This window comes from Numenius arquata, chromosome 3 (genome assembly GCF_964106895.1).
Source record: "Numenius arquata chromosome 3, bNumArq3.hap1.1, whole genome shotgun sequence".
Lineage (NCBI taxonomy): Eukaryota > Metazoa > Chordata > Aves > Charadriiformes > Scolopacidae > Numenius > Numenius arquata.
In genome coordinates, this window is record NC_133578.1 from 13,454,350 (window position 1) to 13,710,078 (window position 255,729).

The following is a 255,729-nucleotide window of genomic DNA, read 5'->3' on the forward strand; positions in this document are numbered from 1 at the left end:
GAGGCTCAGTGTTTCCTGGTTACAGGTCAGGTCAGAATTATCTGGTGTTTTAGAGAGGCCTCTACTTTCTTCCTGCTCCAGGCATCCCTGGGGAGAATGCAGGCTGTGCCTCAGCACTGCCGGTCCCCCTTCACAGGTCATGACTCGGGCAGTAGTTGGCCTGAGTGATCAGTGAAATTAAACTTAGCTATCTGACAAGCTGTGCACAGCCCTCAGGGTAGTGACATAGGGGGAATGGGCAAGAAGAGTTCAGTAGGGAAGAGATGGTCTTTCAATGGTGGAGTGACCGGGAAGAAGCTACTCCTGTCCAAACTAGCTGTTACGAAATCTCCACAGCTGCCTTGCAGGCATGAGGCAAAGCAGAGCACACCAATACCTGAGGCTCCCTCTTGCTTCAGCCAGGGCACTGAACCCCCTTGCACATCCACCCGGGTGCTACATCCACATGCACCTTTGCTCTGAGCTCTCCTGAAAGTATCAAAGGGAATTCCTGCCTGAAGTGTTTTCTTAGAGCAAAAAGTCGCTTTTTAGAGAAAGAAAACTCAGCTCGGTGGGTGACAACGATTAAAATAAATTATTTGGAAACAAAATTCCCCTATTCCTGCACTTAATCCAGTAACTTTTGGTGCCTGCCTACATGTCAGCAAACTCTGCACAGCCTCCTCTGAAAAGTCTCTGTCTCCTGCTGTCTCTCACAGCCGGCTCTGGCTGTTCTCTCTCTTCTCTGGGTCCTCCACTCTGCAAACCTGCCTCTGCTGCCCTTTTCTGTCCTTCATTCTCCACCTGCCCCACTCTGCCTGCAGGAGGTTTCTCCCAGCTGCTCCTTCCCTGAAAGCAACTTTTGCTGCCCCACACACATCTTCTGGAAAATCCTGCCCTGGCAAAGCAGCAGCACGTCCCTGCTGCCTGGCAGTGTTCATGAGCACTGGCACCTTCCACACCTGCTGGGGAAACGGGCCTCTGCTTTCCTGCGGGGCAAAGGGCTACCCTGTGCTGCTGTAACTGTAGCTGTCCTGCAGCCCAAAGAGGGGGCAGCACTATGGACCCTGGTAATGAACTTCCACCTGAAGAGAGACCATGAGGACGCAAGTCAATTGTATTTTCAGTGCTGCCCCGTCTGTTGGTGAAGAGAGCAGCCAGAGACAGATCCCACCCCATCATTCCTGTGCCTCTGCTTCCTTGCTCCTCTCTCAACTGCTTCTCCCCTTCCCTGTGCGCTTTCTTCTCTGTCTTCCGCACTCTCACACACACACACGCAGAGTTTGCCAAGTAAGCGTGTAGCCTAGGAACCTGCCTCACATGGGCCTTGGCTTCTCTTCAGGCCTTACTGTATATAACTCCTTGCCTTGGGCAAGGACCGCTTTATTCTCAGCTGTCACTACAGCAAGGGTTGTTTGCTCTTTCTACTTGGTTTGAAAGCAGAGTGCAGAAAGTACATAGTAGCTTTTAGTCCCATGTCTGTGACCTGATCACAGACCAACCTGACAGGCCATGGCATCTCTCATTAACAGCACTTTCTCACAGGAGCCCTTCGGCACTACCAGGAGCTCTGTTCCCTGCTCAGTGACTGGCTCTCATATCATCTCATTCTCTCTTTCTTGACAGATCATGTTATAACCTATGATCACAGAAAGTCCTGATCCTCACGTTTCTCTGCTGTCACCTGTGGGCTCCTCCAGAGCCGTGAAGAAAGGGGAACTCCAGCCTCACCATGAGAAGACTGGGTGAGAAGTGCCTGTGACATCTTGGGGAGCAGCCACACCTTGAGAGCTAGTTCTGATTTTTATTTTTAGCAATTATGAAGGACAGAAATAATGTTCTCCATTCAGTGGTGATCCACAGGAGCAACTCTGCCTTTCCTCTCTGGGATTAGATTAGAGATAGTTTCATTAATGCGGGGAAAGTATGCTAATTTGAACCACTCTAAGCAAGGAGTGAATCAAGCTACCAGTGAGTTACCAAGATTGGCTTCCAGACAATACACTGCCTCAGACCTCTCCTCAGATGGAAAATGTCTGTTGATGCCTCACATAGTTAGATGCCTGAGGTGGTTTATCCTTCAGGGAGTAACAAGCCTCTTCATTCCCTTCCTGGTCAAGGTGGCTGGGCTGTAACTTACACGGCCCTGTCTTGCTTAACCAAGACCTCTTCCTGGGTGTTTAACTTCATTGGTTCTTGCCTGGCTTATTATTATGGACTAATGCCCCACCACCCCAGCTCTATGTTGCCCTTACGAATCTCAGGCTAACCCCATATCCCCTGCCCAGTCTTGTTCTTTTTTACATATGGCACTCACTCGTTCCCTTTGGTTACCAAAGGAGGGAGTGGGCAGGGCTCTAGCAGACACTGATGTCTTGTGTGACTGCTGGCAAGTCCATGAGATCTAAATCCTTAAAAGAAATTTGGAGTCTCTCCATTCAGTGTAAGGAGGCTCCTTCCACTTCCAAGGATGATGTAGACACTTAGCCTACATCCTCCTAGCCCAAACTGAAGTTTTAGGATTTAATTCTCCACGTTGCTCTGAAGATGTGATTTAGTTACTTAGGTTCCCTGGGCCTTACAACACTGAACAAAGATCATAGGAACAGCCTTGGAAACCACACCGTCTCTTTGGGGCCTCCGATGAGCTGTCATGGGGGCTGATCATTTTGGGCCTGTTGCTAAGGGATTAGGAGGGTGCATTTGTGAAAGTCTGTGAGGTGCCTCTGTCCCTGCACTGGAAAGGCCTTGGAAATGCTTGGCTACCAGTAACTAAAGCATATGCATCTTCCCTGTGAAGGGTAAATCAGAGCACTAAGGGGCTGCAGTGTAACTCTCAGGGACAAAACCACCACCAGTCAACCTTCTTCTTCCTCCTTGCTGCTTGAGCTTTCCAGGAGACCACATTGTCATGCATGTCATCCTTTCCCACCTCCAGCCTCCTCCTTAACCCCCACACTCTTGTCTGCACCCCATTTGAGGGCAAGAACCTCACTATCTCTTTTAAACCTCCCATCTCCTTAGTGCTGCAGTGTGAGTAAGCTGGGCTGGCAGCAAGCACTTCTGAACATTCATCAGTAGAGTTGAGCAGTGTTACTATGAGGGAATTGCTGAGGGTAGGTAGGATAAACTTCTCCAAAATTCAGATGGGTAGTGTAAGGCCACTGTTGGCTTAGCTAGGGATGGAAAAGATTCTCTGCCCTAAGCCCTGCGACTCATCTAGTTATGCTGCTGTTTCTACCTAAGCTGTTGGTGTTTGGCTTCTGCATTCCCTGGAAGCAGACCTGCTATTGCATCCTGCGAGTCATCACCAGGCTGCTTCAGTAACTCATCTTTCCTTCCATTCACAGGTCTTCTACGCATGGCGACTCAACCCATGTGAGAGCTCTCTTATGTGAGTACCCAGCAGCACACTTTGCTGTCTGTGGTCTGTGGACATTGACTGGCATCTAAGCGACACCCCAGCTCCCTCCTCTCCCCCTAGACGCCACTGTCTTAGAGCCTCCATGTGCATTTGCTATGACATACATCAGTGTTGATGAGAGACAGGAACACTGCCGGGTGGTCTTGAGCTGCCAAAATAATCAGCTCTATGCACAACATGGCTTAAAGGATTTTTCGGTTAGCAGCATGCATCCACTAAAGAACCTAGACACTCATATTTTTTCTGGGGACTTCCACACTCTAGACTCCTGCCACACAGGCAAGACACCTTTGGCCAGTACTGTGGAAAACCGGATGTATCGGAGCGTGGAGAACCTTCACTGGGCAACAGTTGCTGACTCTGGGCTGTATTCTCACTGCCGGAGCCTGGATAATGAGATCATCTTTCGCTATGGAGGCACCAGTCAGTGGACAGAAGGCTGTATAGATGTGGCCCCAGTACAGAGCACATCGGACTCTCTGAGAAACCTTTCTCTCCATGCTAAACAGACATCTCGATCAGCACAGAATGTGCTCCTCCCTCCCTTTGCCAAAGTGCCTCAGTGGCTTTTCCCTTCTGCAGAGGAAAGAGCCCTACACGGGGATGCCAAAAAAGAGCTGAAGGAGAAGCTGAGGCTGCACAGCAGTAAGATGTCAGAGCCCTGCAAGCCAGTGCGTCCACAGGTGGCCCTGCCTGACCTGATGGCCCGGGAGTTTTTTGAATGCCAGATGTGCCGGCAGTATAAGAATGGTTGTGCTGTCAACTGCTGCACGGTTTTGGTGGAACACACTGCTCTCAGGCACAGCCTCACAGGGAGGCAGAGACTGTGTTTTGCACACAGAATCATCAGTCCAGAAGACATCAAGCAGGAGGCTCAGAGGAGGCTTCAGCTCCGAAGGCAGAATAGCTCCCCCAATTTGCCCCTTCAGCATGCTGGGGAAAGCCATGAGATGGCCAAATCCAGAACAGCAGAAACCCTGGAACAATATAGTGGGGAAACAGGTGTCAAAGCCACATTGGGACAGAGCAAGAAAGGCCGCTGCAAAGGGAGGCTCTACATACCCACTTTTGAGGAATTCAAGCAAATGAGAAGTAAGGAGGCATATTCATCTGCCAGCAACGGTGGGAAAACAGAGTGCTTGAATAAGGGTCTGCCTGCAAACCAGACCCTGGAGGAGGAGAACAGTAAGAACCTCTGTTCAGAAGCTCTGGGGACCAACGCTGTGAATGAAGCTGCTGTCACAGCAGAGGAGGATGATGATGTGTTCCATGAAAACCACACCTCTGTTGGCTTTTCCCAATATTCAGCCACATGGGATGGTTTCAGAATGTGCAGCCCTGAGGTGAAGGACAGAAACTTCCAGATCTCCAGCCCGGTTAGATCCCCAGTCCCCATTTGCTCTAGCCCTATTCCACGATCACCTTTGCAGGCAGTAGCAACACACAGAGCTGGGCAGGAGACGTTCAGTGATGAGCAGCAGAAAGGAGAGACAAGACAATTAAATGATGTCCTCCACCTTGCAGGGCAGTCGCTGGCTTCTGAAGCCCAGTCCTCTTGCTGTTCATCGCTGCTGTTAGAAGCCACAGACTTATCCAGCTATGGAGCTAAGCTACAAAAAATGAAGGATGAATTCATAGGTTCAGCCCTGGAACTTATTAAGAAAAGGTAACATGCTCTGTGGGGTCCCCTGAAAGCAGTTCCCTTGTTAATGATCTGGTCTCTCTCCTGATATTTACATTTAACTCCTATTGCATAAATACACTGTTGTCAGAGCCTTTCATCTTAGGCTCTCTGATATCCACATGGACGTGTCTTTAAGCTCTTGAGCTTAAACTCCATCTTTGCATGGGATTAAACATCAAAAAGCATTTTCATCTAGACTTTGCCTTTTTGTACACCTTAATCCTGTCCAGACAGCAGCCATTAGTAATCCTGACACCCAATTTCCCACTCATTTTATTTCTGTAATAAATTGTTGAAAGGTTTTTTTCTTTTTTTTTTAAACTTCTGTGAAAAGTAGAGGACAGCAGAGGGATACAAAGTACTAATGTGATTCCTTTGAAAAAAGATGTAAAGTCTGTCCCCACCACTGCAGGATGTGAATTTAGGTAGTGTGACATGCAGCAACAAGTGCTTTCACTTGCTGCCTGTACATAGTGAACAGGCAAACAAATGAGAGAAGATGGCTGCTATGAGTCTGTAACCACCCTCTGGAGACCAGCACAGGCAGCGAATGAAAGTCTTGCAGATACTGTCCTTCTGCCAACGCAGCGTAAGTAGTGACAGAAAATACTTGCATAAAGCCTTCTTCCCTCTTCTCCAACCAGGGTTTTGCCCTTCTCTGGGTAGGATTTTTGCAAGGACTGCTTTCTCTGTCCTGGTTTTGGACACTGCAGTCCTGTTACCTCCCTCCTGCCAAAGGGATGAGGATCCCTTTCTATGCAAGCAGGTGGACCAACAGGAATCAGCAAAGTTTTGGAAGTGAGGAATTTAGGTCAATTATCTTTGTCTTATCACTAGACAAGGCTGATGGGAGAAGGAGGAGTAAGTGTTGGTGGAGTCATTTGTTTCCATATGCTTGGCTTTCAGGACTGGCTTCACCAAGAATTAATTTGACTTGGTTCCTGGCTGCTTCCGACATCCCCAGATGCGGTGTGTGAAATGCCAGGGCGTCAACCTTGTACAGTGGTTTGGTATTTCTGGAATGCTAGAGCTCTGAGACTGGATGCAGGTTTTAGAGGAGATGATAGTGACTTCTGCACAGGAATGAGTCATCTGAAAGAGCTTCTGTGGAGCTGAAGCTCCCTGCGTAGACAAAGCCAGAATGACAAGCAGAAATACTTCTGCAACTTCATAATCCAAAGGGACGTAGGTGGCGTCAGAGCCCTAAATGCCTCCTTCAGCTGTCCAGCCTTTGTGCTTTTGTTCTAGAGTGTGAAAACCCAATGAAGAAACAGACGAGAAAGTTACGGTGTGCAACCATTTTCATTGAGTAGGCTATTTTTATCATTGTTGTGAAATGAAATATACAGAAGGGCACAAGCCATGAGTAAGAGCATAAGATCTGTCTCCGGGCAAATCAAGGCTTTGACTGGTACCTGGAGCCCGAGGTGCATGCATAGCAAAGTATACAGGAACTGGGTAGTGCATATGATCTCTTTTCCTACTACTCTCCCAGCCTTCAAACACTTTCTGCCTAGGGCCTTTATGGTTTCAGTGTGGTTTCTGTGCTTTTAATATCCTCAGTGTGTTTTGTTTCTGTGAATGTGTTTGGTCTCCGTAGTTGGATTTGTTAAAATATATGAGGTGATTTTATTAACACCAAAATGACAGTTGATCTAAAAATGAGAATGACAGTGATTCCAGTACTAGAGAGGTTGTTTCATGTGAAAACCACTCTGGCCTGTTTATTTTCTATGGTCATAACAGTTAATATTAAAGGTTGTCATTTCTTCAGGATAGCAGGAGGAAGAAAATCTATTGGCAGTGACAAAGTACTGGTTAGTGGGAAACTCCAGTTTTCTTTGTCTGGAAATTTGTCAATTTTCCATCATTTTCACCTGAGACTGTAAAGTGGGCTCAAGCTGATTCTCACGGCAGAGGTGGGAGGCTTTTTGTATGGATGTTTTGGGTCCTAAACGATGATTGCTGACATCCAGACCACTTTTTTTTCTAAGTCTCAAATGAAATGGGCTGAAAGCTGTGGATTTGGTCCCTTTTCCACAGATACTGAGCTCAGTGAGCCTTTGATAGAAATGTTGTGATGGAGCATCACAGAATAAGGTAGCTGAAATTGCCTTCTCTTTCTAGTGTTTCGGTGGAAGTGTTACAGTTTTACAAAGCAGTTTTGTCTGTGAGTTAATTGCCTCCCTAGTAATTCATAGTTAATTACTTAAGACTCATTCAAATGGCTTAATATTTCACCAGTGGAGATTTTTATTTCAGCTTCATAATTATGGTGGCTTTAGTCCCTTCATAGGTTACTGGATACCCTTAACTTCATTTATAGTCCTGGCGGGAAAGGGGTGTTGACGTGTAGGTGGAAATCCTGTACACATTTCAATATATAGTCCACTTTCTGAACTTGTTGAAGCAGCAAATTGTTCAGGATAAGGACGTGCAAGGACCTGGGGTTCCTGTCTATAAATGGGGGACAAGGTGAGAACAAAAACCTGCACAAGGAAGCAAAGGACATGACTAAGAAAGAAGGCTTCCTGAAAAGAGTGATGGGGTGTATTTGGGGTGACACTGGGATGGTGTGTACAATAACAGCTTCCCAGAGCAGAGGACTCCAAGTCTGGAAGGCAGGTGCCGTCAGGGAAGGAGTGGACAAGAATGTTTCCATTAGTCAGAAAGGGTTAGGAACCTGTGGAAAGGGCTGAGAACTGCTGGCTTGTACAATTATACAACCATGAAGAATCCCATAGAGATTGTGAAGAAAAGCAGGTGCGTTTCCAGTTGTACACCATGTACCTAGTGCCTCTGCTACCATGAGATTCAAAGGTGGTGGCCCAGAGGTTTAAAAGGCCATTCAGAAAGAACCTGTCCTCCGTGTGCTGGCCCAAGTGCATCATCTGTCTTAGAGAGAACACGGAAAACTGAGACCAACCTCACACAGAAAACTCCTATCCCAATATGTGATTTGATACCACAGAAGGAGACATGCCAGAGTCCCCACTTCTGCAGCTCTGCATGAGCAGAGGGGAGTGCTTGAGCAGGCACTGGTGTTGGCAGCCCAGGTCTCTGCCACGGGGAGTGGACTGGAGGAAGGAGCAATATCCCTTTTTTGTGGCAATGTCCCCTCTTCCTCCTAAGCCAGGGGCAAAGGTTAAAGGAGCAGGCCTAAGTTTTAGTTCTATGAAACTGTTTGTCTCCTCCCTGTTTTGTCTACATCCCACTGATGACACTGATGGAGCGGTGCACAGTGACTGCTCTGTGGAACAGCACTTACCCCAACACAGCGTGGCCAGTAGATCATGCAGGAGGGATCTAATCACAACGAGAAGTAGAGCAGTCAAACCAGGGATGAAGAAGTCTGCTTTCACACAATATGGGCCCTGCATCATTGCCTTTCTTACCTCTAGCTGACCAACCATGGGGTGGGTTGAATTTCTTAGTCTCCAGTCACACTTCCTTAGCTCGGCTCTCTGGCTGTTATTCCCACTGCAGGTCATGTCTGGAGATTTTTAAAAATATCTCTATTGGGTTATGGAAACCACAATAAGCAATGGCATCTGGTCCACAGACCTTATCAGCAGAGATCTGCTGTCAGCTTCACTTAAAGGAGCAGTAATACTCAGGAGTACTTTCCATGTTTAAGTGGATGATTTTGAAGTGCTGTAAAAATGACATATGAAAGCTCAGCTTCTCTCTGAGACTATGATCTGTATGGTGGGCGGTGGTGTGATCAAGAAGATAATATTCCAGTTCTGAACTCTGCTACTGACCTTGGACACATCCCGTTGCCTCTCTGTGCCTCAGCATGGTCCCTTCTTTCTGCATGTTTCAACCAGAAGCTGTTTGAGCAGGAGCAGCTTTTGGAAATGGTGGTTTTCCAGCAGTGGCGTATCCTCTTCAAGAGCTTTCTTGCTCCTTAACCTCTGCCTTCCCTCCCACAGGTGTGCCCAGCTGAACTGTTCATACTTTACCCAATTCTGTGAAACATCGATGAAATGATCTGGCTGGGAATACATGAGGGAGGATATTTTTTTAAACCCAAATCATTTCACGACTGATTTTAGGTCATGGCCACACAGACAGTTATACTGGACTGGCTGAAAGAGTGGTACCCCAGAGGTGGCTGGGGACAGGAGGGAGAAAGCAGACAGGAACATCTGAAGCCAGACCAGGCCAGGACAGTACCCTAGTGGGACCACAGCCTTGCTGTGTTCCTGCGCTACTCTTAAAGCAAGCCTATAAGGGGGATAATGCCGTACTACGGACTGCTCTGTGACAGCGCTGGTGTTGGTATCCCCATCTTCTTCTGGGAAGAAGAGGCGTGGGCGGTGAAGCGATACATGGCTGGGAGTTAGCACAGCAAAAAGTAAAAGCCAGGAGCCTGCTGTTAGCACTGTGCCATTGCTGCGCAGCCGCAGCTGAACTCTTTTAAAGTTGGTAAATCCTCTGGTAGTGTCAGCTGGGTCCTGGAAGCAAAAACGGAGAAAGATGAAAAAAGCATCAGCTGGAAAGTTGCAAAGCAAATTTTCTGGCCTGACAACAGAGCCAGTTTGTGTTCTGGGAGACTTGCTCCCTCTTCAGCGATTTCAGTGTTGGCTGATGGTTACTTCTTAGAGCCAAGTGTCATTCATTGTAAGGAAAATGCCCATCTGTCTCATGTGTTTGCTTGTAGCTGGCAGTGTTGGAATTGTGACCTACCAGCATAAGTTCACAAGTGAAGCCTTTAAGAAGCAGATTTCTGTGGTGGGAGACTTTTGTTAAGCCTAAAATACATGCATAACCTGAAATATGTTCCAGACACGGGCTTCCTCTATGTGCAAGCATCCATATCCAGTCCTGACAACCTTTCTTTTGAAAGGAATCCAAGCCCATAAAATTTAAGTAAACCCAAAATGAAAAAAAGTTAATGTTCTTCCGAGCAGGCTTCATTATGCATGGAAATAGGGTGTCTTAGAGAGTCTGTTAAAAAAAATGTATCACAAGTAGTATCAAAAAGTACAGCCTGTCAACTACTCTGTCAAGTCAGTGGTTTTACACCAGACTCTGTCTGTCTGGAGAGGTGGTGTTGTCTACAGAGAGGGGAACGTGGGGTTGGAACAGGGTGCCTGGACCAGCCAGGGCAGGCCCTTGTTAGCACCAGACAGCCGTGAATAAGAGCATCCCAGAATTGCCAAGTGAGAACAACAAGACTCTGCCAATCTTTTCAGGAATCTTAAGTGCACCAGAAGGCCTGATCCTGAGTTCACTGAAAGCAGAGGGAATCTATCCAGAGGCTTCAGCAGGCTTGGGATCATATGAGATGAAAAACAGAGAGAAAGCTCCCTTAATCCCCTAATCTCTTCAAAGTATTATGGTTTTTAGCAGGTGATTTTCTTCCAGATGAGCAATATGGTTTCTGTGTTGACAACATCTCTTTAAATAGCAGCAAATATGGATATGGCCTACTTAGAAAGAGGTTTTTCTGGTCCCTGTGGGAGAACCTCGTGTTTTATGGACACAAAAATGCCCTATGAACACCCGAGACTTGATATCCCAGACTGATGCTGGCATGAGTGCAATTACCCGATTTGCACTGCTATAATTGAGTTGTGTTTAGAGCTGCTGAAACACACACGCAGCCATCCATGCCAACCAGTCTAGGTTCCTGCTTGCACTTTCCGTGAACTGCTGTGGCTGGTTGTTTGAACCTGGGCTCGCTGCTCAGTCTCATCTGTGTCAGGAACAGCAGGTGAACTGCATACGTGATGTTCATCAGAGTCTGCTTCTTCCTCTGCAGCTGCAATGCTGAGACTGCTGCCAAATCCCCCTCCAAGGGACAGTGTGATCTGAGGGAAGCTGATACACCACCTCCGGAGGACAGCCAGCAGCCCACAGCGATGTCCATGGCAACAGAGACCTGGGAGGAAAAGCCAAGCAATGAGACATCCAGCGACACTCCACCTGCAGGGAATGTAAGGGAGAGGAGTTCCCATCTAATCTTGGGCATGCATTTAGGATTTTTTTCTTGTCAGAAGCTTTAAAGGAACCCTTCGTTGTAGGAACTGGACAGACTGGGAGGCTGGGATCTGAAATCACATCAACTCCCATGAGAGATTAAACTCTGTTAGAAGCATTTCTAGTGCCTTTTTTATTACAGTTAATGAAACAGGAGTCAGTTGTGTGCCTTTGCCTATCTGCCACTGCATCTTTTGCAGGGAATTCAGCAATAACCCCTTCATGGCTTTCAGTGTGCCACCAGCCCCTCATTGCTGCGCTGCCTAGGAGATCAGACAGGCTCCCTCCTAGTCCCCACTTGGTCAAACTGCTAATGTAGGTAAGGCAAAGAGGCTGGAGTTCCTGACCCTCCAGCACTGAACCGTTCACAGAACAGAGACAAGCTAGCTCAGATCCCTAGAGGACAGGCTCAGCTCCCCTTGAGGCCCTTAGCCAGGGCTGTGCTGTTGACTTCTTCAGGTTATTTGACAGCCATGATCCAGCCGCCACGGAGCCACTGTACTCAGAGCTACACAACAACAAAGGGAGAGGGGTCCTTGCTGTTAGGACTAAGCAAGACAGAGGGACAGGGGGGACAGATTTCCCAATGATCATGTAGCAGAGCTGCATTTACAATCCCACCGCTGATGAGTTTTCTTTTCTCTCCTTTGGCAACTGAAGTCCAGTAGCTGCAAACCAGGTGCTGCTTTGACCACCACCTTGCTCCAAACCCACTTGCCTTTCTTGCAGACCCCCAGTCCTGGCTGCCGTCGATCCAGCTCCGACATCGTCCATGAGAGCACGGATGGTGCCAAGGCCCAGCGGGAGTGCCGGCTGCGGCCACACTTCAGTGACCCTATGCCGACAGACTCTGTGAAGAGGAAGCAGCTGGAGCTGAAGATTGCAGCTGCAGCACGGCAGCACGCACAGAAGCGCCGGCAGGAGCGAGACTATGGTACGTTCTGCACACTCGGAAGGGGCTGGCGGGCCAGACGCTGAGCCCTGCTGTGCTGGTGTGAATATGGAGGAACTACTGACCTGGGGGAGGGAAGCATTCTAGGTTTAACGCAGGTGTGCAAGAAATCAGGATCTACTTTGCTGTGTCTCTGCCCATGCCTGGCAGATGGCAGGGGAAGAGAGAGCCCAAATGAGGTCACAGGTACGGGCAGTGCAGGCATGACAGGCCCCGGGCATCACCTGGGAGCCATTTACTTCTGACTCTCTCCAGTCTCAGCAGCAGTACAGGAGAGGAGACAGCTAACAGCCCTGCTTTCACCAGGTCTAGCCTGCCCCCCCTGGGTTCCTACCACTCATAGCTGTGCCAGCTTGAGCTCCCCAGGTGAGCTCTGTGCTGCTGGCAGTGCCTGTAATGGTTTGTGTCTGTTCTCAGGTCCAGTGGTAGCAAAAGCCAACCTTGGCCATGGTGGCAGCTTTGATGAGACCCGCCGTGCCCCACGTGGCTCCCTCCGCTCCAGACATCATTGGAGCAATGTCAGCAGCCTGAGCACGGACAGCGGGATTGTGGGCGTGAATGATGTCCGGGACGACCTGGATCCCAGTGAGGCCACCCGGACCAAGTCAGCGGATGTGGAGAGGGCAGATAGTGGCATTGGCCAGATGTCAGCCAGAAAGTGGAGGAACAGGGCATCCGAAACGCTGAGCTCCCTGCAGGCCTGGGAAGCCCACCGTCCCTGCACCGACTGTGGAGAAAGGGACCTCCCAGTGGAGACAGACGTGCAGAACTGCAATCAGAGGCGGGCCGACCTCTGTGAGAAGTGCTGCAAGCGCAGGACAGAGCGCAAGGAGTCTGTGCTGGAGTTTGTCAACACAGAGGCCAGCTATGGAGAGGACCTGCGTATCATCAAAGAGGAATTCTACCTCCCCATGCAGGCAGCTGGGCTGCTGAGCCAGGAGCAGCTCCTGGGCATCTTCAGCAACATCCAGGAGCTCATTGACCTCAATGAGAACTTCCTGGAGATACTCCAGGAAGAGATCGATCAGGCCTTTGACCAGGTATGATGCTGTGTGCTCTAAAGGAGCTAGACTGGGCAGACACGAATAGGTTTTATATTAGTGAGGCAGCATAGGTGAAGCAGAGGATCAGGAGGTAGGACACCTGGGTTCTGGTCATCTACTTAGTCCCTTGCTCCTTCAGCTATTGTAAACCAGTCATTTCAGTAGGCCTGTATCAGGTCACAGCTGCTGGCCTCTCTCTGCTGCGGTAATGCAGGCACCAGCATGGTGGTCAGAGAGCAGAGAAACACAAATAAGACTCTAGGTCAGTAGACAATCACTGCAAAGGACATATATAGACAGATCCACACCCTCCTTTCTTCAAGAAACCAAAACCCACTTGTTGCTGTATCAATTTCACCGGGATGTTTTGTTTTCTAGGAAACACATCCCTCCTCTCCCTCACCGAAACTCTGCATGTCAGACTGAGTGATGCATGTCTCAAAAACTGGCAACTTTGACAACCACTCTCATGCACCTGGCACAGTGAAGACAGATGTGCACTGTGGGTGTGATGTCCTCTGTGAATAATTTATTGAGACAATGGCTTCTATAAACAGCCATGGGTTTCCCTATCTCTTCCTCCACATTGCCTTTGCAGTCGGAGCTCAGTATTGCACCAAAAAGCCACCACCAGCCAGAGAACTGCTCCCTCTCTTGCTGCTGAAATGAGTAGCGATTGCAGAGCATGTCAGCATACACCTCAACAAAGCTGAGAGCATTATGTGGCACCAGATTCTTACTATTTTATTAGACATTCAGAGATCACAGAACAGTTTAGCGTGAAATTTACTTTTCATTCAGGCATCGAAATAACCAGTAAGAGCAGAACTTAAGGATACTGCTTCCCAGCCAGACCAGTTGCTGGGATCAACTGCAGAAATTAAGTGCATGCCTGTTACCTGAGTTACATGCCTCACCTGCCCATTTGCTCCTAAACGCTCTCTATTAATTTATGCACTGCTGCGTTAGACTTACGGCAGGCTTGCCAGCAAGAAGGGCCCCAGTACACCCTCGTGACTAGCAGACTCTGGCGTCTGGCCTTTGAGTCCCTGCTCTGGTAGGCTGGCTGAGCCCACAGAAGCAGAGAAGACGGCTCTTTTTGTGTAGAAGAGCAAGCAGTTAGAGCAGCTTTCCTTCCCCTCCCCATGCACTGCTCCTCCTCAGACCTGCAGGGACTGCCTTTCCACCAGGAAGGGAGAGCACAGTTCCACCTTTGGTCTGGTGTTCACCAGCTCCTGCAGCAGGTTGATGCTGATAGGACTGAAGGCAGGCTCCGTGCTTGTGCCTCTCCTGAGCTAACCCAGCAGGGCTGTATTGCGTGCTTGCAGGGTGATGACGACCTGATGACCGTGTGCATCGGCGAAGTATTTCTAGAGTTTGTCAACATGCTGCCAGCCTTTCAGACCTACTGTCTTCAGCAGTCCTCCTCTGTGAATATGCTCAACGCACTGGAGAAGGAGAAAGAGTTGCTCAGGTGAGAAAAAGGGCTGAGCGTACGCTTCCAGTCTTTGGGGACAAGCAGGCACTAGGCTGAGGGTGAAGCCTTTGTCAGCTCAACTAGATCAAAGTTTTGATGGTAATGTTCTTCAGCAATGAGCTGCTCTTTCTTGGGATGAGGACAGTAATTTATTCTCCAAAAGATATTCAGTCCTTGATATCTCCACGGAGGCAGCCAGTTGATCCCCAGCTCTGTATTGTATTTTGTGGTAGCAGTGTTTGCCCACTGCCCACTGCGCTGAACTGCCACCAAATAATGCTAAGCTGAGAGCAGCGCTCAGTCCCTGTGCCAGAGCATAGTTTGGATTTCCACTGGTGTGGAGCATACGTGACTTGAATTTGTTTGCCATTCCTAGTCCTGGCCTATTGCGTAATGTCAGGCGAGTCACTTCTCTTTCCACTGCAACATCTTAAAATGATGACAGTAACAAATTCTTGTTTAGAGTGCTTTGTAATCTAATGATGAAAGGAGCTCCAAATTAATGTAATCTGATATAAACCGATGTATTTGCCTTGGGCCTACGTCAGTGTGTACCAGAGAAAGATCACACCCTCGTTGTTTTACGATTTAATAGAAGACTGCTAGGATGTTACGTGCTAGTGTCCCAGGCACCTCATCACTGTTCTGCAGCTGAGCACAGCTGCAGAAATTGTTGTTAATTTTTGAGAAGACAGAATTCACAAGGCTGTTAAAACCAGAGCGGGGGCTGCAGCGCCCAGCAGCTGTCGCACCACACTGTTATTTGCATTTAGGATTGCGGCATCTGCTGGCAGAACAGCCACCATTTAATTCCCTCTTCTTAAATCCCTGCAGAATATTCCTCAATGTCTCCCAGAATGACAACACAGCACTGCGGCGGATGAACTTGAGGTCCTTCCTGATGGCCCCTTTGCAAAGAGTCACCAAGTACCCACTGCTGCTCAGCAGGATCATCAAGGCCACTACTGAGTACCACCCAGATCACGGCAGCCTGCGGGAGGCCAAGAGCCGCATCGAGTCCCACCTGGAGCACATCAACATGAAAACCAAGCAGGAGGGGAACACATGGACCCTCCGCTCCTTTCGCCAGGACAGCAAGAAGAAGAGGGAAGTCATCAACATCGAGATGAGAGAAACCGCCCTCAAAACCGTAGGTTGGCTGCGGGAGGAAACACGATTTGTGATGGAGGGGTCTCTGCAGCTGGCCCAGCCCCCCGATGGCCAGTGGGTGAAGAAAGGCAGCAAGACCCTGAAGTTCCAGAACATGCAGGTCCTCCTCCTGGTGAACATGAAGCGCGTGTCTGAGTCCAGCCTGGAGTCAGCTGAGCCAGGGCCTGTGAAGGATGCCGTGCTGGTTCTCATCAGGGACAAAAATAACGGGAAGTTTCATTTGCTCAGGGAGCCCTTGAGGCTGAGTAATTGCATCGTCTCCACTGATCCTGACTGTGACGACACTTTTGAACTCATTGAGATCAGGCGGGAGGCGTTTGTGTTCCGGGACAGCGACCGGGCACGGACTCACCACTGGTTCAGGCAGATCAGGCGGTACTCGAGGGAGCTGGGCTCCTGGAAGAAGCGGCGGAACGCGCTGCCCAACATCATGATCAGCACCCCTCACACCAGGCCCTGAGTCCCACTCGGGCAGCACGCAGGGAGACTCCGCTTGACCAGTGCCACGTGCAAGGATCATCAAGAGCCTCGGTGGCTTGAGCTTGCTGTGCTCCATGGACAACACAGGGAGGCAGCTAGCCCATGAAGACTCTTAGCAGCACTGGAAGCAAGCATTCCAGCCTAATTCTGGTCTCCAGCTTCAGGACTCACAGCCTGTTGGTGGCTGATGTACATATGAGATGGGCTTCCCTCGAGGAGCAGATCTCTGGAAGAAAATACTGAGTTTAACTTGTTAATATTGCACTGCGGGAGAATGAAGTATGATGCTTGCCATTGCATGGATCGTGTTGAAAGCCAGTCTTGACAATATGAGAGAGATTTCCACCATTGACTATATTTCATCAGCATTAGGTAAAGTCAGGGTCAAAATTAGGTGCAGTATTATGCAAAAGGGGAGGAAAGTTGGAGAAAATGATGTTTTCCACTGCTACTCCTAAGGACTGTATTTCATTATTCACCTCTGTATATTCAGTCAAAATACTTGTTTAAAAAGAAAGGTCTTTCATCTTTAATCCAAATCAAGTAGGTATCAATTTGCTCAGATACAGCTGCATGCACACAGCATAAAAAAAACAGACAAGAATAAAAGGAGTTCTTGCTCTCTCACACAAACACCCGAAATACGTGTAAAGCCTGTGGAAGAGCAGTACACCCTCACTGAATGTCTGTTATTTAACTGATTTAGAGACTGGAACATAACGCTGCATCTGAAATATCTCAGAAGTGTATGTAAATATAGCTCTGCTACCACTAATAGTGAACTTAAAAGTTTGCGATTATTTAAATGATGTAATCTAGTGTATTTCAAAATCTAATTGAAAGGAACAATTTACATTGTACTGTAGAGTAACATAAAAGGTTTTAATAATTATATTTCAATGACTTTAGGTGGGTATTTTTTTTTCAATATTTGTTTTCTGGAGTAGATACTTCATGTACTGTGGGTGGCATTCAGGTGAACAATGCGCCTACGTCTGTTCTTTGGATCCCCTGAACAGAATTCAGGGACTACTCCTAATAAGGCTGGGAGAACGGTACCAGGCTGCTATCCTTGTTCTCCCCAGACAACAATAGACTGGCACAAAATCTTATGCTCTGGCCCCAGCCCTGCCTGGGTAGGTCAGGCCCCGGCGCAGCAGACGTGAGATCCAAAACCGAGGCCACAAAGCTCTCCCCCATAAGGTCCAGCCTTTCTCGGCTCCACAGCAGGGAAATGACTGGAAGCTGAACAATGGTGAAAAGGCAAACAGGGTTTAACCTTTTCAGCCTGACATTACCACTGACCACGGCCTCGCGATTACAAGAGCAGTGAAATGTCACGCTGTGACTTACACAGCAAAGGCCAGATTACAGCCCTAGAGGCTAAATTAAAGGAGCCTGAATTTTGGTTGGTGGATCTCAGAGGACAGCCTGTAAGTGTTCTGTCAGCCCCCCCAGGGTAAAGACAAAGCCAATCAGTATTATTCCCTCCCAACAAAATATTTGTTAAAGGCATTTATTTTACCGGAGGATTCACACAGGGAAGCGTATTTGTGTATTTCTCCAGAGATCAACCAGCATCGGTGAGTGCACAAAGGAAGCCGGGCAGAGGCTACCCTCACGTAGGTAGCTCTAGTCTTGTGAAGTCACCACTGACCCAACGCCTGAGCCGGCCTCCAAGTCATACCCAGGGCTTTGTCCTCCTGCCACCGCTGCCGGCGCTTGTTACGCAGCTCCGGGCACTGAGGCAGAGAGACGTGTGCGTAATGCCTGTATTTTCTCTTCATCTGCACCATCCAGTGTTTTAGTCCCTCATTTTGTCCTTGAGGAAATGTGAGGTTTTGCGTCATCTGGAGGCTTTACAAACACACCCAAGACGCGAGAGTGGCAGCGCACAGCTGAGCGCTGTAGCGAGCAATAGCTGGGAAAACACTTGCTGGGGCAGCAGCCTGACTCCCTCAAGTGAGCTGCAATTCCCTCCAGCTATTCCTAGTCAGTAGATGATAAATTGTTTGTTCCCCCAAAAACGCACTGAAGAGCCAGTGAAGATCACGAGGAGTTGCTTTTATAGTTTGCTGTTTGTTTTTCAAATAGATGGATGCCTGAGCAGAACAGCTGCTGGAGGAAGGTTTCTCTGACGCTGTCATGACAGATGAGCATCAAACAGCCTTCAAGCCCTGGTCACCAAACGTGCAAAAAGCAACAGCTTGTAGCACCTTTCTTTTCTCTCTCAAGACCAAAATGGCGCAGCTGCCTCCTCTTCGTTACCACCAGTGGCAGTTTTGGTAAGAGAAAGCAAAAGTAGAGTAAGCCTAACAGATGAATTTATCCAAACAGTGAGTGCCTTTCACAGCCACAGAAAGCTGCTGCTTTCTGGAAAGTTTTCAATTACTTTCCAGCAGAGTGCTTTTCTCCACAGCAATTCACGCTCAAAACCAGCCATGGGCTGTTTGTACAGCCATAGCTTTAAATCAAGATACCTTCAGTCACCCTGGCTGTTCAAAAAGGTTAGAGAACAATAAGTATATGTAAAAGCTCTGATATTTAGCATCAATCTTGTGTTTGGGTGATTGTTCAGTTTGTCAGATTCAGGCTTTTTCTAGGTATCACAGGAAACACCTGCCTGCCAGGCTCCTACTAATCATGGCCTATTTCCTCTGAACTGGGCAAACTTTCCCCGAAAGAAGGTCCATAAATAATCGCTGGGTGTTGAGTTACGAGCAGGACGTGTACTCGGTGCTGCAGCCCTGTCCTAAAAAACCTGCGGCCAGGGAACAGAACAAGCTCTTTGATCTGGGACAGCCTGCTACGGGAAGCGACAGCCCGATTGTTGAACCTGTCAAACGAGACAGAGCTTGTGCTTCCAATGGTATTTATCTTTTACGTATCCGGTGTGTGCTCAGCTGCTCTCCCGCCTTTAAATTACAGGTGTTGAAAGGGAGCACGAGCGCAGCACGGTCCCTGCAGCCCCGCGAGCGCTCGTGCTGCAGGGTCAGCCTGCACGGGGAGGGCGAGGAGCGTCAGCACTGACGAGGCAGCAGGTTTCCGTAATCCTCAGGAACCTTTCTGAACTGGATGATCCCTCTCTCCTGGGAAGTTCCAGGTCTTTCACTGTCACATGTACACATCTTACTTGGCAGCCCTGGAGATTAGTTGTGCTGTATTTTTCCATTTCTGATTAACAAACCCGACAAAATGCTATTATAACCCCGGGTACTTTGGAAAAGGGTTGTCTGCAAGCCAAGAAAGCAATTATTTGTTCCAAACTGGCCGTCCTAAGGCTCCGTAATATTTTTATACCTCTCATTGTCATGACGGACAATACTAAGATTACTTTTCAGGACTCCTGCCCGCTGAACTTACTCGGCTGGTACAAGCAGGCCTCTCTGGAGGTACCATGTTAAGGGAAAAAAAGAGAAAGTCAATTACTCCCTTTATTTATCAGAACTCATAAATGACCTTTAACAAGAATTTAGGTTGAGTCATTTACTAGGAAAACAACACCACCAACAAGAGGCAGCCTTCATCATAGAGTCCCTGTGGTTTCAAGCTCACAAAGTAGACACACAGGAAGACACACCACTGCATTAAGAGCCCCCTGTGAGTTCAGGTCCCGAGGAAATAACAAATGGCTACGTTAAAAGTCAGCAGGCTGAGTGCGAAAAGCCTGAAAAAAACACAGGGAGATGAACAGCAATTACTTTAGAGGGCAGAGATGTCTGCTTTAATGAACAGAGATCTCTTCTATGGCGTTCTTGTACATTCCTGGTTGGTCTTAACAGAAGTGAGGATGGGGAAGGGGTGTTCAGTGTAGGTCCCTGCTACATGATCAAGAAGGCATCTGAAAGCAAGCAGCAGCAATAATCTATTGTAGCTGTCACTGGAGACAGAGAGATTGACCTCAGCACATCCCAAATTCTGAAAAAAGCTCCAAGATCATCTCAGATCTCTGTCTTGGAGAACTTCAGTCTTTCAATGCACGTGAATCTATTACGGAGCTAAAGTCCCAGGAAGGTGGGTCTCCAGCAGGAGATTCTGGTGAATCTCGCACTCTCTTGCTTGTCCCTGACATCCTCAGAGGGAAGTTAAAAGTCTTAGTGATCAGGCAGACAAAGGAACTGCCTTATTTCTCACAGAGGCTGCTGCAGAATATCAATATGACTGGAGATAGGTACAAGCAATTAAAAAAAAAAAAAAAGTTTTGACAATAACACTGCACAGTCCAAAAACTGCAGGCAAGCCCCAAGGACATTCATTAGAAAAAAAGACCTCTCACTCAGGAAGCTGAAGGTGGTCCCCTAGGGGAAACCTTTCTACAACACGGATGGAAAAGTTGAGTGATAGGAACTTAGAGTGTCCTCTTCAGCAGAGAGTAGAGAGCCCTCACGAGGAATCTGAACACAGGCAGAGCGTCCTGCAGCGCCGGTGTCTGCCCGGGCTTGACTGGGAGCAGTTACACAGCTGGAAAAAGTTGGACAGCTGGTGTTAGGCTCTAGGTCCATTAGCAGGGATGGATGAAGTGATGATCTGCAACTCTCTGGCTCAAATCCTGCCCCAGTGCCATCTCCACCAGCGCAGGCTTTGCATCCCTGAGAAACAGTCTCAACTGCAGGTGAGAAGACCCCGACTGCACACAGCCCTCCCAGGGAAGGTGTCCTGTGTACGAGCAGGCAAAGGAACGCTTTGTTTCAGCGGCAGTGGAGCCCCAGGTGGTTTTGAACCCTCCTTTCTAGCACAGGAACCTCCCTTGCAGTGCCAGAGTCACATCCTTGGGAGGACCCACATCACATGTTTCTCCGGGTGCCGTGGGGAGGGCCGACAGATGAGAGTGGGAAGCCTGGAGGTCACAAGAAGGTCACAGAGTAGATCCCATGACTGGTGCCTGGGATAACCAAAACGTGCAAAGAGCACAAGGCCTTTATAGCCCTGGACCATTTCACAGGAGCTGAAATCTCGGGCTTTTTCTTCCCTTTAAACTTTCTGCAGACACTGTTGAAGCCTCCAACAGGCTGTGGTGAAGTCAGACTTCACAGAAGCTCATGAGAGCTGCACAGGGCCCCAGTGCAGACCTGGAGGCAGCCCGACACCTCTCCCCACCGGGGTGGGAGCCAGCAGGCTACCCACGGAGCTGGCAGCGCTCTTGCAGAGCTCAGGCTCTTCTATTTTCCCAAGAGAAGCAGGTTAGATGTTTGCACACCCGTAGCATGAACGTGCAGATGAACAAGCACTCAGACAAGGAGTGTATTCCCCTTCTTTCAAGAAAGGGCTGGTTTTAGGAAAAGACATTTAGGAAAAGACCCTGCCTTGGGCCGGGCAACCCTCCAGTGATGCCAAACCAGTGCCAGCCAGAAGCACCACAGTTTGAAGTAACAGTAACAGAGAGACAGAGAAACCTGCAAGGAGACACCCATCTTCAAGTAATTCATGCCTGACCCACAACATACATACAGGACATACATACCATAAAGGACCGTTCCTTTCAAAATTGATCACTTTGTTAATGACACTCCGTGAGTGCAGCAGGCAGGAGGCTCTGAACAGCCCCTCCACACACTGCAGTACAGCGTGGTATCCAGCAACGGACACTAATTAATGAGAGAGGACGGTCATGGGTCAATACCCACGCACAGACCCCAGGAGTCATCCATGTTCACTTTGTGCTCTCATTAATTGCCTTTGTGTGTAACGGCCTTACTGGCTGAAAAACACGAGTGAGGCTCTATAGCACAGAAATCACCGCTTTGCAGTAAAACGAAGGCAAATTTTTTACCCAAAGAGAAAACCCTTGGCGATCTTAACAGAACTGGAAGCAGTTAAATTACTGCAAGAAAATCAGACAGTTCACCACGTAGCGTCACAGCCCAGTGAACGCTTGGAGCTGGCACCGCAGGGAGAAGCAGCCTCCCTCCATGCACCGGCACAGCGTGTGCGGGACCGTGCAGTGAACTGGATTGGTAGCAAACACCGCTGAAAAATAAAGATGGTTTCAGCTACATCAGTTCCTCGATCCAGCTCACTGCACAGAGACCTGCGCTGGCGCTAGAAAAGGGCAGTCGGGAGGTGATAATGTGTCCTTTAGCAAGTGCCAGTGCGAAGAGGGTGCCGGTCTAGGGCTGCAGTTAATCAATTCCAGCAGATGATGGAGCTCAGTTCCACAGCCAGCCCCCAGGTCTCCTCTGCATCCTGTGCCACGCAGCTCTCTCCACCCCTGTTTCCCAAACGGTTTCAGGTCAGCGCGTTCATTGATTCGCAGGAGTGGGACAAGCGGTGCTATAAACGAAGAGCAGTTAATCATTTAAGTGCCCTTTTTACTGAAATAAAGAAAACTCTCAGAAATGACGTCAAGATAGGGGGGGAAAAAAAAAATCCCCAAACCAGTGAGTGAATACGAAGATGATCCAAGAGGGCGCTCCCTGGGACACACTCCAGGCTGAGGCGGCTCAGGGAATAGCTGTGCTGGCTGTTGAGTCAGACTCCCCAGCGCTGCTGCGCTGACTCACTCCCCTGCCGGCTGCCAGCACACGCTGCGCAGCCCATTCGCTGCCAACGGGAGGTATTTGTTCACAGTTCAAGTGCATCTGATTCATCGTGAGCCACCAAGCTTCTGCAGTCCTCCGAGCTCCGACTCTCACTGCCCTTCCCCCTGGCTAACCCTGGGAAAGGGAAGGGCCAGAGGAGAGAGGCCCCCCCACTCAAGTCCTTCCGGGTGTTCCCTTCTTCCCTTTGCTCCCAGCTCTGGGACAGAAACACAATTTACCATTTAGGACCAGAGGAACGTGCAGATTCCCTGTCCAGGCCACAATGTCCTACAGGCTACCTTTGCGAGAGGAAGCCACACAAAGCATGTCCCCGGCTTTCCCTGCCGCAGCCCAGGGAGAAAGTCCGTGGTTTTCCTTTCCCTCACCCAGACCTGGCTGGGGAACGCACTGTGCAGCCCGGCTCTTGCAAATGATGCTTTTCTGGAGGCAGATGCTGGGCTCTCCCAAAACCGAGGAACGGGAAAGAACGAGGTGTTTGCTAAACACCCTCCAGGAACACAAGACTGGAGTGTCTCTTTCTCAGGCACTTGCTTTTCCCAGAACCTCAGACAGAATGATCCCACACTTTGCAGACTTTGTAAGCCCTGAGAAAGAGACTTGCCCTTCCAGTTGTCTCTCCCACAGTATCTGCACCTCTGGCGCAGCGCTGCTGTATCTCCACCAACTCTAGGCCACCACGTAAGACGCAAAAGCTGGCAGATCTAGGATCTACTGAAAAGCTCCATTAGGCACACGGGATCCCGTGTCAGGAAGCAGACCTGTTGCCTGACCAAATGTGACCGGAGCACCTGGGACGCAAGTCAGCGCAAAGCCTTAACAAACCGGAAACCTGCCCCACCACGTGGCCTCCCGTCCCAGTCCCACATGCCAGGAGTCCTCCAGCCCCAGAGACTGAGGCTCAGGAAACCTTTTTCTAATTCCCCTGCTCCCACGCGTTTCCTGTGTGACCTTGCTCTGTCTCAGAGCCTTTGGGTGTTGTTTCACGAGCCTCTGGTTTTGGCAGTAGAACTGGCTTAAGCTTCTTCCTTCCTCCCGCCTCCACAGGGGTAAAGTGAGAAAGAAGCAAACGGTGGCATCGGGCAAGAGGAGAGAACTACTTTGAAAGCTGGTCTCATTGTCATGGGGCTCAGGAAGTTACACCCTCGTTTTCTTCAGCTGTGAAAGAGGGATATTACCATCTGCCTACGTTACGTGACACAAGATACAAAGGATGAGGACAAACGTTACAGATTATGAGATGCTCTGAAGATGAACCTTGCCGCATCTTGGATTTGGTGATGATAAACTCCTCCATACCTAGTGGAATAGGTCAAAATTAAAAGTTAAAGAAAGCCTATGAGATCTGTTTGCAGCTTGACTTCAGCTCCACTCGCCAGCACGTGAGAGCGGCCCATGGAACAGCCAAAGTGAGGAGTTCTATTGCCCGAGCACAGCTGAAGCCTGAACTTATATTATGATTTAGGTAGGTTCCCAGGAAGGGAAGCAAATAACAACAGATAATGAGACAAGAGGCGGAGTTACCAAATGGCCAAAATCAAAGAACAGCTTTTATTGGCCAAAATAACCAAGAAACCATTTTTTTCCAATAAACAAAACAAAAACCTACCTGAAACAGTGGGAAATCTTTGCTAACAAAATGAAACACTAACAAACCCCACATAAACTTGGCTGTTTGTGTTCATCTTCTGGAAATATTCCTCCTCCTAAGTAAGTCTGTTTTTCTCCTTAACCCTCCTGCACCACCAGAAGGAGGAGGAGAATGGCAAAACTCGAAGGCATTTATGACAAGGGAACAAACAACCCGGGAAGTATTTACACAAATGAAAGAGGCTGTTGGTGTTTGCAAACACCTTACATGCAAAGCATCCGAAACTAGTAATTTCCTCTTTTCTGAACATACAAACATTTTACTACATGGACTATAGTTTTGGTGGGTTTTTTTGTTTGTTTTTTTTTTTTTTTTTAATCCCAGGACACGGGTACGGTTGTAGCCTACGTAGGTTGTTAAAACTCAGATGCTCCCTGCAGTTTATCGGTTACCACTGCTCTATTCGGAAACTTTGGTAGTTAAAAAAAAAAACATAAAATAACATTGGTTACACCGAGTTCTCAAGGCAAACGATCGTGTTAAAACTCAGCACTTACTCATGTCAGTAAAACAAATACCAGCTGCTGGAAGCAGATGTTTGAGAACACCTTGCTCCCTCTGGCAAAAGAAATCTTGGAGGAAAGGAAAAAAAAAAACAAAAGAGAGAGAGATGTGTCCAGGTGCCGTACACCAGTTCCAATGGAGAAAGCCTCGGGAATATTTTCACTAGTTTCTCAATTAAGGAGAGACATTAACAGAAGCCATTTAAAAAGATCTGGTTAATAAACAGTTATGCAAATCTGTTCAACTTACTGACGTAAGTGAATATTTAAGAAATAAAAAGGCAAAAAATAATAATCAGTGTCTTAAAAAACAAAAGTATAGATATTTACACGCTGTGTTTTTTAAAACACCACATGTACCCGTGCTGCACTGCAAGCCCTGCTCACGTCTGTAAAGGTGTGTGAGCGGGGAGAGTGGGAACACGTCACTGCCAGCGCAGTGAAGCAACACTACACAACTAAAGGAGAATCTGAGCTCGTGGGAGTCACTGGCTGCTATTGCTGCTGTGCTCGGGAGGGCACCAGGTTTGACAGAGGAATTCCACTGGAGACAGGGAGCCTCCCGCCCTAATCTAGACATGATTTTACAAAACATTTTGAGGCCTAACACCCGTACTACACCTTTTGTAAGAAAATAGAGAGCAGCTTTCAGCTGCAGTTCTTCTAAACTACTGTAGGAAGGCTTCACTAGCACGCCCCCGAAATTGGCAACCATCTGAGGTAATCAATGATGCTGATTAAAACGAGCATCCTTCATTTCTCTCCACCCGCACTAACTGTTGCCTCCTTATTGAGTCCTCTGATCGACAAGTCGTAAACCACTTCCTCGATTTTCTTGACGTCGTATTTCAGGCCATCGTAACGTTTCCTCAGGGAGTCATTCTTCAGGTTGAGGAGACGGAAGCCAGAATCCAGCTCGTTGATAAAGGTTGAGATGCGGAGAGGGCGAGAATAATCGCCTGCTGTGACGCTGTTCACTGCCAGTCTGGCCTACGAGAGGAAGACACAGGGGACATCAGCAGAGGAACCCACCCAAATCACATCACTATTACCATCAGTTACTTTACCAAATGAAGCAGTTTTGTTCCAGGCAGCCAGATTATTTATACTTGGACCTACCTTTTGACTGAAAATCCAGGATTGTTTTCAACAAAGTGACTAGTTTAAATCTTAAATACCAGTGAGGAACAACTCTGGGCTAGACAGGCGGTTTGCTAGAGTTCAGATGGAAGTGCTGCATATCGTAACTTCCAGGAACAACTTGGGAAAGTCAGAAAACACTATTTCAAGTCAGTTTCAATCCAAATATATGCATGAATATCTTCCTTACCAGCTCACTGGCGAGAGTTAACACACCAGAAAGATAGTCTTCAATGTCCAGGTGAAAGCCCCGCTCTCGATCAGCTTCGACTAGGATGAAAAACACAGCGGTAAATCACGTGGCGCTGAACGTGAGCGAAACCAGGGAGCTGAAATGGCATTTGCTTACTGGAGCTAATTTGAAGTATCAAATTTATGAACTATTATTACAAAATAAAAGTCAGTCTTTTCCTGCATGTGATACAATTACTGCCGCTTCTCAGCGTTTCAGTTCAGCGTCTCATACGTCCTCCACGGGACGTGCAATAGGTTATAGTTGATCCAACAGAATAACTGAATATACATTAATATATAGGAGAGAGGTCTGCAGTCCTTTCTTAGAAAAATATTTGCCTGAATTTTTTTTTCAAATCCTTTGCTCTGGGAGGACGGAGTTCTCTTACAACATAAAAATTTGATCTATTTGCTACGCTTTTTAAACATCAAAAGCAAAAAGTGATAAAAATAAGCTCTCATCTTTGTATTATTCTTTTAGTAAATTTAGGCAATTTGAATAAATAGTCTTCATTGATGATGAACTTTTATTAATAAATACTTTTGTTCACATTAGATTTGCCGTTTTCCACCTTCTAAACCAATTTGTTGTTTATATAATGAAATCAAATGCCAGATAGATTTTGGAAACTATTTCTCGAGAAGAATTGAAGTTCTGCCGTTTCCCCGGGCCTCTCAAGGCTACGACATCTAAAAACGTCACAAGCTTTTTTCTCTTCAGTTACAACATTAACTTACTCCCGAGTATTTCTGCAACAGCCTCTCGGGTCACTAACGTTTCTGACTCCAAGTAGACTACAAACGCTGCCAGAAACACCAACCGCTGGAGCACAAACCTCCAGTGCTCATGAAATCTGTCGAAGAAAACACCAAGTCAAGGTATAAATAAGTAACATCTATTACTGGAGAGTTAGGTGACAAGCGTACATTATGTATACATTATGTTTTCCACCTTCACACATAGAACTTTGCAATATTTTTGGCTTATCAAAACGACACCAGCTTAAAGTCATCTCCTTGGTATCCACAGCTTCTCCCCCAGACACTACGCCGGGCGCTGGCTCCTCTCACACCTCCTCGGTTCACAGAGTCTGTCAGGTTGTCTCGCCCACAAGGGCGCCCAGGGCTTTCCCTCCCACCTGCCCTCCGCAGATCTGAGCTGACAAGATTCTTGTTCTTTGCAACGTTCTTGCCAGACACCGTCCCCTTCTGGCAGCAAACAAAACACAAAGGTGACAACTTCATTTAGTACCTGCAGTAGCAAACAGCCATTTTGTGACAGATTGAGAGCTCTGCTCTCAGAAACAAGGGCAGCTCCAATAGAACACCAATTTCTTAAACTTCCATTTTTCTTTTTTAAAAAAGTTTCTAGAAAAAGGATTAAATACTGGATATTTTTAGTGAAAAGTTAAAAATCAAGAGTTTGAGCAGAAGCATTTTTTATCTGTGCTAAAAAGCTTGCACTTCTCAAACAGAAAGAAGCATTGGGCCCAAAAACCTTTAAATCATTCTTCCAAAGTAATGATGCCAAATATGCCCAGGCAATTCCCACACCCATGTCCGGCTGTGTGTGATCCTGCTCACCTGTAATACTGATCAGCGGGAAACTTGGTCTTCAGAGACTCCAGCTGCGTTCTCACGGTGCCAAAGTGTTCACGAGCCTTCTGACATTTCTTTGGTACTGAAAAAGAAACAGCGCAAGATTCAGTATTGACAGAGAACAGGGCTTTGTAAACAGAGAGTTTTCCAGTGCAGACAGTGCTATGGGTGCTCCTTTGCTGTCCGAGACAGCCCACTCACATTCAAATCAGTCTCAGAAATACCCGCTGTCACACCAGGAGTCACACAGATAAGAAATAATCCTGAGTTTTGGGCTGTCTGATCTGCTCTAGTCCTTGGTTTTGAACCTAAGACAAGATGCCCCAGTGTTATTTAAGAATCACTGCTAATCATGAATAATTACTGCTGCTATAAAACTTATGTCATGGATGAAGAACCCACTCTGTAATGGACACTGACAGAAGGAAACGCTGGAAAGGTCACGCAACCTACAGACCAAGAGGCATCGGGGGATACAAACGGAGGGAGGCAGGAATGGAGGAAGAGGGAGTCGATGTGGTGTTTGTCTGTGGAATGAACCCACGAGCAAAGGAGCCTGAGCCCAGCAACAAACAGGCAACGCTGAAGGAGAGATGACAAGCAGAGACGGAGAAAGGCCGAAAAAGTGTTGGGTGTAAGACCTCATCTGAAGTAGCAGAGGGGCAATTTCGATTGAGGGTCTGTAAATGTAGAAGAGCTGGGACTACGACAACAGATACGAGGGGGCAAAGAAGGGAGCCAGCAAGAGCAGCGACGCGGTTCAGGCCCCTTGCCGCAAGCCCACCCACGCAGCAGCGCTCTGGAGCAGCAGGGCTACGGGTGGCACTGCAGGAGGAAGGACACAGCACAGATCAAGCATGAGCTGGTAACCGGGCAGTTTTAGTTTTAGCCGTGTGAACGGAGTAAGAGAAAGGGACGGCCAGCTGGGGTGTAGAGGGGTTATAAAGAGAGAAACAAGACATTCTGGAGAGTGCCCTAATGCAGTGGTTTATTAAAACCAGCAACAACTGGATCACAAGCAACGGAACAGCACTGCACACAGCTGGCCCGAAAGAAAGCCCACAGATCAAGCAGTGCCACCAAAGGACTCGTACAGTCAAAGGAAACCCAACGTTCTCCACTTTAAAATCTCATGATATTTTTTTCTTATTGATCAGAGTTAGGTTAGATGAGGTGAAACATCCCTTCAGGAAATGACATGTCCTGCTTTCAAGTGATGTATTTGAAGAAACTGGGTTTTAACCGACATATGTTATACCTGCCCAATGTATGCTATACCCCTGCAGAGAAATGATCCCTTGTTTACGTACCACCCACTGCCACCTCCTGTTTATCGATACGAGTTACAGCCACCCTGTACCCGCAGCACCGGGGCCGACAGAACTACCCAAACCAGTACTTCTTAACTGCAGCCGCCTCAGGAATCCTGGTCACGACCCAGGGAAGGCAGAAGATCAACACAACAGGCTCTCCTGCATCTTGACGTATAGAAGATAGGATTATTTAAACAAGATCCACAGAAGCTAAATCTGGAAGCTGTGATGAATGATTTTTATCAAACAAGCCCCACCAGGAGTCCCTGGATCACCACTGATGCTTTGCTAAACTTAACACAATGTGTTTCAAGAGCAAAGACATACTAAATAGAGTTTCAGCCTCTGAAGACCCTACTTGTCACTCAGAGTCCTGTCAGCTAACAGCCGGCTGCAGCACACGCTGCCCTGAATAGCTTTCCGAGCGGTTCCCAAACTCCATTTTGGACAGGGAGCAGAGGGAGTGGAAGGAGAGAGATCCTCTAACCCTGTTACAGAGGCTGCCAGCCTGAAGCTCTGCTGGTTTTCCTTCCCTTCCCCACAGCTGAATAAATGCTATGACTGAAAGTGCTTATCCCACGGCCAAAGAGTCTCCTGCTTGCTGCAGAGAGACCACAGAGAAGCTGGCACCGTGAACAGAAGTTACACAGAATCACAGAATGATATAGGGTTGGAAGGGACCTCTGGAGATCATCTAGTCCAACCCCCAGTTGTCTGTGGGCAGGTGGCTGCCCCGCAGTAGAGGAGGTTAGACGAAAAACTCAATGAACACAGGTTTAGCCAAGAGGTATTTTAAGTCCCTGGAGAACAGAAGAAAGGCATCATGCAAGATAATGTTTTAAATACCACTGACTGGTACAGGGAACTGCCCTCCATTGAACTTCCAACTACCCCATAGTTCTGTTAACAGAAATCAGCCACCCCTTACCCTTCTCTTTGGCAGGACAGATTGCTCAGCCTGGTTCTGTTGTCTCCTTGAGTTTCCATCACTCTGCCCCTACTGATGATGCAAGAACAATTACAAAGGATCAACCAGCAGGCTTTGGGAGAAAGAAAGTCACAGAATCACAGAATGATATGGGGTTGGAAGGGACCTCTGGAGATCATCTAGACCAAAACCCCTGCCAAAGCAGGTCCTCCTAGAGCAGGTTACACAGGAACTTGTCCAGGTGGGTTTTGAATGTCTCCAGAGACGGAGACTCCACCATCCCTCTGGGCAGCCTCTTCTAGTGCTCTGCCACCCTCAAAGTGAAGAAGTTTCTCCTCGTGTTTAGACGGAACTTCTTATGATCAAGTCTGTGCCCATTTCCTTTTGTCCTGTCACTGGGCACCACCGAAAAAAGATGCTGTCTCCCAAAAAAGTTGTCTCCCACTTACGCTGGCACAAGGGAGGGGGCACAACAACCACCGCAACTTCTGTGAGCAGCACCAGCTTAAACCATCCATGGCAACAGAGCCGCAGTCACCAAGCATCATGAGTTACCCGTCACCTGTGAACCTGTAGTAATTTTGCTTTTTTATTGATTAGTTATTAATCTATATAGTTTATTTACCATTTAATATTTTTATAGTTCAGTATAGCTTATTAGTAGTGTTAATATATTTATGTATTCCAAGATGTAAGAAAAGATAAGGCTAAAAAACCTTGATGCTACAAAGTCTTGCCAGAACTCCACTGCAACGAATAATCCTCTTTTTCATAGTTCCAAGAGTCATCACTTGTCCCTTTTTAATCTACTGAGGAAGAATCATTCTAGTTTCTTAGTAAAAATATGGGACTGACTCAACAAATGAGACGCTGTAGTAAGCCAAACAGCCATTTAAGTGCACTACACTGCAGAACTACAACCATTAGCAAATAGAACGGTAGTCTAAACATGTGACATCTGACAGGTGCTATTTATCCCCCTAACAATCCTTCTGTTAATTGGCATTATATCATTCTGCTCTAAACCTTTATTCATGGAATCACGGAATTGTCAGAGTTGGAAGGGACCTCTAGAGATCATCTAGTCCAACTCCCCTGCTAAACTTTATTGACTTTCTTTATTATGCTTGGAATTGATGACAAACCTACAGGTCTGTTAGCATGAGTTAACTCCTAACCTATTAAGCATGCATTCATTATCTTTGGTATTACAAGAATTAAGATGAGCTTTTTTTTTTGCCCCTCTCTCTTTTTTTTCTTTTTTCACTTTTAACTATTCCAAATCTCTTCTCAGACTCTGAAAGTTCCAGAACCAGCTCTCTCCCAGAATTAAAAATCAAGCATGAAAAGCAGTGAGCCAGATGCAGGTCTCTACTATTAAACGCCAGAAAGCAACCCCTGAAGTTGATACCCACGCAACACAACTGCCACAACATCCACGGGCTCACTCAGCTTAGAAAAACGAGTGTATGCTTGTGTAAATTACCCAATTAGCGGTTCCAATTTTTAGCACTGCCAGATTTCCTAAGTAGGTGGAAGCTGCACTTGCCAGCAGAGGTCAAACCTCTGGTGTCGCACGTTGCTAAACACGTATCCTCTCAGATGCCAGAGAAATCCCAGGCCTCCAGCTCCAGCACGAGTGTGCCGGTTAATGTCATCAGGCTGATGACAAGCAGTCAGCTCTGCAGGTGAATAAAACAACACCTGCTGAGGTTCCTTCGCCTGTTCACCTTCAGAGGGTGGCCTGCCAGATATCTCCCCTTCCCAAATTCCTCTCAAGGGTTTCCGGGAAACTCAGAATGGATGCTTCTTGTCAGGAAATATTCATTGACTTGAAAAACAGCTTTTTAAGTCACATATTTAAGGGGAAAAAAACCCTCCGCTTATTCCAGTAGTTTCATCAGTAAGTCTAAAAATCGAGGGTGGGAGAACAGAAATTTGATTTGGCATCTAGGTCTGTAGGTCTGTTCTCGTGCCATGGAGGAAACGGGTTGGCCCAGAAACACGACGTCAAACATCTTAAACAAATTTGGACTGAAAGCAAGGAACCAGGCCAGCTACAACCCAAGCCTCAAAAATAGCAGAACAATTCCAGTTGCCACTCAAACATACATCAAGGACAGCTCCTGCTTTATGAGCCTTTGCAAACTCCCTTTAAATTTTGCAACATTAAGCAGATTTTATACATACGTACACGCAAGGTCAATCTCATACAAACCAGACTAAAATCCTCCCCACAGCATCCTGAACGGCCCCCAGAGCGTCCAGTATCACAGCTTTTTAGGGGGCGGGGTAAAGGGGCCAGGAAAGGGATACAGATACAAAGGCCTAACAAGTGATGGTAAAATCAGCAGGATATAAAAATCTACGTGCACGTCACTTAGAAGGAAACCTGTGAGCTAATTCAACAACCCAGGAAGTGAACACCTGCAAAAAGAACACACTTCTGCATAGAGACACTGAAACACCAACCTGGGGATGGGAGAAGGGGACAGAACAGTTTCCCAAGGATGAACAGCAGCTTTTCCACTTATCTGGCTTGAAGTCCCCCAGCTGGCCGCCCCCGCCACAGCAGGGAAAGGGGCGCCGATGACACCGGGGGGTCCTTCCCACGTCCCCCCCCCCCCCAGACGGCCGTTCCCCACTCCCCAGCGAAAACAAACTCACTGTCCTGGAAGCCAGCTCCCTGGTGCACGCCCTGCAGCAGCGTCAGGATCTCCCGGGCCGTCTGCTCCAGCGCCTGCACCACCTTCCGGATCTCCTGCGGGGACAGGCCGCCGTCAGGCAGGCATCGGACCGCGAGCCCCGGACCCCGGGCCCCAGGCCCCCCGCCGCCCCGTCCTGTCCCCAACCCGCCGCCCACCTCGCGGATGTCCTGGTCGGCGGTGAGGACGCCCTGCAGCACGATGAACATGTCGCTCACCGACATGGTGCCTGCTGCCGCCTCCCGCCGCTGGGGCCTTCCGCGCCCGTAGGGGGCCTTCTGTACCGCCAGCGCGGAGGCTGCCCCGAGCGCTGCCTGACCGCGCCTCAGCCGGGCTGCCCCGCGCAGTGCCTGAGCGGCCGGAAGAACCGGGAGATGGCGGAGAGGGCGGCGCGAGCGGGTGCCCACAGGGAGCTACTCGCCCCGGGGGGTATCCGTGACTCAAGGCAGCCTCCCGGTGCGGCGGGGCCTAGCCCCGTGCGGCGGCAGGGCCCCGCTGCCCGGGGACAGCGCCGCGTTGCTAGGCGACGTCGCCCGGGGGTGGGGAAAGAGGGGGAGTACGGCGGCGCCGCACCCCGTTGCTAGGAGACGGCGCCCCGCGGCTCTGCGCCTGCGCGACCTTGCCGCCGCGTGCGAGGGGAGTGACGCGCTTCCGGCGGCGGCGACGGGGCGGCAGCATGGCGGCGGCCGAGGTGCCCGCGCCCGCACCCACGGCGTCGTTGCTGGCCTTGGAGCCGCGGCTGCAGCGTGAGTTCCAGCAGAAGGTGCAGCGGGTCCGCAACAAGCGGGCGGTCAAGGTGAGCGGGGCGCTGAAACGGGGCGGGGGCGGCTGGGCCGGGCCGGGCCGGGCCTGGCCTGGCCTGGCCTGGCCTGGCCTGTGGTGACACGGCTGCCTTGTGCCCCGCAGGAGGAGCTGACGCCGGGCGTGGTGTACGTGGGGCACCTCCCGCGGGGGCTCTGCGAGCCGCAGATGCACGAGTACTTCGGGCAGTTCGGGACGGTGACGCGGCTCCGGCTCTCCAGGAGTAAGAAGGTAACAAACCGCGCCGGGTCCGGCCCTTCGCCCCCGCCCCGCGCTGGGGCACCGGGGCGCGCGCCTCCCCCTTCGCCCCGGTTACTCGTGAAACGCCTGAGACGGATACCGGCTGCCTCAGGCTGAGCCCTGCCGTCTCTCCGAGGCTTCGTCTCGCACAAGCTGCCGATTCGGTGAACGGAGAGAGCTGACGCCTTTCCTGTGGCAGCTGCGTGCGTCGTTGCCGCCTGCCCGGGGCTCCGCCTTTCGTGCCACCGCGTGGGAAACTCCGTTGCAGTTCCATGAGCGGGCAGAGGGGGGCACCGTGCGTACGGGCTTGTCCTAAAAATCGTACTCCAAAAGGAGCGTCGGGCTGATGGCGGGCGAGGCGTTGTCTCCGGGCTGCACACAGGCGGCTTCCGCGACAGTTAAGGGAGCCCCCTTTTTCCATAAGAGAATGCACTCGTGTGAGGGGTGTTGGCAGAATACACTCGTTCAAGGGTACGCTTTCGTTGCTTTTGTGCTTGATAAATTCAACTTCTCGCGCCTGGATTTATCACCGTGTGATAATATTGCTGTATGCGCTTGGTAACAGCAACACGACAGCAACAGGGCAACGAGGATGATTCAAGGATTGGAGCATCTCCCTTATGAAGAAAGGCTGAGAGAGCTGGGACTCTTTAGCCTGGAGAAGAGAAGGCTGAGGGGAGACCTTACCAATGCTTACAAGTATCTGAAGGGTGGGATGAAGGAGGAGGGAGCCAGACTCTTTTCAGTGGTTGCCAGTGAGAGGACGAGGGGCAACGGGCACAAGCTGGAACATGGGAGGTTCCACTCAAATATGAGAAGAAACTTCTTTATGGTGAGGGTGACAGAGCACTGGAACAGGCTGCCCAGGGAGGTTGTGGAGTCCCCTTCTTTGGAGATTTTCAAGACCCGCCTGGATGCAGTCCTGAGTAACATGCTCTGACATGCTCTGGGCAATCCTGCTTCAGCAGGGGATTTGGACTAGATGATCTTTATGGTCCCTCCCAACTCTAAAAAATTCAGTGAAATTCAGTGAAACAATGCAGGACGGTCGCTGTTTCTTTTAACAAATAGGTATCAGCGAGCGGTTGTTTTCTTACGCAGATATATATTTAAGAATAACATCTTACCAATTTAGGACTACATCTGCTGCTTTTAATGATTTCACTGAACTTTGTGAAATTGCTTGTGTTTAGCTGAGAACGGGCTATGACTCCAGAAGCATAAAATAAGTTTAGTTTAGCTCTTCGGGTATCGAGGCATCGTTTCACATTTCTTTCTGTCGTTGCTTGCAGACTGGAGCTAGCAAAGGCTACGGATTTATAGAGTTTGAGTCCGATGACGTGGCTAAGATCGTTGCAGACACAATGAACAACTACCTGTTTTCTGAAAGACTGCTGAAGTGTAAGTCCTTTAACACGCGAAGGAAATTCATAGTTATTTGTGTTACTTTTTTTGACTGTTAGGGAATCCTGTTTTTGTGGGTTTCTTGTGGGTTTGGTTTTTTTTTTTTTAATGAAGTTTTGTCCCCAAAGGATTTTCTGCAGAACTGAGCTTTTCTTCCTGTGTAAAGGATGTCCTCAGCAGCTTTTTGGCTGCTAGTACTGTTTTTTTCCTCTAGGCAGATAATGTTTGTTGTGTAATTATGTAACATGAAATCTCAGGGAGCAGTGGGGTTTGCTGTGGAGACAGTTCCTTTGATGTGGGAATTCGTTGCCGTTTGTAACTGTTGCAGCTGCTCTCTGTTTTGTTAGACGTAAGGGGCTTTTTTGATTAAAAGATTAAGGAAATTAGTGAGTTTCTCAGATATATGATAGTAGTGCTTGTTTTGTAAAGGATTATGAGTATCAACTTTTGAAAAACAAGTTTCTCTGACTTTTTTTTCCTGTGTGAAACTGGAAAAGTATTCTTCTCTTCCATCCATCCATTATCAGCTTTCTTACTTGAAAGTATTCGGTTACTTTCCACCTTCTGTGTTCATAAAACGCGCTGCTGCAGCAGCGGATAATGTTCTAATGAGAACCGAGTAGCGTCATGTGAGTGCGTTTGGTGCGAAGAGTAGCTCTGCTATAACCTGATGTCTTGCGTTTATGATACAGGTCAGTTCATATCTCCAGAAAAGGTCCACGAAAACCTCTTCAGAAACTGTAACAAAAGGTTTCTGAAGCCCTCTCAGCCAGCGGTCAGGCGGTACAATCGGATACGTTCCCTCCTTCAGAAGGCAAAGATGACAAAGCGACTGCTGCGGAAGGAGAAACTTTTACGGAAGAGGCTGGCTGAAAAGGGGCTCAATTACGACTTCCCAGGATTTGTAAGTTTGGCATCGTTTCGATGAGTGTTTTATGCAAAAAGTGTTTTTAAGGTTGTACTAAATGCAAGAAAATGGTGTGTTTTGTGTAGAACTATTAAAAGGGCTGGAGCACCAGGGAGGCTCACCTGCATTAAGAACTGTATAGAAGCTCCTGGAAATTAGTGTAATGCTGTTGCTGGGCTGTAGAGAAGTAAATAAGTAACAGCAAAAGGGAGACGTTCCTTTTCTTCTGTTTGTATAAACTGTAAGCTGTCTTGGGGTTTTCACGTTTGTCTGTAGATCACAGAAGAGCGACAGGAGCTTTGCCCAAGCCCTGAGGGAAGCTTTGGGTGGGGGTAGGTATTTGAAGGCAGGTCCCAAGACCAGAGCTTCCATCCCTAGACCTTGCCTAAGCTAACCAAGCGATTGCTCATTTGCAGGGTGCTTGGGTGAAGTGAGTTGAAGTTTAAGCACTGCTGTTTAACTGCTATTTTTAAAAAATGCACAGTTTTCTTACATTGGGTGGTTTTGTTCAAACCAGATCAACTCTGTGGCACCGCAAATCATTTTATTAATGGAAACCTAATTGCTGTAGCAAAGATTTTCCAGTTATGAAGCAAAGAAATCTATAGACTGTTATAAGACCATTTGCATCTTCACACAAGGAAGTTTGTAGTGATCCACCTGATCTGTCTTGCTTCCTAGGCTGCACAGAAGCTTTCCATAAAGAGCAAAAAAGTTAAAACATCCAAGAAACCAGAACTGAATGTTTCTTTGAGCAGCCAGGTAAGACCAAACAGCCCTGGAAGTGCCCAGCACCATGCTCCACCATTCACACTGGGGTAGATGTTTCAGGTCTGCAGCTGGTTTCTTCACATTAATTTCAACACCTGAAAACTTTGATATTTCTTGCTTGAGAGATTTTTGTGCCAAAAGCAGCTACTTTGAGAGATACATTAACACTCTTGAACAGGGAATGTTGGTTGGATCCTCTCAGTCCTTTCTCCTGGATCAATATTTAGCAGCAAAGGCTTCTGCTCAGCATGTTGTAACTGGCAGTGCTTGGCCCGAGGTGAGTTCAGGCAGCACCAACGTGAGGCAGGAGAAGCACAGGGTGCTGGGGACAGTCACCTGTACGCCACCTACATCTGTGCTTTAAACTGGTACGGAATGGTCTCCTTGCTGGCATCCTTCTGTTGGTCTGCACTTAAGTTCTAATACCAGCCTGTTTTGACAAAAAGGAAGTTGAACCATTAATAAAGTCCCCATTTATTTACTAGACTGTCCCTCCTTCTTCATGCTCTCCAGGCATTATTTTGAAAACTAATGCCAGCTAAAACTAGCAGTGGGATGAAAGGAAAGCTTGGGTCATTAGGACTGAGATTTTTGGGCACTGACAGTCTGAAAAGTCTGTCAGGTATTAATGTTTCTGTTTTGTTTCATCGCTGCTGTGAATTTGGTTTTGTTTTTTTACTGTTACTGGATTTACTTGTGATAATTGGGACAGGGCTGATTGTGAGGAAGACCGTGTAACTCATACATTCAGTCAACTGAGTACTGAGATAACGAAGCTGGGACATTTCAACTCTGCTGTGGGCTTGAATGTGGCATTTCTGTATGCCAGTCTCAAATATGCTCTCCCCCCACCCCCTTTTATACTACAAGATAAAAGTTTAAAAAGCAAATGTGCATAATGGCATGTTAGAAAATGTGAGTTAATTTACATTTGCCTTTCACATACACTTTTTTGAAGATGACGCTTTTGTCTACAGAAGTACTGTCTACAAAAATAGCTAGTTGTAAAAAGAAGACAATTTGCCCTAGAATGTGGAAGTTCTGAAGGAGAGCTGGACTGAGGTGCCTTGAGGTGCCGCAGAGGCAGTGACAGCTTCTCTGGCAGATGCTTTGCAATGAATTGTGTCTTTCTGATCTCTTCAGGATCCTACTCCGGTCTGTACTCCAACAGTGCTCGAGCGCCGAAAGGCTTCCCAGGTGGATGATGATGCAGAGGACAATGAAATAACTCTCAGACTGCCCCCTGCCAGTGTCAAGAATGCTGTGCAGAGACCAAAGAAGCAGCCAAGAGAAAAACCAAATCTGAAGAAACAGAAATAGACTTGAAATGTTGGTGGCTGTACCCATGTTTTTCCTCAACTCAAAAACTGTTGAGGTGGAGCTTCTAGTTGTTCCACTGCCCTGGCTCAGTTCGTCTTGACTAGAGTGTTTCAGTCTTTCCTAGCCAAGGAATCTATTCCTAAATCCTCCTCTTCCTCTTTAGCCATCAGGGGACCTATGGTCTTCTCCGCCTTTGAAGATATTCTTGACTTTGTGCTCACCAGTGCCCGTGCTGGGACACGCCTAGAGCCGTGCCGGAACCTTCAGTTAATTCTGTAACTTGTCTCTAGCGCTCGCTGTTTTGAGAGACAGTGTGAGGCTGTCCATTCAGAACTTACTGATGCGGGCTGTATATTACATTTATAATTAATGATGGGTTATAAAAAAAAACAAAACAACCATTTTTCAACTATGTTGGCTCTTGGTAGTGGTTCTTCTGTTTAACTGAATGTCTGTGTTTCATGCGAGTTCTCACATAGTTACACAAATAGAGAGCGAGGGACTTTTTTCCCCAAGGAAGACAATCCTTGAATTTCATCTCCTGTTTGTGACTGGTCAAGATGTGCCCGTAGTGTGCAGGGCAGAGGTGGAATATACTGCACTGCCTGCGCAAGCCAGGGCCTTTCAACCCTGCTTTCAGCAATCCCTGGGAAACTCACCTTTGCCAGGGTCTGGAGTTGGTTGCAGAGGACTTGGAAAGGAGGGGGATTAGGAAGGTAGTAAGAGACAGAGGAAAATGGCCTTGGTGAACTGTGGAGGGGAGCAAATGGTGACAACTATTACATCCAGCTGTTCCCAGAGTGAGCAAGGCTCTTTGAGAAGATGCACCCAGAGCAGTCTGGGTTGTATTAGGAGTTCTGTTGTCCTTTGGGCCCTGCAGCACCTTATCCCTGTACTTGAGTTTCACTCCCTTCGTGAAACAAGGCAAGGATATCTTTTGTTTCAAGGGGCGATAAGCACATCACAGTATTGTAATAAGCATCTGGGTGGGTGAACCAGGAACGGGAAGGCAGGGTTTTGTCACCAGCAGTATGAGTCCAGAGAATTGATTGTAGCTTTTTGTTGTGCATCAAGATTTATTGTTCTGACATAACCTGTCATAGCTGACTGCAGATAACCAGTCCTGTTCGAAAATGCAGTTTCACTGTGCAATTAGAATTCAGATTTTACTGCAAATCTGAGACCTGCAGAAATTCCACTTTGGGTTTTGTGGCACTTACTTGGCTTTTATCTCTTACTGTCTGAGATAAGACACACTCTACTGCTGCCCTGTTGGCTGTAGGTCAGGCTTGGCAGGAGATTTCAGAGGAAAGCCCAGGTGCTGATAACCAGCTGCTCAGGTGGGTGGCTGGTGCTAATTCCTCGGTTATTTTAAGAGTTGGAGTCCTGGCAGAGGAGAAGAAATTTGAACTATTGGCCTGGCTAATTCTGTCCTGTCTGGCCTGATCACTTGAATAATCATGTGATCGTAATGACATTCTCTCGGTGACTCAAATTAGATCATTCTGCTTTGCCGCTCTAAACTTCAGGGAAGCCACTTGGATGAACGCGTCTTTATATCAAATGCTTGTCATCTGTCTCGGGCATGCTGGGGAGAGCTGTTCACCAGCCCAGTGGTCATCAACAGTCCTTGCCTTCTAGTAGCTGTGTTGCTGTGTACACCTGCAGGGCTGCTTCTCCGTGCATTGTTTGATGTGAAACAGGCAGTGTTTACACCTCAAACCCACGGGAAGTACATCCTTAACTAAGGTTTGAGATAAACGTGATCAGAGTGGTCGGCAGAAATTGCTTACCTGTTAGCAACTGAGATGCAGCTCTGAAAAATCTTTTCTGCCTTGACTTCATATGGCAGAGAGCAGCAGAAGAGAAGTGTCATGGTGGCAGCTTTCTTTGGGAATCCATATTCCTGACTTTTGTGCAAATAAAGGTGGTTGTTGGGTCAAGATGAATTAGAAACGTGGCTGCGCTGTCTGCTGCCTGGAGCTGAGTCTCTTAGGCACGGTCTGACACGGGGGGGCAGCACGCTTCAGTTGTGTGGAGACATGCTGCCCTCTGACAAAGGGAGCACAAGCTTTCCTGACCTCCCAAGTTGATAAAGAAACCTGTCTAGTTCGGAGTGAGTGACTGCATTGGTGCGAGTAACACATTTCTGACATGATTTATGAATACGGGAGAAACCTGGTATGGATCTTAATCCAATATGCCCATTTCTTTGCTGCTGCCACAAATAGTCCTTCCAAGGCTGTCGAGTTAAAGCTGCTCTTAAGAAAGCTGAGTTTATCTAGAGTAACCTATCCAGCACCATTCCACGTTCACCGAAGCTCAAGCAGCTCCCTTCCTGTGCTTCCTGTTCCAACCCCTTGGCCTGCATTTTGAAACTGGAGTTGCTTTTTTCCTACTCTGCTTCTGTTACCGTGCTCCTCTCTGTGCCTGGTGTTCTGCCCCTGCCTGGAAGCCTGTGTCTGCTCGCTGCTTTCTTCCGTGTTTGACTCTGTGGCTTCTTTCTTTTCACGCTACTTGCCCTGCCTGGGTTATCTCGTCCACCTGCATGAGCTTCCAGGAACTTATGCTTCTGCTGGTCTCGAGAAGGTTTGTGCCTTTAAGCTAGCACCCTGGCTGCTGCTGGCTCTCCGTCTTCGCATGGCAGCACGAGCCTTGATGGGAAGACGTTCAAGAAAGCTGTGCTTACAATAAGGTTTGCTTCCTGCTGTAATTTTCCTTTCCCTTCCTTTTGTTTATTGGTCTTCCTTCAATTGAGATCAGCTTAGATGACAAATCTGAAAAGCAAGGAAATAAAAATTCTGTGCTGTTTGAGCGAAGCACGACAACAATACCCAGGCTACGGCAGGGAACTCTCAGCAGAAGGGTAGCTTTTCTTGGTGATAGTTTCTGTTTTTAGGCTGCCTGCGTTATTAATACACTGCTGTCCTGGGAGATGTACATAAGCAGAGATTCAGACACCTGATACTTGCCAAACATAGTTTCCGTAGCAAGTGGACAGACGTGCTGTGTCACGAGTTATGCCTCGGTCCTTGCACTGATTTTTATTTCTCAGCTCTTCAGTCGTTGGTTCATTTTGGACAAACACAAACCTCCTGGCTGCTGATTTTAGGGCAGGCTGAGAGCTGTTTTTACTGGGATGCTGAGAGTGTTGGGGCTTTGGTTTCAAGGCATAACTTGCAAGCTCTCTGCCTTTCTGTAATGAATGACTGTGGAGCTGCTTTACTGAACACCTACATGTGTCGTACCGTTTTCAAGCTTTAGAAACACTTAGGTGCTGGCAATGTCTGCTAATTTACACTCATTTATTCTGATTTCTCTGTTTTGCAGGGAAGGAAGCTGGTTTTGGAGTGCATAGCATTCGCCAGCACATGAAGCAGTGGAAATAAAAGAGGAATGGGGTCAGGGAGAAAAGCAGAATTGGCTGTAAAATAGAGGGGAGAAAGGAATGATGAAGCCAATGCTCACCTCTAGAGGAAAAAAAGCATTGGTGTATTTGGCAGTGTTAGACTGCTTGAAATTAAAGATGCAGTTTGATGGTTTTCTTATTTGTTTTGCCTGTTAGATGTGCTGTGGGATGCCCAGGCTGCCCAGCGCATCGGGAGTGCGCCGCAAGCTATGGACCAAGCGCTAGTGCTTGCTCATGTGCCCTGAGTGTAGGAGGAGAGCAGGCTGGGCAAGCGACACTTGCTCTTGCCAGTAACAAGCCCGTTTGCTTGCATACCTGGCTTTTGAAATGTCTGCAGCCCTGAGGAACAAGGCTAGACCTTGTTTGCAAATAGCTCATGGTGCAAGGGAGGATTTGTGTGTGGCTCTCATGGGTGCATCCTCTCCTTTCCGAGCAAAGCACCAGGGAGGCAGAGGGTTGCTCTAGAAAATTTTCTCTCCCCACTTTCCCTTCAGAGTGCTGGGGTGTTTGGTTCTCACTTTGCCTGTCTGATGCAGCTGGCCAGACCAGGGTAGGGCTGCGTTGTGGGTGTTGCAGGTGAAAGCTGGGCAAGTGTGTAACAGGAGTATGGTGGATGTGATCTCCATTAGGTGTTCTCCAGGAACATCTCCTCTTGGACCAGACTCCTTCATTGTCCAAGATGCTGTTCAAACACATCCTGTTTTCCAGAGTTTACAATCTAACCCACAAAGCCTTGAAACGTCCAACTCCCGGCAGCAGTAATCTGCACCTTCTTGGCCAGAGATACGCAAGGGACCACCCCAAGGTGCTGCTGGAATGGAGGCGATGGGGAGGGCCGTTCTGCATGTCAAGCTGCTGCCTGGCACTGCTAATCCAAGCACATCCCTCCCTGCCCAAGGCCAGCAGCTGTCAGAGCAAGCTGAGGAAACGGTTAACTGCATGAGTGAGAATTGCTAATAGTGAAACATTTTCTCCCATGCAGGGTGCAGCAAGGCCTCCCATCACTTCTCCCGCCCAGCATTAATTAAACATATGGCAGGGACAGCGATGCTGGCTGTCCTGGGAGGCTCGGACTAGTTACACATCTAAGTGTCTGTGGCCAGTAACAATGTGGACCTCCTGTGCTGGGAAAGAATAAGCTACAGAGAAGCTCCTGTAAAAGTCTTGGCTCCGATCAGGGAAGAAAATGCTGGTTTATAATTTTCTTCGAATGCAGTATTGGAGAGAGCAGGCAGGATTGTGAGGATGAATGTTGCGGGGCTTTGAGACAGCAAGATGGGTGTCTGCAGTGAGCCATGGGTGATGGGGTCACCTCCTTTCTGTGGCCACACATTTGACCCTGCACTCGACCCATCACGTGGAGTCTGGGGCCTGGCCTGGATTTGTCACTTGTTGTTTTAAAGACCAGGGAGGAGAAAAACAAATTAAAACTGTTTTTTAGGATAGTGATTCTGGAAAGCCTTGGGTTTCTTTCTGTGTGTTTTTCCAGTGCTGACTGAGAGGAGGGCTTGGTGGGCAGGTACGGACCTGGAAATCGGGCTGCTTGCTCCGCAGCGTGGCATTGCTGCCAGTTTCCCACAAGTGCTTGTGCAAACCCCCAGCTTGCATGTGTTTTGGGTTTCTTTAAAACAAGCAAGGAAGTAGAGTTCTGCCAGGGTGGCTTTGCAAGGCTGAAGGCGTCGCACCGTTTTGAAAGAGAAGGCAGTACCTTGCCTCTCCGTCTGGCTTGCTGGGTATATTCAGAGTTACTGTTTCTCGCCCCGCAGAAGGCAGCGGTGCAGTGGGGAGCGAGCAGGGGTCTGTGCCAGTCGTGCAGCAGCAGCACGGCTGCTTTGTCGCCTGCAGCGCTTTTATTTCTGTTGATGTGAGAGCTGGAAGGGACCCGGTGTGACTTTCAGGTGCTGGGCTGGGTTTGCAGGTCTGACTGTTCAAAGGACTGGGTTCATCAGCCCAGGAGCGACGGGCAGAGGAAATGTAAGACAAATCTATAAGGCTTTTCCTTCAGCTTTCCCCCATAAAGACATAACGTTTGTGGTTTATTAGCTGGGCAATGCTTAAAGTGTGTTATATTGAATTGTATCCTGAAAAAACCAAACTATCCAGGTGTGGAGCTGCTGGAGCTGCCAGAACTTTGTGCCTGTGTTGGCAGGAGCTATGCGAGTGCAAAGGACTAGTTTCAGGGGCGGTGTGAATTCTCCTAAGGCAAACCTGTCCTTTGGTGTAATGTCACATCAGATGAATCACAGCCCAAGTTTTTATCCTGAGAACTACTAGCTCAGCCTTTTTTCCCCCCCATCAGCTCATAATTTTACAGGATGAAATCCTGCTGTGTTAATACATAGTATAGATTCAATCAGTTGGTTGTTAAGAACCATTTGGAATCGGGGATTTGGACAATCGGTTTTGAGTGGGCTGCCGGTGGGTGTTTGTTGCGTTGCTGTTCAATGTCAGCCCTCCCGTTGCATTTTGTAAAAGCTTCCATTAATTTCAGTGGAAATCTGCGTTTGGGGTGAAGGGTGACCTAATCTTTAAAAAGGATCTTAATCCACTTAGCCTCTCTTGCAAAGCTCAGCATTTTTTCCTTGTCAGGAGCAGACTGCATTCCTAACCTTGATGTGTCACTTTCCAGTTGGCTTGATATTTGGGTGAGGATAAAAAGGAAATGTTTTTCAAAGATTAAAAGAATCCATGCTGCTAAGGTATGTGCATGTGTGATGTGCGAGTATAAAAAAAGGAGACGTGAGCATAATTATAAGTGTTTGGATGGTGGAAAAAAGATAAAATAACACAGATAACTATATAAAATAACAGCAGATGACTACAGAGAACAAGCACAGGAAGAGGTAAATCCATTTGAAAAAGTGTAAATGGGGAGTTATGAAGGAAGAGGAAACGGGACTGAAATGTTGTTTCAATGTAAATTTAAGTGCTAGACAAAAATAGGACTCCTGTTGGTTTGACCTGTAAATGTCTCTTCCCAGAGGCCTGGGAGCAGCCAGGAAAAATATGGTCTCTGGTGCAAATACAAGACCTAGTGCCTGTGCCTTGTGAAGGCCAGAGACCTTCTAGGCTACTGCATTAAACCTAGCTTAGGTCAGAAAGGGTGGAAAGCTGTCGCCAGTAGCCTGTGTTCAGTTTTGGGGGGGGGTTCTGCTCAGACTCCAGTCACAAAACAAAGAGTGCCTCAATTAACACTAATTGGTACCTTCCTTGATATTTTGGCCAGGGCAGTGAACTGTCCCCTGCCACCCTGGAGGCAGTCACTCCAGGTCAGAACAAGAGGCCTGTGGGGATGTTGCATGGCTCAGAGGACTTTCGTGCCAACAGGATATCTCGAATCAAACCATCAAATCACGCTGCATGAGGGCTACCTGCTTTCTATGTGATGTTTCTCGCTGGGTGGCCAAGTTTCTGCAAGGAGTGAACGCACGCAGATGTGCCCGTGTGCACACGACGAGCCTTGAAGCCATTTGCTCACTTCCCTTTAATCAAACCCTTCTGCTCTCGCGTTTTCTTTTCTGTTTGGTGACCGAAGCGGAGCTTCATGTGCCTTCACGTGGGAGTTAAGTGGGTCAGCGGCTGCTTTGTTTGTGGCGGCTCTCACGTGGAAAAAGCCCGATGCGAAATGCTGAGGCTTGGCAGGAAAGTGCCAATTAAAGATAGCAGTGCAGGAGCTCATTGTCTGAGCTGAAAGTGCTCGAATCTGGGGTTGTGACAACTGCCATGTGCAAAGGAGAGAACGAGGAATTATTCAATTTAATGTTGATCTGAAGTCAAGTAGTCAGGTTGGGATAGCACATAAAGGAAATGTGGCTTCTAAGTCTGCATGGCAGCGTGCTCGACTCCAGGGAAGCAACCCAGGGACAGCCAGGCTTTGACGCTCCCGCCTCTGCTGTCATGGGCAACTACGTCCTGGGCCGCATCAAAAGAAGCATGGCCAGAAGGTCGAGGGAGGTGATTCTGCCCCTCTGCTCTCGTGAGACCCCGCCTGGAGTACTGTGTCCAGCTTTGGAGCCCTCAACACAGGAAAGACATGGACCTGTTGGAATGGGTCTAGTGGAAATGATCGGAGGGCTGGAGCACCTCTCCTATGGAGACAGGTTGAGAGAGCTGGGGTTGTTCAGCCTGGAGAAGAGAAGGCTCCGGGGAGACCTTACAGCAGCCTTCCAGTACCTGAAGGGGGGCCTACAGGAGAGCCGGAGAGGGACTCTTTGTCAGGAAATATAGTGACAGGACAAGGGGTAATGGTTTTAAATTGGAAGAGGGGAGATTTAGATTAGATACCAGAAAGAAATTCTTTACTGTGAGGGTGGTGAAGCACTGGAACAGGTTGCTCGGGGAAGTTGTGGCTGCCCCATCCCTGGAAGTGTTTAAGGCCAGGCTGGATGGGGCTTTGAGCAACCTGCTCTAGTAGAGGTGTCCCTGCCCATGGCAGGGGGATTGGAACTCGATGATCTTTAAGGTCCCTTCCAACTCTAACCATTCTATGATCATCATACTGACATTCATAAATGAATATATTTCTCCTTGGAGCGCTCGCCCCTCAGATTCCTGAGCAGACATTGTGCAAAAGGGCCCTGAAGGGAAGGGAAGAGCAGGTTGCTCAGGTATAGTCAGTGTTTCTACTGAAGTAGAGCTTCTCTCCCTCCCGATCCATCCCTCTACTTCCCACTAGTTCTGTTTTATTGATGTGTTTTTGTCTGAAAGAGCAGTGCTGGGAAATGACAGCTAGAATATCCATACATTCCCGTATTTTAAAAAAGCTTTCTGGCTTTACTTTGCCCTTCCTTGCAGCTTTCTGTGCCCTCACTGCAGATGTCCATACAGTGATCTCCTGTTTCATCGTGCAACGGACTGTGCTTTTTTAGCACGTGGATAGGCACACACCTCCTACTCGACAAATCAGACCTTTCTCAATGGCAGGGAACAGTGTACTTTGCAGGTGGACCGATGAGAGAGATACGTGCTGCTTCACTGGGAACGGTGTCTTCTCAGGAGATGGATGGTCCTACCTTTCTGCTGCATTAGTCTGTGTTGGAGATCCACGTGTGAGACAGGTAAGTAAACGTAGATCTTTCAGAAATGAGGACATAGTAAGAAGTACCTATTTTTCAGGTATGTTATTTATAAGGGTAACATATAAACCATTGGTAGTGAAGTCCTTGTCAAGCACTCGTGTGTGATGGTACCAGCTCTTCCAGTTTCCTTCATTTGGAGAGTCCTTTCTGCACCCCGGGATGAATCCCCAAGGACTGGTTAGAAATAGCACAGTCATTACCTAACAGTAACTTTGGAAAAGCTGAGGTATCCGTGCAGATTGGATTCCATCCGGGAACCTGGATCTGGTTGCCCTTGGGATATCATGTAGATTCATGCCTTCATGGTGGGTTTCCATTGTGAACTGTCACAGGCAATGGACACACAGGTCTGTCAGAGATGGTGCTAGAACTCATGAAGATCCCTGTGAAAGTTGATGGACTGCACAGCATAATGAAGAGCCTCCTCTGAGCAGAATTCAAGAACACTGAGATGCTGTGAGACTCTAAAAGAAAGCTAAAAAAAAATACCCGTGAGAGGACAGTGTTCTATTAGAGAAAGCAGGATGAAGTGTGTAATATAGTGTGTGATATGGTGCAGTACTATATGCAGTAGCAATTAATTTTAAGAAACCTAAAGGGTAAGAATCAAAGAATTAAAAAGTTTGAAGAAAACCTGCAGGTTACAATGCATTTTAGACTTCTTTTCCTAATGAAAACGAGGCTTATGTGATCAGTCTGTCTGTCTACATTTATCCAGCTGTCAGGCTAACCCCCTCCTCCTTCCTTCTCATCATTTAGGGAGGAGGAAAGACTCTCGCATTTCATGAGAACGGGAGGAGAGAAATAATGATTTCCAGCCTCAGGGAAAGGCAGGAGGGAGCTCGGGCATGGTGTGGTTCCTTTGGCAGCAGCCTGGCAGTCGATCTGCACATGGGTACAGCCCTGGACTAACCGCACCTCGTGCTGCCTGCGTCTCCTTGGAGGGGAGTGTCGCAGGACACACAAAGGAAGGTAGGGCTGCTGAGAGAGCAGGGAGGATTAGAGGGACAAAGAACATGGATCTGTAGGAAACCAGGCATCATTAGTGCTGCTGCCCATGGAACAATTTGGTTATCTTAAAAATACAGGTATTAATTGTTATAAAAGTCCCTGCAGGGAGCCAAGGAAATGGTCATGTAATAACAGAAAAAAAACCAAACAATTAGATAGAGCTGATTAAATGACAGAGAAATGTATTTATGTGCAGCGACTCTACCTGTTTTATAATAAAAATGTAGAGAAAACACATACAGACTGTGTCTGCAGCCTGTTAATTTCACAGTGAAGAAGCTTTGAAGTTTCACGCAGTTGTCACCTGAAGTCTTGCAACAAAAGAGAAAAGAAATCATATTTTCTGTGCAAGTTCTATCTAGGAAGGGGGGAAAAAGTACTTAAAAACCAAGACAACCGCCTCTCTTGGCGTTTCTGTATGAAGCTTAAGACTGCCAAACAGTGACCCTAAAATTGCCAGAAGTAAGAATCTGTGGAAAAAAAAAGGGCAAACAATTATATCAGAAGGTAGTACTGAGAGATTTCCAAGGTAAATGCCTCTTTATTGTAACACTGAAGAGAATGAGTTCACAGCAAATGTGAGATACACCATTATTGATTTCTTACTGAAGCTAAATGGAATATTGGTTATCATAATTTAGCTTACTTAGAACTATTGGATTAATTTCTATCTCATTTTCTTGCTCAAAATGGAATGTGATGGTATTTTAGGTAGCAGAGAGGGAACTATCTAGAGTCTCCAAGAAAACTTTGCCTGTAGTTCAGGAAAGGCTCAAAGAGCTGGGGCTCTTTAGCCTGGAGAAGAGAAGGCTGAGGGGAGACCTTATCTATGTTTACAAGTACCTAAAGGGTGGGTTGAAGGATGATGGAGCTGGACTCTTTTCAGTGGTTTCCAGCGATAGGACGAGGGGCAACGGGCACAAGCCGGAACATAGGAAGTTCCATTTCAATATGAGGAGAAACTTCTTTACGGTGAGGGTGATAGAGCACTGGAACAGGCTGCCCAGGGAGGTCGTGGAGCCCCTTACTCTGGAGATTTTCAAGACTCACCTGGATGCAGTCCTGAGTAATGTGCTCTGGGCAATCCTGCTTTAGCAGGGGAGTTGGGCTAGATGATCTCTAGAGGTCCCTTCCAACTCTGACAATTCCGTGATTCTAACAGATTCAGCAGAACTGGAATGATCTGTGTTTTACTAATGTACTGATGATCCTACCTTGTCATCAGCTGCTGTTAGGAGGCTGCAAAACGAGAGAAGGGCAAACAACTGGAGGCCTGGTTGCAGAACTGCCGCGCCGGGGAGGGAGAGCACCCAGCGCAGGGGCTGGCCCTTCCCCAAGCGCACACGGGTAGTCGTGTGGGGCCTGGACAGCCACAGTGGGTGAACTAGAGCTGTTGTCTCTCTCCCGTGGGTAGTACTTAGCTAGTTAGAGCTCTCAGGAGATTAGCTCATGCCTGGGGGGTGAGAACCAAGGTAATATCTAAAGCTGGTTTGTAATCACCTGTGTTCGGTTTACACAGAGCTGGCATCCCTTAAGCACTAATAGCCCCAGCTTTCTCTTGACATCTGTGCAGCCTGTTCCACTTTTTACATTCGATTTATGTTGATTCTTTCATGCAAACCAGCAGTTACGTATTGCTCTGGTGGTGGGGAAAAAACCAAATTAGCTAATTTAGGCTTCTTTGAAGGGGGCTTGGCAAAAGGTGTTCCTGTGCCAAAATCACGAGCCATGGAGAAAGGGTATTAGTATTTCAAGGAGATATGACTGGAAAGGAACCATATTTTCCACAAAGAGTTCTTCCCTGTGAACTGTTTTGGTGTCTCAGACTACATGCTTGTTGGAAGCCGCAATGTTACACCACCTTATGGAGGTCGACTGCTTTCTGCAGTGCAGAGGACGAGGATAGCTGGGGCTGTTTTGAGGTGAAATGAAGGTTCCCTACAACCACCATAAGAGAAGCAGTCATAAACCTAGGGAAGATGGTCAGATGTGTTGTGGTAAAGAGCCTGTGCAGAGGGAGTTTGTTTCCTATTTTCACTGAAGTTAGTCATACAATAGCATGCTGCAACTCATTCCATTTAGGAGAATTCGTTGCTTTTAAATGCAGCTTTTTTTTATCTAAGTCTGCACAAAACACTGTTTCCCTCAATAGGGAATCGTTAAAATTGTGGCGGGGGTGGGGGGGGCTATGTACAGCCTCAGGCCTCTTTCCACACGGCAGCGCTTGCCCCCCAAGCTCTCCCTGCCCAGTATCAGGAATTCCTCTCAGCACATTTCAGCCTGTCACAAGCTGGGCCCGCTGGCCGGGAGCACTGCGCTGCCCGAAGCCTCCTGCTGAGCTGAATCGGTCGGGACCGGGTTTCGAGCCTCCCCTTGCCCCCGCTACGCCTGGAAATACGCTCTCCTGCCTCCTCACAGCCAGCCGCCCGCCGGGGCCCTCTCAGCCCCAACGGCTCCCGCCGCGCGCGCGGCGTCGCCACGGCGACCGGCCCCGCCCCTAACGGCCGCCGTGGGTTGGGGTGGTGGTGCCGCCCTTGCGCACGCGCACGGCGCACACTGACCTCACCGCCGCCGTGTCGGGGGGCTTCCCCCAGCCCCCCAACCCCACCTACCATAGAGACCGGCTGGCGGCGCGCGTTCTCTGGCCTCCGCCTCGCGCTCTATGGTACGCGCAGAGGTGAGGGGGTGGGGGGGAGTGTGCCTGCGCGCATGCGCGCTGCCGGCCCGGGAGCCTTCTAGAGGCGCGGGGCGGTGCAGCGCCGGCGCGGAGGGGCTGCGGTGGCGCATGCGCGCTGGCTCCCATTCTTCCCGTGGCAGCGGGGCGGGCGCAGCCATGCAGCGCAGCGGGCGCCGCCGCCGGCACTGAGCGCCGTCCGGCCCCCGCCCCGCCGCCGCCCCCGGCAGGTAACGCCCGTCGCCGGTACCGCGCTGGGCGAGGAGGGGGGGGCGCCGCCGCGCCGGGTGGGGAGGGGGTGTGTGTAAGGAGAAGCGCGGCTGGGGGCTTTGTGTGGCGGCGGCGCGGAGTGCGGCCGTGAGGGGAGCGGGGCGGGGCGGGCGCCGTTGGGGCCGTCCCGCCCGCGGCGGCGGGCCGGAGCGCAGCCCCGGGGCGGGCGGCGGTGCGGGTTGTTGGAGGGGAGGGGAGGGAAGGGAAGGGGGAGGGTGGTCCATAACGGTCGCAGCGGGAGCCGGGAGTGCGGGGGCTGCCAGGGCCCAACGGCTGGGGCGGCGGGGGTCAGCGAGGCGCGGGGGCGGCCGGCCCCGGCTCCCAGCGGGCTCCGCTGCGGAGCGGGAGCGGGAGCAGCCCTGCGGGCGGAGGGGCGGCGGTGCTCGGTCCCTCGCAGGGCAGAGGCCTCCCGCGAGGGTCTCCGCTGGTGCCGGCGGGGGGTGAAGCGCGGCTTCAATCAGCAGGGTTGGGTCGCGGTAACGTCTGGGGGCTGCTTTGTTTTTAAAACCATCTTGGGATTCGGGGTGGATTCAGCTCTTTCGTTTGGCTGGCCCTTTTGTGCCCGTGTGGTGCTTTACTTCACCTATTTCTATCAAAATTTTCAGCGCACCTTGGGTGAGGTCTGGAAGTTTGTGCCTGTACAAAGAGGTGGGTTGGTCGTTAGGCAAATCCTGCAAAATTGCTGTGGAGAGATGCTGGGTCTGAGTGAATAAAACGTAGTTATTTGTCAGTGTGTCTGTACGGGCCTGTGTAGGCTACACTTAGGGTATTTTCAATGTACGTATCTTCAGATATCTGTGAGGAAGGGAAAAGCCACCACCTTTCCCAATCCCCCCCTGCACAGCTACTTGAGAAAGGTGGGAAACTGAGGCAGGGGGACAAGCTCAAGGTTGTATGGGAAGCCTGTGGTGGAGTCAAGCAGAGACTTCCCAGGTGTGAGGGTTGTCCTGACCAGTAGATCTCTCTGTCCTGAGAAGACTTGTTTCATAAGTCAGCATTTAGTAAAGGAGACAAGGGTTAAGCAAAGAAGCATGTGCCAAGCCAGTGTTGGTAGGGCAGAGATGTGCTCTCCACTCCAGTGCTTGTGCCAGCATCTCGGGCAAATATGTTGGAGTCCATTTTGCTGCTCATTAGTGCAGACTGTTTCTCTGCATATTTTGAGCAGTTGCATCTCCATCGTGTGCTCCTCTTGATGCCACCTGGGTGCTGTTGAAGACAAACCAAAGTATTGTTGCTGGATACCTGGTGATGCAAATCCACCATTTAGATCAGTAGTTCTCAAATTAGATCTTGCAAAGGCATTAGGAGTGCGAGTGTTTGCTTCTATGTGGGATTCTGAACTGAATTTAAAAGGGGTTTCCTGGATATGAGGTGGATATGTTTAAGAATTTCAAATAGTGGCAAGCTTTTGTTAGAGCAAAGAGCTACACCAAGTGCAGGGTGGAACCACAGTACTGTCGTAGTTAGGTCTACTAACTACGAAGTAGGGTCTTCCTTATCCTGGCAGCACAGCTTGCTGTGTGGAGCAAGCCTTTATGCTGCAGTCCTGGGCTTGGCAAAGTCCAGCTTTTGGTTTTCTCTGTTGAACTCTGTCAGGTAGTGGGCCTGAAGCCTGGAAGAGGGACAGAACAGCGACTATGTCACCATGGGTGATCCTCTCTGTATTTCATAGTCACACTTGTCTCATTTTTTAAAAAAAAGTGTTGCCAACATAAGTGGAGGTGGATTTTTTTTTTTCACACTGATGCCTGCAACATTCTTGTGAAGTCCTCGAAATTGATCAGCTTCAAAAGCTTCTGTTTCAAGAAGAAAAATGACATGAAGTTAAACACTTTGGCCTTGCTTCACTTGGCTGGTAACAGTGCAAGAAGTGAGACAGCAACATGCTTGTGAGATGGAAACGTTTCTCTAGTTCATGTGATGGTCCCTAGAGGGACAATTGGAGGGAGCACCTACAATCAAATGAGCTTGTCTTCCAGTCAACTCAGAAGTTCTGTAGGAATCTTAAATCTGAGCTACAACTCGGGTGTTACGAAAACCAGATATATAAATGGCAAAACTGAAATGATTAATCTGATTCTCCCATATGTTAGTCAGTCCTTCCCTATCCATCAGGCAAATTGTTCAGGGCTGTTGATTGGTAGAAGATGAGAGCTAACAGCAGGTCTGACCGCTTCTGTAATGAGTTACAACATGAGGAGCTAGATCTTGCCTTCAACTTCCTTTGTGTTAGGGGCAGGTGATGCTGTGTTCTAAGAACTGTGAAAGAGGCTGGTCATGAAATGTTCAGATGGGTAAAGTAATGACCTCCTCCCCATTTCAACATACAGGCAGATTTTTGCAAGAGTAATGGGGCTTTGAAGCTTGTGGACTGCCATTAGGGGTAACCTTCTGGCCTCAGATAACTTTGGATCAAGCTCATGTGTCACCCTGAATCTCTCATTATCTCGGGCCTTGCCTAGACTAGGCCTGGAGATCTCGTTGGCGTGTCTCTGGGTCGGGCTGGCTGTTGTCATTGAAGCTTCCCCCTGGATTCTGACACCGCACCTTCAAATGGCACTTGCCAGCACATTAAAAAAAATGCTGGCAAGTGTATAAAGGTCTCTCGGCTGAGTGAGTAAAATAGACTGGTTTTGTCTATTAATTTCTTCAGACTGTGACTTTAGTAAATTGTAAGCAAACAGTCTGACTGCGAGGAAAGGGGGTTGACTTCTTTCCTTGATGAAGGGTTGATGCTTGTGGCAGCCTTGTGCAGAATGGCCTTAGCTTTACCCCACTGTTTAATGGTGTATGCTCCATGTTGCTCTTTGCTCAGTTTCTTCATTTTCATGAACCTTAGTAATGTTGAAGTTTGTATAGCATGTTTCTTTAGGGCTCACTCAGTGTTTTGGACATCATCTATCGGACCAACCTGTTACCAGTTGTCAAAGCTGTCTGAATGCCTGATGTGAGCTAGTTAAGAGTTTTTGCACAGTGGGATACTGAAGGGCTAAACACGCACAAGTCCCTTGGTGTTCTGTGCTGCACTAGTGTCTGGCTCTGTCACAAACAGGAGAGATCACTTTCTCCTGCCTTTGGCAGCACTAGCACTTTTGCACAAAAAAAAAAAAAACAAAACAAAACCCAAACGAATTGGGTGGAATTGTAACTGTTCAAGTTAAAGGAGGGAAGCAAATGCGTTTTGTGGTCTGAGAGGCTGCAGGTGCTCTTCAGGAGACTTGATCTCAATTCATGGTTAGTGTTCGAGTTTATCTGGCTTCCTGTTCTGTCACTTAATCAAATTTTTGCATGTTTGGCTCTGCAAGGAAGCTGTCCATTCTGCATCTAGAAACAATATGCCAGTGGGAGCAGCAAAATGAATTGTTAGAAAAGTGTCATAATCATTAGTTTATTGGAAGTAAATGGGCAGATTTAAAAATCTCTAATTTGTTTTTCCCGCCAGCTAAAATAATAGGCTAAACTGCCTAAGCACTCCAGTCCCTGGTGCAGTGGTTCTGTGTTTCAGCTCTAAGTTGGGGTGCTCTCTTTACACTTGTAGATGCTTTAGATTCCAAAATATTTCAGAAAGCCAAATTGAACGAACAATGATTTGCTGAGACAAAGATCTGATCAAAATGGAGTCAGATTCTGGCCTGTGTTTCAAGGTGATGCTGAGAAGAAGGAAGGAATTGCAGATGTGTCTCTTTGCCTGTTAAATTGCAGTTTCTTAACCCAGCAGTCTCTTAACTGCCACTAGAGTTCAGCCCAATTCATGGTATTGGCAAAAGAAAACCCTTTTCTACTCCTCATTGTCCTATGCTCCTTCCACCCATGGTTTATAAATCTTAAATGCAGTGGTGGCTTTCTGCAATCCCTTGCTGCCTCTGTTGGGGGATTTCTTTGGCCATCCGCTTATGTGTGGTTGCAGATGCCAGGCTGAATAGAATCTGCTTATGCCTGACCACAGAGGGTAACCTTCCTTTACCTCCCTGGAGCTGAACTGGTCCGAGGTGCTTGTGTTCTGCTGGCCCCTGTCAGCAGTTGAAATCCAGCTGCCGCTAAGAGTTCTCCTGTCCTTGGCCAACAGTTTCCGTGAGGGCTGGTAGCCCTGGAGAACAGGGGTAGGCGAAGAGCCCTGTTTTGCCATGCAGACAAGTTCCTGTTTAGAGTCACGGGGAAGAGATGGACATTAGCTGGGAAGCCTGAAGAGAGATCAGGAAAATAAACTTTTTCCAAAACTATTGGCTTACAGACTGCTGCTGTTGCATCCCACAGCAAGTCTCTTACAGGCTTCTGCCCGAGTTCCTGTCTTGTTCGGTGTTGGGAGTCTAATTGTTTTTCACTTCAACAGCGTCTTGGCATGACTTGTTGTCACAAGTATGTGTGTAAGTCATTGTCTGTGGCTGTACTATCTGCTTATCTGCCTGAGGCTCTTCTGTGAGTGAACTTATTTGAGATGTAGACTGTATGGAGTGGTTTTTTTACCTTCTTTACTCCCGCGTCACACACATTTTAAGATTGTCTAAAATGTACATGTATGTTCTGAGAAAATGGTGTGGGGTGCAGAGGGAAGAAATCTTACTGAAAGGTGCTTAGTTGGACACTCGGTGTCCCTTGAGGGTTTGTACCCAAGGTATGATCTCGTGTGTTATTTTTCCATTCCAAGCTGTCATTTTACTACTCGCACTTGTCTCTCGAGTACTTCCTTCCAGGGTAGTTCTGGCTGGGACTTGGTACACAGAAACTTACCTACTACTTCTGCGTTGCTAGCCATTATACATCAGTAGGAATAACAAGGTCCTGGAGGATTAGTTGAGTATGGAATTTATATCAAACCCACTGATCTCTTTAAAACTAGATTATCCTGATCTTTTACCTGGTGGTATGGTATGTGGTGGTATGGGTTTTTTCTTTCCCTAAGGTGTTACCTTGCCCTCTGTTCCCACTGCCACTGGAAACTATTGCTTTGCAGTCACCCTGAGAAAGGCACTGAGTTTCTACCCTATTCCTGCCTGTAAAATAGGAGGTTCTTGGTATTCCCCCACCTTTTTCCTCAACTGATGTACGTGGAGGCGCTTTCCATCTTTGGGACCGGCTAAATTAGTAATCTTAGCCTAAGGGACTTCATCTCTTGCAATACAAATAGAGATTACCAGATTGAGATGTGTGCTGTGAAGCCACTTGTCCTGCTAGCAATCTGGCAAGTGATGGGCCACCCTGCTCTAATTCTCAGTAGTATTCTGCTTCCAAACCTTGCTGAGCATTTTACTCGCATGAGGCTGCAAGTGAAAGTCTCTTTTCCTTTTCCCATGTTTTTCCAGATGATCCAATATTGCTACTGGAGCATAGAGGAGAGGGTTAGGACATGACTGTGGCAAGTTTTGTCCTGCACTCATAGTTGCAGTATGAAGGGGGCTGAATGCCACCTCCATTCTTCTGGGATGCATCACCACAGCCCCTCTGGGGACCTTGTGTACCCTTGGCTCTGACACTTTGCAAGACAGAACTGGAAGTCATGGAGAGCCAGTGCTGTACGGTTTGCTGGCCGGGGTCCCACAGGTGTCAGAGCTGGAGTCTGCAGGCTCTAAGGTAAGGTTAGGTCTCTAGAATGAGGGAGAGAAAGGGTATTTTTGTATGCACAAACCCACAACTTGGGTACTATTCACATTCACTGTGAGGATAGGGTTGGTTCTTCTCCAACCCCTGGCCATTGCTATGGTCCTGTAGGCCCCTAATGAATTGCTTGTAGTGTAATACCTTGGAACCGTGAACTGAGATGCCTACAAGAGAGAGTCACGCAGAGCAGCTCCTAACATTATAGGATTTTGATCTGCATCTTGGCACTCAAACTGTTAGGAAGGAAGGAGACCTTGAAAGCTCATTGTAGACTTGTCCTTGATCTCAGACAAAGTTAAAACCAAACTAATTTCAGAGAGGGGTTGTATTAGAAAAACAAAGGATGTTAAAGCTCATCTAATTTTCTACCCTACTCTTAGGTGTATATATAAGGGTTATTCCCACTCTGCAAAGTGGTTCCATTAGTGTAGGGTATTGGGGTCACATTGAGGTGACCTGCAAGTTGTCTTGATTTGCTGCAGCTTCATTTCTGTTGAGATTTTTTTGAAGATTGATGCCTTGCTGAAATCAGTAGCTCTGTATGAGGTGTTCGGTTACCGAGGCAGCGATGCAAACCTTTAGCAGAGGCATAAGAATTCCTGTTATCTGAAGCTTATCTCTCATCTTACCTGGGGTAGAGTAGTGCAACTTTCACGGCTAGCATCTGTCCTAGAAGGATTGTGTTGGGGGCTAGATGGCCTTAGTTAGCTTAAGCCCTGGAAATCTTTCAGCCATCTTCACTCTAGAAATCTGCCTGTTGTTTTCCTCATGGCGGTGAAGTTGTGTCCTGGTGTAATTGGTTCCTGTCTGTACTTAAAACATGAACCCCTTAATAGACTCCAAGCAAGTCTGAAGAACAGCTGATATTTAGCGGAGTCCTAGGAGGCCTTCAACCAGACGTGGTTCTTCTGAGGGTGAACTGCCCGCAGCGGTAGGCGGTTCACAAATGCTTCCTTAGTGTTAGGAGGAAGAAACCGCCCCCCCCCCCCCCCCCCCCCCCCCCCCGAGACGTGATTACACTTCCATCAGGGAAGCTGCATCCATATGGGCAGTACTTTGCTTGTCAGCAAGGTTGTCCTGGTGAGTACCAGAGGTGTGGTGGCTACTCTCTCTGAAGACAAAGTTACAGTATAGGGGATGTGGAAGGAATCTCTGCATAAAGTGCAGTCAGAAGCACTTAGTACATTGAGATAAGCATGGGGCTGTCCCGTCAGCTAATTAGAAAAGCATGAGTTGTCAGGCTGGAAATCTAAGATACCATCTTTGGATTAAGGGGAGGCTCAACTACAAGGCAACACTAATTACTGATTTAAAACAATCAGAGTGATTGAGTAATATTCCAGGCACTAAAGAAACATTATTGCCTACTTATGGAGACAGGTGAACAAAAGGGAGAGAGCCCATCTGTCAGTTGCTGGGTGGGTGTCTCCTGCAAACTGCCTTTGGCTCCAGAAAAAGGTTGCTTTCTTCTTCAAGTAGGACACTTGATGTTTTACTTGCCACCTCATTCAGGGTTTGAACAACAAGAATGCTTTGAGCTTGGAGACTCCAGCTTGGAGCAAGTACAGCTGCTTTGTCCACTGCTACTTGCACATGGAGGGAGGAACAGGTTTGAGTGCTTAGTGAGTGTCATACTTTGTACAGGCCTGATACCAAATCCCCTCTGGGCAGGGGATAGCTTTACTGGTTGAAACAAAAATAGAGGAGAATGAGTGAACAAAAGGCTAAGAGTTTCCACCCTTCTGCAGAGCTGCAGTTTGACACTGCCTTGCTGTGTCAAGATGGAGATGAGGTCTCCATCTTGTCTTTGCATCATGTCTTTGTCATTTCTAGGTGCTGTTCTAATTGCTCTGAACTTCATGCCCGAGGGGGCCTGGCGGTCAAACCCGATAGTTAAGTATTTGCACTGCCCACCTTCCAGTAGTGGTGAACGACTGCAGCTTTGACGCCTGGTAGCTTTTTATACTTGAAAAGTTGCTGTATTTGACTAGGGTGGAGATCTCTTGAAGGAGGAGAGGAGCTCTTTGTTGTGGAAAGTCAAGGTACATCTGTCTAATATACCTTGAACTAACTTTAAATTGAACTTTGCATGCAGTTAGGTCTGGAGACCTGGGAAGAAGGAGGCTTGTTGGTACAACTGTGTTGCTGTGTTATTTCTACAATTGCTGGGCTACAGCTATCCCCATACAAAAACCAAATAGAATAAGACACCAAACAAGTGTCATTTTTACAAGTGTTTATAAGTTTAGCTTAGTGTCTGGAAGTAGGTACAGAAGTACCTTCAGGAAGGTGACTAGGAAGGCCTGATTATTGAGTGACACTGGCTCTTGCCTACAGTGATCATGAGTGGCAGAAATATTTTGTCTCTCCACAAGCTTGTGTCTTGAATTAGCTGTGTTGGAGCAGTTGACTGGGGACGTTGTGGACTGCACTGGTTTGTTGGGAAATGAAGATGGCAATGAAACGTGACAAAGATGATAAGCTATGGACTACAGCAGAAGAGAGTGGGGCATAATATTTAAAGTCGAAGAGCTCCCAAGGATAGATAAGCCCCCAGGAAAGTAGTATTGCATTCTTTACATGCTTCAGGTTTCCTTCCTGATTGCAAGAGGAAGAAGATTTAAAATTTCCTGTAGAGTTATCCTAAGATAAAGTCTTACTTGAGAATTGCCAATAATGTGGTTTCCCTCAGTCTGGGGTCAGTGGGGTTTTCCTATGCACTTAAAGTTCACTGGCTTATGTACCCAGTTTAATGTTTGCCACAGCGTTTAGGTAACAAGTATTTCCTTATTACTATTTCAATTGACTTATTTTACATGCTGAGCCTGTAGCTTTGCTGTGAATTGTACCAACTTTTAATGATGGTGTGGTGGTGGAATCTAGGCTGAGTAACTTTAGACTGTTCAGTCTTTGTCAGCTTTCTCCTTTAAACTCATCATTTTGAGCTCCAAGCTGGCATTAAATTTAAACCTCTTTAGCGGCTTTCTGCTGGGTAGCTCTTGATGGAAAATTTAGGTGTTACTGACAGAGGCTTTTACTAAACACATAGTTTTGATGGCTTATTAGTGAAAGTGACAGAGTTGGGATGATGGGGAGAATAGTTGTTTGTTTTTCCTCTTGGATTATCCTATCTACATGTTGACATTATGTCAGATATAGCCTAGCCTGTCTCTCCCAGTGCAAACCACAAGCCTAGGAGAAGAATTAGAGAAGACTCTTGCTTTGGAGCCTGTATTCACAACCCTTCTCAAAACTCAGAGGAGCTCCAAACACAGGACCTGTATGGCTGAGTTGTTGGTTTTGAATTCTCCTTGACTGTACTTCTGTGGGAAAAGGCTGTTCTCAAAATCCTAATCCTAAATTTTGTTACATTGGCTATCCAAAAACCATGGCATTTAAATTCTGCAGAAGCTGAAGTGGACCACTGTGGCTTTGTTTTCCAAAGCTTGTTATGTGGGGAGCATCTGCCCAGTTGATTTCAAACTTGATGGGATATAGCAGCCATATGCTTCATTGTCTGGGAGGTTCATTTTTTGTCAGCTTGGGTCTTGGTTTTCTCAGGTGGTATTTTTTCCACTTCCTCCTGTGAGGAAGAGGGGGAGTCAACAGACTTCCTAACATGTGTGGAAAAGCTTTTTTTTTTTTTTTTTTAAAGTTAAAAAAAGTGCAACTTAAACACCTGTTGGCTGGTAGATACAAGCCAGCTTGAGCCTTTCCTCTTGGCTTACTATTACTGTTTTCCCCAGGATTTAAGGGTATTTCTGTCTCTACTCCCCTATATGTGTTTGATGGTGGTGCTGTAATGCATAGTGGATCTTTTTTAGACTACAATCTTCAATTACGACACAATTCTGTTCTTCTACAGTACACCATAATTTTTATCCTATGCCTTCCTGCACACATTTAAAAAATGAGGAACTTGGAGAAAAATTTGATTATATTAGTTTGCTTAAAAGACTGTTTCTGTGCCTGTAGGCACTCTTACATGAAAACCACATAGAAGAAAGACTTGGAACTTTGAATGTTCCTTTCTCGTGGCACAATGGACAGCTAATGGTTTCTTGGATGTGTTGAGACTTGTCTATGTGTGAAGTTAATAAAAAATGGCTATTCTGGGGTAACGAAGTCATTCACACCCTTCTGTAGTCTGAATTTTCAAGTTTAAGCAAGTTCCACATTTCCATTTTCAAAGCAGTTAGGGGACTTTCTTTGCCATGTTCTATCCAGTTTAACAGAAGATTCCCCTTTTGCACGTGTGCAACTTCCGGAGTCCAGAAGCAAACCACACAGATGACTTGAAAGGTTGTAGCTAGAACATGCTGGCTGCTGAGTATCACTCGTCTGCTCCTTCTCCAGTAGCTCTCTGCTAGCAAGGTATCCAGTGAAATGCTGCCCTACTGTGTGAAAACCCTTCTGTTAGGTGCTTAGAGGCTCCTGCGTGTAATACTGGTGCGCCTGCAGCAAGGAGCAAGACCATCCCATGCTAGAGGGCAGGGCAGGGGCCGATATTCAAAGGTACAGACAGGGAGACTTGGAGGAAAACTTCTCTTGTGCTTTTACATTTGCTTGAAGCAGCCGTGGTTTTTTGCCTGAACTGCTGTGGGTAGTAGGAGCCATGTCGTGTACAGTTCTTGTTGAGGACAGGAAAGCTGAGAGCACTGCTTTCAGAGTTGGTGCTCAGCTGAAACGAGTGAGATACGGTAGCTTCAGCAGTAACTAAAGGCATGGCTTTCCTCTAGTTTGGAACCAGCATCTCTTAGAAAGGAAAAAAAAGCAGTTTCTCTGAGGGTATTGGTTGGGGCGTTGTTGACAATTTTAGAATTTGAAGTCAAATCAATCTTGAAGTGACTTGAAGCAAAATGGTGAGAGTTTGGTGTGTTCTTAGATGGTTCAGGTTGGGGTAGTGGCCACAAGAAGTAAGCAGTCTTGTCACTAACGTAAAGCCCTGGGTGCTGTGTGTGCAGTCGCAGCTAAAGCTTCTTTGCTGCTCTGGAGGGTGAGGTCTTGCTGGTGAGGAGGGAGTTTAGTCTACAGGCACACACAGTCTCTTCTGGCTGATGGTAGGATTTGCCAGGCAGTTGGCTGAGGCGTGTCCCTGGATGTACAGAACCAGTTTTGCTCGCAGCCACAGCCTGTGGGGATTTGAACTGGCTGCCTGGAACAGAGGGACCTGCTCTCTGGTGACTCCTCCTGCCCGATGAATAAGTGGCGAAGCCAGTGTGGGCACCTGGGACATGTCTGGCAGGGTTGTAGGGTTAGGGAAGCTCAAGACCACAAGCTTCTGTGCTGCCTCTGGATGCTGTGTTTGGTATTGGTAAGATGTGGCAGTTTGTAAGTCTGGCCAAGGAGGATGGAGGTGAGATAATGAACTGAAATTGTCTGCTGTGTGAGGTGTGCTTTTGTTTCCAGGGTAGGGTTCTTGTTGTCATCTGCTGCCAGATCCGCTTTGCTTTATTAAGACTTTTGTGAAGACTTTATTTGCTCAAACAGAAGGTACTTAGATTTGCTGCCCCAGTGCTTCCAATTAGTGAACTTGTGCCTCCAGCTTCCTTCCAGTTGTTTATTAAACCAGGTGTCTGCTCCACAGCTTCTTCCCTTGCTCTGAGCTTGACCTGCTTTCCTTACGCTGGCGGAAAAAGTAGGGCAGATTTCTAGCTTCAGATATTATTAGACAGGAAACAAAAAGACACTCTGGATTTTTATCACACCCTCCTAAAATAGCTAACCTGTGAGAGGGAGTGCTTCAGGAAGCAGTATGGTGATGCTGGGAGCCCTGGTCTGTGGGAGGGTAGAGGACAGGCCTGGGGTCTGTTCCCTGGCTGCTTGGAGGGATTCATTTGGCTGAAGATGGAGGGACAAATAAAAAAAAAAAGCTGCAGCTGAGTCCCTTTCTCCTGTGGACGGGATAGTTTCTAGGGTTGGGGAACATAACCAAAGCCCAGACGTAGCCAATTTTTTTACACACAAGCCAAAAGCTTACTTCATGGATGATCCTGTGCCTCTGAGTGGCAGCAAAGTTTGGCCCGGCCTTTATGTGGCCTTGGCTCTCATGACACCACAGGCACTGTTGATTGAACTGCGTTTATGTTATTGCACTAGGCCGGTGCTGTTTCCTGGGTATATGTAGTTGGGATGTGACAGGATTCAGCCTAGAAACAGCTTGAACACCTAGTTTTTGAAAACTGCTTGTTTTACATTCCTGGAGCCCAGTGTTAGTGCTGTACCTTGCTGGCCAGCTTATGGCATTGATTGCTGAAGGCCAGCAGTCAAAACAGGATCCAGACCTCTTCCTGCTTTCACTTCTTAAAGCAGATGTGTTTTCCTGGTGACCTGCCTAAGGATTTTGTCTCTACCTTTGTGGGTGGATGGTGACGGTGGTGGTTGCAATAATATTGATTACTAATCAGCTCTTACTTAAGCCCCAGATTTGCTGTCACTAAAGCTTCTAGGGAACTGATGGGTAACTGCTGTTGTAAAGAATAACCAAAGGTTTTTGTCCTGACCTACCTTGTCTGATTCCTTAAAATAGAACAATGCTGCACATATCCAGCTTATCACAGCTTCACAGCTGTATATGAATAACCTATTTTGTGACATGCTTTCAGTCTCTTTTTTTTTTCTCCCGTCTTAATTTAACCTATAATACTGTTCTTTTTCATTTCTTTCAGAATGGACTGCTGAATTGGGAATTATTGCAGACTCAACAGTACAGCACAGCTCGTTGCTTCGTCTATTACTAGTTATTTAAATTGGACTTTTAATATCCTGCCAGCTGCTGTTCACACACACATGGTGCATTGTTGCCATTCTCAGAATTGCATCTTTGAAACCCAGACCCTCAGTAACCTTCATCGAACAAAGAGGCAACCTCCTGCGTACGTTTATAGAGGGATTTTTCGGACCTGCTGCCCTCTAGCTTTCTTGCTGGTGCTGTATTTCTAAGACACTATGGAGCCCAGTATGGAGTACTGCTTAGCGCAGGTGCTGCAGAAGGATGTTGGAAAGAGACTTCAGGTTGGCCAGGAATTGATAGACTACTTCTCAGATAAACAGAAGTCAACTGATCTTGAACATGATCAGACTATGCTGGATAAAATGGTTGATGGACTGGCCACTTCTTGGGTAAATTCCAGCAATTATAAGGTAAGATTTGTCAGATGACATTGAAACTTCTGACTGTAATCACATTCCAAGTGCTACTTGATCTAACTGGAAGTTGTATTGTAGACTTTCTAATATACTGTTCTGTAAGCTGATAATTACGCTGAATCAACCATTCTTGACCCGTTTCTTCGTAGTTGATAGCTAATACGATATTGAGGACAAAAGGCAGTAAGAATTCAGTAAATGGGGTTTTAATACATGGATTTACATCTGGTGTTCATACTTCGTGATATCCTGGTTTCTTTGTGTATCTTGTTAGCTGGTGGCACACTTTGATCATTCCAGTAGTCAGCAATGTTGTTGATTTCCTGCAGTATTGAAACAGTTTATAAAACTGTAAAAAGCATATATAAACAGCAGTATTTTTCACTGTCATTAAATCTTGCTAGGCTTTTTTTCCCCCCATTTTCTGTGGGCATTTAAGTACAATTGATCTGCTGCACTTAGCTCAGGAAAGGTGGTGCGTTTACGTACATGAGTTCTGTTGAATTTGACAGTGTTGCAGTGAATTGGTAGGACATGGAACTCCACTATCTCATTATCCCCATCAAGTTGCTTCATCTTCCTCCAGGTCTTAGTGAAGAAGTCCTGCCATTCCCATCTTCTGTGGAGTGGGGAGGGGTTCTCAGCTGTGGCTTGGAAAACTCCTGTCACGGTCCCTTCACAAGGCACTCTGACAAGTATAGGGTACTTAAGCTGTTGTATGGGGTATAATAGGAGACAGTGTTCCTTTCTGATAAGTCCAGAAAAATCTGAGACCTAAAGTTCTTAGAGAGAGCTGAGCCTGAAGCCAGTTAACGAGAGTTGTACTGGAGTTCTTTCCTGTGGAAGTGAAGGAGACACTAGCTGTATAGGTTGCAAGTGCTCTGGGGATGAATATCCTCAGATCAATTTAGACTATTTTTAACAGAAGTTTTGATTGAGAAGTGATTGTGAGTTTGCAGTGTATTGGTCAATGTGTTCAGCACAACTGCATTTTTTCTCTCTTCACTTCTGTCAATAAGCAGCTGTGGTAGAAGCTGTTTGGTGTGTAGGAACAAAAATAACCCCAACCAAAGCAACAAACCTCCAAGGCCAATACAGTCTCAATAAGGGATCCATTCTGGCTGAGCACATGAAGAAATCTTAGTTTGCTGTCATTAGCAAGTAGTGTACATATATTTTTTTCTGAGAGCATTGCATGTTCTTATTCCCTCTTTTATTGTTAACTGTATTTCTCTTAGACTTCCATGTTTCTCAGTGGAAAGGTAACCCAGTAAACTTGAAATTGTTACAAAACGTGCATGGGTTTTGTGAAGGGATGTGGATGGCAGAGCTATCCAATACTTTGCACTTCCAGCATCACACTTAGCTTGCAGAATTTCTTTAAGAATAACTTGTTCTGTGTGTCTTCCACCCCCCTTCCCAGTCTTTTGTCTGCTAAACTACACACTTAAAATGTTCATTCTCCAATAACAAACTGGTGGCACTTCTGTACTGCAGTGACTCCATTCCAGAACTCATGCTGCTGAGCTGACTGTTCATTAATGTGTGTGTTCTATAGATAGCATTTGCTGTATTTAATAAGTTTTAGTAAGCATAACAGCGGCATGTCTCGGATGTCTGGAGGGTGTTTCTCAATGAATGAGTATAATAGAGGATGTGAAACCTTTGAGTGGGGTAAGCCAACTATCTGCAGGTTAGTGATGCAGTGAGGTCTGCTTCAGGATCCAACCAAGGGTTAGTGCATCGTCATATTCCAATCTCTTCCTTTTAGTGCCTACATCTGTGTTACTGTTGCCTTTCTTCCTGACTGCTTGTGGTGTGGGGGTTCAGAAGCTCAGCTCTGTGTGGGAGAAGGGGGTAGCTAGTGTCATCTGATACACTAATCCATGAACTGTAACAACCCTGGGAGTGAAAGGCCAAGCATCGCTGCCCTAGAATAGCCATCTGGAGAGCTAAATTGCAGTTGTTTGGTCACGGTTGAAAAAGCCATTATATTTGCAGTCTTTTTCTCTGTTCACCTCACTCTCTTCATTTGAAAAAGTATCAGCTTAAAATGAAGATTGAGATCATCTGCGTGATCTGAAATTTCCTGTCACTTCAGAGATAAAACGTGTGCTCTCAGACTTAGACTGGATTTGGAAAACAGACCCATTATCTCAGGAGAGCATCCAGTTGATTCATGGCTCCTGCCTGTCTAGGACTCTTCTAACTAAACACTTGCGTTTATGTGTTATCACTGGGGAAACATCAGTGAACCAAACAGAAGTGAAATCTCTGAGGCAATCTAGTTCAGTCCAGATTAAAAGAAGCCTCAATTGATGGTGAAATTACTATGCATTTAGAGGGAGAGCTCAAGCTGTCTCCCTCATTGGCAAGTTTGAGCTATCCAAGTCATGACAGTCATTGGCATTTTTAGGCTTTGGTGGTTTTTGTACATTGTTTCTATTTTAACCTGACGCTATTTTGTGAAGTTCTTGACCTCAACACTAGGATTGGAGACAATACAATCTTCTCTTTCAAGTGATGCAGCAAAAAAAGCAATGGTGGAGGGGGAAGAGATGCTTCTCTCTTCCTTGATGCTGTCCAAGACTATAAAAGCATCATGTGTGAAACAAACCTAACACACTTCTGATAGCAGTCAGAACTCTTTAAACAAATGGCCTTGTGACCTGGTCACTGACCCCTGCTTCATAACAGGCAGCTCCTTAGGTACAGAAGGCACTTGGATAGTTCGGGATACTTTTCAAGTCAAGGAAACACAAGGGTGGTTGTATGAAGCAAGGCACTGAAGTCCAGTGTAAGGCCATTTGTGTATCTGTGCTTAGCAGGAGCGTGCTTGAACTGAACCCAACAGGCATTGCCTGGCCTGTGTTTTCCAGCAGTCCTTATAGGTAGGTGGAAGACAGCAGAACAGTGCAGAGTGAAAAGATGAATTCTCTTTGAGAGCTCTTACTCTACTCTGGAGCTCAGTTACTTAGAACAAACAGCTGGTGTCTGCATGGGCACTAGGAGTTGTGGGGTATATTAGCCAGGTTGGACTGGGGATGGTATTGGAGGATGCTGCAGACCAAAGAGGAGCCCTGCCTCTGTTCGTTTCTTCATGTGCTTTGTTTGCTCAGTCTCTGTTGTTTCAGGATGGTGGTTCTGCTAGACTCCATTTCTTCCCCTGCTAAGCAAAAAAGAGAGCGTTACTTTGCAGAGCTTTGAATCCCTGAGCAATAACTTAAGGCCTGCACTGAGCTGTCTTGAGACATGAAGCAAAACAGCGCAGCAGTATCAGGGGCTTCAACGTGTCTTTTCAGCTTCACAGTCCTATAGCAAGGGGAGAGAGCTGAAATAATCAGTAGTTCCTTGGTGAACAATCTCGCTTTGAGCTGCTTGCGGCAGTATTTAGTAATGCTGATGTTTAAGTATGCAGGATCTCCTGACTCATCTGTGGCTGTTTTGCCTTTCTCAGTACTCAGACTATGATGTGCCCTTGATGTTTCATTTTGAGGTGTGGCATAAAGGAATATGTCCAGGATGTTAAAGTAGTTTTCTACCAGCCTGATATTCATAGAGGTGAACTAAGGGTGTTTGGCTGTCACCTTCTCTTGCCTGCTTCTCCTCAACAGGGGAGTATGGTACGGTCTCCTCCATCTAGCATTGGGGATGAGGTCTCTTGCACCTTTCTCTTCCCTGTGATGTGCGGTCTGTGCTGTTGGAACTGAGGTTTATGCTGGAAGTAGCCCTTGGTATTGCTGGTTTGTTTTTGACTAGGAGCACCCAAGAGTGAACTCAGTTTAGAGATTTGGAGGTGACAAGAGCCTTCAAGGAGGTCAGGGTCCACCAAATTGAAGAGAGTTGCTACTCAATGTTTTCTCATGTTGCAAAGTGGTAGGAGAGGCCAGTTTGAAGTGAAACTAGGTGGAGGTTTGCAGTAGGGAACTGGATGAAACTTGGCAGGTAGTGATTTTTTTGGCACTGCTTGTCAAAGAGAGTATCTTGCCCCTGCATGGGGTGATCCCTTTGCCCCAGAGCAGCTTGGTTTGTGTAGGGTTCTATGCCCAGCAGCTCACAGAACTGGGCTTTGGCCACGAAAGGGGAGTTAGGAACAGGCATGATTGACAGACCTGGGTGGCTGAGGACACTTCCACTTTTGAAGGCCTCCTGGCTGTGCTGGGAGACCCTGTCTGTCAGGGTGAGAGCTGTGCACGGCTGTGTTCTGAGGTTTGTTTGCATTCATGTGTGCAGGACTGCAGATTTAGCTCCTAGTTGATTTTGTTACTTAGAGACACCATACTCTTTAAAATAAAATGTATGGTGAGATGTTACAGAGAATTTTTTTTATATGGTGAAAAATTGCAGGGAAATTTTATTTCCCCTGACAAAACTCCTAATAGTGTTAGAGAAAGCAGCCTTCCATTCTGATCTGTGTCTGCATATCAAGCATTACAAGAGCATGCTTCACTGAGCTGAAGAGAAATAAAACTTACATACATAAATTAGCTGGCTTTCTTAAACTGTGTATTGAATAATTTTTTTTCGACTTCTCTAATTGAGGGGTAGAACAGATGGTGCAGGCTTAGTTTAAAGTGGCATCTATTAGAGTTACTTAAGCTGATGAATGGTTGTTCACTATAAGCATACGTTTGTTCTCTATACTATGTTTATTTTGGTTGAAGTTCGGTGGAAGAAATCCCGATTTAAGAAATAATTATCATGCATGGTTATGGGTTGATATGATAATTTGGTAAGCATGTTTGAGTATTTAATGCACAAGGGAAAAAAAGACTTCACCATCTGGGGAAGAAAAAAAGAGACTTGTAAAGGGTTTCCAAGCAGCTGCTGCTAGCTGGTGAGTTTTGGGATGCTGAGGGATACATGAGGATCAGTAATATAGACATTAATTTAGCAGTTTCATCCCTGAAACCTCTTTACCATGAGGCTGTAATTGCTAATAAAAATGAATTAGTTTTGATGCCCAAAAGATACGAGAAATGGACTATGGAGGAAGAGGGGTCTTGTGAGTAAAGTCTATTCCTTGCATATGCCCATATTGCAAAAGGTATCTTGGCAAAAGCTGCCTCTGACTCGTCTCGTGGGGAGAAGAGCTATTTTAGAAAGGGCTAACAACTCACTGGGCTTGAACTGCATTTGCAGAGTGTGCCTCGTCTTTGATTTTTAGGCTCCTGTGCTGGCATGCTCATAATTCGTGGGTTTTCCTGCCTTAAACTTATGAAAGAGCAGTTTTGGCTCTGAATATCCATTTCCTCTAGGCGTTGATGTTGTTAATTCCCAGTCCAGCTGATCATTCTTTTTTTTTTTTTTTTTTTCTTCTCCTGCAGCTCTAGTAGCTGCGACTGCCTTTCCAACATTTACCGCTCTGTGTGGTAATTTGATTGGATTATGGTGCAGCTCTTTGGTATCAGCAGGGTGGAGAGTGCAGTAGAGGATGCAGTGCAGAATAGGAGATCTGTAGCAGCTGGACTACATCAAATTTAATACTAACTTCAGTCCTGCTTATTCAGGACAGGAAAAGATGGACTATTGTAGCTTTCCCATGGCTTTTTCTTAACTCTTAAAAGGTAATAATGAGTGGTTATAGCAGGAAGGGTTGTCCTCTTCCAGTGGGGGTGGGAAGAACTGTAGTGGAGTAGTGATACTTAAGTGTTTTATATACAATGTGGATGTGCTGCTGGTTGCATAAAACAAACAAAGTTTGTGAGCCGGAGTGTACCAAACAGTATCTTTCAGTTGTTTCCCAAGGTATTATGAAATTGAATATAAATGGTGAGAACCTATAGGACCTCAAGAGAGTGTGAAGAGTGGAGATCCAATGTTGAAATAAATAAGAGAGAAATTTGTTTCTGTAGTGGCACACACAAGGTCTAATTTGGTATCCTGTTTCTTGGTGGCTGGTAGCGGATTGTGAGAGATGACAAGAAAAATGAGCTAAAAAGTAAACATATCCCTTGCATATCCTTCTGGCTTGTAGAGGTTTGAGCCTGTGATTTAGCTTTCTGACCAAATTTATCTTACATTCCCATAGGATTTTAGTGCTGGGACTGGTTCAGGGCAAGAGTGTTGTTTATGGCTATTTTTTTCTTTAGAGACGTTTTCCCATAAGTGCTTGGTAGTGTGGCCGCCTCAGCATTGGGAAGGCCAAACATGCTGTCGGCTGGGACTGAGAGTCTGGTCAACACACCACAGACTGAACCATTGTGGTTACTAAATTGAGAGGATAAAGCTATGCCTTTAATGCTGGTGTAGTGTTTCAGTTGCAGCACTTCAGTGCTTGTCACTGGGGGTTTATTCAGAGGTCTAACACCTTTCGTCAGCTCTTGGGAAACCTTGGGTCTGTTACTTGACTGCAGGCTGAGGGTCACAGCTGATGCATCAGTGGAAAAGACAGATTATTGGGGATTTATTTCTGTGGGGATAAGGGTGTACTAATGCTATTGTACAGTGCCTTGTTGGACCCTTCTGTGGCATGTGTTGTACAGTTCTAGTTGCCCGTCCGCAAGGAAGGAATTCAAGCTGGAACAGGTGCAGGGGAAGGGCTAGCGTGGTGTTTAGGGGATTGGAGAGCCTCACTGACCAGAGGAGATTAAAAGTTTTGCTTGTTTAGTTTACAGTATGAAGGCTGAGAGGGAATAGGACTGCTGTCTATAAATACATCAGAGGGGTGAACATCAGGGAGGGGAAAGAACTATTAGAGCTAAAGGGCAAGGTTAGTGCAAGAACAAATGGGTATAAACTGCCTGTGAGTAAATTTAGGCTGGATGTGAGATGAAAGTTGCCTGCAGCAAGAACACTGAGGGACTGGAAAACTTGGAGAGGAATAGATAAGGACAAGGCATCTGTTTGGTTTTAGGATAGATCTTGTGAAGATTGAGTAGTTTTTATACAATATAGAATAACGGGATTATGCACAGCGATAGGGAAAGTTCATTTCAGCCCTTTGTATGGCAGAACAGGTATGATACTGTGCCTGAAACTGCTCTAACACTGTGAATAAACACAAATATTTTAAAAATGTACTGGTTTTGGTCCTCAGAAATCCCAGTGACTTACAGAGACTATTCCTGCTGTGCCTGGGGATCATGTGCCTGTTATCTCTGTATAGATAGAATTAGCTCATATGCATGTGTGATCTAGCTCCCCTTGAATTTAGTAGGCAGCAGGGTGAGTAGGGGAGAATCCTTCCTTTCCCTGATGTACTGACCTCCTGCCTGAGGGTTGCCTGAACTGGAAGGTGGTTGCAGTGGGGGGTTTACTGGCATCTTGACTTTTGGAAATCTTGGTGATACGAGAAGAGACTCTAAATGGTTCAGTGGATGACTTTTGTTCTCATGATGCTGAAAGAAATATTAAGCAGCCCCTCGGGTCTCACACCAACACCAGCTTTACCTGCCTCTTAGTTTCTCAGCTAGAAGTACACACACTCTTCCATGTCTTCTTTGTGGGACTATTCCTTGAAGTCTTCTTGAAAGCTTTTCTTGTCTTACTCTTTGAACTTCAGCATGAAAAATCACGTAGTGACAATCCCACTGGCAGTGGGATCTGGTTGCCCTTGACTTTGTCTAGTTTTAATTAAATCATTAACTTCTCTGTAAGCGGGGAAGTTTTATGAAGCCTCATTTCCTCTGGCTTTTTCTCTGTAGATTTTCTGGTGTCTAATGCTGTGGTTTTCCTCATGCTGAAGTCTTTTGCTTAATGGAACCTCTTTTACTTGGTTACTATAATATCTTTGGGATCTCTATTTTCTCTACCACATTTGGTTGAAGTTTGTTGAAATCAGTTTAATTTGGAAATTACGGGGAAGGGGAAGAATATATGAACAAAGAACAATATAACTATCTTCTTTAAAAATCAGACTGAGAAATACCTGTTTTATAGTAATAAAGACACATGATTCTTTCATCCTGGCACATTTTTTTTAACCACCTAATGTGTCCTTAGTATTAAGTGCAGCTATGTTAGTTTTTGGAGGACAAGCCCACTAGACTATCCTACCTGGTGGAGGAATATTGTCTGTTTCTGATATGTAATTCTGGCAGTCCTCCTGTGGCAGCAGTTGCATTTTGGGAATGAAAGGTAAGAATTCCTGTATGATAGGAGGATCAGTTTATACGATCACAGGGTAATTTGGGTTGGAAGGGTCCTCAAGTGCTCTTCTGGTTCCATTCCACTGTATTATTGTTTACAGTCAAGGCCTTAAAACTTGTTTCTTACTTGGTTTTCTAACACAATTTATTAGCATATAAGTGCCAAGTGTCCCAGTGTCAGAAGTGTCTGCGTGAATCGACGCCCACAGAAGTGCTTTTGGGATGTCAGTGCTGACAGTGTAGCCGTTCAGGTTTGTCTTAAAGATAGGCGAGCTGACTCTAAGATGAGCCACCCAAGATACCGGTGACAATCTGGTTGAGGCTCTGCACAGTTGGATTTATCCTGCTGCTTGTCTTGCTCAGAGCTCCAGGCTTCTGGTGGCCGGACTGTGCTATGTGTGAGTTTGTATATACCTTGTGTATTTGTATCCCGTGTGTCATCTGCTCTATGGCCATATCATTAAACGTAGGAGGGAAGGTGTGGAACACACTGGAGACATGTAGTCTCTGATTTTTCTCCAAGTGAATGTTACCTCCCACAAATTGTTCATTACTTTCCTCCTAGATCAGGTCTCTTTTTTTTTTTTTTTTTTTTTTTAACTAGACAAAACCTGCTATGTTCCTCGTTTGGTGTTGCTTTTGTGCCAAATACGAAACTTTAAAACAAAGCAACATTTGAGTATTCAAGAATGAGAGCAAAGAGTCCCAGTTATCAGAGCGTGGAAAGCAAGATAATTTTTTATAGTGTGGCTGGGATTTTAGCCAGAGGAAAGAGTGTGTAGGATTGGGCCCTGAATTAAGTGTGAGAGAGAAAATTTTCATGCTTAGTAATGCTTTTTCATCTCCAAAGGTAGCTCTCTTTTGAGAGAAGTTTGTGGAAACAGTAAGAAATTAGGTGGTAGAGCCCCATCTTGCCATACCAGTCTTGAGGCTGGCTCTGCTCAGATGGGCAGGACGTGCCCCCAAGTGGGAAGGCTGGCAGGGTCTCTTTGGGGACCTGGAAGTGTTGCAAGGTTAACACTGGTGTTACCACCTTGCCAGGCTAAGAGTGTTCATGGCCGTCTACTGGTGGTCGAGAACTTGGTAGTAGCAAACGGAAAACCCAAAGCTGCTTCTCCCCAGTGTGTTTTGAAATTACAGTGTTTGAGTAATATCTGCATTTACTGTGAATTGTACGTTAGAAACCAGCTCTTTTCTGCCAACTGTCTTAGTTCTTTGTGTCTGTTAGAACTATATTCCATTAAAAGACAGTATTTTTGCCTTGTATTGTCGTGACTCCATTTGATTAATATCAAGTGACATAGTCATGATGGGTCTAATTGGAAGTGTTACTGCAAATGGAGGCATCACTGCTTATGCAGTGACGTGGAACAAATGTCTGCTTTTAACAGTTTAGGAGAACTTAACGTCTGACTATTGGGAACTTAAATAAAGGGGATGCTATTTAAAGCTGAATGTTACAGGCTTTTACTGATGCGTACCCACCACCAAAGTTGTCTGATGGAGCCAGACCTGTTAAGAACCCAATTTCTGTAATTTCTTTATAAATATAAACAACTCCAGATTTCACATTGGAATAAAGAAGTGTACCTGAGTTTTGGAGGGAACTGATGGGGTCGGTCCTGTTGTATCAACTTACTTGTCCCACTGCGCTTCAATAAATAACATATCTGCACATGTTCTTAAATCTGTTTAGAGAGCTGTGGACAGAGTGATCTTTGGGCAGACGCTGGTGTACACTCCTAGCTTTTCTTAAGACCCTAAAAAAAGAGCTGTGTACTGTGTTTAAGTCCAAGACATACAGAGGAGCACTGCAGTGTTGTATCCTGGGGAGTGAAGGCTACCACTGATGTCCTGCTGTATGCTCATGGCTGAACTGCCAGGAGGAGTTTTTCTCACAATGATTGGATATTCTATGGAAAGCTGAAAGTGCACACAGTTTTTAAGAGGTACCTGCTCTTGCAGATTGAAATTTTTGTTTTTCTTCTGAGTGGCTGGCTAAAGCTTTTCTCCCAGGCCTGAAGAGGTGGCTTTTGCTGGTAGTCTACTGTCTGCCTCTTCTACCTTCTGTCCCTTTAGGTCTTTGGAAAGTTGTTACCTGTATAACATTGCTGAATTATGAATAAGTATGTGAATAAGTCTTCTTGTGAAAGACTCCACCGGCTCCAGTCCCCATCAAGATCTGAGCTTTCTTGCTGCCTTTAAAGAGCTCTGCTGCTTTCTTTGTGTTGCTTTGGTCTCATTCTCTCCATGCAATTTCATCCGTTTCCTTCTGGAATTTCCTGTTCTAGTAAGCTAGTTTACAATTAATGAGAAGCTTTTTCTCTGCACATGCCCCCCTGCTTGGAAAAAGTGCAGTAGTTCTTGTTTGAAAACTTGCACCTAGAGGTGGTGTGGTGGGAACTGGAACTACAGATGAATGGGAAGGTAGGAGCTGACATCTCAGGCCAAATGACTGTGCTTTGAAGGTAGAGAAAAAGCTCCAACGTGCAGAACTGCTAGAGAGGATGGGGTTGTAAAAAGGATCATTCTAGCCCCAGGTATGAGGGTAAGACAATTTCCTCTACAGCAGTAGTGATATAAATGGGGCAGAGCTGGAATATTTGGGAAAGCTGGAAGGAAAAAGATATGTAATAGCAGAAAGGTGAGCTACTGAGAACCACGTGAGAACTTTTAGGTTCTGGATGGTTAACTTTTTAGGTTAGGATGAATGGGAAAGGGAAAGGGATGGGAAAAGCTGGGTGGGAAAAATGGAATGGGAAAGGCTGGATTTTAGGTCTGCATGAAATACTGCAAGATTAGAGACTTAATAAACTTGAAAAGTACCCTTCAAATTCCTAGGCAGGGGGAAGTTTAAATTGAGTATTAGTTACCACTGAGGTATCTGGGGCTGATGGAAATTGATGGCTATCTCACAGGCAACTTTCAAAGAGTTTTCTGGTGGCCATTTTCAGGAGAAAGTAGTGCATGGGAATCGTAGCAGAAAACTGTGCTGTAGCTGGACAAACACTTAAGAACAAGAGTTGGTTACTTTTCTAGGTGGTAGCTCTGATACAAAACTAAGGCGTGTGAGGGGTGGTTTGCTGACTTTTTTTGTCCGTGAAAAGCAGATTTCTCATGACAGTAGTGAAGTCACCTAGGTCATGTGGGTCTCATGGGTTCACCAGTCCTTTCGGCTTATATAAAGGGGGGAAATGAGATGAAGGGAAAGTTGATTTAGAGAGGAAAGCCAGGGTGAATTGCTGGAATATGCCCTAGATACTCTGTGTGGGTACTCCGGATTTCCACGTGTTACACGTTTTCTGGTTTTAGCTAGAATCCAAATTTATCACAGTTGTTTTGCAGGATTGTGTTTTATGATGATCCCAAGATGGTTGGTCCAACATCAATATAATTCTGTTGGATTAGTCACGAGGGGGTGGCTGGGGTAGTCCTGCTGTTTTCATGCTCCTGGCCAAAGGGGCTCATTTGGTGCAGCTGCAGCCCTCGGACACTGCTGAGCAAAGGCTGTGCTTTGGATATATTTATGCATGGGAAGCTGTGTAAGTGGCCATGTCGCAAATAACTAGTTGTGCAGATGGGGTAATGCTGGCAGTTCAGAAGGTCTCGATAAAGGCCTCTGAGCAGGTGTGTATGAGCCAGGAGCTTGGAGGAGAAGGGACCTGCTGATCTGAGGAAAGATGAGGGTGAGAGACTGCTTTCCCTGTGGGGAGGTGTCCAGTGGTGACTGTCATGTGGCAATCAACTGAGAGGAACAGAGCAGGAGGACAGGTTCTGGTGTGCGTCTTAATTGGATTGAGGTAAGCACAGGCAAAGAGAAGATGCTGAGGGCAGGGCTTTGATGAGATGGTGTTCATCAGAGTGGGAGGTGAGCCAGGAAAAACTTCAGGGAGGTCAAGGAGATGACTTGAGCCTGTTAATCTTCCTTCTGTTTACATCGTGGTTATCAGCAGTTGTGGGTGACTGGCATCTTCAAGCTGGAGGATGGAAATTAAATGTGTCATTGGGGGTCGCTTTCTGGGGATCAGAAGGGCACTTTTGATAAGTGAGAGCAGCAGTTGTGATAAGGGAATGCATGCCAGAAAACAGCTCTGCAGCCAAACTTGGCTGAGCAGCAACTAAAACAAAAATGCTCTAAAAGCTGCTTATTTTAATCAGGAAAGGTGTGGTAGGGTTGGGACAATGGGAAATCTGGTACTTAATTAACAGCCAGATCCTGCTGCCATTAAAGTCAGGCAAACTTAAATTGACCCCACCTGCTGCAATGTGCTGCTTAAAGCGTGCCCATGTGCAGGCTCCCTGGAGATGGGATGTAGTTTTGGATGAACACCACAGCTAGTGTTGGAAAGATCTCTTTTTTTAGTTTTAACTCTTGAAATGCTTGTAATAACATCTATGCCTGTGTTAACTTGTGTGCATGTTAATAAGGATTAATTTACATTTTAATTTTGTTTCTTACGGATTTTTTTTTTTTCCTGGGAGATGTTCCTTTGAGTCTAATGTTTAATAATAGGTAATTGGAATGGTAACTAATCTTGTTTACTCTTCTGCTACAGAAGTCAGAGTATGTGATTGAAACTTACGATTTTCCTGCTTTGGAATCTCTATTTCCATGTGATAGTTTTGGTGGTTTTAAAGTAAAAACATGTTGGTTCTCTTGACATGCTAGTTTCTTACAGTCAATTAAATGTGAATTTGTATCAATTTTTGGCTTCTATAGCAGTTAACTGTGGCATTGTGTGAATGCAGCATCTTTGAAAGATGCTGTTTTGTACAAAGCTTTTTACACAATAGATTATGGAAAAAATTCTTGGGCCATTACTGGCTTTTTGTACCGCTACAGGAGTTGATATTAAAGCAACCCAAGCTCCCTGGTTGTCTGGCTGGAGCGCACCAGTTTCCCACCTGTGATCTCTGGGCTATGTAGAACTCAGATTACTGTTTAGGGAGCTATAAAAGATAACTTGAAGGAAGTGAGGCTCTTGCCTATGGGCTTAACTTTGCTCTCTAGAGATCCACATCCTTACTAGAAAGTATGTAGGTGCCTGTACACTTCCGGAACTTGAAAATTATTGCATGTGAATCTGGGGGTGGCAGGCAAATGAGAAAAATGCTTGTGTCTTTCTGCATTTTACTGTGGTGTATGCAATGGTTATATCTGTAACAAAAAAATAAATTGTTGGTCAGAATTCTTAGTTCTGATCTTCATCCTTTACTTGATTTGAAAATCTTTAACCAGATTAAGCCCTAACGCTTGCTGTTCCAGAAGAAATGCTTTATTCACAGAAAATAATCAGTGCAGGAGGACCTGGTTGGGATTTTGTGAACTGTATTACATAGGATATCAGATTATCTCAGACCTAATGAGCCCCTCCTGCCCCTAGAAGTCTGTTATTGGTGCAAGTAATATAGGGTAAAGAGATCATGGTCTTTGCTGGCTATGTTCTTTAAAATAATGTAGCTTGATGATAGACAGATAATGCTGTTTTCAATCAGGTTTTTTTTTTTCTTCTCTTGTCCTTGCTGTTCCGTTTGCCCTTCCCAGATCAGTGGTGTGAGAAGGGTGTTCCCTCTGCTTCCAGACACTGCTTGTTTTGACATACTGTCTCCTGCTCCTGGTTATTTTGGAGAAAATTTAGAATCTCATTTGACTTTAATAGAATCATTATAGGTATAAATGTCTCTGAGGAGAGCAGCTGACTAACCAACATTACAGGCTGGGCTGTGATTTGGAGTTAAGGCTTCAGTCATGAGGGGGTGTCCTTGTGCAGGACATTTGCTTGGGTCGTTGCTGGGTGATCAGTCATGGGGGTTGTGCCCTCCTATTTGAAAGGGGTACTGTTCTGTAGCAAATAAAAGAGCTGAGAATGAGGTGTATGGAAGAGCCCATCAGCGGATTCTTGGCTGTCCCTGGTCTTGCATTAGGGTCCAGATTCTTAAAAGAATTTGAGGTGCATCCTGTTCCTCTGAATTGAGGGGTGAGGCTTGGCAGGGGGGGAGATAAGGATTGAACCCAAATTAAGGCTGGAGGGGTCCTTTGCCATGCAGCCATCTTCTCTTTGTTGCTGACAGGTTCAGTGTTTGTGGATGACACCCTTAAGCTGCATATGGGTATTGTTTTCATCTTTGTACCTGTCTGTTTTGAATCTCTGCTGTTCAGTGCTTATTTTGGAAACAGTTGCATACCTGTGAGATGGATCTTATTTTTTCCTTTTATCTGGCATCAAAAGATGAAAAGGAAACTTGAAAAGAAGCATAGGCTCTTCATTTGACTTGCACAACTAATTTTCTCCTTAATGCAGTGGGCTCCAACTTTCTGCTGAAAGCAAGTTTGTGCACATGCACCAGGAGTCTGCAAGGGGAGAGTCGGGGGAGATAGATGTTCTGTTCCAGGGGAGCTCTCTGTCTCCTTTTTTTTGATGCTCTTTTATTAGTAATGAGCAATAAGTGATCTGTCTGCACTACGGACCGTTGAGCCTCGCATGTCAGTCTTTATGTAGTCTTCTACATAAAAGAAAACTGGTGGGTCTTGGACTGTGGTGATGGCCTCATGTCTTGTGTAGTGTCTTCAGTAGGGGCTGTATTTGTCTAGAGTATTTGGGTTGGAGCATTTAATGGACTCTGTCAATGCAGATAATGCTATTTGGTGTCTGGTATGCAAAGCCTTCTTTAGAACTAAATTGTGTATAAAACTTCCTGGAAGTCCTGCTTGTTAGGAGGAACCCCCTGTTTCTCCCCTGATCTTGAAAGGTGTGACTTTAAAAATATTTAATGCATGTTTTTCCCTAAGTATACTGTAAATAGTTGATTTGGAGATTCACTGCTCTTCTGATTGGCATAGTTAATGATACACATATCCTGAAAGTCTTTGATGCTAGATCAAAAGGAAATAAAATGTTTTTGGAAGGCTGAGATTAATATAAAATCTTTAAATTCTGCAGCGCTTTTCATGCAAAAGGATCTGGAATTATTTTTCAGACCAACATAATGGCTAAGCCCATAATTGAAGCATGCGGCTTTTACCTGCTTGAACAATAAACTTGGCACAAATGTGTTGCTTTCTGTCAAGGGAATTGGATTACTTTAAATATTGATGTTGTGTTCTTTAGTCACCAGGCATTAATGCAGAAGCTGTATTTAGTTCCTAGTTCACAGATAAAGAAGGCAATCCTGCAGGGAAAATTTGGCAACAGGCTAGTGAATTTTAGTGCTATTTGGCCTCTGAACTAGTCACTGGGTCACCAGTGAAGTGTGTAGCAGGTCTGGAAGCTCAGCGCATTGAGCGGAGCTTCCAAAAGGGGAGTGGGAGAATGGCTTTCCTCCCTGATGCCTCTTACCTCCTGGCTGTGCTGAGGGTAGGCCCTGCTGAGCTGTGTCCCCATTTCAGTTGCGCTGGTCCTGATGGCTGTGCATCCCTGCCTGATGTCCTTCCTCCCCTTAAAAGCAGAAGCTTGGTGTCATTCATACTGGTAGCTGGAACAGTCCTTTACTCTCAGATTCTCCAAACCGTTAGCAGTTCTCCAAACTGTGTTAGCAGTAACACACTCTTTTTGTAACTTAAAAAACCAAAACCCAAGGCTAGACAGGAGGTAAGACTTATGACTCTCTCCTGCTTCCTTTGACTTGACTTTATAAATTTCCTTGCCCACTTGATACTTCTGGAGCTACAGAAATCAGACCTTGCGGGACTTGGATAGAAAGTGGTGCAGGTTATTTGCAGTGTACCCTGCCTCCCTTCTGCTCTCTGAATGGAAAAGAAACTGTGCTGAACATACAAGAATATTTGCCGAACCAGTAGTAGAGATGTTCTTTTTCACTGTCTTCTACTTCATGTGGAGAAGCTCTTCTTTCTTCTCCCCTGTTTGCTTTAGCAGCAGTTGCATTAGGTAGCTTGGCTCCTGGGGCATGTTGCTGTCGCTCCCCCTGCAGTCTGCCCACCACAGCTCTGGCAGCCCAAAGCCTTCACTTACCAGGCTGGTTTGGAGCTTCCTTGGCCTGCTATGATGTGACTGAGCACAAGAGCCCGGTGTGCAGTATTGTCACTTCCCTTTGGAAGGAGAGGTACAGAACCAGTGTTAGGAGAACACTTGTACCAGACATGGTGGGAGGGAGCCCTCCTCTGTCTGAAGCAGGCTGGCAGGCAAGGTGATGTAGTGGAGAGGAAATCCCTGGTTATTTCTCACACTCTTTATTTTCTGCCTTATGTTTCTATGAAGCTGTAAGTCACTCCCAAAAGAATGGAGGCTGCTCCACAAATTCCTGTTGAGGATTCCTCCCTGTGTGGAGGAGAGGCTGGATGGTTTGCTTGCTAGCCTTGTCCCTTTAGATGTAAGAACATGATTAAACTACTGCAGGTGGGTTTTGTGTGTGTAATTACAATTACAAGTTAGAGACCATCTGTCTGGATTGCTGAACTGTGAGCAACTGAGTGGGAACTGGGTTTCTGCTGGTGTAAAGGTTTGCTGGGAAAGCAGGTGCCTTTGCAGGGGTTAGCTCCAGGGGAAAAGGTGTTTTCTCTCTTGCTTGTATATGCAGGTGCTCTACCTAATGCCACATGCAGATCCTTCTCCAGGTTAATGATGCCTTCTTCCCCCAGGTCTCAAGGAGGGTATTTAAAGAAGGGAGAAGTGTATTGGTAGGATTCAGCTGCTGGGTCTGGTCTGTTCACCCAGTTCCTAAATCCATCACAGTGAATTCACTGAGGAACCACAGGAAGGGCTTAGTTGCTGCTGAGCTGGTGGCCTTAGCAGCATTTAATTGCAATTATGCCTCCAGTATTTTGGGCTCTTGGGAAATGACTGGAGGGCAGAGCCTTGCCATTTCCCCCTTCCTGAACATACTGCATAGTCTAGAGGTTTGAAGGAAGAAAACTTCTCTTGCAGATCCCTGTTAGCCACCTAGTACCACTCCCAGTCTGGCCTGTGAAGGAGCTGTGTGGATTTTATTTCATGTGAATGAGAGTGACAGCGAAGAGGAGTTAATACTGAAGAGCCTGCTGTTGACTCTTAGGTTGCAGCAAACCCTTCTCCCTCCTTCGGTTGCTGAGGCTGTGAAACAGAGGTGATAATGACAAAATCCAGGTTTGAAAACCACAGTTCTGCACCACAATCAAGCTTTTCTGTGTAGGCAGGCAGAATTTTTTTTGTGTCCAGCCTATTTGCAGGGTGGCTCATGAGATGACATTTTAGATACCTTGCACACACCAGCAAAGTGTGTTGCTTCTGTCCTGCTTGCGGTGTTTGCAGGCACAAAGGTGACACAGCCCCTTCCTGTAGGAGGTTGTGCCCTGCATTAGAGGAAACAAGGGAGATGGTTCCAGCAGCAGTGCAGAACGGCCCGCTTGGAAGTTTCTTGCCCATTTTGTTCATCTGTGAGTCTGTTTGCAAGGCCTGGGAGCATAGGTTGGGAAAGTCATAGACTGAGTCAGTAGAGATACAAGGCTCGTGCTACATGCAGGAACTGGGCTGTTACAGGCCCAAGTTCAGCTGGCAGCGCTGCCACTGACTGACCATATACAGTGTCCAAGTGTATAATGTCTTTCCCTCCTCCTAAGTGTCTCTTCTGTTCTTTTGGGAAAATAGCGTGCTTGATTGGAAAGCTGTTCTGAATAGCCAGAAGTTTATGAAGACCTATTGTTTGCTGTTGAATAATGAATGTCACAAGTATGGGGAGTTTTATTTGGTCTTGGAGCAGCTCAGCATGATAGAATCCAAATGCCTCCTTGCATCTTGCTTGCAGCAAGGAGGAAGCTCTTTCATGTTCTCTGTGAGCAAGCGCTTCCCTAGTTAGTTCTTCCAAGAAATCTCATGATGTGCATGCTTCATACTGCTCAAAGCTGGGCCCAAAATAAGTTTTGTCAAGGAGAAAATTATGTTTGTGTTTAAGTTGGGGTCATTGGTGTAGAGTTAGTTAAGGATCCCGCAGGGAAAGAAGGGATGGATATGGTTGGGTTTCAGAGATAGGAGAGGGAATCTAAGGTTCACCGTAGACTTTATATACTTCGTGGTTGTACATTACTCTTGAGTTAAGCCCGTATTGGAAAGCTTTGTTAACCACGGTGTCAACCTTACCCTGGGGAGTAACTTGTATTTGCCAGTGTGATTTGTCTACAGTGAATTGCTATTAGGAGTGTATTGTCAGCTTGCCTTCTATTGTTCACAAAGGATGTTTACCAACTAGTAACATAACTTATTTTGCTGATACTGTTTTTATAATGGCAAGGAGGAAGCTTTGAGGCTTTGTAGGCATCGTAATATAATGAACTTCAGGAAATAGTCAAATCCAGTTTCTTCTTCACAGAAGATGACCAAATGTACCCAGATGTCTTCTGTCAGACATTTATCCAACTTAAGCTTAGAATACATCCTTTGAAGATTTCACAGCCTCCTGAATGAGTCTGTTCCAGTGCCCCCCTGCTCTTCATGCTTAATTTCCTTTCTAGCTAATCTAAGAGGATTTCTCTTTATCCTTCTCCTGGAGGATCTGGGAAAAGTTGATCACCACCCTTGTTCAAGTCCATGCTAGCAAAATCTCTTCAATGTAGTTTCCACTCCAACCGTTTACTTGTCTGCCAAATGAGGTTAGTAGTTTGTGCTTTGTTCTGCAGTGTATTGGCAGGGCTTTGTCTGTGCTAAGGCATCCTCTAATTGCTAGATTTGGCGTGATTCCGGGATAAGGGCACACCGCTCTTTTCATCCCAGGAAGGTGATAAGTAATTGAAGGGTAGAGAAGAACCACCTCACTAGCCTGTAGATAGATCTGTGCAGAGGCTTTGCTTATGCCTCCCTTTGAGTGATCATGTGCCCTTGGAGGCGTAACATCTTCATTATTTAATGAAGACCTCCTGAAGGAATCTTTAGCCGTTTTACGCTCACTGTTCTGCTTTCCAGCTCCAGTTCTGTAGTGCTGTCATTAACAAAGAGGAGGTGTGTGTGGGGGGAAGATGTGGGATGAAGCTTTAAAGGCATTGTCGTGGGCAGAGATACTTTTTGTAATCTGTAGAAAGGCACAGCATGTGGCAGGGAAAAGAGCACGCTGGCAGATGGGGTGAGTGCAGCTACAGTCATACCAAGGAGACAGTGTTGTGAAGCTTTCGTGCTGTGGCAGACAAGTGGGTCACAATGTTGATTTGTCACCCTGGGTAGGAACTTATGCTGCGATCAAGAATGCGATGATATGAATTAAAAGCATTTCTGGGGAGGGGATCAGTAGAAGATGGTAGGATTGATCTGTGTGCACAGAGAATTTTGTCCGTGGAGACAGAGGGCTCAAGTCGGTCTCCTCTGGGTGAACTTCTTGCACGTGCAGCCTGGAAGCCAACAGTAGAGAAATGAAATGGTCTTTGAGGCTTGTTGTCTTGGCTGCAGCTGAAGTATCCTGGACAAGTCAGCTGGGCTATAGTTTCCCTTGGTGGTCATTATGCCTATAAAGTGTCTTACAGTCATCTGAGATACATGGCAGAAGTGACTGGTGGTGTCAACGGTACTTTGGCTTTGGTTTGTGACCGTGTCCATTTAGACGTCATAGTCTTTCATATCCATTCCTTGGTGGAGCTACTTGTTTGGTATTCCTGGTTAGCTTTGCAGCCTGAGGAAGAGTATGCCTTCCATGTGCACTGAGGCTGAACTGCAGCATGCTGCTATATTGAGAGAGGCCAAATGAATATAGCGAGAGCTTGAAAGAAGCAAATGATGACTTTTAGGCCTGCCCCAAAAGAAGTTCCTGAACTGCAATTAGGGGAGCAGAAAACTGGTTTGACTTGTGCTCTTCTGCTCTAACTTGGTGGGGCAGGAGAGCTGCAGCATGTCTTTCAGCTCTCTCCTGAGAGTGGCCCATGCTGGGCTTGCTCTTTCCTTATCATGGTTGTGGGCGCAGCTGTGTCCAGGGAGTTTGAAGTTCAAAATCCTCCAGCCATGGTCTGACGGCTAATTACCACCAGGCTCTTCTGTGAGACCTTTGTCACATAAACCTGCCTTTCCTTAGACTTAACCAGAAAGCTGAAGGTGTGGGAGGCGCTGTTGTGATAGGACCCCCATGGGAGGTGCAAGTGTTGGATCCACTTGAACTGACCTTCAAGCTTTTAGTGGGTGGACACAGTGCTGAAATCATTCACTCCGGGCTCTTTAGGCAGGACATAGTTCATAGCAAAAATGAGCTAGTGGTTATGTTGTAACAGCTTCCTTCTAGAAGTCACTTTTATGTGGGCTGAGTCATGGATTCCCCACCCCAGAGGGCTGAATCAAGATCTTTTCTGATGATCCTGTTTGACCCCCTCCCAGAATTAGTGTGTTTGCCTGTTGCTGTCGGCAGGAGCGCTGGGGAGAGACGGTTCAGACCCGCATCTCCTGTGTGGGGAATGGAGACCTGACGAAGTGCTTGGGAGGCAAACCTGGGAGCATCATCCTGGCTCTGCTGCAAGTCTGTTTTGTGGTGCCCAGAGTCAGCTGGAAGTGCACAGTTAGTTTCCTCCGTAAAGTAGAAACAAAATTTCTTTGTCTCCTTGCAGAGACAGTGTTGGCTGGAAGGGTGCTATTTGCCTGTGTGCACAGGGGAAAGGAACAATAAAATCAGTGCTGGTGTTGATTAGTATTATATCCCTTCTCAAACCCTCCTAAGAAGGGATTTCAGACTAAGCTCTGAGGAGCAGGGAGTGAGATTGGTTTCCATGGGTATTTTACCTGGGACCTTGTGTTTCTTGCTGGGGACAAAGGATAAAAGGGAGATGTTGATGCTGCCATATCCTGACTTCTAGTCCTAATTATCTAGTGATCAAGAAGAATTTTCTGGAAAAATAATGCAACTGAATTCATCTGTCTTGCAAAATAAAGTTTCCACTATCTTGGATTATTTAATGAGTCACTTAAACCATCAAGACATATGTAAGGTCAGCACATAATTGGGCAACTCTTTACAGAGCATACGATCTACCTAGTAAACTGAAGTAGCTTATTAGCTAAAAAAAACTCCGTTTCTGGAGTTGTTTTTCCTGACCTAATACAATTTAGGTGATCTGTAAGATCTGAATTAAGTCATCAAAAGATAAGAAACATTCAGTGACTGCTGATTCCCTTGTTCTGTTTCGGGGGAGCGTGATGTGAGTGCAGACAGCTGGCTTCAGATTCTGTCTTTATGCTGGTCTGATGGGTCAGAATCTGGCCTGTAGCAGCAAATCTGAGCTCCTTACCTTGGGTTGATTAAAAAGTCAAGATGCATCAAAAAACAGTGCAGGGCCTGCAAATCTCTTGCAGTTCTTCTCTTTAAAGCAAGAGTTAATGAAGAATCTGTGCTTTGCTTCCACATTACTTTCTGTTTTTGGCATCTTCTTTGATGTATGAATTTGAAGACAAGGAACAGAATGTATATGTGTGCTTTCAAAAAAAAATAATCAAGTCCTTTGAATGAGAGAGGAGAAATCTCTTTAAATGGCGATGTGAGCGTGTGAGTAACTCTGCATGGATTTTTTTTTTTGTGTGTGTGTCTGTATGTATAGATCTTAGGCTAAACTTCATTTGTAACTGGACGGCATGCTGGCTCAGTCCCAACACTGCAGGCAGATGTATATGAAGTAGCCAAATAATACTACTTTCCAACATACAGACGGTACTGCTAGACCTCAGCGTGACAAGTTTATGATAGTAATAATGCTCTGTAGTTGCACGTGAGGATATGAAAGCTCTAGTTTGTATTTCCTGACTTGCTAGGGTGCAGCAAAGTGCTATTAGCCTACAAGAGAAAGGCAAGAAGCAGCATAGCTATACCTGGACCCCCTTCCTAATCGGACAGTGGTCATTTTGTAGAAGATACAGCAAAAGATCTGGTGGACTTCTGTTACAACATCTGCGTTGAACAAAAAGCAGCCACTTGATCTCTAACCTGCACCACAAGCTGTGTTATCAGGAAAGCATGTTACATTTCTTGGTGTTATCCTTGGGCATCACTGTATCTTAACTCCTCTTTCTCTAAATGTTTTCTAGTCTGACATGGTTACTATCTGTGAAACCGTCTCCTGTTCTTCTGAAATAGCCTCTGTGCCGTAGACTGCGAGAGACTTGCCTGCAGCAATCCCTCCTCCTTCCTGAACAAAGTTGCTGTTGACACAGACTGATAGAGAAAGGAATAGTAATTGGAGCCTATCTGTGTGTGACTTTGAACTTTTTACTTTTATCAGATGATGTCAAGTTAAACAAAACTTCTTAGATAAATAAACCAAAAGCCCGATGCCAGTTCTTTGCTGAAAAGAGTGTACCAATTCATAGAATCATGGAATGGTTCGGGTTGGAAGGGGCCTCTGGAGATTATCGAGTTCCAACCCCCCTGCTATGGCTGGCAGTATTTGAACTTAATATACGTGCATGCTGATCTTGCTGCCTGATCCATGTCTCAGGTCCTTTATATTTGCATGCAACCCTGTTGAAGTCAAAGATCAGATCATGTAACTGGGATCTGTGGGGGCTGCAAATTGTTGCATGGCTTATACTACTGTCCCTAGAGAAGGAATAAAAAAATAAAATCAGTGTTGCTGTTTCACAGTCTGCCAGCAAGGTCTTATTGGTGGTGGCACATAAGCTTATTAAATCAATTCATGAATTAACAGGGCTGTGTCTAACTAGAATATATAAAAGTGTTTCAAGTTTTAATGAACCTTTGAAGTCAACAACAGCTGAAGACCTTAATGTTAAGAACCAAGTAAAACAAAAATGCTTTATAGCAGTGTGACCAATCTGACCTAATTTTGAGCAGTGGGGTGGAGATTGTGTTGAACTAGTTGGTCTTTGGAGCCCCCTTCTAACCTGATTTTATTGGCAAGGCCTATTCTTATGCTAAAGGTTAAGGAGTGATTGTGTCTTTTAACCCCATGCAGAATGTGTGGTAGGGCTGGATGGGAGGAAACAATGCAGCATCCTCTTCACTTCGGGTTAGCAATGGCAGAGTGTCTTGTCCAGCACTGTGTCTATCTCATTTCAGAATTCACAAGACATTTGGCTTTGGTTCTGGGGGTTCTCAGAATTACCATGCTTTTCCTACTGCATTAAAGATGTTGCTTAATACTGATGGGGCACTTTGCAGCTATTCCAAACCGAAGTCAAGAAGGCACTTCTGAAGTTACAGGAGCAGGGAGGCTTGCATAACTTCCAACTTGTATGAATAAAAAGAAATGAGATGGCTTAGAATGAAGAGGCTTCAAAGATGTGAAGGGCACATTTTTAGAGGTATTGGTGCTGCTGATTTTGGTTTAAGATGGCATATAATTTCTGCTTTAGAAAATTCCACCAAGCCACCCTTACAATCTTAGAGACAAAAACAAAAAATCTTAAAAAAAAAAAAAAATCACCTTTGAACCTGCCTGTGTTAACAAGGAACAACTGAGTCTCTTCCTTGGGCAAATTACAAATATTTCTACATATTTTTTTTTTAAGTTAAAAACCAATGGTTTTTTGTTTTTTAGAAAGAGCAATTTGTAAAGTTGTTTTTCCCTTCCCCTTCTGAGGTGAAATGTAACTCATATCCAGCAGGTAGCATTTATTCTTCAAAGTTGCTTTTCAGCGTTGCTTCAAGTTTCTGCACTGTTGGGGTGAAAAAACACCTTCCCTCCCCCTGAAGCATGGCCCAGCCTCTCTTAATAATCTATATTAAGTGTCTTTAAATTTTTACATTTTTATAAAGATATGCTATGCTGTTAACTGCTTACATAAATATATAGTGTATCCTGTTCAGCAGAAAGCTAGAAAGCTGTTGTTCTTAACAAGTGTCCAGTGAGAACAAACCTCTTTGAGAAAATTAACTGAATTGCAAAGCAAGGCAACCGATCATCTAAAATCACGATCAAATTGGCTATTTAAACGCTTGATTCAGCTTACACTTTGCTGTGTCGAAAATAATGATGGAAGTTGAAGGAGAGAAGGATGTGGTAAAAATATTGTGAAAGATGAGTAGAGCCTGTGCAGGAGGTACCTGCTTCATCTGGCTGTGCTTTCCCAGGGTGTCAGCTGTTTGTGTGGCCTGCACTGAACTGAGTGGCTTCTTGTGTTACATATATAGCTTCTGTTCCTCTGATGTATTCCAGTTTCTTAAGAGTTCCATTTAAGATAATTAATCCAAGAACTAATGGTTTAGTTGAACATTTAATTAATTCCTTTCTTGATTTAGTCCACAAGAATTTGTGGAAGCCTCTAATGTGGGGGGTACTTGTTTGTGTAGCTGCGGTGCTAGAGCATCGATAGGAACTATTTGCCTGACGTTTTTAAATGTGTTTCTGGAGCTGGATACAGAAGCCAAAATGTATGTTGTTCCTATAATTTCCCAATTGTTTTTCCATTTGTGCTATCAGCTGCTGAGATGGCTTGTTCTTTTCCCTTAAGAAAATGCTGGATCCTTCAAGCAATTCAGGATGAAGAATTCCCTTCTCTTCCCTTGGGGTGTTTGTGTATTGGTGTGTTTTTTTTTTTTTTTCTTTTGTTTTCTCTGTCTTACCAGTTCAACAGCTCTGGAGACTGAAGTGCTTCAGCCACAGGAACAGACACAGCATGAGTACTGGTTGAGCTGAGTCTTACCAGTGTCAGCCCACCCTTGTGTCTCAGGTTGGATCTTGAACCAGCTATTGCCAGGCTGCTCGTCTGGGTCTGTCTGTGCCTGGGCTTCCACGGGTACCAATTGCACGAGTTTTATGTAGCAGTGTGTTTCCAACAGGACTACAATAGCCAGTATAACTCTTGCCAGGCAGATTTTGTTGAACAGCTGTCCCGTGGTGACAACTTATGATACTTATGGATAGGTAGCTTGCCCGAGACTGCAAAACCTTTTTGGGTTTCTGACCGTGTGCCGTGCACCAATGTGGTCCAAGGGTGTGCCCTAATTTAGATGCATTGTGCTTCACTATGCTGTCATAATTGAGTATCTGTTGGAAACAACTGAAAAAAAGGCGTCTGTTTTCAGCCTGAGGGAGGAAAACAGATGTTTTATTCTCTTGTGAGAGCTCAGTTAGTGATGCTTCAGCTGTTGCTCCAGATCTCAATGATGACAGACAAAAAGGCAAAGGGACAGACACTTAGGTCAAAAGGAGTTGAGGAGAGGAACATATTTAGGAAGAAGAATAATGCTTATTTCCTGTGTGTTGTGGCATGTGGGGTTTAGTTCTGGAACATGTGGAAAGCATTGCCCTCAAAGTTAGCATTAGCTTTTAAATGGGCTCGGACAGAATCTTTTTTTCATTCTTATTGCTGTTTCCTAGACCAAATAGGTCAAATTCTTGAAAGATATTTACTTGCCAGAAGTTTAAAGATATTAAAAATTATGCCTGAATTGATCAAGAAATGTGCTAAGAGCTGGGAGAGCTGGAGTTGCAAGAGGCTTGCATGGGTTACAGACTGGTGTTGGATGGAGCTGCTGAGCTGGAAGCTGTGTAGAGAGGTCTGCAGGGTGCCGGGCCTGGGCCAGTTGTGTCACTTCTTAGTCAAATGTCCCTGGCCCCTTGCAGGATGACACAGTGGCTCAAGCAGAGAGCACGGTGACAGCTGCACAGCTTGCAGATGGGCACTGGTGCCTTTCTGCTGATGTGAGGTCTGGTTTTACCTGCATAGGCACACTCAGGTGAGCAGGACGGGACTGGGACTGTTCCTTCCTGTGTTTCTGTGGCACTTGGTTTTCTGGGGTCCTGGTTTCAGCTGGAGTCACTGGTATAACACTGATAGTAAACCTCTGGAAGCTTTCCCCTTAAGCAGGCAGGCAGTGAAAAAGAGCATTTAACTGTACCTTGGCGGGGGGGAACTAAGAGAGAATGATAAAAGAAGAAACTGATATAGTCAACAGCTTAAACCCGTAGCTCTGTCTTCCCTGACCTGTCTTGACAGTACTGGATAGTAAGCAGTGGGAAGCAGCACATTTGCTGTATGGGCTGTGCTAGGTCTTGTGGCTACTGAATTAGATCTAGCTCAGGTGCACCCCTCACTGGGGTAGGTGAGGCTGAGAAGTATTTTGACCAGTGCATCTAAGGGTCATCCTCTGGGCTTTCCTGAATGGGTCAGAAAGGTGTTGGAAATGCACTGTCTCCTCTTCAACGCTGATTTGTGTAGGAAGATGTTGTGACTTACTGCTGAAGACTTCCCTTGAGGGTAGTGCTTGCCAACACCACATGGGTCACTGCAGCTTCACCTGGCCTAAGGGGATGGGAGCAGAAGGTGTAGGTTCAGCAGAGAAAGGGCAACGTTTCTTGAGAGATCCTCTATACTTGAAAATGCTGCTGCTTAGTCCCAGAGGCTGGTTTATTTGCGCCTCTCAGCACATATGGCTATTTCCTTCATGTATGAGGGTCCAACTCTGTTCTGAAATCTCTTGAAACCCCATATTTTAGTTTTGTCACACAAGGCTTTAAAATTATCTCCTCTTGTGTTGCTGGACACTGGAAGAGCTGTGCCTGAATTATGAACAGCACTTGTTGGGCCTATCATATCTAAAACTTGTCTGAAGATCTGGAGGACATGCTGCAAGAACATGGTGTTTGGTGGTTTGTTTTTTTTTTTGTGGGAAGCTTTGCTTGGATTCTCATGTTTGTGTGAGCTGCTGTGTGTGCTGCTGGGACACCCGGCTTTGTCTTAAACACAACCCATTGGGTGAGGTTATCTCCATCGAGAGGTGATTTTCTTTGGCTGCAAACTTATGTTGTCTTGCAAGTAAGAAGAACATAAGCAGTCTCCTTCTTCCAGTGATTAAATGTAGTCTGACTTTCATCTTTGCTTCCAACTGCACTCTCCAGCTACAAAATCAGTTGCCTCTTTGCTTGGCTGTTAGAGCACCATAGTGCTAGCAGCATTTTCCAGCAGAAGTGAAGAAAGGACTCTTCAGGCAGAAACTGAGAGGGATTTCCAGGCAGATATTTTGTAATTACTGAAGCTGGAATTTAGAATTTAGGCAAGATGTAGAAGCTATTGCCCTTGTGTTAAGAGGTTGTTAAAGGCTTTCCATGTGGTCGGTTGGTCAGAGCTTCAGCTCTTGTAGTTTTCTCTGGGTGAAAAGATTTCCGTGGGCTAAAGAAGCAGCCTTGCAGGAATAGAATTCCTCCGGAAGTGATGCTTCCCTCCATGGAGGGAGCATTCCCTTCTGCCACCTGCGGCCCCTTTCTCTACCTAGCATCCATCTCCTCACTTGGGCTATTGTCTTTTCTTCTTCCTGCAGCAAACAAAGGTATTTTATCATAGAATCATAGAATGGTTTGGATTGGAAGGGACCTTAAAGATCATCGAGTTCCAACTCCCCTGCCATGGGCAGGGACACCTCCCACTAGAGCAGGTTGCTCAAAGCCCCATCCAGCCTGGCCTTAAACACTTCCAGGGATGGGGCATCCACAACTTCCCTGGGCAACCTGTTCCAGTGCTTCACCACCCTCACAGTAAAGAATTTCCTCCTACTATCTAATCTAAATCTCCCCTCTTCTAATTTAAAACCATTACCCCTTGTCCTGTCACTACATCTCCTGACAAAGAGTCCCTCTCCGGCTCTCCTGTAGGCTCCCTTCGGATATTGGAAGGCTGCTATGAGGTCTCCCTGGTGCCTTCTCTTCTCCAGGCTGAACAACCCCAGCTCTCAGCCTGTCACTACACTCCGCAATAAAGACTCCCTCCCTATCTCTCCTCTAGGCCTCCGTTAGGTACTGGAAGGCTCCTGTAAGGTCTCCCTGGAGCCTTCAAGGTTCTGATTCCGTGAGCCTTTCTTTTCCTTTTCTCGGTTGAGTTTTTATCTGTACTATTAGGCTGTTGTGGATTATGTCTGGAGACTCTACTCAAGGATGTAGGAGCGTATGGTAGATGCTGAGCAGGCAGTCTGACTGTGCAGGGCTGGGAGCTGCTGTGGAAGCTTCAGGTCTTAGGGTGTTTCCAGAGTTTTGCAAAGGCTGCGGCTACTGAAAATGCTATTGCACTCTTAATTGCATGTGTTCTTTTGTTCCCAAACAAGGCAAGAAAAAAAACTTCATTAGCTGTGATCTAGCAAGAGATGTCAGCATGTGGTAACTACCCTCCACCTTACTCAAGTCAGCTTCTGTAAACTCTGAACCGCCGTGGCTGCTCAGCCTCCCTGAGAGGTCCCCGGCTTTTTTTCACATGACCAGCAGCTAGTGGGTCTTGGCTGTGTTTGCACCTCTTTGATGCCCTCCTCATGAGGCTGTCCATGTGGCCTGTCATCACTGCTTCACAGGATTGCTGTTCCTCGTAAAAGCTTGTATTAAATGGTTTAATCTGGAAGTGCATGTGGTCAGAAGTGTGGAAACTAGTGGTCAAGGGAGGTAGCTGGATATTTGAGCATCCTCACAATTCTCGCTATTCTCCTAAGGGAGCAGAGAGGACTGTGGGTTATTATCTGTTATGTTGTGTGTTTGCCTTGTTTTTTCCAGATGCTGTCTAAACCCTCAGAAGCACTTCTGTTTCGGTTTTAAAATGTGCTGAGCACTTTCTATTCCTGTAGGTGTTAGAGATGGCATTGTGGTCAGCGCTTCTGTGCTGGGAGCTTTGAGGTGCCACAACTAATATAGTTCTACCTAAAGGCAGATTGCCAGGGTGATTTCTTGCTTTCTCCACGTACTGTAGCAGGCTTTTGCCTCTAATGGAGGGGAAAACAATTTTATTAGGTAAACCAACCTGGTCTGTTAATAAGGCACATCGCTACACAAGCAATTTACTAGTTGCTATAATAAAGGCTTTCAGTTTTCCCATGAAAAACAAAGCAGGGTGTTGTAATGGCTTTTTTCCTTTCCCTGACATATTCTTGTTGCTTTTCTGTAAGAGATCCTAGCACTCATTCTATGATGCTTCATTTTGCCTTGAGCTCCTGAGATGCAACTTGTCACCAAAGCTACAAGCTCATTCAAGGATGTGGTGGGCCTGATCCCCAGCTGATGCACGCAGGCATGATCTCATCTGTGCTCGTGGTGCTACATCCATTTTTCCTTACTGGCTGGGGACCTGGCTGTAAGTGTAAGTGCTCAGCTGGGGGCAATGGAAACGTACAGAATAGTGGCAGTGCTTGTGACTAAGATATTTAACTGCTTTGTGGTGAGGAACCAAAGGCAATAGCAGTACTGCAGGTGTTTTATTCTGATTTCTTTTATGTGAAGATACTAAGCATTGAGTACTGCCATGCAGATATCAGTACCTGTAAGGTCCTGCAAAAACCAGGACTACCTTCCTGAACATGTTTGCTGTTTTCACGTTTGCTGCTGCTGGTTTCCAGCAGCATTTGGGGTAATTGAGCCAGGAAAGTGTGATTTAAATTGGGACTCTACCTTCAACTGCAAGGTCTCCTGGTGTATTTTCACCAGTGCTGCTTCCCTGGAGACTGAGCACAGACTGTAGTTTGTGTCAGTAGTGATTTACCTGCTGTGCTGTCTGGAGCTTTGACCTTGCTCAGGCTAAAAAGCTACCTGTGCTCCACAGCAGTGACTCTGCAGCTTGTGATTCCCTCTGTGTTCTTTGGGCAGAACCCAGCGGTTGGTTACATGCTGCTCCTCATCATGGATATGTGCAACCACTCAAGGACCAATGCAGAATCTTTGCTAAAGAGGGTGAATTTGTTACTCTTGGGAACTCTGCCCCTTCAATTCCACCGAGCACAGGCAGGGAACAGTGTGGCTAGGGGCTGACTTGCTCCAGCTGCTTCACCTAGGACATACTTGACAGCTCTCCTGGAAGCAGATGTCCACATTTCAGAATGATCATATTCTTTTGAGCATCCCCCCCATTTTTCTTTGTGGAATTTCTGTAGTAATAACTTCTTGTTCTGTGGTGCATTTCCTTGAATTGCTTTGAATTTCTCATATGTTCTACTAAGTCTCTAGCTCTTACATCAGGAGGCAACTGAATTTTTGTTGGCTTTTTTTACGAGATCCAGGAAATAGTTGTTGGGGTGTTTTGCTTTTGCATAAGAAAGGTGCCCTTGTCTCCTAACAGTAGTTGTTCAAATTCCCTCCAAACATTTAAATGACCTTAGTCCTTCTGGGATTTATTTCAGTCTAGAGCTGTGCGTTATTTACTGAGTTGCTCATCTGTTCCTGGGTCTGTCAATGAAGGAGAACTTTAACCAGGTTTTTGCTCACTTTACAAGTGCTGGTGGTTTCATTGGGTGTTTTGGTTCAGCCATGTCCATCAGTGAGCCCTGGCAGGCTGTCGCTTGTCCCAGGCTTTACTGTCCTTGCTCACTGTCCCACAGTGCTGCATCAAATAAGCTGGTCCCCTGAATTTTGGGGTGAGTGGTGGTCCTTAATTCACAGATGCTTCTTCTTGATAGTTTTTTTACAAGCAGTAGTTTGAAAGTGCTGAGATGTGCTCTGAGCTCTATTATGTTAGAGCAGTGGGGGATTAAGGAGATGGGCTGATTGCAGTTCTCCCTGCTCTTCCAGTCCAGAAGACCTGTGGGAAGTTGTGTTGCTCCTTGTGGCGTACAAATGAGATGCTTGCCAGAGGCTCAAATGGTTGGGACTGTAGTGTGGGGACTCTGGTTTAGTACTGGCTGTCATCAGTAAGTAAAGGAGAGTCACTGCAGGGTTGGTATGGCCACAGGAGCACAGGGTGGTCTTGGCATGGAGGGGTTCAACCTGCAGGATGATGTTGAACAGAGCGTAGGACTGAGGAGAGACCACAAGTAGTGGAGATTCGGGAACATGTCTGGGTGGAGATGCACAGGGCAGTCAATATCTCCTGGATTTTCCTTTGAGACAGTGGCATGGCAGAGACAGTGGCATGGCAGAGACAGTGGCATGAGCTGCCTGGGCTTTGCTGCCTTTAGAGAGGGTGGTGGTCATGAGCCATCTTCATGGGCAGCAGGGGATGGATTCACAGCAGAGAAGGAAGAGTGAGGCATCTCTAGATGTACTGCTGGGAGAGGAGAAAAGGCGGTGGGAGAGACCGGGAAAAGGGATGTAGAGGTGAAAGCTGCTTGGTTTAAATCCTGCCAGGTCTGTTAAATGTGCTGCTGGTCTGATTTGCTGAGCATTTGTGTGCTGTGCTGTAAGGAGCCCCTTGGTGCTGATATTTTCCAGTGTACAGGATCTGGCCTCCCTGCTAGGAAAGGACAAAGTGCCGGGGATGTTCCTGACCCACTGTGACTGTTCAGCTGTAGGTACTGTCTGTGTTTGATGCCAGTATGCCCAGTATTACCAGTATTACCAGTATGCCCAGCGTAATTCCCTGTTCTGGGCAGAATAACTGATCAGTTGTATAAGAGTGCAGAAAAACACTCTGAAAGGTTTCTGTAGCTGCTGTTCCAAATTCAAAGCAGATGTCTGGGCTCTCATCAGTATCTTACAACAGAAGGAAAGTCATGATGAGATTAAATTTCCAAACAGAGCAAATTCCCTCATTAACTAGTTAAATTTTCTAAATCTCACAGATTTAGAAATCTGTCTGTAGATGAGAAAATAAAAGGGGTATTTTTTTTTTTCTCTGGGAGGTCATTCCAAGGGACTGTGGTCCGTGTTCCAATGGAAAAACTTACATATCTAAACCGAGCAGCTGGTCTCTTGAGACATTGCTGTATTGAATGGCAAATCAATGGGCCAGCATCTAAAATTTTTGTGGATTTTGAAGGTGGTGTCTGTGACTGTATCTCATGGATCTGCAGAAGGAACCCAAGAATAACTATTTCAAGTCTTCCTCCTGTTCAGCTCTTTGACCACAGCTTGTAGTCATGCCAGTAAAACCAGTTGTGCTACTGCTGCTGTCTTCTCTGCTGGTGTTGGTTTTGCAAATTGTGTTGTACAGAATAGCTCATACAACCTGTGTCTGTACTAGGATCGTTGGGTTGGGACGATCGTTGGGGGCAGATGTGATCCTGCCTTGGAACACGAAATGTTAACTACTGGGACAGCAGAAGAAGGATGGAGGAGTCCATGGTGGATGCGTGCAGGATGAGGTGACTCGTGCGCAGGTGGAATACAGCAGTCAGCATTTCATAAGCTTTGTTTGTCTGTCTGCTGGGAGTTCTATTATCTGTCCTGACCCAAAATACATACCTGACTTCAAAACTAAATCTGCAGATGTCTGCTAACTTCACCTCTTGCTTGGTCTTGGGTGCCCAGTTCAGTTGTGGTGGATGCTTCATGTCTTGAGGCATTAGAACTGGTCCCAGCAGCAGCATTCATCATCAGTCGGTGAGGTGGGACATCGGTGCTTGTCTCAGGCTTCTTGATGTGTCCTGAAGTGTTCTCCTTTTTCACACATACTTTAAGTAAACTTAATATATGCAAGTGCTTTTCTGTGTTTTTATGAATCCAAAAGATTCTCTAAGCAAGTATTCAAAAAACCTGGTTGAATTCTCCTACAGTTTTTTTCCCCTCGCTTTGAGATTTAGAAGTTTGTCCTTCTCCGCTTCCCTCCCATCCTCCAAGAAAGACTTTATAGACGGACTCCAAAATGAGACAGCCAAAAGATGTCACCACAGTGTTGGAGATGAGGAAACTGACATGAAGCAAGATGGTGGCACAGCTGGGATAGAAATTGTACCACCAGCGTTCCCATTTGGGTCCTAAGCAGCCAGGTGTGGAAAGTCCAGCAGGGGAGCCTTTGGAGTGAAACCAGCCCATGGGATGTGCTGCTCAGCCTGTTGCTGATTCCCTGCAGGAGACATGGGATGAAAGTCCATGCATTAGCCACTACATCTCTGCCGCATGTGGCATGGTGCAGAGAGTGGAGGGAAGAGCTCATCTTTTCCCCATTACAGTCCAGAGCTGCCGTGTTAGTGCAGGCTGTTGGGGTAGCCCAAGGCTGTGATTCGCTCTGGTCACTTTGTGCTGGGATCAGCTGGTGCTGGATCATGGAGCTTGCTTTTTCGCCCTTTTATGGGAGTGCATTTAGGTGTGTCTTGTTTTTAAGCTGTGTTGGATGCATTTATTTGTCTGCCACGCTTGCTGAGCGTTTACTGTTAGAACAAGATGATGGTAGGCTGTCTGCTCTCTGATACGTGGAGCTGCCTGCAGGCCTTTCAACACCACCCAGGTATTAAAGGACAGATGCTTTGAGTTCTTTGAAGTAAGTTTTTTATGACCCCTTAAAAAAACCAAAACCCAAAACAAACAAACATGTTTTCTGTATTGGGAAAGGCTGTGTTGCATCCCGGGAACTAATAAGAGCCTTGTTTACTAGGAATGATGGTGCCTTGAGACCTGTCGTTGGAGGGAGCCGGGAGAAGGGCTTGCTGACATCCCTTAGGGCCTCTGGAAAGTACTCTGAGACATTATAAAGCAGCAGCAGATGCCAATTGAGCTGAATACTGGATGGCACAAATTGCTTTATTGACTGTCTTGGGGAACGTCCGGAGTCAAATAAGCAAAGTGGCAGAGCTGGGGCTGTGCCACTGTGCCTCTCTGCAGTGGGTTTGGGAGACGCAAGATCACTCTTTTGGGGGGCTGTGTAAAGTAGGGGGCTGAAAGCAGCGGCTGCTGACCCGATATTTTCTCAGCTAAGGGCTGGGGGGGGCCTCGGTGCTCCTAGAGATACTGGTGAGTTGAGTCCTACCTTGCTTGGAGTATGAAGCAAGACCCGTGCTGATGTAAAGGCCTGGAATAGCTCGGTAGCTGTCAGCATTGCAGCGTTATCTGGAATTTCGTGTGGAGAGCTGCCCTTCCCGTGCCTTGGTGTGGAGCGGTGCCCGCCGGCTGGCTTCCCTGGCAAGGGCTGTGCTGCAAGATCACAGCAACGGGGCGGCTGCTGAGAGGGCCCATCACTGCCCCGGACCTGTGTGACAGTCTCGCTGCTCCTGAAGTTCCTCCTGGTCATCCGTGTGTGTTAATTCAGGCAGAGCTTCAGTAACCGCTTCAGCGGTAAACCGGGGTGGGCTCTTCAGTGCAGTCAATCCGATGCAACAAGGGCTGGAATTCAATTCATTCTTCATTTGCTGATCATGCCCTGGGTTTTCCTTTTATCCGTCTCTTTAACGGACCCATTGGAACTCAATCCATATGCGATTTTAACTTTCCACCTCTGACCTTCAGCAGTTTCAGAGGCAGATGGCGCATCAGGGTTGATAAATGAATCCAGCATGGAAGGGAACAACACTTGGTCACCTCCCAGCAGTTTTTTTCCTCAATAGCTGCCCAAGCCACCACTGTAATCATTGTGCTAATTAGCTCTCCATTTCTATAAGCACAACAGCAAAAAGTCTTGGGAGGCTTAGCTCATCCTCCCCATCTCATCCCGGGGGTGAACTGCAGGGTAACTGGCTGTGTTTGCACTGTGCGTGTGTTTCCTTTCATGTCTGAGCCATGAGTTCCCCCGGCTCTTCCTGGCTCGCAGGCAGTTTGAAGAGGAGATGGATCCCTTCCTCTCCCGGGATCCGATTTATCCCCGGGGCACACGTTGGTAATTGCAGGCGGGATGCTGCTGTGATGGGACTCTGGTCAGACAGCTGTGAATGATGCCCGGCATTCACAGGCCCAGTGACTTCTCTTAAAAGCATTTCTGGGCTAACAAGGACCCAAAGCCCGTCCATCCTCTTGCCGTACCCAGCCGGGAGGAGCCGAGCGGGCAGAGACACAGGGCTTAAGGCAGCTGGCTCTGGAGCTGGGTGAGCGTGTGTCAATGGTAGGTTAAATCCAGCGGGCAAGAAGAATGTGAAAACGAAACACGGCTTATAGAAGCACGAGGAAAATTCTCCCTTGGCACTTGAATAGATTCTAGGTCTTGTTGGCACGCTGCAAATGATGTTGAATTAAAAAAATGGCACGGTTGAAGGCTCTGTGACTGTGGTGGGAGAAAACCGCGGTGAAGCGGTATGACGGGAGAGGTTTGGATCCGGGTGCTTGTGTTAGGAAGCAGTGTGAATCCATAGGAGGAGCCCAGGGGCTGTGGAACGAATGACCTGGTCCCTATGCGGGTGCGCAGCCGGGGTATTGGCACAGAGAGTGGTGCAGCAGAGGCGGCAGGTCACCTAAGAGGAGGGGGACGGACAGACAGACCCGCGCACAGTTCCGCTGCGCGGCGCTGAGCGGTGCCGGTGTTGGCTGGAGCGGGTGTAAGTGGGTAGCCGCGAGCGGCCGTTGCGGGGAACGCGCCGGGCACTCGCCGCGGTGCGAGGTTCCAAAAATTGCGCCGCGCACGAAGCGGGCGCCGGTGTGTTGTTCTAAGGCGTTAGCAGTGCTGCCCTCACCACGCGTTCATCGAGCAGCCGCGCAACCCCCAGATAAGGACGGTTAAGCGGCTGTTATGGCGCACCGCCGCTAGGGGAGAGCTCACCGCGGCCTCGGTACCGGCGAGGGGCGACGCGGCGGCCGACCCGCTGCCCCGCCGGCCGGCTCGGGGGCGCGCTCCGCCGGGGCGGGGCACGGGGAGCGGTGGTTCCGTCGCGTCCCCCGGCTCCGTTTTAAGCCTGTTTGTCGACTGTGACGGCGCTACCCAGAGTGCTCTGCGCCATCCAGGCCCTTATTTGCATAGGGGGCGGGCCAGCCGCGCCGGGCGGCGACCGAGCGCGCCCCCTGCCGGCCACCCCGCCATCAGCCGCGTCCGCGCAGCTGTATATGTATGTGTATATATATGTAGATACATAGGTACAGGTATGTGTGGGGTGTTCGCCGCCCGCTGCGCTGTGACAGCCCTAGTGTCACCTTCTCGGAATCCTGGCTGTCCGTAACACTTCTGGGGTTACTAACCTCAGCGCCTCACTAAAAACCTGCAGAAAGCTCTCTTACACAGAATTCTTATGATCTATAGGGTCTTGCCGTGTATTTAGTATACAAGCTGCACAGTATATTCAATACGTGATGTATTTATTTTTTTTTGTACTGTTATTGAATGGAGTTAATTCCTGAAGCTTTTCTCAAACAAAGCACCCTTGCCCAGGTTTCACTTACGTCATGGAAGCATTGGGTTTGATGTCTGCAAGTGAATAATTAGGCAGCTGTTAGCACACACCGTTTTCTAATTACAAGAGTAATAATTACAATTAATTAGAACTGTTAGTTACAGCAAATACTGAAATTGTTTTGCATAAGGTATGTGTATGTTGCACATGTATATGTATAAATTGAGCATTGAGCGGCAATTACAGTTGTTGGCTCTGCCAAGTTCTTGGCAGGGAATTTTGGCTTGTAAATGTCACAGGGAGCAATAATTTGGTGCTTTTCTGTTTTGTAAACCACTTGGCTTGTCTGTCAGGAGCTGTGCAAGGTTGAGCGGTGTGTATCTGTGCAGCCCTGTCACCCAACCGAGCGGTGCCAGTGGCGTGGGTGGGAAAGGGCCCTCCTCCCCGGGGAGTGAGCGCCGGCGCTTCCACCTCCGGGTGCGTTGGCCAAGGCCGGGGGTCAAGGACTGCCCACTAAAACACTGTCTGCCCTCTGCTTGCAGGTGGTTCTCCTGGGGATTGACATCCTTTCAGCGCTGGTGTCCCGCTTACAAGATCGCTTCAAGGCCCAGATTGGCACAGGTAAGGGACAGGGGGGGTCTGTGTGTGAGGTGGGGGTTGTCACCATTGCTTTGGTAGGGTTCCCTCTGTGTGCTGTACACACAAACCCTTCTTCCCAGTAAAGCTCTCGGGAGGCTCTTGGTGGTTTCAGGCTCATCCCTCCATCAGACAGGGGGGAGAGCAGAGGGACCGTGACAGTTTTCTTCTGAGGGATTTGGATGTTCCTGTTTTCTTTCCTCAGTGCTGCCGAGTTTACTTGATAGACTGGGAGACTCTAAAGACTCGGTGAGGGAGCAGGATCAGACCTTGCTGCTAAAAATCATGGAACAAGCTGCTAACCCTCAGGTACGCTCGACAGCCCTTTGCGGTGTGTGTGCCTGAAAAGGAGAACTTTCTTCTGTCAGACAGGATTTTCTCTTGTGGTTCTGTCTGAAATGGTTTCATCTCCTTACGCCTTGTTACAAGATATTTGCTTCATCTGAGGATGCTGTTGTATGTCAGGATACACATGGGAGTGCAAGTGTCAGTGGATTTTCCCAAGGATGGGATGGGTGGATGTCAAAGCAGTTTTCTGGGTGCTTGGGACGTACTTGCTTTCTGTAAGTAAAGGCATCATTTTAGCTAGTGGGGAGTTACTGTGAATTCAGCACAGAGCAAAGAAATAGTCATATCTAAAAATGCCTTTCTACTTCTTGTCCTGTTCTGCTTGGATGAATGTGAAGCTTACATTTAAGCTCCAGAGATGTTACGGTGTATGTCTACTGGAAGAAAGAATCTGTCTCTTCTCCCACCTCCTTTTTTTCCTGTCTCACCTTCTTTTCTGTCTTCCACAGTACGTGTGGGACAGGATGCTAGGAGGATTCAAACACAAGAATTTTCGGACAAGAGAAGGGATTTGCCTCTGCCTTATTGCAACACTCAATGCGTAAGTCAGAACCTCCTGCAAACCTACGTTACGTACACAAGCCTGCTCTGTGACTCACACCCGTGCTCTGTTGTTCTTTATTCCCAGATCTGGAGCTCAGAGTTTAACACTGAGTAAGATAGTGCCACATATATGTAACTTACTTGGAGATCCAAACAGCCAGGTGAGCTTTTTGCTGCGAGTCATGTCTGAAGGTTGTGCTGATTGCCTTGTCGGTAAGCGGGACTCTGTGTTCCATCTGGTAAATTAGCTAATTGTGCTGCTGGTGGCGAACTCTGAACAATGCTGTTCATTAAGAGCCCTTGGCTGGTTTTGAAGAGGTGTGATTTGAAGTATGCCTAAACCAGCATATCAATTACCGCAAGGGTTTCAACAGAACAACGTGAATCTGCAGGCGAGATGAACAGAGCAGGAGACCTTTGTGGGAGGGAACTCCTGTGTGTTACAGTCCGAACGCAGGGGAAGCTGCAGAGTCCCTCTGGGCTCGGTGCAGCACCCGTCAGCTTTAGGGGAGAACCAGTCTGGGCAGGGAGAGCAGATGGGACCAGTCGGACAGCCTGACCATGTGCGCTGCCAGAAGTTGTACGGGGAGATTCTGAATAAGGGGTGGAGGGAAGGCAAGCTGTATAGGAAACTTAAACCAGCGATGCAAGCCAAATGAAAATACATGCCGAAAAAAATCTGTCACTTCTTCATGCTTTTTGTCCTGCCCTGGGCAGAACCTAACCTGAAATTAGATGCACTTATGTGAGGTTGGAGAGAAGAGGGCGGTGGGGAAGCAGCATTCAAACTTTGTCATGTAACATGCGTACTGTTCTGTTGCCCTCCAGCGTGGGTGATCTGGTCTGGAGTGGGTGTTTCACTGGAAGGAAGCATGGGGTGGCCAACTGGGGAACGGGTTTACGTTGGCTCTGGGGAGTTGGGCACATTCCCGTGGCTGTCAGGAGGACGGAGTGTGAAGCAGCCTTCCCTTGCTGCTTGTGCCAATGCAGGGGGTAAACCTGTTACGCCCAGAAATTTCTAAGGAAATTGAATGTTCAGGGTCTTTTGTAGTTCTGAGCTGTGACTGAGCAAGATGTTACTCTTCAAGGGGATGCTGGGTTTAGGACTTGGACTTGTTGCACAGACACCTACCGCGGTCCTGCCGCTGGTGGGCTGTTGAAAGAATCAGAAAGTTGATGAGGACACTGAGATGTGTTTTCCCTCATCTTCCATGTGCCTGGCACAGCTTGTTATCCCAGTACCCAGCTGCAGGAGGCAATGAGACTGATGTCTTGCGCCTTCTCCTGGGTCTGGTTGGTTCCTCATCCCCAGAAAGTCCATGCCTGAACTGATCAGATACAAATCAAAGTGGCTCCTGACTGAACCAAGGCTCCCTTAGGGCTGCTTCTGCCCCACGAGTGCCTTCTCCTGGGCTCTGGGAGACCTGATGCTCGGTCAATGCTGCCCTCTCTTGGTGAGAGATGATGGAGAAATACAGATCCAGGTCAAGTGCAATGTTTTTGCCTTTTGTTGTGAGCGTGGAAGCTCTTCTGTTACTGCCCTCTTCAGAAAGAGTGTTTTTGTTGTTTTCAACTAATGTAATTGTATAATCCAGTGAGCGTCTGGTATGACAACAATAATTAGACTATGACTATTTTCGCAAAAAGCAAATCGAATGTTAAAGCTTTGTTATTGCTGTGGTAGACTAAACCAAGTATGATAGTAGGGGCTCCCTGCCTTACCCAATATGGGATTTACCCTGTTCCTCTGATTAACTTTACACACACAGGCAATCCTTCTAGATCACTCAGTGAGGACCTCCACAGTCATCTGCACTGCATGTTGCGGCTGGAGAGGTATGGCAGAGCTTGTTGCCGTGTCCTGTCTCACTGTGGGCAGAGCTGCAGGCGCTGCCACCTCTCCTCCCTGGCTGTCGGAGGCGGAGAGTGAGGCTGGGTTAGGGTCTGCGTACCCAGAAATTGGTGACACCAGAGGCCCCCGGAGCTGTGCCCAGAAATCCTGGATGGTGGCATATAGGGCTGATGAGCAGAGAGAAGAGAGGCAAGAACCTGAGTAAGGGCTGCATGAGTGAAGGTATCAGTTCAGAAAGTAGTGGTGACCTCCTGGATGGGAAGGCTGTGGAGCAGGAGAACAGGGCAAGATGAGTGTGAGACAAGCGTTAGTCTTTTTTTTTGGCTTGGAAGCAGGGCACACGTGTCTGCCTTTTGACTCCCACCTGTAGGTGATTCTAGCTTGTGCCCACAAAATATCCTGTGTCTAGTCCTGATGTGTGGAGGTGCTTGGGTAGCTGGCCATCTTCTGCGAAGCAGTAGTGCATGAGTCCATAGGTATTTCTGTAGGCAGAGCAGATAGCTTACCTGCTGCGCCTGCTGTGGCTGATGGAGGAAGGGGGTTCAGTACAGAAAGGTGACACTATAATCACATTTGTGGCTCTTCCGTTGCGTAAAGAGAAGGATGTGCTCAGCAATTTCTTGCAAATCAGTCTGGAAAACATGCAAAATTCATGATGAGTCGGGTGATTGATTACTCCTCTTTCTCCTCCTGTATTTTGTTATCAACACAGAAACGTAAGTTTTTAAGAGAGCATTAAAAAACCATTTGTTTTATAGACCGTATATTCCTCGTATGTTATTTATGTCTCTCTCGCTTTTTTTTATTCAGTAAATGTACCTGTTGCACACAATGGGTGGAGTTTGGCAAAGGCAGCTGAGCTCCCTGTGTATGAAACCTTTCGTCTTATATCTTGATTGCCTTTTCAATTAAATTACACCTGCTGATACTGTTAATATCTGAAATGCAGGGACGGAAGCTCCTTCATGAACTCCGTGGTAACGTGTATAGTGGCAACTGTTGTTGCTGAGAAACATGCAAATTTCTTTCTCCAACGTAGGGCAGGGATTTATCTATTCAAATTATAAAGATGATTGATTTCTCTCATATCTCACATTCAGGTTCGAGATGCAGCAATAAACAGCCTTGTGGAAATTTATAGACATGTTGGTGAACGTGTAAGGGCTGATCTCAGTAAAAAAGGATTACCCCAATCTCGGTAAGTTAAAAATGTCCTTATGTCTTCACTATTTTTGGGCAGCTTTTTGTTGCCTTGCCTGCCTTCCTTTAGAAGGAATCAGGAGCTGCATGAGTAAACCTTTTCCTGGGATCAGGGGGTTTTGTGGTTTGCTTGTTTTTTTTTAACTTCTACAAACACTCAGGTTGCACTTAATGTGGTTCCTGTACCTTTGCCCAAGTATGCCGCAGTGTCTTTGGAAAACCAATAAAATTATTACAGATGTGTAGTTAACAGATAATGGGATGTGATAAAGATCTTCTGCTCCATGGGACCTGTGACATGAACGGGGAAAAAAGTGTTAAGGCTAAAAACAAATGTGTGAAGCTGTTGTTTATATGGCATCTCTGCAAATAGTTAGAACAGGCAAAGGAGTAATGAACTGGAAATGCATCTACAGTTAGACATGTCATCTTCAGTAATGTATTTCCAATTGTATCTCTTACTTCTCTGTAATATCAGTTGCTTTTCAGTTTTCCTTATCAGCCTTTGTATATTTTGATTCTTTTTTCTTTAATTTTAAAATAATTTCCCTCCACACGGACACTTTTGCCAGTGCTCTCAATGACCTGAGTGAAGCAAAGTTTATCCTATAACATCTTAAATTAAAAGAATCCTAAAAATTGAATTCAATTGTTCATGGTGTATTTTTTTAACTTTCAAACAGGTTGAATGTAATTTTTACAAAATTCGACGAGGTCCAAAAATCTGGAAACATGATCCAGAGTTCAGGTGGTGAGTAGAAGTACTTGCATTCTCTTTTTAGTGTTTTTAGCAGTTTTCAATTGGTGGGGCATTCAAATGGACATAGAGCAAGGATTCCTTCTGTTGGGGAAGAGAAGTATTGGGTGATCATTCAGAAATACACACATAGGTTTTGCAGAAAATAAATTGATGTTTAGTTGGTCTGCTCTGTCTTCCTGGTAGTATCAGAAGGAGAATGAAGCTTAAGTTTCAAGACCAGAAAGTGGTGTTGGAGCTTGTCCTTCTTTTCCTCTTGAGTGTCATTAGGAAATTATATCTTCTGTTTTCAAGTCCATGTGCATCTTTGTTTAAATTGCTCATAAGGCAAATTAAATAGTAATTGAAGAGAAGAAGCCTTTTCAGTTTAATGCCCTAAATAGCAGAGAAAGTATACATATTAGTGTAGCAGTGTTCCATTTTTAACTTATATTGTTTACGGATTGTATTTTGCAGCTCCTAAGTGTGTGTACCTTGTATATTTATAACTGATAGTCAAAGCCCTTATCAGAGCCTTAATTCTGTTTTTCCTTGTCTGAGAAGAGTATTTTGCTTGCTTTAAAAACAAATGCTTATTACTGCTTTTCTTATAGATGAGCTTATGAGCCAGGAAGTATTTTTAATAAGTATCATTCATTTTTAGGCATAGATTTTTGAGAGTATTACTGGTGAGGGGATTAGTCTTTCTGCCGACAGCCAAGCAGAGCAGAGATGAAGAACTTGGGTTCGGTGCTGTGGGTTCCTATCAAGGTCACACCCTCTGCAAGGCCGAGAGCGGGAGAAGTGATGTCCTCAATATTTCCCACCATGCTCTTAGAAGCAAGGATAGCAGAGAGATATCTGCTCTTTTAAATTGGAAAAAATATCTTTTTCACTTCTAGATGCTATTCTTCTTGCTGTACCCATTTTAAAATAGAGTAAACTTCATCCCTGCAGGAAAATATAAAATGGGCTTATTTGAAAGTTCTGATGTTATATATTGGATATGTGATCTGAAACGTGATGTGATTCTCTTGTACATCTAGGAATGCTGAAGACCTAGTGTGGGTTCCTCTGATGGAATGGGTTAAAACTGTGCTTTTGCATAATGTGGGAAAATATCAACTGCATAAGTAACTGAGGTTTACAGTGGCAAAAAAAGTGCAGTTGAGAAACAAATACCTTTGTACTTTCTTAAAAAGAGGGAAGTAAGTATCTAATCCCTTAGCAAACATCTTAAGGTTTACAACCTCCAGGCATTGTGACAGCCTAGCTCAAACTGAAACAGGCTTACTGCAGACCCAACTTTTTCTGCTTTTCACTTGGCTAGGCTAGGGTAGCTTTTGTTTGTTTGTTTATTTTGCTAGTAGTGGTGTAATAGGGATTTTCAAAAAGGAAAAAGTTAATTTGATGCATCGTTGTACTCTGCAGATTGCTGTTGTCTGGAGGTCAAGGAGGCAAGCTTGTGCTCTGTGGTGAGATGTGTTGCTACGTGGAGATGTTAAACAAAAGCTGTGGTGGGATGATGACTGTGGGTGGGATTTCTATTGGCTTTCTTCTTCAGTGGGAGGAGGAAAGATTTTGGAACTTAATGTGCCCCTAGTTAAATCTAAGCTAAATTTATAGAGGGTTTTTTCTAATCCAAATGAAGGTGATCTTAGAAAATCGGATGTGTCACAACTGATTAGAAGAGTATTTAGTATGATATAGATGAGACACATAAGAATAAACATCAATTAAGAGCAAGAAACTAGTTATCTTAAATTTGCAAAATGAATTTATCTCTACAGTCATTTTTGCGTGTATATGTCCCAGAATAGTACCAGAGACATCACTTGTGAATCTTTGGCTTCTGAGAGGCGGTTCTGATCCCTAGACTGAGCATCCCAGTGCATGCTGTGGTGTGATTCAAGGCTGCTGGCACCACTGAAGATATCAAAAGGAGCAAGATGGGACAATAGGGATAACCTCTTCAGGGCTGACAATTCATAGAGTGCCATCTCTTTCTAAGAAAGCAAATCATCTCTTCTAAAATTCCTAAGAAAGGATTCGTTAGGAACATTTTTCTTTTCCCTGTAAGTGCAAGTAAAGCATCTATGTGTATTAGGTCTGCTAGTTTTAGGCTTCACTGAGAATTATTTTTTTCCTTTAATACCCTTTCCTCTGTCACCGTTTCAATAAATTTGAAGATTTAACTTGCATGTACAGTGCCTGAGAACCTTACACACCCTATCTCCTGTCCTTGACTTCATTGACAGGCTTTTTCTGCTTCCACACCCAAGTGCTCCTGTCTTCCCCACTCTGCTTAACCTGATCTGCTGATGTCTCGCTGTCCTTGCGCTGTGACTGGATGCAGTCCCCAGAGCCTGTGTAACATGTTTCTCCTCTGTTGAAGCTCCTGTGTGGGCATTGTGACTGAAAAGTAACCTGGGGGAAAGGGAGCTGGACAGAATGGAGGAGTGTTACAGGGTCACTGAATTTCACTGGATTTTTAGAGTTGGAAGGGACCACAAAGATCACCTAGCCCAACTGCCCTGCCGAAGCAGGATTGCCCAGAGCATGTCAGAGCATGTTACTCAGGACTGCATCCAGGCAGGTCTTGAAAATCTCCAAAGAAGGGGACTCCACAACCTCTCTGGGCAGCCTGTTCCAGGGCTCTGTCACCCTCGCTGTAAAGAAGTTTTTTTCTCATATTTGAGTGGAACCTCCCATGTTCCAGCTTGTGCCCGTTGCCCCTCGTCCTCTCACTGGCAACCACTGAAAAGAGTCTGGCTCCCTCCTCCTTCATCCCACCCTTCAGATACTTGTAAGCATTGATAAGGTCTCCCCTCAGCCTTCTCTTCTCCAGGCTAAAGAGTCCCAGCTCTCTCAGCCTTTATTCATAAGGGAGATGCTCCAATCCTTGAATCATCCTTGTTGCTCTTTGCTGGACTTCAGAGACCAAGGTATGGAAAGGATAGGGATCTCCCACTGCTGTGCACCTTTTCATCTTCCCTAACAAGAAAGTCTGTAGTTGTATGAGTTAATTTAAAAATATTTCTCATTTATGAAGCTAATAATAATAACACTAGTTATTAATATATTTTTTGGCGAATTTGAGGGAGGGTTCAGTTTCCCATAGTGCTGTAGGCTGGTTTGTTGCTCCTGCCTCACCCTCCAAGCCCAGCACGAATACAGTGTATGTGCTCATGCTCACCATATCTAGTATGTCAGCAGCTCTGTGCAACTTCCAGTTTATCTTTTTGAGGTTGTATAAGCCAGTGGCGGAGGCTTATCTTCACCCATGGTCACAAGTTTATTATGGCCTGAAGACAAGCTAAGTTTGTCAGGTTTTTTGTGTCCCTGACGCCTCCTGCAGCTTTTGAACAAAGGTGACACTTTAAGCAGCTGTCAACATCAGCAGGAAAGATGATGATAAAAATATTGCACATGTGAAAGATTTGCCTTTCTCAGGAAGTATCTGTCTCAGTCTTGTTATTCTTTCGAGTCTGCCAGAGCCTGGTATTGATTATGGGGGATGACTGTCTGTTACCATTAATATCACTCCTTTTAGACTGTAACACCGCCAGGCACTGCCTGTAATGGTGGTCAACACAGTACCAATGCTTTAACCTTCATGTTCTGTGGCCTGGATCAGATGACTTCAGGCAATACGGTGGAGTTGTGCCATCTTAAAAGCTCGTGTTAGTCCCTCTCTGTAGCTAGTGTGTGCTATTTCTAGCCTTACGCAGGCTGCATGAGTGTCCCGGAGGTTTTGGGAGGGCAGGCTGGCAAATGCTTGCAGACTGTGGTCTGTGTGGACCCTTGTCAGCGTAAAATGGCACTGCGGAAGGAGCAGCGTCACCTCCCTCGCAATGGGTTTTCTGCCCTGAGCTGCTCCCCGAGTTGGGTTCATACCGGCTGCAGAAAGGACCCAGCTGAAAAGTAACCCTCTTCGCCCCTTGGGGAAGGGCTTTCTGTTGTTTAGGGTTAACACATGCCTCTGAAATGGAAAGATTAACTGAAGAGATATCATGGCTTCCCCGGCTCGCTAGCAAACATAAAGTCTTACTTTTTTTTTTTTAATGTGGTCTTCTGAGTGAATGTGGTGAATCCATACTTGTGTGGTGGGTAGCTCAGGTGGGTAACCAAGAGCAGTGTCACTCGTAACTGAGCCCTGGGGTTGTGCTAATTACAACAAGACTTGAAAGCGGTTGTCAAACTTGACTTATTGCAGAATATAGTAGTACTGGGCAGGTGGGAAAGCAACTGTGGCTTCTGAAGTGGTGAAATATGGCAAAAGAACTGGTCAAAGAAGAACAATGACTAAAACTGGTCTCTTAGCTCTGAGACTACTGTTTGGGATAAGTTTCCTCTACCAGCTCACTGGGGATTCAAGTAAAAGAAAGCAATTGCAGCAGCATTATTTGTGTATCAGGAATAATTTGGAAATCAGCGAGTATGCTGTAAGTTGTTAAAGATTTCTTAACTAATGGTTCCCAAGACATGACTGAACAGAAATCTCAGTCTACTACAAAAAGTGCTTAAAATAATAGGGCATTTTCTGATCCCATGAATAAATCTAATGAATCAGCTCTAATCAGAATGGGAATTTTAAGTCCATGAAAATAATTCATATGTTTTATACTTACTTACCTTTCTATACTGTGGTCCATTAGTGCTTCTTTGTGTTAATCTTGAATTGCTTGCATATTTTTTTATGGCTAGGCTTTGTTTTTATCATGTAGTAATACGAGAATCAAATGCGTAGTGGGGTGGGGGAGGTTTGCATAGTAATATGAGGTGTTTCATTAAGTCAGAGGGAGGTTTGGCATGCTGAAGTATGCTGCTTGTTGCTAGGCAGCAGCCCTTATAGCTAGAATGTGAAGTTAAAATCCACGTTGGATTTCTCGATGATTCTCAGTGCATCTCTGTTTTGTTATTTGGCATATAATTAGTCAGCCTCTTGAAGCAAAAATTATAGTTTTTCCCCCTTTGGGCTTTCAGCAAGCTAATTATTTTTTGTGTAACTGCTTTTGCTAATTATGCAGATGCCTTATTCCCCTGGGACAAATACATTTTCAGCATGAAAGAGCCAATAATTGCCAGCTAGTCAGCTGCTGTCTTCGCATGGCATTGTGCGATGATCTTTAGTTGGATGTGATGCAGAGAGAGGCATATATAAACAGACACTCCAAGAAATTTATGCTGCACGGGTTTTCTTGGTATTAGGTCTGAAAGGACTTGAACACGAAGCGTATACGGTTTTTCCGTGGATTTCAATTGACTTTGGATTGGACCTGGGCTGGACTTTATAGTCAAGGTTCGGGACAGATTAGAATGAAATAAATGATCTACTGAGAGATACAGCTGATAGGAAACCATGACCCAAAACAAAGCTATTAGTAATCAAAATGTTGCGGTGTGTTTTTTATGCTCTTTATCGTTGCAGTATGATAATGTGACATTCTTTGATGTAAACCCTCCTTTTTTCATATGTGTCACGATTTTTGAGAGATGCTTCTACACTGGTGCGTGTAGGCATGCTGCAGTGGTGTGCCAGGGTGGTACCTGGGGTAGGGAGGGGATTCAACTTTCTTGTCCACACTGAATTCTGACTTTGTTCAGGAGAGCAAGATTTTAGGAATGCTGGAGGTGGCAGTGGTCTTGGGCTGCAATGAAATCAAAGCAGGAGATCTTAAAGCCAGAAGTCTGGAGCTGAGATCTTTCCCACGCAGATACTTGCAGAGAGTAAGGTGAGGGTGCAGTTTCAGTAGTTGCCTGTGTGAGTTAACGTTCTACGAGTACGCAGGGTATTTAAAACAATGCTAAAGTAGCAGATGTGGTAGTTCCAGTTACTGAAAGCCTATGAAGAAGGAGCAGCGTTACTCTCGAGTAGAACTACTTCTGTGTTTGAGATATTGCTTAAGGTACATGTGTTATTTGTTGAATGAATTCTCTTTATGATGAAGCTGACAACTTAGAGGCGATCAGGTGGAAACTAGAACGATTCTAGATTCCTGTGTTTTCCTGGCAATAAGACAGATCACTGAAATGCTATTTTAATATTTATTATAAGGAGGAAAAATCACCCACGTTTGCCAAGCATTGCCATGCGCCTGTGGGTGGGATATTGTTTGTTTGTCAACATACATCCAAGCGCCGGAATTACAGACTGGAAGGAGGGACGACTGTCTGTGATAACACAGAGAGGTTTTGAACCAACAAACGCTGCACTGTGATTTTCTGCATTCGTATCTCCTTGTGCAATTTAATTTCTGTTATGGCTTGTTCTCTTTGAATACTGTTGTCAAGTTTAAAATGAAATAGAAAATTAACTGACTCGGCATTCCCGTGGCATAAAAAAAGCAAGGGGAAAAAAAAAGCCATAGGGGCTGAGAGAGCAGAGCAGTAATGTCCGAGTGATAATTGAATGAGTGCTACTGACTGATAGTACATCCTTATGGAAGGTATAAATGGACAAGGCGAGCTCTGCTCCCTTTCTATTACACAGCGTTGTATGTAAGCGTATTACTTGCCTCCTGGACTTTAAACTCTGAAATCTAGAAGTGGGGGGGGGCGTGAGCAAGCAGGCACAGGAGGACACATGGCGCTGAGCTGAATGCTGAGCAGGCTTTTATTTTGGAGGAGAGGTGGCAATCGTCTGCTCGGTGACAGGGAGAAGTCGTTTGGGAGGGTGGAGAGTTTGCTGGTGGTGAAGTTGCTGCGAGACATGTTACTGTAGGGCTGCTCCCCGAGCACAGTGCTCTTCCCCAGCATCTCCCCAGCACTGCAGATAATGACTACGGGGAAAGGTAGGTGCTAATGAACGTGCCGCAGGGATGGACGGGTTTGTTTGTTAGCGTCTGAATATTTGCCTGTTAAATTTCTTTTTAATGGTGCGAAGAGACTGAAGCAATCTTGCAGTAAAAGTGGAACTTTAACAAAAATAGCCTGTAAACATCTGTAGCCTGGTGGCATCAAGCTCCGTTTAAGCTTCTATAAAAAATGATAAATGATCTGTTTTATGAGGTGAAGGAGAAGGATGTGCATATAAGGGATCAGAACAGGTTGCAAGAGGTGAAGGACAGGTATTTTCAGACACCCTTCCTGGTACGTGATGTTTTAGAATGATTGTTGAAGCTTTCATTTCTGAACTGTTTCCTTTTGCAGCATCAGCTGGAAAGATTCTTGGAATGTTATAAGTACTTTTGAATTAACATTGAATCACAATTCCAAGCACGTGCCAAATGGAGACATCACTGGCTTTTCTGCATTTTTGTGTTATAACTGTGTTTCTGTAACAGAAAGGGTATCTGTGGAAGTTGGAGGGGCTGGAGAGGGACTAGGTGAAATGGAAATGCAGAGGAGCTCTGTATCTATTCACCTGTGAAGAATTAATTTGCAGGATAGAAGCGTGTATTGCATTTATTTTTGGTACGTCAGAAGCCTGTGCCTTTCATCTTAGCTTTCAGAGGAAATGATTTCTGTTAGCTATCTTTGCAAAAGCTGCATCTCTTTTCTTTTTTCTTCCCTCTCTTTCTATTCAGTGTACCTGTTGTCCTGTTGAAATCCTTCTTGTGCTGTGGATGTAGTAGGCTAAATTTAGGAATTCTGAGATTGTTGGTATCTGTGTTATATGAACCTTGGTTTTGTGTTGATATTTACTGTCTCAATGTGTGAGTTAATTGGCAGCTTGTTTTGTAGGGTATTAGAAGGTGGAAATCACCTGGGCAAATTGAGTGCTATAGAATTGATACTACAAGTGACACTATGTGCCATTTTTACAGGCAGGTCTTCATTTTAGGGTCTTGGATCCTTTTGGAATATTACGGTTTCACAATGCTCTTCCAGGGCAATTTTTGCATGTATTTTCAGCAGAGGCAGGGGATGCATGTGTGTGGTGTTACTTGTGAACAGTCAGTAAATGTCTCCCAGCTCCAGGTGCAAAATACCAAAACCTGTCTAAGCTGGTGGTGGTTCTCATCCCAAGCTACCTCACCTGTCACTGGAGAGTGTCACCATCTACAGCTGAGACCTTTTCACTCTGACTCTTCCTCTCAGGTCAAAAGAGGGGTTGAGAATAATATATTGTATTCCAAAGTTGGAATTGTGTTGAATAATTAATGTACTTAACTGCTTATTAAAGAAAACAAGCACATATTTGTTGTTGGTAATGAAGCATGATGAATTTATTGTGCTGGGAACTTCTCAGCTTTGAAAGATCAGCTGGTGGAATGAAGAGCCTGGGGCCATAGTCCAGCTGGTCTCATCCGCTGGGAAATGTCTGACCTTCAGGTCACCGTTGGTTGTCTGAACTGTGGTAGTAGCAAATGTCAGAAGAAAAGTAAGTGTGTAAGTTATTAGTGGTGTTTTGTCTTCTGGATTGAATCCTAAGTACCTTGACTCTAGGATTCTCTTGCAAAGAAGCAGTAGACCAGAGTTACTTGGCTCTGTGTCTGTCATCACTTCCCTAACCCCTGATGAACACAGAAATGCTCTTGGCAAAGCTTTGGTGTAACCAAGCAGAACCACTCTACCACTGCATTTCATGGTATTTCCAGCAGACGTGGATAAAATGTAGGCTAAAGGAGTGGTAGCTAAATGATGAGATGATGCTCTTTAGTGTGGACCTCATAAGCAAAACATTAACATGCACAATTCTCTTAACACTGATGGAGGTTAAATGCATGAATATCCTGCACATCTGGAGATGAGCTTCTTTATGCAATGCCTGTTCTCTTCTTTCCCATTGGTCAAAGTCCCATGTGCATCTGAGGACCTCAACGGTTGTCTTAGAGAACACATGAAACTTGGGAACACATTGCAGGGATGAATCTATAGTTCAGTGTCCATAACAAGAATTAGAATGAATTAGAAAAGATCGTACACTCTTTCTATGGAAACTGTAGTAACATCTGGTAAAGCTGCAGAGGCGATCACATCTCAGTAAGGCTTAGTAGTCTTGCTGTTTTCTCTGCTGTGGTCTTTTCCTCAAATTTCTTTCATGTCTTTCTGTGTAAGGTTGGTTTCATGTGTAAAAGCAAGCCTCAAATCTGCAGTGATCATTGTCTTTAAAACTCTGGGCCAGTTTCCTGGTATCTTCTGTGCTACTTTGCCCAGCCATCTCTCCTTCATAGATCTTTTGTGAGAAACAGTTTAGGGGTCAATGCTGGAGCAATACTAACTCCAGTGACATTTTCCTGTGGAAGGACTAACTCTAAATCTCAAGTTCTTGATCTGTTAGCTTTTTCATTTATTATACAGAGCATCTTCCACAGATAAACTTATCAATAGGGCGGTTCATACATGTGCGTGTGCACACACGTATTGGTCATTGGGAACACAGCAGTGATTTTAAGTCAGCCTTTTGATTCTCAACAGTTCTCTGACAGGCAGGACTACAAATTACTCAAATATCCCATAGGAAGGGCAGCCCGGTGTGGGTAAAATGTATCCCGTAGTTGTATATTCTGTGGATTCGTGAAGCTTATTTGGGTTGTGTTTATGTATTTCACACATTGTCTTTAGTGCTTGTTGGGGAAGCACAGTGAAGTGCTTGAGTGAGCACAAGTGAAGGTATCACATGCTTTCTGCTGTATGGAAAGAATTGCAAAAGTGTTCTTGATGTAAGAAACTGCCTGAGGCTCACAAATAGTTCAGTCTCCACAAAAAGCAGTGGAGGGGTGGGAGTCTTCCTCCCCCCTTTTTGTATGTTGGCTGAGTGCTGGGCTCTTGAGAGTAGTCTCCTGATACTTCTTATAAGCAAACGCAGCGGGCTATTTTTATGTAGAATCACTGTCCCAGTTAGAATTAAATTGCTGTCCTTAATCAGCAACCTCAGCAATGGCCAAAGACTGCTTTGGGGAAAGATGAAATTTCTTGCACCTCTTGTGGAGCACTTTGGTGAATTCCTGTGCTGCTGCTCTCATTTATTTGATGAGATTTGTTTTCAGGTTGAGCATGTAACAAATAAACTGAGTTTAGCTGCTGTAATTAGAAGCCTCTGAGGACAGCAGTCACTAAGGTAATTGAACTACAGGGTAGGCTTTTAGGGGCAATGAGAGTACATGAGAGATGTGGGTTTCTCTTGCTGGTGACAAAGAGCATCCCTGCCCTGCAGAACTGTCTATTTATAGCATAACCACGGTAGCTGCAGCTTCCATAACTATGACATTTTATTCAAGTGTCTAGACTGAAGAGCACCTGGTTGATTTCTAAAGAACCTAAAAACAAATGCTTGCAGGCTTGAAGGTCTTCTCATATCTGGTCACTTCTCATATTGAAATCATTGACCTTAGGCTGGATGAGATTAGACTACCAAGTCCATTTCTGAGAAAGACATGCTAATACAGATGGTGTATCCAGTTTTAATACACAGTGGTAGAACAATAACTGCAGTTACAGCCATGTGAGCTGGGGGCATGAAGAGGTCCTTTTTTCGAAAGGCAGGGGTGGACAAGTGCTGATTTGTTACTCCAGTGGGAAGTACAGTTAATGCTTTGTCCGTACTTGGCCCTGGTCTGGCCATGTTGCCCCCCTCCTTCATTATGTTTGGCTGAAGTATTTTGTTTGTAACTTGGATATAGTGATGTGAAATAGAGCAAACCCAAACTATAATAAGTAAAAGCGTCCTATTTTTGTAGTAGTAAGACAGCAAATACTGTATAATGACTGGGTTTCTTCTGCCTGCTGAAGGAATTAATTCTGCCCTGCTGCTCTGTCAAAGGAATCCTTTTGTTGCATTGTGCAAAGCAGTTTGAGTCTCTTTCTTGTTTATTCCCCTGAAGCCCAAAACTGCAGACAGCCCTGAATAATCCTGGCTTGGTGTACACCCTCTGAGTAGCCCGCAGGAAGCTCACTGCGGCCAAGTCTCCATGAGGAAAACTGCTAATGGCTGCTTCTTTCTGGCTTTCAGAGTCAAACCAGGTGAGTTTTAGCACGATGCACTATAGGGGAAGAGACAAATACTTTTATTTACTGTACAGTGTCACCTGAACTGCTTTTCTAATGAATGGCAAAACCCTATAGCAACTACAGTTCCAGACCTGCTCTTTTTCTGGTGGCAGACCTGGCCCACCTTCCTTCACAGCTTGTCAGCGTAACAGGAAAGACTTTTAGATGCTTGACGTGGAAGCTCCTGTTATTAGATGCAGATGCTAATGACCAATGAATGTGAAACATATCTGGACTTGTTTGGAGACCAGGATGAAAAGTGGTTTGATAGAGAGTTTTGGACGCTTATAAGCAGAGGTAGGAAAGATAAATTAGATAAATTGACACTGTTTTTTTTTTTCTTTGTCCAAATCGTCTCCCTGTGGTGTTAATGGACTCTTTCTAATGATTTCAATGGAAAATGAACAGGGCATTTTGTAAACTGCTGCTTGACTGTGTTGTAATAGCCTTGTATGGGTGTGTTAGGCATGATTGTTTGTTTGTAGTGTTCCTGGGGGAAGGGGGAAAGAGAATTTTTATATATGAAACAGTGTTGGCACAGCTTCTCCCAGGGTCTCCTTTATGCAGTTGGCTTCGGCTCTTACAGAGTTGGTGCTGCCTCCACCCCCATGTAATGAGACTGTTCCCTTTGAGTGTGGTGTGGGTAAAGGAAAGATGTGTACATCTTTAAGAAATGATGCATGCCTTCCACATACATATCTCCTGAGTAATGGGACTCCCATCTAGTGGAGCTCTGGCTCATAATGAGACCTGACATTTCTAATTAGGTCTGCTTTATGAAGAATGTGTCTGTGTTCTCGATCGTTCACATTTCTCCCCCTGACCCCCTCAGCTCTTGCTGGTGAGCAGGAGGGAGCAGGGGCAGCCCTGGAGAGGCAGGCCTGGGCACGCTGCTCTCCGGCTGCAGCTCTGCCAGTGCCCTTCAGCTCCGATTTACGCTCCCGCTGTTTGAGCTCTGTGCTGGGCAGGAGCTGAATCTGCAGAGACTTCTAATCACGCGGACCTTCTGTGATGTGGAGAGACAATCACGCTCTTTTTGACTGGAGACCTAAATAAGATCTGATCCCAAGCTTCCACAGGCAAAATGTTTATGCACCAGCTCCCTGAAACTTATTCTCTGTCCCCTCCCCCTTAAGAAGCTTCATACTTGTCTCTAGTGCTTTCCTCAGATATTTTTTTTTTTTTTTTTTTTTTTTTTTTGTGATGTGCTGGATCTTGTCTCACTACAGTGGGCTTTCTCCAAGGATTTGAGTCTGGAGTGGGTATTGCACATCATGCTCCTTGCTTGCTGCTTCCCATCATGTTGCTCCCTGAAGCCTACTTACTATCATGGGCTCTAAAGCAGTCTTGTCCCTATTTTTCTTGAAACTATTTCTTGTTTATAGCAGTGTGGTATGAGCAACTCTGTGCACTGTTGCCTAAGAGTGTGGGAAATGTGGTAGCATACTGGGGGAATTTTTTGGCAGAGGTGGACTGTGCAAGGTCCTGTGGAATAGTTTAAACTAAATGTGAAGTCTTTATCTAGCTAGTCAGCATTAAAAATAGGATTATAGGCCCTGAGGAACCTGATACAACTTTGTCAGCTTTAGGAAGGAGGTTGTATCACTTGACCTCCATGGGTCCCTTCCAACCTAAATTATTCTATGATTTTATTTTTCTTTTAACAGGAGGCACTAGTTACCTAAGATTTCCAAATTCATCAATTTTTTTTATCAGTACTTTTATAGCTGTGCGTGTTATTGTCAGTGTTATTTGAGATGGTGTGTTTGTCTGTTACTGAACACTTCAGTTTATCAAGAGTGGTAACAGGGCCAAAGGCAGAAGAAAATGTGACCTCAGCTGACAACACAACCTGATGTCAGCATAAAACACCTGCAAGCCACAACAGAGGCACCTCTATAAATGGTAGCGTGTATCATTTACTGCACATCCTCTGCTGATTTGATGTTATACTAGAATTGATGAGAATACTTTATTCTAGTTTTATTGGTCTGTCATCAGTGTGACTTTCAAGTTGCACATGGGCAGATTTAGTGAAGAATTAAGATGCAGATTATTCTGATTTTAATATTAAGAATTTAAAGTTTGATATTTAAATGTGGATATATTCTAATTGTTTATCTGAGGAGCAGCTTGCTGCAAATTAGTAGGTGAGACTATATTTTGTTCCATTTAATCTTCATACCATTCTTCAAAATACTCTTTCTAGAAGTCTTCTGAACCTTTGCTTGTAATGTTTGCTGACTGAGCTCCGTCTTCAGTTCCCCATGTAGAAAAATTGAACGTTTCTTTTAACTCATGATGTTTAAATGTGTGGGTTTTCTTTTTAATCTCTGTGACAAAGTAAAAGTTTTTGACTCTCTTTCCTCATAATGTTTGCAAAAGTAAGCTAGGTAAACTTGGTTTAAATGTAATCTAGGCAACCAAGAACTTTCCCCCCGCCTCAACAAACCCAACCATGTCCTAGGCTGTAATTGTCAGTGATGGTTTGTGTCAGTGGGAGAGAGCTTCCGGATGCTAGCAGGAATGAGTTGGATCCTGGTTCTAATGTTTAAAAACTAAACACAAAACTTCTGTAAAACAAAGTGGAAGTTCTCTGGCCCATCTCCTCTGTTCTACTTCATCAATTCAGTCTCCAGGTTGTAAAGCGGGGGGAGTGCAACAGTAGGGACCCATCAGGCTTTGCATAGGAAAGAAGGCAAGGCAGACTGTTCAAAAATAGTTTAATTGGATCATTGACTTCTTAGGAATGCCAGTATGTATAGGTGGCATTGAAATTCATGTTTCCCAATTAAAACACCTGATCTTCCTTGGTTTCAATCTCTGGAGCAAAGCTGAAAGTGAATCTAAATATAGTCTGTCACACGCTGTGCTTCACGTGTGCCAATTCCTCTGTTTGCTAATTCTTCTTTAAGTGAAGGCAAGCACAGATGGTTGCTAAAGGGGACCAGATGATTTGCCAGCATGGTGGTGTGCTTGCAGGACTGAGACTTGCATGGGCTTGAGGCTGCTTTGTTGTCGTTGCTTTTAGTTTGAAATTTTCATTTAGAAAGTTGAAATTCCTCGTTTTAGTCTCCTTTTTTAGTTTGTGGTGGGATTCATCTGTGGATTTTTACATTCTAGCAAGGTGCTTGTTGGCCGTTCAGCCATTTGTTGTTAATGAGCCATTCTCGTTAGGTGTGGAGGATAAATGAGAATGGGACATTCATGGAGAAGTTCAATGTAGGACGTGCCTTAATTCCATAAAAGACTTAAGGATTCCTCTCTCCATACTGCCAGGAGGCAAAGGTCTCCTCATCCCTTCATGGATCCTTTCCTTCAAAGTAAATAACGCCAAGAAGAGACCCTCACCAGAGGGGCAACACAAGTGTGTAGTTTCATCTTTTTAGCTCAAATGAGTTAGCTTAGTTGGACTGAAAGCCCCCCGGGTGCTGGCTAATATGCAGGCTAATGGTTCAAAGCTTGCTTCCCTGGCTGGCTTGTGGCTCCGAAGCACAGACTCGGTATTTGGCAACATCTAGGGAACTGGTGGGCTGTGCACAATATCCAGTGAACCAGGGTGCTGCTGGTCACTGACCGCTTCAGGCTGCCACAGCAGTACAAATAGCCAGTGTTTAACAGAGCCATTTGCTTCCAGTCTGGACAGAATAATAATTATTGCTATTTGGAAATAAAGTGCTCTGTGGTGGGGAGGAGTGATTCAGGTGGCTCAAGTGACAGAAGCATTTGACTTGTGAGCCTCAGATGAACCTGGCTGATCCTGCTGTCATGTTCAGGAAGCCCCCAAAACCTTTTCTCTCCGAATAGACTGATAGCTGGTAAAGCAGTTGGCTGCATATGAAGAATAATTATCCCTCGACATAAATCTTTTAATTCTGGGGTACCTGCAAGGATACAGGACTTCAGCGCTCATGCTTGTGAAAGGAACAAAGCTGTCAAGCAGACCCCTTAAGCAGTAACCACTACTTGCCTTCTTCAGAAATGCTGAAGGTTTATCTATGCCTTATGCATAGTATTTGGGTTTAGTGCTTTAATGAGACAACATTTTCCCACAAATTTTATTCCTATTTCTTCTGAGTTTTGGCTGCTTCTGGAAGCAGGGTGCTGCTAACTGCTAGCTTGCCCCATGTGTTTGGTTTTCAGTAACAGCTGTTGGCAGATGGCAGTACCCTCTGAGTGCTTAATATTATTTGTGGTTAAACAACAAGGTACCAGCAGCCTATATTGCGTGCTAAAAATTACTGAATTGGCTGGAGAAAGATTTATGAGGCTGCTTCTTCTGCAACCCGGTCTGCTGACATTTTCTAATATGCTACTACTGATACACTTATCTGTTTTCCTTCAGTTCATATCTTTATAGAGTATAGTCAATTGTTCATGCAATTTTTTTTAATGTTTGTTCTTCGTACTGATTCTTCAGATAGTCTAAGCAATGCCTGGAAACAGCTGCTAATAATAAAAACTTGCTAATTTGGTACTTGTCTCTGCCTCCACTTTCACACCTCCTCTGTGCTATTACCACTTCCATACCTGATAGTGTTTGAGTCATGGAGTTTGTGAGCATTTTTTAATGTGCCAACAGCTAATAATCCTGCGTGTCAAAGCGAGTATTAACGCTTAGTTATATGTAGCATAACACTGACCTGGGCACTCCTCCTGCTTCTGATTTGTGAAAATATAAAGCAAATGCATAACAGTCTGGAGTCTGGCTGTTGCTCCTAAGCAATATTATAATTTAAAAATAAGTTACTAGTTTGTCAAGCTCCTTTTACTTGGTGAATGAGTAAATGGAAACAGCGAGTCTCTGCTCTCAAACAGTTTTTACAACTAGTTGAAGTTGCATGTGCTTTGGGACAGATGTACTTGCAGGGCTGCAGGTCACTCAAAACTCAGATGAATAGGCCCAGAAGTTGAAGGTTCAGAAATGAAACTCTCAGATAAAGTCTGTAACTAGTTGTCATAATTTTAAAATTGGCTTAGTGTCTCCTTCAGCTAGTAGAAGGAAGGTCTTGGTGTCACCTGGATTCTTGATGTTGGTACACAAAGTAGTACAAATAACAAATACAAACCACCAAACATATATATTGTATATAATACAGGTGTATAGCTCTGCACATCCAAGCGAGAGCCTATTGTGAAATGAATGATATGCAAGGAACACTACTTTCCTCGTTAGACTTTACTTTGTAAAACATGCTTCATTTTGAACAACTTAATCTTGTTTTTTTTTTAATTCTCCTCAACTCATGTACTCCTTTTTGATATGTGTAAAGGGAGCAGTCGTATTCTAAAAGGTCTTTAATATGAATTTTTAAATATTGATGCTAGATAGCAGACACAAGCCGTCTTAGTCTTGGTGCATCCTTGTAATGTTTGTACCTCTGACCCAAGGCATGCTCCTGTATCTGAAATGAAATGCATTTAAAATAAAATAATTTTATTTTTTGATGTGTCATTCTCTTTTGTTCCTGCCCTGGAATGTAAATCCTAGGTGCATCTGGACGCCTTACAGTGCATGAGACACAGTGCCTTTAATAACCTTGAACTTAGGCTGGTTTTGCCATACAGTACACAGGTGTATTACAGAGCGTCGTGTATTTGAGTGAGGACCTGCAGGGAGTTCACTGGATGAGCTCACCCTTCTGAAGAAAATAATCTATTTTGCCTCTTGCAAAAGAGAGACGATGCTCTTCTGCACCTCCTCTGCTCTGAGTCATGCCTTTTCTCCTGTATGAGAATGTGAAGGGAGGGGGAGATGGCACCAAAATAATCTAAAAATAAAGATTCAATAAAAATGGGGCTCCAGGAAATAATAGGAGCCTGAGGAAGAAGTCTCCTCCTGTCTTTGGTTTCACAGGTGCTTGAAAGAGCTTTCCCTTCCCTCAGCTCTTGTCTGTCCTCCCTGTGTCCTGATGGCTGCAGACACTTAGCTTGGGGTGATGATCTTCACAGCGAACTTGAAAAACAAATCTCTCCCTCCCAGTTATTGCTTGTGGTAAACCTGGGTTCTGGGAAGGATCTCAGCAGTGGATTCCATCAGCACGTACTGCACTGAAAAAGGCACAGAAGTAGCTGAAGACTATTTTCTCAGCCCTGGAACAAGTTGTGGGGTTTCCAAGATAAAATTGTCTCAGATTTCGGCCTTGCTTATTTATTTTAATTTGCTGAATAACTTTGAAAGAAGCTCATTTAGGATTAAAGCAATCTATTAGTTTCTATCATCAGTCCTAATTAATTAGGACTTTTGCAGTTGGTTGCTCACGTGCTCTTTTTTGTTCCTAACTGGTAGGATATTACAATATTATGAATCTACTTTATCTTGATTTCTGCACCTCTTTTCCCACACCCCCCTGAATACAAAGGTGTGTCTCAGACTTATAAGTCCCAGAGAGCAGATGGGCCTAAAGTTTTGGAGGCCTGTCCAGAAGGTCCTCATGCATTGAAGTATGTGCTGTAACATGTCTGAACAGAAGGAAGGCTTAAATTGGTCATCCTTGATTTGTCCTAGATAGTTAGTTATCCTAGGATTTGAACCTGTGTCTAGCAACTCCCAAAATAGCAACGAAGAAGCCATTCTTAGTGGGATTATTACACATTTGAATTAGCTCTTGGGTATGACTTTTTTTTTTTTAGTCACTTTTTACTTTTAACATCAAACGTATGAAATATGAAGTGTATGAAGTGACTTTATAATAATGGAGGGTAAGGAATCATGACTTCAGTCACTAGGAAGCATTTAATTGAATTGCTGGACTGAAAGAGATGCCTACCTCTTCGTTTTTGAGCGTGATAGGAGTTGATCTGACAAATAAGGAGACACGTATGCGCCAGTTCCCAGGATGTCTCATAAAACACTCGGCTCGTGAAGTCCTGGTATATGCGATTTGCAATGATTTGTCTTCCCTTCTCTGCTCCCTATCTCAGCTTCTTTGTGTGTTGTAAAAACTTAGTATCTTTGCCTCTCCTTGGTTTGTTCCAGACCCTATTTCCGTCTCCCAAAACTTTAACTCAGACAATGTACATCAAGTATCGTATTGAGCTCTGATCACAGCGAGACCAAATATAACTGCTGTGCTACCAGTAAAAAAATCACTTAGTGGGTGTCCTGCCACTGTTGCCTGTCTGATCACTGTTTTCCGACTATATCAAGAAAATATCCCACCCAACTGTAAATTAGCCAGCAAATTTAGAATGAGGACGGGTGGTGCTTGGTGGCAACCAAATGGAGAGAATAACCTCCTAAGCTTAATTTCCTGGTAGACTCCTCACAGTTGGCAGAAAAAGTTGCCAGGGTGTGGGGTCTGTGTGGGTGATGCTGGAACAAGTTGGCACTTGAAAAGAAGGATTCCACTTTGGGTAATCTCTGTGTTTCAGGCAAGTAGTAAAAATCCATGTAAGTTTTAAGGTTTATGAGTTTAAGCTTTAGTGCGAATTCTACATGCTAGAACTGAAATAAAAGTAGGTCACTGTTCATCTTAAGATGTGTATTTATGATTTTCTTTACTATTTCAAATAGTATTGAAGCAGAAACATGGTGGTGTAATGGAGTTTGTGGTTCTGCTGGTGACCAGCTCACAGCATGAGCAGCCTGCTGAAAAGGGGACAGCTTGTTTCGAGGAGCTGTCTCTCTATATGGACTACACTTTACAGCTTGGAATTTAGGAATAAAATATAAATGTCATGTATGAAGGGAAGTAGCTCGCTACAGGATAGAAAAATCAGTGCAAGGGGGAGGAAGCTGCTATCTAATTTGTCTGTTTGAATTATCAATGCAGTGATCTTTCAGGGTCACAGACATACAAAATGGCTGTGCCAGCCAGCCTTGCTTTAGGGAGAGGAGATATCTCAAGCTGTTTAGAAAATGGTTCCTTATATTAATGAAGTGTTGTTTTCCTTTTTGTTTTTGACTTGTTGACTCCTTTAGAGTCTTGCATGGAGGCAAGCGTGCCTGTGTGAAACCAGAAATCTATATAGATGGAAATCAGTTGTGTTTAGTTAACCTGTGGGACTGGGATGGAGGTTTTCCTTGTATCTGCATAGATTTGAGATTGGTTGTTCAGATCTGGGGTGTTCCGTTTCAACGCTTGCTGTTGATGTTGCCTCACTTAATGATTTCAATGTCTTTTCTGAATGAGGAGGGATGGTAGGACTTAAACCAGCTGTGCTCACCACCTTCTCTGGATCTTGTTCCACATCAGCTGCTCTAAGTTGGCAGGTGTCACTGCTAAGGAAAGATGAGCGATTTTTGATTTTGCTTTTTCTCTCCCCACCCCTGCCAGCAATAGTGAAAATGGCTAAGGCAGGCTTTCTCTGCAATCAGCATTCTCAGCTTTTGCACGGGAACCTCTTTTTATTTAAATGTCTCATTCCGTTTAGGTCAGTATTTGTGTTTTTGAAGTCTGTAATGGCTATATCCAGAGTGAGATGTTTAACTGGGCTGTGATTAATGTTTGTATTCTTTGTGGTAAATGTGAATGATTTTGGTTGGCTTCACTTTCTTTCTTTAGGGCTAAGTTAAATTATATTACCTTGCATTTGCTGTAGCTTAAGAGCAGCACAAGGGCTGTTACTGTGTCTCAGCTGGTGTCTTATAACTTGTTAAGCAGCAATAATTTGATTGTGAGTCTGAGTCCTGAGGCAAATTCATCCTTCGTTTTTACTTGACAGACTTTGCCCTTGAACCAGAGGAGATCTTTTGCCTCCTTGCAATATGTTTATTCATAGCTTCCACCACCTCTTACCAAGTTCTGAACTTTGGTTTTAAACTGAGTGACTAAGGTCAAAATTAGCCTGCCTTTAGTCTCTTTGTTTAGCTCTTCTTGGGGGGAAGGTGGTCTCGGGGTTAGAGTCAAGTGGTATAGGAGAGATATGGTAGAGGAACTGGTAGAATTCAGGTCAGACGAACTGAGATTTTCCTGGTCTGTCACAACACATTTTTTCCAATTCTGATTTCCTAATTGATCTTGAGCGATCTTTTTATTTGATGCAGTAAGTAGCTTTGTGTGGGGAAACAGATTTCTTTCATCATTCTTTCATGGATGTAACAGTCGTGGAAGTCTTTGACTGTGCACACAATATATGGGAGGAAAACGGGATGGTTACTAAAGAACTCAAATCACCGGCTGTGGCATCAAAGTTAATTCTTGAGTATCATGTGGGACCAACCTTCAGTCTCGGCAGAAAATTTGGGGTGGTTGGGTGACAGGGTTAAGTTTTGGCTGAGTGAGGTGCAGAGACCCTGAGGGTGGTTGAAAAAGGGTGCTTGAGCCGTGGGGAGAAAGTCAATTGCACCATTGATGGAGGCCAAATAGGAGTGGGTTAGGCAGGATTATGTTAAACACTGATTAGGACGCAAGTACTTGCATTTATTTAACTGCCTTTTTTCTTTCAAAAGAAAGGGAGAAGGATCGTTGTGCTTATTTTTACTGTATATAAAGCCTGAATAACAGTAACTTTCTAAACTGTGCTTTGACTGCATTATTTATATTGTAAGCTCTTTGGGAGAGATGCTTCTTTGTAGCATATTAGAGTCCTCCTGCTTGCTCAGGGTTTTACATTGCCTCGGAAATATGAATATCATATTTAGTAGTCTAAAGTCATTAATGACAAAAGGAACGAAGTTTCAGCAGTCTCTTGACTTCACCTTTGTATTTCCTTCCCCCCCCCCCCCCCCGAATATGACTACTTTATTTGCTGTACCTAATGATGTCATTTGTTTATGGGGGAGGAATGTGGAGGGAAAGAGCTTAGATCTGCCTTTTATTTTAAAGGAGTTAAAAGGGGGGGGGGGGGGAAGGAGGGAGCAAGCTTTGGGAAAACAGAAGCCATGCTGACTGTTAATATTTTATAAGCTGTGACACATTTTTGGCTTTGGAGCCTTTTTCCCTGTGACTTTTTTCCTTGAGGCAATGGTTTGCTTAAAATGCGGCTTTGAAGGGTGGATGAAGAAGGCCTGAGAAACTGATGTGTCTCAGGAATCGGAGCTTTCCACTTGTAGATCAGGAATTCCGACTGTGTTTATATTTGAAGCCATATTAAATATGAATTTAATTTTTTAGATTCTGTTATCCAGCCACGTGGAAACCATATACTGTAGTGACATGTCTGTCGAATAAGCCACTTAGTGTACTAAAACCTCTCCATGCTTATTTGAAATCACATTGAAGGAAGCCTAAGATAATAGCCTCTAAAAAATAATCAGGTCAAGTTCTGCACTCCCTTGCGTTCCCCGCCATCCCCAATGTGTATAGAGCTGGAAGCAGAATTTAGCCTAGTGTGATGGTGATTAAATATAGGAACTCCTATACTCTGAGACATCTTCTGGTATTTGCTCTGATTCTTTTCTGCGTGACCTGGGGTCAGCCCCTTCATGTGTATTTTGCCTGTTTCCACTGTGTCAAAAAAATGGACCTAATCCCATCTAGATTATGCACAAAGAAATCTGTGCAGAGTATTATTAGAAGTAATCATTCTTGAAAATCCATTATAAAAGTTACTGAACAAGCATTTTTTCCACTAAAAGTAAAACATGTTATGCTGCTTTGAGGTTGGGTGCTTTTTTCAAACCAGTCATTAGAGTCCAGAATGTTTTCATAATCTGTTATCTACCAGTTTCTGGTTTTTGCTTCGAAGAAGATTTACAAAGTTACTGTCACTGATCTTGAGTGTGGTTTCACTGCTTTTTCTCCAACGATCCTGGGAAATGTAAAATGCTTGTTATGGGGTTACTGGGCTTTTATCTCCAGTGTCTCAAAAGAGAATAAATGAAGTAGACTTGATTGTAGGCAAACCATTGCTTCTTTCTGCCAATATTTACCCAAATGAGTGTGATGTGGGTAGGGAATAGATATTTCTAACTAGCTCTAACCGGATGCTGATCTAAGCTCTGGTTGTAATTGAATGTGATTACATAGATGTTGCAAAAGCTGGTGTGGGATGAAAACTTTAGGACTGGCATAGTGGGGCTGAAGTATGGTTTGTAAGATCCTGTGTGCACGCAGCTTATTAAAGCTGGACTCTGCTTGCTCACATGGAGTTGAATTGAGGTGGTGGTGGGACAAGAATACTACTCTTCCTCTGAGTGCTAGTTTTATTAATTGGGAATAGGCAGAAACTTTTGCTTTCTAGTGAATCAGTAGAGTCCTGATGCAGCTGGTCAGTACTACTAAATACTGCAGAGCCAACATCAAGTCAGGTTCCCCACCCCTTTCCCTTGCCAACAGCTGCAGTGGATGCTCTGGAGAACATACAGGCCAACACTTTAACCTAGTAGCAATTGTCCCAGGAGCTCCCAAAGCCATTGCTAGACATGTTTTCTGTCAGAAGTATCTCAAACCAGTGTTTGGTAACCATTTGTAGGTAGAGAGCATGACAACAATCCACCTTTAAATTATTTTTAAATATAAACAAAACTTGCCTTGTATGCTTTACTTCCATATGTGCCTTCACAGTCTTTAGTATTATACATCTTTATAAAGATGAAGCGTGCATTTATGGTAGAAATTCATGGTCACCATGCTGGTCATAACTGTTGTAGTAGTTGATGATAATCTTTCTCGAGATGTATGTAGGCTGTGGAGTCGCTGCCCATCACTCCCTAGTTTTCTTTTCATGATTGTTCTTTTGTCCCAACCACCTGCAGTTTTAGACATTCTTATCTCATGGTTATTGCCCTAGTGAGCATTTTGCAGTATTTTAAATGGTTATCTAATTAAAGTATATTAATTATGCACCAGGCTGGGCGTTCTGGGTGGGAGTCATTGATGTGTAATATGCATTAACACCGTGCAGTTTTTGCAGCTGTAGTACCTATGTTCTTGCATTAGCCTTTAACCAGGCAGATGAACACCTTGGGACAGAAGCCCTGGCTCCTGTTTTCTGTGGCTGTGTAGGAGACATAGGCTGGCAGCCTTGTTTTCTCCTTCGTCAGTCAGGAGTAACTGCATACATGTTTCTTGGCTCGGAGGGGGCTGCTTGGAAAGTTTAGGATGCCCCACTGTCTCTCAGGATGGTCGTTCCCTGGCAAATGTGAGATGCTGGGCAGCACATTGCCCCTGTTACTGATTGTAAATACACCTAAATGAAGATCTCGGACAGGGCTGGTGCTACAGCTTCCCCAGGTCCCTCCAACACATCTTACTGGCTTCACTTCACTGACCCAGCTGTCCTCCAAGACCTATCCCAAAAGGAAACAATGCTGCAGTTTGGCATTATCTCCTTGTAGGTATTTCTAGAAACGTTTCTGCTGCAGGACTTGTGTGCAGAAGCAGGATTTGTGCTGGGGAGGATGTTCTGTGGTGGCTGAAAGTGGGGTCTCCCACAGCATTTCTACTGTGGGATACTTGAGGCAGTAAGATGCGTTTTGACCTTTTTGTAATACTGCTTTGTCATATCAGGATGCTCTTTCCTTCCTAATACAGCTGTGTGTGCTAATTGTCAACATTGTACACCTTGCTGCATGTATAGAAAACGAGCAGCCCTTCAGCAAGCAAGAACTGATAGCAATATAAAATGCATTTCCTTTTGTTGACAATGATGCGTGTTAGGGCAGTCAGCATCGAGGTGAGCTGCACTCGTGCTAATTACTGGAGTAGGCAGAGGGGTCTGTGCAGGGAATGCACAGAAAAGGGGGCGCAGGCTGGAGAAGATGCTTTTTCCTGTGATGTCATGGCAACAGATGGTGCTAATGACCAGACACCTAAACCTGGGCTGTGGGGCTGGAGGCACTGGGTGCTCCTGTCCCTCGCCGGTGAAAAGCAGCTGTCCATTTAAAGGCTTCAGATTCCTGTTGAATTCCTTAATTCACTTTACTTATATAGGATATAAATGGTCTAGGTAAGACAGAACTTTACCTATTGATTCCCCAGATACTTGCTTTTTCATACGGGTTTTGGCAAATAAAACCGGAACGGTCGCCAGCAGATGTCTCCCTGGGAGCTCAGTTTAGCACCGTCTTTGGTAGCTGTTTTCCTGTAGCATTGCTGAGTAGAAACTCTGAAATACAGAGAACTCAATTTCAAGTGTGGCTAAGCTTTAAGCTACTGGTCAAGAACAACTAAATGAAAACATTTTTTCTAATACCTCATGATGTGATACCTATTTTCTCTGAGCTGCTTGCAAATGTCCTTTTTGAATATGCATAAACCAGTTTTGAAGATAAATAAGTAAATATTTGAGATACTTCTTTCAACTTTAGGAAAAACCAACTTAGAAAAAAGCTTAAGTTTAGGAATGGAGCTTAATCCAGATTCTGGCAATGCCCTAAAGTTTTCATACCCTTGAGGGAGTCCCTCAGCAACTCAAGTTTCAGTTTACTCACATGTTAAAATGTTGAGTAGCTGTGTCTTTTCATCACATTTATATCAATTTTAGCACAAGTGCTGTGCAAGCTTGGCCACAGATGCAGGCGAAGCGAGCTGCTGTTGCCTGGGGTGGTGGGTGCAGTGTGAGTCACCAGTAGCTGGATGATGCCACTGCCCGTTTTTGCCCATCGCCTGAATTTCTGACAGCAGAGGCTCGCTGCAAGCACAGGGAGCACAGGCTGTTGCCGTAAGTTTTCCAGTGAGTGCCGAGAGCTGGCTAAAACCTGGAAGTGAGGGCGTCACCAGCATCCCTGCCACGTGTGCATATGGAGATGGTGCCCCAGGGAACTCCTGTGCTTCTGCAGAATTGAATTTTGTTGTCTTGTGAACTAAGGCAGAAGAATTCACTTTCTTTTTGCCTAAATAATTAAACTTCACTAAGGCTGAGGAGAGACCTTAACGTTGGCACTGTGCAGCACAAAGGATAGCTTTATCCGAAGGAACGCTTTCCTGCGGCTATACCAGTCCCGCAATAAGGCCACTAATTCCCGTAGTTCTGGAAAAAGATATTTTCTGACTCTAAAACATTCCCCTGGTCCATCCTGCATAAATAGCCTTTCTCATTGATTGGTATCTCTAGGGCTCGGGGTATGAGACCCACTTTGTGTTTTTTATCTGCAAAGATGATGGTAACGAGCACGCTGTGAGGAGGGAGGAATGTCTGTGCTTGGGCGGCTGCTGGCCTCTTTCCAACGTAAAGGGTATTTTCACGGCGTTCAGGGGGACAACACCCCCAAGTGCAGTCAGTGAGAAAAGCTGCGACAATGAAATACAGAAATAACACCCTGTTGTGGAGCGTTTAATAGGCTCTGAAATAGTTGGTGTGTTTGTGGAAGGCTGTGTTTGGAGATAACCGTATCCGTAGGGACAGCCAGGCTAGGAACGGCAGGCGGGCACCCTGAAAGGCCTAAAAATGAGCCTCTGGGTGACAGGAGGGGGAATTGCAGGGTAGGGAAAGGCTGGTTTTGCTCTTTAAATTGAAACTATACATAAACATGTGGGCTTTTTGGGCGGGTGTATTTTTTCCAGGGTATGCGTTGTGGATTTCCTGATGCTCTTGAGGTCTGGGGGAAAGCTGTGTGGCGGGCTGGAAGGGGCGCTGTGGGGATACTGTATTTCGAAGGATGACTCTGAGGAAAACGGATCCTTACTTTTTCCTCATCTCACTTTTTTTTTTTTTTTTTTTGCCTTGTATGCATGTCTGTGTCTGTCTCTTGATTTTTATTTATTTATTTATAAATCAATGTGGGGTGAAGACTGTACAGCTCCTAGCACATGGGTTTGTGATTCTTGTTCAGGTATCTGTGAATTGTACTTGAGTAATTGGCAAAACTAATAAAACCATTAAAATAGCCAGGCTTTATCTCAGCTTTCAGTGCTTTTGTGAATTCTTTTGACTGTTAGAGCTGTTGCTCCTTCGCTCAGTATCATAGCTTTATTTTGTTTGCCTATTGCTACTTAATTTTACAAAGCTTGTAGGAACATGAAACATCTGTACCTCCTCTTTTCTAAACCTAGTTAAAGCTAATGGGAACTTTTGTATTGCTGAAAACTGTCTGAATGACAGTTTCACTAACTCTTAAATTCCTGTTTTCAAGTGTGTTAATTTCATGAACAGAAATTTCTGAAAAGCACTTTGCTGTGTTCTTAGTTGTGTTAATGGTCATATGAGATTAGAGTATACGCTGTGGCTTGTTAACATGAGGATATTAATGTCGTCAACTTTATTGCTTCAAAACATGATTTTTAAAGCCGACTCGTAAATACTGATTTTTATTTTTTTTTTTTTTTACTTGTCTCCTGTTTCCAAGTCTTTAAGGCTTGAAAGCCTTGTTCGCAAGCTTCCCCACAGCCGTCATGGATGCAACTTAAACTGGAGCCGTCTGATTCTAGGACTGAAACTTATAATACCCTCAGAGCAGTAACTTGAATCAGTCATGAGTTGCATGATTTCAGTTTAGTCTTCTGCAGGAAGATTTTCTCTGACTTACCAGCCCAGTCCTTGAGAGCAGATTGTGAATGTTGCCAGGGCTATTGCTTATTCTCTCATGTAGAAGTTGGAATTTACTTTCCATATGCGGATTTTGTCTGCCCAGTCTGGTGTTGGATGTGGTCAGGTCAGGCTGTACTTCAATTTCCTCAGTTAACTTTATGGAATCGGTTTAATAAATGTAGGATTCCTCACTTTGTTCATTATTGCTACTACTGCCCACTGCTTTTTCTGCTTGCAGAGGGATGGCAGACATCAGTACTCTGAAATTGCTGTAGCCGTGTGCTTGGGACTTGGGACGTATCAGAACAACTGCCTGTGTAATATGATGTATTTGGAGCAGAAAACAATTCCAAGTGTTCTTTCAGAAATCTTCTTTCCCTTTGTAATAGCAGTTGAAGACCTGTTAGGTTATGAGCAGCTTCATTAGCTCATAATTAGGCAGAATGAGGCAGCAGCCAAGATGATGAATGTTGCCTTTCCTGGCTAGGGAAGGAAAACCAAAATATTATGGATTAAGGAAAATCACGTGGGTGTTGTAAGGATTATTAAAAAGGATTTGTCCACTTACCTTGGCTTGGGTCTCTAAGTATCACCTTGCCTGTGGCTGATGGAAGCTGTATTGCTTATTGTATTTATTGTGGTCGTATATATATATTGTCTACAGTTGCACTGTAGAAAATCTTACTCGGAAGATAAACTCCCAGCCACATATTCTAGTTGAAATAGGGCAACGTATGTGAGAGAAGAGAAGCAAACCAAAGTAATGGTGATATGCATGTCCTTGCAGACATGATGGTTGCTGTGGCTGGCTCAGTCCTGGTGAGCCCTTGGTGGAATCCCCACTGAGGTTGGGTTTTTGGGAATTCATTTGAAAGCCAGTTGGGAAGGATGATGAGGTGGTTTGTTGAATTGTGCCGAAAGGTGGCAGTGCGCTGGGCTGAGACTGGAGCTGGTGGCTGGGTAAAGCTTGGGAGAACCAGACCCAAGGGGACAGGGGTGGCAGGTGGCACTGGGGAGGGTTGCTGAACCCGAGCAGGCAGCATTTTCAAGGCTCGAAATACTGTTCCTGGTGTGGAGTGTGGGGAAGGAGGGGCCATGGCTGGGGCCAGGAGGAGAGAGCAGCTGGGAAACTGTGGGAGATGGCCAAGCGAGAAACCGTAATGATGTGCTGTGCCTGCACGCTGCTGCCGGTGACCGTGACTCCTTTGTTTTTAAACATTGAGTCCTGCTGAGGAGCATGTATGTGTCCCTTTATCTTCAGTGGGTTCATAAACTCGTTTTTCTGGAGAAACCTGTACAATACCTGTAAATGTTGGAGCTGAGCAGGCTTGTAGCTGGGCCACATGTGGGTTGGTGTGTGCTCATGGGAAGAGGAGTTTAACCTTAGCTGTAGCTGTCGCTTTTGGAGGCTGGGGGTGCACCCACAGCAGAGTGAGCTGTGCTTTGTGTTTAATGGGGGTTACAGCTGGAGATGGTGGGGCCAGTTGCGGGTCTTGTGGGAGGGCATGGTCTGAGGTGTCCAAGGGGTCTCTCTGGAAAACATTGGCCAATGCGTGTTGCGTTGTGTCTGGCAAAAAGGAGTACTTCCGGAGCAAGCAGAGCATCTATAGATTCCACCTTCTGGCCATGGTGCTTCAGTCTACATAGATGTCAAACAAGAGATTTAACAGCTTAAATTTAAATGTATAATTGAAGGGAGGGAAGATGATGTTCTGTAAAAGGAAATTCTTGTAAGTTGCTTTCTCACTTCAGCGGCACCAGCACTTGGATATGGGACACGACGAAGGGGCACAGCGGGGCCAGAGCAGGTTTGGTACCTTTGGTACCAGAGCAGATTTGGTATCTTGCAGAGTCAGGTCTAAAGACCATACCGGGGCATCTTCGTTAGAAGCAGACGTGATCGTAAACTGCTTTTTGCACTCTGTAGTCACTACAGAGTAGCTCTCTTCTCTAAAGCTTACAGATAAATAACTGAAAGATTTGAATCTGACATCTTAAAGCTTTTTAAAAGCCAGAAAGCATCTCCTTTCCTTGGAAAGGACATTTGAGACTCAATTACTTTGCTTTAAAAGGTCCCAGGCTGGCGGTTCAGGCAGGGCAAATGCTGGCCCTTATTTACTGTGGTTCCTGAACACCTAGCTCTGTCTCTTCTCCCCATTTTACACCTTGCCCAGACCTGAAGGGGTTACGTTTTAAAATGAATAATGACTAAATTTATTCGTCATGGACAAACGATGACAGCTGTTGAGATGCTCCTGTTAGCGCTTCCCAGGGGATAAAGTCAGGCTGGTTCCTAGTGCAAGCCAGCCCAGCCAGGCAGAGCCAGCTCGTCTTCATCCCGGATTATTTGTCCCGGGTTCCCCTCGCTAGCAGGGAATTTCCTTCCTAGAAGTGATCTGAAGTTTCCTGGGCTGAAATGGGTGTTGATGAGAATCCTGCAGAGCCGCAGTCGTAGAGCGAGGACTGAAGGCATAGCTGTTTAAATCCACGTGTGAAGACAGCATGCTTAATGAATACGAGGGGCAATGATTGATTATGTTCCGGACTGAAAGCCGCGGCGCTTGGTGAAGCACTGTTACATCTGGGCACGCTATGGAAAATATGAAGGAATGTTGAGGAAGCTTATTTGCAGAAGGATATGTACTTGTAAGCGTCTTTTTTCCTTCTTAAATAATGCAAAGGAATTGAAAATGTAAAGCAAATTGTGGTCTGTGTTTCTCTAAGACAGCAGAGTGGTGAGCAGACAAAGGCCTCTTTTATAAGGGCATGTCTCTGACAGAGAATGCTATATGGCCCTTATAAATGAGCACTGGCGGGGGGGTCTTGGGATGGGAGAACATCAATGGTTATTTAATTTTAGAATGTGGCACTGATTCCGCTTTGGTGCACCTCTGCTGGAGCCCCGAGAGTTACACCCAAGCTGAATTTACCATCTCGTGATTTGCAGATGGGCTGCAAAACAATATGATCCTAGTTCAAACGACTATTTTGATCAGGAGTCAATGAATGAGGGCGGGGGGGAAAGGCTTTTTAGTGATAATGAATAGTAGGCTGTTTTTCTCTTATTTTTCTGAACTCCCGTGTTCAGGTTTCTTTCTGTTCTTTGTTTCTCTTTCTGTCCTGCACACGTGCTGCTGGAAGACTTGATGTGCAGTTCTGAATGTGGCGCTGTCATTCTGCACTGCTCAGATGAGAAAACGCTGATGGGTTGTTGAAGGGATATTCCGATTTGATAAATATGTAATGCTTAGATTGTAAACTTAATGAACAGGGAGATATGATTGTAGTCCAAACATCCCCAATACTGTGGGCAGACTGGCTGTTTTTTTGGAGTGTTGTTTTTAGCTAGTGCTCAAAAATGCCTGTTTTACACCAAAATGATAGTTGATGTAATTGCTAGAACGCTGTAGGAGTGTGATTCTTTTAATGTTTCCCTGATTTTTTTATTTATTATATGAAATAGCAAACCACACCCTCTTCTCCTTTCGGAGGGATGAGGCTTTAAAAATGCAGATACGAGAGAAAGTGAATTAACTGAGACATATAGATAGCCTGAAATGCAGCTGATGAAGAATTTTATTGCCAGATGAAAGTGGTTTTGAAGTAGTAAAGTATCCTTTGTTTTGAGTATGACTGACTTTCTCCTGGCTGGTTATACACACAACAGATAATAATTTGCTTAATATCTAGATGAGCTTTTGAAATAAATGCAATTGGTGCAAATTTTGCTTGGAAGTTTTTGTATTCAAGGTCTCTGCAGGTCTTTCTGCATCACTTAAACCCCTTCCTAGAGGCTTCAGAAATTACACGTTTTAAAGTCTATTTTGATCTGCCATCACCTTCTGTGCGACTCTCACCAAATAATGTTTTTGAAATAGTTCCTGTTTGAATTAGACTGTATCTTTCAGGAAAAAAAAAATCAGTCTTGGTTTTTAATACCTGCCTGTGGTAGAGTTCGCTGGGTGATGCACCTCCTTACCTTGCAGGGAGTCAGTGCTGTGACTGTTGGAGGGGGGTGGGCGATGAAAGGGAGGGGGAAAAAGGCAATTCAGAATTTAATTTCTTTTTAACCTCCAGCCAGTGGCCTTGTTGTATATTTTTCTATTAAGTGAGAAACAATATTAATAAATCACAGTGGAAAACTACGTTAATAAATCTCAAGTTGCTCTGTTAACACAGAATATAATCAAGCAACTTGTTAAGAATCTGGCCAGGCTAAACAGTCCCCTGCAGTGAATTTTCATTTAATTAAAAACATGTTTTCCAATCCTTTAATCATTCTCATGATCCTTCCCTGAGCTCTTTTCAAATTATTTTTGAATTGTGTATGTCAGAACATGACCAGTGTCAATAGGGAGGTAGGTAGCACGGTCCCCATGGCTGCCTTAGGGCACTGTATTAGAGACAGCCTAACATCCGAAATGTGCCTTATGTTCTTAGCTGTGGGACCTTAAGTTTCTTGATGTTAAGGTTCATTTGTTCGCTTTTGCCTGAACAGCTGTCCAGGTACTGTTATTATATTACCCCTTTCCCTTTAGATGTTACTTTTTTCTGGCCCTCTCCCATATTGCAAGACTTCTTGGATATCAAAACTAAGGGGAGATATGTCCTTGGCCACCTTGCTTAACTTCTTGGATGCTGTTGTCTACCTGCCGTTTCAGTGTTGCACTGTGATTGGAGTATGGCATCATGTGCATGGATACATATTGGAAATGTGGTTTTTAGGTTTTTAGATATCTGTGATGGTTTTTCTGTGTCCAGCTGCTAATGAGCCAATACCCCATTGAGCATGGAAAACTCCTTAAAGCTGTTGGGCTGAGAACAATACAGGCTTTTCTTTCTGTTCTTTTGCCTCCCCTAGAATATGTCTATACTGTTAGCAGTTTATTTTCTTACTTTCAGAAAGCTCAACCTGTATTGAATTTCACTCATTAGTGTCTAAGTAGGAGCCTGTATTTGTTACTAGGTATTCCCAGGTGCTTTCTTGAATAAGGATGCATTAAAGCATCTGCTCAAGTTTTTGCTAAATGTTCCTGAAACAAGTCCAAGGTGTGTACCTTGGACTGTTGGAGAGGGATGGACATGACACAGGTCTCAAATCTTGAATGAAGTGTTAGTGTGGAGAAGCTAAGTGATGAGGACTGAGGTGACTTTCTGGCCTCAATAAATAATGTGTGCCATATATATCAGCTGTCCAAACGCTTTGTCACCTTTCAACCTAAGGCTGTTTTTTTAAGTGGGTGAGCTAATCTGTGTAAAAATGCAATATAAGCACTCCTTTGGAATTGAAGTGACCTTCACTGAGAATCAAAGTAACTGTAATTCCTTTTAAGTTAATTTATGTTCACGTTTGGGAGAACAGGCTGCATTTCCCTTTGGATGTACACAGAGGATTCAGTAAGTTTTAATACACCTTATGGGTTTTATAAATTTGACGTAACTCTTTCTATTTCCTTGTAAAGAATCTCTGGTGGTCATTTAAAAAGTTAAAGTGGATTTGTAGCTCTGGATGGCTCTGTGATTAATGGCCTGTGGTTTATCAACAAGTATGGGTGTTGCCATGCAATCTTTCTTGGGTTTACCCTGTTTATTCTCAATCTGGTACAGGCAGTTGGCAGGGTGTGACAAAGCAGCCTCTGCTGCCTGATCCCTGCCACGCTTAGATATTGGATTTGCTCACGGTCTTGGTTTCGCTACAGCTCATGGCAAAATAAGGTAAACATCAGAGGTGTAAACATCAGAGATGCAGACCGTAGACACCCCAAGTAGTATCTGTGGCTTCCATCTTTCTGCTCTAGATTTGAAGTTTATTCTTTTTATGTGAATGCATTCATTGAATGGCTTTATACCATAGTAGCTGCAATAGCAAAGGATTGAGTTTAGTGACCCGGTGGTCATTCACGAATAACCGGATTTCTAGTGTGAAGACACTGCTGACATGAGAGCTGGCAGAGCAGACCAGAACATACAGCACGTTTGCCATTGTGTGGGCATGTCCCTTGGGACGTCCCTTTGCTTCATCACAGTTACAGCTGAGTATGCTTTGTTTGGCAGATAAAATTTTTGATGATGAAGACTCCGTGGATGGGAACAGACCTTCCTCAGCTAGCTCCTCTACATCTTCAAAAGCCCCTGCAAACTCCCGCAGAGTTGGGATGGGGACTACCCGCCGACTTGGGTCTGCAGCTCTGGGCACCAAATCTTCAAGTAAGCCGATAGCATATGTGAATTGCCCTTTGTGAAGTATTTATCGTGTACGTGTTTGAGTGTATTGCAAGGATTTCCAGGCTGGCCCCTAGGATCCAGTAAACATTTTTTCCCCTGTGAAATCATTACGTGTACATCGTTTTCATGCCATGACTGAACTTTGGTAGGATGAATTTCCAAGCAGTCCCCTCATCCCTATAACGTGTTTTGCATTTGTGAAAGTTTGGACTTGTGCGGTTCTGCACTGAGGGCTGTAAGTCGATCAAGTCAGTGTTGCAGTGTGTAGACTTTTGCCTTCATAGCTGCAACTGTAGTTGAACTGAGGCAGGCTGCTTACAGCTACATGCTAAACTTCTACCCATATAATCTAAAACTGAGACATTGGATTTCTTCTAAGGCCTTTGGGCATCGCTGGTAATGAAGGTGCAGAAAGAAAACTGAGCAGTAATTCTGAATGTGAGCAATAATTTTACACGTGCTTATAATTCTACGTGTGACTTAGAGAAATGGATAGAGTTCCCTATATCAGTCAGTCTCTAATCTGATTAGTATTCCAGAGACTATTTATCTTCCTTAACGTTTGTCTGTTTGTGCACCTGTCAGATCTGCACCTTCATCTATAATAGATGGGATTAAATCCTTTAAAATAAAATCTCTCATATAATTAAAGTAAATATTCCCTTTCATCTCTCAGACTAGGTCCCCTAACTCTTGAGTGACTACTGTAATGACTTCCCTAATGTGCCCTCTGTGCCTAGGAGTTGAAGGATGCTGTGAATGTCTGGTCTGTGCCTGGCATTGAATTTCTCTGTCTCTGCTTTCATTACATCTGGAGCACTCTGAGGCTGCATGGATAGTGAACTTTCTCCTGATTAGGTGCCTTGATAGCTGGTGGTTTCTTAATCGATTCTCTTGTTGATAAGGAGATTGAAAAGGCTTTTTCATTTGTGTGTCAGCAGCCAAAGAGGGAGCAGGTGCTGTGGATGAAGAAGACTTCATTAAGGCATTTGAAGATGTCCCAACGGTTCAGGTAAGTAGAATTACACGTTAAAACACACAGTACTAAAAAGACGAGGCATGTAGGTTCTAGTCCTAGTCACTGGCAAATTGTGCTTCATTGTGATGTTGACAAATCTTTAAGGGGAAGGCAAGTTGGAAGCTGGAGGGAGGCAAGTTTTAAATGGTGGTATCTGCCAGTAGTTTGTGTGAAACCCTCAGAAGTGGAGGGAATGGGAGGGTTGTGACAGAGGTATCACAGGAGTAGACACGGAGCTGGAACTGGATGTGTATGCCGCACAGTGCAGTCTGATTGAACAGAAACTTGAGTCAGCAGGAGCCTCTTTGCATTTCATCTGTATTATCTGGGAACTGAAAGCAATAAAGGTGACTTGTGTCTCCAGGATTGCTGCTGTTGTGAGTGCATACTTGCTAATAGATTTAGCTGAATAGCTGACATGTGTCACGTATCCCCTCTCCTTCACCAGAGATTTCTCTTTGGGGCAGCTGAACAGCACACACATCCACTCATGATCTTCTGTAGGTCTTCATAAATACAACTGCCAATAGCTACAGGAATATTGCTTAAAACTGAAGTAATAAAAGATCATCCTTTAATCATCTTGTGGGCATTTAGTAATTTTTTGATTGCAGGAAATGGGTGTAAATTCTTTACAAAGCAGCTATGTCCAAGGCTAGCACGTGACATTTAAGCATTGAGGAGCAAAGGACATAAGAATGAAGTTGGGAAGTGCTGATTTTCTGGAGTAAATCTTGCGGTATGATGCTACTCTGTATTTAAATTTGCAGATTTATTCTAGCCGGGATCTTGAGGAATCCATAAACAAAATAAGAGAGATCCTGTCAGATGATAAGCATGACTGGGAACAGAGAGTTTCTGCGGTAAGTAGTGAACTTGGATATGAACTCTATTAATATAAGGTTTTCCTGCACTGAGCTTAATCCCATGAAGAGGGTACTGGGAGCACCTCCGAGAAAGGCTAGAACATAGTTTAAGTGGTGAACATCTGTTACGTTCCCCCAAGCTTTAGGGAGAATGTTTCTTTATGAGAATGAATTTAAACCACATCTGGGAAGGAAAATGCTATTTGCTGTATAAGAATGTGGTGAGGAAGCATCAGGTTGAACTGAAAGTCATGCAGCAAATCCAGATGTAAAGCTAGAAATTTGCTAGCAGACGCTGAAATCGAAATGTCTAAAGTGGTATTCTGAATATCTTAGAACTTCCAGATGAGGCAGAAAGTCACTTTGCTTATAAGAGAATGTACACTTTTGCAAAAGGAGGTGTAAAACTATTCAGAAAGAATTTACACACTTAAGTTTTGAATGAATAAATATGACTGTGGGAAATGAGGAAGTGGAAAATCATGCGTTATGCATGCCAAGATTGAGTTTTATTTACTGAGGTGAGCTGTGTTTTCATGATATAAATAGATACATGTTCTTGTCTACACTGTAGGCTTTCGTCGCTGCTGTAGCAACTTTGACATGTCTGTTAAATCCTGCATTACAGATCTGAGTGGCAAACTCTGCCGATTCAGCTTACTTCAGGGTGTATTTGTTTGCCATAACTGACTAACAGTGAGGCTAAATGGAGGCACTGTACAGATGCATCAGTATACATGAGGGCCTGTGAAGATGTCCAGAAGAATGTCTATAGGAGGAAATGGTGGTCCCTGTAATAAAAAGTTTCCCATTTTGAGGGGTCAGGGTTCCACTTCTAATAGAGACAGATAATTATTTTAATTAGATCAATGGACATATTCTAGATAAAAGTCAGTATTACTCGGATCTGAGTATTGAGCCATGCCCTTTAGATCTAGTCATCTTTTTAATATAATAGTGAGAGGACCTACACTTTAGAGGCTGTTGTAAATAGGTGGTCTCTAAGTGGAATAGAGGAGAACTTTCAGGATATCCTTTGACTTAAAAAGTAATGTTTGGGTTATTAACAATAGATTTTGAATAGCTATATGCAACACTTCTGGATTCCTATGACAGTTAGCTAGAGTGTTTGCGTTATCATATTTGGTATGTTAACCTATGAGTTGAATGTAAGACAGGAAATAATGAATTGCTTGGACTTGAAGAACACAGTTCCACAATGCGTGTTGAGGAACAGTTATACAAGGACCCTGGAAACCAAGTATCAGCTCTGAGCATAACTGTCCTTGTGTTTATTGCTCATTAACAATCACTGCTTTCTTTTATGGTGCTAACAGTTAAAAAAGATACGCTCCTTACTTCTGGCTGGAGCTGCAGAATATGATAACTTCTTCCAACACTTAAGACTTTTGGATGGAGCGTTTAAATTATCTGCTAAAGATCTGCGGTCTCAAGTAGTGCGAGAGGCTTGTATCACATTGGGGTAAGTTTACTTTTTAAATACACTTGAAATGTCATGTAGAAAAAAGGAACAGATGCTGGTTAAAATACATCTAGGATGTAACTCAGGCTGCCAGTACTACATAGGTAGAACATGATTTTGCTACAGCTGTTTAAAACTATGTCCTTGTAGGCCACTAATTGTAATTGTGCCAAACTGCGTTGTTGAGTTTTAAACGAGGCTGATTTGAGGTATGCTGAATGAATGAGCAAGCCGTGCATTCATGCACCGAGGAGGGAAAGATTGAACAATAAAGCTGAAAATGCATATGTTTTGTTCTGGTTTGGATTGTGCTAGTTCTTATTTTTGATGGTTTATTCTTTGTGAATTGCTTCAAGAAAAGGGCACTGCGGTGTTTCTAAGCTTTTTTTTTTTTTTTTTTTTTTTTTTTTTGCAAGTTATGTATATTAAGGCAAAATAGGTTCAGAGAAACTGTAACGCAAACTAACAAGTTCAGGAAGATACATTCTTTCAGCATTGTCCCATTTGTTTGATAATTTTTTAGCTGTGTTAGTTACTTTATTTACTTATGTTGAACTTACTGTTTCTCAAGAGTTCAGATGAACATAGAACATCAGTTTGAAATGAAAGTAAATGAACTATTTCTTGACACATCATCTTCTCTGTCCCTTGGAGTTGGAGGGGAGGTGACAGTTGGGAAGAGTGAGATGTCGTATGTGCTTATGTCAGATGTTCTGTACAAGTCTGACTGGCTTAATCCTCAGCACACTTACAAGCGTGACTTCATTCTGTTTTTCAGACATTTGTCATCAGTTCTGGGAAACAAGTTTGACCATGGGGCAGAAGCCATCATGCCAACAATTTTTAATCTAATTCCGAATAGTGCCAAAGTCATGGCCACTTCTGGTGTTGTAGCAGTTAGATTAATCATTCGAGTAAGTATACATCAAAAGAGAACAAAATATTATCACTTGCAAATACTGTGGTGTTTCTGAAAAAATATGAATGTTACTGCAATGAAAGTTAGATTAACTGCCTAATTACTTTTCTGGTTGTGCTGGGCTTGGCTTTCTCAGGTGTCATGCAGCCTTGTGTAGATGATGATAGTTAAGCCCTGCCAAAACAGTAGGAGAGGCGTCTCGTACGTTTTCATTCCTTTAAGAGCTGAGCAAACTTTTTTCTTTGAATGGGTATTAAACCTGCCTTGCAGGACAGACTTAGCCTCTTGATTACGCCTTAAAACTCCTCACAGACAGTGCACATTTCCTAAAACCATTAGGTCATGGAGGTGACTTCTGCCTAGTGATTCACTGGGGAAGCTGTAGATAAGATAGCCTGATATCTCTCTTGTTGTCACCACTGACAAGTTTAGATCTTGCAGTGACTCCAGCTCTTTGACTCGCTGGAGCCTGTCATTGAAGAAAATAAAATATCTGTTAAAGATATTTTAACAGATAAAATATAAAATATTTTAGTAATAGAAATATCTTTCTATATCTGATAGTGTTCTTTATTTAGCAGTTATATTTTTAAGATTTGAACAAAAATAAATGTCTACATACTGGGTTCAGGTGGCTGAAGGAGGCAGCCTTTCGTTCCATGGAACTGTTATGTAAAGATTGCTTCTTGGTTTTGTTGTTTGTTTTCTTCTAGCATACGCACATCCCTCGATTAATACCCATCATAACCAGTAATTGTACCTCCAAGTCTGTTGCAGTTAGAAGGTGAGCATTTAGTTTAAATTTATTCTCTTTTTTTCATGAAAAGGGTTGATGTCCACACTTATTAAAGAATGCGTCTCATTCTCCCCCATGAGTTGGGGGTCCAGTTCAAAGTCATCTGCCTTGTATAAGCCACAGCACCGAGGAGAAGAAAATGCACTTTTCCTCAAAGAAAAATGTTCTTTAATCTTTGTGCTTGCATGTCGTTATACTAATGTCATATTATTTTGACTTCTTTAAAGACATATTCCTGTTCCCTGCTACTAACCATTATAGTGACACGTTTTCTTGGAGCCAGTCAGCAGAAGTGGTGTTCTTTTGATAGTGTCATGTGGATGTGCTAATAGTCCTCTCTGCACACCTAAAATGGGCTTGTTACTGAATTCTAATGTCCCAAAAAGTTTCATAACAAAAGGTGGCTGCTTTTCAGAGGCAGGTATGGCAAAGACAGTGTGCCTTTGTTAACTTCGAGAACTCAGCATTTCTTGTCTTTCTTCTCTCAGGCGCTGTTTTGAATTTTTAGACTTGCTGTTGCAGGAGTGGCAAACACACTCCCTAGAAAGGTAAGCTCTGAAAACAAGTTGGTTAATTCTCTCCTACTTAAGTTTGAGGAGGTTAATTCGAGAGAAAGGATAACCCAAGAGGTGAGATTATATCAGGTAGCTCTAGTAGAGAGATTGTTGCCACAAAAAAAGCGTGTACGTATGTGCACACACACCATTCATCCCTGTAGTTCTGGCAGTCAGAGTTGGGAGAGTGTCTCCTGTGCCAGCCCTGGAAAACCTGGCTGAGTGAATCCCTGAACTCAATATTCCTTTTGCACCCTGAAGTGAGATGATGTGAACATGAATACATATCTATCAGGAGCTTCTGAGCTTTCTACAGCACTTCAGACTAATTAACAGTGAAAGTAATTGAGAGAAGAGAGTGGGACACAATTTCCTTAGCCCTAGACTGCACAAAACTATTTAAGGGTTAATAGAGTGGTTTTGCACCCACGCAGTTTCAACAGTTAACTAAAGACTGGCCTATGAAGAACGCTGTTTGCCTTTTCCTAGTCAGCAATGTGGGTGAAATAAAACTGACTTTTAAGAGTAAATAAATAAAGACTCCAAAGGACTCCATGGAAATGGGAAGACGTGATGAAGTCTTTGTTCTTGAAGACCAAAGCAAATCAAATCAGTCATTTGTTTATAAGTGTGGCACATCTTTCTGGACTGGTGGATAATGTTTTTCTTCTTATTTCAGACACATATCAGTGTTAGCTGAAACGATAAAGAAGGGAATCCATGATGCAGACTCTGAAGCCAGGATAGAAGCAAGAAAGTAAGTGGAAGCTGTTGTTGGTGTCTTTTCTTCTCCTTCTTTGCCCCTGTTGTGTTGTGAGTCAATGGTGTTGCATGTTGGAGACTAAAGTCCAGACAAGTTACATTCTTCTGGCAGTTGATGCCAACTTTCCCTTGGCTTTAATGGGAGAGTGTACTTCAGATGTCATATGAGGTGATTACATAGGGCTGAGTTACATATATATCACATCTTCTAATGGTGCTTATTTCACTTTGTTCTTGTAATGCTTTATTGTCTTTTTATCTAAGCAATTAAAATACCTCAGTTGTTCAAGAGTCTAGAGTTGAGAACTAGGAACCTCGTCTTTACTTTTGATGTTTGAGTTGCTTGCAGTTAACTGAGATTTCTTCTGTTTAGTACAAAAATACTATTATTTCTAATATATTTTTTCTTTTCTTTTTGGCCTGTATGAAAAACTAGGTTATTTGCTACTCTTGAAACAAAAATCCTTGTACTAGTACACTTTTAAATGGTATCCTAAACTAAGGAAATAATTTATAACACTGAAATACTATTTTTGTGTGTATCTATATGAAGCTAATATTTATAATTATTTTTCTTCTGTTGAAGATCTCTTGCACTTCCATTAAAGTGTTTGTACTTATAGTAGTATGCCAATATACTAGGATCATGCTCTTCTGAACAGAACGCTACAGGAATGTTTTTCTTCAGAAACAGGATACCGTAAATCATGAAATCAATTAACAATAAATTTTATTAATCTAAATGCTGTGTTATAAGCAGAGGTGTTTCACAGTAGGACTGTTTAAATCCTTTTGAAAGAGAACGTGTCCATCACTGAAAAATACAGTAGACACTGAGACTTCACAGCAGGTGTCTAGTTTAGCTGAAGAGACAGGAATGAGACTTCAGAGAGCAAGCTTAATTCTCTCTTCCCATGTATCTTAATTAACAGTGTGGCTGATTGTAAGGAAGAAATTTGTTTCATTCTAGTGGCGTGAGAATGTGCGTGGCTTCTCTGAGGACTGGCTGTCACACAAACAATTCTTGATTCATTTGAACAAACTATCTTACTCTTAAACTGGCCATTAGTTGTCCCCTGAAAAGTGCCAAGAGTCTTCATCTCCTTTGTGATGAGAGTGAATGGTGTTTAGCCATGAGCCAGGAGATTTGGACCAGAGAGAAATTCTTCCCTTATCTTCGAATGCTCTTGAATTTTCAGCATGGCACTGATTGGAAGTCTATAGGAGCATCTCTTTCCTTTTCCTTGTTATTTCTTCCCCAGAAGATAGTCAACAGGCTCAACTCGGTACAGAGGATTTGTCTTTGCAGCGTTGTAGAAGAGCTGTTTGTTAAACTTAAGGAAGACGACACCACCAGCTGGTGCTTTTCTGAGTCAGGCCCACGTGTGTGTTCTGCTTTTGGCGTGTTTTTTTAAGTAGCTGTTGAGCATCTGGTCCCAAACGAGTATCAGTCTAATGGGTCTACCATCTCCTGTGCAGATTAGATAGCCAGAGGGATGAGGGTTTCTTCTGTAATGAAGCTTTTTTGACTACCTGGGCTTTTACAGCACACCAAATGGTGGGTTCTTCTCGTCTTATTTTCATTTGTTTTGTCTTCTCTGTGGCTGTTAGAAAAATACAATGGGTTGAATAAAGTGCTAGGTCTTAAAGTGTGTCGTAGGGGCAGTAGATGGTTGAAATGACTGGGCTAATGAGTCCACTAATCCCAGTAGTGAAAAGGGCTCTGACCGTACCTGTGCTCCACTGCCCTCTGAAACACGACAAGGAAATGTTCACAGTACTGTGCCTTTCTTCCAGGTGTTACTGGGGTTTCCACAGTCACTTCAGCAGAGAGGCAGAGCATTTGTACCACACCTTGGAGTCTTCCTACCAGAAGGCCCTGCAGTCACATTTGAAGAACTCTGACAGCATCGTTTCCTTGCCTCAGTCAGATCGCTCCTCCTCCAGCTCCCAGGAGAGTCTCAAGTGAGTCTTTCAATGTCATCACCTCTCTGTTTAAACAACTACAGATAGCTCCATTGAATTGGAGGGAGACATCACATTGCTTTGTCTCATCTGGTCACTGTTTGGCATCAACACCTGATTATTCCAAATTTTTTTTTTTTTTTTTTTTTTTTTAGTGAACGTTGTATTAAATTTAAAAGCCAGAAAACCCATTACTGGCTTCATTTAAAAAAAAAAAAAGCACTATGTTGATTCTATAAATAATTTCTAGGAAGCTTTTTCTCAGCATATTGTTAGTCATTCCTTCTAGGTATGCTTAAAACAGTGGTTGGATTGAAATCCTGTGGTTAGCATTAATCCTAGAGGTGTAAGTCTGCCTCTTTCCATATAAGAGGAAAAAAAAAAGACTTGAGTAGTAACTGCAAAATCAGTATGTAACTCTTCTCTTGACTGTATGTTTTCTAGCTTCTCTTAGATACAGTCAACTGAGGATCCAAATGTCTGCAATTTAAGTGTTAGACCTATATGAAAAATATCCATAGCTTATTGGTGTTACTTTTTAAATCTACAAAAAGGGTTCTTAAGAATCTCCTATTGCTCGAGTAATGTGCATGCTAATTTTTTTTCTTAGTGCTTTTGTAAGGAATTTCATGGTGGTGCTGTATTTATTCTTAAACAATAAGCTTTTTTAGTCTATTCCTGTATATGAATAACTTACTATTAACTCAGTTGTCTACTGAGGGAACAGAGTAGCACTGTTACTGATGACTATGAAATACCAGTTTTGTTTTAATAAATGTTTATATTAACTTCTAGCCGTCCATTGTCTGCCAAAAGAAGTCCTACTGGAAGTACTACATCTAGAGGTGAGAACAGAAGCTGAAAAATGCGCTCAGATGTTGCTGAGGAAGTGGGATGAATTAGAATGAGAACTTCAGACACTGTAATATGCAAAGAGCAACTTCGATCACTCTTTACTGCTCCTTAAAATGGCAACTTACTGTGTAAAATCTTTAATTAGTTCTGGGTTGTACACCACATTCTGTGCAGTGACTGCTGATATAATGATGATTTTGAAAGTTAGTAAATCTACTATTGCTTGCACCTGAAGGGCAGCCTAAAAAACCTTGAAAATTGTAGCCAAGGTATGTTTAGCTGTGTAGCAGCTGGAATAAACTACTGCTGATGGTAAGACATACAGCTACGTAGTCGAATGGTGCATTCAGCTTTACAATTTTCTGTCACTTATTTTCTGTGGTTTCAGCACTTCCTGGAGGCATCGTCTGCACACAAGTTCTACAGTGTTAAATTCCATCTCATTGCTAATCTGTTTTTACTATTAGATGGAAAGTTTAGGTGCAGCTTTCCTGTCCTAAGTAAATGCATACAATAATCTAAATAGCAAATTTTAATACAGTATATAACAGACGAAACTTTCCTGGTAGAAGATAAGTTACCCTCTACACCTGACCAAGATCGGGTTCTGTCTGGTTTGTGTATACACTACACCCTACTGAGACCTTGGATTCAAGGAGATATTGGTGTGGAACCTACTTGATTGTGCACACAAATGCATGTTTGCTTGCAGCTGATTAGAAAAGCTCCATGCCTAAGAGGGTAAGCATCAACAAGTGATGGGAACAGCAGTCTTCATGAGAAGATGAGGTGTTGGGAAAGACTGAGGGACCTGCAGGTCTGTTTTGGCCAGCAACTCACAGGCTGGTGATGGGTACTGTGATTGAACTTTCCCATCTAGTTCCATTAGAAATTTCTTTGTTACTGGCCTGGCAGCCTTTTTGATCTCAGCATATACATTAGTGTGTGATAAAGTTCTTAGAGGTAGCATCAGGTCAGCATTGAAATATCTTTGCAGGAAGTGTGGGGAAGCCCACATTGCCCTGATAAAGCATTCTTAGTTGAGGTATTTCAGTGCCAGCAGGGAGTGTTAAAAATAGTACATTAAACTGCTTGTCAAGCTCTTTGAAGCACACAGCTCAAAAAAATTAATCTTCTTTATTCTGGATCTCCCACTCCCATCTGCAGCATCTACAGTAAGTACAAAATCTGTGTCAACACCAGGATCTCTGCAGCGATCCCGCAGTGACGTCGATGTGAATGCAGCAGCTAGTGCCAAGTCAAAAGTGACGTCTTCTGGAGCATCCATCCCCTTCAGTTCTGCTGCAGCCTTGCCCCCAGGCTCATACGCATCACTAGGTAAATCTACATGTTCTTCTACTCCTGCAGTTAGCTTTCTTTACTAGCAGAAAGTGCCTCGTAGTTTTATTTGAATATTAAACTCTAAGTAGAAGAACATATCTCTGAGATCGTTGCCAGCTCTCTAGGATCAGTGTGGAATCTCTTGCTCTTTGGGGTTAAGGAAAAAATTTGCGACAGAACTGACTTGAAGCAACTTCTTAGGTTTTGAATTGTTTAATACTCTGCGTCTCACTCTTCTTTCTGGGGAAAAGCAGATCTTATTCTGATTCCGGGATGTTATTGAGGGAAATACTGCTCAATTCCTTTTGACATTTCCCCCTGTCTCTTTCCCTTCTCTTCCTTCCCTCCTTTCCTGAAACTGGTTTTTCATTAATTGTTTTATGCTTTGGATAATACATCTTAGTTGAGTTTGATCACTTTCTGTTTTAAAAAAGAGAAAGATGTAGAAGCAAAGAGAAGTTGGCCTTCCTATTTCACCACACAGGATACAAGTATCTGTTCCTTATGCTGACTCATCTTGGATTATAGCCACATGTCACATTTTTCTCTCAAAGCATCATATATCACTTTCAGGTGCCCAGGGTTTCTTACAACAAAGTTGGCATTTGATCTTTCTCTCTGGAGATGCTGTTGAAGGAAGCATGGAGGAGAAAAACGCAAGGCAGTGATTGACACTATTTGCAGAGCTTCAACTCAGTTATGAGCAGAGCTGATCATCTGAGCTAGTTTCTCTGTCTCCTGTTTTCATGCTAATCTAATTCTAGACTTTTCATCAATTTACTTTTACAAGAGGAAGAAAAATCAGAAATCGGTGATCTTGATTTAAGCTGTAGGGATTGTCCTCACTGAGTTGAAAAGTTACTTCTTACTCTGAGGGAAATGGTCTTTAGCCTGATAAAATTGGCTTGGTGAATTATATAGGGATGGTTTCTATAGATCCCTTCTGTAGATAGGTTTCTTTCATATCTGAAGTATTTTACCTTGGCTTAAATGTGTTGGTTGTATTTGGTTCGGAAGTTGAATTCTTGTTCTGATTTGAATTGTTCCGACTTAGTTCAAGACTTAGATACATTGCAGAGGAAACATAACGCAGAATATGAAGTTGATCACATAATAGTGTGCTTTCGAGCTTCCAGATGCAACCATTTTTCAATCATGCTGCACACTGGCTTCAGTGGCAAAACTGCTTTTGAACACTCCTATGCCATAAGGAAGAACAGAAGAGGCAGGGAAAGTATCTTCTAACATTGGCTTTGTCCTTGAAGCTGGGAGTCTGAATACAGTGTTAGTCTTGCTCTTAAAACAGACTGTGGGAGAAAAGCAGCAAATGCACTCTAAGTGATGCAAACATGGCTGCTCCTAAAGGACCCTTCTTCCTTTTGAACCACTAGGGACACTTGTCACCAGCGCATTCCTATGGGAGAAATAGTGAGGCAAACAACAAAAATGGAATTTGGCAAAGGTTGGTTATTGCGGGAGGGAAAACCTGCAAGCGTGTTCTTCAGATACAATGAGCTTTGATTTGCTGCTCAAATTTTTTTCCTTTATTTAATTGTGTTAATTTTTTTGCATATTTCTGTAGCTAATATATAGTGCCCGCTTCTATTGATGTTACTAATTTTCCCTATTAACCCTTTCCTTATTTTTTTTAAATTGCCTAAAGATGGTACTACCAGTAAAACCGAGGGTAAGCAGTCTCTCTGTGTAACTGAGGTGTGTCCACAGTCGTACCACCCTCCCTGGTCTCTGTTCTCAAAGTGTTATCTGGTTCTCATCCATGTTCACTGGTGACCTGCATGAAGTGTTGCATGGTTGTCCTGCTCATTTTGATGCCATGGGGTATTCTTTACTTTCTCTTCAAGCTCCTCCCCACTAATAGGCACCAGTCTGATTTTATGACTTCTGATCACAAAGCTGTGTGTGGGTCTCCATATTTAAAGCACTGCTTTTGGTTGAAGGTGACCTGTGCACAGATTAAAAAAGCAAAAAACAAAAAACCCCCAAAAAACCAACCAAAAAACTGACACAGGGCTTGTGTTTTCTTGCTCCACGATGTGTAAAGGTTTGCTGTGATTTTCCATCTAAAGCTCAGGTCACAACTGCCAAATGCTTTCGGGAAGAGACTGGGCAGCGAGAGAATTGGATGAGATGATCACATGGCAGAAAAATGAGGACAGTAAACAATGATCTCTAGGGAAGGAATATTTAGTCAACCTCTTTAAACCTGAGCGCTCTCTTTTTGTTGGTAACTGTCTGAGCGAAGTGGCTTACATCTAAGACAGTTGGAGGAAAGGCTTTTTTTTCAAGAACACTGAGCTGGCTAGTTTGGGAGGGCTCCCAGTCTGGTTCTCTGGCTTGTTGTCAAAGCTTGCTCTTTATTTCTCTCAGGCAAAAAAGATCACTGGGAAATCACTTTTTCTGAGGTAGACAGGAGTTGAAAACAAGATTGCCTTCTACACATAATGAAGACGCCACACCCCCCAACAAACCCATTTTTTCCTGATGCAAGTCTCTTTTCAAGGGATCTATTACTGTCTTGTGGGACTCTGCTTGTCTCCCTGATGGCTGCTTGTATTTGGATGTGCTGTTCTCAGAAGTGCCGCTGTGCTGTGTGACGTGTGTGGTTTTTTCCTTACTATTATTGATGCATTGATTTATTTAGAAGGAAAGGTCTCTACTGTTTTTGAAACTGGCACTTAATGTTGGAGATGAACTGGCTCTGCATCATGGGCAAGTGTTTGTCCTTTGTGATCTGTCAGTGATAAGGAATATGAAGTTGGCCTAAACCACCTGTATTTCTGAATCAATGGCAAATTAGATGAAAGTTCCAGATTGTTGTAATCCTGAGCTTTTTTTTTATTCATTGCTGACACTTTTTTTCCTTTCCCCCCACTTCTGAAACCTTTCTATTTTTGGGCCTAACTTTGAAATGTTGAAAGTTTTAATGTTAATTTATGAAATACCCTATGCAGGTCTCAATCCCCTCCTGAGCTGTAGTAATATTTGTGGAAGCCTGTTCCAACAGCTGTCCTCTGGAATACCTTTATTTTTTCTTTATTAAATGCTTTATTGTCATCATGCAAAAGGGTAGAGGGGGTTGTTTTATTACTTTGTTTTTTTCAATTCAGCTACACTGGAAGCAGATTTGATTTGGTAAAAATCTGTAATAGAAACCAGCAAGTCACTTGAGGGGAAAGATTATGAGATGAACTTTGAGAAATGGAGTCTGTCATCCCCCTCATGCTAAATACCAGATCTCATCTCTTCCTTTTGTTGTACAGATTCTCTTTTTTGAGGGGGAGTGAGGATCAGGGAGGATTATAATAACATGGCATGCTACAGCCAGAGCACTTGAAGGATGAGTTTAATCACTGTTTGAAACTCTTTATCTTTATTTCCCTTTGTTGAGACAGTTAAGGGAAAACCAGCCTTTGTTTAGGATTTGGTGTGTCCTACAGATGAGGGCTGAGAAAGGTCTTCTGCCAACTCTCTATCTTGCGGAGTTTGCCAGGAACTACTGGGAAGGCAAAACTTTATATTCTTGACTATATTCTTGACACAAATGTGAAAATTAAGGTGGCGGGGCAAGAGAAAAACATCCCCTTGCTCTGGAAATACTCGTGTGCAAGAGAGACTCTTTGAACATAAAGCAGAAATTCCGTCCATGCCCGTGCCCCTGGATTTTTTTCAGGTCACCAGTAAGTAATTTAAGAGCAAATCCCAGTCTTTTTTTGTGTGGTTCAGCTTGATGTTGAATCTGCAGTCTGGTTCCCATCATGGCTTTCTGTAGCTACAGTGTAAAAGTTCTGCACCTTCCCCTCAGCTGGGAGCCAGCATTGTGCGAACTTGGCAGTTCCCATCTGCTTTGCCCTCAGTTCTCCTCAGTGTTTTGTGTTTGAGCCAGACATCTCAAAACAGGAGCAAGATAGAGTGGGTTATGCCAGTGGCAAGACAAGTTAAGAGCCAAGTATCAGTCCTTTGGTTTCAAGTAGTGTCGTCCTAATTGACAAATGGTGTTAAAATGCACTTCCTTATGGAAAGGCAGCATGTGTCTGTATACCACTTAAATCTGTGCAGGTCTTCTGCTGTCTGTGCTGTGAGGCTGTGTCTTCTTGTAGTGCACAGTTAACATCTTGATTGCACAGACCCTTCATGGATGGATATTTCCTGAACTTCCTTAAGAGCTTGGCAGGGAGAAAACTTGTAAGGTCTAAACCTTTATAGTCTTGATCAGGACTTCACAGCTAGTGCTATGCCCAACTTTTCAAAGAGTATTTTAAAAAGGTGCATAATGCTGACTTTCCAGTACAGAATAATCGTGTGGAGCATCTCTGTTATCCAGTTGACTGTTTTCAAAGTAAGCATAAAGACAAACACTTCAGACAAGCGTTTCCCAAAAGGGGGAAAGCATAAATGCTGGTCTGTCCCAAAAATGGGAATTTTAAACCAAAATCAGCAGTTTCCAGAGTCAGTGGCACAATTTTGAATAGTTTTTATTATTTACCAGAAAGGAAATAAAATTTGGTATATTATAGTTTTCAGATATCAGACTGCATTTTTTGAGCCTAAGTTCATTTAGACATCTTGAGCCTTAGCACGGGCTTTGGGAGTAACACAGGGTTTATGAAATCACCATTGCTGTTTTCTTCTCTGCCTTAAAGCTTTTCCTTGACCTCAAGAACAAGGAACAATTCAAGTTTGACTGAATGTGATATCTTAGATGGAAATGCTAAGGTAGTAGGTTTCTTTGTTCTCTTGGTCCATCCCTTTGCAGGTGCTGACTTAATTTGCCTGTTCTTGTTGGTGCAGAGCAAAGTGGTGCCACTATTGTTTCCTCAACCCTCTGCCTTGGAGGGAATTCTTATGCAAAACCCAGAGGCAACCTATGCTGACGGTTTCCACTAAGGGTCAAGTGATTCTCGGGGCGGCGGGGGGGGAATTACATGCAGAATCAGGTCTTACACTAGTATAATGTTGGACATCTGCTAGATATGTATGGAAACCATACCATGCTTGTTGTAAAAAGTTGTTTACAGATTTATATGTAAAGCATGTTTTTAATTGATGTGTGCATGTCTCACAGATGTCCACGTGTCATTTAGCAGTGACAGAGCTAAGGGAGAGTCCTAGAGGCTCTTTCAGGAACGTTTTCCTCCAAGCAGGGGAAAAAAAACCAGTGCTGAATAACCGAAACACATTAACTTGATCCATAGAGAGACCATTACCATCCCGGTACTTCCATATGTAATTTGTGTGGCTGTGTAGGTATCATTATTCATAGCATGGAACTGATTAGACTCAGTTGTGGAGCTGTTACAGACCATTTCTAGTCTAGACTATCCAACATAGAAAGGGCATGGACCTGTTGGAATGGGTCCAGCAGAGGGCCACAAAGATGATCAGAGGGATGGAGCACCTCCCCTATGAAGACAGGCTGAGAGAGCTGGGGTTGTTCAGCCTGGAGAAGAGAAGGCACCAGGGAGACCTCATAGCAGCCTTCCAATATCTGAAGGGAGCCTACAGGAGAGCCGGAGAGGGACTCTTTGTCAGGAGATGTAGTGACAGGACAAGGGTAATGGTTTTAAATTGGAAGAGGGGAGATTTAGATTAGATAGTAGGAGGAAATTCTTTCCTGTGAGGGTGGTGAAGCACTGGAACAGGTTCCCTGGGGAAGTTGTGGCTGCCCCATCCCTGGAAGTGTTTAAAGCCAGGCTGGATGGGGCTTTGAGCAACCTGCTCTAGTGGGAGGTGTCCCTGCCCATGGCAGGGGAGTTGGAACTCGATGATCTTTAAGGTCCCTTCCAACTCTAACCATTCTATGATTCTATTTGAAAGCCATTTTCTTCAGTGTAATATACAGACTGGGCCTCACAAAGCCTGTCTGTTCTGGGTGCTGGGGATGGAGACGCTGCAGTTTCCTCCCAGAGGAGCTCAGAGCCACACTGCTGGATGAAGCCTCTTGTAACACAAAAACGTTATCATAGAATCTTCCATTTCTTGTTCCTTTTAAAAAGAAAACACCACCACTTTACTAGTTTTAGACATATGTTAGACATTTCAAGGTTGATTCTGATCCACTGATTGTTGTAAAAATTGACAATAACTTTAAAAAATAAAACCAACCCCCCCCCCCCAAATGGTTTCTTAACACAAAGCTTTTCTACTGAGTCTTTCAAAACATTTTCTGTACCAACAGTGATGTGTCACATGTCAAATTTAGATCAAGGACTTTTTTCTGGAAATATTTTATGGTTTTTGGAAACTAGTTGGGGCAGTCTTTATCTGTTCCTTTGCTGTGCTGCTCTTGTCAGGATGCAGTAATTCTTTTAAGAGGAGCAGAAAAATAGTGGTTATGAAATATGAATTGCTACATCTGCAGTTTGAGCTAGATATGGAAACAAACCCACCTGAAAGCAAAGAGGTTTTGGGAGGGGAAGTGTTTGCTACAGTTTAACAACAACAACAAAAAAAGTCTGAATAACTTACTTGATATGTTAGTTAGTCTTGCTTGAAAATAGTTTTTCTGTCTGGGGTAGAAGCCACACAAATAGTCCTATGTGCAAATGACTTCTTGCAGATTAAATCCTTAAGCGAATGTAGCAGAGATGTTTGTATTGTATAGATGAACTTATATATATGCATGCTGTATGTGGTATAATATATATTAAAAACCTTGAGATTTTCAAGTCAGATAAATGTTGATGCATCTTACATTACTATAAAGCAAATAGGTTTTGGATATCATAAGACTAATTTAAAAGTTGTGCATGTGTGTGAAGATCAATTAACATATGAAACACCCCAGCAGTTTTACAGCTAAAAACTCTCTTTGAATAGGAAAACTTAAAATCTTAAATTTTTTCTTGAAGTCACTTTGAGTCACTTATTTTGAACCATTTTTATGCGGCAAATAAGATTAGTTACCTGTATGAAAAAACAAATACATAGTTTTTAAAGCTGAGAAAATAAAACTTTGGAAAGTATATTAACAATTCATACTTCAGGAAATACATATAACTAATGTCAGATGGCACGTTTTCCTTGTAACTGTGTGAAGAATTTGACCTTCAATTTCAGAGGGGTTTTTTTCCCCTTATGTTTTACTTTATCCCATGAACTTCAAATAATAAAGTACTTCCAGGGTGAGCTTGTCAGTGTGCTATCGCAGTATTTGTATCATTACATCATTTTTGTGTCATGTATTTCTAGTTTTTGCTATTCCTGTTATTTGCACAATGCAAGTTCGATGCAGTGTTAGTTCAATTGCTTGTCAGCCTTTTTGGAACGATGAGAAAACCCCTATCAGTTTTGGGACTCTGTTTCTCCTGTGCAGGGGCAACTCTTCATCTCACGTTGTTCTCTCCAACACCCATGAGGACAAAATCAGTTTGCAAATCTACTAGTCCAAAAGGAAGCAGAATCTTGCTCCTGGGCATTCATTCATTCAGAAACTACTGAAGTTGATAGGAGTCTGTCCACTGGCTCTCACGGCTTTCAAAATAGAGCACAGCTCTCTATTTCTAACCCTGCTCATAATCCTATGTTAGTTAAGTTTGTCCCTTTAGTTCAGTTTTCTTTCTTAAAGCCCCAAAAATTGGTGTTAGAAATTAATCTTGTTTTCTCTTTATATATTATTTTAGGCTTTGTATTTCCTACAGTGTGAGAGTCACTTATTACATATTGTCCCAATTTTCTCCGTGTTCTTAGTCACCTGCTGATGGCGAGAGGGGTGGGGGGAAATCTTGTAGATGCAGGAAGAACAGAAAATTTTGAGGATCTTAAGATCAGCCTGTGCATAAAAGGAGACCTCAATCCCTTCTCACCCATTCTTGGCCCATACACATCGCTAAACGTGCTGTCTGTTACTGTGTGTAATGTTGAATTTCAGCTTGAGTTACTTCCCAGGACTTTCTGCAATGCCAAGGGTTTCTGTTGGCCTTCTGGAAGGATGTCGGCTAATTCCATTACTGGTTCCTAAGACTGGTCAGGTTTAACTTCTTGTCTTACTGTTTTGTACTTCTGCTGCCACCAATGATGCCCTCCTGATGTGAAAAATGAAAGGAAGCCTTGAGGCTTCTGACAAGAGCGTGAGTTTCTTCTGCCTCATTCCCCACACACGCCTGCGGTGGGGTTTGGGAGTACACACCTTGCGCCAAGTCGCACAGTGGCTCTGCTCATCTGTGTGTCACTGCGCATGTGCCAAACTTGTGAGGGAAGGGAAGAGAAGGAAGGAAGCCAACAAAGAGCTATGGAGCTCTCTCTGGGTTGCGTATCAGGCTCACCATTTGTCAGGGGCAGATAATGTCCTGGAGCAGAGGAGATCTGCAGCCTTGCTGGTGGTAAGAGGACCTTAGCAGGCAGTTTCATGCCTGGACGGACGTGGACACGCTCACAGGTTGTTTGGTTGAGCCAGCAGTTAAAAAGTGGTTTGTTGTATTTTCCCAGTTATATGGTAGTGATGTCTTCTATGTCTTGTCTACAGACAAGCGTTTGAACAAAGATCTCATCTTGCTTACTGAGCTATTTTAAAACTAGATGCTGGTGGAGAGGTCTGAGGTACCACTGTCTCCTAGGCTTTTTCCCCTGCAAACAAGTCTAGGCTTTCTTCTCAAAGTCAAACATCTCCTTATCACTTTGTGTCTATCAGAAACTTGCAGACCACGGTACGAATACTTTGAGAGCTTGGAGAAGAACAGAGCTCTCAATCCATTCAGCCTGGGCTGCTTACCATTGTCTTGTCCTGCATGTGTACCTTACATGAAGTGACTTTTTTTTGGGATGGGGTGGGTGGGAAGTGTGTATCTCCTTGTTCATATTTCTCTGTATGCTTACGGTGGAGACAAAGGGCAGGAGATGAATATCTATGGGAGGGTGCAGTTGTCTAGACTCTTCTCTTACCTCTTGTGGTTTTTTTTCTTTTATTATTTGCCTGAAACTTGAAGTCATCCTCTGAATGCAGGGTGGCACTGGCATTAGTCCTGAGAAACAGCTTCGGATTTGGCTGAGAAATGAGTTGTTGAAAAGTGCTAATGTAGGCTTTCTTTGTGTTGCTCTTAATTATCATTTCTTTCCCATTAACTAGAGACAGATAATTGAAGCTTAGCACTGGAAAGAACATTTTGTAGGAAACAGTCCTGCCCAAGAAGGGGATGAACTGATGACCCTATAAGCTTTTCTAGCTAAAATTTCTGTGGCTCTTTCATGAGAAAAGGACAGAAAAACGACCAAGAACACTTTGACACTTTATATCTGATCTCCACTTAGCTAGAGACACACAGAAACCTTTTTCCACAACGTTGATTGTGCTAAATGGGACTCTACATTACAAGTAAAGTTACACTGATCTCGGGATAAATATGAGGGATCTGTAAACAGCAGGGAAACCTCAATAAGCCTGAAATAAAAAGCGTAGTTCAGGCTGCGTTGACAGACTCTCGCAGGAGCGGGTGCCAGCCTGCACACGTAGAGCAGGATATAAAGCACCGCGCTGCTAACTGGAAATCCCAGCGATGGAATTCATGGGGGCATCTCTCACACCCGTCTCCAAAAGAGTGATCGCCTTGTCAGAAAGTAATAATTTGATATAGGAAGCAGCATTTAGGAGGCTGAAATTTTTGTTGTCGGTCCTTTGTAAAGAAGCTACTATAGAACGGAAGCAAAGGCTATAGAGAGGTAATATTTTTTTTTTTTTAATTAAACTGGCTGATAGCATTACAGAAAGCAGAGAAGTTTTCGAACTCGTGGACTGTGACTGTTTCCACTCCCTGCCCTGTGTCTCAGCCAGTCTTAATGACAGATGTTGCCTCACCCTGTAAAATTTTTGTTTTGTCCCCGGGTTAATTGTGTGTATAGCAACCCTGCAAGCATAGAACAGCATGTTAGGCACTGCTGCTGCCTTTGGAAGAAACCTATTGACAGTCTGATTGTCTTTGCATTCCTCCAGGTCGGATTCGTACAAGGAGACAGAGCTCTGGCAGTGCCACAAGCGTCACCTCGATGCCTGCTGATACCCGAGGCCGCAGCCGGGCTAAAGTAGTTTCCCAGTCCCAGCGTAAGAAGTGTTTTATTTCTGGGGGAGCAGAACAAATAGTTATTAATACGCTTCTCTTGAATTGTAGTAGCATCAGCTGAGGATTGGGCTCACTTCTGCTGATAACATTTGGAGGCGTAACAAAACGAATCCCCACTTGGCCACTGTGTACTCTTGCTGAGTGCTTAGTTGCTGCCTTTTTTTACCAGTTGTGCAGCAGAATTTCATCTTGCTGTGATGTGTAGGACTGAATAACTTGCCCTGGGGTCCCACTGAGGCACCTTCTGTCTCTGTAGCTGACTGCTGTCCTGGGGTCTTGCCCTGCAAAGCTTCTCCTGCTTATGTGACTGTATTTCTGTATGTGTAATGTGTAACCTGTCTAAAGTTAATGTTATTTGGCATCAATTTAAAATAGAACATTGCCTATTTTGTGTAGATACCGGGGAGATGGCTGTGCTCTCTGATTCACATGACACATGTGCATGCCCTGGCTTCCTGGCAAGGCAGGGTTTTCCCCTAGGAGCCATACATATGGTGCTGCTGCATGTGTATCTAAGGAGAATTTTGCTACTCAAACTTTAAAATGAATTGGGGGGAGGGAGAAAGCCACTCATATTTTGAGGATCTTCAAGCTTGTGGGTAAGAGGAGGTGGGGATTGTGGAAAGACCTATATGTTCTGAGGACTTGTCTTGCTTTGTACCCCTATTTAAAAGCCCTTCTCTGTTCATGCTCTCGTTGCTTTGCTCTGTCATGCTGGAGGGATGGGGAAGCAGTTTATAGCATTGTGTTAGGCTGGGAGAGCTGAAGAGAGAAGTGTTATATTCAGGATGGGGCCAAATGGAAATATTTACATTGAGGTCATGAGGGAATTTGGGCTTTGGTGTGCTGATCTAAATTGATTTCTTCAGTTTTGAACCTAAAACTGATCCAAAGCCAGAAATCACCTTTTTTCCTAAACTTGGTTCAGTGAAAAATGATCAGATGAAACAAGTCTCAGAAGTATTTAAAGGATAGTTGAGTATCCAAAGGTTTCAAAGATTATGGACTTCATTTTTACGAAAATTGTCTTACGAAGCTTGAGGATGATCAATCTGAGCCTGCTCCCTTGGTCTAGTTTGCTGAATCCTGATTCCAGCTTAGCCCAACCAGGTGTGATCTTTATCCTTAAGCCAAACATTGCATCAAATAAGTTACGAATTCAAATATAATATGGTCACAGGACCAAATTCTCCCTGCCCACACAGTGGATAACCCTGTTGCAATTTTGCAGGCTGGGCTGGGGTGTAATTTAGAGCAGAACTTGGGTTCTCAGAGCGTTGCCGTTTAGCTAAGAAGCTGATCAACGTTGAGAAATTTAGTTGCATCTGCTCGTTAACTCACTGCATTCTGCAGAGGCTTTTGGAGTGACATGTTTGTGAATAAATCTGTCTGTATTGTGTATAGCATAAACCGCATGCTGAACGCTGTATTGTCTTGCTGTCTTTTAATCCACTTTTTGCCTGTCCTTTGGTCTGCCTTCATAATCAAGGATCCAGATCAGCTAATCCTGCTGGTGGTAAGAAATGTTTTCCCTTTCTTGCTTTCTCACGTTATTTCCTTCACATTTTTTAACTGCTAAGCTTTTAGCTTCCCTCACTCTCTCCTAACTATGAGACTTAAAAAGCATTTTCTTAGTCATAAATCCGAATGTGGATGGCAAGTGATTTTGCTTTCTCATAGTACTTAGATGTGGTGAGCATACATTCTGCATATTGAAGCTGGCTCATTGCTGCTGCTTAAACCCCAGGTGCTAAATTCTTCTTCCAGTTGCTTCAGCACAACCCTGCTGACATGGGTGAGGTTGCAGCAGTGTAACTGAGAGGAGTATTGGCCTTCAGGGCACGGGTGCTGGGTGTGAGATTGGCATCTGTAACACATATTCTCACTTTGGGGGTGGTGAAGGGGGAGCCAGCACCACGTACAATGTGGGAGTATATAACTTGATGGTTTCAGAATGGTTTTGGCCAAGAAATTGAAGGGGGGGAAGTAAGTTAAAAATACATGTGTTATAGTATTGTCCATCAGATGAATAGAAGTGCTTATCTTCTTAAATCAACACAGAAGAACAGTTTTTAACTCCCGCTAGTTGCAATAATATTTGGGACTGAAATTTCTGTGAGATGTGTAGATACTTTTCAGAAAGAAACCAACATGAATATTGGTTCTGAATGTGAGCTTGTCCGAGTATGTTCTTGTAACCTTTTCAAATAGAGTTTTCTTGGCTATTGTAGTAAACAAATGGAATGTCAGGAGTGATAATATCAGCAGCAAATTTTCAGGGACTTATATATACCCAAAGAAGCACGAAAGAGTCTTGAATCTGTTACTTTCACAGTTCTCTGTGGTTACCTTTAAGCTAGCATTACTTAATTTTCAAATAACTTGGCAAATAAAGATCCACAGAAAAAAGTATTATTCAGCTCATTGAGTTAGCAAGGCTATTTCAGATAGAAATATAGAAATAGCAACTGGAATGTAAATAAATCTTGGTTAGTAGACTGTCTCGCAGACAACATGGCTTAGAAGAAATGTAAACTTGCCATGGACTATCCAAACAGGCCAGGAAAAACAAAATAAGCCAACTACTCAACTGGCTAAAAATTTTCTCTAGCTGAAAAATCACTAAATAGTTTATCTTTAACCAGTCAAACCCAAGTAAGCCAGCATCTCTAAAGATGTGACAGGCTTACTCAGTTTACCCTTTATTGTGCTGATCTGCTGCTGTTGAGATGGTATTTTTTAAAAATTTTCCTTCGCTGAATTATTGCAGGAAAGTAATGCCACCACTGCAGTGTAGCATGAAGATGCCTGAGCCGTCTTGCATCAGGTGTCGTGTGCCAGAAGCTGGCTCGCTGCAGCACAGTGCTCCACACAGGCTAATTTGTGTTGCTTTGAGGGGGTGAAGCAGCCTGTGAATTCTATGCTGCTGCAGCAAGGCTGCTCCTGGCAGCTCTGCAAGCTCCAGTAAAGCCAGCTGGGGTATTCATACACTACAGTGTCTGCTTTGGTCTTGATCCCAGCTGGGCAGCACAGTCCATACAGGCAGGGTTCCTGATGTCAGTGTTTATTGTGCATGGGCTTTCCTCAGTCTTCCTCAAAAGCCCATGGAGAACACTCACATTAGTTTTCTGAGTCATTTGGATCAAATTCTTAGAGGTGATTGTGTTCCAGTTTTGCTGTAAAATTATTTAAAATATTGTGAGTTTTTAATTGTTTTCTTTCGTTATTTCTGGTTCTCTTCTAGCTGGTAGCCGGTCTAGTTCTCCGGGTAAGCTGTTAGGAAGCGCCTATGGTGGCCTGAGCGGTGGAACATCCAGAGTTCAGCCAGTGCCATCATCTTCAGAGAAGCGCACCAAGATCCCTCGGAGCCAGGGATGCAGTCGAGAGACAAGTCCCAACAGAATAGGACTAGGTAAGAATAGTCACTGCAGTGACAGGCTGACTGGCGTGCTCGAAGGAGGGGCTTTCCTGTTGACTAGGAAACTAACTGTTGATGTCTTACTGTTGGTCTTCTGAGTTTTTCAGCTGGCAAGTTAATGTGATTGGGGTTTGTAGAGGAGTAATTTTAGTTTTCCAGGTTGAGCTATAGTTTCAAAGTAGGCCTGAAGATGTCATGAGATGTCTTCTGTTTGAAATTCAACAGGAACGATGTGATTAGATCAGGCAGCAAAAATAGTTGTCGTGAATAACCATCACAGCCAAAACACCTCATTTGGCATTAACGGCTTTGTCCTAAAATGAGTTGAGCAACCTTTACAGTCAGGTGGAATCAAGGCCAAAGAACACCTTTTTGGATTATTTTAGAAATTTTGCAGCTTAAATGGTTTGCTTCTCTCATCCTTAATATCTTGGAGCTACTTTCTTAGACGGTGTTTTAGACTTATGCTTTAACTGTTCTGCTTCCAATAGTCTTGTCTCAGTGACTGTTAAGTAAATATTCTGTAATAGTTTTTATTTTCAAATTTATCAGCAGACTCATTTTTTTAAGTTGGGTGAGTAAGCTTCCATTGTGTATAAGCTTTTTTCTATCTGAATTGAAGTGAAAAGGTATTCAGTATGCTGTCTGAACATGTGAATATTGGTTTCATTTTTTAAATAGAAATGTTTTCATAAGTTTGAAGCTTATGTAGAGGGAGACCACTTTAAATAATACTGTTACTGAATTATTTTGTATCTCCAACGAATTTAGTAGTAGGTTGAAATGGATTGAAATTATAGTCCTATTGTTGTCAATTACATTTTTTACTATTGCTTTAGCGATTGTATTTTAAATTTAAACTACGTTTCTATTGAGAATATGTTGTTAATAGAGAAGTATCTCATTCATTCTTCAAGTATATTGAAATGAATTCAAAGCATCTGAGTGCATATGCTGTTCTGATTCATAAGTAATATTGCATGTTCATTGTGATTATTTTTCCAAATTTGATGTTCTTCTTGTGTCTGATCTATTTTACGGCCTCTGTATTAATTGTGCTTTTTTGTTTGTTGCTTTAAAGTGTAAAGTGCCTCCCAGTAATTGTTTTGCTATTGCTCTGCAGAAGAACATTGTTTTTTAGGAGGAAACAAAGAATGATGGATAGGACCATCACATACGCTTAAGCTGATCATCACATTATGTGGTCTGATTTGAAACAGTCTTTGAGCATCTGAAGGGAAATTGCAGTGTGTAAAAATCCTCACTCTTGGGTTGCCTGCTTTCAGGTATATTATGGGAGCCTTGAATTCTTTTGAAAGTGTAGTTTGTTGCCTCATTGCTCTGTTCCCTGTGAACAGTCAGTACGTGTTCTTTGGGAGTGGGAGAGAGCTCTGACAGATCTATCACATGTGTGGTTTCCACCCATCCTCTGCCCCCCACAGTTGGTGGCCTAAGCCTGTTCTTTCAGGCTGTTCTGGGAGCAGGAGGGTCTAATGCTTGTGCCTGTAGCACTCAGTTACAGAAAACGTGTCTTCATTGGATCTTGAAAATGGTAATATTGGCTTGGATGGAGATAGCTTTTGAGCTATCATCTTTATACCATTATTGCATTGCATTTATTACTTTGTAACATAGTAGCTAACAGTATTTCATACTTTCTTATTGTGTTGCTTCAGTCCCTATCTTTGAAACTTTTTTCATTTATTCATTTCATTAAATAGACTCCCAGTCACCTCAGTCCTAAATATGTTGATACACTTTTTCACAGTCTGATTCAAGATGGTGCTTGAGCACACATATAACATCAAATGTACATGCAATACTTTTGGTTTTGTGGGATTATTTATGTATTTGATACACATGAGCTTATCCAATGGGCTGAAACATCTCAAGTCTGTGATCATGTTGCAGTGCAGCAGATGTTGAAACATTGTGCAGATGAGGCTGTTAGAAATGGGCAATTCCTGGATCCTGTTCATAACTCATCCATTGACTTGTGTGTGATTTTTGCAGAGGTGACTGGAATTTGTAGCTGGACCAATGCTGTGTGTCTAAGGTGAAGCACACAGAGTGTGGGTCCCTGCATGCAGTTGGGCTTCATTACAGGAACCATCCACTGGAGTTTTTCAGGCCCCTCTGGGACAGTGGCAAGCTAATAGAGCCTCTGCATGTGGATGCAGAACATCAGTACCTTGCTGTTAGCTTAGGTTTGCATCAGGACCACAGGTATCCATGAGGTGTGCTCCTTATGTGTGCTGGAAACCTTGAAGTAGTACGTTGTTTTCCCAAGAGGCAGCACAAGGAGGCACACTTGGCATGCTGAGGTCTTGTGGTCACCTGCATGACCCTGCTTTGTGGCACTTTCCAGTTTTAAGCTTGCCTTTTGCTGTCTGCTCAGTGGAGGTTTCCTAGTGGTGATACCCTCTTGGGGAAGGAAGAGTATAGTGCACTTAATCTCGAGCTTTTGTTTGGGCCTCCTGAAGGAGATCCCCTCAAAAAAGGTGATGTCCATTTCCCATGGATTGAAAGTTTATCTGCTTGAAGTTAATTTTGTTGGACGCTCAGCAGATTGTTCGGTAGAGTTGGATCTGAAAGGAGTGAGAGATTTGAGATTGTCATTCCCCAAACATTGGTGCAGGCAGAGCTGGCTATCAGTTTCATGCAGCAGCACTCTTTCTGGTGGGGTTATGCTGTGTGTATGTATTGGAAAGCTGAAGGCAGTTCTTGACTTGCATCTACTGGGTGTACCCAACTGCAGAGCTTTCCTTTGGCTGCTTTGGCAGCATTTACAGGCTCTTTAAAATGCTTGTATTGATGTAAAGGAAGCATCTGCTGGTTTTTAGGGTCCACTTAAGAATCATTAAAAGTCACACCCTAATGAAATACAGGTTCCTTCCAAGTGGCAGACTGGTAAACGGGCACTATCAGGTTTTGCTGGTGTTATTTGCATCTGTTGGGTTCCACTGGTTTAAGATAGCCTCATAGTGTGTTTTAATAATGGTGTGAACTGTATCCAACTGCTTTGCCTTTCCAGATGAAATTGGTAAAACTTAGATAAACAGGACAGGAACATAGGAGGTTCCACTCAAATATGAGAAAAAACTTCTTCACAGTGAGGGTGACAGAACCCTGGAACAGGCTGCCCAGGGAGGTTGTGGAGTCCCCTTCTTTGGAGATTTTCAAGACCCACCTGGATGCAGTCCTGAGTAACATGCTCTGACATGCTCTGGGCAATCCTGCTTCAGCAGGGGAGTTGGACTAGATGATCTTTATGGTCCCTTCCAACTCTAAAAATTCAGTGTAATTCAGTGAAATTCAGGACACACCAAGGAAGTTGGGATTTTATTGAAAACAAGCCAACCTTCTCCTGTTCTAGGCTCTCTGTCCAGAGCTGGCTGTGGGCACACTGTCTGCTTTCATCCTGCCTATTCCTTTTAATCAATTTTGTGACTCATTTACCTAATTTCTGTTTGACTTTTGGGGTTGGAAATTCTGAAACTAAGACTTATGTCTGTCTTCTCTGCCTTTGCTGCCTGCACTGCAAAGACAGGCTGTGACAGTACAAGAGGCTCATCTAAATGACAACACTGCTGGCCCTTACTGCTGGCAGTGCCCAAAGGAAATACTCTGAACAGCTGATATCCAATCTTCCCTACACAACACAGCAGGAAAAATGTGGAGCAGGTGCCTGGGAGTCCACAACAGACTCATCATTCAGTTCTTTAGTTCTTTTCAATCCATTCTTTTTTTTTTTTTTTCCCCCCTTGCTTTGTATCTGTATCCAGTAACATGCAATTCTTTGTTTGGCCATTACTCATGAAGTACCCAGTGTTTGTTTCTGGAGGCTCTGTTTGTGCGGTCAATATTGTGCTTCATCTGTGGCATTGTTGTACTAGTTTGTTCTCACCCAGTTAAAGTGCATTTTCTTCATACTTCATGCTGCTGCTGTTAGCTGTTATGAAAGGAGAATGTACTGTGTGTCCATCAATATATATATTTTTTTAATCATTCACATCTCTCCCTCTCTAAAGAGCTTTTACTAGTTTTAGTAGGGTTGTATTATAGAAAAGACTGACAGATCTTCTCTACTTAAGAGAAATGAGTGCTTGTGCAAACCTGATGTGAAGGCTGCCATTATTTACATATAAGCACGAGACCCAAGAATGAGAAGTTTGCTTCTACAGAGCCCTCAGTTTCAAGCAAATATTTGTGTGGAAGACTTCAGAGTGTTACTTTCACCTGTAGTTCACCTGTCAGCTTTTTTCCTTGTGTATCTGAGGTGGGATTGTTGTACTCATGGACCCTAATTTCATCCAGTTCATATTATTTAATCTGTTTTATTTATTATAACACCATCTAACTCAGAAGTTTTAAGACACTATGGTGATCTAATCAGCTTGCTCACTAACTCATCTTGTATTGTCTGACATCAGAGGTCAACCATCAGAACCATTAATTCATCTGAAAGATATGAGCTGCGTTTTGCAAAGCTGGGAGGGATTTGGCAAACCAAGAATCTGGCAGTAGTCTATATTTGAATTCTAAACCCTAAATATGAAGGTTTCTATTTTGTTCTGTACTGTTTCGCTTGAAAGGATACTGATAGATCCAGTGTCTATGAGCCCACAGAGACGCTGTAGGGGAACTTTATTAGCTTGAGTGTAGGCATTTAAGTTCAGTACACAAACCAGTAGAGCTTTATAAGAATATATATATTCTGAAGCATGCAAATGGCACTATTTTTATAAATGCAAGGATACTGTTAAAGTATTAGTATAAAGCAGGTTCATGTTATGTGTATGGGCCTCTGCTACATTGTCATCAAATCTGGTAGATTAAATTTTACTCTGTGCATGAGAAAATTCTTTAAAGACTTTTTATGAACACTTAATATATGCTACTGCCTTTTCAAAACGGCAAAGGAAATCCCTCTTTAGTCATTAAATTCTTCAAGGTAGACTCAGACGATTAACTACTATTCTTTTCCCGAAGAAAACATTGTATTCCCTACTGGGCATAAAGCTTATTAAATAACTTTCTGCAAACATCTCTCATAACAAAATGACACAGAATGCAGAGAAGTAATCCAGTTTTAAGTACCTAAATTGCTAATTTTATAAAATCATAAAATTCCAATTCTTGATGTTAACCTTCTAAGGGCCTAGCTCTGTTTTTCCTACTTGAACAAAACTTCAGCTAAAGTCAGTGGGATTACTTTTTGCTATGAAAGCAGCTTCACCTTATGTCTTGTACTTTGCATTTGGCCAAATGAAGAGTGTGCATACGATGAGTTCCCATGACACAGCTGATAGGCGGGAACCTTATTCGGCTGTGGAAAATTGAGCACTTGATAGCCCCAACCAAAGATAAGAGCCTTGTTGATGTAGGGTTTTGTCAAAGTAAAGAATATAGTTTAAAGCTCCCCTTAAGTGTGCATATGTCTCAATCTGTGCGTATAAAACCATAAATAGAAGGTTTTAGAAATGTTTGAGAAGTTAGGTAGCTTCTGTTAAGATCTGAAGCTGCTGCTGATTGAAAATTGAAACCACGTTAACTCGACACTCAGTTACTCAGGTTCTAAATGCTTTTTTCCCCAGTATCTTTCATTGGAGAAAAATATCTCTGCAAGTCTGTACAATACACCTTTTTTTCCGTAGCGTATTTGTTCATGACAAAACTATCTTTGTGAAAGGCAAATCTATGTAAAAATCTCATATTGGTACTCTGACTACTTCTAAAAAATTTGACCTGGTTTAAAAACACTGCTGTTCTGTTCCAGAAGGATGTTTATCTTATAACTAAGGAAAAGAGATTCCAGAAGGGTTTCTTTCAGCCTCATCTGTTTTGCATGTTTTGTAACAGTAGAGCTTCCCTAAATGATTGAAGATTCCTGCTCTACTTGAATAACAAAACTTGGATTACTTAAGAAAAAAGCAGACTGTCAACGAGACATTTAACGCTGCTGAAATTTCACATCACAAACACAGCTCAGCGTGTAAGGTAGTTGGTTTGTAAAGAGCCTGGGCAGGCTGCTGCAAATTATAATTACTAATGTAATAATTACCGTAACTAACAGAAATGTGACTTGACTTTGAGCTTTCTATCCTCATTAAACTTGTTCACCTTCTCTGAAACTCTCCATGCTGCATGCTAGCACGGAGCAGTCGTATCCCCCGACCCAGCATGAGTCAGGGGTGCAGCCGTGATACCAGCCGTGAGAGCAGTCGAGATACAAGCCCTGCTCGGGGCTTTCCTCCACTTGGTGAGTACATGTAGGCATTGGAGCTTTAAGGGTCAATTTTTGTTTTTTCCTCCTTTTCCCGTGTTCTGATTGCCTTTTCAAGACACTGCCAGGTGGAATGAGCTTGTTTCCTCTCCTCTGTTGGATTCCTGACACGCTCCCTGTTTCCAACCCTATTTCCCTTCTGTTTTCTTCTGCATGCTTCAATTCTGGTTCTCAGCATTTCACTGTTAGTAGGAAAATAGTTTAGTTTGAACTTTTTAAATTTTTAGTTTCATTAAATCAGCTTTTATGGGGCTGCTATGCTTCACTTCACAGCAGTGATGGAAATCTATGGGAGAGCAAGCCTCTATTTTCTAGGTCACAGTGTAGCAGTCAGTAGCATCGTAGCCTGTTGTTGAGTGACTCTCATTATTCATGATCTAATTTTCTTACAGCTAGATACAACAACAGTATATATATCATTTCTATACTAAATCCTCCAATAGATATAGAGCCTCTATTTTGTAGAGATTTTACATGACATTGTCAATCGTTAATTAACAAGTTGCACGTGCCACTTTGTAGGAAACATTTTCAAGCAGTCTAAAATCATGGAAAGGTTGAGGTTTTACATGAGCATCATTATCGTGCAGCCTGTGTACAGTACAAATGAAAATCTCATTACACTTACCACATGCAGAAGTTTTTTTCTGCATAAGGCTGAAAACAGCAAGATAGTTAATGTTTCTGATCAAATACCATATCATATATTCAACCCAATACATTTGCTTGTATGAAAGATTTGTTTGTCATCTCAGACATAATGAAATGTAGTTGATCTCCCTGCCCCTCTCGTTTATCTCGTAATTTAATAGCTGTGCATGGGGTATTAAAAGTGAGAAAAAAGCTTTTACAAATTTCATCAATGCTGAAGAACGTTGTTACAGGATCTGTTTTTGCACACAGTGATAACATACAGGTATATGAAATAGTGTGTAAGTGGAATATAGCATTCTGGACTTAATTCTGCAACTTTAGTCCAATAGTGAGAAAAGGTTATAAAAAATATGGACAGATGGGCAAAATTTTTCTGTTTGGTTCTCATACTTGACTAATATTCTGTACTTTAAATAATCTTTTAAACTTGCATAGCTGTTGTTATTATTGGTTTGGTTATTCATCTCTGTTTCAAACACTGTCAGTAAAGAGGCTCGTTATCTTCATCCATATGAAATCATTGGCAAAATTCTTACTGATTTTAATGCTGTAGAGTGGAATCATTAAGTTAATATTAGAGAGGCTTTGGGGCTCAAAACTTCGTTATTTTGAACTGTAGTGGTCTATAAAATAATCTTTGCTTTATCTGTAATATCTCAAATTTTGGTGAAAAATGAGAGTTCAACTTAACACTCAGAACTTGGCTCATAGCTCTTTAAGATGAACTTTTTTTTGATTAAATAAAGCTGATTTAATACCTGAGCCATAAAAGAACTGTAGATATGCAACTGCAGCTCATTTTTAGTTACCTGTTTAGCTTCAATTATGGATGATTTTCTCCTAAGTGTTTAATCAGGCTGGATTTCAGGGTTAACTTGTCAGTGTTCGATGCCATTGTGCTGTGTTTCATTTTAGTGAAAATACATTAATAGTAATACTACCTTGAGTCCTTTTTCTGAAAAATAAATGCAATGTACCAGAATGAGTTGGTGTGAGTTTGGTACACCACCACCCCCGCCGAGTCCGACTCGTACACTGAATATGAAGTTTCAGTTACAGATGTCTATTATACTGGTTGTAACAAACTTTATTGTGGGGAGAAGGTAATTTCATTTTTAACTAATGATATTTAATTACCTGAAGATAAATACATTGTTATTAAAAGTCATTAAAGCAAGGTGGGGAGGAAATATCAATGTAATAGTAACCCAATATACTTGTTATCCTATTGTCTTTCTTTCGTGTGTTTTCGTTGAATGCTTTAAGCTCGAGCATGTTCACGAACTTGTTAATTATGTAGTGTGTAATTCATCTGACTAAATTTGTCAATTTAATTTATATGTCAATTTAAGCCAAAAGAATATGACTCTATTATGGTATTTCTAGAACCCAGTTTAATCTTACATTAATGCTAAGATAATATAATCCTACTGTACATGATCTATTTTTGCTCATAAAGATTAAGTTGTATATTAGTGAGTTATACTTAAACTAGCTATATGGAAACGACAGGATTCTTGCATTTAATGGTATCATGATCAATGTCAACGCTGACATCCTGACCTTGCAAACTGCTGTGCTTTGTTTCGGGGCTGCTGTGCAGGGATGCATGTCTGTGCACCAAACGCCTCGCTTCCGAAGTTAGGAAACCCCAGTGAAGAGGTTCACTCAAGATTCCTTGCAGAGATGTGATTTTTATTTTATTTTATTTTTTAATTGTTATTCCTGCTTCTTCGTGGGCCTTGATCTTGCAGTGACGTCCACGGGGGCACAGCGGATGGCTCAGGAGAAAACAATTGCGAGCTCAGAATCTTAATTGTGAGGTTCAGTCCGTAATCCTGCACTGATCCTGCAAATCTTTGATGAGTTACTTACGGTGCCAGTGGGATTGTTCTCTTGAATAAATGCATGTGCTCTCCATAGTTAAAGACCACATTGCATATTCTGTATAGGTTTCAGTCAAGCTCTCACAGCTGGAAAAAGACTAAAATTTTATTTTTCTCACTTTGCTGATTTGTATTTTATAACATTAGTATTTGTGTTTATGAATGCTTTGCCTTAAACAAAAGACTTATAGTTTTTTCTACTGCACACGTATATGCATAATTGACAAAGCCTATTTGTATTAGAAGGTGATTGTGCTTTATTTTTTCAGTTTCTTGACAGTACTAGTAATGATGTTAAAGCAACAAGGCCTTCAGTGAGTCTGTGGTGATGAATTGCTCAAATGAGCAATCGGTTGGTTTCTTGGGTCAGTTGCTTTGAGCTAGGTGAGCATGTCATTGCTAGACACAGGGAAAACCTCTTTCGAAAAACTAAATTTCTATAATTTGGAAATGCCTGCACCAGCTTTCCATTTGCTTTCATAAAGAGCTCACCTTTATGCTGAATCCAAGAACTGAAAAACCTCTCCAAAGGCATTTTGCGATTCATGTGCTGCTGACAACGGGGAATTGAAGCGGGAGCTATATTTGGCTCCAGCTCTTCTGCTACTGTGTGTGCTCCGCTGCTATTAACAATTTGTATACATGTGGTCTAATTCTAGATAGGTGTATGATGTGTGTATTCAGACTATCTGTGCATGTACGCACTTAGATTCAACAGACATGTATGCAAAATTTGTTAAAAGCAAGAGACTTTTGCTAGTAGCAACAATATGGGTGTACGTGTGTTTACTTGGGGAAAAAACCCAACCCAAAGACCTGACCTCCCTGTATGACTCTTTCTACTTCTGTGGTTACTCATTCCCTTTGTTAACGTTGGGGTATTTTTTTGTGCATAGGCTAGAATGTTTTGGAAAAATACCTGCAAGCACAATTCCTAACCATTCATCATGGCTTCACTTTGGGGTTTAGATCAGACACATCTAAATCCTGCTCTCTAGTTATGTGCTCCACGTTCTCATGGTGGCCGTCTTTCAGATCTGTGGGTCTGGAACGTGACTGATGTGCACTGGGGTTTTTTTGCTGAACTGCACCGGGTTTGGGACTGTTACAAATGAGTTTTGTCGTGCATCGTGTTTACGGTCATGGGGGGAAGCTACGGATGGAGGCGTCGCTGTGGGGCTTGCACTGTATCTGTTATGCATCCATATACAGCCTCATTTCCCTGTCACTATGAAACACCTTTACCGGTAGCGGTCACACGCATCCCCTTCGGATTGTGGCATTTTCTGTCTCGGGTTCAATGTGTGTTAATCCTGTGGGTGTTGCCATTCCTTTTACTTGCAGCTTCTCGACGTCATTCCAGGTCCACTAGTGCTCTCTCCACTGCTGATTCTGTTGGGCAGTCAGGTGAACAAGCGCTAACTGCATGAATCCGCTTCTTATACGTAGTCTTGTTTTACACCATCTTAACATTTGCCGTCATGTGCATCAGCCAGCACTTGGCATGTGCTTCTCACCGCTGTGGGGCTTTCTGTTCCGTTTTTGTGCAACGTGGCTTTTTGTTTTGAATTTCATCTATTGGATGTTTTTAATTTTATGTATTTTAGGAACATTGTGAACAGTGTTTAAACAAAGGGTGATCCAGGGCTTTCTCAATTCTCCTGTAAATTGGATCAGTTGTGCAGCATGGGCTAAATACTGACTGATGCAGAGTACTTGCAACTTCTGTTTATATTTCCTCTTTAGCAGTGTAGCAGTTCCCAGTGCCTACGACTGGATCCCAGTGGGTTTCATCCCATTTATTACTAAATATTCTGGACTCCTGTCCCTGTTAATCGAAATTCTTTGTGGGATCCTCTCCAAAATACACAAGAGCAGCAAGAATTAAGCACCTGATGAGCTTTCAAAATGAACTTTGGAGCATAACACACGCTGATCCATCCTTCATTTAATTCTGAAGGCCTTGTCCAAAGTACATGGAAGTTGTTGAAAAAAATGATTCCCTTAATTTCATAGGGCTTTGCATCAGGAGACTAATGCTTACATATAATGAGAAAAATCTGTAGATTCCAGTTGTTTCTTCCCCACCCCTGTGCTGGATTCACAGTTGTGGAGAACCTTGTAACTCCCTTTGAAATCAGGATATTTCACTGTGAGTCTTAAAAAGAAATGAATGAGGGCTGCTAGCTGGGAAAATAGAGACTTAATTGTTGGGACAAAGGTGATGTAGAAGATTACGGGCTTCAGTGTTTTCTTGGAGGCTAAAATTGTGTTAGGATTTAGTGATTCTGAAAGTTATTTAATTAACCCCCTTTAGGTAGGGAGTGAAAAATATTGTTTGTCCTAAGTCTAGTTAAATGGCTGTCACTTAACTAAAACTCTCAGACATTTCCCTTAATCAGGTTACTTGGCAGAAATGATGCAAGCTGATTTGCCTGGCATTTTTCAAAGTACCAATTTGAATTTAACAAAAATAATTGAAAATATTTAAAATACCTCAATTGTAATACAGATTTAAGCTTTGTTTGCACTCAACTTCCTGTGATAGACTCCTTTATGCTTGGGTCCTGTGGTTTGGTACAAAGCATATTTAAATTCTGTACAGTTACCTGTGTCATAAAGAAGGCCAAAATCTCCTTAATAATGGCAAAATTGGGCTGAAAATGGTGGTTGGGAATTTTCATCAAATTTGTAACAAGTACAGTGAACCTAGCCAGGGAGACAGGGATACGTGGCCAGAGCATACTCTGCTTATTTCTCTTGCCTGGTAGCACTGGGCTTGCCTGTACTGGTTTCTCCTGGAGCCAAATGTCTTCCCGGCCCTGTATTAGAGATATGCTGAGGTCTCTCCGAAGGTCTGACTTCTGCACTCAGGTATGACAGCAGCATCCTGGGGAGAAGCCCGGAGTGATTTGAGTGTTACAAATTTAAAGATCACTGAAAGAAGTATTTCAGAAAATTCCTGATAGCCATGGAGACAGATCAAAGCCAGCATGCCACACTGTATTTAATTTGTTAAAAAAGCTTCATTCTGTTTCTTTATGCTGGGTTTTTAAACTGAACTACAACTGAATTACTTTGTCATTCTGTTCTTCATTTTTTTAAAAAAACCAAACTATCTTCCCTTTTCTAATGTAATACTAAATTAATGTGAAAAGAAATGACAATGGTATTTTTTTGATGCTATGTTATTTCAAAAGTTACAGTCAAATTCTGCTCTCAGTAACACTTGAGTAATGTTACTGAGTTGGGTTTAAATATAAAATTGAGTCCAGAACTTGTCTCAACTTTTACAGCCCTTGTACTGTACCAGATATCATTTGCTTGTAGGAAAATAACTTGTCTTCTGTACATCTTTGTAGCGTATATCTTTGTAGTAGTGACTTTAGTTTCAATCAGGCCTAATGCATTATCATCTTCTCTGTGCTTCTATTAAGAGTGTACAGACATTTCCATTTTAGGGATGCAGTACTGTTTCACCTAAATATTTGAAATTATTCTTCAACCCACGTGCATTAAAAAAGGGGATAGTAATAACACATACAACTTTTATTTCTTTGTGAAATGTCATGATTTGATTACTTTTTGGCAGTAGTTCTAATAAGTTTGTTTATTTTTTTCCCCTTGTAATGTGTTTTGTAGAAAATGTGCTTTTGTTGTAAATCAGAAATGTCTTGTCTGGGTACATCATTCTGAGAAACAGTAATTTTGATAGATAACATCTTCTATTTGAAATAAATACTAGTCTTAAGGGTGGGTTGTTTTTATTTTCTCAAAATACTTCAAATTTCAAAAATCTTCCCTATTTCCCCTCGGCAGCTTAATCTCTGACACACTCAGGTAAAGCTTTGTAATTAGGACAGTAGACTGGCAGACTTCAGTCTGATTTAAGTTATGCATGTCAGTGTGAGCTAATTCCTTAAAAGATATTTCAGTGCAGTAGTTTTTAAAGAAGAAAACAATGAAGTTTTGTGACAAGCGCAGTGTTTTCCAAAAAACCACAGTAAGCTACTGAATATCAGCCTTGTGGAAATCCATGATATAGTTACGCATTTGATAAACAGTATATTTCCTTCATTAAATTAAGTATAGATGAACTAATAAAAGACATGTGTGACTTGATCCCTCTCTCTTGCTGCTTGATGACTGCCTCCAGTGTGGATCACCTGAAGGTCTATTATATGGGTTCATGCACCATTGAAGTTGCTTGCGGAACTCTTATTGGCACATGTGGGTGCAGGGAACGGAGGTCTAAAGTATGTCCCAGGAGGGATGTTCCCAGTCCTTAAGCAAAGACAAGCCCATGTGGAAGCAAAAAACAATGCCAAAACCAATCTTGCTGCTCATAGACATAGAGTCAGGATCCCAGTAATATGGTATCTGATCTACTCCCATATAGGAGGACTGCACTGCCAGAGCCTGGCCCGTGATAGTCCCTGATTCTCTCATATCCCTGCTGGCATGGCTCTCTGAATTTGGCATTTGCCCAAAGAAACTAATTGCAGTAACTTTTTTGGCAGATGGGGCAAATGATAAAGTAAACTAATTAGTATTAGGTGTGTAAATGGCATTTTCAACACAATCCTGTTTCTTTGGATGCCATTGAGAGCTTTGCCATCAAATTCAAAGGGAGAACAATGATATTGTTTGATTAAAAAAAATTCAATTCTGATATATCATAGAACTTTGAAATGGCATTTAAACTGCTTCTCAGGAACAGTAACAAAACTTCACAAGCAAATAATAAGCCTTTTCTTTATACTGTGAGGCTGAGGGGGATGTTCTACTGGTTAATCAAGCCCTGAGACATAAAATAGTCTGGTGCTGCTGGTCTCACATCCTTGCCTGAGAAAAAGCTGCAGGATGGATGAGTGCTCTGGTATTAACATGTTCTGACACCGGGCACGATTCTGTCTCTCAAGTTAATGAGAAGCTTTCTCTTGATTTCTGAGAGTGCCAGATTGGGACCAGCATGTCTGCCTCTGACATTAAAATAAAACTTTGAAACCACTTCTGTTTGAAAAGAAACACAAAATAGATACTCTGCTTCCCAGCTTAAGAAAAAATAAATATTAAAACTTTGCCCTGAGGATCCAAAATTGTCTCTGAGGCCCAACAGACAATAGTTTATTTCTTACTCTAATGGCAAACTCTCTAGAGCTGTGGATAAAAGAGTGTTTAATGGAAAAGCACTGCGAGTTCCCAGAGCCCGTGGGGAAAGCTGCTCGGGCACCTGATTAGGATTCCAAGTGAATGTGAATTCATTTAACACTCCCTTTCAATGTTGTCTTTTGTGCAGACCGGTTTGGACTCGGGCAGCCAGGCAGGATGCCTGCTTCTGTGAATACCATGCGAGTCCTGAGCACAAGCACAGATCTGGAGGCTGCTGTGGCTGATGCACTGGTAAGAGGAAAAATACAAAAATGCTTCCGACACCGGAAAGTGGCTTAAAGTTACCTGTACGTACGTTCTCCTCTTTCTAAATAGCTTTGTTCTGATTGTGCCAGTGTCTGATGCTGTAGAATTAGTTACCTTTTGCTGTTATGTCTTTGGGTATATTGGCAGCAATATTTGTTTGCTTATTCCATGTTAGTTCTCCACAGTTGCTATCAAACAGATGGCTGTGGCTTGGTACTGGAGCTGCAGGATGGGTTCAGTCAGCTGTTTGTCTTCCACTTGGCTGTCAGAGGACAAATGCAACACTGTGGGGGTGCTCAGCACCCGCGGGGTCAGGGATTTCCATCAGTCCCATCGCGCCTGCATGAAGACTTTGTCAGAAAAACATAGTGTTCTCTTAGTGTCAATTCCTGATCAGATTCCAACAAGAACTGAGAATTTCACAAGTTCCTGCCCTGTGCTGTTTGTACCTGGCTAGATACTAGGATCAGCTCATGACTTGGTTTGCCTGCAATCGGTACCATCTCATGCGGTTAAGTTGAAGTCTATGTGTCTAGTTTGCTGCTAGTACCTTCAGTGTGTTTCCAAGTATAAATTTATTATCTTTTTTTTTAATTTTATTGTCCTATATGATCTTACTGTACTATAGTATATCTCAGCCAGAACCCAGCAAGTATTTTCTGCTCTTCAGAAGACAAGTGTTACGATAAACCTTTGGATTTACCTTGAGTATTTGGTGGGGAGAGGATGTTTAGAGGCAGGAGCAATTATTCTACAGCATTAGCTGGGTATCCTTGGGTCTTCTCCAGCTCTAGACCTGAGCTGAGAGGAGGATTTCCTGATGTATCTTGAGACAGATATCACTGATCTCTCTTTATGGAGAATGAACCATGACCCCAGAGTTTGTGATAGATGTCCTTTCTCCATTTCCTAGTTCACCTTCCCTAGGGATGGCTACCATTTTCCTTTTTATATTTGATTATCACCCAGCTCATCCATGTCACCTCCATTTCTAGGTAATTATTGGAGAACTCCTAGAGAAATGTCATTTTTTACAAAATCTACCTTTCTGTTAATAAAAAGTATTTGTGAATAATCCATGGGTAGGACAGTATATAATAGATGGCACTGTTGCATTTAGTGGACTGAATCATTAGTGGACATTTTCATTACCAAATACAACAGCTTGTGAGCCAATTTCTGGTCTCAGCATCTCAAATTTGCCACCAGAGCAGTTTAGGGCATAATTACAGGTGACAGTTTATCTGTGTGAATGAACGTGTTCCTGAACGTGAGCCCTTGCTTGAATATAGGTTTCCTGAGGGATAGAGAGGGTCACAGTGTTCCAGTTTACTGCCAATCACTGAGATCTTTTTGGCTGTGACTTAATCTTCAGCTAGACTTACAGAGTTCCCTTTTAAATATTGCACTCTTTTAAACTAAATAATGTTGTACTGCAATGTTAAAATCTTGAAGGGTTGAACACCTAAAAGAGAAATCCTTAACTCTAGCTGGAAACTAGGAGCTGCTGCTGACTTGGTTGATCAACCTGAATTTGTATGACTTCAGGGAATGCAACACAATCTTGTTGTCCCCTTCTTTCCCACTATCTCAATTTGTTCTTGGTTGTCTTTTCACAGCAGGCAATTTGAAAACTCTGCTCAGGTTCCTTTTGAGAGAGTAACATGATGCCAGCTTTTACCCAGCAGCCTTGTTTACAGAGGAATATTCTTTTCCCTGTAGTAGAAAATAAAAAGAACTTCTCCAAAGATGGCTTCAGCCAAATACTCAGTTTAAACAAGATCCAGTGGGTCATTTTGTGACCTCTACTCCCTGTGTACAATTCCCAATGGATCCACTGCTTCTGTTTGAGAGCTGGACTTGCTCTAAACCCACAGTGTCTATACTGGGAATCAGTGCTCGGATCTGTCAGAGGAGCTCAAAGGGTGATGGAAACTTTAGCATTAAGTAAGACTTTTAAGCCAGAGATACCAGCCAGGGGGTCTTCAAAGAATCTAAGCTTCAAAAAAAGTGTGGTATAAGAACTGTGAGTTGAAAGAGAACTTGGTTAAGTGAAGTAGATTAAATGTGCTGTACTGTAGATAGTGGTTTCCTGACATCAGAATTTCTTTCCAAGACTCTAAAATCAAATGCTACTGATAATGTGTGGGGAAATAAATCATTACCAAAAACTCTGGTATCTTCCAGAGCAGCGTTTCTGAAAAGTAAGCAAAGAGGTGCTGTATATAGATCTATCATTAAAAAACTTATTTAACAGATAATCTCACTTCCAGGCTCCCTAATGGAAATTGTAGGATATATGAGTAGTGCAGCAGTTAGGAGATAGTCAGGTGTTATTATACCCACTTTTATTTTGCGTAAACTGTATTATTTTTTTTTAATTTGCTAAGACACATTTGCTATACATTTTTGTTGCAAAAACAAACCCTACATAAGCTTCTGACATAATTCTCTATGCTTTTTCCCACCCTTCAATATTTTCCTGCCTACAGCTGTTAGGAGACTCCAGGAGCAAGGTACTAGTGCTTTCTTGACTTTTTATTTCTACTTTGCAACTTTTCCCACTCTGTTGCTAACGCCCATGATACTGCACTTGAGTTAATCTCCAGACTTCAGTCCTGCAGTCTTAGTGGAAGCAAAACTCTGCTGGCTTCACAAGGCCCAAGAACTGCAGGACTGGACATTGGAAGGAATTCTGTAGCAAACGCTTTAGAGTGTATCCGAAAAAGATTGCCTATATTTTATCAATCCTGTTCTGTTATGGTTCATTTAAGAGTTTGTTTTGCAGTATAGTATGCAATTTGTTTTGCTACCATAATTATTCTAATTTCTCTTCTGTAAGGACTAAGGTTGTGAAAGATCTACCTAAGAGAATTAGGTTATCTAATGCCATGCTATGGAAATGAGTACCATTTGGGTACTCAACTCCCTTAGTAGCCTCTAGAAAAATCCTAGCCCAAACTAACAGAGAAATTGTCATCTCCTATATCCCAGTGCATTTCTAGAGTCACTTCATTATCAATATAAAAGTGACCGTGCATGCCAGCACAGATTCCTTCAGTTCTTTCTTCCTTATCTTTTTTTTTTCTTGAAGTAGAGGTTGTATCATCATAGAATCTGTAACAATGTAACTGACCATTATTGACAAAACAACATATGATTTCGCTACCAATAGCTAATTCCAGTGGGCAGAACTATCTCACTTTCGTGCTGGGGAAGGCAGGCCCTGCTCCCCTTAGTCACTCAAATAATCTCATTGAAATCAATGGGATCTGTCTTGCTCTACTGTGAGAGGTAAGCAGGCAGTGCTTGGTGACGTCTTTAAAACATTTATGTCACTATAACAATAGCATTAGTCTTCTTTTTAGTGATCACGGATGGAATGTTTTTCTTTGGGCATTGCTGTAACTATATATAATTTACTAAGTCAGTGTTTCCCCTTTTCCAGAAAAAGCCAGTGAGAAGAAGATATGAACCCTATGGGATGTACTCTGATGATGATGCTAACAGTGATGCATCAAGTGCTTGCTCAGAGCGCTCCTATGGTTCCAGGAACGGGGGCATTCCACACTACCTGCGGCAGACTGAAGATGTGGCTGAGGTCCTGAACCACTGTGCCAGCTCCAACTGGTCTGAAAGGAAAGAGGGGCTGATAGGTCTTCAGAACTTACTGAAAAGCCAACGGACACTGAGGTGACCTTGATAGTTTCATAGTGTCAGTCATTCATGAGACATGGCTAAAGTCAGAAGTCAGTAATATTTACCTGCCTTATGTAAGCAGTATCTTTCACAGCTGTGAAGGCTTTGTCTACACAATGTGGGACTTTAATTACTTTTGGAAAAAAATTCTGCTGTGTTATCAGTATAATTTGTGTTAAATTTGTATCAGTAATATAGACAGGACTCAGGTAAGCATCCTATCTTCTCTGTGCCTTCCTCTGTCTCGTGAAGACCTCCAATGGCAGGTGTGTCACAGCACAGTGAGATTTCCCACAATGATGGGAATGTAAATGCACTCAAAGGGTGGTACCATTTTTACATTAGTCTGTTTGAACCTTCAATATTTTTTCTTTCCCAGCAATTTAGTTGGTGAAGCAAGCACCACACTTACTCTAACATGACTCAGGGTGTGTGTGTTTCAAAGATGAGATCAGACGATGCTTTCAGTATGTTGAGTTTACTTTGACCCTTTATGAAGGCTGTGTTAGGTATAATTATAGATATTATTTGTAACTCTTGAGAAGTCTTATATCAGCAACTTGAGTCTCCTATAAATGGTGGTGTTTATAATGTAGAGGGAAGTTTCTTAAGGCAATAAAGTAGGTGTACCAACTCTGAAACTAGGAGAGGCAGACCTTTTTCCCTTGTTGAAAGCCACATAAACCCTTCAAACACCTTTGGAATGTCATACATTAAAACAGATTTTAGAATTACCCAGTAGTCATGTGGAAACTTCATATGGCCACAGGTCATGTTAACTGAAGTCAACTGGCTCTCAGGCCATAGGCTTTCCACCCTTAGTTTATGGTAAAAGTATTTGGAAACAAGCTGTTTACCTTTTGGCTCCTTTGAAGATAACATTCACAAATAGCTGCAACGTTTTTATTTTCCTGTTATGAGTATTATGTACTTAAATTACGATCAAGTTTATAAGTGGTTGTTGTATGGTTTATAGCCTACCTACTTGGATTTGCGCAATTGTTTCCATTTTAAAGGGCCTTCATGCTGGCTGAAAATATTTGATGGCTTATGTTCACAGGCTGAATGAAAACGTACTGAGAGCAGGCCTGGAAAGGTTATTCTCTTGCCATCATAAAAATATTCTAGTACTTCACATGATGTGGTGCAGTCCTCAAGTGGGGAGTCCTACAGGTTTTTAATACGGGTAGTTAGAGTCTCTAGATCTGAGATGCTTTTTGATGTGGTCTGTTTACAAGTCTTTTAAAAGATACTTCCCACATGCATGCTGTCTTCTTTTCCCTTTTGCTTCATTTTAACGAACTGTCTGGAAAGACTCTGCTACCTCATATACTTGCATGAGTAAGTTGAGTGAGACTTTGATTTTTGCCACAAAGGTGTGTGCGGATTATAACTGAGGTTTTGGGTGCTGTTGGGGATAGTTCAGATCAGCAGCTCTTAGCAGAAATGCCGGTAGAATTCAACTATTGTTTTCAATCCTGTTGAAAACAGTGTTTGAACTGAACTGCTGTCAGTAGCCCTTCAATCTAGCATGTTTACTTAGCTTTGATCCTCTATAGTTTATAAGCCTGTCCCAGAAACTACACCCCTGCAGAGTTATTTTTTTAATTTGATACCGGTTTTAGTTCTCTAGATTATATTTCCTTTTGGTCTGCTTCCTCCTTGGTTCAGGGTTGATCTGGTGCCTGTTCTAATAATTAGATTTTATCATCCCATTTGTTCCCACGGCATCTTGCAGAGCATCATCAAGGTCGTTAGTCCAAGGGGCAAGTCTGTCTTCTAATTAAACCTGATATCTTTTGTTGTGGTATAACAAGCTTAATAAAAGGCAGTGATGTGGCTAGGTTTTCTTTAGTACTCTGAACTGAAAGATGGCTGATCCCACGTTAGCTGAGATTTGTGTATCCAGAAAGATGTGCATGCAAAGTGGTGTGGCGCTTACCCATGCTCTGTGTCTCATACAGCTTCATGTGGCCGAGTTGTTAAAGGGCTCTCCATAAGGTCTTCTAAATAAAATAAGGCCAACAAGTCCCTTAAGGAAATGTTCTTCTATTGCCTGTTACAATTTAGTACTTGCATTGTTACCTTGGGTCCATGAGCTTTTAGAGAGAGATACGCTTATACTTGCTGCCTTCGTGTAAATTTTGTCCGGAAAGAAAATTCATTAGAGTAATAATAGAGTTCATTCGGGGAGCTGCAGTCTGCATGCAATCAGGAGAACGTTGTAGGACAGTCATTTTGAGACTCTGCAGTCTCATCCTGAATGAGGCTGACAGCTTGCTGTGGCATCATTACAAAGACTTTTTCCTCTACATCAAACTCTTAAGACCATTGTCTCTGTGCCCTTTTAAAATTTGATCACTTTCATGCATATGCTTATTTGAAAAAATGTCCTGTGTTACTTATAAACAAGCTAACATAAAATAATTGCAGGCTACTAGTATATTCTGGCTTGTTCTTTGAAGCTATTTTGAGAGAGAGGGAGATATGTTGGTGGATTGTAGAATTACTGTCTTTCTGGGAAGAGGGTAGCTGTAGTCGAGATCTAAACGGCTGTTCTCTGAGTAATCAATGTGCATTTCACTCGTTGCTCTGATTTCATAGTGATTGTGAAAAATATCTAATTGCATCCGTAGTATGCAGGGAATGTTACCTAACTGTCTTGCTCTGTTTTTGTTTGCACAGTAAACAAGCAAAACTTCTATGTTCTTTGGCAATTTGCCTTGCAGGGAAACTGGTATTTTCAATACGTTGCAAATAAGAGCTGCAGTACGCTACAAACAGTTCTTTGTTTGACTCAAACTCAGTATCTTATGGAAGGGAACCATACATCTCTCTTTTTTTCCCCTGGCATAAAAAAAAAGCATTACTGAGCACCTAATAATCTCTTACTCATAGGAACTTGGATTATGCCTTGGTTTAATTATCTTTTGACTTACGAGGTATCCCACTTGTTAATCGGTCTTCCATTTCTATATATTTGTGTCCTCAATGTTCCTGCTCTCAGTCTTTGGAGCAGTCAGTTCTTGTATATGTTAATACTGTGTCATTCTAGGCCAATTTTACTGAAGCAACTGAGAATTTAGACCAAAATATTTGATTACTGTATTAAACAGCATTAAAGTTTTGTTTGTACTTGAAAATCTGAGTTCTCTGGCACAAAGCAGACCTGAGAGACCTATTCTTAGGCTGCAAAAGACCCGTGTTTCAGTGATGCAGGCAGAAAGTAAATACTTCCGAAATGTTCACATTTGAAGTCGTCTTCTGAAATCCAGAATATAGAAGAAAATAGAAGCAGCAGAAAATACAAGTTGCCTGGCTTCTGATTTTAAAAAAATGTTTATTAGATTTCTTAATGTAAGACTTTTGAACCCAGCAGTTAAACTTGAATGCCATTTAAGGCTTTGCCTCGATACAGTTTTCAAAGTGTGACTTAAGTAACATTTAAATAAAGAAGGCTACATTTTCCAGCTGTTAATATTTACTACCTTTTTTGCTGCAACTAGAGCTTTAGTATTAATACCATGTTTTATTTATGTATTTTAGCCGAGTCGAATTAAAAAGACTATGTGAAATATTTACTCGCATGTTTGCTGACCCTCACAGCAAGGTAAGATCACAAAGACTTGGCTCAATCTCTTATATTACCATGTGTGCACATTTGACACTGTTCCAACATGAATGTTTTGTATTTCTACCCCTGCCATCTGCCGGGGGAAACTGGCATCTATAAATGCCCTTGATTTTTATCTGTTTTACAATGAAGGAATGTGTCTCAGTCTCTCTTAGGTTGCTAAGAACTGATTACTCTGTGCTTACCAAGGAGTAACCCTAGTGTCTTACGGATGTCAGCTCCTGGAGCGAGGGGTTGGGTTTCATCTGTACTTGTCTAGGGAGTATCTTGGTGATACAGATTAGAGTGAGGTCCATGAAGGATTAGCCGTAGCTCAGCATCCTGGGGACTGGGGTTTGTGTATTGTGTCCACCTGGGTGCAGTACAGAGTTTCACTTACCAACATACTCTGCATCTCAAAGCCACTTTGTCTTCTTTATAACACTAACCTTTGTAGTTAAATGCCATGGCATGAATTTATAGACATCTCTTTAGAAGAAGCAGGCTAGGGAATGGGGAGGTTGGGCCCATAGGCATGTTCAGAGCCAGTGATCTTCTGTTGACAGGTAAGCAGGAGCAGGGAGAGGGGAAAAGAGAGTTTCATGCCCTTTCCTGAGGAGGTTTGCTGGTTGAGGGCAACCAGTAATTCTAGGTAAAAACATCTGCTGTTGGATTAAATACATTTTGAGGAAGAAAAAGCTGTAAAAATATCAGTACTTCAGACCACTTCGTAAACCAGTTTTAACGTATGGCTGTCACGTAGAAATCCCCTGGGCAGGCATAGTGGCCTGTCACAGGTCTTGCTCCGTGTGTGCATTTTTGGCCATAATTATAGTCTGGACAAGCTGTCCCAAACTGTCAAGTGTGACAGTTCCTACTGTAAGGTCATAATGTTTTGGTTCTGGAAGGTTCAGTAGGTCTTGTGGAAAGGGTGAAGGCGTAGCTATTTGTTTGCAAAATATTTCCAATTTCTGAGTAAGGTGAGGGTTTATTGCACACTGGACTAAGTATGTTCTCTGGCAGTGGTGATCTGTCATCTGCACTGCTTTTATAGAATTATTGCTACAAATTCTATAAAATTTGCTACAAATTTTGCTACAAATTCTATAGAATAAAATTCACAACCACATTAGCTCTGGTGTTAAACGTATGTAAACTTCGTTACATGTAAACATGCATAAACACATGTTACTTTCATGAGTGAGGAGACTGGATCTGATCCAAGGTATATAATGTTTTAAGTAACTGCTGAGGAGAGATTTTGTTTTAGGAAAATGTAAACTTTCAATGAATGCATCTTTTATCTGTTGACAAACTGCATCTGAAAAACCAGCCTTGATCACTATGTGTGCTAACGAGTGGTTTGTTTTGTTGCATGGCCTGCTTTGCCGTGGAATTCACAACAGAGAGTAAGTGTATTCTACCCCCTTCCTTCATTCGTTTCATGTAGTATTTTAATACGACACATTTTAGACGTGTCTTGTCTGATACCTTCTTTTGAGAGCAATGTAGTCACTAAAATCATTCATTCATGAAACTGTCTATAACAAAATCATCCTGAAACTCCGACTGTAAACCCTTTCCCTTTGATTATTTTTATTTAAAGCAGGGTATTCCTCTTTGTGACACTTGTTTTGTTTATAGGTCTTCAGCATGTTTCTGGAAACCCTGGTTGATTTCATCATCATTCATAAAGATGACTTGCAGGATTGGCTTTTCGTTCTCCTGACCCAGTTGCTAAAGAAAATGGGAGCAGATTTGCTGGGGTCTGTGCAGGCGAAAGTTCAAAAAGCTCTGGATGTCACCAGGTAGAGTACTCAGATGGCAAATGTTATGGAGGGTTTTGCAGGAAGGCATCTGATGAACATTTTAGAAACCTAGTAGTGCTTTATATTTTGAGGGCTCAGTCATGATGAATACCAGAATGAAGGAGGACAAAGTTATGTCACAGTATTTCAAGCATTGAATTAAAAAGGCCTGGCTCTTTTCTAAATAGATAACTTTAAAGCATAACATTTAAAATGGGTAACTGATTAATTTTGTTGATTTGCTTTTTTGGTGTGCGTGTACTTTGATATCAGTTTTCTTTTTGAATATATTTTTGCAGTATTCAGAATATGAGTGGTGCTTTACCACAAAATTCAGAGCATCTTTCATGTGTTCAAACAGCAAATAACAGTAATTTCAGGATAAGACCTTGAATGTTATTGTGATGTGCACACCGATTCTGTAGTCAATGTCCCTTTCTAAGGATGTCCAGCACAGGACACTGTTCAACTCATCCTGGAAATGGCATAATTAAGAAAGAAGTAGTAGTAACCCAGGAGAAAATAAGATAGAGGAGGGGAAAAAAAGGAGAGGAATCAAAACCAGGTATGAATTCTGAGGAAAAGATGAACCAGTCTGCTACTATGGAGAAGGGAACAAAGCACGGCCTGAAATGATGGAAGAATGGACAGGTGTGCCAAAAGCTGGATAAGTGTACAGAAAGTAGATAAAGTAAGTGTATAAAGGTATTGATTTAGCAGGTTTTGGTAGTATTAAATAAATAATCAGCTAATCCTTAGACTTGGAGTTTCTCTGGTTGATGTTAAGAAGAAAAGCATGATAAGTGCTGAAATCTGTTGTGAAAGCTTTAATGTATCAAGTTAATTTAGTCCTGAAAATTTGTTGGATTACATTTTTGCCTTTTTCTTTGGACAGAGATTCTTTTCCATTTGATCAACAATTTAACATTTTGATGAGGTTTATTGTAGATCAGACCCAAACACCAAACCTGAAGGTCAGTATCAAAAGCCTTTTCGCTAAAGCATCAACACAATTGTCTTAGCTTGCCATGTCAGGCATACCGTAAAGCATAGCACTCATGACAAAGATAAATAATTGCAAGTGCCTGCATGATACAGAAATTATATTGGCAACTTTGATTAACTCTCTCATTCTTCATTTTAATAAATCAAAATATCTTTAAAATAGGACCCTGTGACTCATCACAAATCAGTAAGAGTTGGGCTTTAGGCACACTGCAACATATTAAAGTTTAGACATGGAAAATTCCTCTTCACCCTGGTCTTGGTGGGAAGAAAACCTGTCTGTGCAGGACAGATGGAACCAGACCCAGTCTGAACAGCTGGGATGTTGGGGTGCTAGGCCTACCTTAAGTGCTTGTTGCACAGATCAGACATAGCAAGTGTAGGGTTTGGAGAGAAAAAACCAAACATCAGAGCTTTCTGTTACTGAATCCTCCCATGGAGATGCTGTTGTGCAGACTCTTTCTCAGGAGGTTGCTGTTTCAAGGCTGTAAGAACACTGTAAACTCTGGAAATCTTCCAAAAGACTTCCAAAATTTATCTTCCAAAGACAGGAATACACAACATGCCAAATGACTTGAGTGTTCTTTAAATATCACAAATTTGGGATCTTTTGACACTCCAGCACCAGGCATTTGGTTTGAGGCCAAAACCTAAGGTTTAGCATCTGGAACAGTAAGCACTGGTGGAGCACTGACTTGCTTATGCAGGCAGATATACGTGTTTTAATCCAGTTCTGATATACCATTCCAGACTCCAACTACACAAAATTTATCTGGGTAGACAGTTAGACATGTCACAGGGATGTCTTTTTTTTTTTTTTTTTTTTTTTTTTTTTTTTTTTTTTTTACCCCCAATGTGACATAGGTTTTGTCAATCTGTCAATCTGTTAGTGGTATCTGTTTATAATGGGGTAAAATCCATCTTTGCCACCTCATGAGATTAACAAATCCCATTTCACTTCTCAGGTGAAAGTTGCTATCCTGAAGTATATTGAGTCCTTGGCAAGACAGATGGATCCAACAGACTTTGTGAACTCTAGTGAGACAAGACTTGCTGTATCTAGAATTATAACTTGGACAACAGAACCAAAGAGCTCAGATGTGAGAAAGGTAAGCCAGGATGATGAAGTATTTGCAGTAACTATTGTTCTTCAAAAAAAACTACCAAAAAACACAGGCCCAGATAGCCAAACCCAACAAATAATGGTTATAAAGGTAATGAAAAAATCAGTGGTTAGATTCTAATTTAAAAAAATGGATTTTACATACTTTACTGTCCAAATCAAATTGCCAATCTGGTAAAGACGCATTTCTGAAGCATGTTTTCATATATTTTTTTTCTAGTAGGTACTTAGCTGTGTGACTTTAACAGCTATTACTGTGCAAAAAGAGATCATAGTTTGAAAATGTACTTTTTCTTGAGCAGTCTAGAAATATCTCTAGGTTTTTGTTTATTTAGATGAAGGCTTTGTGCTTTATAGTCTCGGATGAAATGTGTCATGACTTATGTGTTATAATGTTTTTAAAAGAAAGTAAACAAATCAGTAAGCTGCCAGGGGCTCTCAACTCTTCTAAGAGCTGTGTGTTTCTCTTAACCTGGAAAAAGCTGACACATTTAGGTCAGGCCTGGGTAATACAGTTACCTTGTTCTTTATCTTGCTGTAGATGCAGGTGTCAGGCAAGCTAAAATGGGGCAGGTAGTGATACCATCTCTCCCAAGAGAAAAGTGAGACTTAGTTTGTTTTATGTACCTTGCATCTGTAACACAATTCAAAATTACCTTCTTTGCCCCGTCCAGATGTAGAAATAGATTCCAGTAGGACTTAAACGCTTGAGATGTACTTGGATTTTAAAAAAAAACCACACCAAAACTTTAAGCATTTCAGAATGTAAAAATTGTATGAGAATTTTGCACTCTACATGCACTTAAAATGTTGAATTAATACTAGAATAATGTACTATTTTATAACTTTGGAAATAAGAAAATTATTTTTGTTATTAGTGATTATTTAATTCTGATGAAAAGATCACTGGCTATCGAAGGTGCTGCAACTGCAGCATTATCTGATAGCTGACACATGGCTTCGAAGAAGCTTTTTGGCTGCGTGCCGTTTGCTCTCTGGCGTACAGCTGATTGGATCTAGAGAAAAATGTCTCATCCTCTTTTCTGAAGACTTTCTGCAGAGATTATTCACACCAGTGTGACTGAAACACGCTTCTGCAAAATAGTCAGCCTCAGAAAAAAAGGGTAACTTTAAATCCTGGACTTAGATCTAGAATATGCGGTTCCATTTTGATGCTTCCATGTACAAAGTCAGAAAGAATTAAGCAGGCAAAGAAGCTGCTTCTCTGTTACAGTTCGAGTAAACCTCAAGCAGTTTACTCTGCTGGTGGTCTGCAAGATAGAGTTGTAATTAATGTAATTAGAAATATATATTAAAAAGCAAAATCTCTGCGTATTGCTCAGCAGAAGCAGTATTCCACCATTAGGGGTCATCATTGCTGCATGCCAAACTGAGTGAAGAGTATCTGCAGCAGCTGAAAAAAGTGGCTGTGAAGCCGCGGGATGTGGGGAGCGGGTGTTCACAGTGTGGTGTCCATCCTTTTCTCTGTTTCAAAGATGTGCAGAGCTCTGCCAAAACTTTCTACCAAGCTCCACGTGAGCAGTGCCTGGGCAAGTGCCGGGGGGGCTGATAAGAGATTACTGAGTCTGAATTCTTTTTATTAAACCTGCAAATGACTTGGGTTTGCCTCTGGTGCCTGTAGCTTTCAAATAAATTATCACGCGGTTAAGCTAACTTAGGCTACTGAAAATGAATGCCCAGGTCATCTTTATTTCATCATACCGTTGCTGTACTATGATTTTATTAAGAATGTAGTACAAACCATGGGCTATAGAAGAAACACTGCAGCAAAGGATTTGTAAGCAATCATTGGCCATTATCTCTGTCAGGACTGTAGTTAACAGACTAATAAATTCATTATGCAGTAATGAACTGGATTACCGAGGGCCAACCCAGACAGGTGAAATGTTCTGAAGAACGCAAAATTGTCCTCCCTTTTTGGAGGCTATGACCTGGGAAAAAAGTATCTTTTTTATATCAAGATTAAACATGTTGATAATATCAACATTTAAGGATCAGAAGATTCTACCCTTGTGGAAGGTATTACAGTGGCTTTCAAGATCTGAGGTTTTCCAAGTGCAAAGCAGACCAGGCATTGTAAACATTGGCACAACCTAAAAATGGAGACAGCAGTTGAAGCTATGGAGGTGAAGGAGAAGAACCAATTTAGTGTTCAAATGATCAAAGTACTACAAGAGGCCTGTAAAGAGGAGAAAAGAAGGTAATTTTTCAATAGAGTCTGGGTTTGAGACCACCAGTGGAATTGGCTCAGCTCCTGCGAGCTGACAAGAGCACACTTTATTTTTGGTACCCGAGGAGCCTTGGCTGGTGTAGTGCAGTCCCTGTGTACCACTGCGCTTGACTCGGTGGAGCAGCGATGCCGATGCTCAAATGGTCACGGAGACGGGGACTCTTTCCCCCCAGAAATGTCGTCCTGCAGCCAGTGTGGTTTTCACCCAGATTTGAGTTACCGAATGCTACCTTAAGCAAGTAGCATCTGTGTGTGTGATGGCTGTGCTGTTCTGTCTGGGTTTTACCTTTGAGCAGATGCAGGTAAAACAAGCTTGCTAGTGCTGGTGGTGAAGTATATAAATGACCTCTGTCAGTCGGGGAACATGTGTGGCTGCTGCGTGCACATGGCAATTAGTCACACAGATCTGATCCTATGGTAGCAATAAAGGGATCTGTTCAAGAAATGGGTTATATTTTCAGTCAATAGTGAGATTATCCTTTTATCAGTGATCATCTGTGCATTACTACTGTTCACTGTGTGATGGTCGTGGAGGTCCCAGCCCTTTAGTGTTAAGGCAGTGGAGAAAAATAGAACAAAAAGTGGCATTTAGTCCAAAATTCTTCTTCAAACTGAATGATGCAGCTTTTTATTAATAAAACTTGCATATTCTTATAATGACTTCATGAGCACACTTAACGTGTCTGACACCTGACTTGAACTACAGATCATGTTTTATAGCTAGTGAAATCAGAAGAAATGCTGTTGTGCATAAAATGGTTTACATTCTTGTATGGAATGATACCTGTAGCTATAAGTTCTCTTATCACAAGAAAAACATGATGTACTTTGAGGAACGTACAGTTGATATTACAGCATCATTGACAAAGTGCTGTGATTCCCTCTCAGGGCAGAAACCATTTAAGCTGCTGATAGTAGCTGTGAACTATGTACAGTCAAAATTAGTGTCAAGCTTTATGTGTAAAATAAAGTGATCTGCAGTGTGTTACGGGTAAATATTTGTCTTGTTTTAAAGATTGTTAGTACTTACGGGTGTTCACCCTGCATTCAGGTTAAGATTTACTTCCTGCAAGCAGTGCTAGAAGAAAGGTGAAAGGCATTTGTCATCCATGCTGAACAAAAGCCATTGGGTAGGAACAGGTCACGCAGCTTTGCATGGATGGGATGTGGTTCCAGTGCAAGGAGAGCACCTGTTGGTAATTTCCACACCTACAGCCCGCTGGCTGCTTTTTCCCCAAGCAGAATATATCAATGGGCAGGGCACAGATCAGGATTTCAGATAACTCAGCTCTAATTTTGATTGCAGCAGCGTCTAACCTTGTGCGATGCACTTGACTTTCTTCTGCTTTGGTTCATTCCACTCTGTAACAGGGTGTCAAATCTGATATTTTTTTTTTTTTTCCACCTCTGGAAAATTTTTAAGATTTGATGAAATCATTTTACAAAAGCCATTTAATTACCACAAAGTAACACAATGGCAATGCAAATACTGTGATGACTGGTCTGAGGACATTAAGTCAGTCCCTTCACCATGTTATCACTAATATTGCCAGCAAAGTTATTGTGCAATCCTTACGTAGGTAAAGTGCTTATTGAATTTGGATGACAGGCTTGGGCTCTGTGTGGGAAAATACCTTGATCTTGGAAAAGAGCCATCAATTTGAGAATGGAAATGAGAATGAAGCTTCTGATTTTACTCTGGGCAAAGCCTGAAGAAGCCTCATGTCCAAGGCTCAGGTGAATGAAAACTTTTAATAATAAACAGGAGTCCTCGGCATTTGAGGGGGTGGAGTCGTCTGTGTGGGCACACAGGATCTTAGTGTTCAGGAGGAGCTTGTACAGGCTGAAGGGGAGGAACACCTTCTGAGGTGAAGGGCCGGTGACATTTTGTTATCAGCCAAGCTCTGGTCTTAACGATAAATAACAAGATCTGTATTGCCTGATCGTCATTTAAACTGCTAATCTTGGGGAAGAAGGAATTTTCCCTTTGTGCCAGATATCCTGACTGGCTTCTCTGTTGATGAAACATTCCTACAGTCATTTTATTTTACAAGCCTGAATGCATTTTTACACGTTATGGGCAGCCTCGTATCACGTGTACATCGTGTTCTGCCTTCCACTTATGTAGCTGGGAAAACTTTTTCTTTCAACAATCCCACTCATTACTGAGTTTGGCCAAGTTGCCCTTGAATACAGACAGTGGTTGGGACTTCGTAAGAAACTAGAACCGTTGCAATGGATCAAAAAGCTGAGGAGGGTGCTTGTGTTACTGTGATTTGCATGAAGTCCCCCTCAGACTACCTAGGGGTAGGGCCCTCCTTGGATTGGCACCACTGTTTTGTGGGTGAAGTTTAGAAGCATCCGAAGAAAACAAGTTTGGGATCATTTTTTATCCTAAAACTGCTTAATCGAGAAACTGTTTCTGAATTATACCGGAAGATGATAGAAGACTTTAGAGAGAAAGCTGCAGGTCAGCAACTTCTTCGTATGCTCAGACAGGCAATGAAGATTTATTTATTTCTTTAACCAGTAATCCTAGATGTCATTTCTTGAGAAACATTGACATTGTCACTTTGATAAGGAAATTGTATTTATCAATATAGCCCAGAGCAAGTTTGGATAAAATATTTCTGTGGTGTCTGTAGGAGGACCAGTGATAGACAAGAAAGCAAACACTGCTAAGGAAATGAAGTTGGGCTCATTTGCAACGGGATGCCATGAGATCTCTCAAATCTCTCCCGGAGCTTTAATTTTCCATCTAGCGTCAGGCAGATTTGAGCAACTCCTGGGACAGAAGCTTTGCTGTAAAAGCACTCCCAAGGACTCTGTGAGTTGCAATGGCATTGTTCATCTTTACTGGTGTTATGGCCTGTTACAGTAGCAGTGGCAGAGAGGATGTTTGCAGAAATGCTTTTGAATGGCAAATTGTTTTAATATTCTTCAGTCGGAGGTCCTTGCCTTTGTGCATCTCATGGACTCCGTGAAGAGCCAAGTTATCTGAGAACCAGGCCTTAGCGTGTCATTTCAGTCTTACGGAGTCTTAAATAGGACTATGTCGATACTGGTGAGGTCAGCCTTTTAGCCAAAGGATGTTCCTAAAGAAGTCAAACTCAGCCTAAATGCACAGAGGAACTTGTTTCAGGTATTTAAACATAGTCAGTGGTAGGAAAAATAATGTAATACATCAAAAATGGCACCTGGTAGACTTCAGTGTTTACTTGATTTAATGCTCTTAGAACAAAAAGGATCTCTGTGTCCTAGCTGTGTTTCCAAAATAGTAGCTGTCATTTTCTGTTTGTTTTGAATTTGATGCTAGAGAGCTATTAGAGCCCAAATGTTTTTAGTGTACGCAGTGTAAGGAAAATGGGTTTTCCCAACATTAGTGGCCAGAAAATCATCACGTGCTTGTTGGAAACACGGTGCTGGAATAGTTTTCCTTAAAATGAATTTCTTCTCTTTATACAGCCTTCTAAGTATCCTTTGGGTTGAAAGCAGTTCATAATATATGCACATTTTCTTAGTTTGCTGAAACAGTAAGACCTAGTGCATGATAACATAAGAATAAACTGCTTCACAGAATGTGTATACTCGTGCTTATATTATGTGTCTCTGCATAATATGTTTGTGTGTGCGTGGTATTTATATAAATACACACAAACCTATATAGGAATAGGTGATGTACCTATTTTGAAAATTGAGATCAGAGGTGATACTTACATGATGCATTATAGAGCCACCCAATAAAAAGAACATAGGCTGTTTTCTGTGCACTATGATGGATGTCTGCCATACTTGCTCTAGCATTTTGAAACTCTGTACAGATTAAAGTGCATGTTTTCATTACAAACCATCTCTTACTTCAGTAGTTTATCTTCTTTCTTAGTTTATATGTGGGAACCTCCCCCTCAGAAATCAGACTTATATCATGGCAGAGTTTATAATAGAAGTTTCTCAGTTGTTAATGAAATGTAACCATTGTTTCTAGTCCTCAAACCTGTTTTTGCAACAAATGCCATTTTCTAAGGGGCAAAGTTACTCAGAGTAGCCTTCATCAGCTTGACTTCTGGGGTAACATGAGGCTCTCCAGAAATAATGAACATTTTTGCCACGGTCTTTGTTGTGCCCAAGTCACAAAACAGCACACATCAGGAGTTGTAATGCATGATAGAAGAGTAATCCGAATATGTGATGATTCAGTGCTGCATAGTTTTTGCTGGCACTTATTTGAGATGCCTTTGACACATGTAATGCAACTATCCATGACTTGTAAAAGCATTTCATGATGTATTGTGTGCTGTATATAAAACACAATAGCAATGTGGATTTAATCTGCACGTGAATTCTGTATTTAAATCTGTTAAACAAATTCTTCCTTTTCAGGATGTGGATGTAAACAGCATATTCTAATAGAAGTCTTTGGGGAAAACTGTGTGTTTAAAAATTTGTGTTCAAGCTAACGTGCTTGGATTATGTATGAACTGATGAAGCCCTTGTGCTTCATATTACCATATCAGTAATGTGGATGTCCATGCTCATCTGATTCTAGACCTGAAAAAGGAACAAGCAGGAGGTTTGGTAGACAGTTTGTAGCTTAGTGCCAGCTAACTTAATTGTGTGCTGGAAAATACACTCAAATAACACTGTTTTTAGAGCCTGCAAACACTCTCAGTAGATGTCCATTAACTCATTTAACATCAGCTATGCTCATCGGAAAATCGAAGTGTTGCCCTATGCTGATGTGTGCTAATACAAGCTGCCTAATGTGTCACTGCTGCCTCTCAATCTCAGTGGATCTATATTTGATCTGCAGTTCAGTGTAAGTCAAAGTGACATGAGAGAGAGAGCTTCTCCATTCCAGTGTGCCTCAGGTCATTAAAACCATGTTGGCCTTAGACTGGACGGTGACATGAATGATGCACAGAGATTTTGATTGTTTGTCAAAAGTGAGTAGATATTAGTGTGGATCTTCCCCAAACCAGTCGCATGATAAAAGGCATTTGTAGACAGTGTTGGTCTATCAGACTGATGCCCAGACTGGAGTCAGGAGTTTGCAAGTTCTTAACTTCTTCTTCCTCTGAACTTAGAGAGGAGGAGAATAAGGTGCGGGCAGATGCAAGCGCCTGTTCCCCTAATCCTGGCCAGATGAACGTGTCATCCGAGTGCAGCACTTCCCAGGCTCTACACCTCACCTCGGCAGAGGTTTTCAGGTGGTTAGGGAGGCCATCAGGAGGTTGCCAAAGCAAAGCCTCATAGGAGAACTAAGGGATCTGTAAGCCTGGAAATTGTGGCTGAATTTAATTTTTTGAGCCAGTGCTGCCCTCTGCTGAAAGGAATGTTCTTCTGGTTAACTCAAATATTAATGCTTTTTGTTACTTGAAATTAAGCAAGCAACTGATTAAAAATCTTCTGCAAAAAGATAGCATGTGTACTGTTTAGATGATTTAGTTGAAATCTGTGTTTTCTCTAAATAATATCAACTTCCCTGTTTGTCAAACCCAGACCATGCATAGTTGGGTGGGTGAGGATTTGCCAGCTAGGACAACCACAGCTTCCTCAGGCCCTGGTGAAGGAAACTTGGAAGAGAAGTGTAAACAGGTAGACTAAAAGCTGTGTGCACTAATCACACTAATCTTGTTTGCAGTCCCAACTGAACTGTCTAGCTGTGTAAAGAGACCTCGACTGGGAGCCTGAAAAAAGCTTGTCTGTCTGTGAAGTAATTTTTTTGGCTTTGGTGTGCTTTTCTGTTAACTCTTGTGTTGTAGTCCCTCGTAAGCAATCAGGGTATGAGGTCTTCTCCTTTTATGGAGTTGTCAGTGTTGTGAGCCCATTGCCAATAGAAGTTTGAGGAACAGGAAAACTGCTTTCATATAGCTCGGGCAACTGGCTGCTTATTCTGCTTGGTCTATTGGACCAGAAGCAGCAGCAATCAAAAGGCAGGTACTTGTATTAAGCTTAGGTCACTGACCACATTTCCTCTCTAAAATCAATAGATTTTTCCATTTAGCCTTGATCTTTTTGCTTAATGAGCCCAAACCATTCCAAAGAGGCTTTATTTTAATTCAGCCAAGATGCAGAGGTTACTGATTTTGACAAATCTGGCCAATACCCACTGTCTAGGTGAAAAAAAAAATCTAAAAAATGCTAAAGCATTTGTGTCCCTTTAGCAGCTGATGCTGTTGGACAGCATGAATCGCGTTGACCTAAGCGTGAAACTTTGGGAGCTGCTACCAGTTTGTGGAACCTGATCCCTTGCTGCATTGTTATAAGGAAAATAAGGATGTTAAATAAGCCATCCTTTGCAAATGGTTCAAGAACCTGACGTGGAGCCAGACCCCCTCACCAGCATAGTCAGGCTCTGAAGTCACTGGAGTTCCTCCAGCTCAAGCCAGCAGAGAACCGCTTCATTAAGATTAGATAATCTGTAGGGTCTATGTTATATGTCACTGAAAGGAGATGAATTAGTGTTCCGCACTAATGGTACAGGGACACAAAGGCAAGGGAAAATTCAGATATTGCTCTTTCTTCAAACTATATATCATCAAGCTCGGGTGTTGCATGGAGAATGTTTGTACATTGTGTACAGAAATAAGTTTGTTATTGTTTGTTTTGTATTTATCGACTCCTTGAGTAATCTAATGAAACAAGGGCCAAGATTTTCAGAAATGACCAGTGATTCTGAGATCATAAAAATGTTCTCTGCTTTGTCACAAGCTGAAAATCCACAGATTTAAAACTCTTAGAAACATTATCTGTAAAATATGTCCTTTGGCTACATAAATGAAACTTACAGGATTATCAAGTGTGTCCCGATCTATTAGAACTATTAGACAGGTGTAGAGCTCCTGATGCTCTTCATTATTGAAATAAAATTAACTGTATTAAACTGGCAAGTATTGCAAGAGTGAAACTTGGAGCTTGTTAAAAATGTGATTTTAAGATAGCATGGGCCTTTCAACTTTTGAGGTTAGTGGTAACAGTGTTCTTGACTGTATGGTAGTGGGGACCAGGACCTTTGTGTGTAAAATTTTAGGTAGGAAATCATGGCTGAACTTTTAAATAATGGCTTTTACCTGAAATAAACTTAGAAGTGCAGTTGGATTGTGAAGGACTATTTAAAGAGAACACAGCCAAGGTTAACCCACATATCTCCAGTGTTGCTTTTGAGAGCTTTATGGGAGCACCACTTCCAGGCTGTAGTAGTACTTGGCTTTATTACGGAAAGCATGGACTATAGGTCTGCTTGCTCTCAGGCCACATAAGACTGTAAGCATTGAGCGACTGTTCAGCACTTCATTCAAAGCCCAATGACCTATTTGCAGGCAACAGCAAAGCTACTGAAGAGCACCGGGTGCACAGAATATTGGCAGATACTCCTGAAAACAAGCTGTATTCTGTCCAGAGAGGGACGGTAGAAACAGTCCTGTTTGCATTAAAGCCAAAACAACAAAAAAAATGGAATAAAATTGAAGTGACTTCTGGGAGCTGAAATTTCCCTCAGATACTCCTGTAGCACATCTGTGCTGTCACTGTTTGTGTGTCAGGGTTAAACTGTACCAGTTAGATAATTCTCTGCTTCAAAGTGAAGCCACAGAATCACAAAGTCCGTGGAGGAGCTTTGGTGAAGATTTTGCTCAGATCTATGAGACGCATCTTAGATGTCTCTGGCATACAAGAAAGGTACCTCCAGAATGTCACGTCATAGAGTGCATGCACTCTTGGGCACGTTTTGCTCTATTTACTTATGAGGTCTCCAAGAATAACCTTATTTCTAACCCATCAGTGAGAGAGATGTGGGACAAAGGTATCTGAAATCCTTTCCCACCTCACTGTACCTTGGGCAGCTCCTGACTTACCAGTTGGTATCTCCAGATACTCCAGTCTCTGAGCAATCTCTCAACCTGGGAACCTTGTTGATTGATAATGCTGTTCGTTTTATCTCAATGAATATGAGATCTGTTTGTTCCGATACAGAAGATCTGCATGTCCGTTTCCTAACCATCGGGGATATGCATGCCATTCACAAACGGGAGTGAACTTTGGCATGACTTGTAACTTTGTATTCAGCTCAACATGCTGATTGTTTTTCTGAGATCTCTTGTTTGCAGTAACATTTTTATTACAGAAAATACTATGCTGGTGAAAACTTAACAGTTCTTGGATCAAAATGGACAGAAATACACATCCTTGTTGGATACCAGGCAGGCTTCATGGCAGAGTTGCCCAAAACTTCACGTCAGAGGAGGGTAGAGTATGGAGTTAAGAAAGCCATGGGGACAATTATCTGCCCGCTTCTTTTCACCCTTAGATCTTTAGTGTGAAGTGAATAATGACATACTGTGTTTCTGTTGAAGTCAGTGAGAGTTTTGGCAGGAGGCAGCACGATCCATCTGGAACGAAGAGTCTGAAGACCTGTTGCTTGCTGCAGTCCTTGGAAGCCTGCTGAGTGTTTTGTGCCTCAGTTTCTCTATTGGCCTTATGAGAAGGATGTTACTTACCAAACTTTCGTGGATGTAAAATGTTTTTATATAAAAGGCTGTGTTACTGCAAATTGGGGCTGATGAGCAGAAGTAACAGCATAGCTTGAATTGCAATTTGAACAGTGCAACTGAAACAATGAGGTACTTTGATTCCCCTCCTCTATGAAAGGGTTTTTGTCTTCATCACCTGCTCAAGGATTCCACTTCACAGGGAACTGCAGATACACTTAATTATTGCAACTTTACAAACACATTACTAAAAACTCCGTCTTTGAATTGATGAGAACAATGAATGTGCAGTTATTGCCACAGCAGCAAATTATATTTTTACCCTCTTTACAGTTCTTTTTCATTTTTAGGATGTTTTAGGAAGTTCCTAAAATGGTCAGACGCATGTATCTGCTCTTCCTGTAGCTGTTCCAAAATAAGAGCATGTGCAGCTTTGCTTCTTACTTTGTGAGCCTAAGCCACTGCTTTGTATCCCAATATGTATTTGGGAGATTGGTGTGTCAATGACTACACCCCCACTGGAGAAGGTGGTGCTGCAGACCATCAGAGGTCCTTTGTCATTGCTTCAATTTTATTATTCTTTTAATAATTTTTTTTTATTTTTGTATATTTTCAAGGCAAAGGCAGGGGAATAAAAAAAAAAAAAAAACAACCAAAAAAAAACAGGATTGGTGCAATCCATGTGGGTTTTATGCTGCTGGTGAGGTCCAGCTAGGGACATGTGATGTTAATTAATTACTCTTGCAGATCTGCACTCTGTGATTTATTCTGCTTCCATTCCCATTTGATTCCATTGTTGTAGTTCAGAATATACAGAGCCGTATATCTGCTAATGGAGTTAGTGGAGATCCTGCTCCGGCAGCTCGCCTTCCAGGTAGATGGGGCAAACCTTGTCCAGTGAAAGTAATGGTAAAATTCTCCATTGTTTCAGTGGTACCCTGGTTTCACTTACTAAAGTTAGGGAATCTGGTGGTGTTTAACCTGTCCACGGATGAGAGAAAGGTAGTTCTCACCATTCCAGTAGATCTTTCCCTTTAGAGGGAGTCTTCCGTTGCTGAAACAGCCTCAGTGGTGAGACTTGCAAGGAGAGGTGGGAGAACAGAAGCAGGGATTGTTGGTTCGCTGAAATAAACTTATTCAGATCCTTAGGAAGAGGAAAGGCTGGATGGAAAGAAAACTAGTCCTGTTTGTACTTAAAATAGAATGCATGGGAATGACAGATTGCAGTCCTAGATTCTTCATGCTTATCTGAGCATCTGGTTTTGTTTGTTTCCTGTAAATTTTTGCAGTAACTTGTTCAATTGAAATATGTGCTGGACAGGACAATGGTAAGATTTTTCTCACTAGCTGTGAATAGCTGTACACGTCACATCTGAGAAGTTAATGATATAAATACAAAAGTATATTGTAAGCTCTAAGAACTAAAAAGTTAACTATAGCAATTAGCAATTACTTATGACACATCACAAGGAATATGTCAAAAATTTGTCTAGTATGGGAGTCACCTTTTTGAATGAAACGCACATCCTTTACCATAAGGATCGTTACCAACAGAACGCATACTTTTTCAAAAAATAAAATCTGATGGTCTTTTCTTTTCTTCTTTCTTCTTTTCAGGCGGCACAAATAGTCCTGATTTCTCTCTTCGAATTGAACACTCCTGAGTTTACCATGTTACTTGGTGCCTTGCCAAAAACATTCCAGGATGGTGCTACCAAGCTCCTGCACAACCACCTCAAGAACTCCAGTAACACCAGTGTGGTGAGAGGCTCTTGTCCTTGCAAACAGCAGAGCCCCAAAGACAGCAGCTCGTTGATAAGCTATAGCAGATGTTCAGCAGTATGAATTATCTGCAACTTGTCTTGAAGCAATATGGCAACGGAGGCTTCTGTTTGATGTTGCTTTTATAGGGACCGTTAAAAAAACTACCTCAGTTATTTTTAAATTTAATATAGTCATAAACCAGTACAGATTTAAAAAGAAAAAAAAATAATTACTTGAGAAGTGCATGAAAGTTGGTGGGGTTTGTACTTTTAAGTGCTTTTGAAAATCCTGACAGTAACGACCTTTTGGCTAAAACAGAGATCCTGATACAACAGATTTTCCGGGCTTACCATTCCTATTGAAATCAGTTTAATAACAGATACGTTGTCTACTAAGAAGCTTGCAGGAGCTTTGATGTGACCTACAAGGTCTCCTCAGTCTATGCTTATTACCTTATGTATTGGTTTTACAGGAAGCACTTACATATTTTTATTTCTCTGAAGGAATATGTTAGTAGAGGATTTAAGTGTGTTTCTAAACTTCTTTTACCCCCAGAGCAGCAAGGATTAGGTATTGCCTTTTTTATGTGGAAATCTTGTGAAACTTGCTGAAATTCGAACCTTCCTATCTTTGCACTTCCACTACTTTGGACAAGTAGACCTTTGTGTAAGCTAGAACTGCAACATTAGGCTTCCAGGCAAATGGTCTTGGATTCTCTAGTACCTTTGATTTTGTGCAAAGAGAGCCAGAATTAGGATCAATTCCTCCTCATTTTGCTGTAGTAGAAATGATTGTGCAGGCCAGTGGAAAAATGTGAAGTTAGATTGCTTACTTGTGCTCGTAGCAAGCACAGTCAGAATGCTTTAGACTGTGGAAAAAAGCTGCATAATTAAATTGCTAAATTGCCAGGGTAAAGGTCTGCGTACTTTAGGGCCTGGCAAAACATGTCTGAGAAGCTGGGTAGCCTGGTGGATTGACAAACCATTGCTCTGGCAATATTTGTAGGCTCTCTCTGTGTTGCATAGTTAAAATTTCAGGTAATGTGGATTGTAGGAAAGTGCATGTGTGCTTTCTTTATCCTCAGAGCAGTACCTTAATAACATACTAATGACTACATGAGCCATGGCTGCAGATTTTTAGGTGAAGAACCAGAACCAAAACGGCACGAAACTTGTCTAGCGCAAACAAAGGCAATATTTGGACCTGTTGTTGTGTGCTTCTGCCTGTGTATTGCAACATGCTGCTAATCCCTGTCTTCCTGCTTCTCTGCCAGGGTTCCCCCAGCAATACCCTTGGTCGGACTCCTTCCCGACACTCCAGCAGCAGAACTAGTCCCTTAACTTCACCTACCAACTGTTCCCATGGTGGATTGTCTCCAAGGTAATGTGGCAGGCTAATTAAACCACTTGCAAAACATTAAAGGATTTCAACACTGAGTGTGCACTTGCAGAATATTACTCATTTTGAAAGCACAATAAAGACCAAAAGTTTACAGTAGATTGCTCCAAAGACACAGGGTTTGAACGTGATAATATGTGGTTGGTGATTGACTTCATTGTTCCAGTCCTCATGTTATCTGTCTAATCTTAATGTCTTTTCTTATAATACTCATTTTCTTTAATAACTAGGCCTTCTCCAGAATCACATTTGTGGGTTCAATAAAGGTAATATTAAATGGCAGCATTAGAAATGAGGTCTTGTTGAGGTTGCAAATATTGCAAACTATATGATGACTTTCAGGTCAAGGTTTTCAGATTGTGTCTTTTAGGTGTGCCCTTGTGATCAGTAATTCATCTGACTGTAGCACAGTGCTTGTGCTGCTGTGAGAAGTACTGAATCTCCTGTTCCCCTCTTCTGCTTTGTGAGGATGCAGAACAAGCTGAGGTGGTGACTGTTTCAATGCTGAACACCTCCCAAATCTCCCTACTCATCAGCAGAATAGTGGCCTGATTCTCTGGGCAGCAGATCTTTTGCAACCAAGTGTTTTGCTGAAGCTGCAGTTGTTACCCTAGAATATATTGGCCCGCTCCAAAACCTTTTATTGAGCAAACGTGGACTCTTGGATATTGGGAGCGTACATGTTTCATACCATAAAACCTTAAAGCAGAGGACATAGGAATTTAAGCGGTACACTCAGGCACCATAGAAATGTTATAGGAAAGTGTTAGGTTGTATTAGGAAAATATCAGACCTGGTCAAGCTTTAATCCATGCTGGGAAAGCTTAAAAGCTGGTGTTCTTGTCTGCCTGTCCTCTCCGTGAGAGGTCACTTCCCTTTGTCCTTGGAAGAGACAGAATGAAACGTATTGGGTGAGGGCTGCAGTTCATAGACCAGCGTAGTAATTTACACTGAAATCTGTTGATCAGCCCTGTCGTGACTTGCTAAACCCTGTCTAGAGGGATGCTTAGACATGTGAGTTCCCCTGTGTCAGGAAAAATGCAGGCTTTTAGCCTTTAATGAGCCTTTAATACTAATTCCAGCAGCATATGAGGACCCCATGGGGTTTCCTGAGAAAATTTTGGATATCTAAATACATCTTTGTGACCCCTAAACCCACTGTAATCCAAAACTAGACTGAGAGCTTGCAAGCAAAGGTCAAGTTGCCTAGTATGAGGTTTTTTCAACAAAGGTTTCATTAAGAAATGAAGTGGTGGAGTTTCAGGGGAGTGGTTCCAACTATGTTACTTCCTTTTTGACTAGTTTGAGCATTGTTGCCCTGCTGATTTCTGTCATAGGAAATTATAAACTGAGATATATCTGCCTGTGGCTAAGTTGTGGCTTTGCTGGCCACGTTTGCATGTGGCACTTACTTTTTTTAAATCCATGACCTTTTACCATGATTTTGGGGTTTTCTTTGGGGGTTTGCCATTGGGACATAACTGTGTTTTGCCACTTCACTCACTGCTTTTCAACTTGTCTTCGCGTTCTTCTCACCTTCTGATGTCAAGATACACATATCAAAATATTGATTAAAGCATTCATCATACATGTAGTACTTTGTTGCTGTTGGTTTCTAGTACTTTGGGTTTAGGAACTGGGGCTTTTTTCCAATGTGATATATTCTCAAGGAATAGTTAGAGAGGGCATGTAATTCCAGAGCATTCTACTGTGCAGTGGCCAAGACCAAAACTGCCACTGATGCAGTGACCCAGGAATTTCCTTTAGAAAACAATCATTCCTTCAATTTTTTACGGAGTTCTTGAAGATGTTGTTCCAAAAGCTTAGGTGTCTTGTTGAGAAGTGTGTCCTATCCCCTTGCTGGATTTAGTTATTCGAATGATGTGTAAAAGTTACTATTCGATGATAGATAAAGGTGGAAGCTGCTGTAAAAGCCTTTTAAGATATTCAGGGGAGAAGTTCTACTTTTTTTGGTGAGTGACCTCTGGGCAGTAACAGTAGCTGCAGATTTTTACCATTTGTAGAAAAGGCAGTGGCGAGTACTGTGCATCGGTGGCAGTAGCTTCTGATGCTCTGCTGGACTGCATCCTTCTTGAAAATGTCTTGTGCAGCACAGTTTGAGCATGGGTCTGACTTGCAGAACAAGGGAGAACTTAGCTCTGTTTCTGAAGAGTACATGTGGTCGTCCTTCTCTCAGAAAAAAAGGCTTTGGAAAATGTGCTAACAGATTATGGGAAGTAGGGTGCACTGCAGTATTGCAGTTCTGTGTATAGGTGCTCCTGTGTCATGTTTCCATTACAAATGCTTGTCATTTGCTATTCATCAGTGGTGTAAAATGTCACTTTTCTCTCTATAAACTTAGAAAACAGCAGACCCGAGTCATTCTGGCAGCAGTGTAAAAGGATAAAGATTCCCGCAGTTCCTCTGTGTAGCCGTTCTCTGAAACTAGACTTGGCTTTACATTTATATGGGATCCGTTGCCAAAGGGTTGTACCGAGATTGTGTATGCCCATTGCTTTCTGGGCGCTCCATGTGGGGACCCTGCTTGCCTTGTCCGTGCCTGTGTGTCGTACAGGCAGCCTGAGTGCAGTCAGCTGAAGGATTATCTCCAGTTCTTAATGCCAGCTTTTGTTTTGAAGATTATACTTTCCTTTGAATTTTGTCTTGATGCACAGATTGGTGGAGTCATATCTAGAGACATATGTGTCTTTGGGGCTGGGAAACGTGTAGCGAGGATAGTTTGGTTCCTGTAGGAATATAAAAATGCTGATAAGCATAGCTGCTCTCCCATATTACTAATGGTTTGTGGACAGTATTCTCAATATTAATCAGCAAAGCTTTATTGACATGGACTTTCTATGGTATGTATGTATGCCATTGCCCTTAGGTCACATTACTTCTCCCATATTATTGCCATCACAGTTGAATTGCAGATGACTGATTTTTTTTGAAATTATTTTTGTGTGTATATTTGTGTGTACGTGTATTTGAGGTCTCTGGATAGATTTTGAATGTTTTGGTTGAACTGGACTTTGCTGATGCAAACAGCTAATTTGCGTTTCCAGGTAATAACATCTGTTTAACTATCCCCTGATGGTAGTGTCTTCAGAAGGGCAACATGCTTCTGGAGCCCTGGGCAGAGTCCTTCCTTCTGCTTTTATTTGCTCCATCCAGTTCTGCTTCTTGATCACTAGAATGTATCCACTGCATCTGTGTTAACTTCTGCATTTGTACCTGCCTTTTTTGTCTTGACAGTTTTAGTTTCTGGGGAGAGGAGTTATGGAGGAAGGAGATGTTTTCTGAAGAAGAAAAGCAGGGCAGGGCACTTGGGAAGACTGCAAATAATAGGAAAAAACCCCAGACTTCTGACTAAGAGGGAAGAATGTTTCCTGGGCAACACTCAGATGAATGGCTTGAGTTTGTGTTGGACAGAGAAAATTTTCTGCTATTTAGTAAATAGTGTAGTATGATAAAAAGGAAATTACTAGTTGTGAAGTGCTCTAGTGAAAAAATACCATTCTGAATGGCAAATGAATTTCTGTAAACTCAGATATTAAATTCAGCTTGTGGACTTTCACCTAGATTTCTCTAGGAATATTTGAAGGACTATCAAATGAACAGGTTTGCCATACTGTTTCTGCCTTTATTAGTAGCCCAGAAACCTGTGTTTAGTTCCAGTGATGAAAAAAAGCCCACCCAAATTTAGTCCCTCAAAGATCTCTAGAGAAATGCATCAAAATAAAAGGCTAACAATTTTATTTGACTATATAAGTTTATGTACTTGTTTTTTTACTGACAATAGAAAATACCATTAAAAGTAAAATTTGACAGTTTCATTGTGAAGTTGAGCAAGGCATGGAAAAAGAATTAAAATAAGCCACCCACCTTATACAATAAGGATAAGGCTGCATTGTTTGGTGGCCTGTTTGCAGGTAGGTGAGACCTGAGCTGTGAGACTTGTGATCAGCAGTCTGGGTGTCTGGTGTATTTCCATAATAGTTGCATGTAATAGCTGTGGGTTTTGATTACTGGTTAATGAGTCAATTTCTTGACACCACTTTTTAGAGGAGTTTTCAACTGGCTTTGCTGCAGTTTGCACTGGAGCAATTTGGACTTATTTGCCCCATCTGATCTTGCAGCATCTTTCACTTGCGTATACACAAATGTGAATTTCCGAGACAGCATGCTTAATAGAAACAAAGTGGTGTCCCGAATACTCCAACAGCTCAAGCATCTATATCCTTCTTTAGAAGATAATTTTGAAAAATCCATGTACCATTAAAGGGAACAGGACAAAAGCAAAGGTTAGATGAATTGCCACAGGGATGGATGCCTTGACCCAAAGGCACAGGATCAAACAATAACCAGAAGGGGCTTGTGGAAGTTTGATGGGATATCTGAATCGACTTAGAGGCTGGTTTCATCCAGTCTTTCCAGGTTTGTTTGCTGAGACCTGGGCCAAGTCCCTAGTTTACCTGATGCATTTACACTCTAGACTGACTTTCACTTGCTGCATATTTGGGATCAGTTTGAATCTGGTGAAATAGGATCAGATCTTAAGCCCTGCAAAGCTGTGCCAATTGTGTAGGGCCTGATTGCAGGCTCGTATAGAGGCACCAGGAGCCAAACTTGACAAGCTGCCTTTGGGTGTCCGATAAAAAAATCGACTCCAACTTTCCTTTCTTCCAGGGAAATCCTGTTGCTTGCAAATACCTGCTTAGAGTTTGAACACAGATGCGTGGTCAGGGATTGTTCACTTAAAGCATTTTGACAGTTGTTTATAAAGGCTCTATCCATTTGTAAAATTTACTGGTTAGTACAAGCAGGGACTGTTTTTCTGTGAACAATATCATTATGTTAGGAATAAAAGTGGAGATGAATAATAAAGGCCAATCCAATGACTTATGGGGCTCAATGGAGTATTCTTGTTTAATTTTGTTTCTATTAATTTTTTTCTCTCTCTCCAAGGCAGCATGACAGCACTAAACCACTCAGATTATAGTTTCTTTTTTTTTTTTTCCTCCCTCTCCTTTCTCTGTTTTTTCTCTCTTTCGTTTCTCCTCTGATTGCGGCAGTCGGTTCTGGGGTTGGAGTGCAGACGGGCTGTCGAAGCACCCACCTCCCCTTTCTCAGCCTAACTCCATCCCCACTGCTCCTTCCCACAAGACTTTCAGACGCTCTTACTCTCCCAGGTAACAAGCTACCTGTTAAACCAACTTGTCTGAGGTGTCACAGTATTATTTACCTTTCGCACCGTAGGATTTGTTCAAACATGGGAAATGATTTGCAGAGACTTTGGTTGAAAAAGGAAAAGAGATGACAATAGCTTTCAGAGAGCGGAGGTGGAAGGTAGCCGCTTGCTCGCTGCTTGGGGAAGATGCAGCATGCAAGCGGGGAGAAAAACAAAAAAGGTGGATTTTTCCAGACTCTTCCTCCCTGCCAGGTTCCTGAACGGGTGTACGTTTCACAGTTGGTTTCCAATGCAGAACGCAGTTGCTGAGCACTTTCTGCAGGCACTGGTTGTGTTATGATAGCATGGGCGAGGTCTTTCAACTTTACTTGTGTGCCTCTCGCACGGTGTAGTCCTTCCAAACAGACAAATACAGCTCAATAGTGATTTCACATCTGCAGTAGTGAATATCCGTAGGACAATGTGGGTGAAGTTTGCCTGTATGATTTTACCAGCTGCCTGCACAGCGTGATTGTGGAACATCTTGGAAATTTGTAGTATCAAAATTAAAATTGTCCTTACCCACAAGATTTAGAGGATCGCTAATTTTGACATCTCTTCCTCCTCCTCTGCCTTCACATTTTGTTCCAATGTGCATACAGATCTTTAATTGATATACTGGAGTAGACTGGTTTTAATAAAAAAACCCCACTTCTGAATACAAATTTAATTTGTCAGACCTCTATGCTAAATTCCTTGGATGTTTTTTTAAGTTTATACCATGACAACAGGCTTTCTGTAGATGTGGCTTCTCCTGACTTAAATATATCTATTGCCTGAGGAAGGACTATATATATAGTCTTTCCTTGAAGCAAGAAGTTCCTAATGAAAAACTGTTGAAAGAAAAGCAAACAAATTGTTCTTTGAGGGCTCAAAATCTGGGAATCTGTGATGTCTGAGAGAGAAAATAGAATCCTGTGGTCTGTACCTCTGTGAATACCTGCAGAATTAAAATTTTAAATCAGTGTTTTAACTCTCTAGGACACTAAGATATCTGTGGAAGAGATCAGTGTTGATTTTTGGAGTTAAACTTTTCTTCCTCCTTTCATTAGTTGGCACTAAGGTTTGGAATCATTTGACATATATTCCAGCCTGGAGCCTGAAAGTGCAATGAAGTGGGCTACTGTGTACTGCTTGAGGATGCTAAACTGTTGATTACTTACACATAGTTTGGACAGGAAACTGAATAATAGTTTATGGAAGGAAAATGTATTTCGTTTCAGACTGGAAAACTGCCAAATTGTGTCTTGATAAACTTGTAGAGAGCTGCATTGTTTTAGTGCAGCAGAAGATGGAAAATAATGTTGTGACATCCCTGAACACTGCTCATCTCTACTCACTTCTTATTCATCCTGTGACTCTCCTCTAGTTTTCTGCATGGGTCATACTTTTTTTTTTTCCTTTTGTGTCTTTTTTTTTTTTTTGTCCTGAAAGGTGGGTGTAGTTCCATTTTATTTTTTTATTCCCCCCATCGTGTTGCCTGTGAAGTATTCCAGCACACATACTGTCAATAGATGCGTGTGTACACTTGTAGAGTTTTTGTTCATGTAGAACACAGCCATAATGTGATCTCCTGCACAGGCCTACTCTTGACATGAGAAATCACTGGATTCTTGAGATTTTTATTAAAATGTGGTTTTGTGCTTTGCAAAATGCATCAGCTTCAGAAATTGACTTAGTCCTTTAGCATTGCAGAGTCTGCACTTTGATCTAGTCTTTGGTAGCAGTGTAGGGCTAGATTCACTGCTGAGGAAAGAAGTGATGATTTTAGCAGAAGATTTAGTGTCAGTATATCTGTGATTATTTCTCTTTTTGTGTGACCTTTGGTAAGTCTTGTCATCTCTTGGTGTAGATACATGATGAGTACAGTCACATGTACACCTTCCTGAATTACGGTTTCATTGCTCGCTTAAATATTGCGTAAAGAACCCATTAAGATCTATGAATTAAATGTGCTTGAGCTCAAAATTAGTATTTTCAAGATCATATGAAACAAAGGTTGTCCTATCCCTGCCTGATACTTACAAAGAATCTAAGAAGTACCTTTACTTTTGTCTGGAAAGCTATCACAGTGCATTAGTGTCATTCAACTGTTTAAAAGCCCTAAATACTTTGACTTCTTTAGGTTTATAAACAGCTTTTGTTTCCTGGTCTTGGTCTGTTCTTTAAGTGGTTTCTCTTTCTTCCTGGCCAGACAGACACTGTTTAAAGTTGGGGAGTTGTTCTTTGGTTTCTTTGCCAGAATACACGGTGCTGAATCTTACCCTCTGTCTGAAGTTCCTGAGTTTCTTCCAGAAAAAAAAAAAAAAAGAAGTAGTAATTCTAGATATTTAACATCCTACTTCTGTTGAAAATAATAGCTGTGTACCCAGGACTCAGAAGGGATTTTATGTTTTTTATTTTTTTTTCTCATCCATTCCTCACCAGGGAATCCTTCTTTCGTGGAAAAGGAACAGTTCTTTGTTCAGCCATTCTTTTCCAAGCCTGTCCTGTCATCCTTCCCCAGCTGTTAAGAAATAGTAATTCACCCCTGTAGGGAGCCACTTCTTGACATTTATTGACAAACAACTTGATGTAAATGTCTCAAATTCTTTTGGTTTATTTGCTTCTGGCTCTACTAAGATCTGAGACTCCCCCAGAGAAATTGTTCTCAGTTACTAGGTCTCTTCATAAAATCTCTCTTGGAAAACTGATTGTCATGCAAACTCAACTTCTCCTAGATAGAGCAAAGCCCTGCCAATAATGCCTTTTCATTTTCTCCAAGCTTGTAGGACCTTCTCTTCTTAGCCACATCTTTTCATATCATCAGCCCTTGCATGCCACGTATTTTTTTTCATGGAATTTAGTTTTGGATAACTCCTCAAGGAATCCCCAAACTTGCATGGCTTTATGCTGCTGAGGAGTTTCTGAGGAACAGACAGACTGCAAGAAAGCATCAGATTTGAGTGAGAGAATTCCCAAACTGAAGCTCAATACTGAAATGCATTTTTTTTATCAAGGCATTGTGCAAGTGGCTTTTGTATTACTACTCTATAAATGAAAATGGGACGTGTTAGACTAAGGTTTATGACAAGCTACGTTTTCCTTTCCGTTTAAATTTGTCACATTTGAATCCATTGACAGAATATATTTGATATATTATGAAACCTAAATTTCATTGATTTCATTTCCACCATCTGTCACAACCCTTTGAGTTCTCATAGTGATTGATTTTATTTATTTTCCTTTTAAAGTAACACCTTTACCATGCTGGGGATAGGTCTTTTGGTTTACAGAAGCTAGCATACTCACTGCTATGGAACGTAACTAACAGTGGACCTGATTTTCCCCTCACTTACAGCGACGTAACGCCACTGATTTCAGTGGAGCTTCTAGATTTAGCCCTGTTTGCAGGGCAGACTCAGACCTTAAGTCTGCTTTGATTCCATCCATGTTTTGTTAAAAGGCACCATTAGAAAGGGCACACCAAATCATCTGTCTCTGAGTTGGCATTGTTTTTGTTAACAGTCAAAAGCGGATTCCGATTTCATATGTAACATTTCATATACGTTTGGTCTTTAGTATGCTGGATTATGACACGGAGAACCTAAATTCTGATGAAATCTACAGCTCTCTTCGTGGAGTCACTGAAGCGATTGAAAAATTTAGTTTCCGTAGTCAAGAGGACCTGAATGAGCCAATCAAACGTGATGGAAAGAAAGACTGTGACATTGTAAGTATGCAACTGATTAAGGTCCCCAGATAGGTGAAACTTTAAAACATTGTGTTCAAACCTGGCTTTGGATTGTTAGTGTACAAAAGCCAATTATTCTGTTGTATTCTTGCAAATGTCTTCAGCTTATTGGTTGCTGATAGCTTACAACTAAGTTATGGAGTCTCACTAATGTAGTCCCTTGCTCCCTTTGAACTCTAGCCACCTGTGAAATGTGCTCACTGAGTTTCTGAGGGAGTCTCACGCACGAAGGAAACAGTGCTAGTGTTCCTCAGGCTCAGCATGGCTCAGTGATGGCTTTTTCATGGAGTGTGTGTAGTCAGGTCTGTAATGGGAAATGTCAGTTCTTAAAATGCATGGGTGGTTTCCCTCACAGGCTTATTGCTTCCTATATAGGAAGGACCCATAATCACTTTAAAGATACAACTCATGTGGCACCTTATGCTGCATGAATGGTTACAGAATTATCTACCACGTGAGATGCCGTTTGTTTTAATTAAATACGCGGACTGCAAAATTTAGAGGAGTCTTAGACAATGATCCTTATGTGTCCCTTCCAGCTTGATGCCTTCTCTGGGGGTTTTGCTTCCTATCTGGACAAACAAGTTTAGGTTGGTAAATGAAGTTAGCCTTCAAAGCTAAAAATTCTTGCTCCAAAATTTTTCTTTGAGACCCTTCTATTGTTTAGTTCTTGTTAAACATCACCCAACCCTCTCTATCAGTGGGTTGTGAAATTTCATGAGGAGAACGTTGCTTTTGCGTCCTTTTCCTTCTTAGCAAATTGGTCCTGTTCTGGAGCTTGTGATCTTTGCCAGCTTGCGCAGTTTTAGCAATGTTAATTTATATGTAGCATAGCTTTTTGCCCTATGATCATGAGGTATTTTTGGAACAGTTGTAGTTATGTAAAGAAAAGAGGTGGTAGTCTAAGTTTTACTCAAGCATTATGTACGTGTAAACGATTCTATGCATCTTCATATTGGTGGATGAACTCCGAAAAAGCTACAGCTTCCAGAATTTGAGTAGTCTCATGTATTTTCTGTCTGTTTGATCCCCCAGGTGGCTCGAGATGGTGGCCTCGCTGTGCCTACCAGCGATGTCCGTGGAAGCAGTGACATTGTGGAAGGCGGAAGGATGGCTCTAGATAACAAAACCTCCCTACTTAACACCCAGCCTCCCCGCGCCTTTTCAGGGCCACGAGCTCGAGAATATAACCCGTATCCTTATGTCGACACAATTAACACCTATGACAAGACTGCCTTGAAGGAAGCAGTGTTTGATGATGACATGGATCAGCTTCGGGACGGTTTGTATCAGCATATGTCATGAAACTGCAGGCAGCTTGCTCTGTTCCTGGTATATTTGTGTATGGGTAGCGCTCTCAGATACAGGCCTGCCCGTGCATATGTTGTGTATTACTTTGCAGCTGAGTCGAGCCTTGGTATGAAAATACTCTTGTGTTCTCTTGTGCCAGCAGAACCTGATCTTGTGGCTATTAAGAAACTGTTATATTGTGGTTTTAGTTTTTGTTTGCCTAGAGTTTCCCTCAAACTAGTCCCTTAAGCATCTAAATGTAGGGACACTGTTTTGGGAACCTTCCACTTTTTATGCCTGAAACATCTCACTCAATAGCTTGTTGTTACTGAGCATTTCATTTCATTTAAGTGATGCTGCATCTTAGCTTTATTCTTTTGTAGTACACTGATGATTCACTGTACTTTTATCTAAAGGTCATACATGTGATTGCTGGTTTTGGGTGTGTGTGTCTGGGGGAAAACTGGCAGTTCTCATCTTGTAGCAGTAATTGGAACTGGGTGAAATTCAATCGGCATCTCTTCCTGGTTCCTTAGAAGCCATGTGCAGATTCATGAGCTGTGTTACAAACTCAGGTGAAATTGTGGGCTGGTTGGATTCTTGTGCCTGCTTGACTGAGGCCACCTGGGATTTGATGCATTTTGGGGGGGGCCCTTGTCATGTGCGTTTTGTTCTGTAGAGGGTTAGTAATCTTGGCATCTTTGATCTTTTTTCCCATTTCCCCAAATGATTTCCTGCCATTTGTCCTAGAAGTACCCATTGACCATTCAGATTTGGTGGCTGATCTTCTGAAAGAGCTCTCCAACCACAACGAGCGGGTGGAGGAGCGGAAAGGAGCTCTCCTGGAACTGCTGAAGATCACAAGGGAAGATAATCTCGGAGTTTGGGAGGAACATTTCAAAACCATTCTGCTCTTGCTGCTGGAAACACTTGGAGACAAAGATGTGAGATGTAGATTTTTATCTTGACTCAATACATTGCTTCATCTATGGTGATAGTTCCTCCACACTATTTTAAATGAAACCTGCTGTGTTTTGTACGGCACCTCATCAGTGATGTTGCACTGCTTGTTTTTTCTTTTGAAGGTTGGCAACTCTGCTTTTGTTTTCAGTGTGCTTAATGATGAATTTTAAGCTATTCTGAAGTGTTCCCTTTTTTTTCCCCTCTCCCTCTGGAGTGTTGGTAACAAATAACTAGGAAGTTGAAGCAGAATTAGAAGAGTAGTTATCATCAAATCTTGTACAAAAACTACCAAGATTTCAAAAGTCATTCTCTTCCAAATTAGGATAAAGTCACAAGCTCTTAACTATATCATACTCATTCCCCCCAAAAAAGAAGAATAGATTAATATTTTTTTTGCTCTGTGTGGTTTAAAGATCCAGGCTATTACATCTCATGGGATGGGTCTCTGTCTCTTGCAAAAATGTCATCAAGAACAAACTACTTGTATAGGGGATCTTGTTTCGAAGTATTAAAAAAAAAAGCTGAGTTATTATAACAGCTTTATATTTGATAGCTGATCAAAGTGCTAATTTACAGGCTAGACTTTTCCTTCTTCCACTTGGGGCTATTTGTTTAGCTTGCAGCACAATGTTATTTCGTAAAGGCTCAGCACCCTGCTGCACCTTCACATCAGAGCCATGCTCCATCTGAATGTTACAATATTTAGGCTTCGAAGCACTGAAGTGCTCACAGTTGTTCTTTTTTGTTTCACCTGATTCAATATCCATTGTATTTCTCATACACCTTGCAAAGTAAATGGCAGGCGCTCAGAAATTTTAATTCTGAAGCAGTGTAGGTGGCTGACATTTTCTCAGTTGTTTGTAGCATAAGCATGAGCTGCTCTAGCCCTACATGTTAATCATAGCATCATCACACATGTATAGGAAGATGTGATGGCTTTATCTAAGTACATGTGAATTGTGATACTGCATGAATTTTGCAGATGAATAGCAAAGGACATGCTTTAAAGGCTAAGTATAGAGTAAAGCAAGTATTCCTCTGCTGAAATGATAGAATCTATTTGGAATGGCAACAGGCCAAAAACTTAATATAGAAGTTGTGAAATTGAAGCAGGTGTTATAAATCCCTTCTGCTAATGATCTTTTGATATAAAGGATTAACACATAGGTCAGCGTTGACTACAATGACTGACTGTTCTTGAAAGTAATTTCCATAGGAGTTACAGGAAGGGAGTCGATTTTACTGCATTAGTACCTGCGAAACAGCTTTGTTGCATGGATGGAGCCCAGTTTGATATCTGTGAAGCTAGGCAAAAGAGGAAGGGCAAAACAAACACGAATCTGAGCTTCTTTGTAGATTCATGTAATGCAGATATGCTGCTTTGGGTTCAAATTTATACTTCATTGCCAAAAGAGTATGGAATTTAACAAAGTAGAGTCATTCTGATTCTTGTACCTGTGACAACAGTCATTTTGTGTGAATTTTTGTGCAAAACAAGCAAGGAGACCAATTATGAATTTTAGTTATAATCATTACACTCCTCACTTCACTGGAGCCAGTAGAGCAATGTGAGATTTCTGGTGGCATACGTAGGGAGCAATGAGAATTTACTTCAAACTAGAATTTTGAGAAGTGACTGTTTCTAATGTGGATTTCTCTTGATACAGCATTCAATAAGAGCCCTGGCGCTGCGAGTCCTGAGAGAGATCTTAAGGAACCAGCCGGCAAGGTTTAAGAACTACGCGGAATTGACCATCATGAAAACACTGGAAGCACATAAAGATTCCCACAAAGAGGTGAGTGAGCCTTTCAGTGTTGCTACTGGGAAAGCAATATGGACCTGCTGAAGGAATGTAGGAGTCGTGAGGTTTACAGGCAAACACATTGACCCGTCTTGACAATGGAACAAACTGATATCAAGTCTTCCAAGTATGAAGACAGGATTTTAACATGCTGAGGTGGGGAGGGAAGAAATTGAGACTGACAGAGCTGTTTAAGTAGATCTGGAGCTATCTCGCCATTGCTCAGCAACTTCCCTGGAAATCCCAAGGATTTCCATGCTCATTCTGGGAGAGGCTTGAGTAGAAAAAGAGAGGCTTGAGTAGAAAAGCATGTTTAATAATTTTTTGGAGCACCCTGGGGACACTATGCTCCTTCCATCTGTGCAGGTAAGGATAGGGTGCGTACTGGAGAACACGAAGCCCAGGTGTATAAAAACTGAATGGTGAAATTTGGGCTGTGCTGGAAAACTGGGAACTGGTGAGTAACAGGAGAAAATGAACAGAGGCCACACTGCTGAACAGAAGCTGGGGCAGAGGAAGGACCGAAGGGAAGAGTGAATTGCATTTTCTTTTTGTGAGAGAAACTCGTATGTAAAACTGAACGTATTCTTCTGGACTAAAACAAAAATAAACATTTGAAGTAAATAAACTCAAATTACATTTAAAGTCAATCTTTGTAGATTGTCTTCCAAGCTGGATCTTTTAATCTACCTCATGCATGTTGCAAGTTTGAAGTAAAGCTTGGAAGATGCCACGTGAATTTCTCTATATGTCTGTGATGGCTTTGTTACCAAAGTCCTTGCTTTGAAATCTAAGACACTTATTCTTCTCTGCAACAGGCTTGTCCTAAACTAGCGATTTTAGGCATCTCTGTCTGGAGAGCTTAGGCCATGAAAAAGATCATTGTATAGATCAGACTGCTTCAGATCATTGCGTAACTTGCACAAGGTTATGTTAGCTGTGTGTAGCAGAAACCATACTGTCTAAAAACCAAAACAGCAAAACAAAAAACACCCTCAGGGAAAGAAACTAACAGGCTGGATTTCTCTAAAATGCAAAAATATGAAATGTTTAGTTCTTCAGTGAATGAGGACTTCTGTACTCTGCCTGCCTTCCTCTCCTTGATTTAGAGCCTTTGCTCTCCTGTCATTTTCAGTTCAGAGTAATAAGAAGCAGTTGTAAATTGATTTCCTGATAAAGCAGTCAGACAAAACATTGTGTTCTGAAGGAGTGCCTTTTATTGGCAAGTTTTCCCGGTTGCATATTTCTCAGCTCACCTTGACTCAGTGCCCTTTATATTTTTTTTTCTGAGAGTCCTCCAAAACTACCATTTCTAGCAGGACCTTTTCAGATTGTCTCTGGTCTTGTTTTTAATGTCGCTCAGGACTCACTGTCCTCATGGGACTGGTAGGTTTTATAGAAATCAAGCACAATGTTGAAAACATGACACTTCATGCCTCTGTACTCCCCACACTGTGCTCTTCATGCTTGTGGTGTGGAAAGGTTCTTCAGGATTCGCATAAGTTGCCTCCTGAGGAAGAGAAGAGAAGAATAAGTGTCTGTTGCTAAACAGTTGTCTGCACTGCAGTGTTAAGTGGTGGCACTGGTGTTGGATTTTTCATTCTATGTAAGTTTCCCAACCTGCAGTTGGGTCTCTACCTGTAGCTGGGGCTTGCAGATCCAGTTAAGTCAGGGAAAAATTAACTGAGGGTCCATTTGGGCATGGCTCAGTTGGTCAAACTCATAGTCCTGGGCCAAAAGGTCTAATTCCCATCCCGTGGTGGCCCTTCAGCTTGCTGTCGCTGCTGACTTTGCAGCACTGCTGTCTCCAGGAGGGGTTGAGGAGCTTCCCTTTGACTTGATCCCACTGAGTGGGAGATTAAGTGAAGATTCACCAGTTTGTGATTGAAGGGCACTTTCAAAGAATAGCTGAAGAAGGAAAGGGAAGGGAAGATCTCAGCAGTCCGTCCTACAGTTTTCTTTTTCAGTAAATCAGAGCAGTATTAAGAGCAGTGGTGTACTGTCCTTAGACCACATAAAATAAAATCTTCCTTTGTACTGTAAAAGCTCATTTTGAGGAAAGTTGCTATATAATTTGGTTTGGAAAGTGTTAATTCTTGTGCCAGTGATGCCCTGATAGGATGTCACTCCAGGATTTGTTGTGTTTCTGGGCTGCTTCTGCTTTGTTGTAGAAGACAGGAGTGATCCTGGCTTTATAGTTTGAGATCCTTCAACATGCAACAGGCTGCCTAAGTCAGCAGAAGATGACTGTTTTGAGCAAGCTGTATCTGCTTCAATCTTTCTTACCTGATTTTCCCCTTCAGCACAGGGGCTGCTAATTGCCCCAGGATACTGATCCCATTTTCTGTTATGTTTGGTCCATGGGGAATCAGTCTAAATTGCCCAAGCAAAGAGTAAAGAGTTTGAGGAGGAGCACGGTACAGAACCCTTAATCTCAGGTACTGTCTCTAAGAAGTCATTCTCCTAAGAGACAGCTCTTTGGAAATCAAGAAGGTTCATTTGTCTTCCTAAATGCCAATATTGCTGCTGTTCAGCGTGGTCAGGAGGGATCAAATAACAAGTTATAACCAACATATTCACCACCCAGATACCACCCCCTCCTCCATTTGAGTGCTGGTATCTAGTTAAAGATTGTCTGAAACAAAAGGGCCTGTGGTTTCATTCCAGATTACATAGTTCAAAGCATCAGAACAATGTCAGCATAGCTGGGTGTCTTGGGATGCTTGGATAATTGGTTGTGTCCAAGCTGAAGTCTTTAGACAGTTCAGTCTTTGCCATGGCTGGAACTCGTGCCTTCTGTTGCTGAAGGCGAGGTATAGGATCAGTGGAGCAGCATAAGAGCACCACGTCTCTTCCCAGGGACACAGGAGAGAGAAACTTGGTACATGGTGTTGGATGCTTAGTCGCGCCTTGTTGTGGGCACAAATGCAGGAGATTGGCAAAGCACAGACCTCGTGGAGGTTCAAAATTAACGTGGCCCTAGGCTACAGACTCAAAGACTCTGGGTTGGGATCCATGTTTAGTTTGCATTTTTAAACTTCAGCCTGTTTTTATACTATTTTTAGTATAACAGTCTATTCAATGCTGTTGATTTAATGGGGTGATGTGAAGAGTCAAGCCTGCTTCAGTCATAACTAAATATTTATGGGGGTTGACATGTAAATGCCTTTCACTTACTTTTGGAGCATTAGAACGTAATTGAAGTTGTGGACGGTATTAAATCTCGTTGATTTTTATCACTCTTTGTTTGGAGTTATTTGGAAGAGAACCATCTTTCTGTTGCCAATTAGTTAATATTAACTCATTTGTTCCAGTGTAGTTACTCACCCATAACTAAGGAGAGATGCTGCCTGCTGACCCAATACCATTGATATGACATTGCTTCAGATTCATACCAGCAAAATGAGTAGAAGTTCTTCTTGAGTATATTAAAACAGAAATAGTTCATTATCTTGGGAAATGGTTACAAAGTGAAAATCGTGGGGTAGCTAATTCCCTGCTTCTGTCTCTGCCACTCTGTTTTTCTCTTCAACTAAGCCTGTAGACTTAGTTGATGCATATTTTCTATGTGTCAGGAAAGGATATTGTACCATATCTTAGATATCTAATTTAGGTCATTTATTATCAAGAAGGTCCATGTAGTTGGGATGTAACATTCTTTGTTGTAACCCTCTAAAAGAGGGTGAAAAAGAAGAACTAACACAGCCATCCATTAACTGTAGATAATTGTTACTGTCTTGCTGAGGTGCTTTTAGATTGGCCTCTGATGTTAATAAGATGATTTGCAAGTGTCCTCTGATGGTGCTGTGATCTATGTAGGTTTCTGCAAAACTTAGCTTACTAAAGAAGAAAAGCACTAAATGATCACAGTCTTCAAGGTTAATTGATATATAGTCCATGCTGGAAGCTGCCAAGCGCTGCAGCTTGGCAGTTGTTGATATCTCATAGTATATGTTTATGTGCTTTTTCTAATTCCCAACACGTTTCAAAAACTTAGCGTGCAGAAGAAGCAGTCTAATCTACTTCATCTCCTCTGAATACCTTATAAAAATCACATTGTTTTTTCATCTGCTTAGCACTCCCCATTGCTGAGTCCACTTCCTGCTTTGAAACCAAGTTCTTAATTGTTTGTTCCTCTCTGGATCAGACTGTAAAGCCTTCAGGGATGGGAGTTTGCCTGGCTAGGTATTGGTAAACCTCCATCCCCTCCAGCTTAGATTATGCAGGCTTTAAGTAACCACCTCTAGATGGCAAAAATTGGCTCAAAAACATAGCTGTGTGCCTTGTCCGCCTGAAAGCAAAACCTTGTTGTTCTGCTTAATGAACTTCTCTGCGTGTTTCACAATAGCGTACAAAGCCTCTAAGTTTTCAGCGGGGTTTTACCTACACTGCCTCATCCTCTATGACTTTCTGCAGAGATGGTGCAACTAGGAACCGTGGCAAAGTACTCCAGCGTACAGTCCTATGTACAGCTCCCATGTAGGTGTACAGGTGCTGCTCTGCTTGGTCCTAGCATATTACACTGATGCTCTGTGTAACCTATGAACCTGGCATGTTCTGCCTTTGGCAAATCAGGATATATATTTATTTCTTTTCCTTATTTGCCAGTAGTTTGTGTCACTTCAAAGCAGAAATGAAACCATCAAAACCCTTTAGAAAGTTGCTGCTTGTTGACCAAGGGCAGATTACCACAGACAAGCTGCTTGCAGCAGCCATCAGGCAGCAAGCGACATCTGTAATGCACCGGGAGGAATAGCTGAGCAGAAGAGATGGAGCCTTGGTTCTGGCTGTCTTAAGCGAACAGGATCCCATGGCTGCAGTGCGTTGTGAACCAGGTAAACCAGTGGGAATCGTCATCCAAAGTTTGTCTAGCAAGTTTTGTAGAATGTCGATGATACCAATGGGCTTTTCTATTAAAAGAAAGGGCTCTGTGACAGGTGGCTGTCTTGATCACGCTGTTCCTAATGCTGCACATCAGCATATCCCCTCCCGTTGAAATCAGAAAGCATTTCATGTGCATATTCCTGGGACCTGTACCCCTGGAGCTTACTCCTTTATAGCATTAAGAAGACATTGCTAGAGGTGAACAGCCTACCTGTGTGTTACACGTGGCTTTGTGCCATGTGAATATGGTTCCTTCCCTAAAGCAAACTTGGGTGGAAGTATAACTATTTCTGACTTTTGGGAGACTCACTGGGAAGGTCCTAATGCACCACAGATGTCTTTCAAGGAACCCACCAGCAAAGTCAGCTTATGTTGTGTCAGCAGAAGTCTCTAGCATCTGGAGTGTAAGGTGAGCATCTGGAAAGGAGAAAAACCTGCTTCTTTAAGGCAAAACACTATCTTTTAGATCTGCGTTCCTGGGCTACCTGCCCTGTTTTGAATTATATCGAACTATCCAGTTCAAGCCATGGTTTGTTCTAAGCTTCTACTAGGAGGTAAAATCATGATTGTGTCATACCTTACATAGAGCTTAGTGTCTGTGTTTTTAAAACGCTGCAGGCTCTCTTTAGTCTCGCACATCTTGCTTCATAGCCACCCTTTTGAACTTGCTGCTTCCAACTGCCATCATCATTTGACAGCTTTGATAGTTTTCTTTTATATTTCTGAGATCACTGAGAATAATTATGTTACATTAGGCAAAAAGTTTGCTTGACTTGATACCCTACCTGACTGACTAGCAAGAAGCAAGCGTGCAATGATGCTTCCCGTCGATATCCTCCCTCCTTCCAGCTGTCTGGAGCTTACAGCCTTGCCATGCTAATGGTTCTGCCGGCCTCTCTGTGTTTTGGCCTTTGGTTTTTCTTCAGTAAACTCGTCTGGTTTTTTTAATCCTCTTGTGACAATAAGCTCCGTAGTCTGAGCATGTACTGAAGGGCGCTCTTTTTCTCATATTTAAAGGATGCATAACCACTACTTCTTGTGGTGTCTGCTGTTAGTATGAGCCTAATGGGGCTGTTCCTCTCTTTTCCCAGTGTGTATCTCTTGATCTTGCCTCCAAAGATGGGAGGAAGAACCTGTTGCTTGATGCTGTTTGCTTGTTTCTTCCACTCTTCTTAAGGCTGTTTCACTCTGCTGGTCAGGTTAAAGCCCTGATTAAAAAAAATACTTGATCTTTTGATACTGTATGGTGTGTATAATTTGCAAGACACATGTGCCTCACGGCAAAATATTTTTGCTAAACTCTGCTATAATTGCACGTTCTTGTTGCCAAGTGACCTGGCAGTTTGTATCTGTTGATAATGCACTTCCTTCTATGTGGGAACGCTGCTGATTTCTCTGGCATTACCAGGTGAGCTCTCATTACTCTGGGAGCGCTGTGTAAGTATTCGGAGATGTGCCTTCTCTCGTGGGGTGTGGAGTCGGTCTGGGTGGCTGAATGATTTATTCTGCCAAAGCCAGAAGGAAAGACCTTTTGGATAGGGATACTTGCATTGCAAAATGGTGGCATTTGGCTTTCTGTGCCCGCAGGGATGAGCTTGTCCTTTTGGCTCGCTCTCAGCTGGTGTTGCCCTGCCCCTTCCTACAATCTGTCCCCTGCCAGCCCTTTCCAAGGGAGCTGGGAGCCCGTTACCTGCAGAGGCTCTGATTCAAGCAAGCATGTAAGCACATGCTTGAATCCCATTGACGTCAGTGAGACTTCAGCATGTTAATAAAGTTAAACAGACGCTTAAGGGGTTTGCTGAAGTGTGGCTTAGATGCAGACGCTGTCTGCCAGATGTGCTCTCAGAAGACTTGGATGTCTCCCTGGTGTTGTCACATTTACAAGCTAATATCAGCAGGAAGCCTACTGGACATGTGTAATGCGTCCTTCTGTATTCAGAGGGAAGGCACTGCAGGGAGAAGTGATGTGAAATACCCAACTGCTGGGTAAATGCGGCCAGATCCTTGCTAGAAATGGGCAGCTTTGCTGAAAGAAGTACTCACAGGGGCATAAATAAATCCTGCACCTTTACAGCTGACCTTATGATGTGCAAAATAGGTATGGCCTGTGTTGCTATTTGAACCCTGGCTTGTTTTGTAAAAAAATTACAGCTGTCTCTTAACCCCTTGTGCTTGGAATTGGTTAATAGGCTTTTAAAGAAAGGTTTTGTCTCGTGCACTTGCTTCATACCTGCAGCTTAATGTGCATGGTAAACTGTGCTAACAGGATGTGGAGCTGAAACCCAGGTGGAATTACTCATTGAAATTTTTACCTACTCGATACTGTTTGGAGTTTACAGTAGTATATTTGAGGTCAGAGTGTGACCTTAGGTGGATACTAAAATATTATTGCTTTTTTATCCAGTAGGATACCAGGAAGATTTAAAGTTAAAGAAATTATTATTTTTTTCAGTGAGCTGTGATGTATATGCACGTTTTCTTTCTGAGGGTGTCTGAAAACATTTACTAACAGTAATTGTAATTGTTGCAAAGCAAAATCCCAAATGCCCTGTGTCCAAATAGTTATAGATAGTGGAGTTTTTTAGCTAAAGTGACTTGCTCATGAATGTTGTTAAATTGATTGCAAGATGTGTGGGCTCTCTGTAAGTCCACTGCATTGTTTCTAGAAAGCTTTACGGTAGCAGTGTTTCCGCACTGGGAAAGCCGACGTCAAAAGCCATAGTGCCAAGAAGTGAATTCCTGTAAAGGAGACCTCCTAGGAGCTCCTGACTTCATCCACTCCAGCAATTCGATGCTGTGGTACCAGAGCATGGCATTATGGCATTAGGTTTCCCTTAAGTACTTGAGTGTTTCTCTCCTTTCCCAACAAAATCATACAGTGCTTCTTTCTAAGCTAGTACTAGCTTCTGTGCAAAAATATTAACTTTCATTCTTCTCATGTGTGAAATTGAAGAGAAATTAGCACAGAAATAGCTGGAAGAGGGAAAACTTGCTGGAAGTGGGAAAAGAAGCATTCTGTTCTGCTCGGTTACTTATTTACAGATCTTTCAGGATGAAATTTTTTTAATATTGACGGTGTTGTGGATTGCCATTCTTTTTGGAATATGTTTTAGTGTTATAATTAAATGCTGAGAAAGGCCTGAAGTAGTCAGAGCAGTTTGACAGCTTTTCTTCTGGAAACAGGGCACTGATACAGAAGCAGTCAAGGTCTCAGGTCTGCTTCACCATCCTGCCTGTACCTTGTGTGAAGTATCTGAGGTAATTTTCACTGTTGGGTTTGCTTTAGAGGATGCCAAGAGCCAAGTGGATGAGTATTGTTATTTCCTGGGTATGCAACTAGCTTCTGGCCATTCCGCATTTCAGGGATGTGTAGCTGTCAGTAAGAGTGGAAGATTAATGGTAGTGGTGTGGCTGTGATACTAAGACTGTGCGTGAAGCAGGCTTTGTAGATGGAGATGATCTCTTCTGGTCACTATTCACTGCTGCTATCTTAAAATCAATTAAACCTTCCTGGAAGACGTTTTGTAGTCCAGGCCCGGAGACATTCTTGTCTTAGTAAGGACTGAGATAAACTTCCCAATACTCCCAGTTCATGCAGTATCCACAGTAGTTACTTAGAAATAATGAAAGCTCACCTTCTTTTGAGGCTTTGACAGAGCTACGTCTCTCTGTGGGTTGTTTTAGTCAAATAGAAATCCCTGAGTTTGATACCATGACAGTGTCTGGAAGAGGGGAACGAGGAGAATCCAGCAGCTATGGCTTCAGCCGAAGTGATAAGAGACCTGTGGTTTGATTTATTTGCTTTTTTTGTAGATTGCCTGGGAAGGGTTTCCTAGTGCTGGTTGCAAAGTATCAACATCAGACAACCCCAGGTAGTTCAACTTATGATGAGTTAGAGAAGTGGTGGGAGGTGTTTGAGCTTCCCACACAATCAGGAAAGAGGAAGTGCCGTGAAAGGCTGCATTAATGCTCCTGGGCTCAGAGTTAAGGACTGCTTGGGGCTAGCTGGGAGATCCTAAGCCTGAGAATTTGTGAATGCTTCTTTCTTCTTAGAGTTGAGGTGTTGGATTTAAGTCTGCCTAGTGGGCCATCTTTCTCCACTCAGAATTTACCCTCTGTTGAAAGTAAGCTCTGAGAAGAGGGGAGTGAGAAAAGATGAGCAAAAGCATCCTCAGTCTTTTGTACTGAAACAGGAACATGGGGAGCAAAGAGCGTGTGGTTTGTGGCCAGGAAGAGCGCAACCAAGGGGAAGCTTCATTTGGTTGCCTGGCAATTAGCACAGACACTTGAAAAGAGAAAACCTGCCTTCCCATCCTGTTTTTTTTTATCCAATTACTGCAGAATGTAAAATGAACCAAACTCTCATGGGAGGAGAGACCAGAATCGGGTCTCTCCTCTTTCAGCTGGCTGGGGAAAGCTAGCACTTCCCCCACTGGGGAAGAGTGTGAAAGTTGTGGATTTGCCTTCCCTCAGGCGAAGAGTGGAGTTTAATTTGGGATCTCCCTTGTCTTGTGTGACTGCTTTACAGTGCGGGCTAGTTGCAAAGGGTGGATGCTACCACTGTTTCCACTTGTTCTTCCTCCCATGTTTTACAGTGGTCCCAGTGCTGCCTTAATGAGTTAGATGTGCTGAGGGCACAGCTGCCAGGTCAGGGACACCCTGAAGCCTGTTTGTGTCTGTAGCTTGGTACGATTACAGCATAGTTTAGCTGGGAAATGGCAGGACGCACCTGTGTGTAGGCATGGGTGTCTCAGCTTGGGCACCCAAGCACTCAGCAGGTGAGATGCATACTGAAAGGTGCAGCGGTGTCAGTCATTGTAAGGTTTGAGGAGAAAAATCATCCTCGGGATGGACTTCTTACCACTGGCTGCAACAACGACGTCAGTGGATGTGAAAGATGTGAATTCTCAGAGTCAATTGCCTCTCGATAAAGCCTCCTGTGGATCTGTTAATGAGCATCCCCAAGCACTTCCTGGCAGTCACACCGGTGGTTTTGGCTGTGATGTGTGACCTCATTAACATAAGATTTTGCTCTGCTTTCATTGCAGGTCGTCAGAGCTGCTGAAGAAGCTGCTTCCACCCTGGCGAGTTCCATCCACCCTGAGCAATGCATCAAGGTGCTTTGCCCCATCATTCAGACTGCAGATTATCCAATTAATTTAGCTGCCATCAAAATGCAGACGAAAGTCATCGAGAGGATTTCCAAGGAATCGTTGCATCAGCTCCTTCCCGATATCATTCCCGGGTTGTTACAGGTACAGAATCCCATGTCATAAATGCTCTTGAGCACAAACCACCATTAAGAAATTTGTGAGTTCTGTGATCTAAGAGAACGGTGGACCGTCTGGGGCCAGATTTTGGTAAATTAAGGTTTTGATCCCTCTAAGATCTTTTTATAATTTAGCTTTTGATGTTTTAATGTATTAAGGAAAAGAAAAATCATATTCCTGTGTTTTTACAATTGACACCTTGGCCTGACTCCTAAATAAGCCAGTAGCAGCCATGTAAGAAATGTATTGAAAGTAGGAGTTAGCAGCATCTTATGCTGTCTCAGTACCTCCCAAGCAACGCATCTTGTAGCCTCCTTTAATTCTGCTGAGCTGTTCTGCGCTTTGAATTGTACTTTGCGCTTGAATTTGAATCCCAGCAGGCAGGCTAGTCCTTTCCTCTTTCCTCTCTGAAATCAGGACCGAGCTACTTGCTGAGTTCATTCAGCCTCTTTCAAAACTCTCTCAGGCTGGGTGGGGAGCTGTGTTTTTGCCAGTGCTCAGGCTTGGTCTTACATTGTGAATGTAGCTTTCAGTGCTGGCCGAAACGATGTTGTCTTCTGTTCCCCTGCACAGACAGCTGGCAGTGCCAGCAGCTTGAATGAGGCTGTGAGCAAGAAGGAAATAAGGGGGAGGTAGCCATGTTAGGGAGGAGAGAGAACGTGTGTGTTTACTGGGGAGGGAATGTGACACTAACGGAACAATGTGAAAGGGGAGACATGTTTGTGTGGGTAAGGCTTCAGTGGGGAACTGGGATAAAGAAGCCTCCTCATTGTGATCATAAAAAGCTGAAGGACAAGAGTAAAGTCAGAAATTCCCCTTGTGCATCCCAGCATTTGTCCCAACTTTGCAGCGTCAGCTCTTGCAATTCTTTTCTTAAATCTCAGCCTCTGGGAACCGGGCAATTCTGTATTGATTTAAACTTTTGTTGTAAAAAGTTTTAGCCATAATTGTTGGCAACAACAATCGGAACAGTGTAGCCTCAAAGCACCAGAAAAGTTTGGGAGCAGCATGCCTTTAAAAACACAGTTATACTTGTTTTATTAAATTGCTTCCTTGTCTCAAAATTGATCTTGTTTCGGAGCCTAGCTTGCCTTTTTTCATCTTGGAGCTGCCAGTGATATTTCCTCACCTTAGAAACAAACTCATAGTGATCGAAGAAATCTACTCCTTGTGTTTGAGAAATATTTTGTGATCCTTCTGGCTTGGGGGACAGTATAGGGAGGGGATCACCCATGTGCCTGGTTACCATGCCACGGGGACTGGCAGAGCCGTTGAGGAGGCGAGGAGTGTTGGATGGTGGCAGCACAAGTGTGCACAGTTCAGCAGCCTGGGATCCCTGTGAGCAGATGGGGATGTCAGTGCAAGAACAGGGTTTGGCTGGGGTGAGTCGTGCCACTTGCCCTGGTCCTCTGGCTCTCTAGGAGTAAGGTGGGAATGGAGCTGGGCTGTGGGGTGCTCTCCCACGTGCTGCATCTCGATACCCTCAGACTGAAGAGAGCTTTGAACCTGTGTCACCTCCCAAGCGAATACTCTGTTGAGCATTTTATTTGAGTGATTTATTAAACGTAGGAGGCAACTGCTGCCTTGTGGGCAAGTTGGTGGATGGAGAAGTGGGGTGATGGTCCAGCTGGTGCATGTGGGGAAGGCTTTCCCAGCCCAATGCCTGATGAGATGCAGCCCCCTCAGGCCTCAATACCACATGGACCTGCCTGCCCCAACGAGAGCAATTTGGGTTGCACACATAAGCAAAATGCCAGGCCCGTAGGAAAACGTGAGGTCAGACAGAGGCGTCTGATGAGTTCAGGAGCCTTTGGGTTGGGACCCACAGAGCCCTGTGTCCCAGCTGTCTTCCCAGTAGTGGGTTGTGTCCCTGTGGGTGGTGTTCTGCTGTGGGCCCATGCTCAGCCTTTTTCCCACTTCAGTCCTCAACAGCTTGATGTTTCTCTGAGCTCACCTAGGCCTCCTGCTTTTCTAGTTCAGCGCTCTTTGGGATAGCAGACTGTATTTTGGCCCTGCAGCTAGAATATCAGCCCTGCTACTGGGCAGCCTGGCAGCCCCAGCTGTGCCACATCCCTCCTCCTGGCTTTCCCGGCAGAGGTCACCCTGCATCCGGATGAGCCAGTATCCCACAGGCTGAAGTGATGTCTGCATTCCTCATGGGGTGGCTGCTTAGTGCTGAATCTCTGCCGGAGTACAGGACTGATGTCACCAGCTGCTGAGTGACCTGGTGGCTACCTTGAGTTCTCCTGATGCTTCCAGAGATCCAGCACACCTACATGGGTCTTTCAACATGTTCTTTTATGTAATATTTCCTACCTGTTAGGTAATCAAAAAGCTCCAGTTCACAGAGGCAGTTCATCTAAGACAAGCACACGTGTCAGTCATTGTGGATGTTATATATAGTGTTAAATTCGTCTCTGTCTGTAACTTTGCTCTGCTGGAGCAGAATTGGTTTCCTTTGTGTTAGATTTGGGTCAGAAGAGACTTTTTTTTAAAGGCAAGGTGCGGAGCACAAGGGCTCCCCTCCAAAAAGTCCTGACCATCCAGGATAACATGTGATCATCTGAACTGGACACAGGAATTGTCTTAAGCTCATGTTGGGAAACTGTGTGTTGTTGCTTAATGCTACAAATAACAAGATATTAAAAACTTATAACCTGATAGTAATAACTAATAACATAAGGAACAAATAGAATGTATTGGGTGATTGTATTCTCTTGATCTTTAAGTATTCAGGCTGCAAACTGTTACGTTGAGCAGGGCCTTTCTCTTGATCTGTTAGGTCAGCCACATTTGCAAAATGTTCATCAGCTCTTCAGTGTATTGCTCTGGAAGGACGTTAGTGAGTGCTGTTTGACTTCTGACCTTTTTGGTTTTTTCTTGTTTCCCAGGGTTATGACAATACGGAAAGCAGCGTCCGTAAAGCTAGCGTGTTCTGCCTAGTAGCAATTTATTCAGTAATTGGAGAAGAACTGAAACCTCATCTCGCACAACTCACGGGAAGCAAGGTACAAGAGCAATGTGTGTCTGGCGTTTTCGTAACAGCCGGCGGAATGGCTAGCACTACTAGCAGCAAGGCCAGTGGCTTCATGGTAGCTCTGGGTCAAGTTCGCTGTACTCTTGTTAAATCCTATCTCATGCTGTCAAACACTGCTAGAACAGCACAGCACTTGCTCTTGGTGTGATCATTTGAAATCCCACTAAGCAAATTTCGATGGGGTTCAGGGATCAATTTTGTGACGCATTTGATCCTGTGTAACTGCAGACTGCCGCCGAGCGGGTCCTCCTCGCCGCAGCCGTGTTTACTTTGCCCCTTCAGCGCTGCATCCAGGGGTGACTGCAGTGAGTTGGATCAGCTCGCTGTTCTGGTCAAAAATCAGATCTGCAATACGAATTAATTAGCTTTCAGTCCGCTCTGCAGCTGCACAGGTAACCTAGTGCAAAGAGTGGTGGGAGCGCATGGCTGGGACGGGTGGGAGAGCAGGTCTGCTCAGCAGCAGGTTGTGATTAGGGCTGGTAGAAGTGCAGGCAAAACTTCACTCTTAATGGCATGGCAGATGTGTCCCTTTCCTCCTGGGACACCAGCAAGCTCTAGTGAGCCTTCAAAGGACTTTTTTGCCTGGAGTCAGGTTAGCAGCAAAACTCAGATTCTGACCTGATGCTGCAAGTGAAACCAAGTCCTAACTCAGCTCTGTCCTTCAGCAGAGAGCTGGTGTTTTGTGTTGAGGCGGGCAGAGTTTGATTACTGTTCAGAGCAGCTCAGGAAGCTGTCACAAGATTTCTTCTCTTGTTTGAAGTAATCATACCCATGATTTCTCTGAAATTTTAAGATGGGTTCTGCATTTTTTTTTTTCTGAAATAGATCTCAGCATGTGAATAGCTACTTATTTCAGAGGACTTTGTTCTGTTATTTTTAAGCAATAATTCCTTTCCTGGGTAAGAAGTGTGGTCTTAGACCAAAACAACCTGAGACTGAGGACACTTCGATTTTATTTCTGAATTGAGTTGCCTTGTCCTTAAACAAATTTCTTTTGCCTCCAAATTGCTCTATAAAGAGACAGCTATGGGTGCTGAGGTTTACCTCATTATATTTGGGTAGTTAGGAAATCCCCCTATAAAATACTGTAGAGACTTTATTATCCCAGTATCCTAGGTGCCACGGATGTACTCCACCACATAACTAACTATAAACATGTGGGTAATTCTTCAGGGTTTACGCAGGCTGCCTGCATGTTTAAAGTTGAACGTGTGCATGAGTCATTGCAGGATCTGGAGCTAAGGTGGTGAGGCAGAAAAGCAAAACAAACCCATGCAAAGGAAGTATATAATCATAACAGCCGCAGTTTCAGTAGGTGTACCAAGTTAAAGATCATATTTAAATGTCATTGAAAAAGAACATTTTTTTTTTTTATAAAGCATGGAGAGTTCAGGGTGTTTCCAAGGAGGGGCTGTGGCTCTCGGATCACTGGTGTGCCTGCAGCTCCACTGACCTCCGCGGGAATCCTGCTTGCCCACATCAGGCTGCAGGACTGAGGGCTGTGAACTGATGGTGACTGAAGTGAAATGCAAGAGGTTTTTCTAAATCCCATTAAACCTGTCTGTAACTCCAGTGGGAGTAGGCATACCCTCCTCTTTCTGTCTGTTCTGAGATAGGCTCAGCTTTGCCTCTGCTTTTCCTCCAGAGAGCCCGGCTCACTCACAACTGAGTTCACTGCAGAATTCAATTTTTCAAGAGTTACAGTCGACTTTTGTCCGCCTGTTTTTCCTGGCATCTTCTCCTCATGCTTGTTTGTTTCTTTCAGATGAAGCTACTAAACTTGTACATAAAGAGGGCCCAGACCACCAACAGCAACAGCAGTTCCTCTTCAGATGTTTCAACGCACAGTTAATGGAGATATGTGGACATATGTGTAGACTTAGAAGCAATCAACGGTGCCTCTCAGAGACCTTTCTGCTACTCTTCACTGGCGCGCTCCATCAGCTCAAGGAGGCCATGCAGATATTTATTGCAATCAGTATTTTAGTCCCTTAAAAGCTTTTATGTAGAATCTTACTGGTATTGAATGTAAAGGAAGCAAGGTCTGTGTTGCAGTCTTCATTAAAAGTGAACAACAGAAAGCCATACTTAAACATATTTGTATAGCCTGCTGAAATCTCAAAAATATGTTTAGGTTAGCGTTCCAAAACTGAGTCCAAGAACCTAGACACGCGTAAAGATCAAACAAATCCTGTTGGTTTTGTTCTTACCCAGTTCTGGTTTCTGTGTGTTAGTTACCTGCTCTCTCCCCGCGGCTGCAGCCATTCTGGCTGGGTTCTCCTCTTCTTACAAGTCTTGTGGTCCTGTTTTGTACTCCCTGTTGCAGCTTGCCTAATGTGCAGGGCTCTTCATGAGGAGATCTTTGCCAATGTGGCCGATTCCAGCCTCGGATGCTTTAATATTGGGAGGTATCAAGTGAGTAATGAAAAAGTAGGTTCTTAAACATCTGAATTTTTGTACATAGTTGTTCTGACAGACCTCCGATGGGCTGATTTCTCTGTAACTGCTCTCCAGCCAGCTGTGCTGTGCAAAACAGCTGGGCTCTTCCTCCTTTCATTGACCGTGTAAATATTTCTCCCCTCCCAACCCATTCAGCTCTTTCATATGCTCAAAAGACTCTCCAGGCTACTTGTTATTCCCCAAAGGGAACCTGAGACCTAATTCTGGGACCCGATGTCTGTGATGGGACACTGGATGTAGGTGGGTGGGTGTTGGATTAGGCTCTGAGTGTGTCCGTGGGTGGGCAGTGGGAGCTGGCAGGGCTGTGTCTCAGCACTGCCCTGTGAGGCTGCCTGCATGTTTCTTGAAGTCTTGTAGCATCAAAGGGCTGCTCTGACCCGACCCACTGGTGTTGGGTGGTGAATGGCTTTGTCCCCCCAACTCCTTTTGTGCTTTGGGCAAAATGTTAATCCCAGAGGACAGAAAGGGCATCTGAAACTGAACAAAAAGACCCTATGGAAGCACCTGCTGAGCCAGTGGGACAGCGCTGGTTGCCTGCCACAGCTCTCCTCCTGTGCCTGAAGAGCCCACAGTGCTGTTAGCTGCCTGTAGAAACCTCCTCCTTCCCAGCCAGCCCCATGCACAGCCCTCCTGGGCCCTCTGCATTTCGGTGGGGTGCGGAGGGCCCTCGCTGGGCACTGCTGTCAGCAGGGTGCTCTGGGTGAAGCTGCAGTGGGGGCAAATCCTTCTGCAGCTTGATGACACAGACCAAGTCAGAGCCAAACCACCAGCAGTCAGATACCCCACAAAACCACCCTTCCCCAATGGGAGACCCTTCTGTTCGCCAAGGGTGAGCTCCCCCTGCCTCTGCCTGTAACCAGGGGAAGCAGGAGGATGCTAATGCTGTGTTTGGCCCTGGGCTGGATCCTGGCTGTCAGGAATACTCACCCTAAACCTGCAATGAGTCAGAACTGACTTTTTGCCCCCTGTGCCAGTGATGCAAGAGGATGGTGGACCTGCAGCTTACGGCTGTAGCTGTGGTGATGTTTGTGCGTTCCCTGGCTGCTCTCAGTACCTCCGTGTCTCTAGCCCCCTCTATTTCTCCTTTGGGGAGGTGAAGGGACACCTTGGTAGCATATTGAGAACATGAGAGCTTCCAGTACCACAGCAGGGGAGTGCGGTGGGGAGGATAAATCCTTATTGTCCTTCCTTTCCATCAGTTCCTCCCTGTGTGTCTCAGCCCCAGCCCCGAGGAGCTATGCTGGGAGGTGATGCTTGGTGCCGGCTCCCCTTCCTGTTCCTGGCTCAGGAGGGGTTGGGGCTGGTGGGGACTGTGCAAAGCTTGTTGATCCCTTTCCCTGCTGTCTTGAGAGTGGAGGAGATGACCTGCTCCTGAGTTTGTCAGGATGTGTCCAGGTTTTCACTGGCTGCAGGGCTAGTTCCCTCATCTTTCCCAACAAGTAATGCCACGGCAGGAGAAACCATGCGATCCTGGTGGATGGGATTCCCCCGGGGTCTTTCCGCAGGCTCAGAAAAGCCATCCTCAGGAGGAGGAGGAGGATTGGCTGCTCCATGGTGGCGTCTCCCTTTCTGTGGACCATTTCTTTTCAACATCTTTCAGTATGCTTGTTAGAATATTCTTTTTTAATTTTTTTGAATGATACAAATTATTTTAGTTTAACATGAATTTATTTTCCCTTTTGAGGAAATATTCAGCCGACTTGTTGGCAGCAGTTAGCTGTCTTGTCTGAGTTTTTAGTAGCGGGTTTGTGTTTTTGTTTTTGTTTTTGTTTTTTTTAATTTGTACTCTAACCACTTAGTATTTATGCCTCTCTTTCTCCCCATCTCAGTTGTTCAGTATCTTCTGTTCCAGTTCTGGGGTTGAGAAGGTGATTAGTCCTTCCCAGCTGTGATGGAGCTTGGTCCATCACTGTTTGCTGGTTTTTTGTTTTTGTTTTTTTTTTTTCTTGAATGGCACACTGTAGCAAATCTCCAGGAATTGAATTCCTTCTCAAATGATTTTATATGTTTTATAAAATCCTGTTAGTATGCACTGAGAGTGAACGCACTGTAACGTCCCTGAACTGACCCTCGCGTGTGCGCTGACACTACAGTCGGAGTTAACAGCTCGTCCTTCAAAAGGCACGCGCGACCTGCTGCGGCTCCCGCCACCAGCCTGCGTTTTCCGATACTGTTGGCACACTTGGAGCTGCAAACGGTAGAACCAGGCCTTACTTTCTGAATCAGATTTGGTTCTGTTTGTCAACAGATGCTCATTAATGTGCTACTTAATTTTGTTACGTGAGTCAGTCGAGGACTGTTCATCCTTTGAGTACTCTAGATGTTATACCTGTATACAGTAGGGAGCATTCTGCTTAGGTATTTATAAATCATTGCGTATAATGTACATAGTAAGGTTGTTTAGTATGTTGAACATAACCCCACTACTTTTTTTTTTTTTTTTGTGTGTGTGTGTGTTTCCTTTGAAGTACTCAAAGGGCTAGCTCTGAATGTCACCTCTCTGATCTCCAGTGTTCTGACTTCAACAAGCTGTACAATCATTTTGTTTTCTCTTCAACAAGCATAAAGGTCTCTCTGGCTACAAATCCCAGTGTCCGCACGCGCTTGCAGAGAAGGATCTGCATGCTGGCAGTGCCTCACCGCACCGGTGAAGCTTGTGTTCACGTTCTCCCAGCAGTAGCCACCTACTGCAGCTGCCTTTTTTTTTTTTTTTTTTTTTTCCTTGCTGCCCATTATGCAGGGCTTCGATTTTTCGTACCTTTCAAAAAAAAAAAAATAGAAAAAAGAAAAAAAAAAGAAAAAAGTGTATTTTCTTTGCCCACCATGCTTTAAAAGTCTGAATGGGAGAAAACTCTCAGCAGACAGCGGCTCCTGGCTGCGAGGTTGCCGAAATCTCAGATGTGGATGTTTTTTCTGCCATTGGCTGCACCAGTGCTCCGTGGGCATGGGCAAATACCGGATCCACCCGCCCCACAGGTCTACGTACTGTAGTTCTCATGTAGTGCAGAAATATCGAGGCATGTGGCTTTCTTAAGGTACACTATGTGTGCTTGCCTGGATTACAATACAATACGAGACTGTCTTTTTTATTGCTTATTACTAGCTTAACAATACCCTGTATAAGTAATGTAACTCGCATCTTTGTCATCAAAAAACCTTTTCTCCCCACCCCTTTATTTATCAAGCATAATATTACATATTAAGGGACAGAAAAATAGACCTTTGTAGTATACAGCAGGACGTTGCTAACAATGTTTTAAATGGGAAGTAAAAACCGCTCTGAAAAATGCCAGCCATGAGAAATGACTTTGTTGGCACCGTGTTCATGCGCATGTATTTTTTTTCTATTTTTTCCGCTTTTGTCATGTTACATCCATATCTGTATTTATATCTTATTTGTTTCACTTTTGAGTGTATCATGGCAATTGTACAGATGTTTTTGTTAACATTTACGTGATAGAATTTGCTAAAAAAAAAAAATTAAAATAAAACCTTTTGAGTTTGCCCTAGAATAAGTGGAAGTTGGGTTTCTTTTGGGGAGAGAAATATTAAAGTGTGTTCATTTTCCAACACAGCTCTTCACTCCGACAGCCTTTGCTTGTAAAGAATTTGCTCTTATTCCTGCCCTGGCTGCTGTGTTTTCACGTATTAATTAGAGGGTACGTGGTGGGCTGGCTGTTTCCTTCTGGCACCGGTCTGTGAGTGGCAGTGGGACCAGCGGGCAGCTGATCTTTTGGGGTCCTGGTCTTTTGCCGTCAGCTTTTGAAAGCTTTTGAGAAGTCATGATTTAGGGGATACTTGTGATGGTACAAACTGGAAGGCCATGTGCTGTTTGAACGCTGATGGTCTCGTGCAAAGTCACATAACTCAGGAAGCAAGGGCTTCAAAAGATGCCTGTGTTACGAGGTTCATTAAGAGAATTGCAGAGTTCTTAAAATACGTGGCAGTAGAGATTTGTGTGATTAAGCGTTTGGGGGAGGAGAAGGGGTTCTGGAAGCTGCACAGGTCTTTGTTCCTGGTACCAAAAGACGAATAACTTGAATTTGAAGTAGCTGGGGGGCAGGTGTGCTCAAGTGCTTGTGTGTTATCCTGGGGGAATCATAGCTCATCACAATTTTAAAAAACCTGTAGTGGAGCTGTGCTCTACACCGGGAAAACATCCCCCAAGGTATGACTCTTACCTTGATGTTGTTCCTTTAGCATCAAAGTAAAAGGTCCTCAAATACCTTGTGGTGAGTGCGAGGGAGTCAGGAGAGCATGGGAGGTTGACGTTTCCTATGGGAGGCTTTTGGTGTGAATATTCCCAGATGGAGTGCATGGAGAGTGTTGTGTGTGAGCACCAGCTATCAGGACTCAGTGGTTCTAGTGGCCATGCTGGGTAAGGCACTGAACTATCCTCTCTCCTGCCAGCCCAGGGACCCTTCTGCATCAAGATTTGGAGGCCCAGCTGGGAGTGAGGAGCAGTGATAGCTTTCCCAGCTGCAGATGGACCATCTCACCCCTGTGGTGGCAGGGTCCTTTTTGGCTCTGCCGCATGCCAGAGCGGTACGAGGGAAGGTCCACCCTTACCCAGTGACCCTGGCTTCTTCCCAGAGCACTTCCCACATGTTGTTTTTTTTTTTTTTTCTTGAGCAGTACCAGGTACCTGTGGTGATAAGAAAGAGAAGAGAGAATGAATAGAGCACTATCTCCTCTGCCTTGTAAAACTCCAGATGCTGGCCTAAATTACCCTTTATAGCCCTGAGGGATTTGGAAAAGCTCAGAAGTCTGAGGCATTGCAAATGCGGTGGTATTGGACAACCTGAGCTGGATTTCACTGACACGTGCTTAAAACGGTCAGTCCTTGCAAAACCCTTTGTGGGGGCCAAGGAGAGGGACATCCCGCAGATGCAGAAATAGGTCATTCTGGCAGCTTGTGCAAGACTTGTGCAGAGGACTGTCTGCATGGCTGGAGGTCTCCTTTCCCTTCGGAACTCCAGGCAGTAAGGGTTGGACCAGAAGAGGTTGGGCGTTTGCCTGCTCCATCTGCAGAGTGCACCTCCTGTACCTTGCGACTGGGTTTTACCAAACCCTCGGGCTGTTGCTCAGTTTATAAAGAAGATGGCCAAGATGGAGCTGCAGCTGCTGGCTCATCACCAATCATTGCCAGATGCACAGAGCTCCTCGCGGAGAAGTTGTCTTCTCCCAGCAATGGCTCATACTTCCAGGCACTCACTGGCCCGCGTCTGATCTTCTGCTAATCTCTTTGGAAAATACACAAATACACAAAAATCTCAGTGCCAAGACTTGCACCTCCAGGGGTGCCAGCACAGGCCATCCCTCTTTGCTGCAGGAGCAGCACGGCAGAAGCCAAGAGTCTTGCGGGATGCAACCGTAGCAAGTGAAAAGCTCGACAGGAGCATCCCAGAGCGGTTACTGCAAATGAAATACAGGAGCAGAAGAAAATAATCCTCTTGCTCTGTCTCCTGGCTCCTTCTGTGCTGGATTTTGGCGTGTCCTTTAGGGCTGAGACTGCAGTGTGTTGACAAGGGGGTGTTTGTTTATTGAACCACCTCAAAGTATCTGTCCCTTGTAGCTCCTTTGTCACGAAGTCCCCTGTTGTCCTAAGCCACATGATTGCTTCACAGATGGAGAATGAGGAATGGCTGTAATTGCTGGCTTAGATGGTTTTGCTGGGCTCTCCCCTCTGGTGGAGGACCGGAGTTGCTGCCAGCAATTAAAGGTAGTTAGCAGATTCCTGGCAAGCGCGAAGGCTTGCTCTGAGCACTTGCAGCCCATTTTCAATTCATTCCTCTGTCCTGGAGGGTCTGAACTGCTGCTGATCTCTTCGCAGCCCAGCACTTTGCCTTCCCCAATCTCAAACGATTTTGCGACCCCTTCCCTCCCACCGAGGGATGCGCCGAGGAGAGGAGCGGCTCAGTGCGTGTCAGCAGAATTGCGCTCCTGGACCAGGTGCCTTATCTTAATTTGCTCCAGTTAAAGAATAAGATGTTTTGGCTTAAAACCCCTGAGAAAGTGCAGCTCAGTTGATCAGTGGTAACTTGTTAAGTTAAATAATTCCACAGCTTCTGATTGTGCAACCCAATTACTTGCTTGTGCAACCCTTGTTTACCCTCCCCGAGCAAATATCGCACACCCCTCTCTTCCCTTTACCAACCCAACACATTTTTCCTGCTTTGCCTTCTCATACGCATCCATGAAGCACAGAAAGGGCCTTCCCCGGGTGAGCGCCCCCAAGTCCCGGCAGGAGCCTGCTGGGAGGAGGCTCAGCGCAGAAATGCATGTAATACTGACCTCGGGGAGGAGAGGACAGACCATAAATTTCCATCCCCTGCTGCGATGGGGAAAAAAATGTCATGCAAGGCTTTTGGGAAGCTGCTGGGGCAACATGGGCATGAAAGTCAATCTGAGCATCAGGCTGGGATGGAGGGGGTTTCTTGCCAGCAGAGACTGGGTGGTTGTGTGCATGTTTAGGCGTAGAGAAAGACTATCGCTCGTCGTGATGCCCAGTCACGGATCCATTTGTGAGTGATATGGGGTTGTAGCTAATGTGTGTGTGCAAAATGGGCTGAAGAAGGTGGTTTCAGTAGCAGGGTCAGTATCTGAGTGCCCACACTGTGCACGGCTCTCCCCTGCTGGAGCAGCACTCATGGGTGGATGGGAGGACGATTACACCATTGCAGCCGCTGTGCTCCCCTGGATGCTGCAGCTGTAGCACAGGAGATGCTTACACGTTTCAGGTTCTCCCTGGGGATCTGGCTACAGCCAAAGGCTCGGGAAATATTGGCCTGTTAAACCCAAGGCCCTTACGCAACGTTACTACTCTCCGTGCTGCTTTGTCATAACTTGGCAGGTCCTGAAACGCGCCAAGCAAAGCCATTGCTTTCCAAAAAAGAGCCATTTATATCCAAACTCCAGCGCCAGCCCATTAACCAGGAGCTAGCAGCTCTCCTTGTTGTCCAGCAGGGATGGGTGCTTGTCCCTTGGGGCAGGGACAACGCATGGGGACGATGCTCGTGGGGCTTCAACTCACAGAGGGACCCGGTGCTGGGCGGCTGCGGGAGGGCTCAGCGGGAAACAGCCGCTCGGGCGCAGTGAGAAGGCGAGAGCTCGTTTGGGAGCGGAGGGGATGGGGAGCAGCGGAGGGGAAAGAGAAGGCAGCATAAACCAGACCGAGCTAACGCAGGGATTACAGGGTGCCAGGGAAGCTGCTCACAAACACATCGGGGACAAAGCAGCCTTCCAGAGCTGAGGGGTAATGAGTAATTAATGAGGAGAGGGATGAAATTCATAATGACTCAAAAATGGCCAAGATAATGAACTCCTTCTCTTTAAATCCACCTTTAACAAGAAAACTAAGGGAAAGGATTTAGATCAATTAAGAAGTAAAGAAAAGCAATCTTGTAAAAATAGCTATTGACACAAGGAAGCGGGAGAACAGCTGGAAACTCTGTGCAGAGGCGGCGAACAGCTGAGGCCTGTAGCTGAGGGGGTTTCTGTGGGGGAAGGTTTGGTTCTTAAATGATGGAGAATTGCAACACAACCTGCCCGCGCTCAGCCCTACGTTTGTGCAGCCATCCCCATGCAGGGGAGCAGGGGTGGTCTGGGGGAACCGCTCTGCTGCTGGAGGTAAAATGGAGTGAAAAATACTCCCCGCTGCCTGCGTGCTGCTGCCGGCGCAGGAGCTGCATTGCTGGTGGTGCAGGACAGCCCGCGTGTGGCCAGCACGCAGCAGATCACCGTTCACACTTGGAGATCACCATTTGGGGAGCGATTGCTGGCCAGGTACCAAACCCCGACTCTCACCTAAGCAGCTATGGCACCTTTTTTTCACAGAATCATAGAACGGTTTGGGTCGGAATGGGTGGTTACAGATCATCTAGTCCATCCCACCCACCATTGGCAGGGACACTGTTCACTAGGTCAGGTTGCTCAAAGCCTCATCCAACCAGACCTTGACCGCTTAACGATGGGGCATCCACAACCCCTCCGGGCAACATGTTCCTGTGCTTCCCCACTCTCATCGTAAAAAATTTCCTCCTTATGTCCAGTCTAAACCTGCCCTCTTTCAGTGCTGCAGCGCTTTCTCTTCTGCGGATAAAATGGGTTATGCTGAAGTCTAACATGGCATGGCAAAGCTAAGCAGCTCTTTTATTCTGTTTGGGGTGCCTCAAGGGTTTTTTTCATAATGAAACTCACCCTCCCAGATGTGTCTCTGCTTGCCACTGCTTTTGGTGAAATCTAGACCTGGGAAAGCAGGAGGCTGAGCAAACTGGCAAAACCCAGTTTCTGTATTTAATGACTCTGTATGGCACAAAAGCACCACAAAGTGACAGCAGGAAGAGTAGTCAAAGGAGACCTTCAGGAAGCAGCCCTCCACTAGCATCAGCAGCTGCTCACGGGCCACAGGTGTGCAGTGACCCTCAAAGCAACGGCCCCATTACCTTCATCCCTGCCAAAGCTCGGGGGTCACAAAAGAGGCTGGAAACATTGGAGTTGCCCCTAAAACCTGTTCGTTATATCCTCATTAGAGGAAATATTTTTGGCTTGCTCTGGCCGCTGGGCAGCAGGACACTGGAATATTCGCTTCCTTGTCCCTGTGACCCAACTCTTTTACACCTGTAACCCCATTTCCATCCCCATCCTCCTTACTGGACAGTGGCTCTGCAAGGTCCATCATGCCCAAACCTGCCTCCTGCCCCCTCTGTGCCATGGAGTGCCCTGGTGTGGGGTCTCCTGCCTCCCCTTGGCTGAAACGCTCCCTCACCCCTCCGGCACGGGCCAGGGCTGGCTCAGCACCTTGTGAGTTGGTGCTCAGGGCTGAAAGGGTTAAACAGATGGTCCTGTCGCAGGGGCAGTTTCTGGGCTGCCGGTCTATAAATAGGAGCTGGGTTTCTAATCTGCTTGCCACTCATTTCCACTCCCTGCCAGTTTTTTCCTGCTTTTTCCTGCAAGGAGGTCTCTGCAGCCGATGCTCTGCAGCCCCACGGATGCTGCTGGGAGAGGGAGGTGAGTGGCCAAGGCCTGCTCGGCGAGATTCGCCATCTGCCTGTCCTCCTGTAACCCATCCTGATCAAAAAGCCAAAACAAAGGAAAAAAAGAGAAAAAAAAAGAGGGGAGAGAAACATGACCTGGTCTGTGCTGTGAGTCCCCAGCCCAGTTTTACACCCTGCCTTGTCCCTCCGAGCTGCCTTGGAGCCATTCCCTGTTTTGGGGCAGGTGAAACCCCGGTCCAAGCGCTGCGACCTGATGTTGAAGACCCGGCTCTGCTCCCTGTGTACAAACTCCCTGGCCAGTGGCTGGAGAGGGAGTTGGGAATGGGAGCTGGCAGCATTTTTGGGCTCCCAGCAAGTCTCCCGTCTGCTGGCTCCCCCTGTGCCTGCATCCCCTGCCCTATCTCCTCCATCTCTCCGACAGCACTAACAACTCCATCCCTGCCGAGTGACAGCCAGGCTGTAAATCCTTGTGAAGGGCGTGAGGACCTGCTGGAAGAAGGCGCTGGGGGTTTGCAGACAAGGGCTGTGAAGAAAGGCCAGCTTCACGCTGGGACAAGGAAGATGTGGGCAGGTTGGAGGGTGGCTGGAGATCAGCGAGGACGTGATGACTCCCAGCAAGCTCGACCTGGGTTGGATAACAGGCGACAGAAGAGGCCTGCAGAGATATGAGAGCAACCCTCAAATATGTGAGAGGGATTGCACTGGGGGGGGGAATGATCCCTTCTCTGCGGATGGGGCAAGAAGTCTTAGCTTTAGCAAGAAAAATTTACATGAAGAGAACTTGTTAATAGTTGGGGTAATAAAGTTGACTTGTTGCCATGCCTAATTTTGAAAAAATGATGATTTAATTGAGCATACAAAGGGGAAAGAAACTCTTGAAGAGTGAATGAGCCAGGGGCCGAATCCTTCTGTTGTCTTGACCTGATGGATGCTGTTCTACTTAACCTGAAAACTCAGCTTGGATGAGCTTTTCTGTTGATGGACAAGGAACAGACTGGAGGATAATAAGCCAACACGTGGGGCAGTTCATTATGTGGCTCCTTCTAAGCACCATGTCCGTGCTGCCGGGTCTGCGCCAGGTCAAGTGCATGTCCCAGGGACCTTTTCTCCACGCACCCACCTCAAGCTTTGCTGCCTCCACCAAGCACTTTCCAAGGCTGCTGACTCACTGAAATGGAAATGTTCAGCCAAAAAATGTTGAGTTTGATAAAATTACTAATGGGATCCTGCTGGCTTCTCTGACAGCTTGGCTCCATGCCTGCATTTGGAGCAGCTGCTGGGAGGGAGGTTGGTCTTTGCAGCCGAAGGAGCATGAAGCTTGTGGCTCCCAGGGCACCAGCTCCCTTGTGGCTCTGGATGGGCTGCACCAAGCCAGGGCATCCTGGTGGCATCTGCAGTCCCATGATTCCCAGCACCCCTCATCGCACTGCCCCTAGTGCTTGTTGTGCCATGGGCTGGATTCCAGGGAACATATCTTGTTCCAGACACCGAACTAACATGTTTTTTTTCTTCAAAATCTTGAATTTTAATTTATTTTTTTAGGAATGAAAATTTGGTCTCCTGGCCAGCTTCAGCTCTGCCTTCCAGGACTGGCCTGAGCTAAGGATGCTGGATGCAGTTAAATAGGATTCCCCTACCTGTGCCCCAGCTCCTCTTGCCCTGGGAGACAGGTAGCACTGACCCGGACTGACAGCAGCAGCAATTTAGTCCCTGTCTTGCAACAGGCCGGCTCTTCTGGCCAACAATAAGAAAGAAATGAAGGTATTTATTTTTCCTGTAGAGCTAACCCAGGTAGGCAGAAAGCCCCAGTTGGTTTTGCATCCTATTGGCCCTGGAGCAGCAGCACCAGCCCAGCATCGCTCAGCTCCCAGCTGGCTCAGCCTGCGCTGTGCTCGTCTGAGCCCTGATGGGCACTTCAGAGCTGGGGCTGAAGGTTTGGCCACCCTCTGCCTCGCTCAGCTGTGGCTTCTCAGTGCTGTCATGGGTGCCTCTGGGACCATAAAGAGATCCTAGTGCCCTTTGCACCCCAAACCTCTCCCGAAAGCTGCAATTCCTCCTTTCTCTGAGGTCATTTTATTTGTGTTAACGAATTAAAAAATAGTCTCATTTCTTATTGAATGCGAACAATACAGAGCAACCCCTCTCCAAAATGCTGTGGGTGAATGACGGGCTGCCCTGCTTGGAGGACATGGATTTTCCGGTGTATAACTGCAAGGATACCCATTTCTCTCCTTCATGCACAGCTTAGACTAGCAGCTGCCTATTCCCAGAAATATAAACTGCAAAAAGCCATGTCCATGCTTCCTTTGCGTGTCCAGCTGATTTCCCGAGGCCAGCAAGCATCCGTCTGCTCCCACAGGCTTGGAGGGAAGCACCACCCCATGACTGGAATGTCAGGACCTGCAGTGAAGGGTTGTCTGAGGCTTCAAGCGGTCTTTGCTGGGGACACTGTGCCACAGAGCAAGCTGTTCAATTATGGCTGGACCCAGGGAAATGTCCTGCTCCACTGCTGCCGAGGTTTTGGCATTCTCCAAACATCCTTCCAGCATCTTCAGCATCTGCTTCAATGGGGTCCCCATTGCCCTGGTAGCACCTCTCCACTTGGCTGGGAACTGATGCTGCTGCTGCGACAAGTTCAGGCTGCCAGCTTCTGCTCCCAGCTATAGCTGCAGGGAAGACCATCTCCTCCGAGGATTTTGGTAAACGCTCCTGCCAGCCTATGCTGACATGGTTCCCTGGCCATCACCATGCAGCCTGGGTGAATAGCGGTTTAATGCTTTTAGGGGTGTTTGCAAGAGCTTTGCTGTTGTTCAGTGCCCCCTCTCCACCAGTTCCCACCACTTCATGTTGCAGCTCCCTGGTTTATATCTGGCTGCAGAGAGTCCCCGCTGAAGGAGTGTGGTGGGATCCGACTCTGGAAGTTTAGTGTAGCTTGAGAAGTCCCTGGAGGTTTTCCTTTCCACTGAGCTGCTTTGTTGTGCTGATGAGCCAAAGCTGCTCCCAGCAGCTGAGGGCTTCCTCTGGGACAAACCCACGCAAGTGGGAGGTGGGGGCAGGAGAGCCCTTTTCCTTCCCAGTCAGAAGCTGAAATCCAGCCCACGCCACGGGTGAGCCAGTGCTCGGAGCAGGTGGGAGCACTGGAAAGGGATCCCTGGAAGGGATCTCGGCTCCATCCCTGATAGCTCTGCAACCAGGGGAGAGAACTCTGGCTGTCCAGGCAGTCCTCTGAGAGTGGCCAAGGCCACTGCAGATGTAAGGCTATAAACTTCACAGCAATAGGCTTTGGAAAGCAAAATCCCTGTGAATCGCTTGGCTCTCACCGTGCAGCGTGGGAGCCAGATTCCCTTCTCGCTTGCTCTGGGATGTTGCTGCAGATCGGAGCACTCCTTTGCAAGCGGCACTGCTGGGATGTGGGGATGTCCTCTCGGTGGCATTTTGCCCTACAATTGTTAGTGGCATGTGGCTTCTCACTCCATTTCCTTTGGCATTTGGCAATCTCCGTGTTTTGGGTGAGGGCTAAACATTAACTTAGTGCTTGTACTGAATAACTCAGCGGTGTGTTTGGAGCCCAGCGTGCAGGAAGGAGACACACTCAACCCTCTTCCCCCAGTCCTGTTAAAGGTTTAGGGATGCTAAAGCAAGAAGGATGCTGAGTGTGCACCAGTGTTCACTGAGCACACACCTCTGCTTGGCTGAAGACATCTCCAGGTATCCATCGAGTGTTGTTTTCAGCCACCAAAAGCCTTTGATTTCCCTGATTAACATAACTAGGAGGTCCTTGCTGATTTGAAAGCAGACTGAACAACCTTCTCAGCAGAAATCAAAGCCCTGGAGGGGACCGGTATGTACAGGAATGGCATTAACAACTAATCCCCTCTAATCCAAGATGACATCCTTATCACATGAGGGCATAAAATGTAATTAGACTTATATAGTGCTATCTCCAGAGCGCTAAGCAAATATTAACCAATCCATCTTCCTAGCACTCCTGTGGGGACAGGCCAGTTACCCTGGCTGTGTAAGTGGGGAAACGGAGGCACAGGATGGATCCTTACCAGGGTCCTGTTCTGGCAAAGGCCACACAAACCTTGCATCTGAAAAACCAAAATTAGCAAAGCATTTATGACAGCTGGGAGGTCTTTTGGGGGCATGGAGCATATCTTCCTTCAAGGCCCCTGTTATCAAGGGGATGGCGAGTCGCTGCTGTTTCCCTGCACTTCCAGGATCCCTCCACAGCTATTATGTATCTGCAGGGAGATAAAACACATGTTCGGACATGGGCTTCCTCTACCATTAAAACATGTTTAAAGGATATCCAACCTTCCCTTCAGCTCTGTTTGTATTAGGGTCTGTTTTCTAACCTCACTTACGCCCCAGATTCGCCCCATCTCACAGATGCTGCAGAAGGTGCCTTTGCCAGGGAGCTTTGCTGTCCTCCCCTCGCCTCACGGAGGTTAATTGGCCCCAAGATGAAGATGGTCCCTGCCTGCGTGGAGCGATGCTGCTGCCTTTCGGACTAAAGCTGTCATGCAGACTTTGCAGCTTGAACTGAGGCCTCCATCATCCCTTGGCACTGAGGGTACCTGGAGATGGACAGGGAGCTCTCCCCCAGCCGCTGCCTGCATGATGCCTGTCACCAGGCTGTGGTGGGTTTTTGTTTAACAAAATATAGGGCCTGACCCACTTTGAGGAGTAGGACCATTTGCAGCAGTGGGGGATGCGGTCTTCTTATCAACGTCGGTTAGTGTCGGGTGCCCTTGACCAGGAGCTGCTTTTGGAGGAGGAAGACACACAAAAGCCACCGAATTTCTCAAGGCCTTGGGATAAGATTATATTTCTCGAGCTGGCAATGCCCTCTGCTTTAAAAACAGTTGGATGTATTTGAGTGTGAAGTACAAATACCTGGGCTCTATCAGTCTCTAAAGTCAAAGACACCTACTAAAAGGCTACCGGCATATGAGGGACAGAAAGTTTAATGGGCTCTTCTTTGGTGGGGACATAGCAGTGTCACCCCCTTGTCTGGAGGACATCACCCTTGAAGATCTGTCACAACACACATTTATCAGAGGGCCTGGGAAGAGTTGCACAGTGCAGGGTGAAGAGAGACAGTCGCGGTGTCCCCTGGGTGCTCCCCGGCTCCAGGCCACCTCTCCCTGCTGCAAGCTGCTCCTGCACCCTGCGGGAACCAGGCAGTGAACGTTTTGTTTTATTTTCTCCTGAGATGCTGGGTGTGAATGAAAGAAAGCAGTGAATGTTAGGACTCATGGGTTTGTTTGCTTTATTAATAAAGTTCCAGATTTTCTGGAATGGAAAAGAAGACCCCATCTGCAGAAAGCTTCAGCAAACTTTTCCAGGCACAAGGAGGGAAGGAACGCCATCGAGGCAGATAGATGTCGAAGTGGTTCATGGAAAGCTGTTTTGTCACTGGTCTTTCTGGATTTGAGACTATGCTATACCCTCAGCGCTGAGGGCTCAGTGGGCTGAGGGCAGGATCCATCCCCAACCCTCCCTTGACTTCTCTTCCCGCTCCCACTGCTGTGCTGGCACCACCAGTTGCACAGCCACACTGGCACTCAGATCCAGGGACTGATCCGGATGAGAAATCACTGAAGAACAAAAAAAAAGCCGTTTTATTCTCCTGGAGTAAGGAGAGTTCCCAGAGGGAGCCAGTTGCCTCCTGGCGCTGCTGGTGCAGGTGAGGGGAGAGGTGCGGCATGTCCTGCTGTGGGTGGATGGAGGTGCAGGGGGAGGCAATGCTGCTGCCTGGGTAGGGCTGTATCACCCCGGAACCCACTGTGGGACACCTCAGATGCTGAGAAGTCAGTGCCACCGCAGGCTTCTGCCTGCTGAGGAGGTGCTGCTAACTCTCTGTCTAGATGACCACTAAAACCCTATGCTTAAGAAGTTGCCTTCTGATTGTGAGGCAGTTAAAACCCACAAACACCCAAATATTAGCATGCTGTAGAGTAGGGAGCAATTTTTACCCTTCTAGGCAGCTCACCTGACACTGCTTTTCTAGCTTTATAGTGCTGCCAGTGAACTGCTGTAACATGTGTGACTTGGCCAATGCATCCTCTAAAAGCCATTGAAAATGTTCCCTTTCCTTGCCTGAGGGGCCCTGGCTCCAGAGTCGCTGGGTTTCCTCCCTCTGCTTCTGGAGCTGCAGCTGCCCAGATTAAATCGCGTATTGAAAAATTCCATAACAGCTTCCGACCTCAATGAATAGCATATTCAAGGCCACTGGAAGGCTCTTGCATTATCTAGTTCAATGGTTTTCAACCTTTTTATTTTTTTTTAACTTCCAGTAGAGATAGGAATCCCCCAAAAGTCAGATCTATAGCCAGCTGGCCAGCTCGGTGCCATCATTTTCTACAGACCTCTTAGGAGAAACCTGGGCCCTTGCAGGGTCTCTGGGTCACTGGCTGAAGTCTGCTGCCATGTGACCTCCCATCTAGGAGAAGCCATAGGATTGCATCTGCAATTAGTGACATTTAAATCGCCATAGGTGATGCTGCAGAAGAACACCTCTGGTCACATTTATCCATGTAAGGCTGGGCTGAGCAGGAGATGGCAACAATACACCTTCAGGCTGAATCGAACAAACAAGGCATGGCCTACAGCAAAGGACAACCTACGCCCAGGCTGAAACAAAGCCTCAGACCATCAAAGAGGAGATAGCAGGAGGATAAAGGTTGGTACTGGATTCTTGAGGCACTCCGGGAGGAGAGAAAGGACAGTGAGTCAGCCCTGATGACCCACAGAGGTGGGGTGGAAGGGAGAGACAAAAGAAGGCCGTTGCTGTCAGCTCCACGGTTCAAGAGCACATCCCAAAGCAGTGAGTGGTCACCAGCCATGGAAGAAGCCAGGCGGAGGACTGCAGAGCTGTGTTCCCTGTGCTCCATGTCACTGCGAGGGATTCCGAGCAGACCCTGGACACACGTGTCTTGGTGCCTGGATGATGGACAGATGCTTTTTTTCTGGTTGTGAGTACATGGGTATGAGGGTGTGAGTGAAAGTGGGTTTGTTTTTAAAATAAAATCCCCTTCCCCTCCTCCAAAGTCTCATCTTGAGACATGCCTTGTCATCATTAACCCACAGGTGAGCATTTCCTATGATCTCCTCAGCAGATTGCCCCCTGTGAGTAAGGCTGATGCTCTGTGTCCCTATCCATGGCCTGTGATCCTGCTTGGTTGTATTAAAACACACTTTTTTTTTTTTTTGGCCTCTGAGCTAGGCGATCTGGCATCTCTCATGTGTCTTCCTCAGTGTGTATCAGCCAGGCAGTCTTTGTACCTTCTGTATAGTTAATTGGATTTTAGATTTGTCTAAGTGCTATAAGAGAGCACAGTGCTGGTAAAATTATTAATATTTAAGATTGAGAGTTCTGGCTAATAAGTTACCTTTACTAAAAGCACATTTCTTTCAACTAAAAGGTGACAGTCTGTGATTGTTCCCAGCTCCCCACCGCTGAGGTGGGATAACAATGGGTGTCACCCTGATGGCCTCCACCAAGTGCCATCTCCCCATGTCGTCATCTTATTTACTGTTTGATTGCTTAGATTTGGGCAGCTAGCAAGCTACTTAAGGAATCCAACCCTCCTCTTTTGTAAATATTATCACAATATGGGTTTTTTCCTGGAATTCCCCATGGATTCCAAGTCACCCTTAACACTGGCACCAAGGGTACAGACCATTCTTCAGTGCAGTTTATGCTTGGATTTGCTGGATTAAAATCGTGTAATTTTACTCACTGCTAAGGTTAGAAAAGTCTAAACAAGAAACCTGCAGGCAGAACTCCTCAAGAATTATTTCCTTTATGTATTTGAAGAAAAAATTCACAGGTGGAGTGTGTAATGCCAATCAAAACGCCAAGTGCTCCAAATAAATGGAGACTATTGAAAAGCAGTTATGAAGTTCAGATATAAATCTGACGGCTTGACACTACCAAGTAGATTATGTCACTTTGGGTTTAGTCTATTTATTCATAATGAAAATAACAGTGTTGTCTCACGTAATACTCTCGGTGACTGCTACTGCTCACACCAGGTGTTATGTGCTGGACTCCTGGACGGGGTCAGCTTCCCGTTCAGTGCTACTGCCTCCCTTCTGTTTGTGTTACAAAAAGTCCCTTCCCAAGAGATGTTTATAAACTATGATCAAGTTTCTTAACCTTGTTTTGATAAATGGAAGCAGATGTTTGGCAGGATTCATCTGATTCATCTCCAGTGTTTATAGACAGCGGGCTCGCGCTGGCATGGTCCAGGGAGTCTAGGACACTGTGAGTCCTATCCTAAACAGATGTTTACATTAGGGCAAATAAAGAAAGCAGACGTATACCTTGTAAGCAACTAAAACTACAATGACCTTATCCTCCTAATTTACACTAGTATTTGTATTTTTCACATCTTCAATCCATCTACAATAACCTGTCTTCAAGACCACAAGTCTCTTTCACATGGGCAACCTGTATCTATAGCACATAACTCAATTGAGCTATTCTGTGATAATACAGTTATTTAGCTGCTGCCTTATACACAGACACGTCAGGAGTGGTTTATTCTATTCCCTGGTCAGGGGCAGCCTGGAACTAGTTCATGTTGCATTTCAGTGTCAGAGGAACCCATGTCCTGGGATGAACCAGCAAAACTGTTTTATGGACAGAGTAATGTTGCATTTATATGAACACATGCAGAGGCTGAGTAGTAATTTTGTGTCATCCTGGCTCTAGACATGGGTTGTAAAGAAGGTGGCTTGTGTGTCAGACTTTTTAATCTCAGTTAATTGATTGCCAATTCATCTGAGGTGGTTAATAGGTTTGGAGAAGCTGACGGGATGTCTGTCTCAGGACATAATTATTTCTGTCATTCTTTCCTTGAGCTGAAACTAAATGTTGGTTAATTGGCACTGATTGATTGAAGTAGAACAAAGGAAAACTTCCTCTGAAAGTCTGAGGCTTGTCTTTACTATGAAATATGGGAGTACTTCTAGCCTGAGATAATATTCTACTGAAGACAACGGTTTCTGCTTGCTACAGTGAGCTTCGATTATATCCTCAGTGTCTGCTGTCTCTCGAGTCTAACAGCTGCTCTGCGATCAAACCTGAAGGAGACAAGAAATAGGTAGTTTCTGCCATGGTATAGCCAGCAATATTGAATACTGTGCATCTGAACTGCTGCTGACCTTCCCTAACTACATCATGGGAAAAGTTAAATCAACGGTCCCCAGGAGGGTTTTGCAGTGAGGTTAGTTATTTCACTATGAAAACAAACCAACAAGCCTTGGTTTGGGAGTGAGGATGGAGCAGTTTTATGCTCTGGTCACTTGGGTCATCTTATCTGAGGATATTCATTACGGTTCATGCCCTCAGGCTGCCATCCCATTCGGCTCACAGGAAGTCCTTATGAATACCACAGGGGTACCTTGGTGGTCAGGTGATTTGTGTATTAAAGAGACTTGAAATTGGTGCTGATTTGTCTTAAAAAATTTGGAAACAGTAGTTTCTTAAACCATTGCAAGCACAACTGCCCTGGGTTGTGTGGAAATGAGCTAAAACTGTCACATTTCTATTGATCTCACTAAAGTCATTGCAAAGAGAAGTCAATGTAAGCCACTGCTGCTGTGGAAAGATAATCCTTCCTTTTGTGATCCTTCTTCCACCTACATGGCTTTTACATTTGTGTAACTCCACTGATTTTTGTCAAACAGTTCTTAAGTTTATCCCTGTATGCATGTGAAGAAAGCGAAGTGGCAGGCTTCATTACAGCATATCCCACCTTGAAAGAGATGGCCTCTCCCTGCTCTAACAGTATGGCTGTTAAGGAGAGCTAGGCTATATAGACTGGGATTCGTGATCCTGGGCTTTACTCACAGATCTGTCACTGTCTCGGTGATGGGAAGTCAGTTTGCCCTTTAGTATCCTCACCTGTAAGGTAAGAGTGCTTGCTCGTTACTTAATGCTGGTAGGATATTTGCATGTGTAGGGCACATCCACACTGTGTGCCATCATACGAAGTTAATACAAATGGAATAACTTGCCCCCCAGGACTTGCAAAGATGAGAGGTGACACCTTGTTTGAGCAGGAAATCTGTGATATTGGCAGGGAGAAAGGAATATTGAGGAAATAAATGCATTTTGTAACTAGTCAGTAGAAATGAGTCTCTACTCACCTCACCTCACCTTACTTTACCTTGGAGGGGACTCGGGAGACTTCATTATTAGACTTAGGAACTGCTGTGCAAACACAATAAAAAAGGGTCTTAAACTGAGTTTATAAAAATTAAGGGAATTACATGTTATTAGAATAATTGTACAAATTACTGTCATTGCAAAAGTGCTTTTATATATGGATATTCCAGTTGGGAATAATTAGTCAGACTATATGTAGCTACTACAAGAAAACCACACTGCCTTTTCCAGTTTATCTTCTTCTTGGTTATGGATTAATTGTGTGAATCATCTAATCAGAGCATTTCTATAAGAAAAAACCTCATTTGATGGAGGAGTGCTTTGAAGCAAAGACCAAATATTATAATAATAATGCTCATTGTTTTCTCATATTTTGAGTTTTTACAGGTCATAGTATTTATGATGGACTAGTGGTCTTGTGAGCTGTAAATTGTGATTCTGCTAAGGTACAAAGAGTTCTCTGAGGGGCTATTTGAAAGGCATTTTGAGTACATGAAGAGTCTTAAAATGTTTTCCTTAAACTGTCTCTAAAGTGTTTAAGGGGAGATAAAAGGCTCTGTAAAGTACATCTTCATGCTTCGTACTGTCCTACAACAGATAAATGCCCTGGGTTGGAGCATTTCAGATCTTTCTACACGCTCAACTGTGTCTAATTATTATCCTGGAATCATTTCACATTTGAGGAGTTTACATTGGAGAGGATGTGTCTTGTCACTGTTGCTTTGCCAGGTCCAAATTATAATAATGCCTTTCCTCCAGAGTTAAATATAACCACTTTTTGGATGCTTTTTGCTTAGAAGTCTCAACGGGGCAGGAGAGCACATGCAGTAGAGCAACATGTGGACCTTTTACCATGAGTCTCTTCAGGAGCTGAGAAGCTGTGGACTTCTTATGTGTGCTTAGGCATTACCTGTGTGGAGACATAGACATTGCCTTGAGCAGAAGTGAGACTGTGGGGCACACTAAAACCTGTGTCAGGACTGTAGTATCCATTGCAGCTGGACTTCATAGACTTGTTGAAGTGTTGGTGGGAAGTGACCTCTGGATGTCTCTAATTTAACCTCCACCCCAAAACAGAGTTGAAGCCTACATTGGATTGAATCAACCATGGCTCTGTCTGCTTGATTCTTGAATACCTCCAAGGATGGAGATGCCACAGCCTGTGTAGTAACCTGTTCCAGTGTTCCAGTCCTCTGGTGAAGAAGTTTTTCCTAGTGTTCAATCTAAACCCCAAGCCCCAATTGTGGCCATTGCCTTGATCACTGCTGCTACTGAGAAGGGTTTGGCTCCATCATCTTTTTACCTGCCTTTGCATAGCTCGTGGGCTGCTATTACATCCAGTCTTAACTTCATCATTATCAAACTCAGCAAGTCTGATGCCCTCAAGATCTCTTCACAGGAGAAGTGCTCTAGGCCCTGAGTGTTTTAGCAGTTCACCTGCTGGATCCCGTCCAGCTTCTCCACCTCCCTCTTGAACAGGAGGCTCAAACGGGTACAGTCTCACCAGCACCAAAGAGAAGGGATGATAACTTCCCTTGTTCTCCTGTGAGAACTTCTTACGAGGAGCGGTTTTCCTCATTTGTGGTGAGAGGGAACTTTTATCTCTTATGTAAGCTGCTCTCAAAAAAACCCATGGGTCCTTCTCAGTAGGGCTGTTCTTCAACCAGTTGGTTCCCAGCCTGAACTGATGCTTGGGGTTATTCCAGCTCAGTGTGTTACTTCACATGTCTCTGCTAAACTTCGTGAGGGAGTTGGCCTCAATTTTCCCAAGGTCCTGCTGGATTGAAGCATGGGTTCTCAGCACGGCAACTCCCCCCACCTAATTCGGTGTTGTCTGCAAATCTACAGAGGGTGCCTTGTGCCTCTTGTTCAGGCTTTTCAGCCTCCCTTTTCATGAGGAGAGAGGACACAGCCTTGGTCTTTGGGACCTATGAACTAGACATCTTCTGGCACCTCCTTCTGTGGTTTCACACACTTGCCTCTGGCAAAGCTGGTTTAAGCAGTCCTTGCTGCAGCCTGGCCCCTGGCTGCTCCATCCCTTCCTTTTCACTCCCCAGTTGCGCTGACACCAGTGTTTGGGGCAGGGTGGCAAACCAGACTGGTGGGCGGATGTGGGATACGCGCAGCTGTCACAGATATTTTTGTCCTGGCTACAATTTTTTTTTTTTTGCTGTGAAGCAAAGCTTCCTCAGACAGCGGAGCCATCAGCAGAGCTGGTCTGTGTTCAGCCCTGGGTGAGGATGCTTTGCCTCCCACTGCTGCTCCCCACAAAGTGCTGGGTGGTGACGGTCCCCCTTGCTCTGCTGACCTGATGTGTGTGAGGATGGGATGTATTCACGCTGCTCTGGAAGCAGGCAGGACATGTGGTGACCCCAGGCAGAGGGACCATAACTAACCCCTGAGGCACATACCGGGCACAGCTGCTTGCAGTGTCAGTGTCTGGTGCCGGCCAAAAAGTACATGCCTTTTTTTTATTGTTGTTCTTTTTTTTTTTTTTTTAAAGTCATGTGCTTCTTTCCTACTAGCGCTGTTGGCTCCAGAGGCCTCTCTCGCAGCAATGTAAACACGGCTACTGTGTGTGCTCCCTCGGAGAGAGAGCCGGTCCCTGTAATTGCAGCCTGTAGCTCACAATGAGCAAGCCAACGCCAATAGATGTATAATGAGCATTTTAAAAGAGCTTATTTTGTCATCCAATCATCGATCATCCTCATTGTGTAAGTATTTTTTGTTTCCACAACAAAACAACTTTAAGAGAAATGTTCACCAGGAAGAAGAAAAATTTGGATTCTGCTGATAAAATCAGGATAGTCAAAATGATTCATATGACATTGGGGAAAGTTCGCAAATGAGGCTTAATTTCTGTGGCAGAAAGACCTCGTGGATTCATCAGTGCTTGGTTGTGCCTGGAAATTCAGTGGCAGCTGGAAATTTGATGGTGACCTCTGATAAACGAGAAAATGGTGAGGGTTTTGATGAGTGACTTGAATAAGGAAATAAATAAGCCAGTCCATGCCAGTCCATCTTCCTGATATTTGTTTTGCTGTTAAGTTCAGTTAACGCTGGTCTCATTGTGTCATGATGATTGTGTTGACAGCACATCACGACATAGGAGCATTGCTGGCAGTTTTTAGCCATCAGGGAAGGAGATCCATCGCCTTGAACACACACGGTAGAGCAGGGAGGTGACTGTAATAGGAAGGCATTTGGAAACCTTTGGCAAGGACGTCAGAGATCGTAAAGATAGAGGGTCCCGGTGAGCATCTTTGTTCTCCTCTCTCAAACTGGCCACTGGAAGACCTAAATGAATTCCTTTCTGTTCAACAACTTCCTTTTTTTTTTTTTTTTGAGAAAAATGTAGTCTTGATTTACATCTAGAAATGGGGATGGGGAAAGTTGCACTCATGGTTGATTACTTGCCTTGCTAAATTGGGCGGTCTGTTCTTAGCCTCAGTTTATTAATTTGCAGTGTTTATTCCCTGGCTCTCGTATCTTTGCTGTGAGGTTTAGGAGCATTTGTTATGAAATGCTGATTTCCCATGTGAGTATTTATAGACTATGTTTGAGTCACCTGTTAATCTTTCTCTTAGTAAAACCAAACTAAGCTCCTTGTTTCTTTCACTGTAAGGCACGTTTTCAAGACCTTTTTCATTCTTGATTTTTCCAGTTCAGTGTCTACCTTCTTGGTTGTAACACCAAGACTACATTCATACTCCTGGTGGTAGCCATTGCCCTGAACTGCTGGCCACCAGCCATGCCCCGAGGTGCTCTTCAGTAGAGAGCAATGGGAACCCATCTAGGCTGTTTTCCATCTGAAAAGTGAACCGACACAGGATGGATGAAGAGAGCTTGAGGGTCAGTGGGCTACCTGGGAGAGCCTGCACTTGACACTGGAAGGTAGCCCAAACCCTGTCAAAGGCAAAGCAATGATTTTCTAGCTTTTAGAACATTAAGGGCTGTCTAAAAGCTGTTCCTTTCTTCATTCAGAACATCACAGTTTATTAAAACCTTGGCTTTTCAGTCCTTTCTAGTTTCTGGCGCCTTCAGTGTTTTCCAGGGAAGGTAAAGCAAATTAACCAGTCACAATACAGCCGCTTTTCTTGGTTATATTGCAGAGCCCACTTAAATATAGCTCCCCTGAGAATCCCCAAGTCAGAGACTGGAAACCTGTGAGCTAAAATACACACAGAGGCAACTCAAAAGGTACCATGCTGATTTTTTTCTTAAAGCATATTCAGTGCTTGGGTGACCATCCCAGTAAATCTTCACAAATCTCTGCAGCTCATTTCGGATCCCTGCGGTTCATCCAGACAGGCTGCAATTCTATGGCCCATGCGTCAGGAGAGAGTTGGAGCAATCCCTGAATAACCTTGACTAATGCCATAATGAGCTAATGGAAGCTTTGGGAAGCTCTTCAATACAGCATAATGTTCAACCTTGATCCTTTAACTAAGTTTGTTTTAGGCTTCATGAACACAAAATTGCTTATTTGACGTAGAAGCTCCTGTTAGACTTTTCAGAAGCGATTTAGATGTTTGTGGTGGAATTCACAAAGGTATAGAGGTGCTTTGTTTCCTTTGAGTTTGGTGGGAGTTAAGTGCTTAATTACTTTTACCAATCTGAGCTTTTACTTAGCCACCTCTGCAGTGTTATAATGCTCCCATGCTCACATCTCTTTAGCCCCTTGGCTAATGGAAACAGAGGACAGAGGGAAACAGAATATGTAACGATATCTCAGTCACTTCAGTGCAAAGTCTGCTAGGTTGGCTCTGAGCGCTGAGAAGCTGAGCTAAACCTCTTGACTCCCCAGCAAAGAAGATGAAGGGTGTATATATTTTCCACACAGTGCTTAGCTAAAGGGATTGTAATGACCAGTGAAGCATCAGAACGAACTTTTAGGGCAATAACATCTTACACTGAAAGTTCAGATATTAATGCTGGAAGCTTTGGTATTTGGGTTTTTTGTGCATGTGCATGGTTTTTTTGCTTGTTTCTTTGTTTTTAAATCAAAAGGACTTACATACTTAAAAATATTTTTCCTCTTTCTGCCAGCTTGAACTCATTGACCTGGTACTTTTGTGCCCAGGAGCAAATATCCACAGGAAAAGATAATTATTTTTAAAATATTTTTTTCACAGAAAAAGTATCCCGAGGTCCCTTCACAGCATTACCTCAAGCAGAAAAATCTATCAAACAAAATATTCACTCAATCCCTCTTGATCATATGAGCAGAGCATTTTACCGTGGCCAATTGAACAAGCATCTACAAAGAGAGATGAAGAGCAACCAGCACAGCAGAGGGAAGGAAATGACTTTCATCTGGGAGGTCTGGGAGGGAGTGGGAGAGCAAAAGGAGATTTGGGTGAGAAAGCTGTGGTGGAGAAGATTTCTGCACTGAGGGGCTGTGTTAGAGAAAGAGGAAGAGCAGATGCTGGGTGATCAAGGGAGCCCCAGAGGGGAGTAGAGGAGGACTTGGTCTGTATGATGTGGCTATTTGATGCTGAGATGCAAACTTCCACACTGGGGGGGAAGAGCAGGAGTTAGATGAGAAGAGGGCTGAGATTTCTTTCAGGAGAAGTAGAAAAAGAACAAAAATGTTTTGTTGGTTTTTTTTTTTTTTTTTCCCCATCAGATTTGGCTAAGAAAGGGATGGGAGGGACAAGAAGAGTCAGAAGACAGACTGCTGGCAGAGTCTCCGTGAAATTTATTACCACATCTCACCTTATTTTCTACATTCAGCAGCAGGCCAGAGAGGAAATGAATGGGATTATTTTAAAGTAATTTTCCCTCCAACTATTTACTTTCTAGAATGATAGTAAAGAAAATGTTGACATGCCAGACTTAATGGGATCCCTTGTTTCGTACGGTGTGGTCATTCACTCCTACGCTGGATTACATATTTCTCCAGTCAGCGCAGCAAAATACTCCAACTCTGGAAGGATATTTACTGTTTAGAGAAGTCCTTGGACACCTCAGCTAACTCTGTCTTGTTTCTCTGTCCAAGAGCTATATATAGACTTTGCCAAATCAAGGTCTGAGCAGCTGCTGCTGCTCAGATGTTGTGTGAACAGAGCTAAATAGTTTTAAGAGCATAAAAAAGTAACAAGATAACTCCAGCCATTTTGCTTGAAAGAACCCGGTGTTTGTCTAGTTGCATAGTAAGAGAATAAAGAGAAACTACCTTAAAGGCACATTTATCTGTGCTATTTCTTAGTCTGAAATCAGCAGAGACTGGCAGATACATATAATGCATCTTAAAAACTTTAAGACTCATAACACCTCTGTGAAGCTACTTAGTTACCTTTTACGTTGCCTTGTTCTTCACCTCATGACACCTCATGGCTCACACTATAGCCAATGCCTATAGTTATACGGCATCTGACTCTCCTGGGCTTGACCTAGAGCTGATCTATAGGTGCTACGATAATATTGACATTCTATAATCACAGCAGGATAACAAAAATTCCATCTGACTGGAATGCCTCGATCTCGGCTGTAAAATACAGCAGTACACGATAATATAGGCTGACAGCTACCCTAAGTAAACTGCCTTTCTCTCAGCTGAAATTTGACCAGCAAGCTTGTGGTAGGAAGGCTTCTCCTGCAAAACTGCTTGGAAGATTTTTGATGACTTAAGAGTAATTAAGCGTCTGTTTCCATTTCTGCTGGTGGATAGACAATAGGACACGAACAAACAGGGAACTCCCTCTATCCTTTTTTTCCCCCCTCCCCAAACTGTCAGAGATGAGAAGGATTTGTGGGACAGGAAGATGCACAGAGAGTGGAAGATTAGGAACCTAAACAATGGGTATGAACAGCCTTGTGGGTGAGGATCAGGATCTGCAATTTGAAATGGTACAGAAACAGATTTCTCCTTACCTGCTCGGGGAGTTGGGTTAGGAAAGACCAAGGGGTTTGGATGGGTTAGGGGTGAAGTAGTCCCTGACACTGTCCTCTTGCTCCTGCACGTCCTCTGGCAAATTGCTTTGCCTCTCACTCTCCCACCTGGAAAATACCTCCCTGACATAAAGTTCACATTGACATGAAGCACGGGCCGGCGTAAGTGACAGCGCGGAGTTAAAACAATCATCAGCTGTGCTTCACTTTTAAAAATAGAGCCTTTAGGGGAACCTGAGTGCTGATTTCCCACTCAGCCTCACAGCCACTCAGCCCAGGACAGCCCCACGGCCCGACGTGAGGCGCCTTGCTTTTAAAAAACATGGCCAATTTGGGGGACAGACGACAAGCCCCGGGGGAGCCGGTCCAGAGCTGGGGGTCCCCCCGTGTCCCCGTGCCCTGCTGCCGCACTGCTGGG

At 44.0% G+C, this 255,729-nt stretch overlaps 4 protein-coding genes and 1 non-coding gene across 13 annotated transcripts; 3 read left to right on the top strand and 2 right to left on the bottom strand.

Moving 5' to 3' along the window:
* Positions 1-3,609: 3,609 nt before the first annotated feature.
* Positions 3,610-16,177, top strand: LOC141463334 (uncharacterized). Its single transcript, XM_074145676.1, has 7 exons — positions 3,610-4,153; positions 4,217-5,069; positions 10,858-11,032; positions 11,805-12,009; positions 12,445-13,067; positions 14,399-14,544; positions 15,382-16,177. Exons 1-7 carry the CDS (start codon positions 3,610-3,612, stop codon positions 16,175-16,177), a joined length of 3,342 nt encoding a protein of 1,113 aa, XP_074001777.1.
* An 8,079-nt stretch (positions 16,178-24,256) lies between these two features.
* On the bottom strand, positions 24,257-33,050 carry TSN (translin). Its single transcript, XM_074145544.1, has 6 exons — positions 32,965-33,050; positions 32,769-32,862; positions 27,846-27,942; positions 27,000-27,115; positions 26,218-26,297; positions 24,257-25,877 (listed from the first exon to the last, which is right to left on the bottom strand). Exons 1-6 carry the CDS (start codon positions 33,028-33,030, stop codon positions 25,641-25,643), a joined length of 690 nt encoding a protein of 229 aa, XP_074001645.1. The 5' UTR covers positions 33,031-33,050; the 3' UTR covers positions 24,257-25,640.
* Positions 33,051-33,459: 409 nt separating this feature from the next.
* On the top strand, positions 33,460-38,660 carry NIFK (nucleolar protein interacting with the FHA domain of MKI67). The gene is made up of 6 exons (XM_074145632.1): positions 33,460-33,602; positions 33,713-33,838; positions 35,140-35,248; positions 35,944-36,155; positions 36,840-36,920; positions 38,073-38,660. Exons 1-6 carry the CDS (start codon positions 33,483-33,485, stop codon positions 38,247-38,249), a joined length of 825 nt encoding a protein of 274 aa, XP_074001733.1. The 5' UTR covers positions 33,460-33,482; the 3' UTR covers positions 38,250-38,660.
* Positions 38,661-63,234: 24,574 nt separating this feature from the next.
* CLASP1 (cytoplasmic linker associated protein 1) lies at positions 63,235-228,957 on the top strand. 9 transcript variants are annotated; one of them, XM_074145941.1, is made up of 41 exons: positions 63,235-63,429; positions 99,842-99,920; positions 100,141-100,244; positions 100,733-100,824; positions 100,912-100,987; positions 103,779-103,876; positions 104,562-104,629; positions 136,958-137,110; positions 138,067-138,140; positions 138,917-139,009; positions 140,350-140,495; positions 141,274-141,409; positions 142,128-142,198; positions 142,699-142,758; positions 143,444-143,521; positions 145,324-145,491; positions 146,287-146,336; positions 147,514-147,684; positions 149,351-149,374; positions 157,631-157,738; positions 159,247-159,273; positions 161,002-161,169; positions 167,330-167,437; positions 171,346-171,408; positions 172,323-172,325; positions 175,301-175,404; positions 177,912-177,935; positions 178,868-179,112; positions 182,665-182,728; positions 184,376-184,539; positions 185,435-185,513; positions 186,510-186,653; positions 199,022-199,165; positions 200,442-200,548; positions 209,358-209,512; positions 210,575-210,811; positions 211,570-211,763; positions 213,450-213,578; positions 223,517-223,723; positions 226,630-226,746; positions 228,541-228,957. In XM_074145941.1, exons 1-41 carry the CDS (start codon positions 63,235-63,237, stop codon positions 228,625-228,627), a joined length of 4,614 nt encoding a protein of 1,537 aa, XP_074002042.1. In that variant the 3' UTR covers positions 228,628-228,957. The 9 variants fall into 9 exon arrangements, with proteins under 9 accessions (XP_074002042.1, XP_074002040.1, XP_074002044.1 ...); XM_074145939.1 differs by lacking the exons at positions 149,351-149,374; positions 172,323-172,325; positions 177,912-177,935 and adding exons at positions 183,326-183,328; positions 205,642-205,758 and having other exon boundaries at positions 209,358-209,508; positions 210,565-210,811; positions 211,573-211,763; XM_074145943.1 differs by lacking the exons at positions 167,330-167,437; positions 171,346-171,408; positions 172,323-172,325 and adding an exon at positions 183,326-183,328 and having other exon boundaries at positions 209,358-209,508; positions 210,565-210,811; positions 211,573-211,763.
* Positions 98,575-98,692, bottom strand: LOC141463584 (U4atac minor spliceosomal RNA). The gene has a single exon (XR_012463234.1). It is a non-coding gene; the product is annotated as a U4atac minor spliceosomal RNA (small nuclear RNA).
* Positions 228,958-255,729: the final 26,772 nt, after the last annotated feature.

Excerpts from the sequence above, each read along its gene's own strand:
- LOC141463334 (XM_074145676.1), top strand. The coding sequence starts at position 3,610 with ATGCATCCACTAAAGAACCTAGACACTCATATTTTTTCTGGGGACTTC. Across the intron at positions 4,154-4,216 it reads GTGCCGGCAGTATAAGAATG|GGAGGCAGAGACTGTGTTTT; the intron begins GTTGTGCTGTCA and ends ACAGCCTCACAG. Across the intron at positions 11,033-11,804 it reads ACACTCCACCTGCAGGGAAT|ACCCCCAGTCCTGGCTGCCG; the intron begins GTAAGGGAGAGG and ends CCTTTCTTGCAG.
- NIFK (XM_074145632.1), top strand. The coding sequence starts at position 33,483 with ATGGCGGCGGCCGAGGTGCCCGCGCCCGCACCCACGGCGTCGTTGCTG. Across the intron at positions 33,603-33,712 it reads GCAACAAGCGGGCGGTCAAG|GAGGAGCTGACGCCGGGCGT; the intron begins GTGAGCGGGGCG and ends TGTGCCCCGCAG. Across the intron at positions 36,156-36,839 it reads ATTACGACTTCCCAGGATTT|GCTGCACAGAAGCTTTCCAT; the intron begins GTAAGTTTGGCA and ends CTTGCTTCCTAG.
- CLASP1 (XM_074145939.1), top strand. The coding sequence starts at position 63,235 with ATGGAGCCCAGTATGGAGTACTGCTTAGCGCAGGTGCTGCAGAAGGAT. Across the intron at positions 137,111-138,066 it reads TCTGGGCACCAAATCTTCAA|CAGCCAAAGAGGGAGCAGGT; the intron begins GTAAGCCGATAG and ends TTTGTGTGTCAG. Across the intron at positions 139,010-140,349 it reads GGGAACAGAGAGTTTCTGCG|TTAAAAAAGATACGCTCCTT; the intron begins GTAAGTAGTGAA and ends TGGTGCTAACAG.
- TSN (XM_074145544.1), bottom strand. The coding sequence starts at position 33,030 with ATGTCGGTGAGCGACATGTTCATCGTGCTGCAGGGCGTCCTCACCGCC. Across the intron at positions 27,943-32,768 it reads GGGAGCTGGCTTCCAGGACA|TACCAAAGAAATGTCAGAAG; the intron begins GTGAGTTTGTTT and ends TTTCTTTTTCAG. Across the intron at positions 26,298-26,999 it reads TGTTGCAGAAATACTCGGGA|TCGAAGCTGATCGAGAGCGG; the intron begins GTAAGTTAATGT and ends TTTTCATCCTAG.